The 288358-nt window shown below is 33.9% G+C and overlaps 1 protein-coding gene, 1 long non-coding RNA gene and 1 pseudogene across 2 annotated transcripts; 1 reads left to right on the top strand and 2 right to left on the bottom strand.

Moving 5' to 3' along the window:
• Positions 1 to 89888: 89888 nt before the first annotated feature.
• Positions 89889 to 107614, bottom strand: LOC149578110 (RAF-like serine/threonine-protein kinase PRAF). Its single transcript, XM_089797419.1, has 14 exons — positions 107394 to 107614; positions 104940 to 105064; positions 104392 to 104462; positions 103943 to 104024; positions 103679 to 103794; positions 103415 to 103576; positions 103102 to 103182; positions 92195 to 92281; positions 91933 to 92079; positions 91662 to 91825; positions 91313 to 91460; positions 90989 to 91111; positions 90658 to 90745; positions 89889 to 90492 (listed from the first exon to the last, which is right to left on the bottom strand). The coding sequence occupies exons 2-14, from the start codon at positions 104986 to 104988 to the stop codon at positions 90281 to 90283; spliced, it is 1530 nt and encodes a 509-aa protein (XP_089653545.1). The 5' UTR covers positions 104989 to 105064; positions 107394 to 107614; the 3' UTR covers positions 89889 to 90280.
• LOC149578111 (uncharacterized) lies at positions 97628 to 98308 on the top strand. Its single transcript, XR_016355462.1, has 2 exons — positions 97628 to 97684; positions 97806 to 98308. It is a non-coding gene; the product is annotated as an uncharacterized LOC149578111 (long non-coding RNA).
• A 10689-nt stretch (positions 107615 to 118303) lies between the features above and the next one.
• LOC149578109 (septin and tuftelin-interacting protein 1 homolog 1-like) lies at positions 118304 to 249839 on the bottom strand (annotated as a pseudogene).
• Positions 249840 to 288358: the final 38519 nt, after the last annotated feature.

The following is a 288358-nucleotide window of genomic DNA, read 5'->3' as shown; positions in this document are numbered from 1 at the left end:
TTTTGGTCAACTGGGTCAAAATTATAATTGGTCGAACAGGGCTTCCCAAAATTGTGAACAACTACACAAATGCACAAAACAATAAATGACCAACTTTAAGGGGTTCAAAACCTAGTCAAAAGGATTCAAAATGACTTGAAACTTGGAATGTAGGTTCTTTGATATGCATACTAAACATCCCAAAAGTGGTGGGTCATGACACAATTCTGGGTGCAAGATATTTGATTGCAAATAGGGCTTCCTGTCACTATTTGACACGGTGTAAAATGTAGATTTGATAATTGCTTAAAACAAGACTTCACGGGATGGCTCAAAATCTCAATCTAACTTCATGGAACAAGTGGATGCATTAAAAGGAAGGTGCTAGATGCATTAAACACCTCTTGGGGCTCAAAGGTACAACCGGATACATGGGCACTTAAAAGCGGTTATAGGCCTGATTTTCTCAAAATTTTCAAAATATGACGCAAAATGAAGCATGTAATTTTTAGCGCCAACATAGTGCATGCCAAGTATCAGAGACTCCATATGCCAAGTGGCACAATTTTGACATATTTGTTTGTAATGGCATAAACAACTATGCAGACCATTTTTTGAGCCGACTTAAAGTTAAATTATGATATTTTGGAGATAAGGATGAATCTCTCATTGGATTCCCTATGCAGTTACATGCAACCAATTAGAAAAAGGAAAGGATTAGGTGAAAAAATGGATAAATCTCGGCCATAGATTCATACCTAAACCTAAGCCACCAAAGTATTCTTAAGGAGGATGAAAATCCTAAACTATCTATGAGTGCATAAGGAGTTGAAGGAGCAAAGAGGATAGTTTTCATGCATAGACAGAGCATTCAAGATGACTTAGAAGTTATGAAGAGAAGATGAATTACAGAATTAGTTATAGTAGAACAAAGGATAAAGAAAAGGATATAGCCTTGATACATCTGATCAATAAGGATCAAGAAGACATTGTATAGAGGTGATTTGTTATCAGGCAAGAAAGTGCCAACCATAGGATCTATGCTGAGACATTTTAACAGTTGATTTCAATCAAATCTCTTAACATATTAGTCTTAACAAGATGTATGAAATCCTTTAATAGGGTGCTTACTTAGTTGTAAGTTGAAGTCCTCTAACAAGGAACACTTCTAACAGGGTGTTGAAATCCTCTAACAAGGTGAGACCTAATAGTCTTTGTAAGCCTTTAACATGGTAGAACTTTCATAGGGTAGATCATGTTTCATGTTCAAAACATTGTAACCTTCATTGGATACACTTTATTGTAGTAGTAGTGAAGATTTTTGGGTGTCATCCCCACCCCAATTTTACCTTCTCACTTGGAGGGTTTCTAGATAATCATATTTGGTGTTATGCATGTGAATGCTTACATGTTTTCATGATTTAGATGTATATGTTTTACATGTTATTTTAGTTTACTTATTGAATGCATTAGATGGATGTGTGGTGAAATTTTTATGGGTCCAAGTTTAAACTAATAATTCCCCCCCCCCCCTTAGAAGTTTACCTTTCCTATTGTAATTCTAACAATTGGTATCAAATCTTTATTTTCTAGAGAAGCTTTGTAGCTTTGAGGAAAGATCTTGAAATAGAAGTCTAAAAGTTGGGAAAGACCATTGAGAACTAGGAGATTGAAATACATCTCATACTACATCAACTAAATGAAGCAAGAGAGGAACTAAAGAAATCCTTGAAGAGAAGGAAATATATTGCTATTGCAGAGAATGAGACACAATATAGAGAGACAAACACTACCAAGCTATTTGTAGATGGAGGCTCTAATGACTTTGATGTAGCAGTTGCAAACCTAATGGAAAATAATAGAGTCCAAGCTAAGGATATTAGAAATCTCAAATTAGAGCAAGAATCACAAGCTGTACTGCTATTTGAAGTGGTTGAACAAAAGAAGAAAGCTATGGAAGATAAATCCATGATTGAAGAAGACAAAAGAGTTCTAACCAATAGACTAGAAGAGAAGCCATTAGAGCTAACCAAGATTTCCAAAATGCAATTGGATACTCTAAGTCAAATGATGAATCCCAACTATGAGTTAAATGTCAAGGAAATTGAGATAACTACATTAAACTTGCCGAACGAACAATTGCAGAGTGACTTAAAGAGAGAAAAGAAATTTGCTGAAAGTCTCAACAAGAAAAATGAAGCCATCAAATACTTTGAGAAATTCTTGAGATCATCTAAATCCAAGAACGATACATCTGGACTAGGATATACAAGCACTAAAGAAGGGGAAACATCCAAAAATGCAGAAGAAAGGATCAACAAAGGTAAGAACTCCAAACCTACTTGTCATAATTGTGGTAAGAAAGGACATACTACTAATATGTGCAGGAGCAAGACTACAAATCAAAATGTCAAGCCTAAGAACATGATTCATTGTCATAAGTGCAATAAGCAAGGTCATCAGGCACATGAATGTAGAACCAAGATCATGCATTCACAAAGATTTGAAGGATATTGCTACAACAGTCAGAAGTATAGAGATAGAGTTTTTGAATGTAGATCCAAACCCATGTGGTCATCAAACAAGAAAGCAAAGGTAAGGAGCAATGACAACTCTTATAATAGGAATTTAATACAAGATATAGCTGTCATTACTATCAAGAATATGGACATGTTCCTGAGAATTATACTAGGACACAATTTAGTGGCAATTACAAAAGGTGGTTAAGTCAAACTACATGTTTCAACTATTTGAAGATTGGTCACATCAGTAAATATTGTCCAACTAGGTCAAAGGCACCAAGTTGTGAATTTGAAAAAGGCAAAGGCAAGACAGATGTTAAACACATTAGAGATGAGATGAACGAGGCATGGAAGAGAAAGGATGAGTGCTACACATCAAATGGAGAAAGGATCACTTCACCCAATGGGTTAGGTGATCACACCTCATCAAACTAGGAAATCAAGAGATATGTGGGACTGATATTTAAAGGCTATCATACATCATTTCCAAAAGGAGATAGTACTAAAAATACTATATTATTATGAATAAAGATGCAAGATATTGTAAGAAATTTGAGATAAATCTTTAAGTTTTTCATGTTGTTGTCGAGTATGAAAAGTTTCCTACATGTGTTGAGTGGAATGCAAAAAGATGTCAAGCTAGAAAGACTAGCTAGTTGATGCCAAACTCATAATGGATGTTGAGTGATAAAAATATCAAAGGATGCCAAGTGAGCCTGAAATTGCTTGATGTTGAGCTTACAGCTGTGTAAGCACTTAACATTAAATGCAAGAGTTTTAAATGGTGTTTGATCAATTTTAGCTCATTCTTCATCATTTCAAGTTTGAGAAAGAGTGAGTAGAGTAGAAGGAAATCTAAAAATTAATTCAAAACATTTGCAAAAGATTCTAGCATTGATCTCACATTAGCTCATTAGATTTCTTAAGGTATTTATCAAGAGCCAAGCTATGTAGTTTTAATTTTCATAAACCCTAGTTTCTTTCAATGGAATTAGGTTCAAAAAATGTTGAAGGGAAGGAAGTTTTAAATGTTTAGTTAGTGAGTAATGAAGTTAAACAACAAATTTTCAAAGCCATCCCTGACATTGCATATAAACAAGACCCTTCTGACACATTGTCAATGATTTTGCCAAATGTAATAATGGTACAAGATGAGAGAAAATGTTATAACTACAAGATAGGAAGCAATTGTGACATGGAAATTAGAGGTGCATACAATAGGTTATGTGAAAATGGTGTTTTGAAAGAAGAGTACAAAATTTTTGAGAAAAAGGGTTTAACACAAGCCCTAGATTTTCCAAATGTATTTAAGATAGAGTGGATACGAATAGTTCTGAGCTGAATTCATGATGGGTCCTTGTTGCTAGAGAGAGGACCAATCACAATTACCAAGAGAATAATTTATAGGGTTATTGGCTATCCAACCCTAGATAGGCCTAAGACACTAAGAAGTGATTCCAAGGAAGTGATTGAAAAGAATACCAAAGTTGTCTAGAATAAAAGAGGTATGACTATAGATACAATCATAGATCCTCTTATTAACTTTGTTGTAAGGGTTATATCACATAAGTTCTATCAATTTAGTAGATTGAATAGTGTACCCTATATAGTTGTGTATGTTGGTTACAATATTATCAAGAAAGATCATACATATGATCTAGCAAAGCTACTATTACAACAACTAATGGAGAACCTAGGAGCAATCAGGAAAACCAAGAATGCACAATAAAAATTTGGCTCAATATTGATTTGTATATTATTTTATGTACAAAACACTCCCCCCTCATTTGGTACTATTGGATTGTAGACCAACAGATCAGTTGTGGTACAAATTGGTGAATACATTGAGCAACTAGGAGAGAATTTTGAATCCTTAATGACTTTGAAGATTTCAAAAAGTCAATGAAGCAAAGATTAAGAATACTAGTATCTTTGGTTGAAAAGCATTATAATGATGTATGTTTTCTTGTGGATGTTGATTATACATTTGTGCAAGCTTCCACACCAAGGGTAAGATGGTTGAGACCCTTAGGGTATGAGGTAAATGTAGATGAAGCCTCAATAGCCATCATAGCTCTACTAGTAGATGAGCTAGATAAAATTGTAAAAGTCTTTGGAAACTATGAGATGGTAAAATTCAAAATTGCCATGGAATTGAAGGCTACCTCTACAATCAGAGAAAAAGGACAAGATAATAAAGAAATTGAAAGCCAAATTTGGAGAGGATGCCAAGGAGGAAGAGGAAGAAGGTACTGAAGCACAAGAACCTCTAGCATTGACACAGGGCATGGGAGAAGACAAAGAAGAGGAGGAGACTAAAGGTTTTGAGGAAGAAGAAGCCAAGGAAGCACCTACTCTTGCCAAGCAAAAGAAAAGGAAGACCAAGGCACAGCTTGTGGAAAGGACCAAAAAACTTGTCAAACCAAGTCATCCAAAGCCCATTACACATACAACTAGAGCCAACACACACGTGCTACAACACAAAAGGCCAAAGAAAAGAAAAAGAAAATAGACCAAGAAGGTCAGGACTAGAAAAGACCTAGAAGAAAATGTTTGGCACAACCAGATTCTAATGAGGAGAAAATAGAGTTAGATGACAATAGCCAATTTAAGGTGGTGAGTCACAATCCTCTCTTAGATCTTGAGAATTTATGTAAAAATGTTTTAAAAAATCTAGATTTATCAGGGTTTAGTCATGTTGATTTTGAAAAATTGGGTAAGGAAGAGAAAAATAAAGTTGAAGAAGCTCTATATGCCATGATATCAAAATTCAAGACAACACCTCTAGATGTTGCCAACTTAATACATAAAAGTCTATATGACATAGTTGAGAAAAAGCGACATCATTGTCTAAATGTGGAAAGAAAAATCAGCCACACTAGCCCAAGTAATGCCTAAGTTGACTAAGGGGAAAATTATAGAGGCTGTAAAGAAATATATAGTTAGGTTCACACCTAAAAGCAGAGCCTTTAACATTCTACAAAACAATATTGAAGATGTTGTTAAGAAATCAACATAGTTATGGAAACTAATTTATGGGTTAACCACAATTAACAAAGGAGAAGCTAAACCTTTAGAGGTTAAAGATGATGACAAAGAAGATGATGAAAAAGATAACACAATTGGAGGAGAGATAGAAATGAAAGAAGATGACAAGGCAACAATTGAGCCCGAGCAACAAGAAGAACAGAGTGTGCATGACACACAATTCTCGAGTGTTAGTCCTCCACATGACACAACCAAGACAATTGAAACATCAAGGATGTCTCTAATCTATCAACTCAGAACATCAATCCTCTTACTAAAGAAGATTTGAAGAAAATATTAAATCAATTTACATTGCAGGCAAACTTTGTGGCAATCTAGTTTTGGTAAGTGTAGATGAGTTACAAAAGTCAGTAACTGATGTTACAAGGGAAAAGGTGAATCCACAAGAACCAACTTCTATCATTTCTTTAGTTATTCATGTACAACCTTTGGTTCAAATGCCTAGAGTTGCAACTACCAAGGTTGATACAATTGCCAAGATTGATATTGTTGAGAAGAAGTCAGCATAAGAGAAAGACATCATTGCAGGATAGAAAGAAATAGGTTAGATAGACTCATCTACACCTACAACACAAGGACAAGGTGCTAGTCAAGTCATAGTGGTAGACTAGGACAAGCCTGAAGAGAGCGAGCAAACACCTAAGGTTAAGGAACACGTGGCCATTCAAGCATTAGTAGCTTTACTAGCATCTGGCACTTCTTCTATACAAACTCTTCAGAAGTTGAGCACAAAAGCTATTCCATTGTAGATCTCAGTGCCAAGCCCAAGTTCATCAAAGGTTAAAAAGGTAATTCACTATGGAGATATAAGCCTTGATGAAGAAATTATTATACCAAAATATGATTATGATACTATGACATTAGAAGAAATAGGCATACTGCAACAGGCCTTAGAAAGGAAAAAGCATCAAGAAATACTTAGGAGAGAACTCAGGTAGAAGCAAGCTCTACAAGACATTAAAAACATATTTTTGGATGCATTTAGTCTTCCAACTCCTAAAGAGACCAAGCTACTAATGGAACAACTGAAATATATAGTGGAAAAGGTCAGTAATGAAGACCTTGACACAAATGCCAAACTTTTAGAATGGTCAAAAAAGAAGTTTCAAAGCAAGGTCAATGAGAAAATATCTCATGAAATGGCACTACAAAAAGTTGCATTGGAAACTAAGATTAAGGATGTGAAGAAGGTACTTGAGAACATCTTCTCATTGTGCACTAAATTGTGTAACCCAAAACTCTTCACCCAAGAGACTAAGAGTCACATTTTGAGCCTGGAAAGCCAAATATCTACATCAGGTGCAAGATTACCAACAAATCAAGCTTAGGGTGAGAATAACTTTAGGACACTACTTTAGACAAAAAGTTAGATAGCTATATTGATAGTAGATGAGGCTAACATGAGAGCCAAACTGACCAGAATACAAGAAACCCTCACCCCACATATGGAAATATTTCACAAGGAGCTAGGCTATGTTGAAACTCTACTAAAGAAAGACCCCAATCTTTCTAGTTTAGATGGTCTAGTCCACCTTGCTGATGAGCTAGCAATCCAACTCAAGTCATTAGATGTTGCATGTGATAATTGGGATGTAGCCCTCAAGATCATATTAGATGTCCATAAATCCTTTTTGGACAAACACACAATTAGTGTGCAACCCATTTGACATAAGTGTCAAAAAGGGGGAGAAATAAGAAAGGGAGAGCATAGTAGTAGGGGGAGAAATATTTTTGAGGATAATAAGAATAAGAACAAAGGGGGAGATATATCATTGGGGAGATATACATTTTTGGGGGAGAAATAAAACAAGGAAAGAGTAAAATGGTAGATATCAGCTAAGGGAGAGCATATCAAATGAAAGAGTATCAATAAAATAGAGCATTGAAGTCAAAATGAATCAGCAAAGACAAGTTTACTTAGAAGAAGCATAGAATTTTGGTTATAGAACAAACATATAAACTTAGAGGGAGTTATCAAATTTTGAGGTATATAAGTTATTACAAATTTTGAAAATTTGAAGTTTTGTACATAAGTTGAGTCATGGATATGTTATGCTTGAGAGATTAAGGATGATAATGTATATTCAAGGGGAGATCATTAATCTCAAATTGGTTTTGACAAGTGAGTGTCAACACACTTAAGTAATTTACTTAGTTCATGTCAAACTAGTAATACATGTTGAGCACAACATGTAAATATTAGACTATGATGAGTCACAATGAGTGTTGAGTCACTCATGTGCTGAGTCACTCAAGTGTCAAGTAGATAGACCATGCTGATTGATTTAGGAGCTGAGTAAACAATGGATGCCGAGCAATCTAGGTGCCAAGTCACATTATATAAATTAGTGCATGCCAAGTATCAGAGACTTCATATGCTGAGTGACACAATTTTGACATATTTGTTTATAATGGCATAAACAACTATTTAAGCCATTTTTGAGACAATTTAAAGGTAAATTACGATGTCTTGGAGATAAGAACAAATATTTAATTAGATTCCCTATGCAACTACATGCAACCAATCAAAAAAAGGGAAGGATTATGGAAAAATGGATGAATCTCAGCCATAGATTCATACCTAACTCTAAGCCACAAAAGTCTTCTTAAGGAGGACAGAAACCCTAAACTATCTATGAGTGCATATGGAGTTGAAAGAGTGAAGAGGATAGTTTGCATGCATAGACAAAGAATTCAAGGTGACTTAGAAGTTATGAAGACAAGTGAATTGTAGGATTAGTTAGAGTAGAATAGAGGATAAAGAAAATGATACAACATTGATACATATGATCAATAAGGATCAAGAAGACATTATATAGAGGTGATTTTTTATCAGGCAAGCAAGTGCCAACTGTAGAATCTATGCTGAGACATTTTAACAAGTGATTTTAGTCAACTCTCGTAATAGAGTAGTCCTAATAGGCTGTATGAAATCCTTTAACAAGGTGCTTAATTATTTTTAAGTTGAAGTCCTCTAACAAGGTGAGACCTAACAGTCTTTGTAAGCCTTTAATAGGGTGGACCTTTCAAAGGGTAGATCATGTTTCATGGTCAAAACATTGTAACCTTCATTGGATACACTTTATTGCTATAGTAGTGAAGATATGTGGGTGTCATCCCCACCCTAGTTTTACCTTCTCACTGGGAGGGTTTCTGGGTAATCATATTTGGTGTTATGTCTATAAACACTTAAATATTTTCATGATTTAGATGTATATGTTTTACATGTTATTTTAGTTTACTCATTGAATGCATGAGATGGATATGTGGTGAAAGTTTTATGGGTCCAAGTTTAAACTACTGATTCACTCCCCCTTTCAGAAGTTTACCTTTCCTATTGTAATTCCAACATTAAGTGTCTATAAAAGTGTAGAAATCTTGTGAAATATTGTATCATGTTAAAACAAACTACACTAGTTTTGATCACTTTTGTAATGCCTTGCCCGGAGATGCTTGGAAACAAGGATTCAAATCAAGCCAAGATATTTTTTAAAAAAAAAGTATGAATGCACAAGACAACATCATACAGGGATCACAAAGATCGCAACAGAAGACTTCAACACAATCCCGACAACCAACGAATCTCCGAACGCCACTACCCAACTGACACACCCAAACAAAAGCCAACAACCACCACACAAGATGAGGGCACAAGAAAAGACCACTCATCAACGAAACACCAAGCTGGGGTAAAATGTAGAATTTCAAAATTTGGCTAAGCCTGAAATCCAAAAGCCCTGAAAATTGGCTAAGTCTGGATTTTTGAAGCCCTGAAATTTCCTAGAATCCATAACTTATCTCTGAGAGGTCTGAAACCAATCTCAAATGATTTGTCGCATATATTAAAATATATCTTAAGTATAAGGAAACTTATACTTAAATGATATATTTTAAACCCCGAAGGACTACAACAGAAACCCAAAAATTGAATTTCAAAAGAAACCTCCTGAATTCAAAATGCAACAACATAAGCTTGAAGGACGCCCAAAAGGGTATCCAAAACCACTCTCAAAAAGATCGGATCACGAAAAAAAGTGCCTGCTGATGGCATGTGCAGGTTTTTCACAAAAATCGTGCGACACTTTTTACTAAGGGAGGGCAACACTTCTCCCTTACTGCGTGCAACACTTCTCAAGAAGGCGTGCAATATTGGAAAAGTATCGCACGACATTTCTCATAAAGCCGTGCGACACTCTTCTAGTGTCGTATGAAATTTCTCCAGTAATGCGTGTGACACTTTATAGTATTGTACGACATTCTTTCTATGGGCGTGCGATACTTTATCAGTGTCGCACAATGCTGAACAAATGTCACCCATAAAAAGTAAAAACATTTCTAGAACTCAAAAATGGGAAAAAATTCACAAAAGAACCTCCATCGGGGAGTACCGGATCCACAAAGGCTCGAGGAATGAACACTCGAGTGCAAGAACAACACGGAATGAAGAACATCAAACCATCTAAACTACAACAGCATAGAACACACTAAATATAAACATCGCAGAGAACAAAAGCAACATTGCAATGTACATAAATACATCTCAGGAACAAAACAACCAAACTAAGTACGCGGTTCCTCCCAACCGTCAATAGCATCATAAGACCATCGTGGGTCCTAGCCATCTCCTGCGTGTAACATCCCAAGCCACCGACCAGATCGTCGGTACTGTCGTAATAGGGATGTCACTACTAAAACATGCAACACTAAAAGCATAAGGAAATCTAACATGCTAGTGATAATGCATAAGATAATCCTACAGTAGATAATATCACCTATCACATGCTAAACAGTAGTAAGCAACAGATATACTACTAAAGCAAATCACATTATCTAATCATATGCTAAACATCATAATAAGGGAATGCGCCAAATAAAATAACATCATCTAAACATGATATACAAGAATCCCAATAAAAGCATAAATCACAAGAAAGCATACTCCGGAACCTGAAGTACCAAGTGAAGACATCCAGCAATGGTCGCACTAGGACAAAAGATCGTCTCTGTACACCGATTCCTAGTAGTGGTGAAGGTAGCTATGCCTCCCAACCATGTGGCACCCGTAGGTCCACACCCACCGTGCTGATGGAGATAATGATCCAACCACAACCACACATAAAACACAACATCCATGGCTAACACTCACGCTAGACAGTATGATGGCTGCAACCAAGAACCTAAGACAATGCAAGGAGTACAGGTCCTGGTCAGACACTCAATAGGCTACTATGTAGGGACTAACATCATGGAGAGTCACTTGGCATCAAAAAGCCCAAGCTAGGACTTGCGCAGATTTAACATCCCTCAACGGAAAGGCTCTTGCACTCCAAACCTTTTTATTATCTTAAGTTTTATTACCAGTCACACATTTTATTTAATTTTCACTTAATTAAAGCTTCCTTCGCCAACCCTCTAGGCACAATGATCAGTAGGCTGCGAGGTAGAAGCCCCCTCCATATGCTACCCTACCCTACCCATGCTCATCCTATGATAAGTGCCCGTGGGCATGCATACTCCCATCCCAACCCCAATGATCATAACTTTCGGCAAATCCACGAAAGATCGAGCCTCGCAAGTCACCCAACAAATGTATGCGTACATACTCATGTGTGGTGCACCACCATCATGAAGATCATAACACAAGGAAAGGAATGAGAACAAAATGCAAAAAAAACACCCAACTGAAAGCAACACAGGAAGGACGGATTCTACATGAATCCCAAAGCCAATAAAATCATACATCATGAAATCACTCAACCGGCCTCAATCCGAGAGTATGGATTCTGCACGAATCCTAATGATGTAACAAGACCAAACATCGTGAACTCACTCAACCGGCCTCAATCCGAGAATATGGATTCTACACGAATCCTATCATTCACAGAACAAAAGCAAAGGTCAAAAGGACACCATAACAGGTGTAAAATCACTCAACCGAACACAACATTGGGAGTACGGATGCAACACACATCCCAATGCAACATAAAAGGTACAAAAGTGGTCTGACTGATATCCAAACAGATCATCAAGGTCCACGACCAACAATGTGCCAAGAAAACTCGAGAAAATAGGGCGGCACGCAAAACAAGGTAAAACCCCCAAAAATTTGGAAAACTAAAAAATTAAAACCCATTTGGCCTTTGGGTTCAAAAACCCCAAAAATCCAAAAATAAATAGAATCGGACATCGTATGCAAAAACGGCCAGCATAACGGTGTAAAATCCCAAACCCTCATCCCAAAAAATAGGGAAATGTTCATACCCGCCCAACCGGGTAGAACTAATATACAGAAACGGATGGGAACACTAGTTCTCAGCCTCCAAACAAACGGCTACCAAAAACAGAAGCTGAAATGGAGCAGAAACAATAAAACGGGAAAGCCCTACCTCACAGCCAAAAGGGCAAAATGGGAATCTGAACCATAAAATCAATATCCCGCAAAAGTAGTTAAAAATCGCAGCAATCCAAGGTTTCCCCGAGCTAGATCCAACGAGCCCAACCTCGCAACGATCCCACGCCCGTAGCTCCCACAACGAATAAAATAGGAAATCCTCATGAAGAGGATTTTGGGTTTTACTCTCCAACTTTCCAATTTGAAAGTGAGAAGTGAGGAATTAAATTCCTCTTTGGATACTTATTCACTTTTCGGGTGAATAATCAATTAGGGCATTTAACCAGCCAATCTAGTTAAACCCCAAATCGACCCAAACAAAAATAGGCTATTCCTATAAATAGGAATTCATCTATGACAAAGCTGCCAGAAATATAAAATAAATCAATTAAAAAGCCCGAAAACCCAAAAACACATAAACCTCCTCAATAACTTTTCGCGACAATGCGAACCTCTAAATGCACAAACATGCTTACTGGTCTAATCACATAGTGCAAATGAGTTTGGATTTACTAGTCACCGAACGGTTTAAATTAAATAATTAATAAAGGATACATTGACCATACAAGGACGACATTGGGAAAATATGAAAGCCTGAATCACTAACTCCATGTGCCACTGCCAGGGATATAATCCTGCACACTAAACAACACGATCAAGTGCAATTGCATATAATAACATAGCCGAAGCAATAATGCGTTAAATCACCTAATTTAACCATTTATTTAATTAGATTAAAATAATCTATTTACATCAGTCACGTTCGCATAAAGCATAACAACGCAGGAATGAAGTAAATAACCATAGCATTAAATCCATCACATAACATAATTAGAGGTATGTCCAAATACCAGATAACCAAATAACATCATAAAAAACACTCTTATCTCAAAATGACATCATGATGCAATATGATTAACTGAACATCATAGTAGTCTAAAATCCATGATACTGGAATCAAAGAGTAACATCTGACCCTCGGTTCTTCTCAAATGTAAACATAACATGAGTAACAAATATCTCTCTAATCAGAAATGTAACAAGGTAAATGTTCGCAACACATAACTAAATAATCCAACAAGAACAATCCATTCTAATTACTTAAGCATTTAATAATGATTGATTACTCTGCATTAAAAAGGCACTTAAAACACATAAGTGAACACAGTCATAAACATGACTAACCACTGCTACAGGAGCCTAGTTTGGTGTAGCATGGTAAAAGAACATAGTGCAATCTTTGCACACATCTTAGGGTAATCATGAAACAACCTCATGATACCACATCGATCCTGGTAACCACTGGCACAAACCTCAGTGAGCCAAAATCACATCATAATCTCAAAGATCAGTCAAAAGCATAATCAACACAACTAATAAAGAAACATAAATCCAAACACCTCAACGGTGTAGACCACTCAAGGTCACAATCATGATCCCATCACAACAAAAGATCAACAAGGTTGCATCCATCAGGACGACTTACAAAAGTCAAATGGGAGAGGCACTACATCATCCCCCCCCCAAAGACTAGGCTTACTCCTAGAAGCCTACAATCCAAGAATAGAAACCAAACACACCAAGAACAAAATCCTAAGCGAGCAATAGGAATGACTCAACAACTCTGTACAAGTCAAACCAAAATCACTCCAACATTCTCAAACCATCGTGTTAACCCCCAAAAGGTTAACCACGAGAGAGTGGGTGTCACACAGACACAAGGTCCTCCAACAAGGAACCTTCTATGCGCTAGGAAGAACCCATCTAGCCATAGAGTCAACAATACAAGGTAAGGAACAAGCCACTCTACCTTGTCAACAGGTGCCCAACCAAAACATGCACCTACCACATGACCACAAAACCAGGTCAAAACACAATGCACTTCCAACAAAAGTTGGAATCATGGGGAATAACCATCCCAAACTTCCCAAGAATACTATCATGTCACACATGATCATTTTGGAATCCATGTAAACTCACCCTTAGAACAAAGAGGATGAAAGTTTACCAAAAAAAGGAGCACACTCCAAAAGGCTACTCACCACCAAGTGTAGGAGCACAACACCTCTCCAAGGTACAAAAGCTCAACTAACACTAGGAACTAGGGTAACATAACCCAACCAGAAAAGATATCACCTTTCCACAAGGTTCAAAGACTTTCATCAGTGGACACAATCATCAAATGTCTGCATACCAACTCACGAGATGGTAACATGTGTCCAATGATACCATGTCCCTCCATCACATGCTAGGAAAACTACACCCAATCTACCGCTAAACTCAATCTCTAGCCTCAAGTCAACGGTTAATGAGAAAACTTGATTGAGACAATCCACATGAAGATATAAGCTTAGGGAGAAGGATACTACAGAGTATTAGGACTGAGAGGGAGTCCCTCTCAACCTCTGCAAAGAATCAACCCAAGATGCATTAGGGAACTCACAATTTCCCCCAACCATCAACATACTCACAAGAGAACACTAATTGAGCTAGTGGCATAGCCACACTAGCCTACTCTCTCAAGAGAGAAAGAATACGGAGATGTGCCAAGGTCAACATCCAGAAAGGAGAATGTAGACTCATCAAAGAACCAAGTCACTCCCAAATGACAAGGCAACACCAACCCTGAGCAAGGAACGCTCACAAACCACGCTACACCTCACAAGGGTGGGTCAGTGCAATAGGAAACACAAAAACCCAAGCACAAACTCCAAAAAGTACCTAGTAGATTATGAAGACAAGATAACTCTTCCATTATGAATAACATAAGGAGTTAAACTTCTCCAATGGCCATAAATACGATATGTCATGATTGAATTGGCCTCTACTCAAAAAGGTACTTAGAACATCGATCAACAACTCCAAAAGCCATAGCCTCATAGCCAGACTTAGATTAAATCCATTAGAAAAGCGTCAAAAAGATATCGACAAGGACTACAACATGAAGAAGCTAAGAGAGACCAAGACCTACGATCTGAGCCACCACTCAAATCAAAACAACAAAGACAAAACCAACAGCCTTGGTCACCAAGACAAGTAACAGACGAAATGTCCAAATCCACACAAGAACACACATGCCCAAAACAACATAAGGCATGGAAAGAAAGGTAAATCACACATTGAAACCATCATTACTTTGCTTTCATAAATTCATTAATTAAGCATAACATAAGCACTAATGCATAATGAACTGAAAGATTTTCAAGCAAGGGTCCAAGAGTCACTATAGAACAAGTACATACCTTTCAATTTCTTTCAAAAAAATAAGATTCCATTTACTCATCTTTTAAACCATCCAATTACATTAACACTTTAAATCTATCAAAGACACACTAGCATGTTCTCCATGATATTATCCCTTGAACTTACTACCAGAGGTTCGAGATGAACATGATAGAGTCACAAAACACAACAGGGCAGTAGTAAAACACATCCAGAATAGTCATCATGAAACAAAATAAAAAGCCCAAATTGGAGAATTTTCGATTCCAACAGTAAGTACCAAAAAGAGCTCATTTCAACAATAAGTCAAATGTGACAACTGTCACAAAGAGAGCGATAGATAAAATTTGATGACTACTCCAAGAGAGGAAAAAAATACTAAAAACCAATGCTAGCCCAACAACATGAGGAAAGCACCTCCAGCCAAATAAAATAAGGCATCAAACAAATCACATTACAAGTGATGACTGAAAACAGTCACACAAGAGGGATAAATCACCACACAATGCTAAGGAATACATCATCCTAGCATCGTTAGAGAACACACTCACACACATCAAGCAGTATACCTTTAGTAATCTCATGCATATGCAGACAACAAAAATTTCCATGCAATGCAACATTTAGATATTCATCCATCTAATAAAAATTTCCATAAGCTTAAGAAACAATCAGATTGGGGACTTAAGTCATTAACCCAAGGGTATAATGCAAACCTACTCTTTGCAATGATTCATAATAAACACTCATTTTCAATGAAAGGAACCATTTCATCATTATAACAACAAAATATAGAATCACAATAAGATTCATTCATTTACTTACAAAAAGGAGAAAGCAAGGAACAAAGCACCCAACTCCACAAGGAGAAATAAAGAGGCTCTCAAAGCCAACACATGGACACCAATTAGTGGTTCCATCAAAAAAGGGTCACATAAGCAACCAACCAACCAAGGCACAGCAATCCCACCTACAAAGCCAAGAAGACTCACTTCCTTCTCCACACATTGCTCTAGTTGCATCTACTGGACAAGCAAGTCCATCACGAGTACATACCAAAGCAACAAAGATCACGAGTTCTCACCAAGACACTCGCACTCAACCAACGCAGCAACAACTACAAGGGAAACATAACACAGAGATCCCAATGTTTGAACATGGGCTCTAATACCAGATAACCAGATAACATCATAAAACACACTGTTATCTCAAAATGACATCATCATGCAATATGATTAACTGAACAACATAGTAGTCTAAAATCCATGATACTAGAATCAAAGAGTAACATCTGACCCTCGGGTCTTCTCAAATGTAAACATAACATGAGTAACAAATATCTCTCTAATCAGAATTGTAACAAGGTAAATGTTTGCAACACATAACCAAATAATCCAACAAGAACAATCCATTCTAATTACTTAAGCATTTAATAATGATTGATTACTCTGCATTAAAAAGGCACTTAAAACACATAAGCGAACACAGTCATAAACATGACTAACCACTGCTACAGGAGCCTAGTCCGGTGTAGCATGGTAAAAGAACATAGTACAATATCTGCACACATCTCAGGGTAATCACGAAACAACCTCATGATACCACATTGATCCTGGTAACCACTGGCACAAACCTCAGTGAGCCAAAATCACATCATAATCTCAAAGATCAGTCAAAAGCATAATCAACACAACTGATAAAGAAACATAAATCCAAACACCTCAACGGTGTAGACCACTCAAGGTCACAATCATGATCCCATCACAACAAAAGATCAACAAGGTTGCATCCATCAAGACGACTTACAAAAGTCAAATGGGAGAGGCACTACAACTTTTGGGTCCAAAAAATGCTTTTAAGGTCTTCAAAATTGACTTTAAACCTTTAATATATAACAATCTTAAGAATATCTTCCAATAAATTTTTTTGATATCCTTATTTGGTTAATCATTAACTTAAGAGAGACTTTATTACCAATTCACATTGAAAATATAAATTATCATAAATAATACTATTATATAATTACAAAATTGAAACATCATTATCCTTAAAAGGAATACTAACACAAAGATAGGGAATTGCAATGGTGGACTATGTCGAAGCCATGAAAAAATAAGGAATCTAATATTGGAAATGGAAGTTGTTTCAACACCTAGAAAAACCCACGGAGAAAAATACAACTATGAATACCAAGTGTTAGAATTGAAGAATATTGAGAAGGGGGAGGTGAATCATTATTCCAAAACTTTTATCAAGCCAATTGAACAAGTACCATACAAAACATATGACAAGTAATGTAAAACATACACATAACAAATTCAAAAGCTCATAACACTGTGATTTATTTTCGAGGAAAACTTGGCTAAGGGAAAAACTCTGGTGGGAATGGTACCCATAAATGATCTCACTATTGGAAATATAGGAGTAACTGAGAGGGGGGGGGGGGGGGTTGAATCAGTTACCACTAAAATAAATCATAGATCCCTTAGATGTCAACAATAAAATTTAGACTGAGAAAATTGATTGTTGCTGAAGCTTGGTAAACAAATAGGAATTGTTGTAACTCAGTAAATGTAGAGTGAATTATGTTTAGCTGATCTTAAAACACTATCAGTAACTAACTTGCAAACATAAGAGAAATAACATGAACACATGAGACACTAGGATTTAACATGGAAACCCAATTTGGGAAAACCCACCAATTTAACTAGTTACTAGTTTTCACTCTTCTGAAGTGAGCCTTGTTAGGATCCAACCTTGTTAAAGGTTACAAAATAGACCGTTAGGTGTGACCCTATTAGAGGATTTAATCTCCCTGCTAGGAGTGGCCTTACAAGAGGTCTTAAAAAAATTCAATGGAATTGCCACCTTGTTAGAGGAATTACAACTAGCTATTAAACCAACTTTGTTAAGAGATTTTAGATCATTGCTACAATGGTTAGAGAGTAACAATGAAATGACTTGATTGTGATGCAATTGAATTGTTGAATCTAGATCTCTTTTTTGCTTAAACTTGATCCTTCCTAATCGAATATTATTTTTCTGCTCCACAAGGATACCTTCTTATCCTTCAAGTTTGCTCCCTCTCTTTTCTTTTAAATTCAATCAACACACTTGCACACACACTAAAAATCTCAACTTGACCTTTTATTTATACCTTCCAAATTATCAAGTCAACCCAAATTCAAATTACAATAACTAATATTCATCATCATAGTCAACTAGAATCAATACATAGAGTAATTAAGCTTCATATGCCAAAATAAGAAAAATCCTTCATAAGCTGACCCTATTCGGTAGAAATCAACTTTGGAATGATTTCCTATGTTAACCAATAGAAGCTTGGTTAACACTGCAAACTTGCATAAATCCTTTGGCAATCGAGTGAACTCGGTGAATACTAACTTTGTCCAACTTTCCCTTTGTTAATCGAGTGAGCTCGGTTAACACTCTTTTCTGCCTAAATTCCTTCAACACCTGAGTGAACTTAGTAGACACTACCCTCTATTCAAAGTAAACCTATGAATTCTCAGTAGACAAGGAAAACTATATTCACTAACCAAGTGAGCTTGGTAAATAGTGTCTATCAATTGATATGACATTTTTGTAACATCAATGACAACACACAATTAATCAATTATATCCAACAATCTCCCTCTTTGGCATTGATAGCAACACAACATGTCATAGCATAATGAAATTTGAGAATAAGAATCCCTTTTACAAAAAGTTTCTCCCTCTTTGATTTTACATAAGAACTTCTTCTTTATGTTGTATTCCCCCTTTGTGGAGGAACTGCATAACTTCTTTTCAAACTTCTCCCTTTACAAAATTTTAGAAAGTTAAAGATATGGTAGTAAACATCTCCCTTTTTTACAACAAATTCCAAAGAAAACACATGCCAAATTTGTATCAATGAACCTTGAGTATTGATTCATATGCAATATTCTCTTGATTATGCTACATCAACTGATTGATCTTTAACTTGGTTCTTGTTGATGCATCACTAAACTTTATTTAGTGAGCTTTAGATAGGGGAATGACCCCTAGCTTACTTCTTAGATACAAGAATACATCCTTAGGTAATGGCTTGGAGAATATATCTGCAATTTGTTCTTTTGTATGGACATATTCCAATTTTATTTCTTTGTCCTACACTAGTTCTCTGACAAAGTGATATTTTATAGCAATGTGTTTTGTTTTGGAATACATCATTGGGTTCTTTGATATGTAAATTGTGTTGGTGTTATCAAAATACATGACTACTAGCTCTTTGATTTTAACCTTCATTCCTTCCAGCAATTGTTTGAACCAAATAGTGTTAGAACAATTTACTGATGCTGCCACATACTCTGCTTTTGCTATGGATTGGGATGTGTAGTTTTTCTTCTTGCTTGTCCCAGATACCAACCTTTTACCAAGAAATAAATCTCCACCACTAGTGATTTTTCTATCATCAAGATTTCTTCCCCAATCAGCATCAATAAATACCTTTAGGTCTAGGTTTCCTCCAAGTTTGTACCATAAATCATAGTCTTCAGTGCCTTTTAGATATCTCAAGATTCTTTTGATTGCCATCATGTAATTTTCTCTAGGTTTAGCTGAGAATCTTGCCACTATGCCAACTACTAAGGCAATATTAGGTCTTGTGTGAACTACATACTATAATTTTCCAATCATTGAGGTATTTAAGGTCTGATCTACTTCTTTGGAGTCATCATCTTTGGTAAGATTGAGTCCAATACACATAGGGGTACCAACTAGTTTTGAATCTTCCATTGCAAACTTCTTGAGTATCTCTTTTATATACTTGGATTGAGTGATATAGATACCACTTTTCTTCTGTTGTATCTACAATCCAACAAAGAATTTTATTTCACCAAACATGGACATCTCAAACTCTTTGTTCATTTGTTCTAAAAATGCTTTGCATAGGTCATCATTTCCTTTAAATAGAGTATCATCCACAAATATCTCTACCAACACAATTTTTTAAGCGGGTCCTTCTTTGATGTACAGACTACTGTTATCATTTGTTCTCTGAAAACTAATCTATATCAAGTACTTATGTAGTCTTTCATACCAAGCTATAGGAGCTTGTTTGAGACCATACAGTGCTTTGTGTAATTTATAGACCATGTCCCTTTTGTCAGGATCAACATAAACCTTCTAGTCATTCAATGTAGAGTACTTTATTAAGAATTCCATTTAAGAATATAGATTTAACATCCATTTGATATACTTTGAATCCTCTATGAGCTACATAAGCAAGTAGGGTCATAAAACCTTCTAATCTTGCAACAAGGGAAAAAGTCTCACCATAATCAATTCCTTCTTCTTGAGAATAGCCTTTACACACTAATATAGCTTTGTTTCTTTATACTTGTCCATCTTCATTCAACTTATTTTTGAATGCCCATTTTGTTCCAATCACATTTTTATCTTTAGGCCTAGGAACAAGAGTCCAAGTTTTGTTCTTTTCTATCTATTCTATTTCTTTATTCATTGCCTCAATCCAACTTTCATTTTCTAGAGCATCCTTAATACTTCTAGGTTCAAAATCAACAAGTAAACATGTGCCTTTCAATTTGCTTCCTATCATAGTACCTTTTGATTTATCTCTAATAATTTGATTAGGTGCATGATGCCTTTTGACATACTTGGCCAATATAGGTTCTTTTCCTTTTGAATGAATTGCACTGTCTTCATTTTGAATTTCAACATTAGGTTTGGGTCGTTCATACTCGGTAGGCATTGACTTAGTAGCTTCAAAATGTGACTCAGGTCCCCGTGACTCTATTTGTACTTCTTGCTACTTGGTAACTATGGAAGACTTAGGAGGTGAAGTCTCCTTATTGTTAGATATGTGTAGCAATGTATTAGGTTCAAAGTAAACAAATATTTTGTAATCTTCTGGTTCCTTTTTGCTTTCTTCTTCATTCTTTTATGCAAACTCATCAATTCTCAGATGTATACTTTTTATGATTTTATGAGTAGACAAATTCAAACATTTATATGCCTCACTTCTATAGGAATATCCTAATAATATACCTTCATCACCTTTCACATCAAATTTTCCTTTTCTAGACTCTTTCAAGATATAACGTTTACTATCAAATATTTTTAGGTAACTTACATTGGGTTTGTAGCCATACCATAATTCATAGGGAGTTTTATTTGAGTCCTTCTTCCAGTATTTGATAGCAACATTCTTTTCAATCATTAGAGTCCTTGCACAATCCACGATGAATCTATTTCTTCTTTTAGCTATTCCATTCTGCTTAGGAGTGCCAAGGGCTGATACTTTCCTTTTGATTCCTCTTTCATTGCAAAAATTATTGAATTCATTAGAGATGAATTCACACCTCTGTCTAATCTTAAGCATTTCAATATTTTTCCTATTTCTTTTTCTACTCTTGCCTAATACCATTTGAATTTCTCAAATGCTTCTAACTTTTCTCTAAGATGCATAATAGTCATCATTCTAGAGTAATCATCAACAAAAAGAATAAAGAATTTTTCTCCACTATAACTTTCTACTCAAATAGGTCCACATAAGTCAATATGCACAATTTCCAAGACATCTTCAGATTGATAGTTTTTTCTCTTAAAACTAGTCTTTCCCATTTTGCCAATCTGACAATTTTTGCATAAACCAACATTTGTTTCTTCGAACTAGGGATACCTCTTACTTTTTTGGATTTTCTTATCTTGACCATATTATCAAAGTTTACATGACATAGCCTTCTATTCCATAACCAACTTTCTTCCATTTGAGCAATAAAACATGAGCAATCACCAAGATCAAGATAAAATAGGTTATCTCTTGTTTGTTTCCCTGATCCAATCAGATTCCCTTTATCATCTAGCAGAATTTCCTTGCCATACATGAATTCTACCTTGAATCCAATGTTGATTAGCCATGTCACACTTAGTAGGTTATGTTTCAGTCCTTCAATCCAATAGGCATTGTCACATACAAGTTCATTAGTTAACGAGATGTGACCTTTCCCTTTTATGCAACAAGGTTCATTATTTCCAAACCTTACACTACCTCCATCATAGTGTTCAAAGTGTTTAAATTTTGTTTTGTCTCCAATCATATGATGTGAACACTGACTATCTATGATCCATGTATCATTTTTACAAACATGAGAGATAAATGCCATCTTATCTTTTTCTTCATTAGATTCATGTTTTACAAAAATGTACACTATTTCATCTTCATTGTTATTAGAATCTTTAGCCATAAAACAAGTCTTCTTACCTTTGTCTTTAAAAGATTTGTGACTTTTGGATTCCTTCTTGCCTCTGTACTTGTGGCTCTTCTTCTCATCCTTTCTTTCTTTGTTTGGACATCTGGCAGCAATATGACCAATTTCTTCACATGAAAAATAGATCAAAGGAACTTTACCTTTTTACTTTCCTCTACCTCTAGAGTATTTCTTTGCAAGTAAAGCTTCAACAACTTCAAGATCACTATCAAAACTTTCCTCTATTTCCTCTTCACTTTCTATCTGATTGTCCTTTATTTTCTTGCCTTTTTCTTTGAGTGAGAGTTTAGCTTGAAATGTAGACTCAACATTTTTGGAAGCTGGAACATAATTGTCAAAGTTGTCTAGCTCAAAAGCTATCAATCTTCTTACTAGGGCATCCAAGCCTAGCTTGCTATTTGAATCACATCTCTTTTCTTGAATAGAAAACACTCTGATTGCATAGATGGGAAGAAAATTTCTAAGAACTTTACTTAAAACAGTTTCTTCCTTGATTTCTCCTCTAGATGCTCTGATTGCACTGACATTAGCTTTGATTCTTTTCACATATTTGGCAACATTTTCATCTTCTCTCATTCTCATCTGATCAAACTATCCTCTAAGGATTTCTACTTTGGCTCTCCTTACATTGTCATCACCACCATAGATATCCTTTAGCTTGGTCCACATATCAAAAGTAGTTTTATAGTCTTTGATCTCATCAAATTCATCATAGCTGAGAGCAAATGCAACATCAATCATCATGATGTTATGGTTCTTTTTCTCAGCAAGATCTCTAACTGATAATGTACTAGTAGGAGTTTTGAATTCTTCATCAAGGTATTTGTAGCCTAAATCACTAATGGTGGCTAGATGAAATCTCATGAGTCCCTACCATGCTGAAAAGTTGTCTCTATTTAGCTTTGGAATCTCTCTCTTGTAGGATAACCTAATCTTTAGCTTAGGTCCTTGAAACCTTTCCTGCAAGCACGAAAAGCTCTAATACCAATTTTTAGAAATATAGGAGTAACCGAGAGGGGGGGTGAATCAGTTACCACTAAAATAAATCCCAAATCCTTTAGATGTCAACAATACAATTTAGACTAAGAAAGTTGATTGTTGCTAAAGCTCGGTAAACAAATAGAAATTGTTGTAACTTGGTAAATGCAGAGTGAATTACTTTTAGTAAATCTTAAAAAATAATCAGTAATTAACTTGCAAGCATAAGAGAAATAACATGAACACATGAGACACAAGGATTTAATGTGGAAACCCAATTTGGGAAAAACCATCAATGTAACTAGTTACTATTTTTCACTCTTCTGAAGTGAGCCCTGGTAGGAGCCAACCCTATTAAAGGTTACAAAACAAACTATTAGGTGTGACCTTGTTAGATGATTTAACCACCCTACTAGGAGTGGCCTTGCAAGAGGTCTTAAAATAATTCATTGGAATTACCACCTTGTTAGAGAATTTACAGCTGGCTATTAAACCAACTATGTTAAGAGATTTTAGATCATTGCTACAATGGTTAGAGAGTAACAATGAAATGACCTAATTGTGATGCAACTAAATAGCTAAATCCAGATCTCTTTTATGCTTAAACTTGATCCTTCCTAATCAAATATTACATTTCTACTCCACAAGAATACTTGCTTATCCTTCAAGTTCACTCCCTCTCTTTTCTTTTCAATTCAATCAACACACTTGCACACACACTAGAAATCTCAACTTGACCTTTTATTTATACCTTCCAGATTGTCAAGTCAACCCAAATTCAAATTACAATAACCAATATTCATCATCATAGTCGGCTAGAATCAATACATAAAGTAATTAAGCTTCATATGCCAAAATAAGAAAAATCCTTTGTAATCTGACCCTACTTGGTAGACACTAACTCTGGAATGATTTCATGTGTTAACCAAAAAAAGCTTGGTTAACATTGTGAACTTGTAGAAATCCTTTGGTAACTGAGTGAACTCGGTGAATACTAACTCTATCCAACTTTCTCTTCGTTAACTAAGTGAGCTCGGTTAACACTCATTTTTGCCTAAATTCCTTCGACACTCGAGTGAGCTTAGTAGACACTGCCATCTATTTAGAGTAAACCTGTGAATGCTTGGTAGACAAGGAAAACTATTTTCACTAACCAAGTGAGCTCGGTAAGCACTGTCTATCAATTGATATGACATTTGTGTAACATCAAAGACAACACATAATTAATCAATTGTATCAAATAGTCACTACTATAGTAATAAGTGCTAAATTATTCTCAATTAAAGGATTAAGTACAAAATAATTTTTTTGGGATGCACTTGCATTAAGACACATACTTTGACCTCACTACTCATATAGAAAATGGATATGATCCTAAATTAAGTTCATTGATCATATTACAATACAAAATTTGTTCTAGCTATCCTTTATCAAACTAACTAATTATATCTACTACACATTAAAATTTACGATGAAGTTCTATCAAAATATATTCATCAAATACAACATCTAATTTCTCAATTCACATCTACACATCATAACATTCAACCATAATTCTCTACTTTTCATTGCAATCAATACTCGATCTTATATGAAAACCTAACCAAAAACATATGCTTTTTCATCTCCATGATGTGTGATGTGTAAACTCACCAAAATAATGATGTGATGCATGCAGACCAAAAATAAGATACTCATGTGTTTTGTGTAAAAAAATGTATCTTTTACCGAAACTAATCCTTCACATAAATCATCAAAATGATAATCATTATCAAATCCTACCTACACAAAAGTTGTAAAACTAATACTCAAAAGTGATTATGACCCAAATGTAATCTCCTAATAACTTGTGATGATTTGATTAGACATTATAATATGTCTACTTCAATTCTATACAATCACATGTCCTAACTTTTCTAATCCTGCTCACATCAAATTGATTTGTAGCATGTTTGAATACAACCATGGTAACACATATGCTCACCAAAATTGGCTATAAAATAGGATATTAGCTACCATCAATTAAAATATACCATTCTTTAAAAAATTTCTTTCCAACAATGTCCCCCTTTGGCATTAATGACAACACTAAGTGGAAAATGGCTAAGTGTCCATCCAAAATATGCCAAGTCTGCAAAAATATTCTCCCCCTTAGAATGATATTGAATTTTTCACCTATTCTCCCCCCTTTCAACATTAATGAAAAAGGTAGGGACAAAAAAACCAAAATACTATCTACCAAAATCTTATATACTCTGGATATATACAAGTTTGATCAAATACTTGCTTCTCGAATATGTTTGAATTACTATTGCTCAATGAATTGATATTTTCTACACAAGTGTTCTTGATGATATCCAAATCTTGGATATCACCACTTAATGCATATTACATTTCATTTGCATGTATAAGATCTAGTGGCATTGGCAACTTACTCAATGTGACCACTTCTTCCAAATCCTTGCAAAACATCTAACTTAGGAACAATGAGATTCTTCAAGTTATAAAACCTTCTATATACTCTTCTCCTCTCAACCTCCAAAGAATCAATCTTATTGTTTAGTTTACAAAAATATTCATGTAATCAAAATAAAAAGGCCTTTGATTAGAAAATACCCTTGATAAATCAAATGCCTTTTCTTTTCTTGATAGCTCATCCTTACTCTCCTGAATCAATCTATTAATCTTTGGTACTTTGTCAAAATGATTAATGCAAGCTTTCAAAATATGACTATCACCATCAATGGACTTCCTAATTTTCATTATAGCTTCATCTAAAGTAGGTTCATCTTTAGAAATTAAGGTACATAGATTTATATACCTTTTAGCTCCAAATTCCTTTTGTACAATGTATTCTGCACATTTCTCCAAAGTCTAAAAATTATTATCAAAATTATCCAAGAATACTTCCAACTAATCATTTTGGGAACTATTTACATTAATTTTCACATTTGGTAATACCTTCCCAAATGACTCAACTACCCTAGAAATAAATTCCTCAAGGATTTCTCATGATATTGTTAGGAATAAAAATCCACAAAACAAAAATAAGTAGGGTGTGGTGAATCAGTTGTGTGCTATATTTATAAACTTGATACATTTCAACCAAATCATATATGTAAGGCATAATAGTACAAACCAAGATGAAAAAGATATAAACCAAAACCATAGGACACAATAATTTTTTTTTTGAGCAAAATCATATTAAGAGAATAACCCCAATGGGGATGATACCCACAAGATCATGCACTAGTATAATAATGTCCCTTTTAGGAGATTAGACCTTGTTAGAAGTTGATACAATGCATATAGTACATAACTCCCTATTAAAGGAAATAATAATTATTGAAAGTATATTCAACCTTTTTAGGAGTTGGTGAGAACAAAAGGCTCATTGCCTGATTAAACTTCTCATTGGATAAAGGTTAAAGCCACCTTCAAAGACTCCTTGTCTAAAAGAAGAAATCTAAATCCATCTTATATGAACTTATTGATGAAAACTTCAATTACCTTTATATTTCCATTAAAGTGCATAAGGAATAATCATATATTTCACTCACACCTTTATCAAATCATATATCCAATCCTTAACTTTTCTTTAATATCCAACATGAAGGCTCACATCTATATTATCTACATACCATACAATTCAAACATTACAAAAAAAAATTACTTTCCTTTATACAAGCTACAATAGGCAATTAGGTCAACATATTACAACTTCTCCAACCCATTCATAATTGCATTAACCAATGTTGAGGTACAGATAATACCATATACAAGTGTTTAAAAATTATAGTCATTAAAACATGCATCATGATCCATAATCAACACTTGCCAATCCAAATCACATGCTACACCACCTAGTCGGCTCCTAAAGGAAATTATGCAATTACCATATGTTAGCATTAGATGCAATATGACTCAAACAAATCGTAAAGCTTACAATACATTCTACTCCAAACAATACATTCTACTCCAATTCTTCTACTATGAATGGTTCTCACATGCTAAGACTCTAGTTTGCAACTGTTGAAAAGCTTAATGGCAAACAAGATACCAGGGGGGGTGGGGGGTGAATTAGGATCTATAAATTTTTTAACTATTAAAACAATAAACTATATTCACACCTAATCCATGTCATATTTCATATCTCATACCATATAATCATAAACATGTAATGCTGAAATGAAATCTATATAAGCATAACATCCATGAAAACATAAACTCATGACACAATAATTTTCGTAACCCAAAAATACTTCAAGATGAAGGTAAAAGTGGGGTGGGGATGAAACCCACAAATCTTTATTGCTACAACAAAAAAGCTCATCTATTAGGGCTACACTTTTATCACTTTTGATGATCTACCCTATGAGAAGTCTTCTATACTATTAGGTCTTACCTTGATTAAAGAATTTTAAAATTATAATAAAGTAAGGACTTTGTTACAAGATTTTAATAAGGCCTTTTAGAACCACTTTGTTAAGAGATTTTCCATGACTCAATCTATCAAAACTAATTCAGTACTCAATCCTTCAGTTTTCTCTAAAAGCTATTTACAAATATCCTCTCTTCAATATCTCAATCTGATCTCCTTATCTAATATGCTCTGTTCTGTTGTTTACTGCTAGGTTTCTCTATTTGATCTCCTTTCAGACTTAGCCTTCCTTTTCTCTATACTTATCTTGTTCACTCCTTCACACTCGCTTCCATTCACTATATATGATCTTAGGGTTAGAACCCTTCTTAAATACATAAGTATAGAAACTTCTAGATCATAATCAATGATCCATATTTCATTCTTTTGTCATTTTACCCTTCTAAATTTTTTATTGGTTAATCAACTTTTCTCAGGATTAATGCCTTTTGACACAATGTGTAATATTATCCTTAACTATATCTACAATCTTTAAATGTCATGTAGAAGCTAGCTAAAATGATTTACATAAGTATTTGTGCCATTACAAACTCTCATGTCAAAATTGGTTTACTCAACACTTTATTGTTCTAACACTCAGTCATAACTAACATTTGTGTTGTCACACTTGACATATACTGACTCACTCGGTATTAACTAACTTTCCCAAATGCTCGGTCTCTTCTATGTTACATAGCATTTATGCTGTCTCGTTCTCTACTGGGGTACTCAATAACCTTTGACTTTCTCAACATATGATAAAATATAAACAAGTCCTTTGTAGCTCAACCTTCTCTAGATGGCTCGATCATAGTGATGACTATCCACTATTACCTTGTAAGTGACTAAGTGTTAGACTGATGAGGGCACAACCCAAGACAAAATGAACACAATAGGAAAAGAGGGAATATTATTATCAGAAGTGAAATGCTATTACATTCAATACAATGAAAATAGACTCAATGACCTACCTAGGGGATTATAATGTTGTCAAATTTTGGAGAAAAACACTCCTCACAGTACCTTCTCCCAAACTCTATCAAAAAACTGCAATTACAATGCCAGAAATGACCTTAAGTAACCCGAATTAGGTTTAGGGTTACAAATACATTATAGAATATTCCATTTGGCATCCACCACAAAAATAGAAGTTTCTAGAAAACAAGTCAGAAGTCGATGAAAAATTAGAAGAATCCAAAAATGGTAGTCCAACTTCTGGGAGACATAACTTTTGATCTAGGACTCAGATTGATGAATTTTTTACATTTTTGGAAAGCCCTCCAAGTTCTCTATAGCCTTATGGACTATATTTTCTTGTCCCCTAATTTTTGATCATATATGAGGCTTTTTAGTGCCTCAAATCTGACTTTGAAGCTCTCGTAGGGAGTCTCTAGGCAACTTTAAAATGTAATAACTTTTAAACCGTAAAGCCTTTTGACCTGATTCTTCCTCTAGAGTGCTTTAAATTACAAGTATAATAATCCCTCTAGATTACACCCTATAACTCATCATAATTATGGATCAATTACAAAATAACCTATTTTTTATATTGGCACATATTCCAAGGCGCTCAAAAACACTAACCTAGAAAACCAATAGTGGAACTATGAGAGTTGGAATCTCCATTTAACCCAAATGGGTATCCAGAAATAAAAATACATTAAACAAAAACTAACACTAAGCATATTTTTGGGTGATACAAGATTTCTCTTACATGACTAGATACTCCTTCACTAGACACCCACGGTAAATTAAAAAGTGACCGTCACTTTATAGCTAGTAGAGGAAAACCCAAATGGGAAACCTCCATTACAGATATGTAAGTTGAATCTTCCACTGGTCATCCTTTCCATTTCACCAGGTATTCTTCATACTGCATGTTTTTAGTAATTTGGCCAACACGACTATCTAAAATTTCTTCAATCTCTTCCTTCTCAGAAGTAGTAATTGGACATGGCTCTAGCATTAACTCCTCCTCTGCACCATCATCATGCTATTCTATTAATTTTGCAATATTGAAAATAGGAGAAATGTGAATCCCATCTGGCAACTCCACCTCATATGCATTTCCTTAATCATGTTTCTTCAAAATTTTGCAAGGACAAAATTTCCTCATCTTTAGCTTGTTGTAGGTACCCACTGGAAATCATTCCTTCCTAAAGTATACCATAACCAAATCCCCAACTTGGAACTCCTTATGTCTCCTCTTTTGATTTGATCTAGCCTTATAGTGTAGGTTCATCTTGGCAACATGTGCAAGTACCTCCTCATGTAGGTTCTTGACATGTTCAACAAAGTCTTCTACCTCAACACTTGTCCTCTCTCCTTGCTCCATCTTCCTCAGCTCTAGTGTAGTCCTTGGACTACTCCCATACATAATTTGGAATGGTGATCTGCTAGTACTCCTTTTCACAGAATTATTGTAAGAAAATTCTGCTTGTGGTAGAATCAAATCCCATCCCTTGGGCTTATCTCCTACTAAGCACCTCAACAAATTGCCCAAACTTCTATTCACTACTTTTGTTTGTCCATCAGTCTACAGATGATGTGCAAAACTGAAATTCAATTTTGTCTTCAACTTCTTCCATAAAGTCCTCTAGAAATACTCAACAAATTTAGTATCTTTTTCAGAAACAATACTTTTTGGGAGACCATGTAGCCTCGCCACCTCTTTGAAAAACAAATCTACAATATATACTGCATCATGATTCTTGTGGCATGGAATGAAATGAGCCATCTTGTAGAATCTATCAAACACCACAAATATTGAGTCATTACCCCTTTGTGTCCTTGGAAATTCAAGAACAAAATCCATACTTATGTCCTTCCAAGGCTTCAATGGAATAGGAAATGACTGATAGAGTTTAGTATTTTCACTCAATCCTGTGGTTTTTTGAGATACTCAACAACTCTGCACAAACTTCTTCACATCCTGTGACAATTGAGGCCAAAAATAATTTTCACTAATAATGGAAATGGTCTTATCTCAACCAAATGTCTTGCCATCCCTCCACCATGTTTTTCCTTGATCAAGTTCTCCATCATGGAACTCCTTTGAATACATAATTGACTACCCATGAACAACATACCATCTTGAATCATGTAATCTAGCCACCTGGTCTTGTCTAGAGTAACAAGTTCTTTACAATCATTCCAAGCCTCTACAAAGTCAAGGTCCTCAGGGTATAGATTCTTGAGTTCATCAAACACAACCACTTCAACCTGCATTTCTATCAGTAACAATTGTCTCCTACTTAATGCATCTGCAACCCTATCAGACCTTTCGCTTCTATGTTTCAATACAAATGTATAGCTTTACATGAACTCTACCCATTTCAAATGTCTCTGATTCAATTTACCTTGGCTATTTAGGTACTATAATTCTTGATGATCAATATATAAGACAAATTATTTTGGCAACAAATAATGCCTCCATTTCTTTAAGGCTTGAAATATTGCATAGAACTCCTGATCATAAAAAAAAATACTTCTTCTTTGCATCATTCAATTTTTCACTAAAATAAGCAATAGGTTTACCTTCTTGGCTCAACACAACCCCAATAACATTGTTGGTAGGATCAAAATCCACCTCGAACACTTTGTTGAAGTTAGGAAGTTCCAATATAGGTTTCTCTATTAGCTTCTTCTTTAGAAATTCAAAACTCCTTGCAGCTCCTATAGTCCATTGAACTCTTTTCTATCCCCCCTCAATGATTCCATTAGGGGTGCACATATACTATTGAAATTCCTAATGAACTTCTTGTAAAAACTAGCTAGACCATGGAATGGCCTCACCTCAGTGGTAGACCTTTGAGTAGGCCATTCCAAGATGACCTTCACCTTCTTTGGGTCCATTTTGAGACCTTCAGCTGATACAAAAAACCCCAAATAGAATAACTCCCTTTTGATAAAGCTGTAATTCTTCAAATTAATCAACAATTTCTCTTCCCTCAACCTTTCAAGGACACTATGAATGTGCAATAAATGTTCATTGAAAGACTTATTGAAAATCAAAATATCATCTAGATAGACAATAAAATTTTTTCCTAAAAATTTCTTTAGTACCTTATTCATAAGCTGCATGAAGGTGCTTGGTGCATTGGTCAGTCCAAAAGGCATGACTAACCACTGATATATACCATCATTGGTCTTTAATGTAGTCTTCCACTCATCTCCCTCTCATATTCATATATGGTGATAGCCACTCTTGAGATCTATCTTTGTGAAGTACTAAGCTCCTCTCTAGCAGTCTATAAGATCATCTATCCTTGGCAAATGAAATCAGTACTTGATGGTTATTTTATTTATAGCCCAAGAGTCTATACACATTCTCCACTCTCCATCCTTCTTTTGTGCTAGCACTATAGGTACTGCACATGGACTTAGGCTCTCTTGAATCAAACTTTTCCTCAACAACTCTTGAACTTGTCTGTTTAGTTCCTTAGTCTCACTAGGAGTCATCCTATAAGTAACCTTGTCAGGCAAACTAGCTCTAGGGACTAAATCTATTTGATGACTGATTTACCTTATTGGTGACAACCCTTTTGGAACATTATTAGAGATGAAATCTCCATACTCACTTAATAGACCCAGAACTTCAAGTGGAACTTCACTACTACCCTCCTTATCCTTTCTAGGAATTAAAGCATAACACATATGCTGATGTTTCATGCCATCCAAAAAATTTATTCCATCAACAAGACATACCCTAGCACTACTGCACACCTTTTCACCCTCTATCAAGGGCTTCACTTTGTAGCAAACTCCATCCTTTGTCAGAGAGTATGTATTTGCATGACCATCATGTATAGCATGCCTATCAAACTTCCACAACCTTCCCAACAATAAATGGAAGACATCCATTGGGTTGATGTCACAAAGAGCCTTGTCATGGTAACTCACAATCTTGAACTTTACCAAACATTGCTCAATAAACATGACCTTATGATTATCCTAAACCTAAGAAATCTAATAGGGATGGAGATGTTTCTCCCTCTTGAGCTTTATCTTTGAGGGCATTTCTTTTGATACCAAGTTGTCAATGCTCCTACCATCAACAATCACATCACAACATTTACTCTCACACTTGCACCTAGTATGAAATAAACTCCTCCTTTGTCTAGGTTTGGTCTCACCACTTAGCAAGACCCTTTCATTAACTAGAACTTCTCTTCTTTTTGCATTCTCTAAATGTGATAACTATGCATCATCATCCACATGAGAGACCCTTGCTTGACTATCGGCTCTCCTATCTATCCTTCCTTGGCATTGAGGGCATTCATAGGCACGATGAACTTCTTCATTGCAATGAAAATAGGTACCATAGAAGCTTCCTCTTCTTGAACCTTTTCCATGTCCTCTATCTCTTCCTCTTTGATCTCCAAAGTTTTGATCATGGGAGTGGTTAAAAACCACATTCCTCTAGTTTTGGCTAGCACCACATCCTCATTTTTCTTTTGGTTCTCATTTTGGCCTCCAAATGATTTGTCACCATCCCTTCCTCCTTGGCTACAACCTCTTTTCCTTCCATCAAACTTTTTGTTTAACTTCTCCTCAACTTTCAAGGCAAACTGGTATGCCTCTTCAATGCTAGTCATTCTAACCAGACTTAACTCATCTTGAATGCTAGGTCTTAACCCATTAAGTTAATGGGCAACCTTCTCCTTGTTTGCTTCTGCATGCCTTTCCCTAATAAGGACTCAGTAAACCTCGTCCATGTATTTCTTGATAGATTTTCCTACTTGCTTTAACCCTTGCATCTTCTTGAATAAATAAAGCTCGTAATCAACAAGAATGAACTGCTTCTTTAGTTTATTGACCATACGATCTCATCTTTTGATTTTCTCCTTTCCTCATCTATTTCTTTCCAACTAAACCTCTTGCCACCAAATTTTGGTGTAACCTTTCATTTTGGCCTTCATGAACTTAACCCTATCAAGTTCCCCAGTATCCTTATACTCAAAATATTCCTCTAGCTCATTGATCCAGTTGATCAACTCATCCAAGTTTAGATTTCTCAAAAACATGTCAATGTCAATTTTAGGTCTTTTTCACAGCTTGGGAATGGCCCTAAAAAGCTTCTCCTCCACCTAGTTTAAGACTTCTCCATCTCCTTCCCCTTCCTGCACAATATTTCCTTCTTCATTTTCCTCCTCACTTTCATTTCCTACAACAATATTCATCCCTCTACAAATCTTTGCAATGCTTTAACTTGTCTCTGGAGGGCTCTAACCTTAGGAGGAACAACTCTAGCCCCTCCATCACACTCCCTTCATAGAGGCATCATCTTGGTATATCAAAACCCACAACCACATAGTCCTAGTGCAAATTGCCTCACATTTGGCACTCCATCTACACACTCAAGAAAACTCACTCTAATACCACTTGATGAGGGTGCAACCCAAGACAAAATGAACACAATAGGAAAAGGGGGAATATTATTATCAGAAGCAAAATGTTGTTACATTTAGTACAATGAAAATAGACTCAATGATGTGCCCTAAGGGCTTACAATGTTGTTTGATTCTGGAGAAAAACACTCCTTACAATACCTTCTCCCAAACTCCACCAAAAATTTGGATTTACAATGCTAGAAATGACCTTAAGAAACCCAAATTAGGTTTAGGGTTAGGAATAAATTTTAGAATATGCCATTTGGAATCCACCACCAAAATAGAGGGTTCTATAAAATATGTTAGAAGTCGGTGCAAAATTAGAAGAATCCAAAAATGGTAGTCCAACTTTTGGGAGGCATAACTTTTGATCTGAGACTCCTATTGACAAATTGTTTACATTTTTTAAAAGCCCTCCAAGCACTCTATAGCCCTATGGACTGGATTTACGTGTTCCCCATTTTTTGAGCCTATAAAAAGCCATTTAGTACCTCAAATCTAACTTTGAAGTGCTCTTTAGAGGTCTCTAGGAAACTTAAAATTGCAATAACTTTCAAATCGTAAAGCCTTTTGACCTAATTCTTTTTCTGGAGTGCTTTAAATTACAAGTATAATCATCCCTCCAACTTAAAAGCTCTAACTCATCATAATTATGGATCAATTATAAAATAAACTATTTTCTATATCGACACATATCCCAAGGTGCTCAAGAAAACTAACCCAAAAAACTAATAGTAGAACTATGAGAGTTGGAATATCTATTTAATGGAAATGGGTATCTAGAAATATAAACACATTAAACATAAACTAACACTAAGCATATTTTTGGGTAATATTGGATTGCCCTTACACTATTGGATGCTCCGGCATCATAGACACTAATAGGAAACTTAGGCTTAAAGATCAACAATAACTAACTTATACTCAAGACATAGTAATCATCTTTGGCATATTCCCTTGTCACTAGCCTGCAACCAATCTTTACCAAAACAACTATAGCTTACATAGATTAAAACAATATATCACATGACCATAAACATAAGGTATATACTTGCTCAACATGATATAACCATGCTAACATACTCTGAGTATTGTACATTATCTATATTGATCTATCTAATTGCCTATAACGTCCAAAAACATAGTACTAGAGCCACCAACACATCACTAAAACATATGTGTGCATCAATGAAAAATATAAATGTCAAAATCTCAAACATCACAAATTTTAACCTATCCAACTATTCCCCAATATCGAATAGGACTTCAGCTTGTGCCAATAATGCAAACTCCATTAAATATTCCTCATCCATAGTCTCAAGATTAATTGACCTACTAGGTTCTAACAACTTAACTGATTATGAAAAATCTCTTCCCAACAACATTTGTTCACCCAATGTACATGATTGAATAAGGGTCTTAGTAGAGTTATCAAATAAAACCTCTATTTTCTCTCTCATTATTGCCTTAGTGGTGTCCAAAGGAATGTGATTTTTAGTCTTTGAAACATTATCATCTTATACACCAGTATCTGATTCTATATTTTCATTCATAGATTCATTACATATTACATCTTTTATTTCCTTCTCGCTAAGTTTTTTTGATGAATCTTTCTCCTTCTCATCTTGTAGAAAATCTATGTCATCTTTTGCATCAATGGTAATTGGGATGACCACAATGAATACACCTAGTTTTTAAACTCTAGAAATAAATTGTTCACTAATAATCTACTTATCTTCCTTCATTTTTGTTCTAGATTCATTACTTCCACAAATATCCTGTCTAATTTTAAGCATAAATCTACTCACTACATAATAATTTTTTGCAATTACACCATCTACCTTTTCAACTATAAACATGTTTACCATTTTCTTATTGATAAACTTTTGTTTTCCTTCTCTAATATACTATCCATGTTTTCATTTCTTATCACTGATAACATCTTAGTAATGGATGCTTCTATAATCTATTGGTCCTCTTCCATTATTGTCAATCTCTTTTCCTCTAAACTACTATACAACTCCTTATGTAATTGATCCTTTATCTCAACTAAAGCTCTCCTAAAGTTTAGTAAATGTTGAAAAACACCATTCTCTAATTCCCTCTTTTCATCTTAATCAAAAAATGAAAATGTTTCTTCAATTGAACTAGTGTCCCATGCTTCAATACCTTCTCAAGTATCTTATCTACATGGTAAATTTACTTACTATTTAGGGGAAATATAGAAGTGCTCAAAGAGGGTAATGGCCTACACTTTTATAGATTAAAGCATTCAAATATGTGTCTAGGGAGAAGGAAAACTTCTAAGCTTAATTTGAATTACTGGAAAATTAGATGCAAAGAAATGCTTCTTTGTCCTACCTATGATATGTGTAAATTTAAATTCAAGATTGAATAATTGATTAAGTAAGATGTGAAATGTAAATATAGATGCTAAATGTATGTAAACAACCTAATCAAGATATGAAATTATATCTATACTAATAATTGAAATGAAAAATGAAAGATTCACCTTCAAATATGTAGAGGATGATCACTTTTTTCTCTGAAAAGTGTGTATCTAGGCTGATTTCTAAAATTCCATCCACAGATCCTTGAATAAAACATAAAACATAGAAAACCCCAGAAACAATTTTTTTGATTGAAGCTCAGAGAATAAGTCAACTTGGTAGAAATCATTCTAGAAGAATTCTCATGAAGTCACGTATTTACATGGCACTGTAACCAAGTTGATCTAACTTTTTTCTAGAAGGTCTCAAGGAGTATTTTCTAGGTATGAAACCATAATTTTGCTAACCTGTTCCCATACGAAATAAACTAGATTTTTGTTTTAGGGTGGGGGAGGGATTTCCTTGATCAAACCTTAGAATAAAGAATAAACCTTGAAATTAAAATGTAAGTGTATATAAATGAAACAAGTTAGCTGTAACTACTCACCTTGCTTGTAAAAATCCTTGTCAATAAGAATTTATGTTATTGAATGTTGTAGGTGTTGAGTTCAACATGTAGAATATAGGATATCTCCACAATTGGAATGGATCTACCAAAACCAGATCATGGAGCCATGGATGTAAACGTGCAATGATGAAGAAGGTAATGAATGCCCCAATGTAGATACTCCCTTGATAACCAATAGAATGCTCGATCTTAAAGAGGAAATGCTCGAAAAGGATCTTTGAATGCTTCCAAGAAGACTCACTTTCATGAATGGTTGAGCTCCTTGCCTTGATTTCTTGATGTCTTTTGGATGTCTTTATTACTCGTGATGTGAAAATAAATGCCCAACCCTCCTTTTATACTAGTTTTTGGGAAAGAAAATAAGGCAAGATTATTCGAGACTAAAGTAAACTAATTGTAAACTACAAGATACTTTAGGTCTCATGGTCCCAAATCATTGGGGAAGAGGTCAAATTGAGAAGGAACATGTCAAAATATAGGTTGACCTATTCTAGAACAAGTAAACCTAAGTTAACCTATTCAAGAACAAGTTGACCTTATGTTGACCTATTCTTGGAGAAGAGAGAAATAAGGTCTTCTAGAGGTCTCAGAGGTGGTGCAAAAAAAATTGGGAAAAAAATAATAGAGAAAAAATACATTGAGCACAAATCCATCCATGGTCTAGGAGATCACTATGGGATAGGTGCTAAAAGGTCTTAAAAGATGGGTGCTTCCATTTTAAGATGATCTATTTATCCCTCACTTTAGTGAGAGCATGAGTTACCTCAAACTCATGGTAAATTAGATCAAACACAAAATTTTATCTTATCACGACTTAGGATACAAGGAAACCATCAAGCCCACAATAATGCATAGATTTGAGGATAACCTAGAAATTAGACCAAGCCATCAAGACTGAAGTGCTTTAATCCATACTTAGAATTCATATTTTCCCCCAAGAGACTTGAGTCTTCATCATATCCAAAAATCATAGCAAGAGATATGTCATTGATAAAAGAGAAAGAGAGAGAAGGGAGTGTGATCAACTTGCCCAATAAAGCTTGTGTTCCTTATTGTGAACCAAACCAAGGGGATAAGATTGAATGGTCTAGTAGATTTGTGTTTCTGGTAGTCAATCACATGAAAATTTCAAAAAAAGAGGGTAGGATCAAATGGTCTAAATTTTTTATGTTTTTGATAGTCAATCCCATAAAGAAAAGGTTGAGGATTGAATGGTCTAGCAAGTTTGTGTTCCTGATAGTCAATCCCAAAAATTTTACAATTTGCAACAACTTTACACCCCCTTGATATAGTGCTCCTTTATCACAAGAATGGTTCATGAATGCACTAGGATAAGTCAAAAGGTCTAGCAAGTGTGTGTAGCATGCTGGTAAAACAATCCAAGACATATAAAAGAGAGTAGAGTTAGCCTTAGAAAGTTGTATCATGCTAGTGTACTCTATATGATGTGTTTGAAAAATTAAAAACATATGAAATATAAGGACACCGTGCATTTCCCCCTTACCTCTCCCCTACCCTTAAGATGAAAAAATAATCTCTTATTTTAACATCTTAAGGAAGTGATGAAGAAGGATAAAGAAATTTCAACATCAAGGTAGTATCTACAAACTACACCTAGTCCAAACCAAAGAAATCATAACTCCTATGATGTAGTGGTAGGGTAGAATGCAATGAGACACCATACAAGAAGTGAAAAGAGAAATTATTGAAAAGGAGAATACAGCATTATGAGGCTCCTAGGTAAGTGATCTATCTACCATAAAAGATCAATTGTAAATTATGTATGATTGGATGTCGTATGATAGAAAAATAAAACACAACCAAAGGAAACACATGATCTTTGAGAGAATGAGAAAGATTATTATGCTACTCACAAAGTGATCCATGTATGACAATGAGCCCCCAAGAGGAATTAAAAAATTCTACATGGTGTGGAGCAACATAATAGGGACTTAGATATTATTTGAAGAAACTAGGATTAAAATAGAGCTCATCATAAAAAGATATTTAAATAACATCATTATTAATGAGTTGTTGAATTATGTGATGTAAATTTTGACAATAATTTGTATAATAATCATGATAAATATGATACATGAAAAATGGAATATTCATAAGTTTTTAACAATGTTTCTTTCTACATTTAGGCTTAGTAATCACCTTAGTGCAAAGGAGTTTAGGTAAGATTGTTTCTGGATTAATAGGAGATGATGAAGGATAGGATGTGGAAAAAGGATTAGCTTCAAAAATTTGTGGAACACATCCTAAATTATGATCACCAATGGTAGGGAAAGATTACTCATGCCCCTCATTAGCTAAGGGCATATGATTTTTTGTGTTGTTTACCAAACCGATTCATAGTAAATTTATGAACCAGGACCAAAAAAGAATGCATATTACTAGGTTTGATAGATTCATCATGAGGGGAAGTAGCAAAAAAAGTTATTAGAAAGAAGATTTGTTTTAGATTTCATGAGTGAAATGTCATTAACTCTATAATTACCAATTAAAGGTGGATTACAATCTAATCTATGGGGTAATCATCTTTTGAAAGGAAGGTTGTAGAAGGAGGATCATCGTTAGATTATTTATTTTATTTCTCCTCAACATTTAGACAACTACCTAAGTTAGTATCTACATAAAGAATGCACATCACATTATTGTAGATAAACTTGACTTTTTGATTGAAGAGTTGAAGGAATGTCTTGCATAACATGTAACCAAGGTCTACTCAAAAGAAGGTTGTAATTAAGAGGTTGAGGCATAACATGGAGATAAGTGTTCAAAATAACCATACCTACTTTAATAGGTAAAGTTAAGGTACCTAAATTTTTCTTAGAAACATTATCAGAACCATGAATAGGAACATTATTAGGTTTGAGGTTTGAAAGACAAGCTTTGATTTCTTTGAACATATCCATATTATGAATATCAAGCCGGAACCCATTATCGATTAAGGTTCTATGAATGAGGTTACCATTGATAAGGACAACTACCATGTAAGAGAATCATAGTGAACTTGAATCTCTTTAGGAGGAAAATCATCATGAGTAAACAAAATTTGAGGTTGGCCCATAGTAGCATTCATGCATTGTAAAAAGACATTGATGTAATCTTGATTAAAAGGTGGAGTAGGAAGAGTGACTAAATATATTTCAAGGCTTAATAATATGTAGGAGATGTTCGAAGAATGTCCCAAAGAGAAATTTTGCTAGGGGTATTATGTAATTGTGATACCAAATCACAATCCTATTAGAATGTTTAGAATAACTAAGATGGGGGGGGACGGGGGGGGGGGGGGGTGGTGGTTTGAATTGGTTATCTAAGGTCTAGATGTACTAATTGAATAAACAAACACTTAATCAACTTCATATCTTATTATTCATTAGTTCAGTCTCTATAGTATAATAATGTCAACTAGTAGTCCATTGTCCTAAATATAATAGACTTGTAGAATGTAAACATTAACAATAAATCATCACATATAACATCCATGCAAGTTTGACACTAGGATTTAATGTAGAAACTCAATTTGGGAAGCCACCAATAACATGTCACTAATCTTTTCACTCTTCTGAAGTGAGCTCTATTAGGAGCCAACCTTATTTAAGGTTACAAAACACACTGTTAAATGTGATCTTGTTAAAGGATTTAATCACCCTGTTAGGAGTGACATTCTTAGAGGACTTTAGAACATTCCATTAGAATACTACCTTGATTAAAGGATTTACATATCTCTATTAGGTCAAGCTTGATAAAATGATTTCAATGTTGATAGAATGGTTAGAAAGTAACAACAAGTTTTGAACCAGCAAATAAAACTCATTTTACAAATAAAAATCTCATTTTGGCTCACAAGTTGATCCATTGATAGGCCTTCATTATCATCTAAGTCTCTAATTCTCTTGTAAACCCTTTTGACAATCACACTTCTCCTCTTCTCAACTCTTCTTAGCCTCTTTCTTAAGTTTTCTAGTCAATAGCATCAACAACTTCTCCAACCTTCAACCACTCTCTAAGGTTAGCCCTTGTACCTCCTTAAAGAGGTAATTCTAATTTTTTGCCACTTCAACACCATTGTAGATCTTAGGTTTATGATTAGATTCAACAGATATAATGAACCTATCCACCTTCTTGTTCATCCACTTATTTTCTAGAAAATTCTTCATGAATCCTTGCATAGCAATGTGCAAATATTATTTTCCTTGATTTAAAAATTATAGGTCATTCATGCTTATCTTCAATATGCTTTCCATATTCCAAGAAATCAACTCTGTCAGCTAAAACTTACAAATTCTCATAAATTGTTAAAATTTTGTCCCTCAACCAACACTATGTTCTGATACTTGTTCATCCCTAGATTACTCAATCACTACTATATTTCTTGTTTAACACATATACTATCACTTGGTCAATATTGATGCCCAATCAATATTAATTCTACTTGGCACTTGTTATGGCTTGGTCAACACTAGCATCACTCTTCATGTACTTAAAGTTCCTTAATCTTTTCCTTTGTTTCTCAGTCAATCCTATGCATTTTCTCTATCTTTGATCTCTTCTTAAAGACTTTAGTACACTTGTATTCTCCACTTGTAATATGATTTAAACGATAACTTTATATTGTCAAAGTCTAACTAATCAAGTGTCCATTTGTACTTTCCTCTTCATAACTCAACCTTTCCTCTGGGTGCTTTTTCTATGACCAACTTCTCAAATCCTCTTCATCAATCAAATAGATATGACATTAAAATTATATAGAAAAATGTCTCACTAATAAGGTTTGAGATCAATGACAACATAAAAATTATTCCAATTGTAGTTTCCAACAATCTCCCTATTTGGCATTGATGGAAACACCTCTAGTTACCATGTAATCCAAAACATGTACTGAATTAAGAAAGCTCCCTCTTTGTACAAAATCACATCTTTATGTCTAACAATCTCTTTCTTTAGTTTCATTCTGATTCTCATCCATGTCACCCTAATATGCAATACATATGCTCCTTTTATCATATCAAATGATGAAATCAATCAAATCCTTTTGTATTGCTAACAACACCTTTAATGCTCATTCAATTTCTTTCTCCCTCTTAGTAATCTCTCCCTCTTTCTTATGGTAACTTCTTTATAACATCTCCCTCTTTGATAGCAATGCCAAAGATATTTAAACTTATGCATCTTTTCATGTTGATATCTTCATGTTAGTATTGAATTCTTCTTCTATCATATGTGTATGACTGATACAATATGATTCTATCCTTCTTCCTCATTACTACCTTAGGAAACTCATAAAGTAGGGTCATCTGCATCAACTTGTAAGATAGTCTAGTCAACACATTTAATGCAAAATACCATTTTAGCTTAAGTAGCTTTGTCTAGGGGAATCACCCCTAGTTTACCTATTATATATTCATGATCATCTTTAGATAAAGTTTTAGTGAATATATCAACTATTTTCTCCTTAATGTTCACATACTCCAATTTCACTTCTTTGTCTTGAACTAGCTCTCTCAAGCAATGATGCTTGATATAAATATACTTAGTCTTTGTGTGCATTGCATGATTCTTTGATATATTAATAGCACTAGTGTTATCACAATAGATAACAACTAGATTAGTAATCTCTTCTTTCATGTCTTTCAATAGTTACTTGATCCATATGATATTTGAGAAATTTACTGTTGTTGTCACATATTCAGCTTCAACTATTGACTAAGAAATACAATTCTACTTCTTTCTTATCCATGAAACTAGTATTTTTCCTAAAAATAATGTTCCTACACTTGTACTCTTTCTATCATCAACATTTTCTACCCAATCAGAATCAGTAAAAACCTTTAGTTCAACTTGTCATTCTTCATGTAATACAATCCATAGTCTTTTATTCCTTTTAGACATCTCAAAATCCTTTTTATTGCCATCATGTGATTCTACTTAGGACTTGTTGAAAATATTGCAACTATCGCAACTGCCAATAAAATATTAGGCCTATTGTGAACAACATATTGTAGTTTTCCAATCATTGATCTATACAATGTCTAGTTGACATCAGTAGAGTCATCATCCTTAGATAACTTATGTCCAGTGGACATAGAAGTACTAACTGGTCTTGATTCTTCCATTCCAAAAGTTTTCAATATCTCCTTGATCTATTTGGATTGAGTAATGATGATACCTTGCTTCATTTGATATACTTGTAATCCAACAAAGAATTTGATCTCACCAAACATAAACATTTTAAACTCCTTCATTTCATTAGGAAATGATTTACATAATGCTTCCTTGCCTCCAAATATGATATCATGAACAAAAAAACTTAGACCACAATACCTCATTTCACTTGCTAGTCTTTAACTACATTTTTTTGTTATCATAAGTTCTTGCAAATCCAATACTCACCAAATAATTGTGCAGTCTTTTATACCATGCTCTAGGGGCTTGTTTCAACCCATATAGAGCCTTGTGCAAATTACACACCATATTCTTCTTGCTGGGGTCAAAAAATCCTTCAAGCTACTCTATGTAGATTGACATTTATTTGATAAACTTTAAATCCTTTGTAAGAAGAATACGCAAGTAGTGTTCGAACTCCATCTAGTCTTGCTACAAGGGAAAATGTTTACCCATAGTCAATACCTTCTTCTTGTGCAAATCCTTTGCATACTAGTCTAGCTTTGTTCTTTGTGACTTCACCTTTTTTAGTTAGCTTGTTCCTAAATACCCACTTTGTTCTAATAACTTTTTTGTCTTTAGGTCTAGGTACCAGTGTCCTTGTTTTGTTCTTTTCAATTTTCTCAATTTTTCATTCATTGCTTATATCTAATCCTTATTCTCCAAAGCATCTTTTATAGATTTTGGATCAAATTCAAAAAATAAATGTGTATTACTTTTAAGTCTCTTTCTTGTCATAACACTAGATTCTTTATCTCCTATAATTTTCTTAGGTGCATGATGTCTTCTCACATATTTTACTAATACATGCTCTTTTCTTCTTTATTCATGAACAAGTTCATCTTGAAAAATGATTTCAAGCTCATTATCTCTCTTTGGTTCAAGTTTAGGTTCATGTTTAGCTTGCTTGGCAATGTCTTCCTGATGTTTGGCTCCCTTTGCCTATGACTTGACATTTTTTTGTTGTTTCTCAACACCCACAGTCTATTGCTCAGCAACTAGCTATTGCAATTCAATATTTCCATTTTGTTGTTGATTGACAACTTATTTTGTTTGTTCAAGTGGGGTGTTGGGAGCACCATCATTCACATATATGAATGTATTGTAGTCTTTAGGTTTTATCTTGCATTCAACTTCATTATTTTCTACATATTCATCAACTTTCTCATTTGCACTTTCCACAATTTTGTTAGTGTTAGAGTTCAAACACTTATAAGTTTTTCTCTTAGTGGAATAACCTAGGAATATTCCTTCAACACTTTTAGCATCTAGTTTTCCATTTCTATTATCCTTAAGTGTATAGCATTTTCTTCCAAATACTTTAAAATACTTTACATTTGGTGCATATCCATACCATTATTCAAAATGTGTAGCATTTGTACCTTTCTTAACTTGCACTCTATTCAAAGTATAAATAGATGTACTTATAGCTTCTCTCCAATATTTTTGTTACACATTTTTCTCCATCATCAATGTTCTAGCACAGTCCATGATTGATCTATTTCTCCTTTCAAATATTCCATTTTGAGGAGGGCTCCTAGGTGCTGACATCTATCTTTTCATTCCTCTATCATTGCATAATATGTTAACTTCATTGGAAATGAGCTCACCACCTCTATCAGACCTCATGCATTTCAAACTCTTTCCTTTCTCCTTTTCAACTCTGGTCAAATACCACTTAAATAATTGAAAAGAGTCATATTTTTCTTTAAGAAACATTATAGTCTTCATTCTAGAGAAGTCATCAACAAATAGAATGAAATACTTGTCTCCACAATAGCTTTGAACACCAATAGGTTCACATAAGTCAATATGAACCAATTCCAAAATACCATAAGATGAATAAATCTTTCTCTTGAAACTAGACTTTGTCATTTTTTCCAATTGACATTGTTTACACATAGAATTATTAGTTTTCTTCAATTTTGGCAAACCTTTTACTCTTTCATCTTACTAATGCTAACCAAATTTTCAAAATTTACATGACATAATATCTTGTGCCATAACCAAATATCTTCATATTATGCAAATGAACATGCCTCACTAGATAAATCTAAATAGAACAAATTACCTCTTGTTTGATCACCACTTCTAATCAATTCACTATTAGCATCAAATATATTTTCCTTTATGAGATGGAATTCAACTTTGTAACATGATTTTTTCAATTGTGAAACACTCAAAAAATTATAGTTAGGACCTTCAACCCAACAAACATTGTCACATTTGATCTTGTTAGTCAATTTGTTGATCCTTTACCTTTCACAAGACATGGTGCAACATTACCAAATTTAACATAGCCACCCTTGTATGGTCTAATTTTCTCAAATTTACTTTTATCACCAATCATGTGATTTGAACAACCACTATCAATTATCCACCTATCACTCTTATTCACATATGAAATCAATGCAATTTTCTCATCTTCATCAAAATATTCTTTCATAGAAACTTAGACTATTTCTTCATCATTATTTTTAGATTCATCATTAGTTTCATCATCAACAATGTAATGATATTTATTACCTTTGACTTTGTAGTCCTTGTTTCTCTTGTTGTCTTGTTCATCTCTTCTCCCTTAGTATTTTCTATCTCTCTTATCATCCTCATATTCTTTGTCAAGACATCTTGCAACAATATGACCAAATTTTTTGCATGAAAAACATATTATAGGAAGTTCACCTTATTACCCTTTTCCTCTTGGAAGTCTTCTAGCCATCAATGCTTCAAGTTCATCAAGTTCATCATCTAAAGTATCTCTATCACTTTTCACATATTTTTATTTTCCTTTCTTACTAAGAACCAATTGTGATTGAAAAGAAGATTCAATAGAAGTAGGAGTTAAATCATCAAAATTTGACATCTCAAAAGAAGTAAGTCTACCAATCACACCTTCTAGAGTTAGGTTATTCCCTAGAGTACATCTTAGTTCTTGTATTGCAGAAACCCTAATAACATAGATAGGAAGTAGAGTTCTCAATACTTTACTGATTATAGTGTCATCATCAATCTTTCCATTGGATCCTCTTATAGAATTAAAAACTTATTTGATTCTTCCATAGTACTAGACTATATTCTCACCTTCTATCATTCTCATTTAATCAAACTTACCTCTCAAGCTCTTTGATTTTTATCTCAATAAATTGTCTCCTCCATAGGTGGTCTACATTGTATCCCACATTTCTTTTGCATTCTTGTTGCTTTTAATGTCATCAAACCCTAGGTGATGCACTCTCAAATGTAGAGGTGATGCAGCTTCACCTCTACAGCTTAGAGGTGATGCACTCTCAAACATAGCTTGGTTGTGCTCTTGCTTCTTCTTTTTTTCAGCTGCTAGCCTATTAGAGGAACTATTTTTATGTCCGCATATGCATTGTTTGCAAAATGTATTTCACCCTCTCCAATTTGTACTAGATGTAGCCTCATAAAACTTTTCCATGCAAGGAAGATCTCTTTGATCAACCTTGACATCTCCTTTTTGTACATCATGACCTTTAGCTTTAAGTAGCTTAGAATTTTCTCTACAAGCACCAAAGCTCTGATACCATTGCTAGAATTTTTAGAATAAATTGGGGGGGGGGGTGTTGTTTGAATCAGTTATCCAAGGTCCAGTTTTCACTCTTCTAAAGTGAGCTCTATTAGGAGCCAACCCTGTTAAAGATTACAAACACACTGTTAAATGTGACCTTGTTAAAAGATTTAATCACCCTATTAGGAGTGGTCTTGTTAGAGGACTTTAGAATAATCCATTAGAATTCCACCTTGATTAAAGGATTTACATATGACTATTAGATAAAACTTGATAAAAGAAATTCAGTACTAATACAATGGTTAGAAAGTAATAGTAGGTTTTGATTTGACAAATACAACTCACTTTACAAATAAACATCTTAGTTTGGCTCACAATTTGATCCATTGACATGCCTTCCTTGTCACCTCTATCTCTAATTTGATTGGTAACCTTTTAAGAAATCACACTTCTCCTCTTCTTAACTCTTCTTAACCTCTTGCTTAAGTTCACTAGTCAATAATAACGACAATTACTCCAACCTTTAAGCACTCTCTAAGGTTAGACCTTGTACCTCCTTAAATAGGAAATTCCAATCTTTGACTACTTAAACACCACCATAGATCTTAGGATTACGATCAGATTCAACACATACAATGAATCTGTCCACCTTCTTTTTCATCCTCTTCTTTTCTAGAAACTACTTCATGAATCCTTGCATAAAAATATGCAAACATGATTTTCCTTGATTTAAATTTTCTAGGTCATCCATCATTATCTTCAACATGCTTTCCATATTCTAAGAAATCAACTCTGTCAGTTGGAAATTATGATTTCTCAAAAATTGTTAAAATGATGCCCTTCAGCCAACACAATGTTTTGACACTCTATCATCACTAGATTACATGGTTGCTACTAGATTTCTTGTTCAACACATATATTGTCACTTGGTCAATATGGATGCTTGGTCAACGCTATTTCTGCTTGGCACTTACTATGGCTCAATCAACACTAGCATCATTTGACATGTTGTAATGCCTCGCTTGGAGATCCTTGGAAACAAGGATGAAATACAAGCTAAGCTATTTTTTTTTACAAGTATGAATGCCCATGACAACATCATACAGGGATCACAACGATCGCAATAGAAGACTTCACCACAATCCCGACAACCAACGAATCTCCAAATGCCACTTCCAAATTGACACACACAAACAAAGCCAACAATGAAAATGCACATAATGAGGGCTCAAGAAATGATCACTCATCAATAAAACACCAAGTTGGGGTACAATACATAAACCTAAAATTTGGCTAAGCCTAAAATCCTGAAGCCCTAAAAATTGGCTAAGTCTAGATTTTTGAAGCCTTAAAATTTCTTAGAATCTTTATCTTATCTCTGAGAGGTCTGAAACCTATCTCAAAAGATTCATCGCATATATTAAAGTATATCTTAAGTATAAGGAATTAAATATACATCAACTTATACTTTTTAAACCCCAAAGGACTACAATAGAAACACACAAAAAGGATCTGAAAGAAAACAACCTGAATCCAAAAAGCAACAACACAGGGTCAAAGAACACTGAAAAGGGTATCCAAAACAACTCTCAAAAAGTTCGGATCAAATCGAAAAGTGCCCACTACCGGCCCACATAGGTTTTTACAAAACAGGTGTGATGCTTTAATACAGCACTAAAAAGTATTGCCCGACATTTCTAAAGGAGGGCGACACTTTCAAAGTTTGAGCAATACTTTTCTCAAGGGCATGCAATACTTTTTGGGTATTGTACGACATTTCTCCAAAGGAGGTGTGATACTTTCCAGTATCGCATGAGATTTCTCTAAGAGGCATGCGATACTTTCCAGCATCGTACGACATAGTTTCTATGGGTGTGCGATACATGTTTATGTCGCACCATGCTGAAAAAATGTCGCCCATAGAAACACAAAAACACTTAAGGAAAACACAAAAGGGGAAAAATAGAGAAAAACTAAGTTCAGAACCTCCACACCAGGGAGTATCGGTTCCACATAGATCAAGAAGCAAACACTCAAGTGCATAATCAAAAAGATGCCATGATCAAGAAGGAGATACATCTATCCATCTAAAAATACAGCAGAAAAGAACATACTGAAAGCAACATCACAGTGTACAAAGATAATATCCCAATAACAAAACAACCAAATTAAGTATGTGGTTCCTCCCAACCGTCAATAGCATCATAAGACCTTCATGGATCATAGCCATCCCCTGTGCGTAACATCCCAAGCCACTGATCAAATCATCAGTACTGTCATAATAGGGATGTCACTACTAAAACATGCAACAATATAAGCATAAGGAATCTAATATGCTAGTAGAAAAGCATAAGATAATCCTACAGTAGATAACATCACCTATCACATGCTAAACATCAATACGCAATAGATATGCTACTACAACAATTCATATCATCTAATCATATGCTAAATATCATAATATGGGAATGCATCAAGTAAACTAACATCATCTAAACATGATATCCAAGCATTCCAATGAAAGCATCAATCACAAGAAAGCATACTCTGAAACCTAAAGTACCAAGTGAAAACATCCAACAACAATCGCACTAGGACAAAAGATCGTCTGTATACACCGGTCCCTAGTAGTGGTGAAGGTAGCTATGCCTCCCAACCACATGGAACCCATAGGTCCACACCTGCTATGCTGATGGAGATAAAGATCCAACCACAAACACACATAAAGCACAACATCCAAGGCTAACACTCATGCTAGACAGTATGATGGTTGTAACCAAGAACCTAAGACAATGCAAGGAGTACAGGTCTTGGTGAGACACTCAATAGGCTACTAAGTAGGGACTGACATCATGGAGAGTCACTTGGCATCAAAAAGCCCAAGCTTAGATCATGCAGATTCAACATCCCTCAACAGAATGGCTCGGCACAACATTTTATTATCTTTAAGTTTTATTACCATACACACGTTTTATTTAGTTCACTTATATAAAACATCCTATCCTTTGCTAACCCTATGGGACTGAGGTCACCAGGCTGCGAGATAGAAGTCCCCTCCATATGCTACCCTACCCTACCCATGCTCATCCTATGACAAGTGCCCGTGGGCATGCATACTCCCATCCCAACCCCAATGATCATAACTTCCAAAAGTACCACGAAAGATTGGGCCTCACAAGTCACCTGACAAATGTACATGCATGTACTCATGTGGGGTGCACCACCATCACGAAGATCACAACACAAGGATAGGATAAGAACAAAATGCAAAATAAAACACCCAACTAAAAGTAACTCAAGAGTACAAATTCTACACGAATCCCAAAGCTAGTAAAACCATACATCATAAAATCACTCAATCGACGTCAATCTGAGAGTATGGATTCTACATTAATCCCAATGATGCAACAAGACCAAACATCATGAACTCACTCAACCGACGTCAATCTGAGAGTATGGATTCTACACAAATCTCAATGATGCAACAAGAAAAAATATCATGAACTCACTCAACCAGCCTCAATCTGAGAGTATGGATTCTACATGAATCCTAGCACTCATGAAACAAAAGCAAAGGTCTAAAAGAAAAAATAACACTAGGTATAAAATCACTCAACCGAACACAACGTTGGGAGTACGAATGTAACATGCATCCCAATGCAACATAAAAGTGCAAAAGTGGTCTGACTAATATCCAAACGGATCATCAAGGTCCATGACCCACATTGTGCAAAGAAAACTCGAGAAAATAGGGTAGCATGCGAAACAAGGGAAAAACACCAAATTTTGGAAAAATTGCAAAATTAAAACCCATTTCGCCTTTGGGCACAAAAATCCCAAAAATCCAAAAATAATCAAATTTAGACACCATATGCAAAAATGGCTAGCATAACAGCGTAAAACCCCAAACCCTCATCTCAAAAAATAAGGAAATGTTCATACCTACCTCACTGGGTAGAACTAACATATAGAAACGGAGGGGAACATTAGTTCTCAACCTCCAAACAAACAACTACCAAAAATAGAAGCAGAAATAGAGCCGAAATAGTAAAACAGGAAAGCCCTACCTCACAGCTAAAAGGAAAAAATGAGAATCTGAACCAGAAAATAAAAAGCCCATAGAAGTGGCCAAAAATCATGGCAATCCAAGGTTTCCCTGAGCTGGATCCAACAAGCTCAACCTCACAATGATCCCATGCCCATAGCTCCCACAACGAACAAAAGATTAAATCCTCATGAAGAGGATTTTGGGTTTTACTCTCCAACTTTCTAATTCAAAAGTGAGAAGTGAGGAATTAAATTCCTTTTTGGAAACTTATTCACTTTTCAAGTGAATAATCAATTAGGGCAAATAACTAGCCAACCTAGTTAAACCCCGAATCGACCCAAACGAAAATAGGCTATTCCTATAAATAGGAATTCATCTATGGAAAAGCTACTAGAAATTAAAATAAATCAATTAAAAATCCCAAAAACCCAAAAACACATAAATCTCCTTAATGACTTTCACGACAATGCGAGCCTCTAAATGCACAGACACGCTTACTAATCTAAACACATAATGCAAATGAGTTTGGATTTAATAATCACCGAAAGGTTTAATTAAATAATTAAAATAAGGATACGTCGACCATACAAGGACGACATTGGTAAAATATGAATGGCTGAATCACTAACTCCATGTACCACTGCCAAGGATATAAATCCTACACACTAAACAACACAATCAAGTGTAATTGCATATAATAACATAGACAAAGCAATAAATGCATTAAATCACCTAATTTAATCATTTATTTAATTATATTAAAATAATCTATTTACATCACTCACATTCACATAAAGCATAACAACGCAAGAATGAAGTAAATAACCATAGCATTAAATCCATCACCTAACATAATCAGAGGTGTGTCCAAATACCAGATAACTAGATATCATTATAAAACACACTGTCATCTCAAAATGGAATCATCATGCAATATGATTAACTAAACAACATAGTAGTCTAATATCTATGATACTGAAATCAAAGTATAACATCTGAACCTCAAGTCATCTCAAATGTAAAACATCACATAAGTAACAGATATCTCACAGATCAAAATATCACAAGGTAAATGATCGCAACACAAAACCAAATAATCCTACATGAACAATCCATTTCTAATTACTTAAGCATTTAATAATGATTGATTAAAGAATCAACAAAAAGGCACTTAAAACATATAAGCAAACATAGTTATAAACATGACTACCCACTGCTACAGGAACCTAGTCCAATGTAGCATGGTAATAGTACATAATGCAATCTTTGCACACTTTTTAAGGTAATCACGGAACAACCTCATGATACCACATTGATCCTGGTAAGCACTGGCACAAACCTCAGTGAACCATAAATCAAACCATAATTTCATAGATCAATCAAAAGCATAATCAAAGCAACTGATACAAAAACATAAATCCAATCATCTCAATGGTGTAGACCACTCATGGTCACAATCATGACCCATCACAACAAAAGATCAACAAGGTTGCATCCATCAAGATGACTTATAGAAGTCAAATGGGAGAGGCACTACACATGTACTTCAAGTTCCTTAATCTTCTATTCTATTTCTCAGTGAAGCCTATGCATTTGGTCTATCTTTGATCACTTCTTCAAGGCTTTAGTACATATGTCTTCTCCACTTGTAACATGATTTAAATAATTACTTTAGTCTTTATCTTTTCAAAGTCTAATTAATCAAGTGTCCATTTTTTGTTTCCTCTTAATGACTCAACATTTCCTCTAGGTGCTTTTTCTATGACCAACTTCTCAAATCCTCTTCATCAATCAAATAGATATGACACTCAAATCAGATAGAAAACTGTCTCACCAATAAGGTTTGGCATCAATGAAAACATAACAATTGTTCCAATTGTAGGTTTCAACAAATCTAACCTAAGATTTTGAGAAAGATGAGGTGGAGGAAGAACAAGTTGAGAAGGTGGAAAAGAGGTGATTATTTATTGTAAGATAGGTGTGAGACACAAAATGGTAATCCAAAGAATTCCTAGGTTCCCATTTAACATGTATGGAAGGAAAAATCTTATTTGGGTGATGATAGGTTCATTTGATGAAGGATAACACTTGAGAGTGACAATAAGTTGAGCAACATTAACTTGATTAAGATCTTTCTTTTTCATAGACTCGTCACTAGAAGAGAGAGAATTGAAGAGATGGTTGTTTTCCTCTTTTGTTGAGGAATCCTTAGAATAGGGATTGTAGATGTCCATTAATGATTAATCTCTACTAGGATCATCAAATGAAAGTAAGGTCACATTGATAAAAGTATTTATAATGTTCTTCTCTTGCACTAAAATATCCCTAAGAGGAAGACATATTTTAGGAGAAGCATAAATATCAACTATGTCATTTGAGAATGACATAGAAGTGGTGTTTGTTACTAAACTCATGTTAAAATTTAGTTACAATAAATTGTAAAGGTTTTGCACAATTTCATAAGTATTTTAAATCTTCATTCAATTTATGCATATTGAGATCATGTTCAATTTTTGTGCCAAAAGAAAAGACAATGTCCTTGTATTATTCATCATGACAATAAAATTGATATTTAAAATCATTGAACAATGAAATGATTTAAAAGATGAAAGTAAAATGTCTCTCACACAATTGACCATGAGAATAGCCCCTAGACTATTGCTACATGTTCCTACTTTTTAAAAATGAATAAAATAATAGAATTAAAAGAGTAGGGAATGGGACATGGACACCAGTCATTACCTGTAATGACTGGTTGAGTTGTGTCTTTTTTTTTTTGCTTGACTATTGTTCCACATCATGTTCCCTCCAAGCCTCCAAATCATGCATGATAACAAGAAAAATGTTAGATCCAATGGATCTAAGCAATGTTGGTATCTCACTTCTCCATTACTTTCATACTCCTAAGATGTGACACATTTTCATAAAATAGGAATATATATCAACAATAAGGAGGCAAATAATAACACCAAAAAAAATGCTTTATTACTAATATATTTTCTTACTATGTAGTGCCTTGTCCCTAATAAGTATGTGGCTATAACTATAGGCTCCCACAAGGGTTATTGAGGTTGATGTACTTATTAGAGACACAACTAATGTAGCAAATCCAAAATGGTATGATAAAAGTAAACATTAAAGGGATACATTTTTTTTAGTTTTGAAACCTTTTGTTTTAACATGTGTAAGTAGGAATAAGAAGACCAAAAATATATCAGGATTAGTATTTGCACTCAAAATGAAGTAGCAGAAGATAAACAACAAGAGGGGTAGAAACTTCAATTCTTGTATGTGAAGTACTCGTTCAGATTTTTTAGCAGAGAGAAAGTAAGCACCAAACAAGTGATATATGCATTCAAGGAGAGGGGAAATGTAGCCTACAATCAGAATGAAACAATGGTAAAAACAATAGATGTGAATGCCTAATAAAAATGTTGGAATTATTTTTAGCATTTTGTTTCCTATTTCAGTCATCATGATGGAGATATTAGTATTAGAATAATAAAAACATCTACAAATTGGGCATAATTGTACAAGAAGAAACTTAAAAGATGACTCATAATAGAGGGTAAAAGATTGGGCACACTTATCTAATTCAGAGTTCAAGAATGCTCTACATAGATGAGTTTCATTTCATCAAACTTAATGGAATAGATCAATAGTTTTCAAGTATCAACAATGCTCAAAGTGTTAGGAATTAATAGGCATCAAAGGTTTTAGAAGGGGAACATTAACATTCAAAGAAAAATGCTATGGAGTAGTAACAAATCAGTTCTACAAATTTTTGCACTATTTTCTAAAAAAAAAAAAGATTAAATTCTTACTGATAATAAGAAAGGTAAAGGAGGCAAATGTTTCAATGATAAAATTAGTAATATTGTGCTGAAACTTTTACAACCATTTGACAACTTTGAAAACCCATGCTTACCTTAAATAGGTTCAATACAACAATACATTTAGTTAACATTTGACAACAACAATGGTTCAAAATATCTCTTAGAGTCAGACATATCATTACATACATTTCAAGGGTTCTGCTCAAAATTAGATATTGGGAATTTATTGCTAAATTACAAATATGAGTCTATAACAACTAAAAGAAAAGGAATGCTGAAATGAGTATATGATGCAACTTCATTAAAGCAATCAACAAAGGAATTAATAGCTGAAGGAGTAGATTTTTTCATACTTTTATCTATGCATTTGGATAAAATCAAAGAGCAAAGAAGTTTATGTAACATCTCAAAATCAAAAAGTTATAAGCAAGCCACAACTTCAAAATGAACATCTTAAGCAATATCAAAAAAATCATTACAATATGGTTGACAAGAATAGGAAAATGTATATGAAATGACAAGATCTTTAACATAAAAACCCAGTTATGATAACCGAAGGAGCTTATTGATAGCATTATGAAAGGTACATAGTATGAAGCCATATTGGTAATTTGGAACCATAATCATGTTAAAAATTGTTGGAAATATAAGAGTAACATAGAGGGAAGGGTTGAATCAATTACCACTAAAATAAATCTTGGATTTGTTAGATGTAAGCACAGATCATAAACTCTACTAAAATAACTATAGCTTGGTAAATACATAGGCACTCGGTTAATACTGATAATATATTGTAACTCAATAACCACTGAAACAACAACTATAACTCAACAAATGCTTAACATACAAATATTAGGATATTATCTGTGATTAACCTTAATTAACTTAATTGCATAAATATGAATGAAATAACATGAATATAAGTGACACCAAGATTTAATGTGGAAACCCAATTTGGGAAAAATCACCAATTGTAACTAGTTACTGATTTTCACTCTTCTAAAGTGAGCCCTGTTAGGAGCCAACCTTATTAAAGGTTACAAAACACACTATTAGGTGTAACCCTATGAGAGGATTTAATCACCCTATTAGGAGTGGCCTTGTTAGAGGTATTTAAACACTCCGATCTAGAAATGCCACCTTGTTAGAGGATTTACAAATAGTTGTTAAGCCAACTCTATTAAGAGATTTAGATCACTACTATAATGCTTAGAGAGTAACAATGAGATTACCTAATTTTTAATGCAATTGTATTGCTGATTTCAAATCTGAATTCTCACTTGAATACTTGATCCTTCTTGATTGAATGTATCTTTGGAGCTCCTTAAGGATATTCTACTTATCCTTCTAATTTTCTTCCTCTTAACATCTACTATTCTTCAATGTACTCACACATTCAATCCTCAACTTGACCTTATAATTATACCATACTCATTGTCAAGTTGACTTGAATACATCTTAGAATAATTAATCTTCATCTCCTCAGTTAGCTAGAACCAACAAACAAATCCATTAAATTCAATATTCCAAAACAAGAAAAATCTTCGTTAGTTGACCCTTCTCGGTAGAAACTAACTTAGAAATGATTTTCCTATGTTAACAAAGTGATATTTGTTAACACTGCATCTTTACAAACTTCATTTGGTTACTAAGTGAGCTTAGTTAACACTGGTTCCATCCAACTTTCTTTTGTTACCTGAGTGAGCTCGGTTAACACTCAAATTTTGTGAACTTCTCATCGATGCCTAAATGAACTCTATAGACACTGCCTTCTGAACTTGGCAAAGACTAGAATAATTGACAAATATAGAAAACTATCTTCATTCCCTAAGTGATCTCAACATACACTAACTGGTAAAGATATGACATTTTTTGTAACATCAAAGACAATATACAATCAACCAATTATTTTTAACAATCCCCCTCTTTGGCATTGATTGCAACACAACATGTTGTAATAAAATGTAATTTTAGAGAAAAATAATAGTAAGGAAAATATCCTTAGTTTCATTATGATTCTCATCCATGAGCACTCCCTTTATCTGTGTGAACTCCTTCTACCTTTAGTTTCTCCCTCTATCAACAAACTCTGCCATTTTGATAAAAAACTTTACCATTTTGATATCTAACCAAGTTCATTCACTTTGACTTCTTTGACTGGTACATGACACATAATTCTTCTTATATAGAAAATTTTTGTGCTATGACAACAAACTCTACCTCTTTGACATCTTATGCCAAATAAAATATACAATGAGTTCCAATGTACCTTATGTATAGATTCATATGCATTCTGCTCTTTTATTACTGCATCAACTTGACTGATCTTCAACATGCACTGGTTGATGCATCACTAAATTTTATTTAGTGAGCTTCAATTAGGAGAATAACCCCTAACTTACCTCTTAGATACAAAAATGCATCCTTAGGTAATGGCTTAGAGAATATGTCTGCAATTTGTTCTTTAGTATTCACATATTCCAATCTTACCTCTTTATCTTGCTCTAATTCTCTTAGAAAATGATATTTTATTACAATGTGTTTGGTCTTGGTATGCATCACTGGATTCTTTGATATATTAATTTTACTAGTGTTATCACAAAAGATAACTATTGGATCCTTGATCTCTACCTTCATACCTACCAATAGTTTCTTGAACCAAACAATATTGTAAAAATTAACTATTGCTACAACATACTTTGCTTCTGTTGTAGAATGAGAAATACAATTCTTCTTCTTACTTTTCCAAGACACTAGTCTTTTATGAAGAAATAATGCTCCACCATTGATGCTCTTTATGTCATCAACACTTCCTACCCAATCACCATCAGTAAAGGCTTTCAAATATAAAGTGCCTCCTTTCTTGTACCATAATCCATAGTCTTCAGTACCCTTCAAATACCTCATGATTTTCTTGATTACCATCATATAGTTTTCTTTACGATTTGCTAAGAATCTTACAACCATACCAACTACTAATGCAATATCAGGCCTTATATGCACTACATATTGCAATTTTCAAATTATTGATTTATATATGGTCTAATCTACTTCCTTGGAATCATAATTCTTGGAAAGATTATGTCTAGTAGACATAGGTGTTCCAACTAGTCTCAAGTCCTCCATTCCAAATTTCTTTCATATCTCCTTGATGTATTTAGATTGAGTAATGTAAATACAATTTTTCATCTATTTAATCTTCAATCCAACAAAGAATTTTATCTCTCCAAACATGGACATCTCAAATTCCTTACTCATTTCCTTTGAAAAATATTTGCACAAGACACCATTTCTAGTAAACAATGTGTCATCCACAAATATTTCTACCAACATAGTCTTCTTGTCTAGTCCTTCTTTGATATATAGGCTCTAGTTATAAATTCTCCTTTGAAATCCAATCTTCATCAAATAGTTATGAAGTCTTTCATACCAAGCTCTAGGAGCTTATTTGAGAACATACAATGCTTTGTGCGGTTTACAAACCATATCCTTTTTGCTAGGATCTACAAAACCTTTAGGTTGTTCAATGTAAACTTCCCCTTCAAGAATGCATATTTCACATCCATTTGATAAACTTTAAATCCTTTATATGTAGCATAAGAAAGTAAAGTCCTAATGCCTTCTAATCTTGCAATAGGAGAATTTTTTTACCATAATCAGTACCTTCTTCTTGAGAATAACCTTTGCACACTAACCTTAATTTGTTTCTAAAAACTTCTCCGTCTTCATTCAACTCATTTTTGAAAACCCACTTTGTGTCAATTATATTTTTATCCTTGGGTCTAGGAACAAGAGTCTAAGTCTTATTCCTTTCTATCTGTTTTACCTCTTCATTCATTTCTTCAATCCAACTTTCATTATCCAAAGAATCTTTAACTATTCTAGGTTCAAATTTAGTAAGAAAACATGTACCTTTCAGTTTGTTTCTTTTCATTGTACCATTAACTTGTCTCCAATGCTCTAATCAAGTGCATGGTGCCTATTGACATATCTTGCCAACAAAGGTACTTTAGATTTATAACTTGTTCCACTAGCCTCATCATGATCTTCTGTATCAAGCTTGGACCTCATTGTCTATGACTCAAGTTCTCTAGACTTAGTTTTCTGTAGTTGTAACTCAATAGCTTCTGGCTATGACTTGGGTTATTTAGATTGTGACTCGAGTCACGCTGGATGCAACTTGGGTGCTTTTGGAGATTTTGGGGATTTGAGAGGTGAAGTCTTTTCACTTCCAATTGGATTTGGCAATGTATCAATTTCAAAGTAAATAAACTTTCTGTAATCCTTAGGTTCTTTGCTAGTATCTTCGTTACTCTTTTCTACAAACTCATCAATCCTCACATGTGCACTTTCTATGATCTTATGAGTAGAAAAATTCATATATTTATATGCTTTACTTCTACTGGAGTAACCTAGGAATATGCCTTCATCACCTTTGACATCAAATTTACCTTTCCTAGTCTCTTTCAAAATATAACATTTTCTACCAAATATTTTTAAGTAACTTACATTAGGTTTGTAGCCATACCATAGTTCATAAGGAGTTTGATTTAAGCCTTTCTTGAGTTGTACTCTACTCAAGGTATGCACTGCAGTATTTATTGCTTCCTTCTAGTATTTTATTGCAACATTCTTTTCTATTATCAAGGTTCTTACACAATCCATGATAGATTCATTCCTTCTTTCAGCTATAGCATTCTGCTATGGTGTACCAAAGGCTGATACTTGTCTTTTCATTCCTCTTTTAGTGCAGAATTCACCACCTCTATCTAATCTCAAACACTTTAGCTTCTTTCCTATTTCATTTTCTACTCTAGCCAAATACCACTTTAACTTTTGAAAAGCTTCAGACTTATCTTTTAGATACATTATGCTCATCATTCTAGAATAATCATCAACAAAAGAATAAAGTACTTATCTCCATTGTAGATCTAGGTCCATATAAGTCAGTATGAACCAACTCTAAGAATTATTTAGAATGATAGTTCTTACTTCTGAAACTTATCTTGCCCATCTTACCAATTTTATAATTTTTTCATAGGCCCATATCACGATTCCTCAAGCTAGGAATAACTCTCACTCTTATTTTTCTTATCTTGATCAGATTATCAAATTTCATATGACACAAATTTTTATGCCATAACCAACTTTCTTCTACTTGAGCAGTGAAACATGAACTTTCACTAAGATCTAGGTAGAGTAAGTTATCTTTTGTTTGATTACCAGACCCAACTAGATTTCCTTTTTCATCTAGCATCTTGGCCTTCCCATTCATGAATTCTACCTTGAATCCAATGTTATTCAAATATGCCACACTCAATAGATTATTCTTTAGTCCTTCAACTCTATAAGCATTAGCACATCTAAGTTCATTGGCTAGTGAGATACAACCTTTTTCCTTTATGCAACATGGTTCATTCTTTCCAAATCTTACACTTCCACCATCATAATGTTCCATATGTTCAAACTTTGTTTTAACACCATTCATATGATGTGAACAACCACTATCAATAATCCATGTATCATTTTTGCTAACATGAAAGATAAGTGCCATTTTATCTTCATCATCAGATTCATCTTTTACAGCAATGTAGACCATTTCATCATCATCACTACTATCAAAATCTTTAGCCATAAAACAAGACTTCTTACCTTTATCCTTGTAGCCCTTTTAGCTTTTGAAATTCTTTGTGCTTTTGTACTTGTTATGCTTCTTTTCATCTTTTTCTTCTCTATTTGGACATCTTGTAGCAATGTGACCAACTTCTTCACAAGAAAATTAGATTAGAGGAATTTTACCCCTATACTTTTCGTTGCCTTTGGGATACCTTCTTACAAGTAATACTTCAATGGCTTCAATATCACTATCAAAATTTTCTTCCTCATTACTTTTAGATTGATTTCCTTTAGAATTTGCAGCTTTCTTCTTGAGTGATAACTTGGCTTCAAATGTCGACTCAAATTTTGCTAGAACTAGGAGTATGATTATCATAGTTATATAGCTCAAATGTTGTCAATCTTCTGACTAGAGCATCCAAAGTTATCTTGTTATTTGGACCACATCTCATCTCTTGAATAGTATACACTCTAATTGCATAGATATGAAGTAGGGTTTTGAGTACATTGCTTACCACTGATACATCTTCAATTGTCCCTCTAGAGGCTTTGATTGCACTAACACTAGCTTTGATTCTCTCAACATATTTCGCAATGTTTTCATCCTCTCTCATCTTCATCTAATCAAAATGACCTCTCAAGCTTTCTGCTTTATCTCTTTTCACATTATCATCACCTCTATAGATATCCTTCAATTTGGTCCACATGTCATAAGTAGTAACACATCCTTTTACCTCATCAAATTCAACAAAGTTAAGAGTTGATGCAATGTCAATCATCATAATGTTATGACTTTTCTTTTCAACAATCTCCTCCATAGTCAATGTTCTAGTAGGAGCCTTGTAAGCTTTTTCCAAATATTTCAAACCTAAATTAGTGATGGTTTCTAGGTGCAACTTCATAGGTTCCTTCCATGCCTCAGAGTTATCTCTGTTCAACTTGGGAATCTCTCTTGTGTAAGACATCTTGATCTTTTAGCTTAGGTCCTTGAAACCTTTTCTACAAGCACCAAAAGCTCTAATACCAATTGTTAGAAATATAAGAGGAGTAACTAAGAGGAGAGGGGTGAACCAGTTACCACTAAAATAAATCACAGATCCCTTAGATGTTAGCATAGACCATAAACTCTACTAAAATTATTGTAGCTTGGTAAACACACAAGCACTTGATTAATACTAATAATATGTTGTAACTTGGTAACCACTAAAATAACAAATGTAACTCGACAAATTCTTAAGATACAAATCTTAGGATATTATCTATGATTAACCTTAAATAACTTAGTTGCATACATATGAAAGAAATAGCATGAATACAAGTGACACCAAGATTTAATGTGAAAACCCAATTTGGAAAAACCACCAATTGCAACTAGTTATTGATTTTCACTCTTATGAAGTAAGCCCTATTAGGAGCCAACCTTGTTAAAGGTTACAAAACACACTATTAGGTGTGACCCTATTGTAGGATTTAATCACCCTATTAGGAGTGGACTTGTTAGAGGTCTTTAAACACTTCAATCTAGAAATGTCACCATGTTAGAGGATTTACAAAGAGCCGTTAAGCCAACTCTGTTAAGAGAATTAGATAACTAATATAATGGTTAGAGAGTAACAATGAGATGAACTAATTTCTAATGCAACTGTATTTCTTATTTTAGATCTTAATCCTGGCTTGAATACTTGATCCTTCTTGATCAAATGTATCTTTGCACCTCCTCAAGGATATTCTTCTTATCCTTATAATTCACTTCCTCTTAGAATCTTCTATTCTTCCATGTACACACACATTCAATCTTCAACTTGACCTTATACTTATATCATACTCATTATCAATTCAACATTAATATATCTTAGAAAAATTAATATTCATCTCCTCAGTTGGCTAGAACCAACAAACAAATCCATTAAACTCAATATGCCAAAACAAGAAAATCCTTCATTAGTTGACCCTGCTCAGTAGACACTAACTCAGAAATGATTTTCCTATGTTAACCAAGTGAACTCAGTTCACACTACATCTTCACAAAGTTCCTTTGGTAACTGAGTGAGCTCGGTTAACACAAGTTCCATCCAACTTTCCTTTGTTACCTGATTGAGCTTGGTTAACACTCAACTTTTGTGAATTTCTCTTCAATGCCTAAGTGAACTTGGTAGACACTGCCTTTTGAACTTGACAAACATTGGAATGCTCAAAATACATAGGAAACTACCTTGATTTCTCAAGTGAGCTCAACATACACTGACTGGTAAAGATATGACATTTTGTGTAACATCAAAGAAAATATACAATTAACCAATTATTTTCAACAAAAAACATGCCATAACAATAAAACTGATAAACTTACAATAGTAATTTCATAAGATTACACAAAATTGGCCTAGAGAAAGACCTAGTTATAGTATAATAATATCTCCAATATATATCATAAAAGATGTTGTAAATAATCATGAAAGTCTTCATGGAAAAGTAAAAAGTCTTTACAGAGGAATGTGACATAAAAGGAATAAAGGATTCAATGCCAAATGCCCAGTCACAACTTTAGAATGGTGTTGAGAAAGTCATTAAATGATAGACATAAAATGTGCATATATTTCATCAATATTGATAAGAAATGATATCAGAGATTGAAATCATGAATGAAGTTATAAAATTACAGTTGCAACATCAAAGAAATGGACTCAAAGATGGCATTAGAAGAGCTCAATAAATCAAGTTTGAGATGGTTCAGAAGATCATAAATAAGAATTACCTCAAAGAGAAAGGCATAAGACCTAGTCATGATAGAGGGAAAAATCCACAAAGGTGCAAAAAATACCCAAGGAACCAGGCTTGAAATTCTTTAGAAATTGTAGAAAATCCATCATGGTAGCTAGGGTTTTCTCAAACCCTTGTTTCCCTCTTCACCTAATGCATCGACAAATTTAAAATAAAAAATTGAAGTGTTTTGTTTTTACTTTAGGTTCTCAATCCAAAAGAAACTAAGAGGATGTTATTCCACATTGCACATTATGAACCAAGTTTCAAATTGAAACCTTTTCTTTTGCAATTATTTTCATGTTAATTCATTTTAATAGATTACATTTTTAGGGCTAGGTTAAGACTCTTCAGGGATCTAATAGAATTTTTGTATTGACAATGTATTACTTAGTTATATATTAAGTAATATTTTGTATTATATTTGATCCATTTTAGTTTTTTTAATATCATCAATAATGCATCTATTCAATGTAATTAGTGTTAATTAATCGATGCATTATAAATCAATTAATTAGCACTAAAATAATAAATGCATTATTTATTTAAATTTTGAAAAGGTAAAAGGTATAAGGAAATTGAAAAAGCCTTAATCAAGGAAGTCACCACATGGATTCAAGTGAAGTCATGAGAAGATGTCTTCATTGTGACTAAGTCATAGAGTGTAGTGGTGCCAGTTAGTTGTTTCCAAGTGTCAGCAAGACTTTCATTTTTAGTTGGGGATTTAGTGTGGTTTTTGAGTCTTTTTAGGAAGACTAAGAGTCCATTTTGACTTTTCATTATGTTTTCATTATGGAAGAGAAGTTTGACACTCATGTCACACTGTTTGGAGCATTTTGAAGACCTTTTTTAAGGTGATTTTGTTTCTACTCGACCCAAGTGGTTCCTATTTCTTAGGTAACATTTATTGATCAGTAGGGGTAGTTTTTTTTAATATATTCTATCACTTGTACTTGAGAGGTATTCAATATTGAGGATAGACCTTTGGTTATTATCATTGTGTTTTCAGTATTGTTTCATATTGAAAGTTTTTATTTTCAGGACCTTGAGGAAATATATTGACCATTTTGGGATTTATTTCTAGTTTCATGGTATGTAGATTAAAGATCGATATTCCTTATACCATTTCTTTCTAAAACCTTTAAAGTTTGTATTGTTAATCATCTTTCATGATTATTAATATTTTATATAGGTCAAGATATGTACTAATTTTATTTGCAAGTGTTAAATGTGACTAATTTCCTTTTAATATTGTCGAATATTGGGTCTCCTTTTGAAATACTTATGTGTAGATCAATGTGTCAAAGTTTGTATCAGTCAATCAATTGCTAAAAGTTCAACTTGTGTTTAAGGAAATATTATTTTCACCTCAAAAATCTTTTGGTGTATCATCATTTTGTCTATGCATTTCTTAATTACCTGTCATTCTTATCCCTTTTCTTCACAAGTTTTGTTAATAGTTCCTTGCTATTAAGTGATCCACCATTTAAACTAATAGGAACTGGCCTAGAATTTAGAGGTTCAGTCTTGTTATAGGTCACCCACACCTTTGACTAATCCCATGTTCTTCAGAAATCTCTAGTGTTTAGGTGCTTAAGGTAAGGTGCAATTTATGGAGGTAATAGTGTCAACCATGATATTATCCTTTTGAAGTAAAGTTCTTTCATGAGGAAGAGAATAGTCCATGTCATCATGCAAGGGTTCATCCCAAATAGGAGAATCATCATAGGCAATAATCTCTCTATCAAGAAAGAATACCATGGAAGAAAATTGAGAATAATTAAAAGAAGGTAGAGAATAATCCATACCAAAAACATCCTCATAAATGATATCTATATTAGGAGAAAGGTTAACAACAACCCTCAATTATTCCTAGCAAAGAGAAACAACACTAAGAGAGAGGTTAAAGTTATAGTCTTTCTCTAATGGGTCCTTATAAGGTGATGTAATACATGATAAGGCAACATCACATACACAAAAGTGATTCCTTTTAGGGAAAACATATTTTAAAAGATAATGTTATTTAATGGAAAAGAAGATAGAGTTGTTAGAAATATAGGATAGTCTAGGTTACTAAGAGGGGAGGGGTGAATCAAGAACCAATAAAACTTAATCTTATCACACCAAATAATCGTTCATTTATATTCTAATCTAATTGCATGCATGAAAGACTGAAACCATTAAAACATTCATAACAATTTGACACAAGATATGGTGACCCAGAAACCTTCCAAATAGAAAGTAAAATTGGGGTGGGGATGATACCCACAAGCTTTAGTACTATAGTATAAATTTGGCCAATTAAGGCTTATAATTTATCACTTCTGATGATCTGCCCTGATAGGAGCAATACAGATTGCTAGATCCACCTTTTTAAAGGATTTACAAAATAGACAATGAAGTATAGACTTGGTTAAGAGATTTTAAAAGATTTTTAAGTCTACCTTGTGAAAGGATTCAATTGATACACCTATTAGGATGAACTAGCTACTGATCTCTGATCTACAACTCTAATTTGCTGATTGAGATTCCTTTGAAGTGTAACAATCATCTTGTTGTGATAGATAAATCTTTGTTGCTCCTTATACTACTTGTAGCCTTCTCAATTCATACTTTTTCTCTTCATATTTTTTTCTTATTATGATTTCACATATATGGATATGATACAATACATTTCATATATACCAATCCAAATTACAATTCATCAAAGTCAACTACAATACAAGTTTCACCAAAATACACAAAGTTGGCTTAACTGTTGGTACTTGAGTTTTGAAGACAAACTTGGTGAGGTTCTGATACTTGAAAACCATTGTCAACACTCAGCATCATCATGATCTTGGTAGATTTAGAAGCTTGATTCATACTAATTACTTCCAAGTAGTTTGAACTCGGTCAACACTAGTGATTTGGTGAATACTGCAAAACTCTACATATAAACTTAATCACTTGGTTGACACTGTATGGCTCAGTCAAAACTAACACTACCAACTCGATATAAATTGAATCACTTGGTTGACACTTCTTGGCTTAGTCAACACTAGATTTACATTATTGATATTGGGAACTCAGTGGACACTGAAGACCACAGTTGACACTATGCAACTCGGTTAATACTATAAAACTTCATTTGCACTATTACTTATTAGCTTGGTAGATACTGCTTGGTGTGAACTTAATACTAATTCTAGAACTTGGTAGCAACTATAGAACTTGGTAGAACTTGAATTACTTGGTTAACATTATAAACTGCAAGATAAGCTTGATAGTTGCTAACCATTTGGCTAAGTGTGAGTCACTAATAAACAAACTTGACCATAATGTCAACAATCTCCCCCTTTGGCATTAGTGACAAAAACTCTTATCAATCAAAATTAAATTCTCAAAATTTCAAGTCCAAAACATTCCTTAGTCTCCTCCATGTGTCTTCAACTCGGTAACATACTCTATCTTTTGAGATTTTACAAAATTGATTTTGTAAGGAATGTTGTCTATGTATATGTATAATATTATGTTGCTCCCCCTTACATATATACACACGTTATACTTTTCTCACTATATACATATATCTCCTATCTTATATTTTTATTATATATCACATCTTCTCCCCCTTTTTGACATAAATTCCAAATGTGTATGCTACATGGTGATGCCAAAATGTGACAAGAAGTTAGATGTACCTTCAAAATCAATGTCATTGTCTTGTCCCAATTTTCCTATAACACCTTACTTGCATGAAGTGCAATCTATATAACTCTGTCATGTGATTAGCTATGGAGAAATTATATTTTTTGATGAGAGTTTTGGCATGTGCAATGTGTTTCTTCAATGTATCCATATTTGGGAGAATCATGCCTTAGATTTCTACAAGTGTGGCCCTAATCCTATATTTTTCCCTTAATAATTCTTCTTGCAAATTAGTTAGAAATCCGATCTTTGAATAGTGAGTAGAATTATAGCTCAGGTCAAGGGACAACTAGTGTGCACTTGCCTTCAAGTCTTCATATATCTGAGATAGTTTATCTGTGATTCCCTGGGTGAAGATAGATAAATCACACAACCTATTGAATAATGAAGTAACATTATTTACAGAGGTTTCTAATGAGCTGAGAATAGTAGATAGTTTTACTTGATTTATTGCAATTTTCAGTGCCACTTGCTCCAATACTTTGTTCTCAAATTTCCTCTTTGCTTTCTATAGAAACTTTTCTTGTCCATTCAAATCTTCATTGAATTTATGGATAACCTCTACTAACTGAACCAAAATAGGTTGTGTACTATCAACCTTAGTGCTTAGTGCATCTACAAGTATGTTCTTTATATCTTCAAGCTCTTGGTTTTCTCTATTTTTCTATTCTCTAAGCTTCTATTGCTTAGCTTTCTTTTGCAATAGTTCACCTATGATGTTCATTTGATAAGGACTTAGAGTAGAGATATCCCACTTCTTGATAACTATATCCTTATCATGTTCAATGTCTTCTTCTTTACCCTTATTTTTCTTGAAACTTTAGTACTCGATTAAGGCTTGCTCTCAATTGTCTTTGTACTTACTATCTGCATACTTGGAATTGTAACAATAGTAGAAATAGAAGGGCTAGTAACAAAAGTAGATATTGCACTAATTGTAGAAATACCTAGTTGTTGTGTAGTCAAATCTGATGATTGAGGATGCACTAGTTGCTCAATAGATGAAGTGTTGATCACTTCCATCAATATGGTACTCAATTGAATAGGTGTAGAGATTGGTTGGGTGCATGGTGTTGTAGTGGTTTCCACAACCAACTTGTCAGAAGCTTTCTCTGAGATTGATGTCATTAAAGCTTTTCTTAGAGAGTGAGGAAATGAAGCCATCACTACTGCTACAATCTTCTCTGGGTAGGTTTCCTCAATATTCTGAATCTCAGGGAGATTCTCCTTTGTAGCTTCTTGTTCTTGCTCCTCATCATCCAAATTTACATCCTCTGTTTCTATATATTCTTCATCATTATTTTCATTTTCTTCCTTGTCATCTTCATCATCTATGTCACTAACATGAACAACAAAATCACCCGGTTGATGAAGTTTGTAAATATTCTTCCATGAAGTTGTAGTTTTCTTCACCACATGTTCAATGTCATTTACCAATATCATGCATGTGTTGAATTTCAAAGTGAGTTTTTCTTCATTTTTTTTCATGGATTCTTTCACCTCTTTGTCACAAAGACTCAACATAAGCTGCCTCAAAGTTTTTTCAAATATATCTTTTGCATTTTTCTTAGCATTTTTCCATCTTGGCTTGGTTTCTTGCATAAGCTCATTGGGAATTTATTGTGCAAGTTGATCAGTTGAGAATTTCCATTTACCTAGTTTTGGCATTATCATATCTACAACTTTCTTCTTCTCTTCTACAGTCCTGGTCTCATATTTGAGAGATTTGAAGTTTTCCATTCTAGCTCCTCCATCAATTTCCTTTAATTTTTCTTGAAATGTAGGTGGAGGTTTCTTGAAAATAATTTCCTCAGTATCTTCCTCACCTAATTTAAATTTCTTTCTTAATCTAGATGCTCTTCTTGTGAATACTATAGTAGATGACTTGGTGGGTTGGGTAATAATGACTTTACCCTTCTTTCTTATAGACTGATCTTATTTAGAATTTTTTTCTTCTGCTTCATCTTCTTCCACATCATCTCCTTTTCCTTCTATCAACAAGAGAGTAAAGATTTCTTGCCTTAGCTTTGTTATCCTCTTCTTTCCTTTATTGACTACTTGAGGAAGCTTGATTTCAAGTTCTATTCTATCTTTGGCTTCATCAAAAGTACCAAAATATGTGGCCTTTGCATCCATAGGTTCATTCAAAAGTGCCTCAATGATATCCTTGGTGTCATCAATGTTGACCTCATAGCTTAGAGACTTAATCCACAACTCTAGGTTTGATTGCTTGAATGTATACTTTGTCAGAATCTACCATTAAAAAAAAATCATCCTTGTAATCTTCTACAAGTTTCTTTGGAATTCTATATCTGTTGTTCATCTTTTACTTGAATGAATCAAAGTAATTGTCCATGATACTGACAAAGTTCTCACCTATCTTTGCTATATATTCATTAATCTAATATAGTACTGGTATATCTTTTCTCCATACGACTAAACCTTTTGAAGGGAAAACTTTTTGCACAAAGAAGAATAAAAAAGTCAAGAGTGAACCAAAGTTGCATGGATTTTTCTTTGAATTTTTGATGCTCTCCATGTTCTTGTTGAATTGATTTAGCATTAGCTCAGCAAGGTTGAAGGACATGTTGTTAGAAACAACTGATTAATTGTGTATTTTCTTTGATGTTACACAAAATGTCAGATCATTGCTAGTCAATGTATGTTGAGCTCACTTGAGCATTGAAGACAGTTTCCTATGTCTACCGAGCATTCCAAAGTCTACCTTGTTCAAAAGACAATGTCTACCAAGTTCACTCGGGTGACAAAAGAAAGTTTGAAGAAGTTGAGTGTTAACCGAGCTCACTTGGTTAATGAAAGAAATGATTGGATGAAACTAGTGTTAACCAAGCTCACTTGGTTACCAAAGGAACTTTGTGAATATGTAGTGTTAACCAATTTCACTTGGTCAACATAGAAAAATTGTTTTGAGTTAGTATCTACCAAGTAAGGTCAGCTAACAAAGGATTTTCTTGTATTGACATATTTAGTTCAAATGAATTGTTTGTTGGTTCTAGCAAACTGAGAAGATGAATATTAATTATTTTAAGTTGTATTCAAGCCAACTTGACAATGTGTAAGATATAAATATAAGGTCAAGTTGAGGATTGAATAAGTGGAACATAATTGAAGATTTGATAATGCTGAGGAAGCAAATTAGAAGGATAAGCAGGATATCCTTGTTGAGATGCAAAGATACATTTTATTAGGAATAATCAATTATACAAGCCAGAGTTGAGATCTATAATCAAACATTTGGTTGCATAAGGAATTAAGTCATCTCATTGTTAGTCTCTAACCATTGTAGTAGTGATCTAAATCTATTAATAGAGTTGGCTTAATAACTATTTGTAAATCCTTTAACAAGGTGGCATTTCTATTAAATTGTCTAAAGACATCTAACAAGGCCACTCCTAGTAGGGTGATTGAATCCTCTAATAGTGTGTTTTGTAACCTTTAACAGGGTTGGCTCCTAATAGGACTCACTTGAGAAGACTGAAAATCAATAACTAGTTGCAATTGGTGATTTTTTCTAAATTGGGTTTCCATGTTAAAATCTTGTGTTTATGCTCTTTTTTTATGTGTTTGTAACTAAGTTAAATTAATATCAATCACATATAATATCTTAATATTTTCATGTTAAACATTTGCCAAGTTATTCAAGTGTTTACCAAGTTACAACATTTTTCTTGTCTGTTTACCAAGTTACAACAAAGTTCAATTTTGATTTATATTGACATCTAAGGGATCTGAGATATATTTTTGTGGTAACTAATCACCCCTCCCCTCTGAGTACTCCTCTTATATTTCTAACAATTGGTATCAGATATTTTGGTGCTTGTAGAGAAGGTTTTTAAGGATCAAAACTAAAGATCGGGATGTCTTACAGAAGAGAGATTCACAAGTGAAATTGAAATAACTTTGCATTATGACAAGGACTTATGAGGTTACATTTAGCAACTATCAGTGATTCAAGTTGTAAATATCTTGATAGAGAATACAAGACTCCTACTAGAACATTATCAGTTGAAGATATTGCTAAAAAGAAGAATCATAACACCATGATGATTGACATTGCTTATGTTCTTAATTATGTTGAATTTGATGAAGTAAAAAGTTGCACTATAGCTTATGATATGGGGATCAAACTAGAAGCCATCTATAGAGGAGATGATAATGTAAGAAGAGATAAAGTTGAAAGTCTAAAAGGATAATTTGATAAGATGAAGATGAGAGAAGATGAAAACATTGCAAAATATGTTGAGCGAATTAAAGCAAGTGTGAGTGCAATCAAAGCATCTAGAGGATACATTAATGACAAAATAGTTGTAAGAAAATTACTCAAAACCCTTCTTCCTATCTATACAATTAGAGTGTCTATTGTTCAAAAAATGATATGTGATCCAAATAGAAATATAACTTTAGATGCTCTAGTTGGAAGATTGATAGCTTTTGAGTTGGATAACTATGATAACTATGTCCCTAGTTCCAAGGTATTGAGTCTACATTTGAAGCTAAGCTTTCACTCAAGAAAAAGGGTTAGAAATCAAAAGCCAATCAATCAAAAAGTGAAGAAGAAGAAGAAAGTTTAGACAATGATCTTAAAGTTGTTGAAGCCTTACTTGCAAGGAAATATTCCAAAGGCAAAGGAAACTACAAAGGTAATATTCCTCTAATCTTTTTTTCTTGTGAAGAAGTTGGTCACATTTCTGCAAGGTGCCCAAACAAAGAAAACAAGGATGAAAAGAAAAATAATAAGTTCAAAGGCAAGAAGGAATTCAAAAACTACAAGGACTACAAGGATAGAGGTAAGAAATCTTGTTTTATGGCTAAAGATTCTGATAAAAGTGAAGATGAAATGGTATATATTGTTATAAAAAATGAGTTTGATGATAACTGAGATAAAATGGCTCTTATCTCTCACATTAGAAAAAATGATACATGGATTATTGATAGTGGCTACTCACATCATATGACTAGAAACAAAAAAAAGTTTGAGCACATGGAATATTATGATGGTGGTAGTGTGAGATTTAGAAACAATGAACCTTGTTGCATAAAGGGAAAAGGATATATCTCATTAACCAATGAACTTAGATGTAACAATGCTTATTGGGTTGAAGGACTAAAGCATAATGTACTAAGTGTGGCATAGTTGAATAACATTGGATTCAAGGTAGAATTCATGAATAAGAAGGCCAAACTGCTAGATCGAAAAAGAAATTTGGTTGGATCTGACAAACAAACAAAAGGTAATCTATTCTATCTAGATCCCAGTGAAAGTTCATGTTTTATTACTCAAGAAGAAGAAATTTGGTTATGGCATAGAAGATTATGTCATGTAAACTTTGATAACCTAGTCAAGATAAGCAAAAACAAAAGAGTAATAGGTATTCCTAGCTTGAGAAAACTAGATATGGGTTTCCACAAAAATTGTTAAATTGGTAAGATGAGAAAAACTAGTTTCAAAAGAAAAAACTATCATTCTAAAGAAGTCGTAGAGCTTATATATATAGACTTATGTAGACTTATTAGAATACAGAGTTACAATGGAGATAAATTTTTCATTCTATTTGTTGATGATTATTCTAGAATGATGGTTGTAATGTATCTAAAAGAAAAATCTAAAACTTTTCAAAAATTTAAGTGGTATTCGATAAGAGTAGAAAAAAAATAGAAAGAAGCTGAAATGTTTGAGATCAAACATAGGTGGTGAATTCATTTCCAATTAGTTCAATGAATTTTTCATTGAAAAATGATTTAAGAGAGAGGTATAAGCCCTTGGTACACCTCAACAGAATGGTATAGTTAAAAGAAGGAACAGATCCATCATGGATTGTGCAAGAACATTGATGATAGAAAAGAATGTTGCAATCAAATACTAGAAGGAAGCAATCAATACTATAGTGCATATCTTAAACAAAGTATAGTTGAAGAAAGACTCAAATCAAAGTCCTTATGAACTATGGTTTGGCTACAAACCTAATGTAAGTTACTTGAAAGTATTTGATAACAAATGTTATATCTTGAAAAAATCTAGGAAAGGTAAATTTGATGTCAAAGGTGATGAAGGTATATTCCTAGGATACTCATGGAGAAGTAAAGCATACAAATGTTTGAATTTGTCTACTTATAAAATCATAGAAAGTGCACATGTGAGAATTGATGAGTTTGCAAGAAAGAGTGAAGAAGAAAGCAACAAAGAACCTACGGATTACATAAGATTTGTTTACTTTAAACCTGAAATTCAGGAGGCCTCACCTCCCAAGTCCCCAAAATCTCCAAAAGCTACTGATTTGCAATCAATGCAACCTGAGTCATAGTCTGAAGGACATGAGTCGCAGTCAAAAGCTATCGAATTGTTGCTAGAGCAAACCAAATTTGATGGACCCAAGTCATAAATAGTGAGACTTGAGCTTAATATAGAAGATCATGAAGAAATTAGTGAAACAAACTCCAAATCCAAAGTACTTGTGTTAGTAAGATATGTCAAAAAACATCATGCATATGATCAGATCATTGGAGAGAAGACAGATGGAACAATGATAAGAAACAAATTGAAAGGTACATGTTTGCTTGTTGAATTTGACCCTAGAAATGTTAGATGCCTTGGATAATGAAAGTTGGATTGAAGCAATGAATAAGGAAATAGAACAGATAGAGAAGAAAAAAACTTGGACTCTTGTTCCTAGACCCAAGGATAAAAATGTAATTGGCACAAAGTGGGTATTCAGAAATAAGCTAAATGAAGATGGAGAAGTTTCAAGAAACAAAGCAAGGTTAGTATGTAAAGGTTATTGTCAAGAAGAAGGTATTGATTATGTTGAAACTTTTGCTCCTATTGCAAGATTAGAAGGTGTTATAACTTTACTAGCATATGCAGCTCACAAAGGTTTTAAGGGTTATCAAATGGATGTAAAATCTGCATTCTTGATGAGGAAGTCTATATAGAACAACCTAAAGGTTTTGTAGATCCTAGCAAAAGAGATATGGTCTAAAAATTACTCAAATCACTATATGGTCTCAAGCAAGCTCTCAAAGCTTGGTATGAAAGACTTCATAACTACTTGATAAAGATTGGTTTTCAAAGAACCAATGATAGTAGTAGTTTGCATATCAAAGAAGGACTAGACAAGAAGATTGTGTTGGTAGAAATATTTGTTGATGACACTTTATTTACAGGAAATGATGACTTGTGCAAGGTATTTTTAGAAGAAATGAGTAAATAATTTGAGATGTTTATGTTTGGAGAGATAAAATTCTTTGTTGGATTATAGATTCAGTAGAAGAAAGATGGTATCTACATTACTCAATCTAAATATATCAAGCAAGTATTAAAGAAATTTGGAATGGAAGACTCAAGACCAGTTGGAACTCTTATGTCTATTGGACATAAGCTTTCCAAAAATGATGATTCCAAGGAGGTAGATCAGACCACATACAGATCAATGATTGGAAAATTATAGTATGTAGTACATACAAGGCCTGATATTGCATTAGCAATTAGTATGGTGGCAAGATTCTCAACAAATCTCAAAGAAAATCACATGATGGCAATCAAAAGAATCATTAGATATCTGAAAGGTATTGAAGACTATTGTTTATGGTACAAAAAAGGAGGCAATTTAGATTTAAAAGTATTCATAGATGTTGATTGGGTAGGAAGCGTTGATGACAGAAAGAGCATGAGTGGTGGAGCATTCTTTCTTAATAAAAGACTAGTATTTTGGACAAGCAAGAAACATAATTGTATTTCTCAATCCATAGCAGAGGCAAAATATGTGGTAGTAGTAGTCAATTATTCTAATATTGTTTGGTTCAAAAAACTTTTGGCAAGTATGAAGATAGAGATCAAGGATACAGTGGTTGTATAATGTGATAATAGCAGTGCAATTAATATATTAAATAATCTAGTAATGCATACCAAAACAAAACACATTGCTATAAAATATCATTTTTTTAGAGAATTGGTACAAGATAAAGAGGTAAGATTGGAATGTGTAAATACAAAATAACAAATTGTAGATATATTCACTAAGACATTACCTAAGGATGCATTTATGTATCTAAGAGGTAAGTTGGGGGTCATTCCCATATCCGAAGCTCATAAATGAAGTTTAGAGATGCATCAACTAGAGCATGTTGAAGATCAATCAGTTGATGCAGTATTGACAAAGACATATTGTAAATGAATCAATACATAAGGTACATTGATATATATTGAAAATTGTATTTGGCATAAGATGTCAAAGAGGGAGAAGTTTGATGTTAAATTTCATAGAAATTTTATCACTTCAAGGGATAACGAGGGAGATATCAAAGGCAAAAGTTTGTTGATAGAGGGTGAAACTGAAGGTAGAGGGAGTTCACGCTGATAGAGGGAGTTCTCGTCGATGAGAATTAGAATGAAACTAAGGATATGCTCCTTACTTTATTCTTTCTCTAAAATTTTATTACATTATGACATGTTGTTTTGCCATCAATGTCAATGAGGGAAATTGTTGAAAATAATTGATTAATTATGTATTGTCTTTGATGTTACACAAAATTTCATATTATTGCTAGTCAATGTATGCCAAGCTCACTTAGGAATTGAAGATAGTTTCCTATGTCTACTAAGCATTCCAGAGTTTTCCTAGTTTAGAAGACAGTGTCTACCAAGTTCACTTGAGTGACAAAGGAGAGTTTGCAAAAGTTGAGTGTTAACCAAGCTCACTCGGTTAATGAAGGAAATGATTGGATGGAACCAGTGTTAATTGAGCTCACTTGATTACTAAAGGAACTTTGAGAATCTTTAATGTTAATCAAGTTCACTTGGTTAACACAAGAATATCACTTTGAGTTAGTATCTATTGAGCAGGGTCAGCTAATGAAGGATTTTCTTGTCCTAGCATATTGAGTTCAATTAAATTTTTTGTTGGTTCTAGTTGACTAAGAAGATGAATATTAATTATTCTAAGTTGTATTCAAACTGACTTGACAATGTGTAAGATAAAATATAATGTCAAGTTGAGGATTGAATAAGTGGAACATAATTGAAGATTTGATGATGCTTAGAGGAAGCTTATTAGAAGGATAAGCAAAATATCCTTGTTAAAATGCAAAGATAAATTCAATCAAAGATAATCAAGTATAAAAACCAGAATTGGAATCTGTAATCAACAATTTAGTTGCATTAGGAATCGGGTAATCTCATTGTTACTCTCTAACAATTGTAGCAGTGATCTAAATCTCTTGACAAAGTTGGCTTAACAACTATTTGTAAATCCTCTAACAATGTGGCATTTCTATTGAATTGTCTAAAGACCTCTAACAAGACCACTCCTAATAGGGTGATTAAATCCTCTAATAGAGTTACACCTAATAGTGTGTTTTGTAACCTTTAACAGGGTTGGCTCCTAACAGGGCTCACTTCATAAGATTGAAAATTAGTAACTAGTTGCAATTGGTGGTTTTTCCCAAATTGGATTTCCACATTAAATTCTTGTGTTCATGTTATTTCTCTTATATGTTTTCAACTAAGTTAAAGTAATATCAATCACAAATAACATCTTAAGATTTTCATGTTAAGCATTTGCCGAGCTATTTGAGTGTTTACTGAGTTACAACAGAGTTCAATTTTGTTTTATTTTGACATCTAAGGGATTTGAGATATATTTTTGTAGTAATTGATTTATCCCTCCCCTCTTAGTTATTCCTCTTATATTTCCAATAGTTCTTCACTACCTTGAGAGCTAGATCAATTGTCTCACATGACAAGCTGTTGAGATGACTAGAGCTATAGATCTTATGAGCTATCACATGAATTCCAAATTTCAGCTCCATGTCAATCACACTGTTGATCTTCATACCTCTTCCATCCCACTTGGAAAGAGTTTTTCTTTCCAATTCTACCTGACTTAGGGTTTTGGTAGTCTTTTCTTTGTTCAACATTGGGATCCCTTTGATTCGATGAATCATTTTCTTTGTTGTTTGAGTAGGCAACTCCAACCATAGTTTCCCATTGTGTACATAGCTAAGAATAAGCGTTATCCATTTTGTCTGAAAGTCTTAGAGCATATGTGAAATGTGTTAAACCCTTGGTCTTCAAATGTTGATGCTCAAGTTTCAATGCACCATTCACACATAACTTTTTTAGAGTCTCACCCATCTCTAGGGTTCCAATTTCTTGTATCGAACAATGAAAACATGAATAAATATTGTTAACAAGTAATACCTTTGGTGGAATCTATGACTAAGCTCCAATTGGGTCAAGTGCTTCTGCAATTGTTAGACTCAACTTGAAGTTTGGTGCCTTCCAACTAATTCCTCAAACCAACATCTCAGATCCTTTCCTATTTTTGCTGTTGGAAGATGCCATGCTTGGTAGGGTTTATGAAAACATGAAAATCTTCAACAATAAACACATAGATCACTTAGAAGCGCAGAAATCGTCCTTTGTAAATAGCTCTTCAAAAATTCATAGTGATAAATGAATTTGATTGCCTTCCTTTGAACAAATTTTTACTCTTCACTCGCCATAAATGCTTGGTATGATCACTCATTCAATGATAGACTGTCTTCCACTTGGTTCAATCTTAATGCTCAGTAGAGTTATTCATAGCTTGGTGTCCACACAATGTTTTAGTGTATCCTGACCTTTCTCAGTAGGGTCTTGCAACCCAACCTAGCTCAGTAAGGTCTCGAGTTTTCTACAATAACTTGGTGATCCTTTTGCATCTTAAATGTTGATATGGATCTTTCCTTCTACCTAGCTGAAACTGATGTAAGATGTCTACTTCAAAGTCTTAGTTCTAGTCATTCCTGTGGGAGATCAAGTTGAAGTGCTTGAGTCACCCAATTCTTGAGTGACATTTGCTTCAAGAATCAGACTTGCATTCTCAAAAGATTTTGGAATTCATTGCTACCTCATCTACTTTCTGATATTGTCATCTTTGGATTTCTTTCATCTTCTATCCTTCCAATTTTCATATAGTTATTGGCAAGATGTCCAAGTTCTGTACAAATAAAACATCTTCTAGTGGTGTCTCTTGTCCTCAACTGATGTTTCACATGGTTTTATCCAATATGCCCAAATTTTCCATAGTAGCAACATCTACACCATGTGTTGTAGTCTCATCCAAATATAACTTTCATAATTTGTTTAATTGGGTTCAATATCTTGGTTTTGCATTCAGAAGATTTGTGTCCATATTTTTTGCACTTGTGACATTTACCTTCAAATTTAGGTTTCACTTTGCATTCACTTGCTCTATGACCATGTTTATTACAATTATAACACTTTCCATTGAATTTTGCTTTGCCATTACTCCAACATTTTTTTGATGTATGACATAACTTACCACAATGATTGCAAGTAGGCCTTTGATTCTTTTGAGCTCCTTGCTTGGATGATTCACCTTCTTCCATATATATCCTATTCCTGCTTTGCCTTTTTTCCTGTATTGACTTTTCTCATTTAACTAATTCATGTCTTCTTGAGATTTCAACATCCTCTCATTGATTTTCTTTTTAGAGTTTAGATCATTTTGCAATCTTTCATTCTCTGATCTTAGATTCATGATTTCTTCATTTGCATTAGTGAGCTAATCAATGAAGTCTACATGCTGAAGGGATAGATATTGAATTTCATTGTTCTTTTCTTCTATCTCTTCTTTGGCTTTGTCTTTTTCTTCCATGACTTCACATAATCTTACTAACTAAATTTCTTGTTCTGTTTTCAAATTTCTAACTTCTTCTTGAAGATTGAAATTGTTTTCCAATAGGTCTTTCATTTGCCTCATCAGCTTCATCTAAATTTCTTTCTAGATAGATATCTTCAATTCTTTCTTTAGTGTAGAGATTGTCATTCATTTGTACTACAAGATCTTTTCTTCTTTTCAAGGATTGAGAGAGTTGCCCTTTTTCTTTCTTTAGTTTCCCAATAGCCAATTCCAAATCCATCTTTTCATTGTCAATAGCCTTATCTAGCTTGCATGCCTCCATTGCCTCTAATATTTTCTCAAGCTATCAAACTTATTTTCTAAGAACCACAAATCTCTGATACCAATTGTTGGAAATATAGGATAAGCTAGGTTACTGAGAGGGGAGGGATGAATCAAGAACCAATAAAACTTAATCTTATTACACCAAATAATCCTTCATTTATATTTTGATCTAATTGCATGCATGAAAGACTGAAAGCATTAAAACATTCATAATAGTTTGACACAAGATATGGTGACCCAAAAACCTTCCAAATAGAAAGTAAAACTAGGGTGGGGATGATACGCACAAGTTTTAGTACTGCAATATAAAGTTGGCCAATTAAGGTTTACAATTGATCACTTCTGATGATCTGCCCTATTAGGAGCAATAAGGATGGCTAGGTCCACCTTGTTAAAGGATTTACAAAACATAAAATGAAGTATGCACTTGGTAAAGAGATTTGCAAAAGACTATTAAGTCTACCTTGTGAAAGGATTTAATTGATACACCTATTAGGATGAACCAGTGGTTGATCTCTGATCTACAACTCTAATTTGTTGGTTGAGATTCCTTTGAAGTATAACGATCACCTTGTTGTGATAGATAAATATTTTTTGCTCCTTATACCACTTGTAGCCTTTTGAATTCATACTTCTACTCTTCATATTTTCTTCTTATTATGATTTCACATATATGGATGTGATATAATACATTTCATATATACCAATCCAAATTATAATTCATCAAAGTCAGCCATAGTACAAGTTTCACCAAAATACACAAAGTCGTCTCAACTGTTGGTACTCACATTTTGAACACAAACTCGATGAGGTTCTAATACTTGGCAACCATTGTCAACACTTGGCATCATCATGCTCTCAGTAGATGTAGAAGCTTGGTTCATACTAATTATTTGCAAGTAGTTTGAACTTGATCAGCACTGGGTCTCAGTGAATACTATAAAACTCAGAATATAAACTAAATCACTTGGTTGACACTGCATGGCTTGATCAACACTAATACTACGAGCTTGGTATAAACTGAATCACTTGGTTGAAACTTCTTGTCTTGGTCAACACTAGATTCACATCATTGATACTGTGAACTCAGTAGACACTAGAGACCACAATTGACACTGTGCAACTTGGTTAATACTATGAAGCTTGGTTTGCACTGTTACTTATTAGCTCAGTAGATACTACTCAGTGTGAATTGAATACTAATTCTAGAACTCGCTAGTAACTATAGAACTCAATAGAACTTAGATTACTTGGTTAACACTGTAAACTACAAGATAAGCTAGATAGCTGCTAACCATTTGACTAAGTGTGAGCCACTAATAAAAAAACTTGACCATAATGTCAACAAGAGTAATGGTGGAAAAATGCTTTAAACAACTTTTGAAACATGAATGAAATAAATACAAGCTAGATCTTAACATGCAATGCAAAAGAAGACTAATCTATATGCACAAATAAGCAATCTAACTTCACAAGATATCAAAATGTAAGTGCAAACTCTAATAGAAGGGAAAAATTTGTTGGATTCACCAAAAGAAGGTAAACACCTAATGAAAATAAGAAAATAAGGGAGATCAAATGATCTATCTTTAAAATACACAAGTAGGGGGGCTTGTCAGATTCATCTAAATATTTTGGGGAAAAATGGAAGTTCTCAAATAGGTTAGAGGCCTCCAATTTTTTGGACTAAATAATTCAAATATGTCTATGTGTGTGTGGGGGGAGGGGGTGAAGGGGGAGGGGGGGCGGGGGGGAGAAGGAAGATTTCTAAGTACGATCCCATTGAATTTGAATTAGATTAGCAAGGTCCACATAGAGGAAAGAATGCCAATGCTTAATTTGAATCACTAAAAGAAATAGGATGCAAAGAAATACTTATTTGTCCAATGTGTTATATGTGTAAATGTAAATGCAAGATTGACTAATTGATTCAACAAGGTGTGAAATGTAAATCTAGATGCTAAATATATGTAAACAACCCAATTAAGACATGAAATTATGTTTATAGCAGGAATTGAAATGGAAAATAAAATACTTGCACTGAAATGTGTAGAGGAAGATGATATTTTTCTCCAAAAGGTGTGTATCTAGGCTAAGTTCTAGAATTTTTTTTTCAGATCCCTAAATAAAATGGAAAACCTAGAAATCAATTTTCCAATCAAGGCTCAGATTATAGGTCGACTTAGTGGAAATAATTTTAGAAGGATTTCCACAAAGTCATCATCTTCCCAAAATATTGTAAATAGGTTGACCTAGCTTTTTCCAGAAGGTCTTGGGGAGTATTTTTTAGACTTGCAACCAAGATTTTGTTAACCTATTCATGCACATAGTAAAATTGGATTTTTATTTTTGGGTGGAGGAGGGCTTGCCTTGTTCAGGCCCTAGATTGAGGAATTAACATTCAAATTGAAATGAAAATGTATGTAAATGGAACAAGAAAATAGGTGCAAGAGCACTTAAGAAACAAGAACACAAGGATGATAATATATCTTATGTGATATATTTAAATTCATGTTAGCCATTTATAATATATTTGAGTCTATTAAGTCAAGATGTAAAGGCTAGGGAAGCCATTTGTAATAAGTTGTCAAAATTGTGCAAGGAGGTCTTAAGGTGGTCAAGTATGTCAAAATAGCTATTTAATATGTGAATGGAACTATTTGTATCCATATATAGTCATTTGAGTCATAGTTTTGATCTATGTTGGGTTTATACAAAAGTTGTAATGTGAGAATCCATAAAGTGCATAAATGTTGTCTTAGTTGCCTAAATGTCAGGTTCTCTATTGAAATCTTTGAGATGTTCTTGGTTCCTTGAGGGTTTACTAGCCTATTGTGAATCCCTTGAGTTGAACTAAGATTCCTTGAAGGTAAATACAAAGGGCTCTGCATCAAATTGGTATCAAAGTTTGAAGATCTTGATTGTGTGGGTAGAGCATTGAAGGAGGCAATCCACACCAAGACCTTGAGGATTTGGTTTTGATTTGTTGATGATTTTTTGGTTGCAAGTACTCATCCATCTTGCTGAAAAAGGAGGATGTTGTGTTGTTGTATTGAAAGATATGGAAGTTCTATCAAGGGTCATGGGAAGGTCCAATGGATGCCAAGAGACTAGGGAGAGATAAAAAGAGGAGGACTCCTAGGTGAGGCACATGGATAATTAGTTTTGGTGAGTTTGAAGTAGCATGGTAAAGGTGGATCTCTGACTGATAAGGCACCATGGAATTTGCAGCCATTAATGCTCCATTGATAGGAGTATTTGAGAAGGTGATTTTGAGGGAAATCCTATGTCCTTAAAGGAAAATATGATAGTAATAAAGGAATGAAGAGGTAAAGGCAAATGAAGGTAAAGATGAAGATTTTTGGTCTAATATTTTTCTTGCAAGTTATTGATTCCATGTTTCCAAGGGACTTGGAAACTTTTCAAGGTTGGAAGTATGGTGCAAGAGCACTTAAGAAACAAGAAAAAAAGGAAGATAATATATCTTATGTGATATATTTAAATTCATTTGAGCCATTTATAATTTATTTGAGTCTATTAAGTTAAGATGAAAAGGCTAGAGAAGCCATTTGTAATAAGTTGTCAAAATTGTGCAAGGAGATCTTAAGGTGGTCAAGTATGTCAAAATATCTATTTAATATGTGAATGGAACTATTTGTATCCATATATAATCATTTGAGTCATAATTTTGATCTATGTTGGGTTTATACAAAAGCTATAATGTGAAAATGCATAAATGTTGTCTTAGTTGCCTAAATGTTAGGCTCTCTATTGAAATCTTTGAGATGTTCTTGGTTCCTTGAGGGTGTACTAGTCTATTGTGAATCCCTTAAGTTGAACTAAGATTCCTTGAAGGTAAATATAGAGGGCTCTGCATCAATAAAGGTAACTATTCACCTTGCTTGTAAAAACCCTTGTTAATAAGGATTTATGTTGTTAAATGTTGAAGGTGTTGAATTTGACATGTAGAATGTAGGATACCTCAACAATTGCAATGGATCTACCAAAATCACATCATGGGTCCATGGATGTAAACATGCATAAATGAAGAAGATAATGAATGCCCCAATATAGATCTCCTCCATTGACGGCCAACAAAATGCTAGATCTTGAAGAGGAAATGCTCACAAAGGGTCCTTGAATGCTTTGAAGAAGACTTTCTTTCTTTAATGTGTGTGCTCCTGGCCTCTCTTTCTTGATGTCTTGATTTCTTGTGATGTGAAAATGAATCCCCCAAGCCTCCTTTTATACTAGTTTTTGGGCAGGAAAACAAGGTAGGCCAATTTAAGAGTAAAATAAAATAATTGGAAACTTCAAGACACTTCAGACCTTGTGCTCCCAAATCATAAGGGAAGAGGTTGAATTGAGAGGGAAAATGTCAACTTGAAGGGCAGTAGGTCAACCTAGGTCAACCTATTCCTAGAGAAGAAAGCAAGAAGGGATCTTGGAGGTCTTGGATGTACTCCATACATAATCTAGAAAACCAAAATAGAGAAAAGTCACATGGAGTACAAATCCATCTATGGTCCATGGGGTCACTAAGGGACAAGTGCTAAAAGGAAAGACAGGTGATTTCATTTTAAGACAATGTACTTACTAGTGACAATTTTAGCTGTTGTAGGTCCTTCAATCCTTATCTTTTTCTTGGATTGGTCCAATTTAGTGAAAGATTCTTGTCATAGGCATTGAGATAGGTGGTGGAGTTGGTAACTCTTCATCAACATCAACTGGTGTCAATTTTGCCTTCTTTCTTTCCTTCCTAATATTTTTTAGTTCTTCCTTGATTATCCTTGCCCTTTCTGCTACAATATCAACTATCTTTGTGATATTTATGTTTCTCACCTTCTCTGTCAATTTATTCTGAACCAGAAAATCTTTCTCTTCACAAGTTCCAAACTTTTCTACCTTCAAATCCATGGGACTTTTCAACATATCTAGTTGTTATGTCTAGAATAACTTCATAGCCGATTGGTTGAATCCACATTTTTCTTAGTTTCACCTACTCTATACAACATTAATTAGTCTCAACCATAGAACAAATAGGTTTTGCATCTCTTTATAATATTCTTATGAATTCTTTCTCTCGACTACATTTTCTTGTGAAATATTTTGAATTTCCTAGATAAAAGAATACCTACCTAGTTCTTGTCCTACAATCGGTAAAATTGAGTGATTTGATGAGCCGCTAGTGTATCCTTATTCCAAGCAACTCTAAAAATAAAGTTCATAAGATATATGAACATATGCACATTCAATAAACCATACTTGAAAACTTTAGATTTGTCTTTCTTTATCTTATCTAGATTCTCCAACTATTATGTTTGCAATATTTCATAAGTATCAAACTTAATATCCTTTCAACATTCAATATACTATATGTATAATAGTGGGTAAAATAGAGTTGAATGTACTATTGTGATATACCTTATATTTGGGTATCATAGAAGTGAGTTTGATATCCAATTGAATGATTTCATTGATACTCATCACTCTCCCATCATACTGATGGCTTTGTAAGCTCTTCCATGATCTTTTTCTTAGATAATTTCAAATTTGGGGTGTCACTAATAACACAAAATCCTATAACTTGTTGAATTAACTGCTCTGTTATCATCACTAGTTGCTCATTAATCCATAAAATAAATCATGTATCTGACTCAAAACAATTCTTATCCACTCTTGTTCTTTGAATTCCACAAATTAATTTCTCAAACTCATCCTTTAGTCTCCCATTTACACACATAGATGTGTATTGCTTGTGAATATCAATAGTTCCCACTTCTACCAATTTGCAATGAATATGCACTTGAACATCTTTGACATGTATAACTTTATGGGGTACATGTGAAAATGCACCTTCTGGGTCATCTTCCATAGATTTAAATGACTGTATCTTGAATTTGTACCTCAGTTTCTCCATAACACTAATAATTTGTGGTGTATCTATTTGTGTTGAAATATAAAAATTATTTACTATATGAAAAAATACATTGTCAATGCCACTAGGGTTCACTCGTTGATTTGTTAAATACTTGATTGAATCACCAAATCACCTTCAAATCACTCTCTCCAAACTCTTCAAGTCATAATGTGTGTATTAAGTCTCCAAGTCCTCTTATTCATCAATTCAATCATTAAGTGTCTGTAACCTATCCTCCAAAAAGATGATAAAAAATAGCAGGCCATTAAATCTCTTGTGATCATCTAAATGACCAAATATCAAACTGCAGTCCATGATGTAGAAATGTACCATCATTCTACAACTATTATAAAAATCATATCAAGATATAATTCCATCTCTAGGGGTCTTAGACTCTCTTCTAATATCTCTCGATTAGGTCTTTGAACTAATTATGTTGTTGATGAAGAATTCACACTAGAGATCGGTGTTATTTGTCTAGTTGAATCAATTTGTTCCTTTCTAACCCACATCTTTATTTCATCCTTAAGTTCATTTGCACCAATTTTATTTCCCTTATCATTGTTGTTTGTATTATTTGTCTTAACTAAACCATTAATTCATTTTCCATTGTCTCTATATATGTAATTCTTAGCAATATGCCTATAATTGTTGCATTTGAAACATATGATTATTCAATTTACATTCCTCTGATTGTTCAGATTGGTCATCAATCTAGGATGCCTTGCAATGTGTCCAAATTTGTTGCATTTTTTATATGTAAGATTCCCTCCATTAGCATTAGGTACCATCGTTGGTCTAGATGTGTATTTGCAATATCTACATTTATGCCCATACTGCCAACATGTGAAGCAATATCTGAAAAAGAGTGTAGCCTTTTGGTTTATTCAACATTCCTTTGCCCTATGACTAAGTTTTCTACATGTAAAACATATGCCTTTCAATATCTATCCATCAATTTGATTTATAGATGCTTCGTTTGGTTTCTCAATCAAATCCATGCTTTCATTAGTTGCTTTGGATATCCTCCTTTCTCATAACCCAAACCTTTCTTATCTCTAATTGGTCTTTATCTTTCAAGATGCTCAACAAGCTTTCTAGTGCTTAGTTTGAATTTGTCCTTGAATTTCTTTGCTTCTTCCAAAACATTTTTCAAGACTCAATTTACTATCTCAAGTTCTTGCTCATTATGTCTCATCTCATTTAGATCAAGTTGCATCTGCCCTATTTGAGTATTGAATTTGTCACACTCATGAATTTTCATTTTTAGAGCCTTCTCAAGTTTTTCTTGGTTTTCTTGCCTTTAATTCAGTTCCTTAGTCAACCTAAGAATTGTAGTCTCCATCTCATTCTACAAGTCTTATTTTTATTTCATTACTTTCTCAAGTTGCTCTAGAGAAGATTTCTCATCCTCTATAACAATGATTCAAGAAAATATCATATGATCCACAAGTTCATTTCTCTTAGATCTTGATTTTTTCAATTGATCTCTAAGTGTTCTAAATCCATTAGCTTCATTAAGTTTTTCTTTCAACTTAGTGTTCTCCACTTTCTTTTTGTCCACATCTCCTAGTGCAATCACAAGATTCTTTTGAATGTTGCTTGATCCCATTAGGATTCTCCTCAACCTGTTAAACTTCTTTCTTGAGGCACAAAGCTTTGATACCAATTGTTAGAATTGAGTAATACTGAGAGAGGGGGTGAATTAGTATTATAACACTTCTAATAACTGCAAACCGATTGCACAAGTACCATACACAACATATGAAAAGTAAAGTAAAGCATAAAACACAACCAATTAGAGAACTCATAACACTATGATTTGTCTTTGAGGGAAACTTGATTAAGGGAAAATCCCAACGGGGCCCACAAATGATCTCACTGGTGAAAGGCTTAAGTACAAAAGAAATGTTTGGGAATACACTTGCATTGAGGCACATGCTAGGAGCTCACCGCTCATGTACAAAATGGATTTGACCCTTAGTCAAGTTCATTGATCAAATTATAATATATAAGTTGGACTTATTGTCCTTTACCAAATTGAGTAGTTACACCTACTATGCATGAACAATAATTATGAATTTCTATCAAAATCTCTGCATCAAACACAATTATTGATTTCTCAGTTCGTATCTACACATCATAATGTTCAACCATTATTTTCTCTTTCCATCGCAATCAATACAAAGGCTTATATGATCACCTAACCTAGAACATAAGCTTTATCAGCTCCAAGAAGTGTAACATGTAAACTCACCAAAATAATAACATGATTAAACATACCAAAAATAAGATACCCCTGTGTTAGCTCAAACAAATGTAGCTTTCCCTAAAACTAATCCTCCACACAAATCATCAAAGGACACCATTACCAAATTGCCATGTCTGCACAAAAACTGTCAAACAGATACTCATAAGTGAAAATCTCCCAAATGCATTCTCCTCAAACCTTGTGATGATCATATTAGACATTATAATATGTCTACTTCAATGCTTTGCAATCACAAGTCCCAACTCTTTTGATTTTTCTCACACTGAACTGATGTGTAGTGTGTCTAAATACAACTTCCATTAAACTGAAATTTATTTAAATGTAAAACCTTCGATAACACATCTTCTCACCAAAATCAACCATGAAGTAGTTGTCATCGATGATAATATACTATGCCTACAAGACTCTCTTGCCAACACCTAGATTATTGTGAAAAACCCAAAAAAAAATATGAGGGACAAAGATGAGGTACAAGTAGTGTGCGACAACTAAGATTGGAATTTTCATAGGGGACATGCTTCAAAGGATTGGGATCTAGGAGCCCATAGATGCATCATGTGGGAGAAGGAAATGATAGATAGATAGATGAATTTTTAATGTCTACATGGTTAAACATAGTTCGTGGGACAACCTTTCCACTAAACTAGAACTTAAGTAAATCGATTATTTTTTAGTACAAGTTGATGATGAGCCCACATATCTGCTCTATGTTCTCCTATTTGAATAAGTTATACCATAAACTATTAAACATAATATTAGTGAATTTGATCGGTGTTATCCTTGTATGTATCACATTTTAAAATAAAGTGTTATTCGGTTTCCACTTTCCTAGATTTGCAAAACATGCAAACTCTCCCTTCCCAAGGTTCTTTTGGTCTCTTCGAGCATCCGATCTCATGACCTCACATCGGAACTTATAAGAATTTGTTCTAAGATGAGCAATAAGAATTTTAGATATCCAAGAAATGCTAGCCTCTATGTACTCAAGTTGTTAGGACAATCACTTAACCATTTACTCTAGAGTTGTGAGGTGGTATAAGTGCTAGAAGTGGGTGCACAACAAACTAGATAGGGTGGTTCTTTGCCCGAATAATCTAACTGATGTTTAATGGACGACTGACCCTGAAGATAAAATCAGTATCTCAAGCATCAACTTGTGGGAAATATGAGAAGGAAAACAAGCAAGGTTATTCCAGGAGAGGAGAAATCGACAGATGACCTCATCGGTAAATTTATTCGGCTATCATATTGGTGGTCAACATTGCAGTCACAACCCAGAGTTTCAAAAGGAGCGCTTACATGAACAGTAGAACAAGCGTTTGAATGGCCTTGCTATCCTCCCATTGATGCGGTCAGAGGGGCCGCTCTATCCACCAAATTCGAGATTGAATATGATCGGATCCTGTAGAGGAAGGCTGGGTGAAACGGAACTATGGCGTGGCATCTTTGGGGAGATCTAGGACAAATCATGGGTTGGATGCATTAGGATGGAAACATGAGTCCAGTGGAGGTTGTGAGACTACCAAAGGAGACGAACAACGAAGTGAAACTGCAGGCGGCCTTGATTGACTTGATAATTGTAAATGCCCCGGATGCTCCAAATTGCAAGTTCAGGGAATTCAAGCAACGAATTTGGGAAAGCACAGAAGGTTCTTGAGATTTAAAATTATATGACATTTAGCGAGAGGTAAAAGTGGGAGCAAGCGGGAAATCAAAATGATTGCAGATTGTGATCGGCTGGGTTTAGAGCATTTAAAACCACAATACCCGAAAATTCAATGGCCGACTAGACATGGCGACTTCTGGCTAGACGATTGGGACGAGATTTCAAGAGACGGAGTCCACCACTTAATTGGGAGTGAAGGGAAAGTAGATGGCCTTCCAAGGCAGGATTACAGACAACCGCTTGAGAAAACTCTTCAACCCCACGGATGTAGAGGCCTTAAAAGTCATTACAGCTATCCTGGAAGGAAATTACCTGGCATCTACATATCGATGTAGTACGACTATGATACAGTGCTATTATTGATGGCGTGGTTGCTATAGGTGCAGGAGGAGAAGCTTGTGCTGAAATGAATCATGCAAAAGCTAGTGAAAACTTGTTGGTAGGAAAGAACGACAAAGTATTTTGACATGGTGGTGGAAGGCTTTGGTATGGGACAGATTGAGTCTTGTGGCCTTGCCTAACACTAAATACAACAGACCATGGGTGTCATTTCTGATTTGGAATGTTGGAGAAGGCGGGGAGATTCACAGGGTCGAGGTTTTTCGAAACATTGCATTGCTAAAGGAAATTGTGGGGGCAGCAAGGTCTGTAAGACGACCCATGATACGGGCCCTTCCCCCTCCTAATGAAGGACCAATAGAGATGGAGATGCCTGCCGAGGATGACGAGGTGTAGAAGCTTGACTTTACTTTCTGGCAAAATTTTGTATTTGGATTTTTGGCTTTTTTTGTTGACTGCTCATGAACTCTGATGTATTACTGGTTTGGCCCACTTAGTGTCAAATTAAAAAGAAAAAAAAAACATAAAATTTAATTTATTTATATTTTGAACTTTTGTCCCATTGTTCATCGGATTAGCTCCTTGATTTGAGCCTTTTCTCCTCTCAACTTCTATATAAGACTATGGCCGTGTCCTATTCTTTCACCTTCCTCCACTCTGTGATGGATCACTAGGTCTGATTTGAAACTTGATGTAACAAAACATACACAACGAATCCAGAAGCAATTATCATTTCAACATGAATTGTAGAAAATCAATACCAACTACATGTCTACATATATGGAAACAGAACTCACACTGATACCTACCCTCTCAATACCGACCAACACAGATGTATTGAATCTAGCAGAATGAAACATAAGAACACCAACGTTGTAAAATTGGAGAGTTTAAATGCCTTCTATTCTTCCACATTGGAAAACAGCAACCTTTTACATTAATTTGATACAATATTTTGTAGAACCCCTGATCTTGGATGCAAACAGCACAAAGTGGCATTTTTTACATATACTAAACATGGAACTAATTTCCTACAGTAAGACATATTAGGCATAAACTACTATAAAACTGTTGTTATCGAGACCCCCTTGCAGGGTTTTCACAGCTAACATACAAGTAAATGAAAAGGGTCAGTTCATAATATTTGTGGAATTTCAAGACCCTCCTAGATAATAATTTATAAACAATATGAAAGCATTGTCAGCATCGAGTGAAGATTAATATCAAACCCTGCCTTAAATAAGGTGCTAAAGTCTTCTCTTTGTTTATAGCTCTAATCTTGATGAACCCAGTGTTGGTGACCGTGGTCCCTTCCTGGAATGAGATGACATGGCCATTGCACGTAATTGGTTGGCTATTTCTTTAAATGAAGGTCTTCCATTTGGGTCAGTTAACCAGCACTGCTCCATTAATGATCTCCAAGCAGGATCACACTGGTCTGGTACATGTGGACGCAATGCATTCCTCACTACACCCCCTGAACAGTTTGTAAGAAAGCTTCAGAGAGGTTCCAAAAAGTTAAAAATTGAACATGAGACTTACCTAAATATGTATATTGCTCACCTTTACCAACCATCTACAAAACTATAAGATTACAAATAAATGGGAACTGTCACATATTTCGCATATTTCAAGGGTATACCAATTAGTGCTCCATCATGGAGATCGGAATATGGTTCCTTGCCTGTGATAAGCTCCCACATTACTATTCCAAATGAAAACACATCAACCTGAAAACAAAGCAGACAACTGCAAGGGAATTAGGTACTGAAAGTTTGACACCAATGATTTTACACATCAGTAGTTACTATTTTGAGTACAAAAGACACTTATATGGAGGAGGTAAAAACAGAATTGTTCTCTGAGAGCACTCAATCATTCCGATGATGGATCATGGAGTGTGATCCAAAATGTTGATGCAAAAACTACCACAATCTAATCCAGAAACAGCTCCAAAAAAAATTCTGCTTAACCTTCTCAGAAACCATGATGCTGCTGTCATTTAATAACTCTGGTGCCATCCATGGGAGGGTTCCACGCATACCACCAGAAACAAAAGTCTGATATTTAATTTTTGACAGGCCTAAATCCCCAACCTGAAAATAAACCATTTTAATTTTGGGTTTTATAAAAAATCTTTATTTGCCCACTATACATATTAACCAAAAAGAGGGGAAGAGAAAGCAAACAAAGTCGTAATGGTTTCTGTACCAGAGACAGTTTCAGAAGCACCAAACAAGAGAGGAACCACTAAATAGGAAATAAGAACACAGGCTACACAAAGAGCAAAATTATACCTTACATATAGGACGCTGAGAGTCTCTAGTGTTGACCAACAAATTATCACATTTCAAGTCAAAGTGCACAATATTTTTGCTATGTAAATATTCCATTCCAAAAGCAGCATCCATGGCAATTAGTAACCTCTTTCTATGATCAATTGACCTGCAAAACACATTACATTTTGCAATACTTGTAAGCATTTACTTCTCTTTTCCTTGACGGCAAAGATTCTATGTCATATGCTCTTCCCCTTTTTTGGTCCCAAAATTTGAATCTTAGTAATAGTCTACAGTAAAAAATAGAGCCAGCATGCAATAGAAGAGATAGTAAAAGGAAATTAAAACTCAATGGTAGAAACTATACTTAGTTTTTCTTTGAAGGATTTGTTTAACTGATCCATCAACCATGTATTCTGTCACAGTCGCCAGAGTTCCCCCAGGGCCATCTGGGACAACACCATAGAAGGCAACGACATTTGGATGATGTGTTTGTGCAATGATACAAGCCTCCCTCCAAAAGCCAGCTTTCTACATTCATTATACTAATCATATTTGGTTCACCACCAAGCCACTTCTCAGAAAAAATAAAATGGTTTTCCATTCTAAAGAAGACAAGAGGATTTAGGAACTCCCACCATTTGCTCTTGTGGCTCTCCCGTAAAACAGCTATTTTTTATTCGTTTAATTGCAACATCTGATCCCTTCCATTTTCCATGGTACACTGTCCCGAAAGTACCAGAACCAAGTTCTTGCAGTTCTTCGAGGTCAGCATTCTTTATAATCTGCTCAAACAGTTGCATAAAGAAACGTCCGCCAGAAAATGGAAACCAATACCAGACAGGTGATTTAACTTGGAAAAACAACAGCGAGAGAAAACGAACAAGCTAAATATCTAACCTGCAATCCATGAGCTATAGCTTCACATTCAGCAATAACTGCATCACTGGCAGCTTCATCTTGGTCCCAATCTTCAATTCTAGCTTCCTACTTGTACAAAGCATATATTAGTGACAGCACACACAAAGCATATGGTGTACTTCATTTGTAAATGATTCATTTATATTTCTATTGTATTGTTTTGAACATAAGGGTTTGGGAAACTAGGTGCATTGTAGGTTGAGTGACTCTCAATGGGGGTCGAGGTCCTAAGTGAATGCCAGGGTAACTCTATAGATGCATTTACTAATCAAGTGATAACTTGGTAAAATGGTAAAATGAAATGAGGTAACACATTTATCAAGATAATAATGATGTCTCACCTATGCCTTGAGTGCTTGTATAGGCTAAGGATAAGAGTGGCAGAAGATGCTCGTTGAGACTGACATAATTGAGTTTCCTTGTCCAAATGAAAGATTGTTCAGTTCCATGAGTCTTCATTTGGAGGTTGGGTCTAAAGAGACTACTAGGATTACCCAAGAGGAAAAGCTATGTAATGACACGTATCATACATGTGTTCTAGAGTCTGTTTTGACTATTATATGTTTGCCTATGGCAGTTGGTAACCCTTGCCTTGTACTGTCATACTCTTGCATTTCTTTCACATGTTTGGAGATTTGGTCACTTGTTTTCTGGTTTGGTTTACTTGTTATGTGTGGGGCCTTGTGTCTATCTCCTTAGCGTGGTGGGAGTGGGCCTTCGGGTTTCACATAGTTGGGTGGTAGTGATCTTTCTCCATCAAGATTCTGTGATTGTTCGTGATTGCGAGGATAGATTCTTGTTACAGTACCTTCATTCCTTTTGCATTAGAGATCTTCATTTGGTATTTATTATCATTTCATTACTAATATAGTGGTTGGGATAGATGAAATTGTAAGTTGTATTTATTACATAGTTACATGATTATGTAATAAGAAATCATTAAATGAAGGTTAGAGATAGTGAATATTTGGTTATGCTAATGCTATAGTGAAAGAAAGATTCTAGGAACATTTGCGTTTGGTGCTTTAAAATGAACTTTGAAACAAAGTAAATGATATTTATGTTTCTAATTATGTAATTCATTAATGTTTCTAGTTGGTTAGCTATGTTATAGTAATGTTGCTCAAGTAGTGACGTTAGGGAATCCATAGAGGGGTTAGGATTAAGTTATAAATCATTTTTCATTTATGTTTAATGATCATTTATTCTGTGTTAATGTATTTCTAATTCCACTTGCTTAGGATGTAATTTATAGAATAAAAATTGAACTTAATATTTTGTAGAAGTCATAATTATCTTAAGGTTTATGAAGCGATTGTTTAAAAAAATAAAATTGCACCTTTATTTTGGTTAGATTAGTGTTGTCCTCTTGGATTCTTTAGTGGGGCATTACATCTTGTCAGGAAAAGATTCTGGATAATTCTTATAGTATAATTTGAAGCAGGAGAAAAGTTTGATTTTAATATAGCTGTTATCCCCTCTTAAAAATTAACTCTCCTTTTCTTTCCATGTCTAAATGTTCAAAGGTCTACTTGGGCTAAAGCAATAAATTTGGCACTCGAAAGAACACCTGAAATTGGACATAAGTGTCCATAATCATCATGATCAGGCTCTTTCCCAAAAAATGTGCAGGATGGATTGAGGCCTTTTTAAATCATTGTTAACTGTTGAAGGGAATCTAATGTGATGGCTGTATTTGTACAACTCTACTGTTGAGCATACAATTATACTGAGAGGTGGGTGTGCACGTAGATGAATCAGCATAACAACTACTTTTTCAAATTATTTTTTATTAAACACAACTATCACAACTATTGAAATGCAAAGAACAGAGGAACATGATATTTAAGTGGAGAAAAAAGGTAAAAACCACGGCAATATGTTTGCTTTATATAAATAACAGTTATAGAGGCACCAACCCCTCGATTTGTGAGTACCAACTCACCAGAGGCAGCGACCCTTCATTCACTTTCACAGTCACAAGATTTTAGAACTCCCTTCTTATTCTCTAATAATTTCCACTTCAATCTGCTATAAATATGACCACCAATTGGCCACAAAGGGATACAATGTTTCCTTCAAAATTTGCACATGAACTCCTCCTTGAGTCAGCTATAAAACTGATCACAAGTATTACAACTCTGCTATCTCCTACAATGTGATAATGAATCTTTCACAAGAAAATGATAATCACTTCTGCAAAATCCTTTTATCTTCTTCTCCTCGAGTCTGAAAATGATTTTCATACAATTCCTTGTTCTCTAATCTGGTCTATGTTTCTATTTGTTGTCCTTTTATTCACATAACCCCCATACTCCCTCCTCCTCCATCTTCAACATCTTTATATTTTATTATTATCAATAACATGTCTCTTGAAAATGAAGTCACATTACTCTTATGTAGTAACCACCTTTTCCTTAATAAATGCATCCCGCTTATAGTTTTATCTTCATCGCACCCTTTAAGATTGTCCTTGCTGTACATCTTAATGAATAAAAACACGAGGCAAACATGATGCAGATAGATGAAGACACGAAGCAAACGCGATGCAGAGAGATGAAGACACGTGTTATGCAATTTCTTGATTGTGACCCTGCAACCACAAAAAAATAATTAGTAAACATTTATATATAAATTTTCCTTTTAGGATTTCCTTATATCAATCCCCTGACAATGTATTTATAGTCTCAATTTAGCGACTTGTCAATCAAAAGTACAGTTCATTTATTAACTCATCATCTCCTGAGTACGAGAGGAGAAACTATAATAGGATGCCATGTTACCCAATCATGGGCCTCACCGTTCTCCCTCATTATTGTTATCTCTCTTTGATCATCATCTCCAGAATACTGCCCTTGTATGATGTACCCCGCGATTTCGCTCCACCGTAGGCTTTAGTTAGTACCCTTGGATGATGCAGCCCAATGCCCATCTCACCACAGGCCTTACCTAGTGCCTCCGAGTGGTGTCACCCAACTCATTCCACCACCGGCCTTATCTTATCTTAGAAGATGATGACTTTAGATAATCTTATTGATTTTATTTAACAATATTCTTTGATTATTACCTACCAACTTAAAAATCAATTTAATTTTATTGGAATCATTGATAAACTTTTCATATTCTTCACAATAACAAAATGTGTCAATAATAAGAAAGGCACTAATAATTATTTTATATTAAAATATATGAAGAAATAAAACAACTTATCTCATTACCTTTGTGTTGAAGTAGTGATTTAGTATCAACTAACCTTCATATCCACTTTCCACATTGAAGTCCCTTATCCAATGTTGATATGACATCATTACATATATATGGTTTTGAGTGGACCACCTTCAATCTTAATTATTTAAAAAGTATTTGATGTCTATTCTTGCCATTTCTTTATTATTGTATTTTCAATAGGTATTTCAAGCATCTCTTTCTATTATTATACTTACACGGGTTTCACAAATACCCGTATTATTCCTTATTCAAAGATCATGTATCTCTTTTATTTATCAATAGCATTTTGGCCACCTTTTCCATATTTCTATTATCTTCTTTGATATTTCCTTCAATCTCGATCTCTATGTAATGTCAAGTTTTGTCCTCTTTCTTTACCACCGTCGGACTCCCTTTCTTATTACATTCCATAATATGGGATGAACACTTCATATGTCCATTCTTTAAACTTATTCCTCGTTATGTGGATCGGTGTTGGCATGGAAACATAAATTTTGTCCTTGGTCCATGCCTGGTTATATTCCGCATAATAATGGTGCCGCTTGGGATATATATTATCTCATTTTCTTGCCCAAGGGTATCCTAATATTAATCTGATTCCATCTATAGTATGTACTATTTAATAATAATATTTGGTCATCGTCCTTTTAAAGTGTCCTTTGAAATATGTAGAACTATCCATGGTGGCGGCAACTGTATTTAATTCTTTCTTTGTATAATCAAATATGAATTGGGATATCACCTGTTAAAATTGTTTCTCCTCCGATTGGCCCTTTGTTCTCTCTGTATTTTTCTATGGATCTTCCACGGTGGAGGGGTTACAAGGGGTATGAGAAGATGATTTGATATTTGTGGTACATTATCTATTTGCTTAATTTAATGCAAGTTCACATATCTATGGTGAGAGTGTCATGGATTATAGAGGACACAAATGTGCACTCTCTGGTAGAATACGAAACATCATCTTTTTGTCATTCTTATTAACTTCTTATATTCATAATTGGATTTCTTATTACTTTGAAATTCAAGTACCTTCACCTGATATTTGTTAATAGAATTGTATACATTTAGATTTTCTTATAAGCGGTTTGTGTTGGGTCTTGTACATTGACAGTGCCGTTTGTAGAGAAACGATAGTTTTGAGTCTTAATTCCTTGTCTCATACTTCCCATGACTACCATTTTTTTCTATCGAATGCAAGGGCCTCTGGTGAAAGAAATTTATACCCTCAAACGATGTAGTTTGGCCTCTTTTGAGCTGGTAACTAGTCTTATTTACAACTAAGCGGACAGAAGCATTACTTGACCTCTCTATGAGAATCTGGGTCTGCTTTGACAATGATAAAGATCTGTAGAGTCCATTTGCCGTTGCACCAAAAGTCATGACTGTTAGTGAATATGGAATACCACATAATTAACCACCTGTGGGCAGGGGAGCGCATCGCATCACCCAACAATCTCCCTCTCGATGTGCATACCAGGTGCTTACGCGGGTCGGCAAGGCACCAAAGAGATTTGAACCCATGACCAGGCCAAAACCAGGCTTTGATACCAATTGTAGGGCCCATTTGCCATTGCATCAAAAACCATGACTGTTAGTGAACATGGAACACCACATAATTAATCACCTGTGGGCAGGGAACCCGTCGCATCACCCAACAAGATCACACTAAACGACATGAACATCTGCATGTACAAGCCCATAAAGAGTGGATATCAGTACATCAGTACTCTAAAGCACGTCAATAGCAAAAATGGAAATCTTGGTGATTAATAGAGGAAGATTGATGCCGAGATTCACTCCAGGATCATCGTACCATAACAATCACTTTCTAACTCCGCACTCCATTGCTTATTCTAGATATAGTTCCACCGTATTAGTTGGCATTTGATTTAATTTCACATAGTTTGTAGTTTGTTCTCTCAAAGCATGTTAGACATTTCCACGGTAATCAGTATGAAATAAGGGGCAGTTCATTCTTGTTAACTGATGTTACAAGCAGTGAGTCTTACTTTACCGAAATTATTCTTTGCAATAAATCATGCTGTGAATGCATCTATTACGCATGGCATGAGATAGTTCTTTTGTTTTGTCGTAGTTATTTGAGGATTTTAAGCTAAGTCTACGCTGATTGTAGACTGTTTTAAAAGCATGTATTTGGTAATTTATTTTAGGAGCTGTTGTAATAAAATCAGGTTTTTTTATGCAGAAAAAACAGAGCTTCCTCTGTTTTAGAGCAGAGTTAGTTTTTTCTTTCTTGATATATTGGTATTTATTAATTATTCTTTTTATTGTTGTTGTTGTTCTTAAGTTTCTACAATAGGTTGTTTAAGAAGCTGCATAATTCATATGAACTGTACAGGGCTGTATAAACCCATCTTAACAAGTGGGGTCTGGCTTTATAGACTGTTTGCCAATTGGTGGACACAAGCATCAAAGTAGAGAATCTCACACCATGAGTATTGAACACTTAGGCCCTAACCATGGAGTGACAGTTTCAGATGCCCTTACTACTTATTTATACAATTTAGCAAGGTAATGCCTGGACATTTTCACTGTTTACAGAGATATATTGTAAATGCTCTTATGATTGGATAAGAAGTCTGTGCACGTCAGCAAAATATAATTCTGTTGCTTATTATTAGTGTTTGTGGATAGGAGGCATTTTGTACTAGAAGCTTTTATAATGGAAACAAATAATTTACAAATGGAAAATTATAAGAGAGATGGGGATACACTCATTATAAATCTCCTTACACATTTAAGAAATGTGAGGGGTATTTGTCCCAAGTTGTTCCGTCACATTTGTTTACATGTAATTCATGATTGAGATCTATATAATGATTGTTGTAAATTCAATAACAATCCACGATGTCCTGAAATCACATTTTTGTTGGTACTGGTACCATGGCATTTTTTATCTGATCTAGTGCGCAGTACAGTGTGGATGCCACATAAAGAGCACATACATAAGTATTCTTGATTTGGGTCTCCATCAAAGCTTAAAAAAATATTGGCATATGTAAATATGTGCAGCAGCAGTAAACGTGTTGACCTTGACTAGCTGTGGAAATTATCTCCTACTTATCAATAAGAAAATGTGTCAAGTTGATATCTTTGATAAGACGTACGGCTGTGCATATGCCTTTGTATTGTGAATGATCCCTAAAATCCTGCTCTGCTATTGATGATGACACTGTTATGTAAGGAATTTCATTTCTCTTAGAAGTCTTGTTGTTTCCTTGATACAAAATATTGTCTATGATTGTTTTTTCTTAACCACTTCTCAATTCTTTCAATGTTCCATTCTATTTCTACTAAATGCATTTGCAATAGAGTTTTTAATCCTTTTCCGGTCCCCATAGTTCTCCATTTCATTTTGTAGTGAGAAAATGTTTTATCATAGGTTTCCTAATAGATGTGGAGAAGCACTCAAAGGTTTCACTTAGTAGAATAGAGGAATAACGAGTGCTTCAACCTATTGTAATATTAAGACCAACTCTTCCAAACACTACTTGGACTTGTATGTATTCTAAATGTATAGCAAATGGTACAAATTGTGAATAAGTGCAATGTTTCCATAGGATGGCAAAAAAGTTGCTCTAATACCACTTGTAATGCCCTGTTTTAGGACATCAAATTAAAAAACCTGATATATATTTTCTATTTTTCTCTTAGATGCCACCTACTAACGTTATTATTCCATATATATTTTAATAGTAAGAGTTACAACCTTTCATAATAATAATCATATTATATTAATAATAATATAAGATTACTTATAAAATATTATTATTTTAATATTATAATAAATATGATTATAATATAATATACAATTATATGATTGTAATATAATATAGTATTACTTATAAATACAATTTGATTATAGAATATTATATGATTATAATATAATATAATATTTATAAATATAATATGATTATAAAAAATTATATGATTATAATATAATATAGTATTACTTATAAATATTATTATTTTAATTATTAGTATTATTTACAATAATACTTATTTAAATTATATGTCAAAATAGGGATATCACATCACTATTTATTTTGATTGTGTTTAAGTTTGAATGAAATTTGGTTTGAGTGGATTTAAGTCTTTAATTTAAATTCCTTCTTTGATGGAGACCAAGTGCTACTTTATTTATGAATTGTTAATCAATATTCCCGATGTAGCTTGCATGAATTCTGATATATTTCATTTAAACAAAACACCTATCTTTAGTTTTCTCAGTGTCTTATGAATTCTGATTTACTGTACTTAATCTTTAGTTTACTCAGTGTCTTACAAATTGTGATTTACTGTACTTTATTACAATCTTGATGTCAATGACAACTTTCCAACAATTAAATTTTAATTCAAGCATGTATTATTTGTAGCCCATCACTACGGCAACAACTATCTAGGCAGGAGGATTGACTGCCTGGATTGCCGAGTTCCTCGAATGTTGTGTGCATTCTGCCACCCCCTGCCCTCCACCGACAGTGTCTGACCATTAATTGTGACTGTCTGACGGTACTTTCTTATCACCAGTCAAGTTTTGTACGCTTCTTTTTTCCTTTGTACAACCAACTGTAGTTTTCTTAATTTTCATAATCAGTTTATCTATTTAACGTGCCTACCTTACAATTTTGTCCGACTTTTGAAATTTAAAAACTAAATACATTTCTAATAAAAATAATTCTTAAGTGAACATTACAAATTACAAATTTATCTATTTTATCTTTTTAAGTTTATATTAAAATTTTTTTTTTTAAATATTAAGATTTAAATTTTTTAAAATAAGTAAAGTTTGAATTATATATTAAGTAAGTTTAATTTTGACATCATTTTAAAATTAGATTTGATATTTGTAATTTCTTTAATATTCATTTTGTTAAATATTTTAACTTTTTTATAAAAATATATTTATAATTAATTAAATGTCTATTCTTTAAATTATTTTGAAAAATATATAAAATATGTATATATTAGTAAGCTTTTGATGGGAATATAAAAATAAGGTTTATATAACTCTACATTATAACACTTATTATACATAAACTTATCTTAGACAAAATACTAAATACATGTTTGATAATTGTAACAAACCATTATTTTGAATAATAAATCATTATCTTAAACAAGGTTAGAAAAAAATTATACTAAGATTTAATTTTAAAAATAATATATATTATTATCATTACTTGTTATAATAGATCACAATCTGAAATGTTCATACAAAAATAACCACACAAGTTGAATGCACCTTTCAAAATACACTAGTTTCATCTACATATATGCATCAAGATTATATATATATATATATATATATATATATATATATATATATATATATAAAGGCATATTTAAAATTATGTTACTTTGTTTATTGTTTTTCCATTCGAGTGAGTACTTGTCCCTCTTTTTGTATGACCCATGGGCTCTCTTTAGAAATAGGAAGTTATAGAGTTTAAACATCAAGCTTATGAATTATGATTAAAATTTCATAAAACTAAATTTTATTTATAACAATTTAAAGAGGATTATAACATGTTAATAAATAGAGAAAGCGATATAGTGTAGATTCACCTTGCAATGTAGTTAGCAAGATCAAAAACCATGAATTGAATTTTCCTTCTACGATATTTTATATAAAACAAATAGTTCCATAATGCTTGTCTAGGAAACCCCCTCTCAACTTAATAACTTGCAGATAACTTGTACATTTCTAAAATTTAGTTTATATATTTTATCTCCTATTTATCAATTGGTGAGCTTAAGGGGCTTTCTAATGAATGGTTCATAAGGCACAACACTTGGTGGAGGTTTTGCAAATGGAGTTGCAAGCAGAGTGGGTTTAAGCATGGAGGAAACTTCATAGTTAAGCGTGCTCAAGCTAGACAAGTATTGGGATGAGTGACCTCCAAGAAGTCTTGATGCTTCACCTGTGTGAGCATCACCTAGATCTAATGAGTGCTATGTGTTCCATTTATTTGTCAAAAGATTTTAATTCTTTGTATTGATTCGTTAGAAAACTTAAAAAAAATAGAATATAACTAATGCATACATATCCTATAATTGATTATAAGAAACATTGTATTTCATATCTTTAATAATAAATCTTTTGTCTATTTTTAAAATCATTTTATATTAATTAATTATAATATTATGATATATATATATATATATATATATATATATATATATATATATATATATATATATATATATATATATATGATTTTTTGAATTATCTTGATGCATATATGTAGATGAAACTAGTGTATTTTGAAAGGCATTCAATCTGTGTGGTTATTTTTGTATGAACATTTCAGATTGTGCTCTATTATAACAAGTAATGATAATAATATATATTATTTTTAAAATTAAATCTTAGTATAATTTTTTTCTAACCTTGTTTAAGATAATGATCTATTATTCAAAATAATGGTTTGTTACAATTATCAAACATGTATTTAGTATGTTTGTCTAAGATAAGTTTATGTATAATAAGTGTTATAATGTAGTCATATAAACCTTATTTTTATATTCCCATCAAAAGCTTACTAATATATACATATTTTATATATTTTTCAAAATAATTTAAAGAATAGACATTTAATTAATTATAAATATATTTTTATAAAAAAGTTAAAATATTTAACAAAATGAATATTAAAGAAATTACAAATATCAAATCTAATTTTAAAATGATGTCAAAATTAAACTTACTTAATATATAATTCAAACTTTACTTATTTAAAAAAATTTAAATCTTAATATTTAAAAAAAATTTAAATATAAACTTTAAAAAGTAAAATAGATAAATTTGTAATTTGTAATGTTCACTTAAGAATTATTTTTATAAGAAATGTATTTAGTTTTTAAATTTCAAAAGTCGGACAAAATTGTAAGGTAGGCACGTTAAATAGAAAAGCAGCATACAGAGCTTGACTGGTGATAAGAAAGTACCGTCAGACAGTCCCGATTAACGGTCAGACACTGTCAATGGAGGGCGCGGGTGGCAGGAATACACACGACGTTCGAGGAACTCGGCAATCCAAACAATCAATCCTCCTGCGTGGATAGCCATTGCCTATCACCACTACATATCTGAAAGTTAATGTTAGGTGAAATCTTACTTACCGAACTTTGTCACAATCTTCACATCAATGACAACTTGCCAACAACTATATTCAATTCAATTACGTATTGTGTCCGTCTCTTTGTGACTAATATTTGAAAGTTGATATGACTAGTCAACTTGTGTGTTCAAAGTATATTTTCAGTTGTGATGTGATGTTATTTGTACACTTCCTACTTTGAACGTCCATACTTTTTGGGATCTAGTCAGTGTGTATACCATATACATATATCAAGTGTAGTTCATAAAATCTATTAATCACTATATTGTAGTATAGAGACTAAAATATTGTGAGCATAATTATGGCTTCTGCTTGCTTTCTATTTGCATTATTGCCATGCTTCAGGCTGATGTATGTGGATATGAAAAAAACTTGCTAGAAGTCATACCAACTTCTCAAAAATGAATCGAAATTCTATATAAACTAGCAGTTCAGCCCAAGCACCAATACCACCCAAACTATATAAAGTCAAACCAATAAGAATCTAGTTGTATTAAACAGAAACCTCACCTCAGATAGCTCTGTATTGAACTCATTGGGATATCTCACCTCAGATGGCTCTGTTTTCAACTCACTGGGACCTTTGGACACCTACTCACGTCAAACAGTGAAATCAATGTCCAAACCATTTTCTCCATTACCAGAAATCTCAATTATATTGCATCTACAAAAAGCATCCTTTTCAAAATTGATAGAAAGGAATAAGGTCATAAGAAAGAAGCAATGCAAAGCTATACGACCAGACACAAAGAACAACATCTGGAATAGAAACCATGATAATAACAATGTGAGGGCCTGCAATCAGCACATTTTTTACACTTACAAGATTAAACGAGGAAACATCAGAAGTCATGTGTCTTATGATTTCCTCTTGTGCTTGTCTCTTTTGTGATGATTCAAGGATACTGCAAGGAAGTTGTAGTGGAGATGGATACAGCACTCTTAATATGTTCTCCTCAACAACCTTACCAGGCTTTTTCCTGAACTGAAAAACGTAGGTTACTGTTTCAGTTTCTTCTTGACATACGGAAACCTTCTATCAATGAGCATTGAGTTTTTCAGAAATTAAGTCTTACTATGCACTCACCATATCAGAAGTTATATCCTCAGCAGTCACCCCACAAGGTAGGATGACACTCTGCACAAGGAATTTGTCATTGCATTGCATATCAAATGTTGCTTTCTTCTGAGCTTTTACAGTTACTACACAGCAAGCCAAGCCCATTGTAGAGAATATAAGCAATAGTATGATGAAATTCCCACCAAACAAGTTCAACAAACTCTATATTGCATCATATCCAAGAAAGAGATAAAACACTCCTTGAGCCTTTGAAAATATCGGGCCTCAAACCTGTCACATTGCATGTGGCCTTAGGTGGCATAACATCTGTTTTTGGTTGCACAGCATAATTCTTTGGAGATGTAGATTTAACCTGTCAAAGTCAGCAGTACTTTTGTATCATGCCTTGAACAACTAATCTCGTCATTTTAGCAGAAAATCTACAATTTGTCTGATGAAGTACAACTCTAGGAAACTACCACAAAAGGAGTGCTTAAGAATTTTAAACTCATTAATGTTAACATTTCAAGTTAGTATCACATCCACCTTAGGCACCGAGACCAATGTCATAAGGACAAATGAAATAACCCCAAGGGAACTGAAATTAGCAAAGTACTCTCTCCCATTTAATCACTTGATCATTCCAGATTATCAGAATGCCCATTAGTCACCAAGCCAGAAATTACTAGGAGCATTAAAAAAAAGAAATTACTAGGAGCATGAAAAATAAGTACAAATACCGTGAAAGCCACATAATTGTCTGTATTGTTGACCAATTGAAGGTAGCACGAACTCTCCTTCGACAGTTCAACTTGCCAACCAATTTATACACGAGAGATGTCAATAATAAAGGAAGGCATTGCATACAGAATGATACACATGTTTATTTAAATAAAATGAAAAATGATTGGCAAGTTGCCAATACAATGGTGAAGTGTCAATAGAAAATATCCTCTTACAACATGCATAAAACTAGGCTGTGCATTGTGCCAGACGAAGACCAAACATATGGCAACTGAGTTGGGAATGAAACACGCCATAAATTTGTTGTAGGCCATGTTGGCTAACATAGACCAGTAGGTGTGACAAATGATAAACATGTAGCACCACAAAATCATATGATCAAATGCAAGGTTTCGTCTATATGCATGCTCGCATCCCTCATACAATCAATAATGTCAACAAATAATTGAGTTGAACATTACAAAAGGATGTGGACATCATAACGAAATTTGCTCACTGTGAATAGACTGCCAAATGCACTAATGCTGTGAAGAGATTTACTCACAGGAAAACTTGAGCTCTCCAGGTTGAATGGTGACAAGTTTGTCGGTCATTGTTGATCTCTATCCAGGCAGCCTAGGACTTCAAATTTGATTAGCTATTATATGATAGCTCCATCAACTCAAACCCCTAAGTTCCAGCCATAGCCCAGATGAGGTTGAACAACACAAAATTTCATGCAGTGAGAACATGTTTATTTAAAAGAAGTGAATTAAGAACTTTCAAAACAGAATTATAGTCTCACTTGAACCATAGATAAATCCTCGTTATTTGAGTAATCATGTCAATTTGAGACTGTTTCAACACATGAAACACAAGATACAATTACACTAAACACTCCATTTTACCTGTCAACTAATAATGTTTGAACAGTGATCCCAAAAAGGTCTGGTGCAGTTAATTGAGGAATGGGAAATGTATTCCCTTACACAACTATTATACAAAATATCATCGCCTCTTAATAATACAGGCCATAAAATGAACAAAAACCTAAATCTATATGCAAAAAGCAGTAAGATATCAAAAAAGGAAAAAAATTATATGCAAGTAATTAGATTCATAGTTTGTGTATTTGGAGACCCAATGCACAAATATAACACGTCATTTTTACCACCTATCAAATAAAAAAGTATTACGTTTTATCCAATTATTGATCTATATATCTTGCATATCCCATGATTGTAGAACACTTAACCAAAATGTGAACTGGTAACCATAATCCCCGTGCAGAGGGAAAAAAGCCGTCTAATCAAGACTGGATTTGGTTTCAAAACTTCAACCAACAATTTAACATGTACATCAGACCCAGAACTTCATAATGTTTTTGGAAAAAAACCTCACAATTTTGAACACAAGAGTTCTTTTAATTGAAATATTGTGTAATTGTTCAGTAGCTATGCGAACAACATCTAAAATTTGTTTTTCAAATAAAAAGCCTAAATCCACAAAGATTGTTAACTACACTTAAAAAAACTGCCGATGCACCTCATATTGGTTGCGTAACATTTTAGACACAAAGAAATAGAAGCCATATTGTATAGTAAGAAATGACAGTTATTTTCAATGTGAGTTGTAAATGGTCTGAATTCGATTTCCACCAACAATTAAACATAGAGATTGACAAAATCTTAAATCTGACACAGAAAATAACAGTCGTTTTCGAAATGACAATTTTATTTTTTCAAATTCTAAGTTTAGAGTAAAGATTTCTTGACTTGGTATATGCATGATAGGCACAAGTCCCTCTTTTGGGAGAACTCATGGGTGGAGCTTCCTAGTTTATATTAATAGATAGTCAATTGAATTTAGGACAGACAAAGAACCCATTGAAGAAGTTGTGGGCGGAGAATGTTACGGATTATGTTCTTTCTCAGAGGATACAACTCTAGGTTGGAAATGGAAGGACTTCTTTTCCTTGAGTCTTCTTGCAAGGGAAAACAAATTGCTAAAGGCAGCTCTCACCAATAGGGGTAATTGTCTTCAGACAATGTGAGGATACCCTGTTTGAGGAGGTTCGAAATCAGGAGAGTATAACACAAAGCATGGATACACTCACAAGCGATCAGGAGCAAAGAACAACTGACTTCCCCTTGCATATATGTTGGAACCAATTTTGCTACCAAAGGCAAGAACCTCCACCTTGGTGGCTTTACAAAAGAAGATCTTGACCGCAGAGAAAGTTCAAAAGATGGGATATAATGGCACATCAAGGTGTATTTTCTACATATCTCATGAAGAAACCATCTGTTGGGCTGCCCTTTTTCACAAAAAATGCTGGCGGTGGCTTTTTGCTAAGTTGGGTTGGTTAGGAGCCCTAGCAAAAGACAATACCAAAAGACATATTTTTGCAGCGAGTACAAGGATAGCCTACAAGTGACCAGCTTGAAGGAACATTTTGAGGAGGTAAGATCATACAAAGCAACTAACTTCCTAATACAGATCCACAACAAAAGGAACATCGTGGAGAAATTACAGCGGACCTGCTTAACGTGGAGAAATTACGGCGGACCTGCTTAACTGGTCTTTTGGTCCCTTAGACCGACGGTCTTGTGGATGTTATTAAAACCTTCTCATTTCATTTCAAGCCGTCTCCAAACGTGACCAATTTTAAGGAAGATAGTGGCTTTTGGATGTGTGTAGATGAAAAACACCCTGATTTCTGCTCTGGGAACCTTGGAAAGAAGAAATAGAAGTTTGTTCCAAGAGGAAAGTCTAGGACCACTCCAAAACAAGTTGGAAACTGCCATTATAGAATTGGTGAATAATAGGCTGTCCCAGTTAAATTTGACAAACCTATCCTTCATAGATTGGGATGCTAAAATGTGATTCAACTGGATATGACTTGTCCCAGCATGGATCGGCTCAAACCCCCAAATTCCAGCCACATCTCAGATGGAGTTGAACAGCACAAAATTTCATGCAATGAAAGCACATTTATTTAAAAACAGAAAATCTTTACCTGTCAAAACAGAATTATAGTCTCGCGAGCTAGAAATAATTCACCCTTGTTATTTGAGTAATCAACTCAATCTGAGACTGTTTTCAACACATTGAAAGCCAAGATACAACTACACTAAACGAACCATTTTACCTGACAACTAATAATGTTTGAACGGTTATCTCAACAAGGTCCGATGGAATTGATAAGGAATGGAAAATATATTCGTTTACGTACACAGTGATTATAAAAATTATCATCACTTTTATAACAATACAGGGCAGAAAAGAAACAAAAACCTAAAGGTATATGCAAAAAGCATTAAGTTTTAGGAAAAAAACAATCTGTGATGCAAGTGAGTGGATTCATATGTGTAATTGGAGAACCAAATTTGAGACGAAAATGCACGAGTATATGACGTCATTTTTAATATCTGCCAAATATTAGAACATTTGATCCATCAAATGAACCATATATCTTGCATATCCCGTGATTGTGGAACGCTTCAACACCAAAAAGTGAACCATTAACCGTAATCCTCGTGAAGAGGGGGAAAAGGGCCTTTTTAATAATCTGATTTCGATTCAGCCAACAATTTATCGTGTCAATTTCCAATTTGCAATTTGAGTTGCAAGTGTTCTAATTTTGAATTTTGTCAACAGTAGACACAGAGATGAGACAAAACCCAAAATCTGAAGCTGAAAACAGCAATCTTTTTCCAAATGATAAAACAAGAAATTCGTTTAAATCCAAGATTAGAGTATTAGTTTGAGTAGATACTTCATAAAATGAAAACACTAAATCTGCTACGATAACACAGCACTTTCCCAACGAGTTCAAGTGGTAAATCAATAGGGAAGTTCTTTCACGTCATTTATATGTTGTGGTTAATTGTTTTAAGTAGTAAATTTAGAAGGCCACAAGGCCCCCCAAAGAACATCGACCATTCAATAGAAAGAAGTTCCAAGAGAATCTCCAAAGAAATCTAACTACATATCCTTATCCTGCAAAATTAACTTTTCTAAAACTTGTGAATTCTATGTGTCCTTCATACCCAACATTTCACCCTTCAACATGCTCAAAGACCTGCTAAGTAAGACAAGATACCACTCTATTCAACTCTCTAAGAATATGATAAAAAGAAACACATTCTAGAGAGTGACTTTAATAAAAAAAATTGCTTGATCACTGAGGCTAATGGGCTAATGTCAATCCATGCCATTCAATTTTTGCCCATTCAACATATCCACCACAATTTATGAGTTGAGCTAGGAAACAATCTTCTCCCAACCAAAGGAGGAAACTCTTTCTATTCCCTTAAGAATAAACATCTCCTCTATAAGGCTATTAAAATGTTTCCCTCTATAGATAGAAAACAAAAACATAACAACTACCTCATTGTCTATGCCAATACCACCAATCCTTGCATGGTTAGGATCCCCCCTAGAAGAACCATCTATATTAACCTTAGAACTCCATGAGGGGGGTGGGGGGGGAGCCACCTTCCCTCCTTATGAATATTTGCCCTGGCCTATCTAGGTCTCCTACTTGCATAAAAGCCTGATTTGCTAGCCACAAAATTCAAATTTCTTGCAACATCCAACTCACTAGGATCCATTATCGTAACCAAAAGATGACATTTTGTAGAGATAGTCTCCAATTTTTTTAATGATTTTGTCCCAATATGTGCCACCACCAATTTTGAATCTTGAGAGGTCTTTCAATTTCTTTCCAACTGAAGGTGTAAGATAATAAGCAAAGGGCCAATGGCTCAAGCAACTTGAGGAAAAGAGGTTTTAGTTGGAGGTTTGCATACTTTCCTAGAATTCCACAAGGTAAGTGACATGAACGCAAGTGTAAATCCATTCCCTCCACCAAAGGTATTAGAGTTTTTTAGAGAAAGAAGACTAGAAGAAAAGATGAGAAACACATTCTTCACTATTACTACACAATACACAAGAAGGGCCTTGGAATCCTCTCTTTCATAAACTCTCCCAAATAAGGCACTTATTTTGAGGAACCAACCATAAGAAAAAGTAACATCTAGGCCAAGCAAATTTGTTCTATACCTACTTCAACCAAGAAACTTCAACCTTCCCATACAACTAGCTATCTAACTCCAAAGCCTTGGGTCAAAATGTCCCTCCCATTAAGGGAGTTACATTCTACCAACTAAACATATCCATCTCTTCTCAAGCCTCCATGGTACCTCCTAGTGGCCACTCCTAAGGATCCTTTCATGTGATCTCCTGAATCTATTCTAAATTTTGAACAATTTTGAAACCTTCCACTTTACTCTATCTATCTTCAACAATACTATTATAGAGTGCTTGTAAATGAGGACAAAAAGATATAATAGAATGAAACCCATCTCAAGATCATATTAAAAGAGAGCATCAAACACCTTATTATAGATCCAAAAAAGTCCCTCCTTGATAATCTTAGCCCCTCTTTTAAGAGTATCCCAAATCACATAACCCTTCCCCATAGGACAATATCAAGGTACATATGAGCCACTCAACCCTAGAAGTTATTTACTGGTAAGAATACTAGCCCAACTTTGATCTTGGTAGGGACATCATCACCAATATAATTTAGTGCTAAAACCTATCCAATCAAACTATTGATATGAGCCTAAGTCCTCCATTATACTTTGGCCTACACAAAAAATCTCGTCTTACTATAATCTATGTCAACTGTAAAGTATCCAACCACAAAAATTGGCATGCAAGCACATCAAATTCCTTAAAAATTATTGAAGGGGCCACTTGCAAAAATAATTTGTAAATAGGAAGAACCTAAACAATAGATATTAGAAAGGTCACATGCCTTGCCAATGAATTTCATGTGCACATCCAAAGGTAAACCATTTTGCAAAACTTTTCTAGCACATCTTGCCAAAAAATTTGACTTGTGATCTCATAGAAAGGGAGATGCCTAGATACATCATGGAAAGGGATCCAATTTGAGATCTAATAATTCAAGAAATCCTATTCTAAATAAGTTGAAGGGTATCGAAGAATAAAATAGATGACTTTCCCTCATTTAGTTTTTGGACAAAGATGACCAAATAAGTGTTTGAAACTCATTAAGTTCACCACTTCACTAATTCTAGTCATACCCATAAGGGAAATGTCATCAACAAACTACATGTGAAAATGAGGAGGCATCCTATTGCAACAACTCCATCCCTAAATTAAATTTTCTAACATGGGATTTGATGTATCTTACTAATCCTTTATCACCCCAAGAAGTACCAAATAATTCAAATGATTCACTATTGATCATAATAGAAAAGGAAGTGGAAGTAGAACAACTCATAACCTAGTTGACATACTCATTTTCAAATCCAAAACAAAAATTTATAGATAGGCCCATTTGACCTTTCCATTTCCCATATCAAGCTTGATGACCATGGCCTTTTCCTTAAGCCATAGAATGAGAAAACCTTTTTGTAATCACAATCCATTCAAGAATTTCTTTGCCAACAAGAAATCATCAATGCTCCTTAAATATCAAAGATTTAAGGCTTTCTACAATCAATGTAGTTATAATTTTATAACATCATAGTGTAGAGAGTGATGGACCTTAAAATGGCCAAGACAAGAACCATCTTGTCTTTTTGGAATAGGATCTAGAAATGTAGAGTTTGTGGCTCTTAACATGTGTTTATTCCTTTGAGATTCATGAACCACCATAGAGGTCAAACTTTATGATTTCCAAAAACTCGTAAAAAAAATCAATTGGGAAATCATTGGAACTGGGGTTTTTCCTTTGTCCATTTGAAACACTAGCTCTTCCTGTCCTTGCAATGAGATGGTTATATGAGGGTTGCATTCATTCTATCATAAACTAATGAAGGAATGAAGTCTAAAATGGGCATTCCCTCTTCACTCATAAGGGAGGAGTCCTCCAAAAAAAAAGTTGAAAGAAATGAGAGACCCCATGATAAATCTCTCCAAAAGAAGAAAACTAAATACCCTCTCAAGTCACAAGTGGTGACTAAATTTCCCTTCCTTCTTGCTTTGATAAAGTTGTGGAAAAAGGAAGTATTGTTATCTAGTGCTTCCTAATGCTAATCAATATGACATTTTGGTTTCCAAAATATATATTCGTATAGTCCTTGATCCTCCAAGTCCTTAGCAACAATATACTCCTCTTTAAACAATTCCTCAGTTTAATCATGATCTCAAATATGGTGAGTAACAATATTTTATAAGGATTTAGAGATTATATCATTGAAGTGAAGGTTACCAAAGGATTTCCTGTTCCAATTCTTAAGCTTACACCTCACAAAATAAAAATTTTAGAAAAATAATACATAGTCATTCCATGAACAGACTTCCCTTTGTGCCTCCAACCCGTCATAAAGTCTTGAAGTGAAGGACCACAAAGCCAAATAAGCTAAAACATAATGGTTCTTTGAAGATTTAAAGGAAACAATCAAGACATTGATAGGCTAATGTTCTAGTAGAAGATCTTTGAGTTGGTGGTCCACCTATCTCCAAGACAATAACACAAAATCAAGAATTTTTCAAGCTTCTAAAAATGACATCTTCAAAATTTATTTTACCACTCCAAGTGAAGATGCCATTATTTGGCTTTACGTTAATTAGGTTCAAAAGATCAATATTGTCTCTTAAAATACTAGTATAAGGGCCAAGCTAAACTATGCTACTTCTTTTTTCCTCTAAGCTAGAGACTCCATTAAAGTCACCAACTAAAATAGAAGGCATAAAAGGAGCAAGAGTCCAAATGTACCTATCATAGTTAAGATTTTCCAAGAAGATTTGTAGGAGCATGAACATTGGTAAAAAGACAAGTTTAACTAGAATCTAAGCTAGGAGCCACCAAAGAAATAGAAAAATGGCTTGACATCCACTAGAGTAAAATTATCTTCCTTGGGTAACATAAACAAGCTAGACCACCAAAGCTTCCAAGAGACCCAACACACTAGAAAAAGTTGTGGTTCTTGATTCTAGGAAAGCTCTTTAGCATACTATCCACAACCAATTTAGCTTCCTAAACAAAGACAATATTCGGAGAATGATTATTAACCAACTCACAAATATAATTTTGTATAGGGATGCTATTTATACACCTCACATTCCATGATATAACATTCATTTATGAGTGTAGGAGAAATGAGGATCAATGGTTTTAATTAGCCCATATTTTACCAAAGTCTCCAATTAATTCAACTTTCTATTAGTTCTTGTAACACTTAGCAAATTTATTTAGATGCCATTTTTTAAGAGATTTTTGTTGAAGACCCAATATCATATTACTCTTTGAAAATAATAAAATAATAATAATATTAGTAAATAAATAATATTATTATAATATGATATATTAAAAGGAAAAAGCTATAATTACATGCATACAATAAACTCAACTGGACACTTTGTCAAGAGCAAGACTTTCTCTATGAATTTAAGAAACCAAAAAGTAAAAGTGTGGAATGGTTGGAATTATGGATGAAAATCCTTTCCAAAACCAAGGACATGTCAAAAAAAATACTCAACAAAAATATGGGCAGCATGAAAAATGAGTTGAACACAAAAATGCCCAATTGTAAAACACCTTGAAATTCAATAAAAGAAAATTTATTTTTTCTTTTCATAACCTAACTCCCAAAAATCCACTAAAAACTAAAATTTGAGCATGCATACAACTTCTAGCAACATAATGAGGTGAAAACTTCAAACCCCAAACATGAAAGTCATAAAAAGATCATTCTCATCCAACCGAGAAATGGAAATAAATGAAATTGTAGGGGAACACTAGTCCTCAACTCACAAACCTAAAAAAACATAAGAAACCAACAAAATGAAGCGAGGATTTAAATCATAAGATCCCAAACTCAAGCATAAACACTAAAAAAATAGAAAGAGTAGAAAAACATGATAAGTACGCTGAACTTGATGAAACCTTCAACAAAGATGAAGATTTATGTCTTGAATCCAACTGACTGCTCCTTGCAAAGATTCAATGAACAAATCTCATCCAAAAATTAAAAATCAAACTGCTTCAAGAGGGTTTTGAAGGAAAAACACAATTTCTTCTCAAAACCCAAAAAGACGAAGTGAGTATTGAAACTCACTTTTGCCCATGTAAGAAACTTTACTCAATCTAACTTATAAAATAGATTATTTAATCTCTTAAATAATCTATTGGCCCCTTTTTCCATATAATCAAATTGATTCCAAGCATTTGGAATCCAATAATCTATTGGCCCCCTTTTTCCAAATAATCAAATTGATTCTAGACATTTGAAATCCAGCTATGACACATCAATCAGTAAATTAAACTAAATAAATAAATAAATCCCAAAATAGAATAAAATCAACTTTTAAGTAAAACCCTTTCAGGTAAAAGTACAATCAAGTGTCATACTTTAGGATAACTTGACTGAGTGGGACTTGGATGAGTAAGACTTGATCAAGTAGTACTCAATCGAGTCTATGTGGGTGTCATTTGGTGTTGATGTGCCAAGTGAGACTTAGACGGGTGGGATTTGGTTGAGTCCCCCTTGGCATTATATATGCCCCAAATTCTGCCCTTAGCCTCTCATTTGAGCATTGAGGGGCTAGAAGAGAAAGGGGAAGCTGGATGAGAGCATTTAACTGAGTACCACAAATAGGGTCCATTTTTTATTATTTATTTATTTATTATTATATTAATATAATAGCTAAAAAAATATTTTTTCATTTGTAATTAATTGTACGTTTTAATTTTTTATAATGTTGAGTAGGAAAAATATAATTTTAATAGTTTATTTTGTTGAAATGTTTATTTGTAATGTTATGTAACACTTATTTTAATAGACTATTAAATATAAAACTTGAAACTTAATCTTTCAAATTTCAAAAGTTGAACTTTCAAACATGAAACTTCAAAGTTCAAACTTAAACCTTCAAACTTCAAAATTAAAACTTAAACCTTCAACCTTCAAACTTGAAAATACAAATTCAAACCTTAAACTTGAATTTTCAAACTTAGACCTTTAAATTAGTAAAGTTAAAACAAAACTCAAACCTTTAACCCTCAAATAATAATAATAGTTTATTTATTTTATGTAAAAAATTTTAATTTTGAAATGTATTCGAATGTGCAATATACTTACTTTAAAATTTAGTTTAATGTTTATTTTGAGAACATATTAAACTATATCTAGCTATAGAAAATCTTAAAGGCCTATAGGAATACTTAAACCTATAAAAAAAACTTATACCTATAGGGTAACTCAAACTTTGAAACTTAAAGCTATAGAAAAACTTATACCTATAGGACAACTTAAACTTAATCCTTCACTCTCTCTCCTTACTCTCTCTCATCTCTCACCTCTCTCTCTATCTATCTCTCTCCTCACTCTCTTTCTCTTCTTGAACTCTCTCCTTTCTCTCTCTCTCTCTCTCCACTCTCTCTCCTCACTCTCTCTTTCCTTAATCTATCTCTCCTCACTCTCTTTCTCTTCTTGAACTCTCTCCTTTCTCCTCTCCACTCTCTCTCCTCTCTCTCTTTTCTTAATCTAGCTCTCCTCACTCTCTCCTTATGTTCTTCCTCTTCACTCCTTTTCCTCACCCTCTCTCCTTTCTTTCTCTCTCTTTTCTCTCTACATCTCCTCTCTCCTTAAGTTCTCTCTCATCTTGAACTTGAGTCTCCCCTCTCTCTCTTCTTGAACTCACCTCTCTCTCTCTCTCTCTCTCTCTCTCTCTCTCTCTCTCTCTCTCTCTCTGTAGTGCCTCTCCCATTTGATTTCTATAGGTCATCCTAATGGATGCTACCTTGATGATCTTTCTATGTGAGTGATCATGATTGGGACCCATGAGTAGTCTATTCCCATGGGGTGGTTTGTTTATGTTATTCTATCAATTGGATTAATTTATGCTTATGCTCGATTCATAAGATGATGATGTATTTGGTGGTTTTACTGAAGTTTGTGCCAATAGTTACTAGGATTAATGTGGCATCATGATGTTGTGTTGTGGTTACCCTAAGATGCGAATAGTGGTTGCACTGTGTATTATCTATCCTGCTACACTGGACTAGGTTCCTACAACACTGTTTACTCATGTGTTTGATTGTGTTGACTTATGTACTTATTGTGCCTTAATTTTTGTTGAGTAACTAGTGATTACTTCCATTATTGCATGCTTAGAATAATTGAAAATGATCTATCCATATTAGATTTATGGAATTATGTGCAACAAATATTTACCTTGTTCATTTCAGTACTTTATACAAAATGGGACATTTAAATGATTATGTGAATGAAATTTATTGGATGCTTTAATTACATGATTTCATGTACTTGTTGCTTCGACTATGATATATTGTGCATCTACACTTGATTGTGTTAGTTTAGTGTGCTTGACTTATATCCTTGACAGTGGCACATGGAGTTACTGATTAGACCTTTCATGTTGAGCCAATGTCATCCCTATATGGGTGATGTATCTCTCTTTTTTTTAACCCTTTGGTAATTGGTAAATTTGAATTTATAATGCTTTATGTGATTAGATCTATGAGTGTGTCTATGCATTTAGGATTCTATAGTGGTCGCAGAAAAGATTAAAATAAATGATGTTTAGTGGGTTAGAGGGATTTTAATTATTTGATTTAGTCTTTATTTTATTACTGGCTAATTTGTTGTAGTTGAATTCCAATTTAATTGGAATCACCTATTTTTAATTTGGGTTAAGGGAGTCAATCATATTATTTAATTTAAATAATCTAATTTTTATGTCACTTTGCAAAAGTACATATATTGGCAAAAAAGTGAGCTTATTCTCACTTCTCTCTTCTCTATTTCATGGTTTTGGAGGAAATTCCTCTAAACCCTCTTTTGAGAATTCTAAATTTTGCCAATTGTGAGACTTTGGCTTAGCAAATTGTTGTGAGATTGGTCTCGTTTGATTTGTATTAGGATTTCTCTACTATGCTGATGATTTCATTCAATTCAACATCCCCATTATTTTATGGTGGTAATTCTTGTTTTTCTCGTTTGGCTATGAGTTAGGGCTTTCTAGTTTTAATTGTTTTACTCCATTTTAGCTTTCGATTCTTGTTACTAAATGTTAGGGAGTGGAGAACTAGTGTTCCCCTCCATTTTTATGCATTTCGATCACCCGATTGGACATGGGTGAGCATTTATATTTCGTAGGAAATTAGGAATGCAAGTTTAGACATTGTTATGCTACCAGTTTTTACGTGGTTGCTTGAAAGTCAAACATTATTTGATATTAGTTAGTTTGGGCCTATTTTCGTAATGGGTTTTTTTCTATCAAATTCCAAGATGTTTTAATTTTCGATGTTTTTGACATTGTCTCATTTTGTGTGCCAACTAGTTTTCTCCCATTTCTCTATTTGGAATATTTAAAGATTAGATCTTGTAGCCATTTCCTTGATGATTAGGATCATAGAATTGGAATGGTTAGGACATTCTAGGGTATTTTACTTCCCGATCCAAATGCATGTTTTGATAGTGGATTTTGTGGACTTGTGTCTTTTCCTGTATTCGTCAGATTTTGAATTTGAGCCTATTTAGTGAATTTTATTGGATTCTTGGTCCTTTGAGCCTATTCTTGAGTTGGGATTTTAGTTTAATCTCTTTATGAGAAGTTTGAATTTTGGCCCTTTTTATTCTTGCATCATTTTGTGTGCCACCCATATTTTGTTTGTATTTTTGCATTGTCTCCTTGGATTGTGGAAATGGATTGCATTTCATGTTTCCTTGTGTATTATGCTTTCACTTTGTGGACATTGGGATTCCTTTTGAATCCATACTCCCAAATTTAGGCTAGTTGAGTGAGTTCATGATACTAGGCAATTTATTGCATTATTGGGATTCATGTAGAATCCATACTCCCAGATATAGGTCAGTTGAGTGAGATTGTTTTAGATTAAGGAAAAAATAGATTTTGAGGGGAACCAAAAACCCTTACAAAAACAAAAGATATATGGAAAATATCACCAGGTTTTACAAGGACTTGAAACCTAAAGTTCAAAACAATACATAAAAAAAAACCAGGTTTTACATGGACCTGAAACTAGAAATTAAACAAAGTTCTAACCCAAGTTTTACAAGGACCTAGAACCTAAAGTAAACTATAAAAAGTTGGAAATAATAGTAACAAAAAAAAGAAGAACTAGCACACCGTCTAGAGACCAGATACCTATAAACTAGAGCAACAACTAGATTAGCTCTTTAATGACCTTTGCTAATTCCTTGCTAGCCTTTGTTGTACTATGAATGATCTCTTCCACAATAGAACCAAGAGCCTCTCTAGCTACCTTCTTGGTACTTTGTCTTGTTCTTTTACTTGGCCCACTAGGGATCTTTGCCACCACAGCCTCAGCAGACATGATCTCCTCATTACTCTTTTTCCCTAAACTGGTAGTTGCAACACATAAGCTGGAAGTAACCATCTCCATTTTTTGTCCACTATCTTTGACCAACTATTGAAGTTCCATTTCATGCTCTCTTAGTTTATCTAGAATATTCCCAACTTCATTTTCCAATTGGGTTCTCTTAGTTCTTTCATCTTCTAGATCTTTCTGCATTTCACACATTTTCTCTTAAGCATAGCTATTTCATTGTAGAGCCAGGAGTCCACTTGGAGGGTAGCATATGCTTTCATCTTGGCTTTATGAAGGAAGGATAGTTTAATTTCATCTCTGATCTCTTCACCAAATTTTTTACCAGAATGATTAGTCATGTCCTAGTTTTCCTTGAGATAGATCTGATTTTCAAATGTAGTACCCTTGTATTCCAAAATATTCTTCTAATTCTCTTTATTCATGCCTTGATCTTTAATAATAAGGGCTTTACATTCATTATTCTTCTCATTTTTAATATCCTCCAAACTCTTAGTATTAGAAAGATCCCTTTTAGTCAGAGTAAGCTAAAGATTCTGGTTCCCCTCATTCTATTCCAAAGCTTCAGTAAGAGATTTTGACTCCATATTCCTATCTTTACTACTCTCTTCCTCAAAATTAACCTCAAAAATTCCCCTACTACCAGAATAACCATACAGATTAGAGCTCAAATCCCCCATTTCTGTATCATCCTCTTCCTCACCAGTTTTCTCAGACTTCATATTTTCCTCAATAATTTTCTTCTTTTTCTCCCCCTTGATCTCCTTTTTAGCATTGTTTGTATCACTAAAACCCTCCTCAAATTTGGTTGAGTGAGACTGTTATACTTGTTTCATTTTTTGCATTTCTCATATCTAACCCTTGCTTGGTATTATGAAGTATGTTTTTCCCACACATAATCGCATGCACATGTGTATGACAGGATCTTGCGAGACCCAAACTCCTAGATATAGGTTAGTTGAGGGATTGTTCATTTAGGGGTTGGGTTGGGAACTTGCATTGCCTTTGGGCACTCATTGTGTGATGAGAATAGGTATGTAGGGAAGGTGATGGAGTGGCTTCTCTTGTGACCTCAGACTAGGGTTGTCAAGGTATTGTGAAGAGGTTTTAAATAAGTGATAATTTAATCAACTAAAGGGTAATAATACTTAAATAAGATAAGGGCACACCTAAATATTCTCTAATGTGTCAATGTGAGGGTGTATGGTGTCTATGCATTTTGCAGTCTTCCACATAAGCTTTTGTGAGGACATAGTGTGATAATTTCCCAAGGAATATGTTCCACTTGGGCTTTTTGATGCCAAGCGACTTACACTCCACTTGAGTACCTACATAGTTATTCTAAGTGGTTCTGACTAGTAACTTAATGTACTACATTATATTCATGATCATATAGATGTTGGTACTATACTTGATTGGCATGAGTGTTAGCCATGGGTGATTGCCTTTTGTGATTGTGGTTGGGTCATTATCTCCATGAGCATGACAGGTGTGGACTTATGGGTACCACATGGCTGAGAGGCATAGCTACCTATACCACTATTAGGGATAGGTGTACAGAGATGGTCTACTTCTAGTTTGAGCTGGTGCTAGATATTCACTTGGTACTTTGATGTATCCAAAGTATGTCCTCTTGTGATTTATGTTTTACTTTGGATGCATTGATATCATGTTAGTTGATGTTTAGTATGTTACTTGATGCATTCATTTATCATGATGTTGTATCATAATGCTAAGTTGAGACTTCTTACCACTACTTTGGATTAGTGATGCTATTGGCAGATTAGCATGCTAGATGTTTCTTATTTCATGTGATGTTAATGGATGGTTTATTGGTAAGAATGATCTCATGAGACAACTCCAACTATATTTTTGGAAATTTGAGATTCATGCTCAGGGGTATGCTTAGGGCCTTTGAGGTCTCATGATGCCATTATGATAGGGAGGAAATGAACATGGTTGAATGGATTTCATTTCATCATATGCTTGTAAGTTCCTTCTTGAGATGTTGCTTATGTCCAAGTATTTGTGTGGATCTTGTTTTACTTCATTGCAATGTTATTTATCATGATTTAGAGTATCATTTTGTTTATGCGAGTTATCTAGATCTTCTTTATGCATTTGATGCTCTTGAATTTTCGTTCCTCAATTTTGGTGGTTTTGGTACTCCTCGATGTGGAGGTTCTAATCTTATTTGCATCCTAGTTTAGCCTTTTAACCTTGTTGTTTGTCTTGGGTGACACTAGGACAACAACTCATACAATATTGGTAAAGTATCACCCTTAGTTGAAGGAAGTATCATATGATATAGGTGAAATATCACACCACAATTATATGAAACATGGTACAATATTGGTGAAGTATCACACCATAGTAATGAGAAGTATCCAATGACAATTGTGTGAAGTATCTCACAACTTCTTTAGGGGGTTGGGTCATATATAAAATATATCATTTAAGTATAAGTGACATAGTCTTATATCACTTATACTTAAGATATATTTTATATATACGATGATTCATTTGAGATAGGTTTTAGCTCTATAGGAGTTGAGATAAAAATTCCAAGATTTTAGACTTAGTCTTACTTTAGGAGTTCAAAATTCAAACTTAGCCTAATTTTAGGATGGCTATTCATGAATTCATTCATGCTCTATGCATTTCATGACTGAACTTGTTTGGTTTAATCATTTAGGAAGCTATGTTTGGGATTTAAAATGAACATCATCATCTGGTTATTATATAATGGGATAAACCTTGTATGTTTAACTCATGTAGATAGAAATGAAGGTGGCAATAAGTGATGAATGCTTGGGGATCTTTGGTTGACCAATGAGTTAAGTCTTCCATTGAAATCTCTTTTATGTTTGTTGTTTCATGTTTCTATACTTTATCCTTAAAAAATGTTTGTCTTTGTTTATCCTTGTTTCCAAGGATCTCCAGGCGGAGCATTACACTCTCTCTCCTTGCTCTCTTTCCTTAGTCACTTCCCCTCCTCAATGTCTTAACATGATTCTTGATGTCTTAAGGGGATGTTGTACTAACATTTTGATTGATTTTAATTCCTTACATATTTTCCATTTGTCAAATTAATCTAAACAAGGTTTCTTAATTTTTTTGTTCAATGTACATGTGTTGCAAACTTTAAGCACACACATGTTTGATGATTTTAAATTAATGTCTTAAAGGGATCTATATAATATGTTTTTAATGGTTTTAATTTGTTTCAAGGGGACATGTTTCATATTAATAAAGTTTCTAATCTTTAATTTATTTAATGTTTTTTACATGATTATAGATATGTCTATTTAATGTTTAATTTTGGATGGTTTGAATGAACCTAGTTTGTACATAATATACACATTATACATGTATTCAAACAAATTTAACTTGCTAATTATATCTATGTACATGTCAAAACTTGTAGTGTTTATCTATTATGTTGTCATCTATATCATACTACATATATCATGGCATCTAGTGGTTCAAAGCCTAGTGTAGGGGTTGGTAGTGGCCAAGAATAATGTGGTAGATTTGAGGGTACTGTCTAGAGTAGGGAAATATATAGATAGGATGATATTACAACATTGCATTTTACTCTAGCTAAGCTAAAGTGGATGCCACAAAAAGTTGATGTCCTTCCTAAAAGGGAAAAACTCTCCTCTATTAGGACAAAGCTAATGAATATGATTCAAAAGGACGAATGATACAACCTCTTGTAGACACCTAAATCCAATCACACAAATACATAATCATATTTAGTTATCTTCCAAGGCATTTCAAATTAAATTTTACATATTTAATTAATTTATGTTATCCCAAGTTAATTAAATTAATTAATTGACTATAATCCAATTAATAATTAAATGATAACTAAAAGTTTGATTTATTAATTAAATCCTTAGTCCTCTGTTAAATTTAATAAATTGCACAAACTATTTTATTTAATTCAAAATTCTTCCAATCTATTTAATTAATTCAATTAATTAAATCCCTCAAATCTTAACTAATCCTCAACCCAACAATTAGCCTAAATCCAACCAGTGCACGAATAGTTGGCCTTTTTAATTAAATAATTCATTTTATTTTATTAATTCCTCTGCCTTGCATTTCTCTAATAAATATATTCACCACACATCACCCTCATGTCTCAGCCACATCACCCCCTTTATATGAGTCTAATCGCTTCCCCCATATCACTTGCATAATTCAAGATACAAATTAAGACTTCTCAACTCAAGCCCAAGTCCACTCTTTTTCCACATCTCTCTCTCTCTGTCTCTCTCTCTCTCTCTCCTCAAAGTTCTAAAGTCTATCTCACAATTTTTCCACTTAACTATCTCTCCAAAATTCCTATCCCCTCACACTCATTCTCCTTGTGACAATTATTGTGAAGCTATGAATTTGAGAAAGCACAATCCACATACTCATTTATCCTTCCATCCTAGCCCTCCCTCACAATTTTTTTCTTTACATCTTGGTCATTTGTTCCTTTACCCTTGGCTCATAAATTAAACCTCGTACCCTTCACAAACCATCCACCTTTTGAGTAAAGTGATTATATTATTTTGAGATACAAAAACTACCAAAGCACCATTGCCATACCTATATTTTCATTAATACATCCATCATTCAATCCACATTTAAACCTTGAAGCAACAATTGAGCACACATTCCATCTTGTATAAATCATCTAAACGAAGTTTTCTTATTCTTCATTTTCATTGGTTTCTAGTTTGTAGGTCTTCACATATTTGTTGTTATTGCTTTGAGCTTGTGGATGTTTAGCTTTGGTTTCATGGTCTTTGCATCTTGATTTCAAAGCATACATTCTAGCATGCCCGATGGAACCCTGCAATTGGGTCATTTCATTGTCTAAAACTCATTTTTTTCTCTAACAAAGAACCAATGGATTATTTGACATTTTTGCATTTTAGTGGTACTGTTGCATGGTTTTCCAATTTTTGTAGGTTGGAGGTACAAGAGGATGCAAGGATGCCACTTATACTTTGGTTAAAATTCACTCAACAAGCTACAAATTTTTGTCAAATTTGTGATCATGTGACTACAAGAACACAAGCATCTGCTAGTGGGAATGTGTTCCCATACCTGCGAGAATGCCATCCAGAACCTAACATTTTAAAAACACATCTTTTTTTCGAATTTTTAACTTTTGACCATTTCTCTCATTCTCACCTTCATGAGAAGATGAGTTGAATCGATGGGAACACTAGTTGAACTTGCATGATCATTATTTGTATGTCTTCAAACACTTGTTAGAAAAACTACAAATCTATGATCGCGAGAACACTTTGTTAGTATGTGGGAACACTCTATCAAAAATATGCATGTGAGTTACCAGTTTCATTCCATTATATTTCTTTCTTTCAACATGATTTCCCAGCCTATAGGAACACAATCCCACAACAATGGGAACATGTCCTTAAGCTATAGGAACATGCTCTTTTAGTCTTTTTGACCTATTTGTTGACTATGCAGGAACAAATTTTTGGTGTTAATATTTTAACATCTTAAAATTTAACTCACACTTCAATTTGGATGCTTAAAATGAACTTTTTGTACACTCATATCACACATCTTGAATGCCAAAAAGAGAATAAACAATATTATGATAAACTTTTTAATTAGGTTTTAAAACAAATTCATCAAATGTTGAGTGCTTAAAGGTGAATGAACATTGCAAACAAACACTTTGATTTGGGGCTTAAAATGAGTAAAAAATTATTGAATGACTAAAGGATAAAAAACTCTTATTCCCTACTTTTCAAAGCTTTCAAAACTTCCCTTTTCAAGAACACACACCTTTTGTTTCCAAGGAAAGAACTTTAAATGCTAATCATTGGCATCTTTTACCATAGATAGAAAATACTTAAATCTCAATTCGGAATGAACAAGCATTTGATATGCTTCAAGGAGTGTTTCTCAACACTAACTTTATCTTTTTCATCTTTTTTCATAGTAGATCCAATTAATTAAGTGACATGTGTACCCAAGCATTGTTAGCAAGAAGATTCACAACAATTTTAGGAGCACTTCTAGAGAGACTTTTCCTTTGGAAAATGCACATCCCCATTGGAGAAAAATCTCAAATTGGTAACTCTTTGGCTAGTATATAAAATTCAATGAGGTAATCTCTTCTCTATCCCTCAAGTTTAGGTGAGGTGTGTTGATGGTAATCTGAGGTAGGTGAATATCCCTAAATATTTGGAATGGTCAACTAGGCTCTTTAGTGAGTCACACATGTAGAAACTAATAGAGATGACACCATGGATCTTGTTAAAGGCCAATTCTAGCAAGCCACCCCATTATCCTTGGTATGGTATTCATGGTGTGAGAGAATATAAGGCTTCGCTATAGATACTCGCCATATGTGTTTTTTCTAGTATAGGCATAAGGCTACTTGGGATTCATCTCAAAGAGTTGTTGACCCCATAGAAAAAAAAAGAATCATAAGTTAAAAAATTATAGAAATAGGGTCTAGGATGAAATAGAAGGCCTTGATGCATTCACTATTAAATTAGTGCCAAGAGAGATGAATACTAAAGAAAACTCATTGGCTTTTTTCACCTCCTTATTGCTTCCTCACCCAAAATTCAAAGATAAGAAGTATCAAGTGGAAATTTTTTTATCTAGCCTCTATTCCTAACAATGCAGATTTTTGACAAGTTTTCAAAGATGACAAGAGTATGCAATTGTTCTTATAAAAGGACACAAATTCATGCAAAAATCAATCCAATGATGGAAATTAAGAAGACCTTGACCATAAGCAAAAAGAAGATCAAACTAATGAAGTCCAATTACGAGGTAATATCATTCCCCCATACTTTGTATCTTTGGAAAAACTATTTAACATGCATGATGCCTAAATAAAGAAAAAGAGGATAGAAAAGGGTTCTACTACTAGTGAATATGAAGGGGTGAATATTAGAGACGTGCAAAAAAGTCCTAAGATGATCAATATTGGGAAGTGTTGCTCACCTAAAGAGAAGGAAGCTGCCAAACAAATTTTAGAATATCAAGATGTTTTCACCTGGAGTTATGAAGATTTGAAAAGCTATAGAGGTAGGAAAACAAAATTTTAGATTCCATTGAAACCTGATACAGTTCATTCCTGACAAGAGTAGAGGAATTATAATCCAAAAGTAGTAGATGCTATATTCTAGGAAGTCGATAAGATGCTGAAAGAAAGAATCATTTATCCCATTCATCATTCCACCTTGGTAGCTAATATAGTACCAGTTTGGAAGAAGAATAGAGAAATAAGGATTTGTGTAGATTTCAGGAATTTGAACTAGGCATCTTTGAAAGATAGTTTTGCTCTTCCTAACATGGATTGCTTACTACAAATAGTGGTTGGAGCTGAAATGATGTCCATGCTTGACGGGTTCTCAGGATACAATCAAGTAGAAGTGGAAGAGAAAGATCAACACAAAATGACTTTCACCACTCCTTGGGGTATGTTCACATATCATAGAATTCCCTTTGGTCTCATCAATGTTGATGCCACATTTCAAAGGTGTATGAGTAAATCCTTTGCTGATCTGAAGGACTGGATTATTGTTATATACTTGGATGATCTCACTTTGTTTTCAAAGAAGAGGGAAAACCACATAGAAGATTTGAAGAAGGTATTTCAAAGGTGTCAGGAACATAGAATCTCACTAAATCCTAAAAAAGTCTACTTTGTGTGTAACAAAGGGAAAGCTACTTGGTCATATAGTTTCTCAAGAAGGTATCATAATTGACCCTGAGCGAGTCAAAGCCATTTGTAGATTAAGCCTACCAATAAACAAAATAGGAGTCAAATCATTCTTTGGACAAGTGAATTTCCTCAGGAGGTTCGTGCTAGACTTTGTAGAAACCACTAAGTGTATTGTGAATATGATGAAGGGAAATACAAGTTTTAAATGGAATGAAGCTTGGAAAAAAGCCTTATGGAATATAAAGATTGCTATTGCTAACACTCTAGTACTATGTCATTTGGATTATAAATTGGATTTCATTATTTACTATTATGCCTCTAAACACACCTTATTAGCTATCCTAATGCAAGATAACAAAGAAGGGATACAAGCCCCTATTGCCTTCATGAGTGTACCTCTGAAGTCATGAGTTAAAATAATCTTAAATTGAAAAACATGCCTTTGTGGTAGTCAAGGCACTAAAAAATTTTAAGTTTTATATATTGCACTCACATTTTGTGGTTTGTGTCCCTGATGTGGCAGTAAAAAGTGTGTTAACTCAACAAGATGTAGGGTACAATGCTAGAGGAACGTGGATAGCAAAAATATAAGAGTATGATATTGAAATCAAGCCCACTAAGCTAGTGAGAGGTAATGCCTTATGAAAAGAAATTGCAAAAAGTGAAATCTCTGAAGAACCAAAGGATTTGGGAGAGAAGCAGTTAGTGTTGGCAATAGGCTTTTAAGACTCTTGGTTCGAGAACATTACCTATCTACTAACATGTGGAGAATGTCCTGAAGGCATGATCCAAAACAAAGAAGAGATCTCAAGCTGAAAGCTACCAAATATGTAATTTGGGATGAGAAATGTTTAAGAGAGTGGTAGATGGTACCTTTCTTAGATGCATGGATAAACAACAATAGGAAAAGTTGTTGAGAACATTCCATTATGAATCATGTGGTGGAAATTTCTCATCCTTGGTCATGGCTTTCAAAATACTAATATAGTATTACTATTGGCCCGACATGTTTAGGGATTCCTACTCCTAGGTGTCAAAATGAGAAAAATGTAAGATGTTCATAGGTAGACCCTAGTTAGCTATGCTACCTCTTAGACCTATCATCATTGAAGGTCCTTTCCAAGAGTGGGGTCTCAATTTCATTGGTCCTATCAATCCAACATCCAACACTAGTCACTAGTATGTTATAACTACCATCGATTACTTCACCAAGTGGGTGGAGGGCAAAGCAACCAAGAAAACTACTTCTGAAGTAGTTTGTGAATTAATCAAAGAGAACATACTGGTTAGATTTGGTATACTCATCAAACTTGTAATGGATAATGTGGCATACATTTCTTTAGTTGAAATAACAAAATTCTATTTCGAGTATGGCATCATAGTTAGTCATTCATATGACCATTTTCTGCAAGGAAACGGTCAAGAAAAATCTAGTAACAAGAATTTAATGAATATTGTTAAGAAATTGGTGTCAAACAATCAAAAAACTTGGCACAAGAAGATTCATGAGGCACTTTGGGTAGATAAGGTGACCTCTAAGAGGGCAATCAACATTTCTCCCTTTGAATTAGTCTACAGGACTGAAGCTAATCTTCCATTACCCCTGAAATTGGCTACTAGAAAACTGAGAACAATAATTGAAGATGACATCTATAGAGATGGACTAGACAAGAGGATTTTGTACTTGAGCAAACTCAAAGAGGAAAGAGAAGAAATCATGGATCACATCATATGACACCAGATGCGCATGAAGAGCATATTTGATAAAAGGGTGAGACTGTGGAAGTTCATGGTAGGAGATAGTGTACTACTATGGGATAAATGAAGAGCACCAAAAGGTATGCACAAGAAATTTGACACTCTGTGGAAAGGCCCATTCACTGTTCATCATGCATTCAAGAATAACTCATTTAAATTGGCATATTCGGATGGTGAAGTGCTACCCTTGACATACAATGGTTAGGATTTAAAGCTCTATCAAATTTCAAATTGAAAATAGGTAACCCTTGTATTGTACTATAGTTATGTTTAGTTCCCTTTCTTGTTTTCCTAGTTAGGTTTCCCTTATTTCCCTCAGTCCCTTGTTTGTCCTTGCTTTTGTTTTGTTGTGTAGCCACCTTTTATTTTTGTGAAACTAGAGATTTTGGATTCCTTGCTTGGACATGGATTTTCCAAGTCCCTAGATAGAGCCAACTATTGTCCCACTTTTCATCCTCTAACCGATTAGTAAAAGTGGTCGGTTGTGTTTTAGTGAGTTCCTAGTTGTGTTTGAGTCTAAGTCTAAGCCCCCTTAGGTGGAATGAATCTCCATCGTATTTCTCATTTTCCCCTTCCCCACATTTCATAACCAGGTGGTTCTCCATTTTGTCAAAGGAATCCTATTAGTAGGTTAGTGCCTGGTTTGATGGAGATTCATGTTGCTCATGCAATGATCATTTACTAGTTATATCTGCTCTTAATATATCACTTTATCAATAAAAATAGAAGCTTGTGGAAACCTAGAATTTGTCTTCTCCTCCATGAGTCTCTAACTCATGAAGACAATTTCCTATGAAAGGCACCAAATGATACATAAGGATAAAAAAGAAAAGAAAATAGCAAGGTACCCTTAGGCGAATCCATGTTCCCTTTCCTATTATTACTATAGAAAATGTTAAAGATTCATCATAGTTTTCATAATCAGTTCTGGCAAAAAACTTAGAATGAACTTTTCCTTTGCGGGCTTTCAATCCATGAAGTTGGTTTTTCACAAAAGGAAATTATGAAGAGAAAGAAGTGATAAGTGGGCCCCTACAGAAGTTTTGCACCTCACTTAGACATTTTTAAAACCAAAAAGAATAATGGTCTAAAAGTCAATTTAAAAAGGAAGTATTTGTGGAAAAATACAAATTGTCTTCTCCTTGGCAAGTTTTCAACCCATGAAGACAATTTCACAGATTTTGAAGAATATCAAGGTAGTAAGCAAATTAGCCCCACAATTTGTACACAAAATGTCTCAAGATGATAATAAAAGGAATCTAACAATCATGGGAAAGAGTTAATGAGCAAAATTTAAGCTGACGAATATTTTCCTGTGGAGTACTCTATTGTTAACTTCCTAAAACTTAAAGGAAAATGGGAAAGTAAGTATGGGGGGATAGAAAGGTGTCGTTAGGCCAATGAAATAGTGAAAAGACCCTAAGATATCCATTAAAACCACACATTTACTATTTCAACATATCTCTCCTTCAATTCATTCATGTGGCACAAATTCTAAAGATCAACAGATGAATCGAGACTCCCATATATATGGAAACATGAACATTTGAACAAACTACTACTCTTTCTTGAATTGTTACTCTGTTAATGTGCATAGCTTTTTCAAAAAGCCAGTATCTATTACATTAGCTATTCCTTTCATTTTTCTTAATTTGAAATTCAGTTTTTAAAAAAATGACAACCAGATTTGTGGGTTTCGACAGATTGAACAGAATCAAGTCTTCATTGCAGAATTTCATAATTACCTCTCTTCATTTCTACGACATGCAAGATTTTCAAAAGAGAGTGAGGTCTAAGTGGATTCATATCATCACTAAGAATCTTTGAGGATGTGAATTGGTAGAGGTAGCTGGTTTTCTAGTTATAGTTCAAGCCCTAGAGTTGATTTATGGATGTATAAATCATTAAAACCCAGACACAACAAAAATTGTGCTACTAGATGACACAGTGTTGATTTCAATCGATAGGAAAACCATGGTGAATTGCCTATGAGTTCTAGAATGGGAGGAATTATTGTATTTGACATGTGAAGGAGCCATTTCTGAGTTCTCCACAAAGAAGATGATCTGGAGGAAGGAAATCATGCAGACATGGTTCTAGAAACCACAGAGAGGCAAGAGTAAGGTTCCTAAGAAACTGTTTGGGACTAATCTCAAACCTGAGATTATCAACATCTTGGTCCTCTTACATAGATTGAAACATGAGGTAGAAGATTTGAATTTCATTGAGCAATATTTCTTTCTAGTGCAAGTCATCTGCTTTGACACCTGATATATTGATTGGGCTCACGAGGAAAGTGAGATTCTGTCCAATGCTCTTCATGCATAAAAGTTCAAGAATACATTCTATATGTCCTATTTTCTCATTTATATGTTGGCTTCTTTGCAACTATGGCTAGGCCTCCCAAGAGTTGAAAATTTTCCTAATGATGTGAAGTCTTACGAGTTTTACCCATGCTTACAATTGGAAAATAGTTATGCAGAGTATGTGAAAGTTAATGATGCATTCACTATGAGAATTTGTAGGAAGCTTGAGGGATGTCCAAAAAAGAGATTTAGTCTTGAAGCCATGGTAGCCATCAGCCAATTTGGGAGTTATTTCATCCAATTCTCATCCCTTCCTTATTTGCATCTTGTAGCTTTTGATGGTTTTCCCTTGAAGCTACCTAGATATCCTAGTGATATGATCATGTTGATCAAGATTATGTGACAAGCTTCTCAAGTGAACATGTTGAGTGGGAGTTTGAAGAAGAAAGATTACAAGTTTCCCATGAAGGTGGGAGGCTTTAGTTGTGAAACCTATTCTGATGCCAAGAATATGCTAAAAGTGTTTGAAATAAAGTATAAATTAGAGATGTATGAAGTCTTGAGGCTCATGTTCAATCCAAATGGATATGCAAGGGAGGTTTTGTAGATTGGAAGTGTTATCAAGAACATCACTACCATTGAGGGCTACTAGGCCGATTGTAAAGATGAGTTTGAGAGATGTGATTGTGCTTTTTCCAGATTGATAGTTGATCAAGTGAAAATGTACAAAATCAATATTGATGTAGAAGGAATAGAAGATGATGGTCAGAACATGTATAGTAATACTTACCTGACCAAGTTAAGAGGCATGCTAATAAGCTCAAAACCTTATGAGGATACAAGAGAAGAGCTAGATATAATGATGGCTCAAATTATCAAAAGGACCAAAAAATGGGTCGAATGGACCACAACTAGAAGGAGTCAAAGTAAAAGTACATTCACTCAACATTCTCTAATAGTTGTAGTGGCTTCCTCCTCTCAAGGCGGCACATCAAGTGCAACCTTTTCCATTACTCAAGGACTAGGATAGACATCAGGTAATGGTAATCAAACTCCCAACAAAAGTGTTCCTTTGGCTAAGACTTGCTAGGACAATCCCCTCCTAGTGATCAGAACCCAACTAGAAGCCGAGAAGAAGAAGGAAAATGAACCAAAAGATGGTGTAGTCACTCTTGTCCTCTCACCTCATATTAGTCCAATCCCATCTATAAGCACTACACTTCTCCTTCCAAGTAGTCCCCAAGTGTAAGTAGTAGATCTCAGAGATGGTGGGAGCAGTGAGAATGAGTCAACTGAATCTGATGAGGAAACAAAGAAGACCTTAGAGGCAAAGAAAGGCCAAGATTCTTCAAAGCTCATTTCATAATCCCCAAAGAATCCTTTCTCTTCAGCCATGAAAGAAATCACTTTGGTTAAGAGAAAGATGTTTAGCATAGACTCTCTCAGGACTACCTCTAAGGTGATCAACATAGATTCATGGTTGGAAGACACCCTAGATAGAAAGACAAAGAGGAGAGATGAAGGAGCTCCTAAAAAAGATACTTTATCTCTTTCTATCCACTTTGGATCAACACTGGGCAAGGTTAAAAAGGAGAAGACCTTGTCCATCCTCGGATAAGATCTTAAAATAGGGCATTGGACAATGGAGATTGTAAAACCTACCAAAGAAGGAAGAATCAAAGATATGTCTACAAATGATTTTTCCTTGCACTCTATGGATCTCGAGGAAGCCAAACATAATACTAAGGTCAGCTTGTGGAAGTCAAAAAATGAAGTAATAGAGGGAAAACTTGAAAGTCTTAAATTATCAAAGGTCAGAATAAAGCTGGAGATCCAAGAACTGAATGGCTTCATCAGGAAATTGGTCATCCTATTGGAAAGAATTTCTAGAATGCCTATCACTAGTGGTCCTACTGCTTCCAATGTACAAGCACTCATCTCCCAACTCCAAGTAGATTATTTTTTTAGACAAATCAATAAAGAGTGGAGCAAGAAACTCAAGTTAGAGGGACTCATTATTATAGAAAAGATTGACAATGCCATACTAAGGCTAGATATAGAAAAGGACATCATTTCAACTAGTAGAGCTACCTTGGCAGTAGAAAAGGTTAAAAGTGAAGCTTGTGTCTCTTTACTAAAGATGATTATCTAAATCAAGGCTACGGAGGCTACTAAAGTGAAGATATTGCCTAAAGGAGATGAGCCTTTATTTGAGTAACTTTAGAGCATGCAGTTCAAGCTTGAAATGATCATGGCAGTAGGGGAAGGGCTTAAGGAAACATAAGCTAAAGTGAAGAAGGATCAGGATAGAGACTATGAACTCCTAAGAGGCCTACATACAGATTTGCAAAATAGTGTGCAAGGGAAAGGAATCATTGGAATAACTATCATGCAAACAAATATCTCCAACTTCATAGGTAGCTTGATAGGGATATTTTTTGGTCACCATAATAGAATTTTTGAGCTCCAAAAACTTGGTGGGTGTGTACACATGGCCATGGAAGAAATACAAGACCATTTAAGTGCTACCAAAGATTTGGCTAGAGAGCATTCTAAATGTCTCTTGAGATACTCTAATGTACATGTTCATAGGCATGAAGAATTGATTCCAATCATTGCTTCTACCAAAGCCTATAGGGAAAAATTAGAAAAAGGAAAGAAGGTGAAGTGATTCCTATTCCACCCCTTTCATATTTTGATGTAATGATTGTAATAGGGAAAACTGGCTCCTTGCCATTTGACATTTTTAAGGAGATGAACCGATTTAAATTCCTTTGTAACGGTCATCTCAAAATCCTATGTGTACTAGAATGAAAGATTAATAAAAGGTCAACTAATTTTTGATGTGAAATACTTGATGTTGTAGAGACAATCAAATGGCATTTTGTGTCAATTATTGTTTGTTCCATTCTATACAATTAAGATGCTAGTATTGTCATCATAGGTTCAAGAGAAATCCTTTTTGTGTTTTCCTTCAAGTTAGTCTTTCTTTCTCTATAGTTGGTTTGCTACCGAATCAGTGTAGTATTAGCTAGTATGCATTATTGAAGTGTTAAGACTTGTGGGTTCATAAGATGTGTGAATTCATAAACTTAATCAATCTTAAAATACCATTTCTCACCTGAGTTATTTCCTATTTAGGCCTAGCTCGATTTACCTCTCCTATTCTCAGGTTAAGAACACACCACATTTTAAATTTAGAAACAAACATAATTCATTGCAAATCATACTGCAATAGGTAGCTATACCTAAGAATTTAGAGGAAGGTTAGCCTTTTCAGAAGCAACTTTCCAACTATTGTAACTAGATATTATTCATAAATTTGGGCATCTTAGAGTTAAATCAAAAGAACAATATTTTTACCAACATATTTCAACCTTTAGTGCTTGTTTGACTTGTAAGTTGGTGTGGTTGGATGAAACAATGGGAAAGTGATCTTTTTATCAAGGAATCTTAAAAAAGTTTATTTGAATACTTTGTGTAATGAGAAGTCAAAGGGCTAGAGCAAGGAAAAATGATTACAAGAGGGATGAAAAAATGAAAGGTCAAACAAAACAAGCGATAACAAGTTGAGCTGATGTTGAAGAGGAATGTGTCAATATTGAAGAAGATGTAACTCAAATAGGGGAAGAAATTGGTAGTATTAAAAAATATTCTATCATGCAAGATTTGATGGAGTTGAGTGAAGATTCTCTTTTCAGTAAAATATCATCTAAAAACATGGTACCTAATAGCACAATCAAGTTGCATCTTAGAAAACTATGGGATACATATTTTGAGAATAAATCTCTACTATCTCTACTAGGGAAAGTACAATTATTTGTTTGATTATTCAAAAAAAGAGAAATGACACCATTTTTTGAGTTGTTGGGTGTAGATAATAAGAAATGATACTTTAAAATTTTATTGATGCTTTTAATGTTGTTAAGACGAAAAGTCAAGGAGCCATTTTAGTTATTGCACTTAAAGTAGTAATGACTATGATTTCTATTAAGAGGTTGACATGTAGAAGACAAGTTCAAGAAATTAATGGATTACTAAATATTTTGAGAATAACTATTCAAAGATATATTCATAGGAGAAATATATTAGATAAAAATATTGAAAAGAATTGGGTAGATATTTGTAGAATTCCTTGAAAAGATATAAATTTTGAAGATGTAAGAAGACATGTTTTTGATTATTTAACCAATCACTCTCATGTTTTATTTAATAGAAGGGACGCCATATAGATGAGAGATGAAAAGATGGGTAGAAATATTTCACATTGAAATCTTTATGTGATACAACACAAAGTGAGTTGTTTGACACATTCAAGCAAGAATTTCCAGATGTAGAAATAGGTTAGAGAATGTTTGAGATAGTGTACCCTTACTTTGTACACATAAATAAGGTTTGTGAAACTTGTTGTTATCAAAATCATATTGAGTTTTATCTAGGTTTGTAATCATATAAAAAAATTATGGCACTACTAAATAAAGATATGGTTGTCCTTGGAAGTATGACATAGTTTGTGAAGTTCATTCAATGTGATAAATCAAATGACTTATATGAGTTTAAGGTCTAGTGTATAAAATGAATGCACTAATTATGGACATTTGCAAGAATTTTCATTTCAAAATGAGAATATTGATGTTACAAAGTTAGTTATGTGGAAGCGATTTGAATACAAGACATACCAAACAAATACTGGAGAGTAATCGAAAAACATGCATTAAAGTAGAGTGAATTGCCCTACCTTGAGTTTATGACCAAGTTTTACTATGATTTATCCACATATTCAACATTGTCACAATGCACAATAACAAGATAAATATTTTTGTTAATCAAAAAATAGTTTTCCACCTAGTTGTATTCTTTCAATTGTAGATTTCTTTAAGAACTATTTGTTTTCCCCTCAATCAGATCTCTACACACAATATTATCATTCTAATAAAGTTGTAACATTTGTACAAGTAATCTATAGACATGCACAATTTTATTTGGATGAGGTAGAAAGTGATCCAAATAAATGCATTGTCATCAAGGAGGTGCATTTCTATATCAATGATGGACTACATGGTAGGAGCTATGTAGCTCATTATTTTGCAATCTTTTTTTGATGATATTGCACAACATAGGATAAATGCTTCACAACATTGGACTTGGTCTGAACATTGTACAGGTAAGTGCACTATAGATATTTAAGTTAATGTTCAAAATTGTAGATCATTTAAATTTAGAATTTAGATTGGTTTACATGTACTAAAACCTTTAATTATTTATGTATTATTTTTTACATGTATTTATTTATATATGCAAGTTTATATGTATATACAAACAACTTTATATCATACGACAATTCAAGTCTACAAAAAAGTGATCCAAATAAACACATTATCATTAAGGAGATGCATTTCTACATCAGTGATGAGGTACATGATAGGAGCTATGTGGCATGTTATTTTGTAATGAATTTTGATGATATTTCATAGTGTTGGATAAATGCTTAACAACACTAGACTTTGTCTGAACATTGTGCAAGTAAGTGCACTACAAATTTTTAAGTTAATTTTCAAAATTGTAGATCATTTAAATTTTGAATTTAGATTGGTTTACATGTACTGAAACCTTTCTTAGTTATGTATTATTTTTTACATGTATTTATTTATGTTGGAATTACAAATGGAAAAGAAATACTTCTAGGGGGCGGGGGGGGGGGGGGGGGTGGGGGTGAATTAGAAGTTCAAACTTCAACTATTAAAAATTTTACCATTCATTAGATGCATGCCATATATGAAATGAAAATAAAATGTAAAGCACATACATCTAAATCATGTAAGTATATAATCAAACACACACACACACACACTTAACACCAGATGTGATTACCTAGAAACCATCCAAATGAGAAGGAAAAACTGGGGTGGGGATGACACCCACAAATCTTTACTCCTACAACAATAAAGTGTAGCCAATGAAGGTTACAAAGGTTTGATCATGAATCATGCTCTACCCTGTGAAAGGCCTACCCTGTTAAAGGCTTATAAAGACTATTAAGTCCCACCTTGTTAGAGGATTTCAACACTTTGTTAGAAATGTGCTTGGTTAAAGGACTTTTGATCACTCACCTGGAATGTCACCATGTTAAAGGATTTGCTACAACCTATTAGGACTACTCCACCTAGGAGATTTAACTAAAATCACCTATTAGGATGTTTTAACATAGATCTTGTGATTGGCTTTGGTTGCTTAGTTAAAGATCATATCTGTGTAGTGTCCTTTTTGATCCTCTTTGATTTGATATAACAATTGCTATATCCTTCTATTCTTTGTTCTCCTCCAATTGATTCTGCAATTCACTTTCACTGTTAAGTCACCTTGAATGCTCTACAAACTCTCTTGTTCACTTCTTCAATTTGATTATTCACCCCTTCACTGTTATCTCAACTCTCTCAAAACTTAGGGCTTCATCTTCCATATAATGAATTTGGTGGCTTAAGGTTAGGTATGAATCAACAGCTAAGATTCATCATTTTTTCCACTTAATCCTTCCTATTTTTTGATTGGCTACATGCGATACATAGGGATTCTGCAAATAGATTCATCCTTATCTCCAAAGAATCAAAATTTAACCTTAAGTCAGCTAGGAAATGATTTACATAGTTTTTTGTGCAATCACAAACAAATATGTCCAATTTGTGTTACTTGACACTTAAAGTTACCGATGCTCACCAGATACTATTTTTGACTTGGCACCTTAATTACTTGATATCTATTGTTTACTCGACACTTGAATCACTTAGCATGGTCTATCTGTTTGGCACTTGAGTGACTTGGCACATGAGTGACTTGGCACTCATTGCAACTCGACATGGTCTTATATTTACATATTATACTCGGCATGCATTACTAGTTTGGCTTGAACTAAGTAAATGACTTAAGTGTGTTGACACTCAATTGTCAAAACCAATTTGAGATCAACAATCTCCCCCTTTGACATGAGTGTCAATAACACTTAACTATACATAATGAATCTAATCTTCTCAAGTATAACATATTCACAACTCGAGTTATATACAAAACTTCCAAATTTCAATTTTTTTTAATAACCTATATACCTCAAAATTTATAATTCCCCCTGACTTAACATGCTTTTTTTGTATTAAAAATTTGTTCTCCATTCTGAGTAGATTTTTCTTTTGTTGATACTCTTTGAATTCAATGTGCTTATACTCTTTCATTTGATATGCTCTATTTCTATTCTTTTTTCTTCCTGAGCTTTCTTTCTCCTTTGTTTATTCTATTTTCTCCCCCTTTCATTATTCTCTCCCCCTTTGGTTTTTCTTTTATCTCCCCTTTTTGCTTATCTCCCCCTGGCTAGTTTATTTCCCCCTAATTTATCTCCCCCTTTTTGACACTTATGTCAAAGGGTCTATACACTTATAGTGTATTTGTCCAAAAAATATTTATGGAATTCCATGATTATCTTTAGAGTTGCATCCTAGTTGTCACATGCAACATCTAGCAACTTGAGTTGGATTGCCAGCTCAACTGCTAGGTGAACTAGTACATCCAGTGTTGAAAGATTGGGGTTTTTCTTTAACAATGTTTTTGCATATCCTAGCTCTTTACGGAGTATTTCCATATGTGGGTTGAGGGAGGTTTGAATGTTGGTCAACTTAGCTCTTATATTATCCTCTTCTACTATTAACATAGCTAGTTGACTTTGTGATTGAAGTAATGCATGAAAATTCTTCTCACTCTGAGCTAGGTTTTAAGGTAGCTACATGCCTGATATATTGAGATTCCTCTCCAGACTCAAAATTCTATGTCTTGTGTCTTGAGTGAAGAGTATGGGGTCACACAGTTTAGTGTACAATGAGAAAATATTCTCAAGTACCTTCTTCACATCCTCAACCTTAGTAGTTAGTGCAACTTGAGTAAGTGCTATCTCACCAGATATTTTCTCATTCACTTTACTCTAGAATTTCTTCTCTAACCACTCAAGAAGTTTTGCACTTGTGTCAATATCTTCATTGTTGACGTTTTCAAAAATTTCTAACAATTGTTCCAATAGAGGATTTGTTTCTTTAGGTATGGGCAAGCTGAATGCATCTAAGAAGATTTCCTTGATGTCTTGCAATGCTTTCTTTTGCTTAAATTCCTTTCTAAGCACTTCTTGGTGCTTCTTCTTTTCCAAAGCTTATTGTAATAATCCTATTTCCTCTATAGTCATAGTGTCATAATAATACTTAGGAATAATGATCTCTTCATCTAAAGTTATGTCACCATAGTGAATTACCTTGTCAACTTTTGTAGAGCTTGAGCCTAGTGTTGCAATTTGTAGTGGTACATCCTCTGTGCTTTGCTTCTGAAGGATTTTTGTTGGAGTGCCTGATGTTGGTAATGTTACCAATGCTTGTATGTATTCTTGATCCTTTTCCCTTGTTGCATCCTTAATTTCTTTAGATCTACTCTCATTAATCACAATGATTTGAGTTGCACCTTGTTCTTATGTTTGTTCTTTAGGTACAGATGCATCTATTTGTCTTGTTTTCTCTTCTGTTGTCTCCTTTTCTTCTACTTGTCTTTGTTCAACTATAACATTTGTGTCAACCTTAGTAGATGTGTCTAATAATGTTTGAATTAAAGTTTGAGCACTATTAGCTAAAGGGATGGCAGAAGGTGGTTCTTGTGTATTCACCTTATCCCTTGAGATTTCAACTACTACCTTCTGAAGTTCATCTACACTAACCAATAATGGATTTTCACATAGTCTTGCTTATAGAGTAGATTGGTCAAGAATCTTCTTCAAATCTTTTGTAGTTAAAGGATTGATGTTCAGAGCTGAACTATTAGGAAAATCCTTAATAGTTATGGTTTCTATAAGTACACTAGTGTCATGAGGAGGGCTTATACTTGGCATTTGTGTATCTTGCACACTCTGTTCTTCCTACTGCTCTTTAGCTATTGCCATGTCCTCATCTTTCTTTTGTACTTCCTCTTCAACATAATTTTATTTTTCCTTGTCATCCTCCTTATCATCATTTTCATCACCATTATTTCTTCCCTTAAAGGGATCTTCTCCTCCTTGTTTGACAGTTGTCAATCCATAATCAATTTCCACATTTGCATGGATTTTTTCACAACATCTTTAATGTTATTTTGAAGAATGCTAAATGCCTTATATTTTGGTGCAAACCTTCCACCATATTTCTTGTTGGCCTTGGTAATCTTCCCTTTTGTCAATTTTGGCATTACCTATGCCAATGTGGATTTTGTAATTTGTTCCTCCAGGTTTAAACAATAATGCCACTTATTTTCAACAATAATATATAATTCCTTTGGCATAGTGTTATCTAATTCAAGTGGGGTGTTCTTGAATTTAGACATCATTAGATATATTGATTCTTCTACTTGATTCTTTTTCTCTCTTTCAAGTTTTTCAAAGTCAATACTTTTCAAGCTAGTCAAATCTGCATTATTTCTAACATTTTCACAGATATTTTCAAGATCAAATTTTGGTGGATGACTTACCACTCTAAATTGGCTTGTATCCTCTGATTCTATTCTTTTTTCATTATATTCTGGTTGTGCAATGTATTTCCTTCTTTGTTTCTTTTGCATTGGGCCTTTTTGTTCTATGGCCTTTCTCTTCTCTTTGGCTTTCTCCTTGGCCTTTTATGTGGTGGCTCGTGTGCTTTGCCTAGTTGTTGGTGTTGTTGGCTTTGCTGGGCTTGGCTTAGCAATATTATTTGCCTTTGTTTTTTCCATAGACTATGCCTTGGCCTTTCTCTTCTTTGGTTCTGCTTGTACTAGTGCGTTCTTGGTTTCTTCTTCCTTGGCACCTTCTAGCTCTTCTTCATCCTTATCTTCTCCCAATCCTTGGGTTAATGCAAGAGGTTTTTGAGCTTGTTCCTATTCTTCCTCTTCATCCTCATCATCATCATCATCATCATCATCATCTTCACCTGTACCTTTACCAAATTTGGCCTTAAGCTTCTTTATCAGTTTGTCCTTCTTCTTCATTATGGAGGTAGTCTTTAATTCCATCTCAACTTTGGACTTCATGACATCATAATTGCCAAAGATTTTTGCATTCTTATCAAATTCTTTTGATAAGAGAGCTATGATGGTTGTTGAGGCTTCATCAATACTGATCTTAGAGCTTAAGGGTCTTAACCATCTTACCCTTGGTGTAGCAACCTATATATAAGTGTAATCAATATCTACAAGAAAGCATATATCATTGTAGTATTGTTCAACCAAAGAAATTGGTATTCTCATCCTTTGTTTCATAGACTTCTTGAAGTCTTCAAAATAGCTAGTCACGACAATTTCAAAGTTATCTCCCATTTTCTCAATGTACTCATTGATTTGAACTACAACTAATCTATTTGTCTTCCAACTCACCTTGCCAAAAGATGGGAATGTGTTCTGAACATAGAAAAATATGCAAAAAAGTATTGATCCAAACTTACACTGTGCACTTTTGGTTAATCTGACTACTCCAAGATTTTCCATCAACTATTGTCGTTGATGCTCTGGAAGATCATAGGTATGATCCTTCTTTACAATTTTATAGACCACATCAACTGCAATGTAGGGTACACTGTTTAACCTACTGGATTGATAAAAATTATGAGAAATTATCCTTATGGAAAATTCCAATAGAGAATCTATTATGGTATCAATTTTCATTCCACATTTGTTCCATTTGGCTCTTGTGTTTCTCTCTATAACCTCTTTTGAGTCGCTTTGTAGGGTCTTGGGCCGATCTAGGGTTGGGTATCCAATTACCCTATGAACTATTCTCTTTGAAATTTTGATGGGACCATCTTCCAGCCATAAACATCCATTATGTATTTTGATCAACACTATCTTGATCCATTCTATTTTAAACACCATGGGAAGGTCTAGAGCACAGGCCAAACCCTTCCTTTCAACAATCTTAAATTCTTCTTTTAGTATGCCATTTTCACACAATTTGTCATAGGCTTGCCTTATTTCCATGTCTCCTATTCCTCCTATCTTATAGTTGTATCATTTTCTAATGTCTTGGACCATTATGACTTTCAGGGGAATCATGGAAAGTGCGCCTGATAGGTCTTATTTGTAAGCTATGTCTAGGATAGCTTTGAAATTTTGTTGTTTTACCTTGTTGCTTACTAATTGAACATCTAAAACTTCTTGTCCCTCTACATCCTTGAACTGGATGCCATTTGATAATCTAGGGTTTATACAAATTTCAAACTACATGACTTAGCTTATGAAGAATACTTTGGAAATTCAATGAACTAGTGTTTGATCATCACTAGGATATGTGCAAATGCTTCAAACTAGTTTTTGAGTTGCCTTTTGCTCCCCTTGTACTCGCTCAAATTTCAAATGACAAAAAATGAGTGAAAATAAACATTATACCCTTCAAAATTCTACATTTAATGCTTAATGCTTGTACAATTATAAACTCAACATTGATGCGATTTCTATTCCACTTGGCATCCATTGACATGACCATCACTTGAAAACTTCTACAAGTTTGGCATCCATTGTGTTAGTCTTGCAGCTGGGCACTAACTAGCATTTTACTCGACATCTATTGAAAACTTTTCATGCTCGGCCATAACATGAAAACTTGAAGATTTAACCTTAACATTTTTACAACATCTTGCATCTTTATTCATGCTAATGCAATATTTTTAGCAATAACTTCTTTTGGAATTGATGTATGATATAGCACTTGAATATCAGTCCCACATACCTCTTGTTTTCTTAGTTTGATGATGTGTGACCACTTGACCTATTAGGTGAAGTGATCCCTTCTCCATTTGATGTACTATCACCATCTTTCTTCTTCCATGTCTTGTTCATCTCATTCCTAATGTGTTCAACATTTTCCTTGCCTTTGCCTTATCAAATTCACAACTTGGTGCCTTTGACCTAGTTGGACAATGTTTAGTAATATGACCAATCTTCAAACAATTGAAACATGTAGTTTGACTCAACCATCTCTTGTAATTACCACTAAATTGAGTCCTAATACAGTTTTCAAGGATATGTCCACATTTTTGACAATAATGATAGCTATATCTTGTATTGTAATCCCAATTATAAAAATTTCTATAGCTTCTTACCTTTGCTAGCTTGTTTGATGACCATGTGGACTTGGATTTGTATTCAAAGGCTCTATTTCCATACTTTTGACAGTTGTAACAATATCCTTCAAATTTTGGTGCATGCATAGTTTTGGATCTGTATTCATGTGCCTGATGACCTTATTTGTTGCACTTATGATAATGAGTCATATTTTCAAACTTAACATTTTGATTTGTATTCCTGCTCCTGCACACATTAGTAGTATGTCCCTTCTTACCACAAAAGTGACAAGTGGGTTTTGAGTTCTTATCTTTGTTGTTTCTTTCTTTAGAAACTTTGGATGATTCTCCTTCTTCAGTGCTTGTGTAGCCTAATCATGCTGCATCATTGTTGGATCTAGGGGATTTTAGTAATTGGTCAAAGTACTTGATAGCTTCATTTGGCTTGTTGAAACTTTCAACAATTTCTTTTTCTCTTTTCAAGTCATTCTATAGTTGTTCATTTTGCAATTTTAATGTGGTTATCTCAATGTCTTTGACATTAAACTCATGATGAACATTCATCATTTGGCTTAAGGTATCCATTTGCATTTTTGAGATCTTGTTAGCTCTATTGACTTCTCTTCTAGTCTATTGTTCAAGATTCTTTTGTCTTCTTCAATCATGGCCTTGTTTTCTATAGCTTTCTTCTTTTGTTTAGTTACCTCACATAGCATGATGGATTGAGATTCTTTTTCTAGCTTACGATTTCTAATCTCCTTAGCTTGTACTCTATTCTTTTCTATTAGATCTACAACTACTACATCAAGTCCACTAGAGTTACCATCTACAAATAGCTTTGTGGTGTTGATCTCTTTGTATTGTGTGTCATTCTCTACTATGTCAATTTCTTTCCTTCTCTTCAAGGAACTCTTCAAAGCATTTTTGGCTTTATTCAATTGATGTAGTATGAGATGAATTTCACTCTCCTGGTTCTCAATAGTCTTTTCTAGTTTGTAGACTTCCATTTCAAGATCTTTCTAGTTTGTTGGAATTACGAATGGGAAAGAAGTACTTCTAAAAAGGGTGGGGGGGGGGGGGGGGGGGTGGGGGGGGGGGGGGTGAATTAGAGGTTTGAACTTCAACTATTAAAACTTTTGCCATTCATTAGATGCATATAATAAATAAACTTAAAATAAAATGTAAAGCACATACATCTAAATCATGTAAGCATATAATCAAACACACACACTTAACATGATACATGATTACCTATAAACCCTCCAAATGAGAAGGAAAAATTGGTGTGGGGATGACACCCACAAATCTTTACTCCTATAGCAATAAAGTGTAGCCAATGAAGGTTACAAAGGTTTGATCATGAATTATGACCTCTCCTGTGAAAGGCCTACCCTGTTAAAGGCTTACAAAGACTGTTAAGTCCCACCTTGTTAGAGGATTTCAATACCCTATTAGAAGTGTGCCTAGTTAAATGACTTCTGATCACTCACTTGGAATGTCACCCTGTTAAAAGATTTACTACAGCCTTTTTGGACTACTTCACCTAGGAGATTTAACTAAAATCACTTGTTAGGATATTTCAACATAGATCTTGTGATTGGCTTTGGTTGCTTGATTAAAGATCAAATCCATATAGTTTCCTTCTTGATCCTCTTTGATCTGATATAACACTTGTTGTATCCTTCTATTTTTTGTTCTCCTCCAACAAATTCTACAATTCACTCTCATTGCTAAGTCACCTTGAATGCTCTACAAAATCTCTTGAATTTGATTATTCACCCGTTCACTATGCTCTCAACTCTCTCAAAACTTAGGGTTTCATCTTCCATATAAAGACTTTGGTAGCCTAGGGTTAGGTATGAATCTGTGGCTAAGATTCATCCTTTTTTCCACTTAATCCTTCCTATTTTCTAGTTGGCTTCATGCAAATATATAGGGATTCTACAAATAGATTAGTCCTTATCTCCAAAGAATCAAGTTGGCTATGAAATGGTTTACATAGTTGTTTGTGCAATCACAAACAAATATGTCCAATCTGTGTTACTTGACATTTGAAGTTACTGATGCTCGACACATACTATTTTTGACTCAACACCTAAACTACTTGACATCTACTATTTACTTCACACTTGAATCACTCAGCATGGTCTATCTATTTGAGACTTGAGTGACCCAACACATGAGTGAGTCGACACTCATTGCAACTCGACATGGTCTTGTATTTACATATTGTACTTGACATGCATTACTAGTTTGGCATGAACTAAATATGCACATTTATATGTGTTTAGTGGTAAAATAGAAGCACTTTAATAAGTTGTTGACTTCCACTTTAGGGGGTCACCAAGTCATTCAAATATATGTGAGGGAAAAAGGGGAATTTCTAGGTATGGTTCCACTTATGATCCAAATTATATTAACTAGAACCCAAAGGAATAAAGAAGCTAATACTAAATTAAAACTATAAAGAGGAATGAAATACATGAAATTCTACTCTCTTTGTCCCTTAATAGGACAATGAGAATGTAGAATTGAACTAATTGCTTAAATAATGTAAATCTAGATGCTATGTGAGCATAATTATCCCAATTAAGATATAGATCTAGGGTAAAGATGTGAAAGGAAATAAAATTAATATAAATGAATCACCTTGAAATGTGTAGAGGAAGATGTATTTATCTCCAAAACTCACAAATCTGAACTGTATCTAATTTTTCATCTATGAATCTTGAAATGAAATGAAGAAAAAAGACAAAATGCATAAATCTCCCTAAAATATAAGATTAAAGGAATATGTCAACTTGGGAATATGTCTTACAACTAGGTTGACATAATTTGATAATTTAAAATTAATGACTCTAGAAAGATCACAAATACTAGGTTCTAAATTTGTAATCCTTTTCACTCCCAACCTAGAAGTCAACATGGAAAATTGAGGTTTTGTGGTTGGGGTTTAATGAGGGATTTCCTTGGTCAAGCCTTAAGAAATTGACCATAAATTAAAATGTAAATAATAAAGGAAAATATTGCATGTAATAGATCTAAATAATATCAAATGAAAGATTCAATTACCTTCAAAGATGCAATTTCCTTTGATATGTGATAAAGTACGTAAGTGTAGTAGCCTTGACTCAAAGAAACCATAAGGAAATAAAAGAAGCAAAAACCTCATGTATGGTCCCCAAATATATGTGAGATGCCATGGGTGCATAGTAGAATAACATTAATGGATTGGAATGATGGATATTCTCCTTAGACCCAAACTCCACTACCACCTTGAAGGAAAAAGCTTGATGCAAGAAGGAGATGCTTAGACTTGAATGCTTGAAGATTCTTAGTTGAAGAAGAATGCATTGAACACTTACTTGTTTTTTGATCTCTTGAGAATGTGTGACATGAAAATTAATCCCCCACATCTCCTTTTATCCTAGTTTTTGGGTAGGAAAACAACTCAGGTTGACTAGAGAGCTAATTAAATTAAAATTTGGTAAACTTTAAAACTTTCAAGCCCCAAACCCTATAGTCATTAGGGACTAGGTCAAGATGGGTCAACCTAGTCCAAAATGGGTCAAATTGGGTTGACTTAATCCCAAAGGATTGGACATGTAGGCCAAAAAAGTGCTAGGAGGTGGTGTAGGTCAAACTAGAAGATAGTTGATTGAACATGAGATATGGTCAAAAGGGTATCAAAACAACACCTAGAAGACCATGTCATAAGTCAAGAGATGAAAAAGAAGCATGAAATGGAAGAGGATAGGATAAAAAGAGATCAAAACCATGCTAAGGAGGTCTAAAAGGTCTTAAAATGAAGCATGCCCATTTTAAGACGGTACATTTAGCCCCCCACTTTAGCAAGAATATAAGACAAGTCATAATCTCGACAAAGGAAGGAGGAAAAGAGAGACAATGTCACATCAAGGTAGAACATCACAAAGTGTAAGGACATAATCCCCCAAACCTATGATCCTAACTCCATTCGCATGTATAATAGCATAAAAAATAAGTAAAAAGAAAGCAAAAGGAAAAAAAAAGTGAAAAAGACACAAAAAAGGGTTAGTACGAAAGCCCAAATCAACTAGTGAAAGTGACCTTAGCTAAGAAAATGTCTCATTCACTAATATCATATTTTCAAGGCTATTAAAAAACATAAGAGACCATATAGGAAAAGCAAGAGCATCATAAAGGAATATGTCCCTCATGACTCTATCTCGCTAACATGAAAGAATAAACAAAGAGAAAGAGAGTGATTGTCCAGTCTAGTAAGGTTTGTGCTCATTTCCATGAATCACAATGAGAAAGGATTGAATGGTCTAACAAGTTTGTGTACCTAATAGTAAATCCTAAAAAACAAAAACAAAAACCAAGATCAAATAGTCTACTGGATTTGTGTGCTTGATAGTCAATCCTATGTGCTAGTTGATGACTTATGATGCAATGCATATGTGTGTATGTGTCCACCTGTACATCAATTTCTTGGTATCACCATGGAGTGTAACTATGTGTGCATTACCCTAGGAGGGATTTAGAAAAAAAAAAAATTGTTGTTTTTCCTTGGGATGAAGTATCACTGATACTCGTAGAGGATTTAGAAAAAAAAAAAAAAAGTGTTTCCTTGGAATGGAGAGATGTTACTTTTACCCATAGAGAATTTAGCAAATACACATGCATTACCCATATGTATGATTTTTAGAATATTTGACTGTGTGCAAGAGCATGGATTTGAAGATGATGTAGAAATCATATGAAATTCTTAAGCTTGGAGTACTCTAAGCCATACTTAGAATTTTTATTTGTGCTTCATGGAAACTATGTACAAAGAGGGTGTGTATGTGCCCCCCTCCTTAGGATTACTATGAAGCCATAAACATCACAAGGAATATAATCAAGTATAGCTACTTCTATCAACAAGGAGATATCCTCTATTAACAAGATATGGCATTAACTTAGCAAAAGAGCTTGAACTCTTATAAGCTAAGGAAATAGACAAATTATGAAAGGATATGTCATAAATGAGAAGACACCCTTGAGAGGAAAAGATATTTTTATACAAGACATCTACATTCAATATGAATTTTGTGAACAAACATAGAACTCCCAAGAAGAACAAGGATGCACCTATTTAGCCCCCTGCATAGGTGAAAATAGGGGTCCTTTGAAGAAAGATGAAAATATATTGAGATCATAGTAAGGGAAAATATTTATAATGAACACATCTTTTCAAAAAAATAAGAGGTAATGATCAAGGACATGCACCTCTTGTATAAAAGATAGAGTCATGATCAAGACATCATTCCTTATAAGAAAATAATATCGTACAAATGAATGTCATTATACTAAACAAAGTTGATCCTTAGATAAATAGAGAGAAATAATATACCAAAGGCCTTGCCCCCACAAGAGAGAGACAAGAAATAAATTCCATGATAATATTATGCTACAATATCTCATGAGATAGAAAGATATAGGCAACAACCAATAGTTATGCACAAATCATCCCATATCAACAAGAAATACCATAGAATAATATCATATCATAGAAGGATAGAAGAAGGAAAAAATCATAGGATAAACTAAACATCATAAAATACTAGGATAATATATTTCATATGATGTAAACTATAGATGATTAGCAAATGAGAAAAATTAGAATCCAAGATATCAAAAGATATTTATTAAGCAAAAGACACACAATCTTGCATGTAGAAAAAGCTTTTTCTACCCAAAGATAAAAATGTATCATATAATAATGCAATCTATAGAGAAATGAAGGAGGAATATGAAAATATGTCACATTATTCCAACTTAGCTATCATGAAATTAATAATGAAGGGATAAAGGGCCCTTGAGAGAAGAAAGAGAAAGAAAATCCAATATATGCCCTTAATGAGAGTTTCTTTTATAATAAAGATGCACTTACAAACAATAGATTGCACCTAGGATGCTAACCCATAAGTAACACAATAAATGTTTGCAAGAGAAAACATCAAATTATAAGAGCATGCAAGCTCATAAAGGATATTAAAAAAAGAGAAGAGAAGAAGAATCACATTATACCTCCCTTATTGTTTCAATTTATAGTAGACATAGAAGTTTTCAAGAAAACATAAGATTGAACTTGGGATTTTAGTCTGCAAGTAATCACAATAAATGAATACAAGAATGTATTTCATCATATAAAAGGAAAATAAATCAATATAGTGGGAGAATGTATCCTATGATATAGAGAGACAAAGGAAATAGGGACTTCCCCCCCAAGTGAGGAGACAAGGGAAATTACTATTATGTTACTCACAAAGTACAATAAAGAGCCCCAAAAATATAGGCTAGCAATGTCTCATAGATAAGAAAAAAAAAAAGGGATGTGGATATATCAAGTAAAATGATCATGAAAAATAAACCATTCAATATTGTAGGTGATATGAAACATAACACAAGCAATGAATTGAAAAGAAGGATGAAGCATAGATAAAGATCTCTTAGGTTTAATTAGATAGAAATGTAAAGAGAGAATTTCAATATGAATATACTCATCAAATAAAGGTGTTTTATAGAAAATTTCAAGAATGGTGAATTTTGGTGTAGAATTGAGGGTTTTCCAATCTTTAAGAGTTGAGAAACTACTCATAGAGTCAATGTGAGTAGGATCCTTAGGATCTATGTTTGAATTAGTGAAAATAAGGTCATAGGGATCATAAATACATAAATTATATTAAGATATTTTTGGAGAAGGAGGATCAAATGTGTGTTATTCTATTTCAAAGATACACTTAGGAGGAGGATAAACAAAACTCATAAAGGTCTCATGCATAGAAGGTATATTAATAGGATTTATAGAAAGAGGTTAATCATAAGTAATAACCATGTCATCATCTAAATTTATCTCATGAGGAAGGGAATAATCCATGTCCTTATATAAGAACTACAACATTTGGGGTCAAATTGTGATGATAGTGTAATTGTGGGTGATTTTCATGTTTGTTTTGCAATTTTCCTTAACGTCGTCGCAATACCAACATTGGCATCTTAATTATGATGTCAACATGACTATAAAAAAAAATAAAAATTACATTAATAATTCCCTATTTGTTTATATTTATTTTGGAGAGTAGTGTGCAAAAGATGGTGGAGAGCTATGAATGAGGTTGGAGATCTCTGAACGTTGGTGGAGATTAGTAGAGATCTAGGATTTTTTTGTTGTGCCCTTGTAATCATTGCATTTTGTTGTTGTTCCCTTGTGATCTTTGCATTTTGTTTTTGTGCCCTTGTGATATATGTACCCTTGTTCTATGATTTCATTGTCATGTCATGCCCTTTTGATCTCTATGCCCTTGCTCTATGATTTTATTCAAGGGTAGAAGAGGTACCTATGTAAATGTTCTTTTCTTTTCCTTCTAAACCTATATCTCTTTATATTTCCTTTTAAACATGTATCTCTTTATATATAGAGAGAGATATTTTTTAAGGTGCTTATTACATCTTAGCACAAAAAAAATTTGATCCAACTACATACATATTCTAGGATCCAAATAATAAAACAATAAAAATAATTCAACCTATGCTAAGTGACTTACCTCAAGATCTTGCAAAAAAAAATGAAGACCAAGAAAAATGGGCAGAGTTCACAAGAAATTCTACAAAAACATATCATAGAAGATATTTTTAGAAAGAAACAAGCCAAAACCTAGTTAAATTGGTCTAATTGTTGATTTTTTGGGTTGATTACAAATTCTTGTAGAACTATCATCAGATTAGGTACAATAAAACAAACAATCAGTTGTTTCCAGCTAGGAGGATCAAATACAGTTTTCCAAGGTGATAAAACTGCATATGCAGATGCATTACTTTCATGCCAAGCATGAAGTGCATTCCCCAAATTATAATGAATGGTTGGATATAAATGCTCCATACGCTGGCCCAACAATGAAAGCCAAGGATGCAACCATGCATGTATTCACACAGTCTCACTGTGAGGATCCCAAGTATCTACTTTTGTTGTTAATTTAGGAATCACTATATGACCAAAAATGTTATGAAGTAATGAAGATGGTAGTAACTTCTCCCATGTCTCCAAAAAATTTAACATAGTTTTAGGGTCCCTTGGCTCCCAGGAATTTGTAGCATCTACTTTCATTGCTAGAAGAATAACTTCAGTGAAGAGTTGAGTGTAAGGAGTTGAAGAAGCAAGTTCTACTTTTGTGTAAATGCCATAATCATGAGGTTCATTCCCTTGTAGAAGCTTCTACCACAATGACATTACTTCTAAACCATGCAAATAATGTTGAAGTAGTTCCCAACCTTGAAACACTCATATAAGAAATGGCAAAGCAAACGTAGATACAATACATGACAAATTACACAACTTGTAGTCCTCCCAATATTTGGAGTATAAATTCTAAAAGACATAGTCTATAAGTGATTTCAATGTTATAGTACCTACCAAAACACTTTCCTAGATTCTATCCAATGCTCCTATAATATCCTCTATGTTGTCTAGTTGTTGTTTCAACCATGCGGTCTCTTTCTAAAGCCGCTCCTTCTCCTTTTGGTATATTGCCACATACTCTCTTTCATACTTTAAATTTTGATCAAACTTCTAAATATCTAACTCTACCATATTTAAAATCAACTTCACATTGTGTTGTAATTATAGCATAGGTGTTTGATCCTTGATAGCTTTCATTTCAACATTCAAGTTTTCAAGATTGGTCGACACCCTCACTTGTAGACCTGTCATGTCAAGCACTTTTTGTATGGTTTCAACACCATGTTCTTTCTTCTGAGATAAAAATTCTTTAGGTCCATTTTCTTGTAAAACATTAATTTTTTTGAATAATTGTAAATTTTTAGAAAATGCATTGCTGTTTTCTATTAGCATTAATTTGCTTCCCTTGAACAAAATCAAAATGAAGAGGCATAATGGAACACAAATTATGACATTTCCTTCATTGTACCCATATCTTCTTGTTATGTCCCTAAGCTAGACAATAATGTCTATTGGTTCTTATCAACAACTAAGATAATTAGTTCTTTGCCACTATCAAAACTTATCAATGGGAGAAAGATAGTCCAAATAAGTAATCAATATGAAATGGGAGTTGTGTTGATGTGGTAGATGGAGATATAAATGGAGCATATTTATAGGGATGAGATGGGTTAATCATTGGGTGAGAAATGTGATGAATATGGATGAAATGCAAAGGTGGGATGTTGAAAAGGAGTAATGGTGAATTTGAGAGAGGTGACCAAATTTTTTTTTCAAAACCATATGTGTAGATATAAATATTAAGTACAACATGTCCAATATTTTTGTAGATATACACATTTATTGTACCAAATTTTCTTTTCAAAACCATATGTGAAAATATATACATTAAGTACAACATGTCCAATATTTTTGTAGATATTCACATTAATTACACCAAATTTTTCTTTCAAAATCATATGTGTAGATATAAACATTAAGTACAACATGTCCAAATTTTTTGCAGATATACACATTAGTTACACCAATTTTTTCTTTCAAAACCATATGTGTAGATTTAAATATTAAGTACAACATGGCCAATATTTTTGCAGATATACACATTAATTACACCAAAATTTTCTTTCAAAATCATATATGCAGATATAAACATTAAGTACAACACGTCTAATATTTTTGTAGATATACACATTAATGACACCAATTTTTTCTTTCAAAACCATATGTGTAGATATAAAAATTAAATACAACATGTCCAATATTTTTGTAGGTATACACATTAATTACACCAAATTGCTCTTTCAAAACCATATGTGCAAATATAAACATTAAGTACAACCAACTCAATAAGGGTACAAGAATAAGTTATTCCCATGAAGAAGGGTCATGTCAGATAATACAAGGGAATTTGATCAAAATAGGGAGACAATTGCTAGATTGTTGTCTAACTTTCAAAGAGAAGGCGATGACAAATGTTATTGTGCTTGCAAGAATTGTAACAGCTTAAAGATAAGAAGAATCAAAATCAAAACAACAAAGAGACATTGTAGGGAGAATGGTCACATTGAAGTGGGGTAAGTTGTTTGTTATACTATTTTCACAATTAATATACATATGAACCATGGAATGGGGGTTTGATTATTATTATTTTTATATAGGTCGATCTCCCTAGGGTAGTATGTGATATGGACAACCACATCTAAGAGGAACATGGAGGTGTGAATATGTAGGAACATGGAGGTGTGAGTATTGTAGGAGAAGATAATGATCCCGTAGAAGATGACAATCATGCACCAGAAAATACATTTGAAGATGATGGTATGAATGCATTGATCCATGACACATTTGGTGTTGGTGCTAGTACTGGTGCTACTATTGATTATGATGATGATTATAATGAGGATAACATTGAGGTTATCCATGATATACCTCTACTTGAGAAGGCAAAAAAAACCTTTATGAAGGATCCCAATCAACTCTTCTCTCTGTTGTATTGTTGTTGGTGAATTTGAAGGCTATGAATGGTTTATCCAACATAACAATGTCACATATGCTAAGGTTTGTCATATATGTCATTATAGTCTATAAAAGGTGAAACATGTACCATTGAGATTGTTTCTACTAACAATTTATATTTTTTGTTGTAGATTGATAGGTGACTATTTGTTACCACCATCAGATGTTCTCCCTTTCTCGTACCAATAATTATGTGCCACTATGAAACATATTGGAATGGAGTATCAAGCAATAGATGCTTGTCCTCAAGACCATGTTATTTATCATAAAGAACAAAAAAATACAAAAGAATTCCCCGAATACCATATGAGCAGATATTGAGATGATCAAGTGACAAAAAAGGTGCCTCGCAAGGTTCTTCATTACATCTCCATTATTCCACATCTTAAATGATTATTTAGGTGCAATAGCTTGGCACAATTTATGGATTATCATGCATGCAATAGAAGTTGAGATGACATTATTCAAATGCCTATGAATGGTTCAACATTTATGGACATAGAGGAAAAGTGGCCACACTTTAAAGAAGAACCTCAAAATCTCAGGCTTTCTTTGGAAAGTGATAGTGTCAATCAATTTGGAGAGAGGAGATCTAGTTGCTTGGTGTGGCCTATTTTTGTTATCAATAGTAATATTCCTCCATGGATGTCAATAAAGAGGGAGCACATTATTTTAGCAATGATTATTCCAGGTAGTTTATTATTTTATTGTTGTTTACATGTAATTACAAGTCTTGGAGTGAAATGATCACAATAATTATCTGATGTTGTTCATTCAACTAGGTAAGTACCAAGTGAAAGATATGAATGTATATATTGCACCTCTTATCAACGAGTTGTTAGTGCTATAGAATGGTTTCACTATGTATGATATCTCTAGACCAATTGGAAAAAAAATTCAATTCCATGCAATGCTTGTGTGGACAATTAATGATGCCCTAGGGTTGACACATTTCTGTGGTATGTTATGCTAAAATCTAGTAGTATGTGATAATACTAATTCCAAAAATGAACATATTTAATCCAATTACATCGTTATCTTGTAGTTCTTCAAACAAAGGGAACATTTGCATGTCCAATGTGTGGTCCAAAGATGAAATCTCATCATTCCAAAAGTTTAAGAAAGAAGGTGTTTGATGAGTATAGACACTTCCTCCATAGAAATCATTAGTATCAAAGTGCCAAAAAACATTTTTTCAATGGGAAAGAAGAGACTACATCAAAGCCATGAAGAATGACACCTCACCTATGGCAGTTGGAATATAATAGAATTCGAGGTACTATCACTTCACCTAATGATTTATGTTTGGAAACTATATATTATGATAGTGTTTTTTTGGCTAATTATGTAATTGATGATTGCAAAGGTCATCAAGGCATCATTGACCACCTTTCAAAGGGACTAAAATGTTATCCTAGAGAATTTGGTAGGCTACCCTACTATGAGCAGCTACAAATTGTGCATTTGTTTGATACTATGCATATTGGAAAGAATATAATAGAAACATTGTGGAAAATATTGGATGGAAGGTGCGACAAAGAAAAAATTGCAAAAATTTGTAGTGACATTCATGATTCCAATCATGCAATGAAAAATATCATTGAATTGAATAATAATGGAGACCAAATAAATGCAGGTGCCCTTCCTTGGTTATTATTGGAGCAACAAAGTAATGCCCTAAAAGAAGTCATATGAAAATTTTGATTTTGTAGAGGATTTGTTGTGAATATAAGCAATCTCATATCAAAGAAAAGTGAATTTGGGCTAGGACTGAAAGCACATGATTGACATACCTTGATCAAGGCAAGTCACAATATTTTGTATTTACAATATATTTATGAAACTGCATTCATTTTCATTGTATTACATTAGAAAAGAATGAAATGATTAGTCAATAATTTTTGTAGTATTTGCTACCCCTATCTCTCCTAAATAACTTTGACAATAATATCAAAAAAGTGATATATGATCTTGGAAAATACACAAGGTAAGCAATTATATTTGTTCAATTTATCGAACAAGTAATATATTGTAAAATCTCGTATATATATGTTTTTGTGTCTTTAATCCCTTGTAGGTGGTTTTCATCTAATGAAATACACAAAGAATATATAAAATATTGGAAGAAAATAATTCATCTACTAATGTGTGAAATTCAAAAGTGTTTACCTTCAAATTTTTTCAATGCACAAGAACACTACCTCATTCACCAAGTTGAGAAGATTGAATTGTGTGGAACCATACAAACTAGGTCAATGTTAATGGTTGAGAGACACGTGAAATTTTTGAAGGATTTGGTTTGACAAAGAGCACATCCTGAGGGTTCTATAATTAAGGGATATATGGTATACTAGATGATGGTGTATGTTGCCCAATATCTTCCTAATCTTGTAGCAAAGACCCATATAGATTGCATTTGGGATCTTGACTCCACTAAAAAATTTGAAGGGGAGTACTTGGTGGGGAACGATAGATTTAGGAAAGTGAAAGGTAATAAATTATGAGATGTTATTGTAGCTAATTAATTATTAATCTTCAAAATAAATCTTTTGTAAGTCATGTATTTACTTTTGTACAGTTGCTATCGAGTGGGATGTGATACATTTTTTATTACAAATAATCAAAGATTAGATGATGATATGGATTGAATGATGTCAACATTTTGGTCATAGATTAAAATAGGAAACTATATCTTCATTGGTTATACAAGATCATTGTAATGGAGATCCCAATGTTACACAAAAGGAAATAGATTTAGCATATGGTTTAAAAGATCTTTTAGTACTTATAAGATTGTTAATCAACCATATGTTTTTGAACTCGTGATGCAATAATTTATACATGTTTGACATTATTGTAGGTGAAACACCACAAGACTATGTTATTAAATGGTTATAAATTTAAAATCAAAGATTTTGATGACATGAACAGAACTTGTGATTTTGGGATAACTGCAGTCTTCCAGGTGACCAATATTTCATATAGAAATGAATTACATCCTCAAGAATCTCAAAATTGATACTATGGCATTTTGGTTGATATACTTGACTATGACTTTAATTCCTTCAAATTAGTTATGTTCATTGTCAAATGATACAAACTATGACACAATTAAAACGATCATAATAGAACTATTATTGAGCATGAGAATGAATTTCCAATGACTAATTCAAGGTTGTTTGAGCCAGTTGGGGATGATCCCTATGTTCTTCCAAGCCAATGTGAGTAGGTATTTTACTCAGAGGTTCCACATAACTAGGCTGGTCATTTGTTGTTAGACATGATACAAGAGAAAGGCCAATAAAGTATAATGTGATGGAAGAAGAAGATACCAAGGAAGAGGAAGAAGTGGATTATGATCGAGAGTTAGTCAATGATGCTTCTAATGCAAATGATGCTACTATTGATCACAATGATGATGCTTCGACTGATCATGATGATGATGCTTCTACTAATCAAGATGATGATGATGATGACAATAACCATGATAGTGGTGGTAATGATGTTGATGACAACGATGATCATGATGATGAGATGGATGAAGAATAATATCAATGAAGGGGTCGAGGGTGTTTGATTAACTAACATTGAAGGGGGGTTTGATTATCAATGACAAGAATGAAATGTATAGTTATATGATCAATGCCTATGCTATTCAATATTGAGTTCTTGATAGATCAATGATTAATTTGATTAACTTATCATGTAGCTTTTACTATTTATAATTCATATGTATATGTATCATGACTTTTTTAGCTAAAATAAGATAACTGATTTACAAATACAAAAACTCGAAGCCCTTTCACAAGCACCCCATATAGTCTCATAGATCATCAGGAATAGGTCAATAGACCCAATAGAGATTAATATCTTTTAACATTTGTAAAACATCTCTCTCATTGCCACTTATCTCTCTTATTTTGTGGAGTGTAGGTATCAATGAATAGGTATTTTTTAGATTTGTCTTCCTCAATTGAGGAAAATGTAGGGATGGAAGAAGAAAGTGAGATATTTAGTATGTCTAAATCAAGGAGATTGACTCGAAGTTGAAATATTAGATAGAAATTCAATAAGCGTATGAAATATTTCCTTGCTCAAGGGGGGTTATGTTCTTATAATGATGAGAGTAAAGGTGACTTTGATGTGCCCTTTAGGTACAAAAATCTACAAAAACAATGGGTCCTTGATGAACTTCCTCCAATAAACACTGATTTTTGTGTTGGAGAGAGAATATATCACATGACACTATCCTCATTACATTGTTTGGGCCTATATTCAATGGATGGCATAAATGTCTCTTGCAAAAAGGTTGTTGAATTGATAGAGTATGTCAAACCTTGCTATTATTACAATAGTTGAATGCAGATTGTTAGATATAAAAAAAGTATGTGTAGGTATGCACTCCTGGAAAATTATATACAACAAAAAGTTAGTGAAAAAAGTAAAATAGTATCTATATACATTGATAGAAGACCAAAAGCATCAGGGAATATTATAGGTTTTATAAATAATACATGACCTACATCAACTAAGAAGCAACTTAATTGCACATTTGAGGCATGAGAGGGAAATCATGTATTTATATGTGTGATAAAATCAATACGTGGAGGCAAAGAGAATCTTATTTATTATAATTTGAATCACATAGACACAAACAAAGTTACTATCATAGGGTGAGGTGGTATGTACTATGCACATTTAAAATTAACTCTAATCAATGAATCGAACACACCATTAAATTTTTATATTTTTTTTGCTACCTTAGAATAATAACACATGTTTTAACATGTCTCAATGATTTTTTTTGAAATATAGGGCTGCAATATAAATAAAAACTCACAAGATACACACAACAACAATAGTTTTCACAGGACTTCTTTTTCCTGATAGGTAAAACTCATTGTTGTTGTACAAATTAGATACACGAAATATGTTATTGCATTTTTTTTATTATGTTTTATTCCTCACTACTATTCTTGATTGATTTTAAATATAGCACTAATAATATTTTTCTTGTAAATGAGTGTTGATAATGGAAAGGGAAAGGAAAAAGTAGTCCATGAGGAGCCACACAATGAGCAAGATGATTTCATGATTGATTTTGCATTAGCCACTGATCCTATGGTTGTAGTGATTTAGCAAAAAGGTTAAAGCAATTAGCATCAATTGGACCTCAAAATTCTCAAATAAAATACAAGAAGGATGAGTTGATGCACCTAGTTGAGACGTATATAGTAAGTATTAATGTAGTATTTAATTATAACAATAGTTTAATAATGGTTTTTATAGTATACTCTTTTATTTTTTGCATTAAATAAAATGCATATGTGTTATTGTTATAGAGGATGCTGAAGAGGTTCAAGGGCAATGACCTAGAGGATGATACTTTAGGTGGTTCAAGTACATCACATGTTCCACCTACACTTGTGTTTTTCTTGAACATTTTTTTTAATAGCTCTAACAATCTTGTTTTATTGTGTTCTAAAAATCTCATTTTTTATCTCCTACCATTAATTTTATGTTCCCTATGCCACCTACTACAAGGAACAAAATTGAAGAGGTAATGTCGACTAAAAATTGGGCAACATGTAGCATGGCCACATATGCAATGAAAATGCCTATAGGTAAGTAGATTCCTCTTTTTCTCTCTCATTTTTTATATGTTTATTTCTCTTGAACTATTATTTCTCAGGGGGAATTTTTTAATATTGGATTTATTTTATGCAGAAGATGATGAGGAAATTCTTGGGTGTACTCATGTTAGATGTACGAGAGTACTAAAGAATTCTAATCAATTACTCAGAAGCAAGGAAGATGGTCTTCCCCTGAGAGTATCCCAACTTCTAGGTACTTTAAAGATTGATCCTTTCTTTTACTATACAATCTTATACTCATAATCAAATGCATTAACCTCCTATGTAATCCCTTGCAATAACTACTAATCCCATTATTATTTTGTAGGGAATAATCTATTTTATGAAAAACTTAAAGATGAATGTTTGTGCATATCTAGGTCAACCATATGCATAGGGTATCATATTTTGATTTCGTTGCTAGATCATGTTTCTTTTGATCAATTTCTTTAAGTAAATTAAAAGGTAGCTTCAATTAATTTATGAATCTAATAGTTTTTTTTCTTTTCTTAAAAGGTGGAACTTACAAACTAAAGAGTTAAAGGATAAACTCATTGATGCCATGACAACACTTTTTGGACCCAACGTTTTTCAAACACTTAGGATCCTTGAGAAAATATACCAAGCTTTGAAGTATATTAGGTACAACTATGTGACCCAAATGAAAAACAACCCTTGCTATGAGTGACCCCCCTATATTCCTATTATTGAGTGGGAGAATCTTAAAAATGATGCCACTAAGAAAAAAAAAAACATGGTGGAGAAATAGTACTACTCAAGGAATGAAGGTATGCTATAATAGTAAGAATGAAATTATGTACTAATTACTCTTAATACTTATGTGATCTAACATATTTAAAACTTCACATAGGTTTCTTGACACATCAAAGGCAACTAAAGCAAGAAAATAGAAGCACAGGTAGCACAAGCTCGGCTAGGGCAGATATTCAAAATTTGCTGCATGAATTGTAAGTATAAGCAAATGAAAAATTATATGCAAATACTTATAAATTGTAAACAATTTGGTCTTCATGAAATTGATTACAAAAAAAATTCATGATACCAAGCAAAAATGTAGGCCATGGAGTTTTTTAAAAAAAATTTCTAAAGAGGACAATAAATTAGCCTATGGACAAGGCTATACAACCGTGGCTGAATGACTTCAAGTAATGAGTGGGAAAGGTTCTTCTACTAGATCTATCGATGAGGTAAATAAGTCAATTGATTTTTATTTCAAATTGAATACTTTAGCAATTACCGTATTTGATATTAAATTCCAAACATATAAATCATTATATTTGTTAAAGGAAACAATGATTATATATTTGTTTGAATCTTTAAAGTGAATATATTTATATGTATTAAAATGACTGATTAAAATTTCTCAATACTTGTCTTGTATTTATATGTATATAGAATTGATAAATGCACTAATTATTTACATTGGATTGCATCCTGCCAATTGTGATACAGTGGTTGAGCACCATGGAGGCATCAATTTAAATATGGATCATAGTACCGAGGGTATATATTTTCTATTCTATTTTTTATTTCTAAATTATTAATTCAAGTAAGCATTTTAAGTTGAATTTGGTGTAATAATACAAATTTAACTATAGTATGTGTTGGGATTAAGAAAATGTCTTGTATTATAGTTGTAAGGGATGTAGAGGTTTTTCTTGATGAGCATGTTGAGGTTCAAGCCTATGGGCAAGATGATGTGGTTGGAGAAGGTAAAGAGTGCTACAATGTTCTTTAAAATCTTTAAAGTCTCAAATTTTTTAAATTAGACCCTTTTATTTGTTATTGTAGAGGACCCACTTTTGCAAAGGACAACAAGATCACATCCATGAGTGAGAAGAGATATTGACAAAGATGTGGATATGACTCTACAACAATATAGGGAAAGACAAAAAAATAAAAAAATAAAAAAAGAAATGATTCATGTGAACTTATTTTATAATGTTTGATGTTTATGTCTAGATGTTTTATTTATGTTCTATTGAATGTTATAATGAATCTTATGTTTTAATGTTAATGTGAATATTCTAATGAAACTTATATGTTAATGAATTTTATCATGGAATAATTCATGAATCTTACATTTTATTAATTTAATGAATGAATTTTAAATATTAACGAGGATTTTAGATGTTGGGGGGGGGGGGGGGGCGCAAATGAGCTTCCACCTTCATGTGGTTGGCCTTGATTAGTAGAGAATATTAAACTATTCTCAAAACCAAGTGATTCTCAAAATTAACCTATGATTGCATGACAACTAACTGTGTGAATCTCTTGGTTTCAAGCAATTAGAAGGAGACCATAGTTCAAGATGCAATCTTAATTCATATGCATACAACATCAGGTGGAGTAGAAAAAATGCAATAGGTTTTCATTTTTGTAAGAGGTCTTTAATTAGGTATTTTAGAAACTTAATAGACCTATTAAATAAATGTAAATGTGGTGGGTTTTTTTCAGCTTCACCTATTGTTCATGCATATAGAATGCAGTTGCATGCACATTCTCATTTTAGAGTGGCATTTCAAGTAGTGTGGGAACCTAAAACTTGATAGATGATTCCTCTATGGGGGAGATGGTATTATCAGTTGAACCCATAGCTTGGATACTCTATGGCTTTCTGTCTTTGCAATATGGAGATGTGGGGACCAATTTAAGGATGACCCAAGAAAGAAATGGTTGAGTGTATAAATTTTCTATAACTTATGTCAATTGTTTTAATTTGAAACTTATGTAAACTTTTTAAATTATGGCAATTTTCTAACATTAGATTTTGATGCTCCAATGCTTGTTGATGGTGACAAATGGATTGTGCTTACCAAATATAATGCGAACAAGTTTACTAGGATTGCATCAAAATATGAAGTGAGCTATGTAGTATTTGGTAATTTTATAATATATATAGATAATGAAATCTATAGATATAATTTAAGAATTCATTATGCTAAAATATGGATTACTTCAGCTAAGAGATCATAAGGTTATTTCTTTCAAGCAAGGTCTTGAATGTTTTGTAAAATATGCTTATGATTTATGGCATATGTGTATTCTAGTCTAAATAACTTAAGGAAGATTATTTTTCCTTCCACAAGAATCTCTAATTACATAAATAAGGGACTAGAATAATCAATTTAACACATATGGGCAACTCATAAGTTTTAAGACCTCCATCTTTGCAAGATATTTATGGATATTTATACCTAGTTCTAGTCCACTATTGAAAATCAGATTTTTTTGCTCTAATGCTTGATGATGGGGATAAATGGATTGTTCTTGTGAAATTTAATGCAAACACATTTACTAGGATTGCATCAAAATATGAAGTGAAGCATGCTGTATTTGGTACTTTTGTAATCTATATAGATGATTAATTCTATAGATAAAATTTAAGAATTCATTACATTGAAAATAATCAAGATTAGATTTCAGTAATTTGTTAAAATCAATACATGTCATTCTTCTTATCCAATTGGTTTTATCCATTTGGAAGATAGCCTGAACACCTTATTAAGCTTATGAATAACCAAATTGACACAAGGAACAAACTGAGTGAATCAATCAAGACTAGATATCACTTTCAATTCTTTGATTATAGTTTTTCCCCAACAATGATGATGAAGAAGCAACCAAAGATTTTGAGATCTAAATGTACAAGTTAAAGATATTTTATCAATTAAGAATCTAAGATGTGAGACCTTTTGGCACACTACTAGAATTTACATTCCCTGAAGCATACAAATATCATTAAATGCAAGAGGTAAGAAGGTTTCAAATGGAAGAAGAAAATATTAGAATGTTGAATAGAAGATGTAGCTTTTAATATTCTTGAAGAAGTCTAATGTTAGTCTAGTATGATCAATGCTTGTGAAAATATATCATTGGACAAGTTTAAACAACTAGAATTGATGGTAAAAAAATAAACTAGACTAAGAAACTATTATAGACATGATGATTAACAATTGAATTTGTAACCTATAAGTCATATTAAGAATCAATCATAGAAGATTCTATGTGATGTTAAAGATTCTACCATTGACACTTAGACTTCTCTTGAATTTATGACTCAAACCACAACATTACTTGATTTTGAACAAATATTATTATTGCACAAACTGCTCATTTAGAAATTATTTGAGAAAGCTCCTAGAAATAACCATTCAAATATTACATCTATGATGGCCATTTGAAACCAAATAATATCATTATAATTTAAGATGTAATTGGGCCCACTCTCTAGAATAGTGTATAAATTCTAGTTTTTCCTATAGTTGGGGGATCAACCAATGCACATGTGATATGCTTAAATTCTACATAGTTTTTATTATTATCTAAGACGTTCTACTACTATCTACTATGTACTATTTTAGTGAATGACTTGATGATGTGTTAATGTTACCCATGAGTCTGAGGTTACATCTTCTTAAGCAATGACTACTTGAGGTAATGCAATTCTCTTGTAGTTAGTTTCATTTCATTAAGCATTAGTTAGAATTTTTATTTTCTTCCATTAAATAACTATTATACTTAATAACTATTATACTTATGATTCTTAAGTGATATAATTTAGTAATGAAGCTAGTAGTTAGAATTAGAGATTAACTGTATGTGAGGCCTTGCCCCAACCCATCCTAGCATCGATGATACATTATTATTTTGATACTCATGACTGGATATGTCAAAACATTATTTGATTCATTGAACATTATTATGCTATTTATGATGTGTGATGCTTTACTTTCAGATATTTGATTTCATCACTTAATGCTTTATGAACATGTATGATGATGAAGTGAATGAATGCAAAACTAACGCTTTGATTTTTCCAATTTTAATGAATAGAACGAGATAAACAATTGGTTTGTAGAAAAATGGATGTTTTAATTTACATGAATTTCTTGATACGTATTTTTACATATATACATGTGATTCTTGAACTACTAATGTGTGCAATGAGTGTGCAGGGAATTTAGCCAGGAAACCTAATGGAAGGATGGAACTGAGCCCCTTGTTATTTTGTGCTATCTTGCTTTGTCTTTCTTTGAAGGTTTTTAATTGGTCTCACTATTCTCCTAGCCTTTTGTTTGTTCCTATTAGGTCTTTAAGGCCTAAAAACATTAAATTTAAGCATCCTAGGGTTAAGGGTATGGATTGGGAGTACTTTCCACCCCCTTAGCCTCCTTGGTTGACTTTTATGGTCACTCAAAAACCCTACTTTTGGTTGATTGCAAAAATTGATTGTATCCTACATGAGTTGATAAATCAAGCTCCATCTTGAGTTACTTGAAGTCTAGTTGAGTTAGGGATCATACTTAGAGGCAATTTGGAGTAGTTTTGGGGTTGTTACCCAATCTCTAGTTTTGGAGAAAGTTTGAAGATTGAAGGAAGAAAGGTAAAAGCACTTCTCAACCCACCATTTTTGCCATAACTTTTTGTGAAGGTAGGATTTATTCACTCCTTTTGAATTGTTTCTTCATGTTGTTCATGCTTGAATCTTGCTTGAATCATGCATAAGACATTGTGTTGTTTTTCTATTGCTTGCTTGTGTGTTGGGGTTGATTTGGAGGGATCTTAACTTGTTTTTCTTTTGATGTTATTCTTATGCTTGCTTTGATGTTTTGTGTTTTGAGGGGATTTCATGGAGATTGTTTTGGCATTAATCACTCTTGGATAGGGAAGAAATGACCATGAATGGGGGAAGGGCCTTAATTGGACCTCAATAGTGTAGAGTCTCCTCTCATGGTGAGAGGAGGTAAAGAGGCTAGGGTGTATGGGCCCCTACTTGTCATCCCATACCTTGTATGAAAATTTAAATTCTTGAAGAACAAAAGGAATGCATACCCTTGTTATATTGGCCCCGAAAGGACATTGTAGAAGAAAAGAAGTTCTTGAATTTTAGCCCCAAAAAGGCTATGTTATGGTATGGTGATTGACATCTCCTATTGAGAAAATCCACCTCCCACCTATTTTGGTTCATTTTTGAACCTATTGTGCAAAATCGGGTTGGGAATGCATGCTTGAATTGTTCATCTTATTGTGTTTTTTTACCTCCATGTTGGTTCTTGTCTCTCCCATGGTTCCTTTGATGCATTGAAGACTTTGGTAAAGATCTCTTGTGAAAGCCCTAGAAGAGAATTCAATTGAATTATAACATTATGTAAAATTGTATTTTAAATTTTGATGTATTTGGAAAAGATGTTGAGTTTTCTTACTGGTTCTTTCCTGATGGAGCCTTGAACCAGGTTGAATAATAGAGAAATAAAATGATTGTGAAAACCTTATTGCATTGCTCTTATGTGATTTGAAATTATGCATATGTATGTGAGAAATAGAGTTATAGATAATGTCTTCGAATTATGAATTCTCAAGTTTTCAATTATGTTAAGGAAACTAAATTTATGTATTAAGAGGTAATGAAAATCCTACATTGTGGACAATAAAGTTATCTCTCTCCTTGTTAAATTATATAATTGACAAAATCAAAATTGATTAAGAATTATGCATCTCCTTGATTTCTAAATGAAAGGTTCATATACCCTTGTTGTATAATGAATTATAAAACATAAATTATAAAAAAAATAATCTTATTCTCATCCTTGTATTAGTATGCTTGTTAATAGGAAACAATGTTGTCACTAGGATAGAAATCACTCCTAGAATAACAAAAAAAAAATATAGCAAGAAGATTATGTCAACACTTAGACAAAATTGGCCTAAAAAAAAAATGTGCATCTCCAGGAGTAAAAAGCTCTTTGAAAAATGTATGAGAGGAAATTTTAATTCCCCCAAGTTCACAGAGAATATTCCAAAAAAAATGCTCTTTGAAAATTATTGTTTAAGTAAAAAATAAAATGAAAATTTAAATGGAAAATATATAAATATATAGAAAATACCCTAAACAAACTAGTCTCTAACTACTAACCTTTAAAACATTAGTGTCATTTTGCTCCTAGATGACAGATTGGTCAGAGGGACAGATTTAGATTTGTAAACCAAATCTATGAAGTTAATATGGTCTAGACTCTTGCAACAACTTGAAATTTTTGCAGCCCAATGATCACGTGCATGGCAGGGAAAAGTGGTTGAAGTGGACCTTCAACTTCATGCAACACTTATGTTTCAAAAATTCTCAACTCCACCCTTTAGTACACTCCCCAACTCTTCATACCAAGTGCTCTCATTTTGGAAGGCTAGGTGTGGACTCCACCAACCACCTTCCATGTACTTGTACTAAGCTCACACCAGACCCTTGTCACATCAAAAGCGGGGGGGGGGGGGGGGGGGGGGGGGGCAAGAAAGTTGTTTGAATATATTTCCCTTGCTAAAACTTTACCTCCCCATATATTTCTAACCCCCATGCATTGGATCCAAGGCATGGAACATCAATCATGCAAGGGAAGAGGGAGAAAATTTACACTGACAGACCTTGGTTAGTGCGCAAGGTCCAATGGGCAGCATGGAGAGTAGGTAGGGAATGCCAAGTGGTGGCTAGGCCACTTGGATAGGTAGTTGATAGGTTAGTTTAGGGATATAGGTAGCCTAGGTTAGTATAGGTTTGTTGGTTAGTAGATAGGTTTATTATTAGTTTTAATAAGTTTAGCATTAATTAAATTATTTAGATTAATAGCCAATTTTGTACAATTAGAAAGTAGTTAGTATTCTATGTTAGTATTAACTAGGATAGTATTAAGTTAGTAAAGTTAATTCTTAATTAGTTTGTTTATCTTTAGTCACCTCTTGTTATAGTTGAATTTTATTCTATATTATTATTTAGTTTTATATTATTGTGAGTTGGTTAGATAAATCTTAATATTGGCATTTTAATAGTGGACTTAAATTTGTAATAGTTAAATAAAGCTTAGTTTAACTTATAGATTTATTTGAATTAATTATAGTCTCAATTTTAATTGTAAATAATAGATTAATATAAATTATATTGTTATGAGAACGTAGGAGATAATTTGAAATTGAAACGTAGATAGTATAATTGATAATAATATTTATCTCTATGGTATGTATATTAAAGGCTAGTTAGATTTTTTATTAAAGTTATCAACGTAGATAGCATGCGTTGAATAGTTAAATTTAATTGATCTTCTAAAGTTCAACTCTTCTTAATGTTAAATGATTTAATTTGTAATGTCAATCAAGTTATTAAGTTAATAGAAGGGACTAGTTAACTAGTTCATCATAAGGTTAGTGGTATATTGATCATAATTAAATTGTAGCTAAAACAATAATATGTAATTAAGAGATAGATGTTATTCAGTTAGCATGTTAGTTTAAACATATTGAATAAGTGTTGTGATAATCTAGTGACTTCCATAGAAGGTAATAAATTAAAGAATCATTAGAACAATTGAAGGGGTTAGGGCTTTAATTAAATGGAATTAGGCGCTTATTTTCATTAATTGATTTTTTAAGAAACATTAAGTTCACCAAACTATCTCTTTTATGTTATGTTTCAAACTGAGTTGTCACCTCTCTATATCAATGTGAACTTGCATCTATCTTCAAAGTACCTATGGTTATCTAAATTTTAAAACTACTCGAACAATTAGTTCCATCATAGATTAAACATCTAATTCTTTTTCGATCATATCATCTCATTGAATCAAATCTCTTCTTTAAAAAAAAAATTGTGTGTGTGTTTTGCTCATATATTTTGGGCATGACATTTTGGTATCAAAGTCCATGTTTCAACACTAGGAACCTAAAACCATTATGCTTCTAAAACTTAAAACTAAACTTTAAATTTTGTAGGATGCCCCTTTGTTACTCGAAGCAACCGACAAGGCAGAGGTCATAGGGCGAGAGGTGGTAGGGCAAGACATGAGGATGGACCACCTCCACCACCACCACCACCTCCACCACTTCCACCATCGAACCCAAACCAGGACATTATAGATGCCCTTCAAAATTTGATTGGTGTAGTTCAATAGAGGGTAGTACCTATAGTTTAGCCTGGACAATAGATTCCCATAGTGGAAGCCGAGGGACCCAGAGGAGGCAGACCCAGAGGTAGAGAGAGGACTAGGAGTCCCCCACCGAGGTAGTTAGAGGGTCAGGGTGAGCACGAGGGTGAGTCAATACACTAGAGAGGACTCCCACTTGACAGACCTCCTAGGCATATAGGAGATGATGTTAGAGAGTTGATATGACTCGGACCACCACTCTTTACTAGTTCCATAGAGGGGGCAGTAGCAAAGGCCTGGTTATAGAGCCTGGAATGGTGCTTTGGATTACATCCTTATGGGAGTAATCTAAAGGCACATCTAGCAGTCCATCAGCTAAGAGGAGGTGCCTCCAATTGGTGGCATCAGAAAGAGACTATAGGAGGAGTGAGGATGGATACCCTCACATGGGATTCATTCTTGGAGAGGTTATGAGAGAGGTATCTATTAGAGCACTTCAGACATAAGAAGATAGAGGATTTTCATTCTCTATATTAGAGGGGCCTTATAGTAGCTCAGTACGAGAGCAAGTTTCTCGAGCTCCTTCCATATGTTGAATACATAAAGGATGAGAAATTGTGAGTGCATCACTTTATCATGGGCCTAAAATTCTCACTTCAGGGTCCAGTTTGTATGGCCTTCCCTACCACCTTTAGACAGGTAGTGGAGATAGCACTAGTTGCTGAGGATACTTGAGGTAGGCAAGAGTCACGAGATCAGTCTCAGAATCGAAACTCTACTCGAAAGAAACCCCCTTAGAAAGGGAATCAGAACTATACACTAGGGTCCTCTAAGGGCCAACAGTCTTAGCAGCAGTAGCAGCAAGAACCCTCATAGGGTTATCAAGGATCCAAGCCCAAGCAATGGGAGCCACAGTAGGATTAGAAAGTACATGCCCTATAGCCACAGTCAGAGAAGACTTAGCAGCCTTCTAGGGGTGGATACAGTGGGTCTAGCAGGTCAAGAGTCCCACAGTAGTTTGGATCATAGGATGCATGATCTTATACTTGAGGACCATGCTACACTTGTGGTGGCATGGGTCATATAGATAGAGAGTGTCCATAGGGATAGTCATCCAATGGTCAGAGAGGGGCTTTCTCAGAGTCGACAATTGGAGACATGGTCAGGTTCCACAAATTTTTTGCAGCGGTTGACAATTGCTAGACTGAGCATTAGGCTATAGTTATTGAGGCTATAGGTGGAGTCAAATAGCCAGTTAGCACTAGAGCCTATTTGTATTATTGCCCAACAGACCCTAGCACTTCGAGGTCGAGAGCTAGACTAGGTTAGGGCCCAGTGGGATTGCTATGATGGTGTTACAGCTTCATGGGAGGATGCAGCACAGATGCGATCTTAGTACCCATATCTTTTTGATGAACTCCAGGAGAAAGTTCATGCCTAGTAAGGGAGGATGTGAGGCCTCACTCCAACCCACCCTAGCATCGATGATACATTATTATTTTGATACTCATGACTTGATATGTCAAAACATTATTTGATGCACTGAACATTATTATGCTATTTATGATGGGTGATGCTTTACTTTTAGATATTTGATTTTGTCATTTAATGCTTTATGAACATGTATGATGATGAAGTGAATGAATGCAGAACTAACACTTCGATTTTTCCAATTTTTATGAATAGAATGAGATAAACAATTGGTTTGTAGAAAAATGGATGTTTTAATTTACATGAATTTATTGATATGTATTTTTACATGTATACATGTGATTCTAGAACTATTGATGTGTGTAATGAGTGTGCAGGGAATTTAGCCAGGAAACCCAATGGAAGGACGAAACTGAACCCCTTCTTGTTTTGTGCTATCTTGCTTTGTCTTTCTTTGAAGATTGTTAATTGGTCTCACTATTCTCCTTGCCTTTTGTTTGTTCCTATTAGGTCTTTAAGGCCTAGAAACATTAAATTTAAGCACCCTAGGGATAAGGGTATGGGTTGGGAGTACTTTCCACCCCTTAGCCTCCTTGTTTGACTTTTAGGGTCACTCAAAAACCCTACTTTTGGTTGATTGCGAAAATTGATTTTATCCTACATGAGTTGGTGACTCAAGCTCCATATTGAGTTACTTTAAGTCTAGATGAGTTAGGGATCATACTTAGAGGCAATTTGGAGTAGTTTTGGGGTTGTTACCCAATCTCTAGTTTTGGAGAAAGTTTGAAGATTGAAGGAAGAAAAGGAAAAGCTCTTCTCAACCCACCATTTTTACCATAACTTTTTGTGAAAGTAGGAGTTCTTCACTCCTTTTGAATTGTTTCTTCATGTTGTTCATGCTTGAATCTTGCTTAAATCATGCATAAGACATTGTGTTATTTTTCTATTGCTTGCTTGTGTGTTGGGGTTGATTTGGAGTGATCTTAACTTATTTTTCTTTTGATGTTATTCTTATGCTTGCTTTGATGTTTTGTGTTTTGAGAGGATTTCATGGGGATTGTTTTGGCATCACTCACCCTTGGATAGGGAAGAAGTGGCCATGAATGGAGGAAGGGCCTTAGTTGGACCTCAACAGTGTAGAGTCTCCTCTCATGGTGAGAGGAGGGAAAGAGGGTAGGGTGTATGGGCCCCTACTTGTGTAATGAGCCTTGCTCAAATCTGATCAGTTATTGCCTTATTTGTTACTTTTAAATAGTTCAACAATTACTATGCAAGCAACAACTAAGAGAATATGAAACATCTACAGCCAATAAATCTTTATAAGATCTGAATATAAAACTAATATTTGTAACAATCTACTAATTTTTCCTCATCCAATACAATGCCAATTTTCAAACCCAAGACTCTGGTAATATATGTATGAATAAATGCTTAAAAACTGACAAGACCTCCACCTACAGCAGTAGCATATAACATACATGAATAAATAAGAGAAACCTGGTTATGTTGTAGCCTCCTTAAAGTATTTGATTCTTTAAAATGAGGTGCTGAACAGCTCCAAATGATGTGCCCTAAATAAAACCCTAATGACAAGTAATAGCATGTTCCTACAATAGGTGCTATAGCAAACCCCCAGATTATTTTTTCTTCTTTACGCCTAGCCCTTGGCCACCAATTCAGCACAATGAAGTGACTAAAATATCACCTCCAACATGCAATAATTTGGGTGATGTTTCACACCCTCAAAATTTTTATCATTGGGAGTTTTTGTTTACAAAGAAAATTTTATTATCTGCAAGCTCTTGGCTCCACAAATACATAGGAAAATGTCAATACAAATCCGGATGCCTTCCCATGAGGCTCTCCTTTATTTATATTATTCCTACCCCACTTCTAAAAGAATCATATGTGTTATCTTATTGCACTATTCTAGAAGCTTCCTCCTTTCCAACAATAGATGAGCTGTGCCTCTCAATGATTCCCTAATATTAAATTAATTAAATACAAAGTCATCTCTTTTAATTTATTTAATGACTTTATAATAAATCAATTTAATTATTTCCACTTAGCCTTCAAAGGATGAAAGGCTAAGAAATCTATAGAGAGGCTAAAGAGATGGGGACATTATAGTCTGCCACTCTAGAAATTGCTTGTCCCCAAGCAATGTCAACTCTGGATGTTGCAGAATCTCTTCACTCTCCCATGTAGCATCTTCAATAGGTAGGTTCTTCCATTTAATCAAATATTCTCTAATGACACGGCTTCTCAATCTCTTCTTTATAAAATCTAGTATAGCCTCTGGTATCAAAATCAACTTACCCTCATTATCTAAGGGTGGTAGAACTACAGAAGGAGCCACATGATGTCCCAATGCCTTCTTGAGGTGTGATACATGAAAAATATTGTGTATTTTGCTGTCCATCAACAACTCTATCTCATAAGCCACTTCACCCACATGCCTAATGACCCAAAAGGGTCCATAATATCATGGCTTGAGCTTCTCTGTACCACTCCTCTTAAGAGTAGAGTATTTGTAGGGTTGCAACATCAAATACACCATGTCTCCAACCTCAAAAAAGTGTTCCACTCTCTTTTGATTTGCATATTGTTTTTGTTTGTTTTGTGCCTTCTAGATGTTTTCACGAAGAGCCCTCATGATATCCTAGTTTTCTTGTAACATGTCTCCAGCACTAGGCACTCTACTATCACTTATCAACAAATCAAGAAAGCTAGGAGCCTCATAACCATACAAGGCCATGAATGGTGTCATTTGAATAGAAATATGGTAAGTGGTGTTGTAGCAGTACTCACAAAGGTATATCCACTTAACCCATCATTTTTGTTGCCTAGCAATATAATTTTTGAGGTATCCTTCCACCCATTTGTTGACTATCTCCATCTGTCCATCTGTTTGAGGGTGGTAACTAGTACTTAGAGAAAGCTCAGTCCCACACAATCTAAAAAGATCCTTCCAAAAATTGCTCATAAACTTATTGTCTCGGTCACTAACAATGTTTTGTGGTAATCCATGCAATCTAAACACCTCACAAAAAAATAGTTCAGCAACATGTGTGGCTGAAAATGAAATAGTGATTGGGAAAAAATGTGCAAACTTGGTCAAGTGTTCAACCACCACATAAATGCAATCCTTGCCTTGCACTTTTGGCAACCCTGTGATGAAGTCCATAGATATACATTCCCACTTCTTGTTTGGAATTGGAAGTGGCTATAATAAACCAATAGGATATGTATGATTTTGTTTGTTCTACTGACAAACAACACATGCTCTAACATATTGTAGAATATCAAATTTTAGACCCTTCCAAGTGAATCTCTCGCAAATTTTTTGATAGGTTTTGAAATACCTAGGATGGCTTGCCAATGGTGAATCATGAAAGGAAATCAATACTATGTTCTTCACTTTTGATCCTAGAGTCAAGAAAATATTCCCCTTGTAAATGATAATATCATTTACCACCATGTACCTATTATCATGTAGTGACCCATCAATAATACTTGAAGCCCAAGAATCTTTAGCATATTCTACCACAATCAAATGACTCCAATCCTCTGAAACCTCAGCTATAAAGCTCAAATGTGGTCGGAGAGACAAGGCATCAGCAACTATATTTTGTGAACCTTTGACAAAAGAAATGTCAAAATCATAAGATTGCAACTTGCTTACCCACTTTTGCTGATGATCATTAAGATCTTGCTACCCAAGGAAATGTCTCAAGCTATTATGGTCTATTTTAACAATGAACTTACTACCCACTAAGTATTGCCTTAACTTAGCCAATGCATGCATAATGGCCAACATTTCCTTGTCATATATACTATAGATCCTCTTAGAGCCCCTCAAATTCTTGCTTTCATATGCAATTGGATGTTTGTATTGCATAAGGACAACTCCAATCCCCTCACCTGAAGCATCACACTGCAACTCAAAGGGTTTAGTAAAATCAGGCAATGCAAGCACTAGGAAAATAGTCATAAGTTGTTTGAACATTTCAAAGCATTCCTGTGCCTCATGAGTCTAAAAAAAAGCCCCTTTCTTAGTCAAATATGTAAGTGATGCTACATGGTGAGAATACCCACTAACAAATCTGTGATAGAATCCACATAAACCCAAAAATCCTCTAAGTTGTGTCAGATTCATTGGAGTAGGCCACTCAATAATTGTCTTGAACTTATTTGGATCCATTTGAACTCCTTCTGCACTAATGATGTGACCCAAATACAATAATTCTATCATGCCCAAGTCACACTTAGATTCCTTTGCATATAGAGATCCCTTACCAAGAATACCCAAAACTATGTCAAGATGTGCAAGATGCTCTTCCCATGTTCGACTATAAACCAAGATATCATCAAAGAAGACTAACACAAATTGCCTCAACTATGAATGAAATACCCTATTCATAGTAGACTAGAATGTAGCAAGGGCATTGGTTAGCCCAAATGGCATAACCACAAATTGAAAATGTCCATAATGGCAATGAAAAGCCGTTTTCTCAATATCTTCTTCTCTCACACGAATTTGGTGGTAACCTAGTCTCAGATCAATTTTGGAGAAGTACTTGGCACCATGCAACTCATCAATCAATTCATCAATCCTTGGAATGGGGTAGCAGTTCTTGATTGTTCTCTTGTTAAGCATCCTATAATCGACAATACACATCCTTAGAGTACCATCCTTCTTTTTAACCAATACTACTGATGAAGCAAAAGGTGACTTACTCGGTCTAATATGCCCCATAGCTAGCAACTCCTTGATAGTTTTCTCTATCTCATCTTTAAGCTGCTTAGGGTTCTTGTAAGGAGTGACTATAATAGGCTTAGCACCCTCCTCCAATTTGATGATGTGTTCTATCCCTCTATCTGGAGGTCTACCAGGTGGAATATCACTAAAGACCTTGTCATGCTTGATCCTCAACTCTTGTATATTAGGATGATAAATAGGTTTTTTCTGCTCTTTCCATGTTGGCTTCAAAACACAACCTGCTGCCCATTTAACCATGTCATGACACAAGAGATGTTCCATTTTCCTGAGGGAAATAGTCTTGCAACTGGTGTCTCTAAGTGCTTTTAGTACATGAGTTTTTCCATCCATCTCAAATCACATTTGCATCTCATGGAGGTTGAGGGTGAATATTCCTATGTCATGTAACCATGTCATTCCCAAAACCATATCTGTGTCTCCCATGTTCACCACATAAAAATTTTCCTTGAACTCATAGTTATTCAAGTGCATGGGCAATTTTGAGATCATTTTTTCACACCTAATAGTGAAACCACCAGTAACCTTAACTCAAATTCCCTCAAACTTCTCAGTCTGTATACACGCTTCTCAACAAGCCTAGTATCAATGAAATTGTGTGTCGCACCTGTATCAAGAAGAGTAATAATCTTTTGACCAGCAAGAACCCCTCACATCCTAAAAGACCCTTCTCGTTGAATACTTGTGAGACTAGCCTCTTTAAGCTTCACTTCTTCCTCTAATTCTTCATCATGTTCTGATTTTTCTAATTCTAAATCATTAATTTCAGAGTGCTGGTCTGAATTAGAATCTTTTATTAGTGCCCACATTGCATGATTTGACTTCCCCTTAGGTTTCATAGGGCAATCATGGTTAATATCATATGGTCCCTTACAATAGAAGAATAGTTTCTTCTTCCTCAAATCATCAAGAGTCTCACTGTCAAGTGGAAAAGTAGACTTATCTTTGGCTTTGTCCTCCTTCTTAGGAAACTTCTTGTTGTCATGACTGGAAAATGTTCCCTTTGATGTAAAATTTCTGGTAGGGGCAGAAAACTCTATGCTTCATGCCTTCTTCATTGCTTCCTGTAGTGAGGGAGGATCAAAAGCTTTCAACCAACCCTTCAATGGCTCCATCAATCCTTCCATGAATAAGACCACAAATCTTCTTTCACTAATGTTAGGAACCATGATTGATAACTGTTGGAAGTCATTCACATAAACATCAAGAGAACCATGTTGTTTTAGTTGTGTCAGTTCACAGAAAGTCACCTCAAGATCTTTGACATCAAACCTTTCAATTAGCCTATTAGTAAACTCCTCATATGTAGTGATAAGGTTATGTCCAAGAGTTACTAACCCATGATACCACCACTCATGAGAAGCTCCTTCAAGATATAGTGTGGCAAATCTTATGGCATCCTCTTCAGGCATTGGTCTCAAATAAAGATAATTATCAAGCTTTTGAACCCAAGACCTAGCTGTGCATTTGTTACTTCCATCATAGTAAGGTATGAAAATCTTACCAAGTGTTTGTTGATAGTCATTTCTTGGACCATAGTGATCATTCCTTCCTCCTCTCCTATTCCTTTGATTCATGAATTGATCAAATGGCCATATTTCTTTCATATCAAGAGGAAGATTGGTATACTCCAAGTAAGCCTGTCTAGCTTCATCTCCAAAAGAAATAGCTAGAGTAGCATGTGGTTGTTATTCTCTTGGTATAAAGGTGGGAAAAAGAGGCCTAGAGGCTAATCCTCTAGTTTCTTCAGCATGATGTATAGACCTTCCCTCATTATTTCCACTATGTTCAGTTGTGTTTTGATTTTGAGTGGCTGTGTTCTGATTTTGAGTGACTTGCTAATCCATTTTTGCTAATAAGCATGACAACATATCAAGCATGGTATCAAATTTCTTTTCAGCTCTTACATCCCTATTTTCTTCTTCTGCCATATTTTGAACTGTTTTGCTGGTATCTCTTTCTCTTAAAGCTTTTGAGGATGTATCCCCTTCAACCTGTGGACTTTGATATTGTTGTTTCTATTGTTCCCTATTATAACATCTGATTTCTCTCTCACTCATCTGCTATTTGACTATTCACAGGATGATAGGATGAAAGGCTCTGATACCACTGTAATGAGCCTTGCTCAAATCTGATCACCTATTGCCTTATTTGTTACTTTTAAACAGTTCGACAATTACTATGCAAGAAACAACTAAGAGAATATGAAACATCTATAGCCAATAAATCTTTACAAGATCTGAATATAAAACTAATATTTGTAACAATTTACTAATTTTTCCTCATCCAATACAATGCCAATTTTCAAACCCAAGACTCTAGTAATATATGTATGAATGAATGCTTAAAAACTGACAAGACCTCCACCTATAGTAGTACCATATAACATACATGAATAAATAAGGGAAACCTAGTTATATTGTAGCCTCCTTAAAGTATTTGATTCTTCAAAATGAGGTTTCCAAACAGCTCCAAATGATGTGCCCTAAATGAAACCCTAATGACAAGTAATAGCATGTTCCTGCAATAGGTGCCTATAGCAAACCCCCAGCTTATTTTTTCTTCTTCATGCCTGGCCCTTGGCCATGAATTCAATACAATGAAGTGACTAAAATATCACCTACAACCTGCAATAATTTAGGTGATGTTTCACACCCTCAAAATTGCTATCATTGGGAGTTTTTGTTCCCAAAGATAAATTTATTATTTGCAAGCTCTTGGGTCCACAAATACATAGGCAAATGTCAATACAAATTCAGATGCCTTCCCATGAGGCTCTCTCCTTTATTTATATTATTCCTACCCCCACTTCTAGAAGAATCATATGTGTTACTTGTCACACTATTCTAGAAGCTTCCTCCTTTCCAACAATAGATGAGATGTGCCTTTCAATGATTCCCTAATATTAAATTAATTAAATCTAAAGTCATCCCTTTTAATTTATTTAATGACTTTATAAGAAATCAATTTAATTATTTCCACTTAGCCTTTGAAGGACAAAAGGCTAAGAAATCTATTGAGAGGCTAAAGAGATGGGGACATTACAACTTGTCATCCCATACCTTGTATGAAAATTTAAATTCTTGAAGAAGGGAAGGAATGAATACCCTTGTTATATTGGCCTTGAAAGGGCATTTTAGAAGAATGGAAGTTCTTGAATTTTAGCCCCAAAAAGGCTATGTTATGGTGTGGTGATTGACATCTCCTATTGAGAAAATCCACCTCCCCCCTATTTTGGTTCATTGTTGAACCTATTGTACAAAATCGGGTTGGGAATGCATGCTTAAATTGTTCATATTATTGTGTTGTTTTACCTCCATGTTGGTCCTTGTCTCTCTCATGGTTCCTTTGATGCATTGAAGACTTTGGTAAAGATCTCTTGTGAAAGCCTTAGAAGAGAATTCATTTGAATTGTAACATTATGTAAAATTGTATTTTAAATTTTGATGTATTCTGCAAAGACGTCAAGTTTTCTTACTGGTTCTTTCCCGATAGAGCCTTGAACTAGGTTGAATAATATAAAAAGAAAAAGATTATGAAAACCTTCTTGCATTGATCTTATGTGATTTCAAATTATGCATATGTATGTGAGAAATAGAGTAATAGATAATGTCTTCGAATTATGAATTCTCAAGTTTTCAATTATGTTAAGGAAAAGAAATTTGATATATTAAAGTTTCCAATTCGATGTTTTATGTATTAAGAGGCAATGAAAATCCTACATTGTGGACAACAAAGTTATCTCTCTCCTTATTAAATTATATAATTGACAAAATCAAATTTGATTAAGAATTATGCATCTCCTTGATTTCTAAATGAAAGGTTCATATACCCTTGTTGTATGATGACTTATAAAACATAAGTTATAAAAAGAATAATCTTATTCTCATCCTTGTATTAGTATGATTTTTAATAGGAAACAATGTTGTCACTAGGATAGAAATCACTCCTAGAATTTAAAAAAAAAAATAGAGCGAGAAGATTACGTCAACACTTAGACAAAATTGGCCTAAAAAAAAAAAAGTGCAACTCCAGGAGTAAAAAGCTCTCTGGAAAATGTATGAGAGGAAATTTTAATTGCCCAAAGTTCAAAAAGAATATTCCAAAAAAAATGTCCTTTGAAAATTATTGTTTAAGTCAAAAATAAAATGAAAATTTAAATGGAAAATATATAAATATATAGCAAATACCCTAAACAAACTACTCTCTAACTACTAAACTTTAAAACATTAATGTCATTTTTCTCCTAGATGACAGATTGGTCAGAGGGACATATTTAGATTTATAAACCAAATCTACGAAGTTAATATGGTCTAGACTCTTGCAACCACTTGAAATTTTCGCAGCCCAATGATCACGTGCATGGCAGGGAAAAGTGGTTGAAGTGGACCTTCAACTTCATGTAACACTTATGTTTCAAAAATTCTCAACTCCACCCTTTAGTACACTCCCCAAATCTTCATACCAAGTGCTCTCATTTTGGAAGGCTAGGCGTGGACTCCACCAACCACCTGCCATGTACTTGTATTGAGCTCACGTTAGACCCTTGTCACATTAAAAGCGTGGGGGGGGGGGACAAGAAAGTTGTTTGAATATATTTCCCTTGCTAAAAATTTACCTCCCCATATATTTCTAACTCTCATGCACTGGATCCAAGGCATGGAACATCAATCACGCAAGGGCAGAGGGAGTAGGTCTACACTGATAGACCTTGGTCAGTGAGCAAGGTCCATGGGGCAACGTGGAGAGTAGGTAGGGAATGCCAAGTGGTGGCTAGGCCACTTGGCTAGGTAGTTGATAGGTTAGTTTAGGGATATTTAGGTAGCAGGTAGCCTAGGTTAGTATAGGTTTGTTTGTTAGTAGATAGGTTTAGTATTAGTTTTAATAAGTTTAGCATTAATTAAATTATTTAGATTAATAGCCAATTTTGTACAATTAGAAAGTAGTTAGTATTCTATGTTAGTGTTAACTAGGATAGTATTAAGTTAGTTAGTGGTTTTTTTAAAGTTAATTCTTAATTAGTTTGTTTATTTTTAGTCACCTCTTGTTATAGTTGAATTTTATTCTATATTATTATTTAGTTTTATATTATTGTGAGTTGGCTAGATAAATCTTAATATTGCCATTTTAATAGTGGACTTAAATTTGTAATAGTTGAATAAAGCTTAGTTTAACTTATATATTTATTTGAATTAATTCTAGTCTCAATTTTAATTGTAAATAATAGATTAATATAAATTAGATTTTTATGAGAACGTAGGAGATAATTTGAAATTGAAATGTAGATAGTATAATTGATAATAATGTTTATCTCTATGGTATGTATATTAAAGGCTAGTTAGATTTTTGATTAAAGTTATCAACGTAGATAGCATGAGTTGAATAGTTAAATTTAATTAATCTTCTAGAGTTCAACTCTTCTTAATGTTAAATGATTTAATTTGTAATGTCGATCAAGTTATTAAGTTAATAGAAGGGACTAGTTAACTAGTTCATCATAAGGTTAGTGGTATATTGATCATAATTAAATTGTAGCTAAAACAATAATATGTAATTAAGAGATAGATGTTATTCAGTTAGCATGTTAGTTTAAATGTATTGAATATGTGTTGTGATAATCTAGTGTCTTCCTTAGAAGGTAATAAATTAAAGAATCATTAAAAAAATTGAAGGGGTTAGGGATTTAATTAAATGGAATTAATCACTTATTTTCATTAATTGATTTTTTAAGAAACATTAAGTTCACCAAACTATCTCTTTTATGTTATGTTTCAAACCGAGTTGTCACCTCTCTATATCAATGTGAACTTTCATCTATCTTCAAAGTACCTATGGTTATCGAAATTTTAAAACTACTCAAACAATTAGTTCCATCATAGATTAAACATCTAATTCTTTTTTGATCGTATCATCTCATTGAATCAAAGCTCTTCTTTAAAAAAAAAAATTGTGTGTGTGTTTTGCCCATATATTTTGGGCATGACACTATAATAAATTCATTTTCTCATCTCTACTTGCAGCCACTATTTTGTAGACAGACTTTTTATTTTAGCACTATTTTATCTTAGTCAACTATTGAACTTGGTTTTCTTTATGCAATTGATAGGTGGCTTAGAGAGTTCTTGGTTGCACATACAATACTAACAACATCCAAGAATATATGTACTTGGTTGATAATTAAATGAGCCTCTCTATTTCAATGGGTAAGTGTAGGACTTTCAACCACATTAAGCATGTTTATTGATATCTTTATTTTTTTTGGGAAGTATCATGATAAATGAGATTAAATTTATTAAAAATATTAAATTTTTACAATTCATGGTTCTGTGCTACAACATTTCTCAAATAGATTGTCTAGAATTTTTTGCATCAATATTCTATATCACACAACATTCTGTATCACACTTCATCCTATATCATCATTGATATTACATCTGTTTAGGGTGTCTTGTTTGAATAATTCAAATACCATTATTCTTGTTCATGTCTATGTCTCTATATTTTGAGTCCAAATCTATCAGGTCAATTTTTTTAGGATGTTCATTCATTGATTTTAGAGCTTTCATGACTTCTCTTTTGTATTTGCAAGCATTCCTTCTAGCCTTCTTGCAAGAATTAATTTTGAAAGTAGTTATAATTATTATTATATTCATTTACTTTTAGGCCTTAGGAGATAGTATTTATTCTTAAATTAGTTATAGTAACTACTATAAAATGGCTTGTTCATGGGCATGTTGGGGTTAATCCAACTTCTAAGAGGGAGAAGGCATTATGGACACCTCCAGAGGATGGTTGGATTAAAATTAACTTTGACGAGGCAGCTAGGGGAAACCCAAGTGTTTCAAGGTGTGGGTGCATGGAAAGAGACCATAATGGAAACATACTCACATTTGCAACCAAATTTTTCTAGGATGGGACAAATAATACTACAAAATGTTTGGCAGCCAAGGAGGCTCTAGACTTAGGAGCAAGAATTGGTTGTAAAAAAAATACATCTAGAAGGTGATTTAGAGATCATTATAAATGACATAAAGAGAGAAAATATGGAGTCATGGCACCTGGATCAAAGTATACAAAAAATAAGGAATTTCTTCTATTTTTTGATGATTCTAAGGTTTCACATTCATTTCAAGAAGTGAATAGAGTGGCAGATTTCCTAGCCAATTTAGGTGCCAATTCAACACTAGGTCCACAAAATGAAATCTTTGAGGACTTTCATCACCTTGAATTTGAATAAAGAGAGTACTATTGTTTGACCTTTAGACACAAAATTCACTCATAATATATAAAAATGGAGGTTTTAAGGGAAAGGCATTATGAGTCCAAATTTTGATGATTTTAATCATTTTACAGTAAGTAGAGATTTCCTTGCTACTAATGTATACCTTGTGCATGTCAAATGGAGCCTTGGCTCACTTTGGTACTTTTTTCTAGAGAGTTCTAAGGTAGATATATTTATGTTGAAGGTAGGGCAGTCTCATTTATTTTTTCAAGGAGACAAAAATGAAGGTGAACTTTGCTCTTGGCTTAGACTCTTAGACTTAGACCTATGAAGGCCAAATTTCCACATGACGTATTAAACATATTTTTGTTTTTGATAATGTAGTTTTTTTGAAGGGTGTTCAATAGATGCAAGGGGCTAAATATTTGGAGGCATTCTAGAAGAGGAGATAAGGTTTGGATGTGGCATTACTATTTTTTGTGCTCACATTGATGGTGGGGGAATTGAAAGAAGAGGTCCACCAGGTGGTGACTGCATGTGTTGAAAGGCAGTGGTTTCTAGGGTTAGAGGATATAATTGAGAGAGCAGTGCTGGGCATTAGAATTGAGATGGGTGTTGAGCCTTGGTGGCTTATTGGTGGAGGGGACTCTTCCATTCAACCATTGGTGGTGTAGCTTTCCTCTACTCTACAAGGTGTTCACATCCCCAAAGCAGAATATGGGTGGAAATTGGTAGTGGAATTCCTAATTGAACACATTTGGGTACCAAAGGAGTAGGAAAGAAGCTTTATGAAGGCCATGCCAAGGAAGAGAACACTTGCACCTGTACTAAAAATTTGTCACTAGATTGTGAAGAAATACCACCTTGAGAGGGGTGCTGCCACAACATAGGGTGTTTGGTTTGATGCATCTTTGATAGTCGAAGAGGGGGAGGGAAGTGGAAAGTTTTGTTAGGAGAGATAGGGGATTTTAGTGATGGATGACCATTCAAATCCAAATTTTACCCATGAGGAAGTGACATGATGGTTCAAGGAATAGTAGACAGTGGAGATGGCAGTGACTCCTTTTTTGTGTTTTAGACTGGTTTAATGGTTCGGTTGGGTGGTGTTTTCTTTGTCAGAGTGTTCATGCTCTAAATTTTTGTTTGTTTGTCTAAAGAAATATATATGGGAAGAGTAAGGGTAGTATAGCATGAAAGGCTTCTAGCCATACCTAAAAAATGTATATCTCTTTATCTTTATCACTATAATATAAATATTACCTATTAAAAAAAACTACTATCAAATCTCTAGGCATGGAATGCAATTCATAACCTCACAAGTAGCTTACAATTTTCCATCATTGACATCTCAATGGATTTAATAACTAACATCCGAGTACTGGGCATACTACCACACCAATATCATTGATATTTTCATAGTGGTTATCAACTTCTTTGAAAGGGCCAATTAATGCTAAAGTAAATTTTGTTGTTAGCTTATGCAAAATTAATAACCACTACAAATTGTTTGATATGATTTTAATGATTAACCTTTTCTTCCATTCTTATTTCCTTGCATCTTGATTATGTAATCTATTTTCTTCATATTGAAGTTCAAAAGTTTAGTTACTTCCTCAAGATTTATGCATATGCTAGAAAATGATTGAGTAGATGTAAAGCACTTCTTACTTTTTGCTATGTTTTTCTCAAGGCACTCACTCTTTTTCTCTAACATCTTTATAAACCTCTCCAACATGGATCGCAACATACAAAGTGCTATTCCTACTTGAGGAATTTTATTAGAGCCTTTTTCCCCTTCTATACAACCTTTTTCAATCTTTGAAATTGTTCTATTCATAGAGTTTTGCTATACAAAAATTATCAAAGAATATATAAGATATGGCAATTTATAACAGGCTAGAGTAAATGATAAAGGAATAATATTATCACTATTCATTAATTTCATATAGTTCTGAAATTGAAATGGAAAATTATACTATTACAAGACACTTTCCAAAGCATGTATCGAGCATCTCCAGGATTGTTTGACGATCATTGATATGAGATGCTACTGCTGAATTAGATCCTCCATCACTCTTCTCCCTCGACTATATTGGACAATAACATATTTATATTTAGTATAGTTGATGCCCCATATTCTTACAAGTTAATCCATACATCTATTCAATATATTGATTGATAGAAGGTAGGCGGGCCTAGTAATTTGACATAAAGGGCATGCCCTTATCGTCCTTTCTCTTTTGTTGAAGGAGAACCACTTGAACATTCCATGCTATCTTTAATGTCTCCAAAAAAATTCCCTCTTGGGTTACAATTATATCTTTACCCCACTTTGACAATTCATAGAAAATGAGGCATGGTCTCCTATAAACACCCAAGTCTCTACAAGAGTGGAATCACAAAGAGAATTTAAGCCATTTCTTGACTATTCAGCTCCATTCATCTTCTCTAATAAGAAAGATAAACATCACAAGGATTTTTTATATTCTTTGACTTCTTTCCTTACCATAAGATGACCCAAACTTTTTGTTCTTCCTACTACTGCTCATTTTGTGGCTCTGTTGATCCTTAATAGTCTTCTCAACAACAACAACCCATCTCTATTTTTTTTATCTCCTCCCCAAAAAAACATTACAGCCCATTCCCCCACCTCCTCACCTTCACAAGAAACCCCCTCCCAATATGATTGATTTTAGGAATTTCTTACACAAGTTCAATGATATAAGTCAGATAGACACACTAATTTTATTTTTAGAAGAGCTTGTGGAGATCACGGTAAGTTATATGCATATGCGTTTTATTTATGTAATTCATATAAAAAAAATTAATTTCCTACTATAAATTTAAGGCTATAATGAATATAAATATATTGTTATCCAAAATAGTCAGGGGAGAAGAGTGATGGAGGATCTAATTCAGCGGTAGCATCTCATATTAATGATGGTCAGACAATCCTCGAGATGCTCGATACATGCTTGGGCAAGCATCCTATAATGATATACTTTCCCATTTCCATTTCAAAACTATATGAAATTAATAATTAGTGATAGTATTATTCCTCTATCATTTACACTAGCTAGTTATTGATTGTCATACCTTATATATTCTTTGATAATTAAACTTTGTGAATAACACAATTTCAGAGATTGAAAAAGTTTGTATAGAAGGGCTGAAAAGCTCTGAGAAAATTCCTCAAGTAAGAATATCACTTTGTATTTTGGATCCATGTTGGAGAGATTTATAAAGATGTCTAAGAAAAAGAGTGAGTGCCTTGATGTTGGGATGCTTGACCAGTCTAATCTTAATGTATGACTTTTCATTTTTCTTGTACGTACATTTATAAGAGTTGTTTACATGACTACTAGAAGATAAAATGAAGTGTTAAAATGAATAGTGATAATGTTGTTATCATAGTCATCAGTCATTGAAGAATGTGATAAATCATGGAGAAGGATAGCCAAATAATGATAAAAATAGTGATTTTCCTAGTTACAAAATAAAGTGACAGTGTAAACAAAGTTGAAAAATGGTGATAAGTCACTATTGTAGGACAACAATATCAAATGAAGTTCAAAGCTAAATGAGAAAATGATTTCAAGTAAGGGCATGTAAGTGATTCAAAGGAATCCCTATTATACTGAGAGAAGTCAAAAAATAATGGAAAAGATGTTTTGTTCAATACATTAAAAATAGTGAATGCATATCATAAAATACAAACTATTTTTTCAGAATCTGACAAGAATTTACCTATCATAATTGATGTCACTACTTGTTTCTATTAAACTAATGGAATAAATGATTTCACATTGCATAATATATTACTTCGTTTCTGACTTATCCTTGGTAAAATCTGGCTTACAAATTTTCTACCAATTCTTACATTGGGTGTTTTTGAATCCTTCTTTCTAATTAATGAACCATATTTATTTTGCAGCTCACTTAGATTTTCCTTTACAAAATATTTCCCTCCAAGATTTGTAGGAATGAATTTAGGGCTTTCCAAAGGTTTCTTTTAATGGATTTAGCCTTTTCTCTGTGGAGTTGGTGACAATCCTTTTGAAGAAACTTCCAGTTGGAGGAGTACCTATGGGCGAATTATGTTTTGCTAATTTTTTTATAATATTCTTGGTACTAAGAATATTTTTATTAGTTAATGAGCTAAATGCTTTTTGATTTTTATTCATTGCAGTATGATAATTCATATTCTCCTCCTCAATTAGGCTTTCCTCTTCAATAAGAGAACATCTTGTATGCCCTTGAACTAGCTTTGTAGACAAGTTGGAGTTTGTGTCTAGGGAATTCATCATAGTCTACAACTTCACATGGACAATATGCTTCCAAAATAGGCTGGTGTCCAAATTTATTGGAAGGCTTCTATTAATTACAATTCACTTACTTAAACCATGCTGATCTAGTTTTGTAACCACATTTCTTTTTATTAAAGGTGTCCTTTCAATGTCACATTTTTCCATGCCAACTAGTCCCTTTTGGAAAGAGAACTTTGAGACATAGCTCCATGTGAGATAGAGCTTGAAGCCTCTCTGACAATAGAAGAAACCTAGGTGTTACAAGCAACATTTTTAAAAAAATAATTTGACTAGCCATCACAATTGCAATAACTTGTTCCAACAGCTAGTCATTTCTTGTATGGCACAATTATCACAACAAAATCACAACTATGATGACTAGTCCCAATGGATGGGCATCACTTCCATAGCACAATTGTCACATAAAATGTCATAATTGTTATGATAGAGTGGAAGCTTATGATGTATTGTCACAATTGCAACATCGTGAAGATAAACTCTTGTCCCTTCCTTCTTCCAAGTTATGACAATTTTATTTTTCACTATTATGATAGATACCCTCAGTGTTGTAATTTATAACAATAAAAGTCTGACACCCATCCAACAAGAGCTAATTCATGGTTTTATTGCTTGGACCACTAGTAGATATCGCAATTATAATATCCTGCCATCCTAATTTGGGTATAAATGTAGTAGGGAAGGGTTCATTCCAAATATGATAATAATCTAAGGAGGGAAGAGAACACACATTAGAGGAGGATTTTTTATGAGGAATAGAGTATTCAATATTCATATCTAAGGGCTCATTTAAAATAGTAGCACTATCAAGGTTAGGAACATCATGAATCATTAAAGGTTGATCACCATCATATTTAGGATAGTGAAACTCAATGAAAGAACATATCAAAGCATCATCATATGAATAAAACTAAATGTCTTGAAGATCATAAAGATAAATTGAAAGTAAAGATAACAACCCCATTGAAAGGAAATGTAATCACTTTAAAGAAAATACAATCTAAGATTGAAATATATACAGTTGATAAGTAGGACATGATTTCCACAGCTAGTCAAATTGTGATGTGAATATCAGGATTTAACTGTGTGATTTTGAGTCAAACTCGATGACCCATGTTTCATGAGTAGTGATTCAGCATGAATCCATCTCTCATGAGAATAAATGGAACACTTAGCACTCATTGGATCTAGGTGATGCTCACAGGGGTGAAGCACCGGGACTTCCTGGGAGGTCACCCATCCTAGTACTACTCCAGCCTGAGCGCGCTTAACTATGGAGTTTCCTCCACAGTTAAACCCAAAGCTTGCAACCCCATTTGAAAAACCTTCACCAAGTGTTGTGCCTTATGAACCATTCATTAGAAATCCCCTTAAGCTCATCAATTGATAAGTAGGACATGATTTCCACAGCTAGTCAAATTGTGATGTGAATATCAGGATTGTACTGGGATGGGTGACCTCCCGGGAAGTCCCAGTGCTTCACCCCTGTGAGCATCACATAGATCCAATGAGTGCTAAGTGTTACATTTATTCTCATGAGAGATGGATTCATGTTGAATCACTACTCGTGAAACATGGGTCATCGAGTTTGACTCAAAATCACACAGTTAAATCCTGATATTCACATCACAATATATACAGTTGTTTTTGGATTTCAAAATTCAAATATATGAATGCAATCTTTATAAAAAATAATGCAAAAGGAGATCTAAATACCACCAATGAAAATAATAGCATACAAAGTAGATCTAGATACACCAAAATTTAACATACAAAGAGAGATAGTGCAAAACAAGAAGGATCTCAAGAGAGAAATATCTAACTCCTAGGGAAGTGGGTAGGATGTTGAGTTCACAAAAAGAAGGTAAAAACCCCACAAAACAATCTAACTCCAAAAGGAAAGGGGAACAAGTCAGGTTCACTATTGAGCTATTTTTTTGCATGATGCTTAATTACAGGAAGTCTTTCAAACTCCTCTCTTGAAAAGCTAATCCAAGATTAACTCCAAGGTTCTAGGTGATCTTATGACCTATTGGAATGTGTTGAGTAGAAGATAAATGCAAGAGTTCACGAGGTGCCTTTGCTAGTTTTGAACAATTTTAGATAAGATGTTCAATTTTTTTTCAATCTCAAAAGAATAACCACACACACAAAAAATATTTTTGTATTTTTTTCCATAAAATCAGCACATCTATGAGTTAAGCCTTTGAAAAGATCAGTAGGTAACCAATGAAAATAGGAGAAATGCTTCCTCAATTCCACTGATGCAATCATTAATGGGAATTTAGTAACTGTAAGATGTTTTAGTTTTCATCAGATTGCAAGGCCATAGAAAGTGTGCTCATGCAAGACAAAAAGCTATGTGGGAATAATAGGGTGATCTCTTCTCCAAATAAGTACATCAGAAAAATTTGTAAACATGTGGCAAAAACTATAATTAAAAGATTGCTCAATCAAAACAACACAAAAAAACTATTGGCTCCATTATACTCTATGAACATACATTCACAAAATATAACACAATTAGGCAAGAATGACTACACTCTGATTGAGAGCACCAATAACATATATTATTGCATCAAAAAAATAGCCTAGAATACATATTTAATTCCTCAATTTATAGGAAATCTTATCCTCAATTTGTTTTGAGAGTGAGAGATTCCTTCTTGCAAATATATGCTTCTAAACTAATAAAATAAATCTATTTATGCACAAATTGACACTCTAACTGGTGCTAAGTAGGACTCCACCCTTATTTATATTATTTAATGGGTGCATGAGCCTTTAAATGTCTTAAAAAAAAAGAAATCATGAGAAAATAAGATGAAGAAATTCATCAAATGATGTAGGAGTCTCTAGAGATGCCAAAAATAGAAGCTCAACCTTCTTTAGATGTTTGTAGGAGTTGAATTGTCATCAGAATGCATTTTTGGTGCATGGAAAGCTCTAAATTTGGAACTTGTAGTTAATTGTCGGTGCACCTCTAAGTTCTTCAAAAAATTCTAGTGTACCTTTGGAGAAGCACGCCTTGGGAGAAGCACACCTTGGAAGATAGGTCTAAAAAATGCAAAATTTTACCAAGTGTGAAAACTGAAATTCTAACTTCTGGGTTTTATTCCCCATCATACTAGAGCTATGTATGGGTGTTTATTCTTTAATTTCTCTATAATCTCTATCACTTAGGTTGCATCTAGAAAATCTAAAGCATCATATTTTCTTCATGCTCTCTATATCACCTTTCTACTTGATGATATGTCAGTCTTATATACTAATCTACCCTTGGAAGATGGAAAAATTTCTCAATGTTCATAGGCCTCAGATCTAGGATGATCTATCCAGTTATATTTTTTTCAACACTCTTCTCTAAAACATAGTTTTCTGCCAATGCCATAATCAACTCAAAAGACTATATTGAAACTAGGTGTGACATTGCATTTACTAGCCCCGATCTGATGAGTACAAATACCATTGGAGACCTCTTTGTTAGTTTTTTGCATAGGACTAAGAATGCATTCTAGTCAATATGGCCTAGCTCAGTGTCTCAAATATTTGAATATGCATGCTAGAAGTGTGACCTCAATGGAACACATTGAAATTTGAAGACAACTAGTTTTAGAGCCATCTTTGTAGTGAGGGAGGATGAGGAGGAACCCATTTAATATGCCCAAAATAGACATCCATTAGTCTAGAAGGTTGAAAAAATTAATTTAAACAAACCCTAAAAAATGACCCAAAATGTTGAATCCTATTACAAGAACTAAAAAACTATTTTACACCTTTGATGAATAAAATTTTGGCCCACCTTGCACACCTTAAGGGTGTGCTAAGTGTGCCCTTCCTAAGAAAACAAAACACCACTAAGGGTGCGCACATAGTGCAACTTATGGGGTGCACTAGGTGCACACCCTTATAGTGCAAAACTTCATGTTTGAAAATACAAAGGGTGTGCACATAGCACACCTTGTGGGGTGCACTATGTGTACACCCTTATTTAGAATGTTGAGATGTTTTGCCTTAGTAAAGGTTCACATGTGCAGACCTTAGATAGGTGTGTGCATGCACACCTTTGACTTGGTAAATAGTTTAGATTAGGTTTTAGTTTTATTAAGTTTGTTATTGAAGAAAAGGTGTGCACCTTGCACACCTTAGATAGGTGTGCAAGGTGCACACCTTCTAACATTGTGTTTGTGTGTGTCCAGGTGTTGGTTTAATGGAGATCAATGCACCTCAGATAGTGTGGAGGTTCACTCAATTATATGCAGAAGAAGAAAGTGAATGAAGTGGAGAGGGCATCTTGAGCTTTTATAGGCCTATGCTAAAGTGCACCCTTTGTGGGTGTGCCTATGCACATGTGCACACTTCCAAAGGGAAGTGCTCTAGACTTGTGGACTTAACACACTAGCACACCTTGAATGGTGTGTTAGGTGAGCTAAGTGTGCTAGTGCACCCTCCTAACACAAAATTTAATTATTTTTCTCCTCAAAATTTCTGGTTCCTAGGAAAATGGATTTTTAGGCAAAGATCTAGACTAGCTATAAACACTAGGCAAACCCCTAAAAAGACTTAGACCTTGGACTATGGATCTTAAAAAAAAAAAAAAGATTAAGGGGTCCCCATTTGTAGGATAAATGGGGCGTGCATTGTGAAACCATAACAAATAGCCCTAACAAAGATGAAAGAAATGACAATGGCATTTCTTCATCATCAAATATTCCTCTAATATGCATCAAATACCAATTGAATCCTAAATACTCCAAGCATATTTTGAGTCACTTCATAGTCAAAACCCCATAATTTCAAATCTCCAAGTTTAGTGTGTGTTAAGTGTATCCATTTTCTTTGACATCTTAGAATGCAATTTATCAAAAGCTTCCAACAAATTGGAAACAATATTCCACCCTATTGGTCCATTTAACAGGAATGCTCACAAAAGCTATTTATCAATCCCTTTGTCTGACCAAATGAGAGAATCAGTCCTAAGGGCTCTTAATGGGTTATCACTCTTCATTTGAAGTCTTGGGTTATCTTCTAAATATTTTCTTCACATAACTCACATGTCACCATTTGATTCTTTGATGAAGCAATTGTTTGGATATTGGATAGCTTATTTAGAGTGCAAATCCCTATAGTTAGATTACCTTTCTCAGACTTCATAGAATCCTCCATTCTTAACACCATTTTTCCTTTTATATTTTCTTATTGTATCCTAACCATGCTTAGACAATGTGGCCAAGACATTGGTGTCATTTCTTAAATTCAATCCTTAGTTAACATCCCTTGCATTCCTCTTTCAAGAAGTTTATGGAAACTCTCATGCCAAACAACAATCTTAACAATTCCTTCAAGAAGAACTTTTTGTTTGAACCAATAGGGTTTGGAGTGTCCCTTGCTACCATCAATCTTGGTTTGAAAACACCTAATATAATCAATCTTTAAATTTGCAAAGTGTTGAAAACTTGTTGATCTACAATTTTGAATTCAAGATTGAAAGTCCTCTATTACTACAAGTAACATCCATTCCTCACTTGGTATAAGAAATAAATTCATTTAAATGTTTTGACAAAGAAATAACTCTTCCCAAAATTTGAAACCAAAAAATGGTTTAAATAAGATACATCAAGATAAAAATCTTGAGAGCACCTAACCCTCAGACTGATGCAACTTTGAAAGAAGACACACAATTAAAAGCAAACACACAACCAAATGTAAACACACTTGCAAAAAGGTTTTTTTTTTGGGTACTTTTATGCCTCAAAGTAATGTTTGAGTAATTTCCCATTTATTGGAAATGTAACCAATTCCCCTTGTAAGGAACTTAGCCTAAAAGCATTTTCTCCCAGAATTTTTGTGATCTAATAAGGACCAATCCACAAGTGTTAAAACTTAGTGTGGTTTCTTGGCTTTTCTTTTTCCTTGTCCCATAGAAGAACAAGGTTGGATATTTGGAAAGATTTTATCATGGCCCTCTTGATGAACTACCTTTTAATGAAAGTTTAATGTTTCACCATATGCTCCAAAGAAGTTTTCTATTTCTCATCCATCTCCAAAAGATTCATTATTCTGATTTGTACCCTATTAGCATCTCTAGCATACCCACTCATGAATTTAAAAATAAGAATCTTGAGGTTAAGTGGGAATAATAGCTCTTATCCATAGATGAGAAAATATGGAGATGTTACCAAAGCATTCTTGACCTTGACTTAGTCTGTCCATAATGCATATTTGAGTTGAGTATGCCAATCTTTAGGATTTTCCTTCAACAAATGTCTTATTACCATGATCAAGTTCTTATTTGTAGATTCAGTAACACCATTTCCTTGTGGATAATAATTTGAGGAGAACTTGATAATAACCTAATTTTCTAGTGACCATTGAGTAAGGAATCTCAATGCAAAAGTTGATCCATTATCACACACTAGAAAGAATGGCATCCCAAATCTTGTAACAATGTGTTCTTCCAAGAAGTCTGTAACCACCTTTTCCATATAATTTTTGAAAGTATCAACTTCTATCTAATGTGTACAATAATTAGTAGCTATGAGAGCAAAGGTATGTCCAGTTGACAATGGTTGGTTCACTGGACCAATGAAATCTAGCCCCCACTTTGCAAAGGGGTGTACCTCGAATACTGGTTGTAATGACATTGTAGGATGTCTTTCTCTATTAACACTAGTTTGATAGATGTAGCAAGTGTGTACATGTTCAAAATTATCTTTGAAGATCACAAGCTAGAAATAACTTGATCTTAAAATCACATGGGTCATAGCCTCTACTGAATGATGCCCTATACCATATCTATCATGAAATTGTTCCAAAAATTCTTTTACTTCTTTGCATCCTAGGCACTTTAAGTAAATCCCTTCATAGTTCCTTTTTATAATTTTCTATCATGTAGCATGTAAGATTCACACTTCAGTTTAAGTCACCTACACTATGAACTATTCATCCAATTGGGGTATTAATTTTGTAAAAGATAGTAAACAATATCTTGGTACCAAACATCCATTATTATACCTTGGTCAATATAAACTTGAGATACTATAATCTTCTTCTAATCTTCCACCACTGTTTCACCATCAAATCAAAATTTCTTCTCATCCTCAATATTGTTATCAACTATCATACTTGATAGTCCTTGGCCTCTTACCAACTTCATGGGTTAAATCTCCAAATCAAATTCTTGAAGGATTTCCATCCATTTTCCTCACGTTTCACCTAGTTCATTTTACATCAATAATGTCTTAATCACAGGATCAAGCACAATAACATATACCTTAATCCTTAGTATATAATGGTAGAATCTCTTTACTTCTTTGATTAAAGAAAAAGACTATTTATCAAGGTTAAAATAATTTAACTGAGCATTTTTTAGAGGGAAACTCATAAAGGAAATGGGCCTTTCATCTTCTTTATCCTTCTTTTGTGTGAGAATCCTGACATATGAATGTTCTAAAGCAAAAGAGTATATTTTGAAAGATAGTCCATAATATGGAATCACTTGTATTGGGGCTGTGGAAATGACCACTTTGATATGCTCAAATGATTTCTTAATCTTTAGAACCCATTCTTTTTTTTCTCCCTTTTTGAGTAAATCATTAAAGGGTTGAACTATCTCTGTAAATCCACTTATAAAATTTTGAACCATATTTATCTTCCCAAAGAAAGACTTAAGTTCTTTTTGACTATGATGAGGTGACAAATTCAGAATGGCTTCAATTCTATCAGGATCAATAGAGATTCCAGCTTCATAGATGATATGGCCAAGGGTCTTTCCTTTAGTAACCCCAAACAAACACTTCTTGGGATTGAGTGACATGCCTTGTTGAATACCTGTCTTAAATTACCAATGTGAGTGCTTTGATCCTTTGAAAAGACAATTAAATCATCCATGTAGATGACTATACACTTGTTTATTAATCCCTTAAAAGCTTCACTGGTGGCTCATTGAAATGTAGCCCATACATTAATTAGCCCAAAAGGCATTCTTCTATAAGAAAAAGTTTCCCATTTGGTCATGAAGGTTGTCTTTACCCTATCCCCTTCATCACCCATTACCTAGTTATATCCCAAAAACCCATCCAAGAAAGACATCATCTTGGATCCATTGACAATTTGTAAAACTTCATCTAGTGAGGGAAAATGGTAGTTATCCTTCTGAGATGCTAGGTTTAAATTATAGAAATCTACACAAAGATCAATCTCTCTAGTCTTTTTCCACATAGGAATCAAGTTAGCCACCCATATAGAATGGAGAATGGGGAAGATAATCTTAGCATCAAGTAGTTTCTTGACTTCCTTCATTATCAAGGGTTCAATAATGGGATTAATAGGTCTTTTCCTTTTATGAAAGGGTTTGGCATCTGGTTTCAATGAAATGTCATTATATGTTTTGAGCTTTTCATAGCTCCAAGAAATAACATCCTTGTATTTTGTAAGCAATTTGAGCATATCTTCCCTTTCCTATGCATTGCATGCCTTTTCAACCCTTACCATTTTAGGATCTTCATCAATACTCAAATTATGTGAATCAAATTCCTCTATCCCCTTTTCTTTGACCATTTTTTTTGTTAATAATTGATTCATCATGATAAAAAATGCACTCCAACTCAACCATCCACTAAGGAATAGTGTTTGTTTTCAAATTGAGAATCCCATCTTCATCTTCAAGTTCATCATCCTTAGGTTTTTTGTCTAGAGTGTCATTAATCTCTTGCCCTTTGAAATGGCCATTGCACATGATAAATTTGAGTATATGTTGATCATCTTGAAAAACTTGGAAGTTCATAATATTGTCTGGGATAGATGGGGTAGCAACTGATTCTACTAAAAATATTTTCAATTTTGTTCTCTTGACTAGTTATAATGCACTAGCTAAAATAGCGAGGGCATCTGCTACCATGTTTTTCCTCCTTGGAATGGAATTTATGTTCAAAGCTTCAAAATCATCCATTATATTTTTGTAAGCAAGCAACCTCCTATCATTGCAAGAGTATACTTATTTCACTTGTCTTATGACCAACTAGGAATCTCCCTCAATTATGAGAGTTGTGATTCCTTTCTCCAGTACAAAAAGAAGTCCTCAGATTAAAGCTTTGTACTCTATAACATTATTAGTACATCTAAACTATAATTGATATGGTGTGTAGAAAGACTTACCTTTTGGGTTGATTAACTTAATACCTACACCATCTCATAATTTACACTTAGAATTGTTGAAGCAAGTTGCCTAAATTGAATCTTCTTTAGGCTTCCTAGACTTATGTTTATTCATCATTAGCTTTTCCTTTACTTGGGCTGGAAAGGATTTTTTTTGGGGATCCACTATAATCTCTCATGGGGTGGACTTGGTGATTTTCCATTATTACTTCTTGATATGAGAATCATATATTTTTCTAGTTTGTCCCGAATCTCCCCAATTAATTCTATAATTTTATCCACTTTGGGTTTAGGATGAATGACTAATGAAGTCCATCCTTGACCTTTTATGTATCATCTCCTTCTTTGGAATTTGATCATTCCTAATGGAGGAGAAGACAAACCTCCACCATTTGAAGAAGTATCACTGTATGATGCATTTAGATCTTCAATTTCCTCTTCAAATTTTTCCATAGTTTCAAATATGTTGGTAGAATTTTGACTTCCAGTGGGTTCATCTTTTGGAATGTTACCACTCTTTATTTTAATTATCTATGTTAATACTTTAGCACTCGCTTCTTGGAAATGTGAACATTCAAACTTTGAATGACTAACTTTATGCAATCTGCAAAATCCTGGGGGAAGTAGAATACTTTGGCCACCATGTTGTCTATGAACTATGTAATGGTCTCTTTCTTTGGGATTGAAACCATAGATCTTCCATCTTGATCATTTGATATTTTAGTTGAAGTTGTATCAAAAGCCATCACTTTGTAAGAGCCCAAATCTAATTGTGAGAATACAACCTCATTTGGTGCATTTTATTTTGTAATCATTGTTTTTAACTTTTTCTCCACATGTATCTTGATCTAATTATTCAACCCTTTCCATGGTAACCATAATTGAGTAAAATCTATAGAAAACCATCCTCTTAGGCATTTTTTCCATTATCTTCTTAGTAGCAATCCGTATGTCTCAAGAATCTCAACCACATGTATAGTAATGATGTCTTGAATTCAGGGGTTGACTGTTAATTGTATCTAAACATCTTTCAACACACTAATAAATTTTTCTTTTGTTCTATCCAATTGTATGACTATTTGATTAGAGGGCTAAGGAGTGACTCCCAAAATTTATGCTTTCAAAAGTGGCATAACATTACAAGAAGCTCCTGAATCAATTGGGCAATTGTGAAGATTCTTCCCATATATTTTGATGCTAAGCAAAAAAGGAGGTACGTCAACCTTGTCTTTAAACATAGTTGGAATGGTTTTTGAAGTATTGACCTATTGAGATACTATCTTTTAAGGAACAATACTTGTACTATGGGGTGCCTTTGTATGGTCAAGAGTTTTCATCAAGGCTTCTCCTTGATGAGGAAAATTTCATAGCATGTCAAACACAGACATGTTGGCCTTTGTTCATTTCAAATCTTCCACCACACTATAAATTTTAGTGTATGATGAGCCTCTAAAAGGCCATTATTTTGAGAACCTTTTATCTTGTTTTTAGAAAATTTTCTTGCAAGAAACATTTTATGACTCTATGGTTTAAGCAAAAGAACTTATGTTTTTATGAATATACTATCTATATGTTAAGACATGAAGATTGAAGTATAGATTCTTCAGATATGTTGTGTTTGCTTTAATCTATGGATTTCTATGGTTTAATAAAGAAATATTACATGCTGATAAATATTTCCTCATTCATGCTATGTTTGGGTAGGTTCCTTCCTGCAGCCGTAGGATTTTCAAGAGTGATAAATTTGAACATTATACCTTTTCTAACATTGATGATGAAATGAATATATGTATGTAGAAGTTATTGTGTGTAATGTTTTGTAGGTATTTTCCATGCATATTGAAGACAACATTTCAGCACTAAGTCAAAGCTGACCAGATGATTGATGAATCACCACATAAGTAGATTATTATGTGAATTATATTATGGCAACACATGAAGATAGCTTTCTCAACCTACTATATTCTTGGAGGATTTAAAACAAAGTTAATAGTGTTTCTATTATAAACTTTATGATCTGTAATTGATCCTCATTGATGGAGTGATCATAGGAGTAGCAAGTTGTTGTAGCTTTCCTTTAAAAAATTTCTATTGTAACCTTGAAATGAGATTTACCTAGCTTTGACTGGAAGGAAGATATAATAGATTGTTCTATTCAATAGTGTATAATCTTGTTTTCAAATGTAATCTCTTATTATGAATGAATATAATATAGAGTTCAAGTTTCCACCTTTAGACTTGATCATTTTTCTGTTCACTCATCTAAGGGGGCCCACTTGTTGAGTAAACTAATTTATTAGAATAGATTTTATTTCTTTGTTTGTTTCTTTGCAAAATACACTTTTTTTGTTCCTACAACCATTGATAACATAATCATTGAACTATTCTTGCAACATAGGTGCATAAATAGATTTATTGTTTACAACATTACTCTAAGCTTTAAGGAAAATGTCATTTCAGTTCCTAGCTTAGTTTCTTTCTACATTTCTTTCCTATTGTAGTTGTAATGACTTAAAGAGGAATCAAAGCATATACTTTGTAGCCACCTTCTCAAGCTTATGCTCTCGGGTTGAAGAATAAAATGAAGTCAGTATGTTATTCTTAGGAAAATACATGATTCTGTCTAATCATGGAGTCAATGTAGAAGGATGTACAATGCTTTGTTACTATGGTATTTAGATGACCAACTATTTTTGGTGCCATTTCTGGGGAAGGTGTCAATCTAATTCAACCCCAAAGTCATTATGTTAAATTAGATTTTGCGTTATTTTTCATGCATAGAAGAAGAGACCTCTTTGGGAGATTTTTTCCTCGTAATAATTAGGAAGACATTTTTAATCCTAAACCTGAAGAACCACATAGTGAGAATGAAGAAGAAAATTTTGAAAATCCATTCGCTACTGCTCAAGAATGAATACTGTCATCCTCTAATGAATCCTTGCATCTAAATGATCTCTTTGCTGAACCTAAATACCAAGATAATCCACTTGCTCTTGTCATATAACAAGCACCATTAATAGTACCTCCTCTAGGAATAGCTTAGCCTCAACCAATGTTTCCTTTTCCTATCCCTCCTCAACAAGGTAACCAAAATTTGAAAAACATACCTGCTACTGCACTTCCCAAGTTTTATTTCTTAATCATTGAAGACCCTGAAAGGTTTCTCTTTGAATTTGAAATACTATGTAGAAGTTATGACTATACAAATGATGCCCACAAATTGAATTCATTTCCTTCTACCCTCATAGAAGCTACTTTGAGATGGTTCATGGGGTTGGGTGCCAATGCTATGGTAGATTGGCTTGCAGTGAGCAATCTATTTCTAACAAAGTATAAGAACTACCACAGGGGTCAAGATTTAAAAGGGGATGGCATTTTTAAAATGTCCCAAAAGGATGATGAAACCCTGGAAGACTATGTTTCATGGTTCATGTTCAACCTACAGTGTAACACACAACATCAATTGAATGAGGAGTCAAAGAAACATCTTTTTTCTGAGAGGTGTAAATGAAAGAAGCATTGAAGCTCTAGATGTTATGGTAGGAGGTGACATTACTCAAAAGACTTGGACTAAGCTATACATTATATGCCTGAATTATTCCAAAGCTACTATGAAGAAAGGTAAGGGAATTAGAGACCTACCATATAAGTCCAATGGTAGTTCAAGAGTATCCAAGATGGAGTTATCTAATTTACTATCAGACTTCAAGCAAGACATCATTAATGATGTAACCACTTAGTTGGACACCATGCAAGCTCAAAGAAAGAAAGATGAAGTTGCTACCATGTTGACTAGATACTATCCACATTGTAGAGAAAATAAAAAGTATTGTAGATGTAAGTTTTTTGCAAGTATGGAGACACAACCAATGTCAACTGAATTCAAAGCCATTGATGAAAATGGAGAGGTAGTATATTTTAGTTTGTAGTGATTTTTCAAAGAAGTACTATACATACTTCATAAATTCTTTTGGGTTCAAAATTTTTTTTGGACTATGGCCGACATGTTGTAACTCTAAAGTGGCATAAAATTACTTGTATAAAAGGTCTTAGGATTAGGCATTTTCATAAGGTGTGATGCAAAAATTGGTTCCTAGGGTGGTATTTATTTGTAGGGGATTACAGATTATAATTAGGTTGTAATCACTAAATCATAATAATATTAGACTTTTTGTTTGGTGGACATAGCCTAGGGATTGGGTGAAACACGTTAAATCTTGGTGTCTTGTGTTCTTTTCTGTGTGATCTATCATTTTTTGATATTTTTTATGTTTGCATGTAATTTTTATTTTTGTCTATGGTTTAATCCTAACAAGTGGTATTAGAGATAGGTTGTTTTTCAATTATCCTCTGTAGGAAAGTCTCATGGTTGAGTGGGGGTAATGGTAGATGAGGGTAAGCTAAGGGTTGACAAGTTTAATGGGGTAGAACTTTCAGTTATGAAAGATGAAAATGGAAGACTATTTTTATCAAAAGGATTTATGGAAGTCATTAGAAGGAAAAACCAAGAATCAAGGATTTATATCAAATGACGAATGAGATCTTTTAGATAGAAAGGTACTTGGAAGAATTTGATTATGCCTACCACCATCAATGGCATATAATATTACAAAAGCAAAGATGATGGAAGAGTTGATGGAAATCTTAGCAAAATTGTATGAAAAGCCCCTCACTTCAAACAAGGTATTTCTCATGAAATGTTTATTTAATATGAAATGGTAGAAGGTGGATCTATTGTAGATCATTTAAATGAGTTTAATACTATTACTAGTCAGTTATCTTCTGTGGGTATTAATTTTGATGAAGAAATTATGGCTCTCTTGATTTTGTGTTCTTTGCCTGAAAGATGGAATGGCTTGGTAATGACTGTGAGTAATTTTGTTTTTGGATCTAATACCCTAAACTATGATGATGTGATCAGTGTTATTTTGAGGGAGGAAACTCATAGGAAATCCTTAGGTGGGTTTACATCAGGAAGTGCTTTGAATGCACAAAGTAGAGGCATAACGACTAAGAAAGAAAATAATTCTCAAAATCATGGCAAATCAAAAGGAAAGTCAAAAGGGAGGAGGTCTCAATTGAGAGGACCAAATGACTATTGGATTTATGGGAAACCAGGGCATAAAAAGAAAGATTTTTGGACTCAAAAGAAACATGAAGGAGAAAATCAAGATGGAGACAAGGAGGCAAATGTGGTAAGTAACAAATCCAAAGAGGATGCTTTGCTTATATCTTTAGAAAGTTTTGATGATTCATGGGTTTTAGATTTTGGTGCTTCATTTCATGCTACACCTCATAGAGGTTATTTCTTTGATTATGTCCAAGAGGATTTTGGGCTTGTTTATTTGGGGGATAATGAACCCTGTCAAATTTTTGGAAAGGGATAAGTTAAGATTAAGTCAAAGAATGTGAATCATTGGCTACTACATGAGGTAAGACATGTTCCAAGGTTGAGTAGAAATTTAATTTCAGTAAGGCAACTCAGTGATGAGGGTTGTGTAGTTACTTTTAATGATAAAAATTAGAAGGTTGCAAAAGGTTCCCTTGTAGTAGAAAGAGGTGTGAAAGTAGGCACTTTATATCATTGTATAGGTTATATTTTTTCTTGTACTTTTATTATTTCAAAGAAAAATGAATGTTTAAAAATAGTTGGTGTAGTTGAGAAGGGAGAACAAATAGCTACTATAGATTATGATACAATCATGTGGCACAATAGACTTGGGCACATGAGTGGGAAAGGTATGAAAGCACTTCATTCAAAGAAAGTTCTACTTGGTCTAAAATGTGTTAATATGGATTTCTGTGAAAGTTGTGTATTGAAAATAAAAGAGACTGAGTTTTGTGAAGATTGGGAAGGAAAATAAAAGGGAGAAATTAAAGCTTGTGCATATAGATGTATGGGGACTAGATCAGGTATCTTCCCTTGGTGGCTCTCATTATTATGTTACCTTTATTGATGATGCAACTAGAAAAGTATGGGTTTATTTCTTTAGACAAAAAATTGATGTAATTCAAACTTTTAAGAAATGGAAATGCTTGGTTCAAAATGAGACTAGTAAGAAAATAAAATGTCTTAGATTTGATAATGGTGGGGAGTATTGCAGTCATGAATTTGAAGATTATTTCTCCACTAATGATATTCATAGACAAAAAATTGTTCCAAGGAATCCATGGGAAAATGGAGTGGCTAAACACATGAATAGGACTATAATGGAGCATGCAAGGAGCATGAGGTTGCATGCTGGATTGACCTTACACATGTGGGCAGAGGCTATCAATACTATTGTATATTTAATTAATAGAGGTCCCTCTACTCCTTTAGGTTTTGGTATTCCAGAGGAAGCATAGATTGGTAAGAAGACAAGTTATTCTTTTCTCAAAACTTTTAGTTGTGAAACATTTTCTCATATAGATCTTGAAAATGGAACCAATCTAGAAGCTAGGTCAAAGAAATGTGTACTTGTTGGATATGGCATTAATAAATTTGGTTATAGGCTTGGGGATTTTGAAAATCATAAAATTATAAGAAGTAGGGATGATATATTCAATGAGAAAGTGTTCTACAAAGATTTGTTGTAGCAACATGAGAAGAAAGAAGATGATTATGTAGTGTTGGATCACACTCCAAAAGATGATGTTCTAGCAATTCCACATGATGTGAAACAACTACAACAAAAACTACCACACAACCCCATGAATGTTAGATGGTCAACAAGGATAAGTAGACCTCTAGAAATATTTTCTCCTTCCTTGTATTCTATTTTACTTACTGATGCTAGTGAATTTGAATGTTATGATGAAACTATGCAGGTAGATACTAGGATTCAGTGGGAGTTTTCAATGAAAGATGAAATGGACTCTTTGCTAAAAAATAAGACATGAGATTTATGCAAGTTTCATGTGAGTAAAAGGGCTTTATAGAATAAATGGATTTACAAGTTAAAAGAAGAGGATGGAGGTAAGAAAAAATTTAAAGCTAGGTTAGTGGTAAAAAGATTTGCATAGGAAAAAGACATTGATTTTGATGAGATATTCTCTCTTGTTATTAAAATGACTTTTTTTTTGCATTGTTTTAAGCATTGTGGCTAGTGAAGATTTGCATTTGGAGCAACTTTATGTTAAAACAACCTTTTTTCATGGTGAATTTGATGAAGATATACACACACACACACATATACACACACATATATATATATACACACATATATCTATACATACATACATACATACATACATACATAAATACATACATACATACATACATATATATATATATGCCTCAACCACTGAGTTTTGAGGTCAAAGGTAAGGAGAACTTAGTGTGCAGATTGAAGAAAAGTTTTTGCATTGTTTTAATCATTGTGGCTAGTGAAGACTTGCATTTGGAGCAGCTTGATGTTAAAACAACCTTTCTTCATGGTGATATTGATGAAGATATGTGTGTGTGTGTGTGTGTGTGTGTGTGTGTGTGTGTGTGTGTGTGTATATATATATATATATATATATATACACACACACACACACACATATATATCTGTACACACACACACACACACACACACACACACACACACACACATATACATATACATACATATGTATATATATACATAGATATATACATATGTGTGTGTGTGTGTGTGGCTCAACCATAAGGTTTTGAGGTCAAAGGTAAGGAGAATTTAGTGTGCAGATTGAAGAAAAGTTTATATGGCTTGAAGCAAGCACCTCGGTAATGGTATTTAAAATTTGACACTTTTATGCATGAGCATGGATATAGTAGGTGTCATTTAGATCATTGTGTTTATTTTAAGAGGTTGGATGATGACAACTACATTATTTTCTATTTCTATGTTGATGATATGCTTGTAGTTGGGTCTAAAATGGATCACATTAAGGGGCTAAAATGCTAGTTAGCACATGCATTTTCTATGAAGGATTTGGAGGCAGCAAAACAAATCCTTGGTATGAAGATTTGTAGAAATAGGAAGAATAGGAAAATGACACTATCTCGAGCTGATTATGTTGAGAAGGTGTTGCAACATTTCTCTATGGAGAATGCTAAAATTGTCAGCACACCTTTACCTAGTCATTTGAAGTTTACTAAGGAGTTGTGTCCAAAGACACAAGAAGAGAAAGATAAGATGTCCAAGATTTCTTATGCTTTAGTTGTAGTAAGCCTTTTGTATGCTATGGTATGTACAAGGCTAGATATTGCACATGCAATGAGAGTCATTAGTAGGTATATGAGTCATCTAGGAATTGAGCATTTGAATGTAGTTAAATGGACTCTTAGATATTTGAGAGGAACATCCAATAAGTGTTTAAACTTTGGGGGCTCTAGTACTGATTTATAGGGCTATGTTGACTTAGATTTGGTAGGGGATATTGATACCAAGAGGATTACTATAGGTTATGTATTTACTATTGGTGGGATAGCAGTGAGCTGGGTTTCTAGGTTACAAAAGGTTAATACTTTATCCACTTCAAAGGTAGAGTATGTTGCTACTACAAAGGTAGCCAAGAAGATGATATGGCTTAATTTATTCTTAAAATAATTGGGACACCCTCAAAGGGATAATTAGTTGTTTACAAATAACCAGAGTGCCATTCATTTTGCAAAGAATTCAGCTCTGCATTCAAATACAAAACACATTCAATTGTGGTACCATTTCATTCGGTTAGTTTTGGATGATGGATAGTTAAAGCTGGATAAGATACATATAGATACAATCCAACATATATGTTTACAAAGGTAGTGACAAGGGAGAAGTTGAATTCCTCTTCATATTTGGTTGGTCTTCTAGACTAAATAGAACAAAAGAACAACAGAGTCCAAGGTGGTTTGATCTAGTGGGAGCCCTATGTGGTAGTGGTATTTCTTTAGGATTAGTCTCCAAGTGGGAGATTGTTGTCTATCTTGGAGTCTAATTAGTCCCCAAGTGGGAGATTAATAGTATGTGGTGATTGATCAAGGAAGTACTATACATACTTCATAAATTCTTTGGGGTTTAGTGCTGACATATGGCTAACATATGGCCGGCATGTTGTAACCATAAAGTGGCATAAAATTACTTGTATAAAAGGGCTTAAGGTTAGGTATTTTCATAAGGTGTGATGCAAAAATTGGTTCTTGCAATTGTATTGAGCTATAAGGGATTATAGATTGTAATCAGGTTGTAATCAATGGATCATAATAATATTGGACTTGCTATTTGGTGGACATAGCCAAGGGATTCAGTGAACTATGTTAAATATTGGTGTCTTGTGTTCTTTTTTGTGTGATCTATTATTTTTTGCTATTGTTTATATTTTCATGTAATTGTTATTTATTTTTGTGGTTTAATCCTAACTCTCTATGTCACTCAAAGAAGACCATGAGATCAAAGACAAGGTATACCACAAGATCCTCTTCAAAGTTATAATAATAATAATCAATGGAAAAAAAATTAAAACTACTATTTTTAGTGGAAATCATAGTTGGTAACAACCCCAGTAGGGTTAGCAGCAACACTAGCAGGGTTGGCAACAACCTTAGCAAGGTTGGAAGCAATCTTAGAATTGGAGTACCCGATCTAGTCAACTAACCCTAATTCCACCAACTTAGCAACAAGATCTAATGCCTCCTCCTATAGCCACTAACACTCCTTCCAAGTAGACCCAACTACCAATTCAACCTAACCCTAATCCAAACAATTCTAAACAATAGACTCAACAAAAAAGCTATAACATCTCATTGAATGATATTCACTTAAGGTCAGGCACCACTCTTCTTGCACCCTAAAATCTTATAATAAATGAATTCAAGGATCCTCTGACTGAGCATATAGATGAGTCAAATCAACATACCTCTCATGTAGCCAAAGAACCCCCATTTCCCCATAGGTTGATAGAACAAGGCTAGTCCATGGAGTACCATGTAGTCATTGATTTTCTTAATTAGCTAAAATAAATGACAGTAAAAAAACCATTGTTGGATTCTATTAAGGAAGTCCCTACCTATACTAAAGCTATTATGGAAGCATGCAGTAATCAACTAGGAAGGAAGAAGAAAGATCAAAAAATGATTCATGTCCTAGAACAATTGTTTGACTTAATGCTGGAGAAATTAACTGTACCCAAACACTCTAGCCCTAGCTAGGAGTCCTATAGTTACAGTTACTATTCATGGGATCCAACTTCAAAATGCTTTGATTGACCTAGGATAATCTATTAATGTCATGAAAAAGGAGGTATTTTATTGGTTTCATATTGTTGGGCTTAGATAGACACCCTCCATCCTTCAACTTGTTGATAGCTCTACCATTAAACTAGATGGGATGATAGAAGATGTTATAGTCACCCTAAATTCTTGGGAATATATAGTTGATTTTGTTATTCTCTCCCCAAAACCTAATTTGGGAGGATGTCCTTTAATCTTAGGGAGATCATGGTTAGCCACTAGAGATGCTTATATAGCTTGTCAATCTAGGAAGATGAAAATATCCAATGGTGTTTATACCAAGAACCTAACTTTATACTCCCTTGCTTAGCCATTGTTACTAGATGATGAAGTAATCTGACTAGACTTAGGTGATGATGATCAAGAAGCCAATTCCATCAATCAGTTGATGATGATAGGTAGAGAATCATTTAAAGCTGATCAAGAGGAAGATGAAATAATTTTATCCATTATTTTGAATGAATATGGAGCATAATCTCCAATGTGTCTTCAAGCTGAACACATTCTAGAAACCATTATACCATCTTTGAATTCACTACATCATTCAGAAGCTTCACATTTTCTCCATTCATTATTACCTTATGAGATGAATTCTTCTCCTATTGCTCAATTATTCACAATAGATAAGGCTATCAAGATGCAAATTGGTCTAGGTAAGGAACTAAATGTAAACAATGCCTTATCTCACTCCTAACAAGAAGCTATGTTGTAGTTACTACATGAGAATCAAAATGCATTTGCTTGGGATTACATGGAGATGAAAGGATTATATCCTATGCTCTACACTCACAAGATTTATATCAGCCCTAACTTCAAACCTATTAGACAACCTCAGAGGAGAGTTAATCCCTTCTTAAAAGATATTGTTAATAATGAATTGTAGAAACTATTAAGTGTTGGTTTTATATACCCATCTATGATAGTCAATGGGTCTTACCCTTGGTCATAGTACCTAAGAAGGGAGGAAAATGAAAATTTTGTGTAGATTATAGGGAGCTCAATTCAGCCACTAAGAAGGACCATTTTCCATTACCATTTATAGACCAAGTCCTCGACAACCTAGTTGGTAAAATGTATATTTCTTTTTTGGATGGTTTTAGTGGTTACAATCAAATTCAAATAGCCTTAGAAGATCAAGAAAAAATAACTTTTACCTACCCATAGGGAACATTCACCTATTTAGTATTACTTTTTGGCTTGTGCAATGCCCTAGCCACATTTCAACAAGCTGTCATTAGTATTTTTTTAGATATTTCTGCTAACTATATGGAGATCTATATGGATGATTTCACTATTTAATGTGTTACTTTGAAGAAGCAAAAGAAAATTTAGGAGCAATACTTAAAAGATCTTAGGACTATAACCTTTCTTAAATAGTGAGAAATATTTTATGATGATGGAGGAAGGGGTAGTCCTAGGCCATTTCATTTCATCTAAGGGCATCCAAGTAGATCTAGAAAAGATTGAAGTTATCAATACCTTGCCTACGCTAGAGAAGCAAAAGGATGTATGTAGTTTTTTAGGACATGTTGGATATTATAGAAGATTTATTAAAAATTTCAATCAGCTTGTAGCACCTCTCTACAACTTGCTCAAAAAGGATTTTGAATTTCTTTGGGACTTTGACCATGCAACATCCTTCCTATAGCTTAAGGAAGTTCTTACCATAGCTCCTATTTTGAGAGGACCCAATTGGGGCCTACCTTTCCACATTCATATAGATGCCTCAGACTATGCCATTGGTGTTGTGTTGGGACAAAAAGTAGACTCTATTGAACATGTCATTTATTTCATCAGTAAGAATTTGCAAGGTGTTTAATTTAATTACATAGTCACTGAAAAGGAATTACTTGCGATCATCTATCCCCTCAAAAATTCTAGGAATTGCATCACTAGATATGAGATATTTGTTCACACTGACTATTCTACTATCAAAATTTTGGTGAACAAACCTGTAATTTTAGGAAGATTGGCTCAATGGTTATTGCTCATGAAAGAATTTGACATCACCATAGTTGATAAACCTAGTAAGTCCAATGTAGTAGCTATTAGAGTAATTATTTGTTTGCACTTATTAATTAAATCACTTTGATTTAATTAATTAAGTTGCCTATTACTCTAGTTTGCTTAAGCTATCTTGTAGGTGCATATAATTAATATTTTATTAATTATATTATGGAACCTAACTTTTTTAGGCTTTAGGTTACCCTTTTCAGGTTTCGATCTCCTTTATAAGGATTGATCACTTTGTATTTTTCATTATGAAGATCCATTTAATAATATTTTCTTCATCTGAGTTTTTCAGATCAAACCCTTGCCTCTTCTTGTCTTTTTATTCTCTATGACAGGTTTTCTGCATGCAGGTTTTCTTGGGCTTCGTGGATTTTTTGTGCACCTTTTCTCAAATCTTACATGGTATCAGAGCCAAATGTGCTGTAGCTTGTTTGATGTTTCAAGGAAAAGGGAGAACAAGGGTTTGGCAGATCATATCTGGTGTTTTTTTGAGCATTTTCTAATAAAATAGGGGGGTCACTAATTTTCAGAGCAGTTTGAGGCCAAACAGACCTCACGAATGGATTCAGAAGGCATCAAAACCCCCATTTTGATATAAAATTTGTCTGATTTGGACAATGTTGATCTGCGAGGCAAAATTTTTTTGTTTGATAGGCTCATACAGCCACTGGCATGCAGATTGAGGCAAAAAATTATTTAAAAAATTGTAAAAAAAAATTTGCACAATTTTAAAGTGCGGCAATTAGTTAACCGCTGCGATTACTACTGTGATTACTTCTATGGTTACCATTGGCAGTTACTGCTTAGTGGTCTGCTAGTGGCTCGCACCTCCCTCCCACCACCACTACCAGTGGCTCGGCCGCCCTCCTCCGCTCCTTGGGTGGTGCATTTTTTATGAAGGTTTTATTATTATTATTATTATTTTAAAAAAAATAAAAAATTCATGCATCTTCAGAGGCTCTATCAGTTTTTCTTCCGTAACATGAGCATATAGATGTATTTTTTCGATCCAAAAAATGTGTCAGAAAGCTAGTTCTGAGACAGAGATGATGGTATACATGTTTTTGGGTTTTGATGTAGTTTGGTTGCCTATTTTGGCAATCAAAGCTGGATGTTCTATTTTGCACTCCGGGAGGTGTATCTTGAGCATCCGATCTCCAATTTTGGACTTCTTTATATCTCTAGAAAGATCATTCTGTGCTCTTTCTAGTGATCCTAGTTGTTGTTCCAGATTTTATTCCAGGCACATCCTATTCAATCTTTTGCATTTTAGAATTTTGGTAGATATCCTATTTATTTCAGGTCTGAGGATCAATTTTTTTGCTTCAGTTGCTTTGTTTTGGGCTCTACCTTCTTTTGTTTCAGCCTTATATTTTTTTTGATCACTACTGATATTCATTGTAAGCATCATTATTCAACACACTGAGATAAAGTGCCACTCTTGTGTTTCAAGATCCTTTTCAGCATTGTGATTCATTGTACTTGCACTATTTTATAAAGTGCCATCGAGGGGATAGTTGTTTGCTACTTATAGGCCCTCTTTCTTGCCTCATGCAGTGTCGATAACATGTGCCTTTATTGGTGTCTGTACCTCACTCTTGATGTGTCTGGTTTCTATATTGTAGGAGATTCTTTGGCCCACCTTTTCAGTTGCCTGTCACCTCACCTACCTTAAGGGGGGGTTATATTGTTGTTCTATGCTTCTTTGTTTGATGGTTCATTGGTGTGAGCTATGTATTTAGTACTTGATCCTACATACTAGGTGATTGCAGTGGCTAGCTACTTATGCATTTTGGTGAGATGGATCATCTACCATATAGAAATTCTTAGTTTGTGCCTTCTATTTCCATGGAGGTTCTATAGATCAGCATTTTGACAGAGTTTTGTGATTCTTCATGCTTCAGCGATTCTCTTCTGATCTCTCTTTGTTCCTTCTTCTGGAACATTCTTTGCTATCTCTTTTTGGAGTAGGGTTTTTCCCATTTGGTTTTCTCTATTTCTCCTTTTTATAGAGATTTTTTTTTGATTGGGTACCTGATCAGGCCTTGTTGTCAGGACCCAATTTTCCTGCTTTCATAGCTGTGCTAGGTTAGCTTACCTCCTGAGCTTTGCTTAAGGGGGGTGTTAGAGTAATTATTTGTTTGCACTTATTAATTAAATCACTTTGATTTAATTAATTAAGTTTCCTATTACTCTAGTTTTCTTAAATTATCTTGTAGGTGCATATAATTAATATTTTATTAATTATATTGTGCAACCTAGCTTTTTAAGGCTTTAGGTTACCCTTTTCGGGTTTCGATCTCCTTTATAAGGATTGATCTCTTTGTATTTTTCATTATGAAGATCTATTGAATAATTTTTTTTTCATTTGAGTTTTTTAGATCAAACCCTTGCCTCTTCTTGTCTTTTTCTTCTCTGTGATAGGTTTTCTGCATGTAGATTTTCTCGGGCTTCATGGATTTGTTGTGCGCTTTTGCTCAAATCCTACAGTAGCTAAATTTCTCTCTTAGTTACATGTCCCTAATGATCCTACATCCATTGATGATATTTTCCTAGATGAACACCTTTTTTTGTTGGCTATGCAAAACCCATGTTATGCAAATATTTCTAACTACCTCACAATAGGAAATATGCTAGTATACTTCTTTGCCCAAGTCCAAAAGCTACTAGCAGAGAAGAACTTTAATTATTCATGGATTGCTAGATTTATGTTTTATACTAGCCCTAATCAAGTCATGTGAAGGTGTCTAAGAGAAGATGAAACATATGATGTGTTGAAGGCCTACCATGATGAGCCCTGTGGAGGTCACTTTGCAACCAAAAGAACAACCTTCAAAATTTTAACAACTGGGTATTTGTTGAGCTATCATTTTGCACAATGCTTAATAATAGGAATTCTTTCAAACTCCTCTCTTAAGAAGCTAATCTGAGATCAACTCCAAGGTTCTAGGTGGTATTTCTACCTATTGGAATCTACTTAGTTGAAGATAAATGTATTTATTCACAAGGATGTCTTTGCTGTTTCTAACTAATTTCAAATAAGATGATGAATTTTCTTGTTATCTCAAAAGAATAACCACACGAAAAGAAATATATTTTTGTATTTTTATGTTTTTTGATGAATGCAATCTAACAATGCATCTATATGAATTCCTAAATTAACCAAGGGTTAGTAAAGAAAATAACAAAGATAGGGTAAAAAGAAATTTAAGAAAATGAATTGAAAAGTAAATTCCTAACAGACATAAGCTACAGAGAGAACACATTTGTGAGTTAAGCCTTTAAAAAGATCAATAGGTAACTAGTGAAAATAGGATAAATGCTTCTTTAATTTAATGATGCAATCATTGATGGGAATTCAATAATTGTGAGATGTTTCACTTTTCATCAAATCGTAAGGCCACAAAAAGTGTGCTTGTGCAAGATAAAAAGCTATGCAAGAACAATAAAGATGATCCCTTCTCGAACTAAGTATGTTAGTATAATTTGTAGAACTGTAGCAAAGACTAGAATTAAAATATCACACAATCAAAATAATGCAACAAAAATATTGGCTCAATTACATTCCATGAACATACATTCACAAAATATAACACACTTAGGCAAGAATCACTACACTCCAAATGCGAGCACCAATAGCATCTATTATTACATCAAAATAATGGCCTAGAATACATATTACGTTCTTGAATTTATAAGAAATCTTCTCAATTTGTGTTGAGAGTTCAATATATCTTTATGCAAACACATGCTTCTAAACTAATAAAACAAATCTATTTATGTACAAATTGACTCTCTAATTGGTTCTTACTAGGACTCCATCCATATTTATATCATTAAATGAATGAATGAGCCTTTACATGTCTTAAAAAAAAGAAAGCATGAGAAAATAAGAAGAAGAAATCTCTTAGATGATGTAGGAGTGTCTAGAAGTGCCAAAAATAGAAGCTCCATCTTCACTAGTTATTTGTAGGAGTTAAACTACCATCAGTTTGTGTTTTTGATGCATGGAAAGCTCTAAATTTGGAACTGGCAGTTAACTACCAGCACACCTCTAACTTCTTCAAAAACATTCAGTGCACCTTTGAAAAAGTGCACCTCAGAAGCAGTGCACCTAGCACACTTATGCACTTGGCACACCTGGCACACCTACACACCTTTGAAGTAAGCTCAAAAAATGCAAAATTTCAACAAGTGTCAAAATTAAAATTCTAGCTTCTGGGTTTTGTTCCCATTTATGCCAGAGCTATGTTTGGGTATTTTCTCTTGAATTTATCAATAATCTAAGTGACTTGGGTCACATCTAAGAAATCTAAATCTTCATATTTTTCCTTCACCTTTTTCCTATAGTTGTCCATGTTGATGTGAGCTTCTATAAAATCTCCCAGTTTCATAGCTAAGTCTAGTAATGCTTCTTCAGCCCTGAATGCTTATCTAGTATCATCATCTTTAGAAGCTTCTTCAAAAGTCTTCCAAAACTATTCAAAAACTACCTCTATAGTCATCAATTTGTCCCTTGAATCATCTTCAAAAATATCTAAGTATGCATCACTGTAATGTTTCTCTACCTCCAAAATTTGCTCTTAGGTTTGATCCTTGAGCTTATGAATATCCATGTGTAATGTTTCCATTACTTTATTTCCATCCACAATATTTTCTATCCAATCATCAATTTTATCTAACTCTTATATATTATATACCTCCATTAACATTTGATATCTTTGACCCTTAATTGACTATAGTGCTTGTAGGTCTTTGCCCCAAGTATGTACTTCGTCCATTAACCCAAAATTCTAGTTCAAAATGGCCACCATCTTATCTGCATTATCCTACATATGGTGTAGCAATTTAATATTTCCCTATATAATCTACAAACCTTTTTCTTCAAAAATTTCTTTCCACTACAAACAAGCTTTCAAAAATGGATCAAGTTACATAGTCTCCTTATCCCTTTTCTCAAGTGTTGCATTCAAAGTCTGCTTAGGATTTTTAGGATCTAATGGACCAACTACTTCATTTAGATATCCCTTTAGGATCTCATTCTATTTCTAAAGAGTCATCAATTTTTTCTCATCCTATTCTAAGTGCCTAAACACTCCTTTTATTCTTGTTGTCACCATTAATTTGGTAGTGTCCATCATGAGTTTCCCAAGAGCAACCTCCCTAATTTGATAATCCTTTGGAGTCAATTCCTCAATATTTGCATGCAAAGGAGGAATAGAAACATGAGAAAAAAAGTCTTGATTTTGACCACTCATCACAAAGGCTAGTGTTGATGCATCTTTTGGAGGTGACTTAGGCTTCCTGAGAGCTTTAATGAATTCTCTCATTCCCTCTTCCTTAGTATCATATCGTTTCCTTTTGTTTGTAATCACCTCTTTCCTCAACCATCTCAGAATATGTTCCATCTTACCTTTTGATGATGAAGGATTTTTTTCTACTACGCTTTTCCTCTTATCACTCCTCTCTAGAGTCTTCTCCTTCTATGAGAGGTCCACATTGGGAGTCTCTATATCTATTGAGTCCATGATTCCCACCTCTATGTCTTGGGAATTCTACTAAGGTTGCTCACATATTTGACCTTCCTTTGACAGTTCATTGGTGGGTATTTTTTGTGGCTCTTCTTCCTATTCAACTTGGACCTATTCTTCTTCTTTGTTCAAAGGGAGAGGAGTAGCTAAAATTTTATCCATACAAAATGTAGCTTGATTTGGTGATGATGGAGCTTCTTTAGGTCCTTGTGGCTGAGGTGGAAATTGACTTGTATCCTCTTGTTGAGGTTGATTAGTCAAAGTATCTCTTATCTTATCCCCCACCAACTTAGTGCCAACTGGGATAAGATCAAAATCATACCTCTAAAAGGCATTAGCCCCTTCATCTTCTTGTTGATCAGTCCATTGCTGCAACTCATCCTCTGAAGTAGTAGACTGAATGGGCTGAGTGGGAATGGATGGTGGCGTAATGGTAGAGCTTTTTCTCCACTCCAAATCTATGGCCCTAGCAAGATGAGTACTTTGACTCAAGGGAAGGTTATTTTCTTCATCCTCATCAGCCTCTTTTTCTTCTTCTAGAATAACTTCTAGAACTAATGGAAAAGGGATAACCTTTCTCATCACCTTCTATCTCATCTTGACTAGAGTTTTGATCTTTCTTCTCTTAGGAGAGGATGGGGAAGCTTGTAGCTCTTGTTTAGGTAGAGGTACTTCTTGTATTTCTATTTCAGCTCCTCCTTGATTTGTCAGTGGCACTTGAGGATTATCCTAGGTTTGTGTAGATTCTACATTCTCTAACCCTTGTTGTGGTAGTGCTTGAGTTGTTCCTTCTTCTAGCTTGACTTGTTGGGAAGAAGTTCTTTTCCTCTTGCCTTTACCCTTATGAGCGCTAAAATATCCAACTTCTCTATCAAGTTGTTGCACTATTTCTGACCTTACTAGGGACTTAGCTATGAAAGTGGGCACTATTACTGTGGCTCCTCTACCTTTTTTTGGGTAGGTTGTAGCATGGAAGACTACCACTTAGGGAATTAGATCCAATTTGAAAGGTCTTTTGATCCAATACTTGGTCAATTTGATGATGTGCTTGGCCCAATGACTGATATCTAAGTTTTCTTCCTTATCCAATCTCTGCATTCATAATAGGGTGATAAAAAATCTTATCTCTATTATACAATAGATCTTAGATATCTTTAGTATCTTGTTGCACTACCTTTAAAGGAACCTTTATCTTCAAAACACTACTTTCCAAATAGAGATTCATCCTACAATAATCCCTTATAAAGATATTGTAGTCATCTATTGTGTTCATCCAATAGTCCTCAATTTCATCTTCATATTGGAATTGTTTGCCCACTAGGTACTGCACTCTTCCAATGTTATCAAAAAAGGGATAAGAAGAGTTATATTCATCCAAGGAATACTGATCTCGCTCACACTCAAAAGATAGAATATCCTATCTTTGAACCACACTAAATGGTCCTATAGTAATGGGCCACACCTAGGTTATCTTGTGTTGCTTCCTTACTCACTCATATGTAGACAAGAGTTGTCAAGCAATCTCCAACAATATTAGTCTATCACTTGGATAGCTGGGCAGCTTTTTGGGATTGACAGTCATACCTGCTACCCTCAGATAAGTGAATTTCCTAAATTGGATGTAATAGGTGTTAACTTCTAAAATCTTTTTTGCTGCCTCATCTCGCATCCTTTTTGCATAATACCCTTCAATGAACCAAATAATCATGAAAATAAAGGTATCATTCACTATCCTGTATTCCTTTCTATACTCTAGAAGCTTTTTCTTCACCAACTAGGGATATACTATATAGGGCCATGCATTTTCATCTTACATGTTGCCCTTCTTGAACAATCCATATAATCTATTGCTCTTGTAGCTAATAGGTACACCAAATAGGATGTCATATAGAACTTACAATTTTCTTAACTACCACTAGTTTCTCATCCAAGTTCTCACTAAGAATCAAAGCCTAATCAATTGGTAATTTCATTGTTCTGATAGTCCCAATGAAGTGTGCCATCCATATATTTAGGTGTCCTAATGCTGGTAACCCTAGGATTCTACTCAAAAGTATTATAGAATATCCAATATCCTCTTTCATATAACCCCTTGTCATGTTCATTTTTCCTACTTTGCATATGAGAGGAGTTTTCTTGATGAGGCATGAGTATTGGATGATTTTTTATGCTTCCTCTTGATGTTCTCTATACCATCTTTTCGCCTGGTGGTAGGTCAATCTAATATACTGATCTACTCTCAAAAGATGGAATACCTTTTCTATGTTCCTAGGTTAGAGATCTAGCATGATCTCTCCAATTATACTCTTAATGAACCTTTCTTTGGAGAAATAGTTTTTTTCCAGTACCATAATCAACTTCGAGGACTATACTGATACTAGGTGTGATGCTGTGTTGACTAGTCCTAATTGGATAAGAGTAGATATCATCAGGGACCCCTTTGTAGGCTTGTTGCACAATACTAGGAACACATTCAAGTCGATATGGTCAAGTTTAGTGTCTTGGATCTTTGAATAATTATCTTGGAAGCGTGACTTTGTTAGAACACCTTAAAACTTGAAAATCACTAGTTTTGGGATCATATTTGTAGAAAAGGAGGACAATCTACACAAAATCAAGATCCTTTAGTTTAGAGGCAAATAAAAATCAATAATTTAAATCCTAATAACAACCAAAATACAACCCAAAAGCCTTGACTCTCAAAAACTATTAAAAAACATCAAAAGCTTAATTCTAACCCTCAAAAGCAAAAAAGAGTGCACCTGGCACACCTTAGAGGTGCATGAAGTGCACTTTTCTTTAACAAATATTTTTAAAAAAAATTAAGGACATGCATCTAGTGCACCTCATGAGGTGTACTAGATGTGCACCCTTATGATATAAAGGTGGTGTTTAACCTTAGTATAATGTGTAGAACAACACACCTTAGATAGTTGCATAATTGTGCACCTTATACTAGGAAAATGTTTAGCTTAGGGTTTTAATGTTATATAAGTTTAGTTAATAAAAAATAAGATGTTCACCTTATGCCTTAGATGTATGTGGTGTGTGCAGCTGGAGCAAAGAAGGAGACCAGGTGCAACATCACACCTAAGAAGCTACACTGGTGTGGGGGGAACTGGAGCTTAGAGCAAGAAAAAAAGGTGAGTAGAGGGGTGGGGGTTCCTAGGTTTTATAGACCTGGGACTTGGCACACCTCTTGGAGGTGTGCAACTATGCATTTCCAAGAGGGAAGTGCTCTCCATTATTACTTAGCACACTACTACACCTAATGAGGTGTGATAGGTGTGCTATTGTGCAACCTTATCTAGCAAAATGACTTTCTCTTCTAGAATCCTGGTTTTTGGAAACTAGATTTTTAGGTAGAGATCCATATTAGCCAAGGACATTAGGAAAAAACCCTAAAAAAGAATCAGACCCTAGACTAGGATTTTGAAAGGCTAGAAAATAAAGTAGGGGGTTGCCATTTCTAGGTGAAATGAGGCATGCATTGTGAAACCACAATAGTATTATTGGCCAAGCTTGCACAAGGATGCAACTAGATATACAAAGAAATGTGACAAGTGTCAATGAATGAGAAGACTCACTAAGTCAGATTACATGGCCCTGTAGCCTCAAGCAGTTGTCACACCCTTTGACAAATGGGGGATTGACTTTGTAGGACGCATTGAACCTAATTCACAAGGAAAATCCTACATTCTAGTGTGCACTAACTATGTCACCAAATGGACAGAAGCTAAACCCATGAAACACCCAAGGGATATCAACGTGGCAAAGTTTTTGTATGAATCCACCTTGCACAGTTTGGCATTCCTAGGCAATTGACATCTGATCAAGGGATTCAATTTATATCAAATTTGATAATTTCTCTTATGAAGGAGTATACTATCAGGCATGGTAAATCATCACCTTATCATCCTTAGGCTAATGGTCAAGTAGAAGTTACTCATCGAGAGATGGAATCTATTCTCACCAAGACTATAGCACTTCATAAGAAGGATTGGGCCACACACCTTCTTGAAGCTCTTTAGGCTTATAGAACCACCTAGAAGTCCACAACTAGTTTTACTTGCTTTGAGGTTGTTTATGGTAAGTCATTAGTAATGCCTATTGAATTTGAATACAAAACATTGAAGATTGCCTTGGAGCTCAGGATAGAACTCAATATTTCCCAACAAGACCGAATCCTGAGTTTAAATAGTCTTGATGAATGGAGTAAATCTACATTGAACAATACTAAGCTCATTCAACACCAGAGAAAATAGTGGCATGATATAAATTTTTTTTTTTTTAGGTGATTGGTCACTCCTTTATGACTCAAAGTACCAACATAATCTAGGGAAGTTCCAAACACACTGGTTAGGACCATATGAGATTGTTGCTGTATTTGCAAATAGTATAGTTTAGTTGTCTACAATTGATCCTATTTGCTTCAAACTACTTGTCAATGGGAATCATCTCAAGCATTACCATAAACCAGTTAGCCATGAAGAGTTCTTGCAGCAATTCTAGCACAATGAGGATATCATCATTCCTATAGCCATTGAGTTTGGGTCTTCTACCTTGACTCCTACTAGTTCTTGACTCTGATCAAGATAGTCATAATAAACACTTCTTTTTTGGAAGTACTTTCTTCACATCTATTCCTTTTCAAATTTTCTCTCTTCCATCTTACCATTCCATCTCATCACTCTGTCAATTTCGATGATCTTTTCAAAACATCTTTCCTGCAGTAGTTGCTAGGTACCTCCTGCATAATTTTGCATGCATTTTATTGTATTTTATTCATGATTTGTTACTATTTGGTATTATTTATATTTGTTCACTCTTGCCTATCCTAGTTTGGTGGGACCCATGCATTTATTTAGCTAGGGGGAGGGAAATATTTAAATGGATGTTTTCAAAAAAAATTCAAATTGCATGTACCTTGAAAGTGCATTGAGATGACTGGAAATAAATGCATATTTAATTTCACATGTTGGTGACTTGTCCTTTTTTGATTGTGTCATTATGTAATTAAGGAAATTATAAATAGTTATTTAACTTTTAATGATGATTTGCAACATGTTTGGTGATGGACTTGTACATGAGAAAAAATCATGAAATTTGATGTAAGAAGGATATTATTAGATATGGTGCATTTCACTTCTCAAGTACACACCATTTTTTTTGAAAAACTAGAGCTAGTGTTGTAAATTGATTTTTTAAGATTTGAACATCAGGGTTTTTCCATAATTTAGTTGTAATTAACCATGGGTGGAGGTATATAGAGGAATGAACCTATTGATCATATGGTTCTTTTGGGAGATGCAATCAGCTGTAAAATGTTTAGGTTAAGGGGATGGTTGGATTATTGCCTTAATTTGAACAGATTTAATGAAGAAGTAGCTCTTTAATTTATGACCACCTTAAGGGATGGCATTATAGTGGTTAAAGGTATAAGAATCAATTTCTTAGAGGAGGTGATAGCTGAGGTCACTGGGTTTCCCTAGGAAGCCAAAATTTGGGAGAAAGAGTTTGACTCGAAGATGGCTAGGGCACAATTTAGTATACACTAGGACCCACCACTAGACATTGATAAGAAATAAGGTACTTTGACGCTATCCTTGCTAGTGGACTTTATTCAACCTGTTGAATTTATTATCCAATATTTCACATGTGAGGGACATTACAAATACCTGCATTCCCTACATTTCAAAATTTTGGCTCACCTACAGCATGATTATAGATAGGTAAACCATCCCAACTTCCTATTTAACATTATTTAGAAGCAAGCTTCTCTAGTATAGTCAATAAGTGATTAGTCTATCTCTCAACATGGTTTGATAAAATTAATTGTAGAAAGAGAATTAAATAATCAAGAAATTGGGTCACGAGAGGAATTCTTACAGTTAAAGGAGGTAGAACCTAGGTTGATTGACCCTAGAGGCTAGGGTGTAGGACAAAGGGAAAGAACATTCATAGGATTCTGTAAAGTTGTCCCTAAAGCTGAAAATTCTCTTGAAGCCTCTTCTTCTAGTCTTAAACCAACTAAGAAGAGGATTTACAAGAATTAACCCTCCATTGTTAACAAAAAGAAAAGCAAAGAGGTAGAAGTTGCTAGTTCTCCTAAAGCCCCATCATCTGTTAAGAATAGGTCTTCTACTGAGAAGGGAAAAGGTAAAATTTTGGAACTTGAAGTAGAAAGGCTAGAACAACTAGATGAAAAAAGTCCTCTTAATGAACCTCTACACTTTCAAGAGGAGGAAGACCTAGAAAAACCTCTTGAAGTGCCCATGGTAGAAACACATGCAAGCAAGAGGAAACGAAAGAGTTCTCCATGGTTGTCAACACCACCCACAAGGTGAAGTGTGAGACTCTCTAAGAGTAGGGTTGCAAAAGCCTCTATTCCCATAGTTACCTCTAAAGTGTCTAAAAGTGAAATAGAATCCTCTTTAGATGAAAAACTACAACAAGTTGAAGCTAGTGAAACTAAGAGCAAAACCCAAAATCTACCACCTGAAGCTAAGTATAGTATTAATTATGTGCTTATTGACAATGTTAAGGAATCTAATGAGATTGAAATATCTGAGGAATTTGAAGAAAACCCTTCTATGCAAGACATTAGTGAAAATTCTACAGAACTCCCTTTAGAGGATTATCTAGAATTTAGACCTAAAATTGTTAAAGTATTAGAAAAACTAGATCAAGAAGGGTTTGACACATTAGTTGCGATAGCCATAGAATCTAGTATGGAAGAAAAAGAGGAAACAACTACTGTCATAAGAAAAAGAGGGTGCTCCACACCATAGAGTGTCAACAAAACTCATCATTGGGCACTTGAATGGATAGACCTCTTTAATCATGAAGCATTGCCACCACTAAATCTATCCACACCTTTGTCTATAGAAATTAATTTGTTTCAACAACTGTTATGGGAAAGAACTCAATGGAACTTGAAGAAAGAAAAATAATAGAATGTTATTGATGAGAAGAGTTTGAATTTGAAACAAATTTCATATTAGAATGAAGTTCTGAACAGAAGAATTGAGTAGATTATAGGATTGATTCTCGAGTTAATGGAATGTAGGTTGCCATTGCCAATATATGCTCTATTTCTTAAAGAATAATTTGCAAATTATAAATTGACTAGAATTGTGGAAGGTCTTAACCCCTCTATCTCTACCCCACATGAGTTTTCTGATGCATTTTGATATGTTCCTATGTCCTTGAAAAATTTACTATGTGAATTGTATCTTCACAATTTGGCAATATCTATGGACACTAAATGGAACCCAGTCCTATATGTAGGAGAAGTGTAGTTAAGGGTAACAATGTCATGGATACAAAATGAAATAAGTAGAGAACATCAAGCTACACCCTACAAGGAGAATGGGATGATAACACCCTTGTTCATGAGGCTAGAAGTCCAACATTCTAGATGAACATATCTAGATGGGATTTCTATTTTGGGCAATCCTATAGGACATGGTAAGGTGAGCACAGTCAGGGAATAGGATTTTATAGACCAGGAACAACACTTATCTCAGAGTGTTGGAAAAAAAATCATTGCCTCAAGGTAGTGATGGGTTAGAATGCCACATGATTTAAAAATAAGAGAACCCCACTCTCCACAAAATTTGACTCTTGATATAATAACGATTCCTTGGTATATTGACTCGGGGAGAAATTAGTGCAAACATTGGTTGCCATTAAGGTATCAACCTCCAATTCTCCTATAGCCACTACTAGTAGTAAATGAAAATGTAGAAGATCATGGCATGACTACTGAAATTTGATGCTATAAGAGGCTTAAGCCAAATTATGGTTACTTTGATTATGTGAAGGACAAGCTAGGTGAAAGGACACCTAGTGACTAGAGAGTGCAGGCCTAGATCAGGAACTTCATGATTACTGTAGGCCAGCAATAGTTCAGTTGGGGGGAATGATGATCCTCTAAAAGGAAATTATTTTGAGAACCTTTTATCTTGTTTTTAGATAATTATTTTGCAAGAAATATTTTATGACTCTATGGTTTAAGCAAAAGAACTTATGTTTTTATGAATATATTATCTATATGTAAAGATATGAAGATTGAAGTATAGATTGTTCAAATATGTTGTGGTTTATTGAATCTATGGATTTCTATGGTTTAATAAAGGAATATTACATGCTGATAAATATTTCCTCATCCACACTATGTTTGGGTAGGTTGCTTCTTGCAGCCATAGGATTTGTAAGAGCGATAATTTGAACATTATACCTTTTCTAACATTGATGATGAAAGGAATATATGTACATAGAAGTTGTTGTGTTTAATTTTTTGTAGGTGTTTTCCATGCATATTGAAGAAAATATTTCAGCACTAAGTCAAAGTTGATCAGATGATTAATGAATCACCATTTAAGTAGATTATTGTGCAAATTTTGTTATGGCAGTACATGAAGATAGCTTCCTCAACATGCTATATTCTTGGAGGAGTTAAAACATAGTTAATAGTGTTTCTATTGTAAACTTTATGATCTATAATTGATCCTCATTGATGAAGTGATCATAGGATTAGGAAGTTGTTGTAGCTTTCCTTTAAATAATTTCTGTTGTAACATTGAATGGAGAATTTTCTTGGTTTTTCTTGGAAGGAAGATAGAATATATTATTCTGTTCAATAGTGTATAATCTTGTTTTCAAATGTAATCTTGTATTATGAATGAATACAATATAGAGTTCAAGTTTCCACCTTCAGACTTGATTTTTTTTTGTTCACTCATCTGAGGGGACCCACTTGGTTAGAATAGATTTTATTTATTTGCAAAGTAGACTTATGTTGTTCCTGCAGCCATTGATAAAAAATCATTGAACTATTCCTTCAACATAGGTGTATAAATAGATTGACTATTTGTAGCATTATTCTAAGCTTTAAGGAAAATGTTGTTTTAGTTGCTAGCTTAGTTTCATTTAGCATTTCTTTCCTATTGTAGTTGTAATGACTTAAAGAGGAATTAGAGCATATACTTTGCAACCACCCTCTCAAGCTTACACTCCTAGGTTGACAAATAAATCCAAGTCAGTATGTTATTCTTAGGAAAATAAATGATTCTATCTAATCATGGAGTCAATGTAGAAGGATGTCCAATGCTTTGTTACTATGGTATTTAGTTGATTGACTAGTAGACTAGGCAAGATTTTTCAAGATTGTAGGCACATTTCCTTGATTCTAATTTTGCTATCCTCCATATGGGGGTCTAATTGCTACCAAATTGTTACTCACTCTTAGATTGGGAGGAGTCAGTTGAAATGTTGGAGGAATCCCATCTGTCACAAGTTCTTTTTGACTTTGCAAATTATAAGTATTCTGATTTTCATTTCAAAAAGAAAGTATCTCTTCTGGTTGCATATTTGGTTCTTGACTAAATCGAAAAGATAATTCTTTATTGGCGGGTCATTCCATTTATGTGTTCTATGCAAAATCATAGGATTATAGTAGCATAGCATTAAATTACACTGGAGGAACATTATTATTTTCTTTCGAATTCTGATTCATTTCTTGATTTCTGTTGTAATATGAACCATCATTGTTAGGTGCCTTTTGACCATCATCATACTGATTGATGTCAACATATTGAGCATTATTAGTATTGTTATCTGCATGGATTCTTCCATTTTTCAGATAAGTGTTCCATTGTCAATTCTATCTCTGGAAACCATTGTTGTGATTAGGAGGATTGAAATTGTTTCCTCCATTATTGTTTCCTACATTATTGTTCCTAACATTGTTGTTTCCACTTAAATTCCTATTGTAGTTCTGACCATAATTGTTGTTGTTGTAAAGGACCAACATTATTTCTCTGAAAGTTGTTATTCTATCCTTGTGGCAACATCAAGTGAGTTAGCTGATTATTCATTTGAGACATGGTCTTCTTCATCTGACCAAACTCTAAGGCAAAACTATGGTCTTCTTTAGTAGAAGTTGTTGCCTTTTTCTCAATGAAAGCAACTTTTTGAGGTTCATATCCTAGATATGGTATAGCTAGGATTTGTGGAGTGGATGTTAGTTGTAATGGAACTGGATTCATTGGTTTGAATTTTCTAGGCATCATAGGTGCTCCAAAAGATATGTTGGCATAATTGTAATAGCTTGAGCTAGAAGCATCAATCCTCCTCCATTAGGATTGGCTTGCTTTGTAAAGATAATTACTTTTGAGAAGACTTTTTCTAATGTGTCAATATTTTCTATAGGAAGTCTTCTTAGGAAAATAGCAATAAGATGGTCCATAGCATTTAGATAAATTTTAATTATGGCTTCAACTAGTATAGTGTATGGTGTTTCTAGCTCGTGGTATGCCATATGAAAATGATGGTTGAAGCATGAAACCATCTCGGCTGGGTCTCTTTTGATTGATATGAATTGATGATGTATCACAACTGGATTGATGAGAGTTTTGAATTGTTCCAAGAACAATTTTTTGAAAGTATCCTAGTCTCCAACACATCTAGGTAGCAAATTAACATACTAATTAAAGACAACTTCACCCAAAGAGTAGGGGAATAAGTGAAGAGGCACATTCTCATTAGCAATATACTTTTAATTGCAAATTTCCTTGAATACCTTGATGTGTTCTTCAATAGTTCTTGTCTCTTCATAAATGAACCTTGGGAAAAACTTCTCAGGATTATTAGGAAGGCCATTGGGTACACCTATGAAGTTGATTGGTGAGTCTACAACATTTTAAAAAAAGGCCATTGGAGGATTTGGTGGAATAATTGGTGGTTATTGTGGAGGTGGAGCTAAGGAAGATGATGAAATGTTGAATGGAAGTGGTAGAATTTGAGGGAATCCTTTATCACTACAAGGCTAGTGAAAGTGGCTAAGTTCGAGGAAATCGTGTGTACCAAGTAAAAATCTTAAAGCTTGCTAAAATGGAGATAGATGGATTAGGATCTTCTAGTTTGCATCAATTTTGGAAAAAGTGCACCTTTGCAAAAGCACACTTTCTCAAAAGTATGGTGCACCTTGGAATTTTGTGTATCTTGCACCACTCTGGATAGTGATAGTTTAGAATTTTTTGGAACTTTGTAAAAATTGCAAAATTTTGAAATTGCAAGTTGTTTTCTTCTGTTCCAAATGGTTAGGGCCCTCCTTCTAGAACCAGTTCTACTGATTTGTCATTTTGGATGATTCTTAATGAAAAGAATCCTTTCAAACTCCTCTCTTGAAAAGCTTATCTAGGATCAACTCCAAGGTTCTGAGTGATCTTGCGACCTACTAGAATCCACTTAGTAGAAGATAAATGTGAGTGTTCATGAGGAGGCTTATGCTAGTTTTGAACAATTTTAGATAAGATGTTCAATTTTCTTGCTATCTCAAAAGAATAACCACAAAAAAAGAAATATATTTTTGTATTTATCTATATTTAATGAATGTAGTTTGAACTATGTAGCTATATGAATTCCCACATTAACCAAGTGTTTGTAAAAGAAAATAATGAAGATAGGGTAACAAGAAGTTTTAAGCAAATGACTTGAAAAATAAATTCTTAATAGACATAAGCCTTAGAAACAACATGTTTATGAGTTAAGCATTTGAAAAGATCAATAGGTAACCAATGAAAATAGGAGCAGTGCTTCCTCAATTTAATTGATGAAAAATTTGTAAACATGTGACAAACACTAGAATTAAAAGATCACTAAATCAAAATAACACAACAAAACTATTGGCTCCATTATACTCCATGAACATACATTCACAAAATATAACACATCAGACAAGAATAACTACACTCTGAATGAGAGCACCAATAGCATATATTATTGCATCAAAATGACAACCTAGAATACATATTTAATTCCTCAATTTATAGGAAATATTTTCCTCAATTTGTGTTGAGAGTGAGAGATTCCTTCATCCAAATATATGCTTCTAAACTAATAAAAAAAATCTATTTATGTACAAACTGACTCTCTAACTGGTGCTAAGTAGGATTCCACCCTTATTTATACTATTTAATGGGTGCATGAGACTTTAAATGTCTTAAAAAAAAAGAAAGCATGAGAGAATAGAAGGAATAAATCCATTAGATGATGTAGGAGTCTCTAGAATTCCAAAAATAGAAGTTCAACCTTCTCTACATGTTTGTAGGAGTTGAATTATTGTCAGAATGCATTTCTGGTGCATGGAACACTCTAACTTTGGAACTAGTAGTTAAATGTTAGCACACTTGGAGTTCTTCAAAAACTTCCAATGCAGCTTTGGAGAAGTGCACGTTGGAAGATAAGTCCAAAATTTTTAAAAAAATTTCCAAGTGTCAAAATTGAAATTCTAACTTTTGGGTTTTATTCCCCTTCATACCATAGCTATTTTTGGGTATTTGTTCTTGAATTTCTCTATAATCTCCATCACTTGGGTTGCATCTAAAAAATATAAAGCATCATATTTTCTTCATTCTCTCTATACCACCTTTTTGCTTGATGATATGTTAGTCTTATATACTAATCTTCCTTTGGAATATGGAGAACTTTCTTGATGTTCTTAGGCCTTATATCTAGTATGATCTATCCAATTATGCTTTTTACAACTCTCTCCTTTGAAACATAGTTTTTTCCCAATGCCATAATCAACTCAAAGGACTGTACTAAAATTGGGTATGATGTTGTGTTTACTAGCCTCGATCGGATGAGTGCAAATACTATTGGAGCCCTCTTGGTTAGTTTGTTGCATAGGACTAAGAATGCCTTCCAGTCAATATGGCCTAGCTTAGTGTCTCAGATCTCTGAATATGCATCTTGGAAGCATGACTTTGATGGAGCACCTTGAAATTTGAAGACCACTAGTTTTAGAGCCATCTTTGTAGCAAGGGGGGATGAGGAGGAAGCAATTTAATCTACCTAAAATAGACATCCACTAGTCTAGAAGGTTGAAAAAAATAATTTAAACAAACCCTTAAAAATGACCCAGAATGTTAAATCCCATTACAAGACCTAAAAAATCATTTTACACCTTTGATGCACCTTAAGGGTGTGCTAGGTGCACCTTTACTAAGAAAATAGAACACCACTAAGGGTGTACACATAGCACACTTTATGGGGTGCACTAGGTGCACACCCTTATAGTGTGAAACTTCATGTTTGAAAATACAAAGGGCACACACATAGTGCACCCTATGGGGTGAATTATGTGTGCACCCTTATTTAGAATGTTGAGATGCTTTGCCTTAGTAAAGGTCCACATCTATACACCTTGGATAGGTGTACACATGTGTACATTTCACTTGGCAAAAAATTTAGCTTAGGTTTTAGTTTTATTAAGTTTTTCATTAAATAAAATGTACCAACCTTGTGCACCTTAGATAGGTGCATAAGGTGCACAGTTCTAACATTGTGTTTGTGTGTGCATAGGTGCCAATTTAATGGAGATCAACACACCTCAGATAGTGTCAAGGTGCACTTGGTTGTATGCAGAAGAAGAAAGTGAATGAAGTGGAGGGGGCATCCCAAGATTTTGTAGGCCTGAGATGAAGCACACACCCTTTGGGGGTCCACATATGCACCTATACGCATGTGTACACTTCTAGAGGAAAGTGCTTCGCACTTGGGGACTTAGCACACTAGCACACCTTGAAGGGTGTGCTAGGTGTTCTAAGTGTGCTATTGTGCCCTCCTAACATAAAAATTGATTATTTTTCTCCTCAAAATCTCTAGTTCTTAGCAAAATGGATTTTCAGGTAGAAACCTAGACCAAGTATAAAATCTAGGTAGACCCCTAATATGACTAAAACCTTGGACTAGGGATTTGGAAAAAAAAGAATTAGATTAGGGGGTCACCATTTCTAGGATAAATAGGGTGTGCATTTTGAAACCACAACATTCACCAAAATGTTTAGTGGTAAAATGGAAGCACTTTAATATGGTGTAGATTTCCACTTTATAGAGTCAGTAAGTCATTCAAATATGTGTGTGATGAAAAGAGGGGAATTTCTAGACATGATTCCACTTATAGTCCAAATTAGATTAGCTAGGACCCAAAGAAATAAGGGAGATAATACTAAATTCAAACTATAAAGAGGAATGCAATACAAGTAAATGTACTCTCTTTGACCCTTAGTAAGATAATGTGAATGGAAAATTGAACTAATTCCTTAAATAATGTAAATCTAGATGCTATATGAACATAATTAGCCTAATTAAGATATATATATAGGGTAAATATATGAAAGGAAATAAAATCTAAATTCCTAACCTTGAAATGTGTAGAGGAAGATCTATTTTAGCTCCAAAAATCACATATCTAAACTGTATCTAAACATCCATTTGTGAATCTCAAAATGAAATGATGAAAGGAACAAAACTCATAAATCTCCTTTGAATTTGAGATAGAAGGAATACGTCAACTTGGGAAGATGTCTTACAACTAAGTTGACCTAGTTTGACTATCTAAAACTGAAGACTCCAAAAATCTCATGAACAATAGGTTTGAGATCTGTAATCCTTTTCACTCCCAACCTGCAAATCAGCAAAGAAAAGAGCAATTTTGTGGTCAGGTTTGATAAGGGCTTTCCTTAGCCAAGACCTAGGTTAAGGAATTAAACATAAATGTAGATATAAATAATAAATAAAATTCTTGCATGTACTATATCTAAATAATATCAAGTGAAAAATATAATTACCTTTGAAGATGCAATCACCTTTGATATGTGATCAAGTATGTAAGTGTAATTTCCTTGACTCAAAAAAACCATAAGGAAAAGAAGCTAAAACATCATGCATGGTAATTTATGTGACATGCCATGGATGAATAGTAGAATAACTTTAATGGATTGGAATGATGGATATTCTCCTCAACACCAAACTCCACTACCACCTTGAAGGAAGATGCATGATGCAAGAAGGAGATGCTTAGACTTGAATACTTGAAGATGCTTACTTGAAGAATAATGCATTGAAAAATTAATTTCTTGTGGATGTTGATATTTTTCCAAAGAATTAGATAGGTAGGCCATAGAAAGTACTAAGATGTGGTGGAGGTGAAATTGGAAGATAGTTGACTGAATAGGAGATATGGTCAAAAAGGTATCAAAAGGACACTTGAAGACCATGTCGAAAGGTGAGAGATGACAAACAATTATGAAATGAAAGAGGGAAGGAGAAAAAAAGATTGAAACCATGATAAGGAGGGCTAAAAGGTCACAAATGAAGTATGTCCATTTTAAGACTATAAAATATGTATATATTAACCACTTTATATCACAGGAAAATTTAAGTCTACAAAATCCTTCAATTGGTTAGAAATACAACATTCTAGACACAACATTAAGTTCATCTGGAATTTTTTTGAAAATGGACAAGAAAAAGGAGAGCGTGATGGAGTAGAAGCATGTGTGAAGCATGCACTCCAATGACATGAACTTGGAGTTAGAAAAATGGTGTTGATTTTTTTAACGTTTCACATATCTCAAGTAATTTTAATTTTAGTTTGCACTTCTTTTATGTAGGTAACATGATAGATAATTCAAATAAAAATGTTGAATGGTGTCAATCTCATTTTTGTAGTTGAGACACAAAATACAACAAACATTATTTTTGAGAAGTGAAAGGTTAAAAAGTGTCGAATTCATTTATATAATTCAAAATTTAAATTTAAATTTTTATAAGGTGTATTTCACTTCTTTTACAATTTTTGATAAATAACAATTCATATTTTTATGTATGTTTTTACTACTTGTTGGGCCATCAAAGATGGAGAATGAGGCACAGGGTTTAGGGTTAAAGAAGAATTGAAACCTCAAATACAATGGCAATGTTGAGCAATTATGGCCATTTAACAAGAGTAATCACAAAGGATTTGGGAGGATGGATATTAGGTCAAACTTTTTTTTGAATGAGGAGGCATGAAATCAAAGAGTGAATGATGATTCCCAACAATAGAACATTGGAGCAAGGAAGAATGCCTATAGTGACAAGGGGTATTTTTGGATGCACGATTATAAGGAATTTTGAATAGGGGAAATTTTGTCTTTCAAGACAATCAAAAGAAAATTTTGGTACCCTAATAATCCCATTCTAACAGTTAGTAAAACTCAACCCGTAAGAACAAATAGTGATCATTCACTAGTTTTTATTATTGCTATAGGTACTATAGAATGGTGTGAGACTATTAGTTACTTGAAAGATTGTAAGGGTTTCATAATAGATGAAGATAATCACTCCATTTTCTTACTCAAGGATGCTATATCTATTCTGAAGACTACCTATTCCATCATGAAATACACTTGAATTGTCAACCTAGGGACACAGGACTTGAAGTGGTTCAACACAGTATGTGCACTAAATACCTATAAGAGTCTTAACACCTATGTTTTAGGAAAGTAAAATGCATGAAAGGAATCTACACTACTATGATAAAATAGTAAACACACTTGGACTAGCAATAGATAATCATAGAAAGCTTTGGAAAATGAATCTAAACTAGTCAAAAACTCAAAACATTCACCATGATCATTTTCCGCAAGTGCTGCAAGAAATTTCACAGTAACAATGATACAAGACTAATGCAGTAAATCTATCTTGAAAATAGAAAATTGCAAAGAATGAATCTACTCTTTCTAAATCTATTCCACCTCCCAAGTGGTCTCCCTTAGTTGGCTTTAACTAACTAAGAATACAACAAGTATTCCAAAATCACTCTTTCATTAAAATCCTTCTTTGATTACATCAACTAAATAATTCATGAAGAACAGGAAAAAGAGTAACTTCTGAATCTTAAACTAGCATTGTCTATTTTCTCATTACTTCCTTACTAAGATGATCCATATCCATTATATAGAGGATTGGATACTTATTAAAAACATAACATAAAAATCTTGAACAAACATCACCAAAAAAGAAGGCGGAAGATCAACCATGACATAGTACATTTATTACTAAGCAACATAATAATAACTTGTGGAAAATATAGCAAGCTGGGTCTTCCTTGATTTTCAAGAATAGTAACTCCTCTCTAGGTGTGACTTGTCCATAGGAACTAAACTATGCTTTCCTTTCCATAATTGGTCTCCATCATTCTTCTTCCTTTAATGCAATAATCACCACCCTTTGTGTCATTTCATCATTTCCTAAAAGCTAGAAACATTTAGAACACATATGTAAGATAACATTTCTACTCTTATTCAGATATCAAAACATAGCTTAAAATATATTTATATGAAATACTACATTCTATGTATAATATTAAGCAAAATATGTCATATACACTACCCATAGGTTTAGTAAGTTCTATATGCCTCTGCCATAAGTTCACAAGGATTTACACAAATGTTTTGGAAATGTTTTTAGACAAAGCACAAAGAGTAAGTCCAAACTATAAAAACTATATCAAAATTGAGACATTAATATGCCTCATCACCTATCCCCCACTATTCAAATGATTTTTCTCAATTATTATATTTTTTTTCCATAGCTTTGAAATATCCCACTATAGTTTTCCCTTGCTTCCCACTTTTGAAAGTGTAGAAGAATCCTCTAGTGCACTTCCAATGTTCACCTAGGTGTTCCTCAACCAATGGATCTAGTCTAGTAGCATTATTATCATAAAGAGGCCAAAGAAGGGTAGGAGGCTGAAAAGTCAATTGCATCCATAGTTCCTTTTTTATTTGTCTTCCCAATTGTATATACTTAGCCACCCCATTAACAATTGCCTAATAATTGACAAGGCTATGTGGTTCTACTTTTTTGAAAGCTTCTGACAATCAATTCCATCAGTTCCTAAGCCCTACAATAGCTATTTGCTATGTAAAATTTGGAAGTGTCTACTACTCCTTATACACCTTTTCTCTTTTTGTAAACACTTTCTCTTTGATCTCTAGTTTTGGTCTTCCATAGGTTAATCTGAACCAGTCTCTTAGAAGGTCATCAGGTTTACGTGATTCAACCTGTAGTGGTAATGGTTTAGATTTCTCAATATCTCTATACATATCTAATTGCCTATCATAATTTTTCTCATTTTGCATACAAGACATTAAAGCTTTGAGGTGAACATCCCTTGTGTAAAGCAGAGGATTCCACTCTGTCTCATGTGGAATTATGAAATTATGTAAATAAAGTTCACATAACAAATTCTTCTACAATGAAGGAAAAGTCTAATACACATTGTAGAAATCTTTAGCATTTTTAAATTCACAATCAACATTTGTTATTGTCATCATCAGTTGAAATAGCATAAACTACTCCTTTACACAAAGGAAATACACATTGGGTGGTGGCCTGCAAGCTATCACCTAGTCAGCTAAGCTTTAGTCATTTGTTGTTTCTATTTCTCAAGTTTCTCTTTTAGTAACTCAATTTACTCATCTTTGTCAAATATTACTTTATGCATTTGGTCCCTTTCTTGCCTCCACAAGGCCTTTTGAAAAATGAAATGATTTTACAAACCAAATAATATAGATTGAATTGTTGATGAAGGGAATTCTTGAGCCATAGATTTCTTCTTTTACTCCTTAGCAACTTGCTAGAAGTAATGGGTATACTAGGAGGATCTATAAGGCATGATAGAAACATTAGAATATATACAAATTGGTGGCATGGTAGGTTGATCATTTTTAGGGGCTTTTGTTGAGACAATAGTAGGGTTTGACTCAAACATTTCCTTACTTCCATGTGGAATTTCATTAACATGCTCATTTTCATTTGTTTCTACATTTTGGTGTTCCAAATGTACATGAGAGTCATCTGGAATATTATCAACTACTAATTATGTATGAAAATTTGAAATTGAAGTATTTAGGTTTTCAGTGGAAACTGGAGATACTTGACCTTGCATGTGACGGCTTCTATGCACATGAACCTCTCTAGCTTCGACCATTTTGTGGGTCCGCTTTATTTTAGATGTGACTGGGGTAGATGTTGCAAGAGTGGTTGCTACAAGAGCAAACCTTTTTCTCTTTGTTACTTTGACATAAGGGTTTTGGGCTTCCTTTTCAATATAAGGGCTCTCTTTACCAACTTTATGCTTGCCTTTGTCTCTTGAAGAGCTAGGTATATAAACCTCTAAAATAGGCTCAATGGGTTTATCAGGAGAGGGTAATGCTGGTTCTTATTCTATTTATGCCAAATTCTAACTAGGCTTTACAATTTCTTCCCCATTCCCTAAATTTTGCAAAATAGGGTTGGCTTGAGGCTACAAGGTTTCAAATTCAATAAAGTTTGCCAATGATACAGGAGAGGAATCCCTAAGAGACCTTTCAACTAAAAATTTGATGAGCGCATGATGAGAAATAGAATTTGTATTTCCTTTTTGAGTTTCTTTATCACTAATACACAACATATTATAAAGGAAATTGGGGATATTAACTTGAATGTTATGTCTTATACAACCGAGCAACTTAAAATGGTGAGAATGTAAATTTGAAAATTTACCTTCATAGGTCAAATACCTAATGATATGGGTTGCCAATTTTGGATATGGAGCTAGAAGAGAGAGAGTCTTTTACACCTTTTCTTGGAAATGTCCAATAGAGGGTCACCGAACCAAGAGAATTTCACCCATGATGACCTAGCATCATGTTCATTTAGATAAAGCTCCCCATTAGTTGGTAGTCCTGTCACTTTTTTTATTCGCTCCTCAATAGAAATTACTTTTAATCCCCATACTATGGCTTCTCGTTCATCAAATATTCTCATAAACTCCATTACTACTTCTTCATTGAGCTTAGTTAACTATAGGAAGTAGCCAAGCCATCCATGGGCATGAAATCATCAAATTGTTTCTATGTTTGCAAGTAAAATACTATGAACAACTCACTCATATCTCCACAACTGTCCTCCCATCTTCAAAATGCTTAGCCTCAAATTTCTCTATTCTCACCACCTTGATAAGTTTCACCCCCTTTAACACCTCTGCAAATACCCTCTTCTCAGAATTTCAAATTGATCTTTCTGAGAAATACTGATACCACATTCTCTTTACAAGATTGTGTTATATTTGGCATGTAAAATAATGATGCAATTAATTATGAAGGACATCAAGGTTTAACTAGAAGTTTTCTCATAGTAAATCATAGTCCTTTTTAGTCACATCAATCAATGGAGATCTTTCCTAAAATTGTAATAAAAAGGTACACTAGATACAAAAAGATTTTAAAAATTAAAATCAGACTACAAAGTACAACCTATAATGTGGACATGGCTAAGGTGATGTGGAGATGACATTTGGAAATTAATACACTTTCTTGGCCCCCCACTAAATTTTGACAAGTGTCCACACATAAAAATTTTGGCATAGGAATGAGAAACTGGCTTAAGGCTAAAATGATACATTTAATGTAGTATTATATATAAATAGTGAAACCTATGCACTAAAAATGAATAAAGAGTAAAAATGTTGTACCTAAAATTTTAGAGCATACTTTTGCATGCAAATTGATGAGGTGGCAAACTCTAACGACCACAAGAAAGGTGCTGATGATATGGTTTATTGAAAGCAATAAAAATAGAAGTTGTGGGTGACATGGAGTGAGTGGATGATAGATAAAGAAATGAGATGAGTTGATATGAAGAAAATGAAAAATGAATGAAAGAATGGACCTTACATTAGATGAGGTTTTATTATGAGTTCTCATTGAGGGTTTTTTATGGTACATCTATAGGAACAAGGTTTGCACCTTTTTTTGTAGGAACTATGTTAGCTGATAATATGTTTAGTTGAAACAACTGTAAAAAAATTATCTTTGGTCAATGGTTTATGATACAGGTGCAACCTATGGCCATTTACAAGCAATTTGAACTAGATAGGATCAATGGTTGTTAGTTGGACTGCTCCATTGTCAAATACATATTGAATTTCATAAGGCCCTAGCCACCGCATCTACAACTTCCTTGGATTCTCTTTGAAATGAGAATCATATAGGAGAGTCCAATCTCTCACTTGGAATTGTTTATTACTAATATGTGTGGCATGCCACTTCTTTCACTATTGCTAAATGATCTGTATTCTTTCCAACGCTATCTTTCTCATTTCATCTAGTGAGTTCTAGTGGAGAAGTCTCACTTGTTGTGCTGCAGGAAGACTGATGATCAATTCCAAGGTAGTGCACAGTGTTTTATGTTCAAATTCAATAGGAAACATTTTTCTTTTCCATACACAAGTTCAAATGGAGCAGGGTAAACTCTAAGAAAGCTGCCTCCAAATAAAGAAATAAAATATTGGTGAATCTTTCATTATTTTGTAAAAAAAAATTTATTTCTATTGGCAAATTTCTCAATTTTTTAATTCTAAATATGATTAATATTGGCGATTATTTTTGAATCATAATTTTTTTTGTATAAAATATTGATGAATCTCACTAATAATAGGAAGTTCATTAATCACCATGGAGTATTACAAATCAAAATTGAACATTTTTTTACCTCGTGGAATATTATGAGAATCATTACATATGCTTTAAATCAATAGTGAAAAATAAATATTGGTGATATTTCCCTAAAGTAACTAATAATTATGATAATTATTGGTTAGTTCAATTTAATTTATTCAATAACATATTATATTTAGGTAACTCAAATCTATTCATGTAATGAATATTGTGGCGAATATTTGCATTTAATTTTTTTAATAAAATAAATTATTGAGCAATTTTAAATATTCTATAATTGAATTTTATAAAACTATGGCGATTTAGGTTGTATCAAATCTTAAATTATTAGCCAAATTTCTAGCCAAAAAATTCTAAAATTAGCCAATTTACAAATATTAGCCACTAAATTATATCCTAAAATGGAGTGAATCCAGTTGTTGTTTTCCATTTAATTTGGTATGCCCAGATAGCTTCAATTAACCTACTACTCCAATCTTTCATGTGTATTTGCACTATCTTGGTTAGAATGGCTTCAATTTCTCTATTGGTGACCTTTGCTTGCCCATTTTCTTGAGGGTGATAAGGACTAGATTTCTAGTGCCTTATGTTGTATTCTTTCATAACTTCTATGATCAAGTTTGATGTGAACTGGGTGCCTTGATCTATGACAAGTTCTCTGGGAAATTCATAGTGTGTAAATATTTCCTCATATAAGAATTTAACTACTTTCTCATCTCTTGCATTTTTCATTTCCCTGACCTCCACCCATTTAGTTAAATAATCCATGCATACTAAGATGTAGGATTTTGCATTTTATGGTGGGTCAATTGGACCTATAAAGTCCATACCCCACTAGTCAAAGGGTGTTACAATAATCTATGGATTGAGTGGCATCTCATTTGACTTGGTTGGTCGGCCCATCCTCTAGCATTTGTCACACTTGGTGATATAATTTGTTGCATCCTTATGGAATGTTGGCCAATAATATATAGTTGTAAGTACCTTTAGTGTTATTCTTTTAACTATAAAATGGCCTCCAAATGGTTTGTCATGATAGGCATGTAGCATGTCATATATCTCCTCCTCTCTGACACATCTCCTCATGACCAGATTTGGTCCAATATAAAAGAGATTGTTATCTATCCATGAATAATGAAAACTTTTCTTTGCTAGATTCCTCCTATCTTTGTGAGAGAAGTCTAGGGGCATTTGATTTGCAACAAGATAGTTTGCTATGTCTGCATACCATGATGTATGAGTTGCTATGTGGAAAAAATGCTCATCTACAAAGGTATCTTTAATTGGTGTTGAGTCTTCATTAGCAATGTGTATTTTGGACAAATAATCAACAACTATGTTTGACTTTCTTGGCTTATCAATTATGGTAATATCAAACTCCTGCAACAACAAGAGCCATCTTGCCAATCTACCAGTTACAACAAGTTTGTTCATTAAGTGCCTTATAGTTGAGTGGTCAGTATGAACAAAAATAGGATATCCAGTTACATAATGTCTAAATTTGTTCAGTGCATAGACTATAGCTAAAAGTTCTTTCTTAATTACTATGTAGTTTAGTTCAGGACCATGGAGACTTTTACTAATATAGTAGATTGCATTTTCAATATTAGCATGCTTTTGTCATAATACAACACCTACAACACAGTCTAATGCATTAGTATGGATATGAAATGGAATTGACCAATCTGGTCCCTTTAGAATTGATACCATGGTGAGGAGTTTCTTAAGTTGTAGGAAGGCTTCATTACATGCAGGTGTCTAATTGAATTCAACTTCTTTAGTTAATAGTGTATACTAAGGACTAGCTATTTACTAAAATCTTTGGTGAAATACCTATAATAGCTAGCATGACTTAAAAAAGATCTTACATCCTTTGGTTTTGTAGGTATGGGCAATGTTAGAACTACCTCTATCTTAGTTAGATCCACTTGTATTCCTATAGCTAATATAAAATGATCAAGCACCACTTCTTCCTACATGAGCATAAAAAATTTCTCACTATTGAGTGATAGATTATGTTCTTTGCACCAGACAAGAACCTTTTCAAGATTCATCAAGGCTTCCTCAAAGGTGACTCCAAATATTTTGAAATCATCCATGTATATTTTCATATAGTCATGCAATATATCAACAAAAATGTTGATCACAACTCTTTGAAATGATGTGAGAGAATTACATAGGCAAAATTGCAAGATAGAATATGCAAAAGTACCCCATAGGCATGTAAATGTGGGTTTATATTGATCTTTGGTAGCTATACTTACTTGATTATAACCACTATACCCATCAAGAAAAGAAAATATTTCTTACTAACCAGAGTGTCTAGAACTTGATCAACGAAGGGTAAAGGAAAGTGATCCTTCTTGGTTGTCTTATTCAATTCTCTATAATCTACACAAATATTCCATTTGCCTCCCCTTTTAGGTACTATAACTAGAGGTGAGACCCATCTATTATTAGATATAGGGTATATAAAACTAGCATCAAGAAAATTTTGTAATTCAATTTAAACTATTCTAAGAGTGTTGGATTAATCCTCCTCTAGGGTTGATGGAGATGCAAGAATCCTTCATTGATATATATTCTATGGGTGCATAATGTAGGACTTAACCCTTTTATATCTCCATAGTCCCATGCAAAATGCTTTTCATAATTTTGAAGAAGCTTTGTTAATTGTTTCATCTCTTTGAGAGTCAATTTGAGATTGACATGGAGATTGTGACCTTTTGACAACTCAACAGTAGTTGTGATATCAACCATAGGAGCTTCAGAGATTGGACTTGTACCTAGTTCCCATGGTAAAAACTAATGGATATTTTTTGGCTCCTTGGGTAGAAAATAATTCTCATTAAATTCCTCATATGTAGCTAGTTCCAACATAGAACTATCAGATACATCCTATTCTACCACACAAGTATTATTAACAATACTCTGAATTACTAAATCCTCCTCTTGCAACTTTAGAAAAGACTATCTATGTAACATCATAAGTTGTGTTATAGAGTTTAAATCTCCCACTCCATCGATGTTCTTGAATCTGGTTGGGGTTTTGCTAGAGCATATAGGTCAAATTTCCTTATTGCTTGTCCATCTGATATGGTCATACTCCATGACCTACAACTTATATTTGCATTGGCTGTAGCTAACCATGGTCATCCTAAAATGGTAGGGTAACCAAATGAGTTGACTTTTTGGGACAGAATCATGAAATCTATAGGGAACTCTATAGAGTCTAGGGTTACTACTATGTCTTATATCATCCCATCATGAGTGATAGTAGAATTATCTGCAAGTTGCAGAATTATTAGGGTATCCCTTAATCCTTCTATATTTAGATTTTTCATAGTATCCTTAGTCATAATATTTATAGTAGCTCCAAGATCAATCAAAGTATTTTTAACAGACTGGCCATTTATAATCACATTCACAATTGGACTTCCTAGATTAGAATATTTAGAAATAACCAATTTTCCTAACATAATGTTAGCCAATTGTCCTACAACATGGATTGTGGTTGGGTCCTTTTTCTTTCTTCTAGGCTTTTTTTAGATAGGCTTCTCTGATGGCTTTTTCATTAATAGAAACATCTTTAATAGCTTGGAACAAAGGAATTTGGACATGCATGTTGTTTAGCTGATCACTGATGTCAAAGGATTGTTCCTCTATCTGTGCAAGTTTACTTTGTATGAGCTTTTGTATAAAAGGAGGTTCAACTATTATTTGAGTTTGAGCTCAGCTAGTTACATTGGTTGGGTCAACCATTTGTGGCAGAGAAGTTGCAAGTTCTAATGTTGCAAGAGTATCTAGCATTTCAGTTATGAGAGGTAGTTTAGGTACTGATAGGGTTGTACTAGATCTCAAATGTATATCTATAACATTTAGAGCATAAGAAGGGCATTGCTGAGCATCAGTATAATGCATGGGTTGTTGTAGCTATTGGTTATTTTGATTTGGTTGAGATTGTACAGGAAACTAAGTCTACTATTGAGGTCCAGAACTTGTGGGTGGTGCCATTAGTGTAGCTTGTTGGACTAGCGGTGGTAGTTGTGGATTAATAGGATTTTTTTTAGGCCATTATTGAGGTCCTCTCCATTAATTTGTAGACTACAAATTCCCTTGGGGTGGTTGCCATTGGTTTTACTAATTTTCCCATTGATTATTTTGCTAGTTAGACCACTAGTTGTTTTGTTGGTTTGACTAGGAAGGTTGGGAGTTCTAAGGCCATTGAGGTTGTTGTGGATTATTTTTCCAATAATTATTCCAATTTGGTTGACTATATTGTAGAGGACCTTGGGCACTATCATTTTTCCATTGATTACCATATAGATTTGAATTTTGTAAAGGGTACTGAGGCATACCTTGATGTGAGGCCCATGGCTAGCATTGAGAAATGAAGAATACTTGCTCATCCTCTCCTTCTATCTTGATGTACTTAGTTGGAAGATGTTGGTACTCCACACGAGGGACTAATTTGCATTAACAATCTTTCTTCTGCTTCCTACAATGTGGACAGTACTTAGCTAATTGTACTTTAGTCTCTACATGCTTCTTCATTGTAGTTGTTGTGTAAAGATGTGTAGTGACATCATTTATGATGTCCTACTTGAAATCTAAGATTATATTAGATATCTCAAGCTTTGAAATACCCTGACTGATCCCTTTAGTAGTTGTGGACCAATGTCCTCTACCTTTCTTCATACTTGACCTGAAGTAGTTAAGATAGATTCTCTTGAGGTCATCCCAAGAAGATTTATATACATCACCACCAACCATTAGGTCTAGTGCTTCTAGAAAATTATCATTCACCCCTCTCAAGTAGACTAGTTTCTATGAATCCTCTACTAGTACATGTTGGGGGTTCTTCTATAGTGTATATAAGAAACATGAAACGTAGTCTTCTAACGTTTCATCCTCCTTTTGTGATATTCTAAAGATATCATCTCCTCTTTAATCATTCCCCTTACAATACTCTTTGTATTTCTCCAAAAAAAAAAGTATGCATTTCATCCTAGGTACCTATTGCATTGGATCATAAACCCATGAACCATCATAAGGGTAATTCTTTTAGTGTTTCTAGAAACAACTTGAGCTTATGGCATCCATGTTATAGTCAAAGATATGATAGAGTATGTCAAACTCAAACAAGAAAGTATCAAGATCTTTAGTTGCAAGGCCATAGAACATTGAAAGAGTAGTTACGAGTATATTTTTGAGATTAACATTGGTTATGAGGCTTGGGAGAGGAAATGGAAAATTACATTGTGCCATTATTGGAGGAATTTGATTATGGGGTTACTCCTAGAAAGGAACATTGGCTACAGGATTGTTAACAATAGCTAGATTTGGACTAGAACTATTAAGAAAGCTGGCCAAAATTTCAACAAAAGGTTGAAGACAAATTGTGTCCAAGGGTTCTACTCTAGAGGAAGATCCTATAGGAAAATTAGGGCCTATGTCCTCAAAAGGAACTCAACTTCTTCTTCAATTTCTTCATTTAAATTAATAGACTCCTATGGAAGAAATCTCCCATATTCATATTTTTGTCTTCCTCTTCGATGCATGCAATTGAATTGGTGACTTTTTAATCAAGCCTAGAACTTTGTGGTTTTTAGCTAACAAACTAATCTAAAAATAAAGGACTCATAAAGGTTCATAGTTTGACACTATCCTCAGCAATGACACCAAAAATGTAAGGGTTTTATAATAGATGAAGATAATCACTCCATTGTCTTAACTCAAGGATACTATATCGAATATTTTGAAGACTACATATTTTGTCATGAAATAGACTTGAGTTGTCAACCCAAGGATGTAAGACTTGAAATGGTCAACACAATATGTGCACTAAGTTCATTTAATAGTCTTAACACCTATGTTTTAGGAAAGTAAAATGCATGAAAGGAATCTACAATATTATGATAAAACAATAAACACACTTGGATTAAAAATAGATAACCATAGAAAGCTTTGGAAAATGAATCTAAACTAGTTAACAACTCAAAATATCAACCATGATCATTTTCTGCAAGTGCTGCAGGAACTTTCATAGTAACAATGCTACAAGACTAATGCAATAAATCTATCTTGAAAATGAGAAATTACAAGGAATGAATCTACTCTACCTAAATCTATTCCACCTCCCAAGTGGGCCCCCTTTTTTTTCTTCAACTAACTATGAATACAATGAGTATTCCAAAACCACTCTTTCATTAAAATCCTTCTTTGATTACATCAAATAAATAATTCATGAAGAACATGAAAAAGAGTAACTTTTAAATCATAAACCAAAATTTTATTTTTCTCATTACTTCCTTACTAAGAAAATCCATATCCATTATATAGAGGATTAGATACTTATTAAAAACATAACATAAAAATCTTGAATAAACATCATCAGAAAAGAAGGTGGGAGATCAACCATGACACAATACATTTATTACTAAGCAATAGAATAACAACTTGTAAGAAATATAGCAAGTCAGGTCTTCCTAGATTTTCTAGAATAGTAACTCCTCTATAGGCACAACGTATCCATAGGAACTAAACTGCACTTTCCTTGCCATGATTAGTCTCCATCATTCCTCTTCCTTTAATGTAGTAATCACCACCCTTTGTGTCACTCATCATTTTGTGAAAGTTAGAAACATCCAGAACACATATGCAAGATAACATTTCTACTCTTATTCAGATATCATAATATAGCTTAAAATTTATTTATATGAAATAATGCATTCTATGTATAATATTAAACAAAGTATGTTATACACACTTCCCATAGGTTTTGTAAGTTCTAGCTATCTCTGGCATAAGTTCACAAGGATTTACAAAAATATTTTGGAAAGTTTTTTAGACAAAGCACAAAGAGTAAGTCCAAACTATAAAAACTATATCAAAATTGAGACATTAATATGCCTCATTAAAGATCATGCCTTTTTTTTGTGAAATAGGGTGGCATTTGAACTTTTTATCCTAGAATTAAAGAACAATATTCTAAAAACCTAGGACAAGGTTATTAGGTTAAACATATGTCCAATAATGTTAATCTGGTAATAGTGGTTACACTAGTGGATAAGGAATAATTTATGAATAGTGTCCCTTCTTCATAGGTGGAAGAGGGATTTTAGTGGTTGGTTGGAGTCCTAACTTTGATCCTAAAAAGGTAAAAATTAACATGATTCTAGCTTGGTTACATCTTCCTAACATCCCATTTGAATATTTGGATTCTTCCATGATGAAAGTAATCAAAGACAGTTGGATCTTATATCAAACATGAAGAATAGGTTGATAATAGAGATCTCAAAGACTAAATTAGTATGCTAGTGAACTGCTAAGAGGATCACACTATCCCTTATACTATAGAAATTAGAACCTAAGAAGGTATATAGAAATAGAAGATCATTATGGACCATTCTCCCCTAGTTGACATAGATAAGCTCTTAGATGGTTTAGGTGAAAAGGGAAATGTTCTAGAGAAAAATTCCTTAGAGGATATAGTTTTTGAAATTAGTACAAAATTGCTAAAGGAGATATTGATGGAGTTTTCAATGGATTTTCTCTTTCTCAATCTAGAGGAGGGAGATGTAACTAATTTATATGAGGGAAGATGGAAGGGATTTATTAAAGCTTTTTTATATAATTTCTCCACTAAAGATTCTTTGATGACAACCTCTCCAAATTTTCTAGTCATGAGTTTAAGCTATAATGATGTCCATGAGAGTTAAGGATCATATTTCTTGGAAAATAAATAAGACAATTAGGAAGGTCTATGTGACACAATTCTAACTAAGCTACTAGTGGACCTGGACATAGTTGAGATGGAGATAAGAGGAAATAGATTACATGGAACATGTTTTGGTGTTGGGGCAATTGAGAAAAGTAGTTTATTAGGGTCAACTATCAAGCTTCCCCCACCCATGATGAAGGGGATAATATGTAGGAAATGGTCTTTAAGGACATCCCAATATCCCCTATTAGAAATCTAGAGGGTTCATTTGAAGGCATGAGAGATAGTAGTGGGAATTTTCATATCCAAATGATGGGCTAATTGATGATATTGAGGTGGAGGATGATTTATGAGATTTAGATGATGGGTTAATGGATGATATTTAGGTGGAGGATGATTTAGGTCTCTTAGAAATTGTAGATATTTTGGAGGAGAGAACTATGTCCTAGTCCTAATCAAATATTAGTAAACTGAACAAAGGGGAAAGGAAGAAAAGAGGACTGAAATTAGCTCAAGTTAAGCTTGCAATAACATAGAGTGCATCTACCCGATCTAAAATTTTGAGATAAAAAAAGGGTTATACCCTTTCTTAGGAGCCATGAGGGCCATATCATGGAATGTTAGGGGTTGCAATACCCATGACAAAATTTTCCTAATCAAAAGATATTTGTATTAGGTGAGACTAGATGTATTACTTTTATAGGAAACTAAATTAAAGGAGGATGATTAAGAAATCTTTATGTGTAGGTTTGTGCTTTGGAAATGTGAATTCTCTATTGCTATAGGTGCTTCTAGAGGCTTAGGTGTGTTATAGAATCTTGGAACAATTAAAGCCTCTATTAAGGGTTATGATTCTTCTTGGATGTGGCTAAACATCTCTTCCAAATAATTGATGACCAATATGAATCTAATAAATGTCTATGAACCCACTAGCTCAGAGAGTAAATGGGAAGTGTGGAGAACACTCACAAGGATAATATTAGGGTGTGAGAGAGAATTAGTTATGCTCAAAGGGGACTTTAATGTCATAGTCAAGCTAGAAAAAAAAGAAGGGTGGAAAAGGTTGGGCTAGCCAATTCCAAGAAGATTTTGAAAACTTTTTCATAAATAATGGTTTAGTTGAGATTAATATGTGTTTAATGGAAATTTCACTTGGACAAACACATGTGGTGTGGGTTTTCTAATATTGTTGAAAAGCTAGATAGGTTCTTGTTATTGGGTGACTAAGCTTTCTATGGCTTGGGTGCACTCTGCGAAAATCCTCCCTATCACAAGGTTAGATCATTATCCTATATGTTTGAAGGTTCATGATGATTCTTCCCTGGAGAGTTCTACCTTTAAATTTGAAATAATATGTTAAATATATGATGGGTTGCATGATCTTATTTAGGTATTGTGGACTCTTTATCCTATCAAAAAGGGGAATATAGATTTTATATTATTTAATAAACTAAAAATTAGTAAAGAAAAAAAATAAATATAGAACTATGAAGCATATCTTCAAACATTTGTCGATAAATTCAAGATTGAAAATGAACTAGCTGACTTACACTCCAAGATTATGGACTCAAGAATATGAGAGGTGGGATTTTTTTCTAAAAAGAGCTAAATAAATAGTATTTGGAGATCTTGGCTAGAGAGAAGATTACTAACATCAAAAATCTAGGGACACCTAGTTGAATTTAGGGTATTAAAATACTAAAAGAAATTTATAAATCATCCAAGGTTAAGAGTCCTTTAATATAATTTTTTCTATCAATGATAATGGTGTGTTGTTATCCTCCACTGAGGACATATACAAGGGTGTTGTCATGTATTTCTAGGAGTTACTATATGACCCCCCTTTGGACTGTGCACCATTTGAAAACATAGGGGGTCATTATAAAGGTTATTTCTAATGAACTTAATGCTTTCCTTTATGATCCTATCTCTTTGGAGGAAGTAATGTACACTATTTTCATCTTGGGAGGAGAGTAGTCTACAGGACTTGACTGGTTTTCAGCTATCTTCTTCCAATATTTTTACAACATATTTGGTAAGGATATATTGGGAGGTGGTGGAAGAACCTAGAGCTGGTAGTTTCATTTTAAAATATCTTAATAACACTTTTATTGCATTAATTCCTAAAAGAGAGGAAAATATATTTTTTGATGACTTTAGGCCTATTTCTCTTTGTAACATAATTTATAAAATCATTGCTAAAGTCATTGCCAATATATTGAAGAAAGTCTCACATCTGATCATTTCCAAGGAGAAAAGTGGATTATCCCCTAATGGATCTATCTATGAAGGAGTTATACTAGCCTATGAGGCAATTCAAAAAGTGAAGATAGGAAAATTTTCAAAGATTATGGTAAAGGGGAGATTCTTATTAGGGAGATGAGGGTGATAAAATCACTCGTGGGTAATTGTAGTAGGATTTCAAGTCAAACAATCAATTGGCATAAGCCTGAGATCTATTTCCTTAACACCTCTCTTAGACTCCAACAAGAAATAAGTCATCTTATGGGCATACAAATTATAAAAATCCCAAGTAAATATTTGGGCATTCCTTTATTTAAAGGGGCTTCTAAGGCTAATTTATGGAAAGGATGGGAAACCAAGGTCTTTAAGAAGATGGATGGATGGAAGATAAAATGACTCACCTTAGTAAGTTAAATAATGTTACTCAAATCAGTCATTTCTGTTATCCTTGTATTCCTAATGAGTTGTCTCAAGATCCATAACAAAGTTAGAAACATAGTTGAAGGTAGGCTGAGGAAGTTTTTCTAGAATGGAGGTAGTAAGGAGAAGAGAAGGTCTTTATTTTATTGGGAACATATTTTTAAACCAAAACCTATTGGTGGGGGATAGAACTAAGGAGTTGGAATCTAATGAATGAAGCTTTGAGAATGAATATTGTGTGGATGATGTTTGATAATCTAGAGTTTCTATGGATGTGAACATTAAGGCCAAATACATAGAATCGTAATAGGATAATCATATCATTACTATAAGGAACCCACTAAGGGGATCATCCATTTGGAATTTTTTGCTAAAACATCGATCTTTGATCACCACTCACCTTAATTGGAAAACTAGGGATGTTTTTTGCAAGAAAATTTATGGACTAATTCTTAATATGGTTATCCAAGTCTATGCTTAAGTCAAGAGTTTGGGGAGATTTGTACTATTTTTTAATAGTTCTGGGGTTCTAAGGTGGTTAATTACTTGGTTCAAGTTGAAATGCTATTGACCCTAGATTGAATATGGAAAAGTTTAGAAAATGTTAATGCAGAGGAGCAAATGAAGGTGTGTTTGAAAGAGATTTTGGATTCAAGAAAGGTTTTGAAGACTCACAAAGAGGATAATTTGATATGGTGTTCTACAAGAAGTAAGAGTTACTTAATCAAGATTGGTTATTAGATTCTAAAAGAGGTAAGAGACAGGTTGTGGAAAACTAATTTATTTTGGGTAAGCATGTCCTCCCAAAGGTTAGTGCCTTTGAATAGTTGGCAACCAATAGGAGGAATATCACATATGACAAAAGGATGAATTTTTTTATTCATGTCCCTTCAAGATGTAGTTCATACAAGGAGCAATTTGAGGATGCTAACCAATTACTACTTAACTATACGGTGGCTTCAGAGGCTTGGACTATGGTTCATAGTAAATTAGGGTGGCATGGACCCTTACCTACCACCTTGAAGGATTTTTTTTTTTTTCTAATTGCCACATAAAGTTCCTAAATCAATTTACTTTGGTTTATGGCAAGTGTTCCCTTTCATCATAGTATGGAGAATATGGAAAGAGTGTAACATGAACATTTTTAGAGGGATAGAAGAACCTATAGATAGGATTTTGTACAGAATTGGTAATGCCTTTGAAAAGACTCTTAATGATTCAACATGTTCCACCCCAATTCACATCCCTTTTGCAAATTTGGATATAGTTTGGAAAATGGCATGATTGAGTGTGAAATATAGAATTAGAAAACAAGAACCAAAGGTAGAAGGAAATTGGACATATTAAATTTTAAATGGTCAAAAATTTCCAAAGGATGGGTGAAAGAAAATTTTGATGGAGCCTTGGTTAAAGGTAATGACAAGGAAGGGGTTGGGTTCCTGTCTAGACATTATGAGGGAAACATTTTAGCTTTTGGGGAAATTTGGTTGGCTAATACTACAAATAATTTAGCTAAAGGACTAACAAATTTGTAAGAATTACATTGTAGAAAAAATATATGGATCACTAATATTCATTTGAAAGGAAATTCCTTAGTTATAAAAGATACTATTGAATGTGGTTCTATTTCAGCTTGGAACTTAAAAACTAGTCATTGATGGTTTCAAAAATTTAGATGTCTCACATTTGTACAAAAGGAATCCTAGAGGCCAATAAATTATGTAAGTAGGCCTTTTCTTTTATCGGGGTAAATGAACTCAAATTTGAAATTTTGAGTGACAATGACTCTTGTAATCTACATTTGTTAGATGGAGTTTAAGGGATGACATGGTTCAAATCTGATGGCTTGGTAGAGGACATTGGTACTTAAGACAACTTAGGACATGGTGTTAGAGTATTTTTATGCAATGATGTTGGAAATCATGGTAATATTTTCCTTAATTAAAACTTTCCCTTCTACACAAAAATGATGATAGTTACATTTGGTGTGGCTTCTTCTTACAAAAAGACTGTATTTTCATTGCATGAGGGAAATGGATGATTTTACAAATCATAACCTGTTTGTTAGGTACAAACAACATCATTAAAAGGAGAGGGATAATTTTTAATTTTCTTTAAGATTGGTTGAGAAGCTGGCCTATGCAAGATGGTTTGAGTGGAAAAATGGAAGCTACATTATCTATTACTACAATACTATAGTAGAAATCATTTCCTAAACCTATTTCTAAATAAATAATGAAGGGTTTGTTGAAGATTAAAGTAAGGAAGTTGATGAATGAAACTATCAAGTTGTTGAGGAATAAGTTCCAAGAGCACTGGAAATAGAAACTAAGAATCAACATAGCCTTTATGGTGTTGATGTGGGATTTTTAATTTGAGAAGGAAGATGATACAATGAAATGGGTTATGCATTCCTTGTTTGAAAATAGTCTTGTAATGGATAATTATAGGGTGGGTAAAAAATATTTTAGAATGTTTTACAAATGAAGAAGACAAAAAAGAGTATGGGTTTATCCTATTTATAAGGAGGTGCAATAAAAATAATGAGGAGTCTTAGTTGCAAAAGCATTAGGAGGCATGGTTAAGACCAAAAATGGAGTTGTAGAAGCTAGAAGTAGGTGTTGTAATAGATTTTACATTTTAGAATCTTTTGCAAATGAAGAAGATGTCAAAGAGTATGGTTTTATCCCATATATAAGGTGGTGGGGAAAAATGATAAGGAATCTTACTTGTAAGAGCATTGGGAGGCATGGTTAAGCCCAAAAATAGAGTTGTAGAAGCTGGAAGAATGTGTTGTAGTAGATTTCCCAATCCAGGTTCCATGTCATGGCTACACTTAGTATGGAAGAAGATATGCAGAACTGGCAGTAGCTCCTCAACCTGAAGTGTAGTAAAGTTTCTCCTATATGTGCAAACAATTAGTTTATATAGTTTCTAGGCTTGCTATTTTATTTGGTTTATCACCAAGCCTATTTTTATTTAGATTAAAATGGTGTAGTTAGCCAAAAGTGGTGGAATAGGGTCTATAATGGGTAGCTTTTTATAATCCTCTTCTTTGGTTTAGTCTATAGATTATCAATTGGGCTTGAAGTTATATGGAATTTTTTGAAAATTAATGTAACTTGTGCCAAGTTAGAAAGAAAAAAGCTATATAGTTTTTTAGCTAATCTATGTAGTAGGGGACTCTATCAATGTTGGAAAACTAAGGTGTTGGCACTGCCAAAAGTGTAGTTAATTATTTATGATTTATAAACCTATGTGTTTATAATTTAATTATCAATACAAATATAGTTACTGATTAAAAAAAACAAAAGAAAGATATTGATCGATCTTAACCATTCAATTGTTAACCCATTGTTGGTAATAGAAGTATGCTTCAAGTAATGACTATAGGACAACACAAGCATCCATTGATTCAAGTACGAGATAAATCATGCATTTGTGATGTTCATGTTAAAAATAATGCTACGATTCAATGTGATAATCATAAATGAACATGTTTCACAATGGTATATGAAAGTGTTAGTTAGAAATCCTCCTTATGAAGATGATGGAAAAAATATAGATATTCATGATCCTATATATTCAACCAATTATGATCTTGTCTTTGATTTAGTTGTTATAGGTGTGTACCCATTTACATATACACACATATATGTATATATGCATGTGTGTGTGTGTCTAGCCAATATAACACCTTTTTAGTTGCAGGATTGGACATCCTTTACTACTAAAGTACTATGCTAATCTTCATTAAATATCAATACAGGAGTGTGAACTTGAGATTGTGTCTGCAAAGCATATGCTCTAGCCTTCACTAGAAGTCACCACCACTTTGAATAAAATAACTATTAAGGAAATCTAGTTTATCAAAAGGAAAGACAACTATCAAATACTTGAAATGAATATCTAATTACTTAACCATACATCTATGCATCTACTACTGTAGGAACAGTGATTGGTTCTATTTCCAATGGCTACAGGAATAATAGTTACTAAACTTAACTTAAAAAATTGAGTCAAACTCCTAATTGCTAAAGTAAACTCCACCTTTTGCATGGGCCCCCATAGAAGAATGAAGAAAAGACCAAGAATGAAGAAAAGACCAACTCAAAGAGAAGTATAAGAACTCAACAACATCATGTGTTCATTCAAATATGCAGTATTGTATTTTCTTGGAAAACAAGATGTCTATCTTCTCTATTAATCTGCTTACTACTTGAACTCATAGATATAGACAAGGTCTTATTTAAAAGGAAGGGAATAATAGATTCTTGCAATTATGACTTCCTCATGAAGGATAGTTTGTTACAGCTCAAGATTTATGCAAGCATGCAATCATAAAAACAGTAGTTATCTCCTTAAATTGCTATAAATATAGAGCATAGTGGATGCTAGATCTACTCTACTATCTGACTTAAACAACTTCCTAGAATCCAAGGATCATGTAATAGTTCCTTGCATGTTCAGCTGATTGCTTGAATGCTTTCTTTCCTGCTTATTCTATCAGATCAAGTCCCTTTTCTATGCCACTGAATAGGTCCCTCATTATTTCATTCAAACAAGTCCCTTCTAGTTTTGTTGCTAAGTCTTCGACTGCAATGGTGTCATGACATTCCTCTTTAATGCTTGTGATTCCAAAATGCTAATCCTTTGCTTGAGTTGTTTTAATCAATTTTGACTTGGCTTGGATTCTTACGATCAACAATTAATGCACACAAGACTTCCTATAAAAATTTATTTATATTTATTAATTTATAAAGAAAAAGCATTAATATTCAACTAACATTTTTTGCAATCTCTTCAGCTGCAGGAAGATCTATCCATGCCAAACATTTATGAAGAAAGATTTTTACCAAAAAAATGAACCCTTTTTAGACATAATTCTAATTATCATTCTTATTCCATATGTTCATACCTTATACATCAAAAGTACAAAATACTATACTTAAAGGATGATAAAGTTCAGTATGTTATAGACAAATGTTCACAAAAAGGGTAAAAAAGACATCTATTTCTTCATGTCATCATTTTCCCCCCAACTATCTTGATGCAGGTCCCTTTAGCATTTATAAATTTTTTATCCTTATTTGTAGCCTGAGATCATTAGTGATCTTCTCACCTAATTCATGAGCTCTGTAGTTAAAATGACCATGATTCTATTTTAACCTTTCCCATTTCTACTCTTCAATGGCCATATTATATCCAACAAAGGAATCATACTTTCCAAGCATAGGATGCAAGAGTATTGGTGGTTGGAAATGAAGAGGAACCCAATAACTCTTTTGATTTATGCATAGCATCATATACCCCGCATACTTCTAATAACTAGTTCCAAATTTTGAGGAGATTACAATTCCCTTGTTTTTAGGTCTTCTAATAATCAGATCCATCTTTGAGTAGAAGCTCTTATAGCATTGGGAGAAATTGTAGAACAATGCTACTCCTAAGCTAGAAATGCCTGTTCTTGGATAGGGTGAATTTTAGTAGCACCACTTTTATTATTATTAATAGAGAGCCAATCAAAGAACACCCTGTGAGTATTTTTTACCTTAGGCCAAATGTATAGTTGTTCCAACATTTCTTTTTGCCTATAAGGGGTGGCCTAATTCTCTTGACTAATCTCATTTTGCATCCAAGACATAATTGCTCTAAACTATATACCTCCCACATATAATAGTGAATTCCAATCCCTATCATCTGGAATAGCAAGGTTATGAACATATAACTCACAAAGGAGATTTTGTAGAGCCATCAGGACTGATTTGAATGCTACATAAAATTCCTAAGGAGTGTGCAAAGAAGGGTTCAACCCTCAATTAATTCGAGATAATTGAAACTTAATCATTTTCTCTTTAAGGAATAGTGTATAAACTAGAAACAATGACCTGCAATTCACAAACTCTAGAATGAGCTCTCTTACCTTTGTGACACATTGCTAGAGGACCATAATTTCACTATCTTTTTCTTTGATTTTCTATGCCTCTTCCTTTATAGTTCTAAGAAATTATTTCCTTTCTAGGTCCTAGTTTTCTTTTTCCCATTGAAACTATTAATACAAACTAAAGTTGGTTGCTAATGGAGTAGAAATGTCTAGTGGTGTATGATGATGGAAAATAGGGCTATTATCTTCAAGGTGGTGCTCAAGATGATGATGGATAGTAGGGTTGACACTTGGATGAGTAGCAGTGCTATCACCCTTAGAATGGTGATGATCAACAAAGCCATCATTTTGACGAGCAGCAGTACTGTCATCTTCAGGAGGATGATGAGCAACATGACTGTCAACCTTTTCTAAAGGCACAACAGCTGCAAGATAGGGCACAAGAGCCGTATTAATTTGAAATGTTTCAACAATTTCCTAAACTATTTCTTGTGCAAATGATGGATATTCCTTAGGTGGTAAATTATCGATTTCTTTTGCCTATTGTTCAAACCTAGACACTATTTTCTCTAAGGAATCTATGTCACTATCAATGTTAATAGGGCTATTTTTCTTTGGGGGAATTTCCTCAAGATCACTTTCATGTTTAGGAGTATTGATTGTATGCTTTGGGGACTGTATAGGCATATGTACTAGATTTTCTAAGTCAACAAGTGGAATGGGAGGTTTAGTATTCAAGTTCACTTTGAACAGTCTGGTAACTCATCATGGGGTAGAGATTGTTTACTTACCCTTATCAATAGATTTCTCTTTATTAAGGTCGGGTGTAGCTTCTTGTGGCACTGGAGATACTTCCTCTGAACTTCCCTCCATACTAGTTGTGTGTGATTTTCTCTTTTTAGAGGTCAAGGTTTTTGAGGGTGGAATTTTTATTGTCATAAATTTGGATGTGGACACAGAAGACAAAGCTTCTTGAGCTATTTTATATACTACTTTCCTAATTCCTACAACAATTTTCTCTCTTGTCCCCATTCCCTACCCTTGAGGTCCACTTCTTTGGGGTCCCACTATTTTGAGTTTTACAAAATCCTCTCATGTCCCCAAGTGCTACCTAGTCAATTCCCTTTAAACTATGGCCCTAATTAGGCAATTTTCGGACACCAACTTGGTGTTGCCTTGCTATACATAGGAAGCTTACCTTTTGATAATATTATAAAGGAAACTCTGGAGATTTACAAGACAATCACCATGTTGCAAAACACTAAACATTTTGAAATGAACAACATGCAAATAGGAATACCTCTATTCATAGGTAAAATGTCTTATGATAAACTCAACAGGGTGGATAAATTGAAGGGGAAAAGATAACTGTAATGTACCTTGCTTTTTTTTCTTCTAGTTGAGGATCTTCCTACATTGAAAATTGTTCCTTTACTGCTCATGCATCCATTTCCTCTGTCCATTGTTCCCCATTTTTAGGAAACCTAGTAACCTCTGCCACCACCTCCTCTGTAAACTCTATCCAAATACCTTTCATAGTTGCATATCCATCCCTTAGTGCATTATGGAATTGGAGCACATTTTCTTGATCAAACTACTTCAGATTGAGATAGTAAGCCAACCAACCTCATTATTGAAACAAATTGCATGTTGCTAGGTTTGCCAGTAGGACTCTGTAATCCGCTGGTTCATGCCACTGAGGTTCTCCACCCATGTTCTCTTTTGAAAAATGCTATAACTGGTAAATTCACTGTAGGTGATTGAAAGTGTGGGCAAAGATAGCTACAGGGTTTTTAACAATGGCATTTTGGAAAGGAAACAAGATTTTTAAATACTTCAACACTTCCAAACATCACATCCTCCAATACTTCATGATGGCATAATAAAAAAATAGAGATTGTGCTCATATGCCATATTAATGAGGAGTTATGTACTTGTGAAATCATAATCTAATGGCTACAATTTTTTAATTATTTTTGCACACAATAGAAGTACAAGGGCCTGCCAGCTCATTACTAAGATGACCATACCCTTTACATCCTACATGCCATCTTAGGATTCACCTTGATTTTTATTTATGATTGATGATTTCAATTTTCCCTCCCCCAACCTATCAGAGACTGGGTCTCACTAGACCTTAAAGGTTGCAAATTTTGAAAATTGAAATAACACATTTTTCTAAATAAATAATAAATTAAATAAATGCAGAGGGGTCAAGTGTAACTAACCTCAGATACAATAGGAAGTGTGCTCCAAGTAATACCATACTATAGAGTGATGATGGAAAGACAAGAAGATGAGATGCAATGAGGTGGAAGAGAAATGAATTTCACATAAAATGCAAAAATTTTATTATTAAGGCCTTGAAATAACTTCAAGGGGCTGCAAGCGTCTGAGTGGAAGACTTAAATGGAGTGACTATAGGAAGAGATGCTTCTGTTGTGGTGAACTATTGAAGAAATTCCTCTCGAGTTGCTGGTTTGTGATATAACTTCAAACAATGTCTATTAAACAGGAGTTTGAATTTGATTAGATCAATTGTTGATAGTTGAACTACTCCATTTTTAAAAATTGCAATGATTTCATATGGACCAAGCCATCTGGTTTTAAATTTTCATTGGTGGTGCTGATATCGTGAGTCATACAAGAGTGCCCAATCACCAATAGAGAATTCTCTATCTTTAATGAATCTATAATGCCATTGCTTCCTCTGACTCTAAATTAATTATGTTTAATGAAGAGCTGACTTCCGCCATTTTTCCAACTCATTGAGATTCAAAATGAGGTCTTATTGTGCTATAGGAAGAGTAATATCAAGTTCCAAGGTTGTCTATAGAGTCTTATGGTTAAATTCAATGGGCATGACAGCTGTCTTCCCATATTGGAGCTTAAAAGGTGTAAATCCAATAGTGGATTTCCATGTTGTTCTATATGCCCATAAGGCTTTAGGAAGTTGAGCTCACCAATCTTTCCTAAGTAAGGATACTATTTTAGTGAGTATATTTTTCAACTCTCTATTTGTCACTTCAACCTATCCATTCGCCTATAGATGATACAAAGAAGATTTTCCATGTTGAATTTTGTATTCCTCCATGAGTACAACTATAAAATTGGATGTAAACTAAGGGCTTTGATTTGATTGTGATTCCCTTGGAATACTAAACCTCGTAAAGATACATTTGTATAGAAACTTTGCAACAGTATTATCACAAGGGTGCTTCATTGGCTTTTCTTCTTCCCATTTAGTAACATAATCAGTGCAAACCAAGATGTAACTCTTCCCTTCTGAAGATGGATCAATAGGGCCAACAAAATCAATCCCCCATTTATCAAAAGGTGCTACTACTATCTGTGGTTGTAGGGGCATTTCATCCATTCTTGTTGTTGACCCATTCTATGGCATTTGTCACATTTTTTTATATATTGAGTTGCATCCTTGTAAAGTGTGGGCCAATAATAACCTGTATTTAAAATCTTTAATGCCATCCTTTTGCTAGCAAAGTGACCACCACAAGGTTTATCATGAAAAGCACAAAGAACATCATAAGTTTCATCCTCTCTAAGACATCTTCATGTCACTTGATTTGGTCTAGTATAAAACATGAACCCAGAGATCCATGAAAAGTTAAAGCTTTTTTTCGCTAAAAACCATTTTTCCTTTGTAGAGAAATGTGGAGGTGTTTTACCAATGGTTAGGTAGTTGGCAATGTTAGCATATCAAGGGTTTTGTGCTGACAAAAGAAAGAGATGTTCATTGAGAAAGCTATCTTCTATGGCTATAGGATCATCAAGTGTTTGAAGATGAGATAAGAAATTGATGACAACATTTTCCTTACCTAGTTTGTCAATAATGGTAATGTCAAATTCTTGCATTAGTAACAATCATCGGTCCAATTGTCTAGAGATTGTTGGTTTGTTCATTAGATATTTGATAGTAGAGTGGTATGTATGTACAAATATTTGGTAACCTGTAATATAATGTTTGAATTTATTCATAGCATAAATTACAACAAGTAGTTCTTTCTTTGTTACAGTGTAGTTATACTCGGCTCTTTGAAGGTTTTTACTGATATAGTAAATTGCATGTTCTACTAAATCCATCTTTTGGCCAAGTATTTCTACAATGGCATGGTTTGAGGCATCAGTATGTATGTGAAAAGGCAGCTCCCAATTTGGTCCTCAGGGAACTAGTGCTATTGAGAGGACTTCCTTAAGCTGTAGGAAGGCCTTTGTACAATCAAACTCCCATACAAACTTTACTTCTTTTTGAAAAAAATTATATAGAGGGGCTACGATTTGACAGAAATCTTTAATAAAGTGTTGATAGTACCTTGCATGCCCTAGAAAACTCCTGAATTCTTTCAATTTAGCTAGTATAGACAATGTGCATATAACCTTTATCTTTGTTGGATCCACTTCAATTCCTTTGGGGGAAATAAAGTCTCCCAACACCACTCCTTCTTGCATCATTATGAAACACTTTTCACTATTTAAGGACAAGTTCTAGTCTTTGCATCTTTGCAAAACCTTTTCCAAGTTTTCTTTGGCTTCTTCAAAGGTTTGTCCATATGTGGTGAAGTCACCCATATACACTTCCAAACAATCTGTAGATATTTTAGAAAAAATGTTAATAACAACTCTTTGGAAAGTTGCAGGTGCATTGCACAAACCAAATGGTAGGATAGAATAAATAAATGTTTCCCATGGACATAAGAATGTAGTCTTGTCCTAATTCTCTAGTGCTATCTAGATTTGATTGTAGCCACTGAACCCCTCCAAGAAGGAAAATTACTTCTTTCCTACAAGATTATTAAGAACCTAATTGACAAATGGCAATGGAAAATGATCCTTCCTAGTAGTTGAGTTAAGTTCTCTATAATCTATGCAGACTCACCATTTTCTCCCCTTCTTTGGAAAAATAATCAATGGTGAAACCCATTGACTATTTGAAATAGGATATATAAAGCCAGCATTGAGTAACTGTTGTAGTTCAATTTTGACAATATCCCATAATGTTGGGTTTATCCTACGTTGAGGTTGTCTCATAGGTTTGTAATAAGGACTTATTAGATCCTATGAGTATAGAGTGTGGGGTCCAAACCTTTCATATCTATATACTCCCAAGAAAAAGCATCTTGGTACTTTTTTAATAGCTACAAGATATCATGATGTTGTGCTTGAGATAAGGATTTTCTTAAGTTTCGTTCCCTCCTTGGAACAATTTTTGTTTTGACTACTTTTTCAGCCATTGAAATTTGAGCAATTAGTGGTGAGTCTATTTTATGTGGTAGGAGTGAATGTAGAAGTTGTGCAAACTCAAAATAATGAAATTCAGATGGTAAAAGTAGAATACTTTCTAAAACATAATCTTGTTTAGAAGATGTCTCAAGTTGCATTCCATACTCATTCAATATGATAGAAGAAATGACATCATCTTCTTCTTTAATGCTTACAAATGAGTCCCTTGAGATCATCATCAATTGTTTAATAGAATCTATGTCCATGTCAAAATCACCCATATTTGGCTAGACAACTTGATCATCCTATAGCAAAGGTTGAGTAGGAGAATACAAGGTTAAGTTTTTAGTGTTCAAACCATTTGAAATGGTCATTTTTCTTGATCGGCATGCAATATAAGCATCTATTGTTGCTAATCATGGTCAACCTAGAATGATAGGATACCCCCCAGTGCTTGTTTTTGGAATGAGTACTAAAAAGTCAACTAGGTAATCCCATGAATGTAATGTGATAGTGACATCTTCTAACATACCATCAAGAATGATGGTGGAACTATCCGCCAATTGCAAAATTGTTGGTGTTTGTCTGAGACCAATGTTGTTTAATTTAGACATTACTTCCTTGGTCATTACATTAATGGATGCTCCTAGGTCTATTCAGACATTCTACACTTGTATTCCTTGAATGGCAAGGGTTACTATTGGACTTCCAAGGTCTGCATACTTGGGTATCTTAAGGTTATCAAGCATAAGGTTAGAAAGCTAGCCAAGAACATGGATAGTCTTTGGGTCCTTCTTTTTCCTTCCTAGATTTTTAATATAGGCTTCCTTGATGGCTTTTGAATATATGGGTACTTCTTTTATTGCATCGAGCAAGGGAATTTTTACTATCATTTTCTTGAGTTGTTGGAGAAAATCTAGTGCAACATGATTTTAATTTGGTACAATTTGCTATGTTAACCTACTAGGAAATGGTGGTTTCTTGGCTATAGGAGAGACAATGGTTGTAGGCTCTTGAACTAACTCGGTAGTTGTATCATCTACTTCTGTTATAATGGACTATTGAGGTGATGCAAGCATTGTTCCAGATCATAAATGAATATCATTTAAGGTGATGGAATAGCTTTGTTGCTGGGCTGAAGGTTTTGCATTATTGGGGTTAAGCATAGGTTGTGCAGGTAGCCATAGCTTTTTTGGAGGGATTGTATTGGCTGCAGGAGGCATTAAGACTTGCTATTGAGGAGGTTGTGTTAAGGCTATTTGATGTTGTTGTTGCTACCAATTTTGGGGTTGTTGCCATCCTTGTTGAGGTTGCTACCAACCCTGCTAGGGTTGTTGCCAAACTTGGTTAGGCTACTACCACCCTTGGTTAGGCTGTTGCCAACCTTGGTTAAGTTGCTACCAATTAAATTGTAACTACCATGCTACTATTTCCATTGACTATTACCACCATACTTATGGAGTGGTTCCTAAGGAACACCTGATCTTGGGGCCCATGACCTTCATTGAGCAACATACAGGACTTCTGCATCTTCATCAATTGCCTTGAATTTAGTAGGCGCATGTTGTGATTCTAGACTAGCAATAGACTTGTATTGACAATTGCATTTCTTCTCTCTACAGTGAGGGCAATATTTTTCTAACATAATATCAGCATCCTCCTTCTTCCTTCATGCTTGCATGGTGTCTAGTTGTGTAGCGACACCATTAATGATGTCTTGCTTGAAATTTGATAGGAGGTTTGACAGTTTTGTCTTAGATACTTTGACACTAGGGGATTTTTGGAGTAAGTGCCTCAAGCCTAATCCTTTTTTTATTGTTCCTCTAGAATAGTTCAAGAAAATGTTCCAGATTTCAGCCCATGTCTTCTGTGTAATGTCACCCCCAGCCATTAAGTCTAAGGCTTCCATACTCCTATCATGGACTCCTTTTAGAAAGATGCTTTTGGGACTCCTCGTTCAACTGATGTTGTGTGTTGCACTACAAGTTAAACATGAACCGTGTAACATAGTCCTCCAAAGTCTCATCCTCCTTTTGTGACATCTTAAAAGTGTCATCTCAGTTTAAGTTATGGCTTCTGCAATATTCCTTATATTTATTAAGGAACAAGTTACTCATAGTTGGCCAATCTATCACAACATTGGAACTTAGACTCATAAACCATCTTAAAATATCTTCTTTGAGAGTTGATGGAAATAATTTCAATTTATGAGTGTCTATGGTGTAATCATAACTTTGACAAAGAATATCAAACTCAAAGAGAAAGGTTTTTGAATCTTTGATAATAAGGCCATAGAACTTTGGCAGGGCAGCAAATGGTATATTTTTTAGATTTTGATTACCCTGCTAAGTAGGGATTGGAAAGGGAAAGGTAGGATGAGTAGCTACCATTTGTAGATGTCTTAGTGGTGGTTGATAAATGACTAGAGCTAATGGATTATCTTGATATTCTAGCTCAGCAAAAATATTATTCAAATGGAAGGATCCTTCAGATGTGGTTGGTGATTGTACTTAATCAAGTACTTCTAAAAACACATTCTCAAATAGTTCTTCTTCTTCTCTTTCTTCTTCTTCAGGGTCAAGATAAAATGGATCTTCTAGATTGAAGTTGGGAAGAAATCTTCCAAGGTGGTCTCTTCTCCTATGCATGTAAAATACTAAAAATGAAACTAACTAGGTGACTCAATAGTGAATACTAGATTGATAGCTTTTTAGTTGCAAGATTGGACATCATTTACTACCAAAGTACTATGCTGATCTTCATTAAATATCAATCTAGGTGTGTGAACTTGAGATGGTGTCTGCAAAGTATATGCTCTAGCCTTCACTAGAAGTCACTACTACTTTGAATACAATAACTGTTAAGGAAGTCTAGTTTATCAAAAGGAAAGACAACTATCAAATGCTTGGAAGGAAATTCTAATTACTTAACCATACATCTATACACCTCCTACTATAGGAATAGTGACTGGTTCTATTTCTAGTGGCTGCAGGAATAGCAGTTCTAAACTTAACCTAGAAAACTAAGTCTAACTCCTAATTGCTAAAGTAAACTCCACCTTCTGCATGGGACCCCACTGAAGAATGAAGAAAAGATCAAATTAGACGGAAGTGTAATAACTCAACAAAGTCATGTATTCATTCAAATATGCAGTATTACATTTGCTTGGGAAACAAGATGTCTATCCACTCTATTAATTTGCTTACTACTTGACCTCATAGATAAAGACAAGGTCTTATTTAAAAGGAAGGGAATAACAGATTCCTACAATAATGACTTCCTCAAGAAGGATAGTTCATTATAGCTCAAGATTTCTACAAGCATGCAATCATAAACATTAGTTATTTCCTTAAAGTCCCATAAATATAAAGCATAGTGGATGCTAGATCTTCTCTACTATATGATTTAAACAACTTCTAGGAATCTAAATATCATGTAATAGTTCCTTGCATGTTCAGCTGATTGCTTGAATATTTGCTTTCCCACTTAGCTGCTTTATCAGGTCCTGCTTATTCTATTGGATCAGGTCCCTTTTTTATGCCATCGAATAGGTCCCTCATTATTTCAATCAAATAAATCCCTTCTAGTTTTGTTACTAAGTCTCCGACTGCAATGGTGTCATGACATTCTTGTTTAATGCTTGTGATTCCATAGTGCTAATCCTTTGCTTGTGTCATTTCAATTGATTCTAACTTGGCTTGGATTCCTACAATCAACATTTAATGCACACAATACTTCCTACAAAAATTTATTTATATTTATTAATTTATAAAGAAAAAGCATTAATATTCAACTAACAATTTTTGCAATCTCTTCATTTGTAGGAAGATCTACTCATGCCAAACATTCATGAAGAAAGATTTTTACCATCAAAATGAACCCTTTTTAGAAATAATTTTGATTATCATTCTTATGCCATCTGTTCATACCTTATACATCAAAATTACAAAATACTATACTTAAAGGATGATAAAGTTCAATATGTTATAGACAAATGTTCACAAAATGGTAAAAAAGACATCTATTTCTTCATGTCATCAGTGTGTACATTGGATTTATAGTTTAATTTTCATTTACCATACACGAGTCATGTTTTTAGTATTTATATATGCAATATATTCATTTATGCATGTAGGTAATATTTTTATTATGGTTTTTGATAGTGAGAATATAGAAGGTGTGGATTACTATATTTTAAGATGTCAAAAATAAACATACAAGTTTCCATAACTAATCATAGATGGTTATGGAAAATCTTATTCAATTGGTTCAATTGTTATTAAAGGCATGCATCATCAACAAATAATGATTAACTAAAATGAAGTTCAATTTATTGAATACATGTGTAGATATAAAGTTCTACATTAGAATCACTTGATTATAGCAACAAGACTGCAATTTGAGATAATGTCAAAAATGGCAAACAAAAGTGGAGGTATCCCATTGAAGAGAATGAAAGACTTTTGGAGATAATAAAAGATAGGGAGGATCCAAACTACATGCATTAAGAGCTTTAGGCTAGACTTATTTTGTAGCTCTCTTAAATTCATATTTGAAGTAGAATATGAAATTAAATGTGTATATATAATTAGAACTAGAATTTGATTATAGATTTTAGTATTAAAAAAAAAAAATTCTAAACCTAATGTTTTGATGGTTCAAATTTTGGTTTTCTTATATATGCACATGGCTGGTTTGAATTAATTTTATCAATAATGGTTTTTTTAATTTAAATTAGTCATATTTTAAATTTACCATTAGTGAAAATTGGTTTTAGATGGAATAGAAGATGACATTCTCCTTGTAGATTGTTGTCTTGTTTCCTTTTTTAATTTTTTAGGTGATCCATCAAGGCACCTACAAGAGATCATTATTTTTTACATATTCCACATACCACAAATCCACTTGAAAATGTAGATATACTTCCTCTTAAACACATCTCTTGGTTCTACATGATGAATATAAAAAATGTACCCATGTTGATAGAAGACCTCCTTATATCAAACATCAATTTGTAGATTTTCATAAATTGGGGTTTCTACCCCTTGTTTTAATCTCCCCAAGTAAAGAATAAAGGGGGCCATTAGTAGTAGTAATATTTCCTTGGTTGTATTTATTTATTTAATTGGGATAAACCAATGTATCCCTTATGTTATTTTTACCCTCTAGTCTGAGTGTGAGGACATTCTACTTGTTTTTCCTCTTATTCAAATGTGTGGACATGCCATTTTTGTAATTCCTTTATCAAGGACAATAGTTTATCCTCCTTAATAGTATTATAACACTTGGCACATAAACTTATGAATGTGGAATTCATACACTTGGTAAACTAAATAACTCCTCTTCTCATCTCTAAAAAAGGGATGCTCCTCTCCTGATTCTAAAACATAATCATACATAATGTAGTTATTTAGAATGATCTCTCTCTAAACAAATATGTTTTCCTTGTATTGATTTTTGGAGTACTCTTCTAGCTTTGGGTTTTGTGGTAACATAACACTCTTGGATTATTTATTTCTATTTCTTGCATTTTTAATAATTTATTTCATTTAAATTCCATTTTAAGTAATTCCATTACTTCAAATTCCTTTACAACATCCCATGTAAGACATCCCCTTAAGAGCATTAAGAACCCTTAGGACCACTTAGCACATTAGGTCCTAACATGTCTTAGGGATCAAGTAATGTGTTGTAATAGGAAATAAGCTTAGTGGTCGCAAGGGGTAATAAGGGGTACTAATAGGGTCCTAAGACACATTAGGACCTCGTAGAACCACTTAGAATAAATATGTGACTTACGGGGACCTAAGGGGTAAGGGGTCCCTTATGATACATTATTAGGTAATTATTATCCATATGTGTCTTAATGGGATCTAAGGGGTCCCAATAAGTCTTAATAGAATGTAATAGGTCTTATATTAGGGTAAGGGGTCCCTTATGATATATTACTAGGTACTTAGGATCCATATGTGTCCTAAAGGGTGCTACTAGGTCCTAAGGTGTATTAATCAATCCTAATAGGTCCTAATAGGTCTTATAAGGTAAAAATGGATCTTAAATTATTCTATGACAAATTGAGACCCCTTATGATACATTACTGGGTACTTAGGATCCACATGTATCTTAAGGGCACCTAAGGGGTCCTACTAGGTCCTAACATATATTAATAGGTCCTAATAGGATTAAATGGGTCTTATTAGGTGATAATGGGTCTTAAATTAATATACAACACATTAGGACCCCTTATGATTCATTACAAGGTACCTAGGTCCCATATGTGTCTTAAAGGGGCCTAAGGGTTATACTAAGTTCTAACATGTCTTAATTGGTTGTTATGTGCATTAATAGGTCCTAATAGGCCTCAATAGGTCTTATTGGGTAATAATGGTTCTTTAATTTTACTATGATACATTAGGACCGATTATGATACATTGTTAGGTACTTAGGATCCATATATGTCTTAAGGGGTCCTACTAAGTTATAACATGTATTAATAGGTCTTATTAGGTAATAATTGGTCTAAAATTATAATTGGTCTAAAATTACTCTACAACATATTAGGATCGCTTATTATACATTGCTAGGTACTTTTGATCCATATGTGTCTTAAGGGAACCTAAGGGCTCCTACTAGGTCCTAACTTGCATTAATAAGTCCTAATAGGTCTTAATAGTATGAAATAGGTCTTATTAGGTAATAATGGATTTTAAATTACTATCTGACACCTTAGGACCCCTTATTATGTATTGCTAAGTACTTAGGATCCATATGTGTTCCTAGTAGTTGATCATTCCTTGTAAGAAACTTCTTAATCTTTAGCATGGTAATAATCACCCACTCGACTAATGTACATGTTTAGTGTGGAACATTCTTTGTATAAATATTATATATAGTTGATAATTAAGAATGCATTTAGTTGGGTCTATAAGTTAGATGATTATTTAATTTATATCATTTATAATTCAAATATTTATGATATGTATTAGAATTGAGGTTGTGTCAATCCTTAACATGGTTATAATGAGTTACCTAAAGTTAGCCATTAAATTGGGAACTTTTACTTGATATTCTTTAGAAAAAAATTCAATACATGTTGTGAGAATTACACTTAGTTAATTTTGGATTTTTCTATTACTGTCTTTTCTCTAATAAATATATCTTCATATTAAATATCTTGTATCTCTTATTGTACTTAATTATATTTTTTCATATTTCAAAATAAAATTCACAAAAAGACTTTTAAATCCTCCAATCAAATAATGTAATATTAATCATAAACTAGATAATCTAAATATCATGTAAATCAAACACATTTGACAAATTAAACATTAGAAATTTTACTTTAAATTGAATATGTCCCCTTAAGAAACATTAAAATCATCAAAAACATATTATGTAGATCCCCTTAAAACATTCATTTTAAATCATTAAACGTGTATGTGCTTAAAGTTTGCAACACATACATTGAACAAAAAAGTTTCTATAACATGACATGTCACGGCCTTTGTAGACATAGCTTAAATGTACAATTCATTCAATTCAACAACTATGTCAAGGATCATATTGATTATATATTTCTAATCATTTACCAATGTAAACACCAATATCAACATTATTTTATTTGTATGCACGATATTTGCATAAGTATTTACATAGGAATATGTGATTTATTAAATATATCATTAAAGTTTGTACAGTAATTTGCTATATGCATAATTCAATGATCTAAATATATGATAAATATATATTTTATTTAAATGTATTAATATTTAAAATTAACATTTAAATTATGTGTATACAGGTATATTCTTTGATATACATTGAACATTTTTATGTATATGTCGCATGTTAGTTTATATGCATTTAAAGAGCTTTTAAATATATCCTAATTTAATTACACCTTTTCATATATTTATATAAATGCCATCAATTACACAATTTATAAATAAATTTAAAATATACTTTTATACATGTTTCATTTTTTTAAATATAAATTTTAAACGTATATCTACATCTAAATTTTTCTGAAGTATTTACCTAACACCAACATGTAACACAGATGTATATATAGGCACATATTATTTAACCATACAATACCACATGAAATATCTATATATTAAAAATTATAACATGGTTCTATGTAAATGTAGATACACTAAACACATGTATCAAATAGAGATCAATGTCCAAACCATAGAAATATATATCAGCATATAGATCTAGAAGCACATGTATCACTAATGTTAGCAAGAAGTGTATGAATGCACAACATATATAAATATAACATCAATTCAATGTTTCCTGAAGATGAAAGAAGAGGAGCTGCATTTGGAAAAGAATGGTGACTTCTTTGATGTGCAACAAATAAAAGGTATTTGGCATGATGTGCTTGGTTGTATTAGTGAATATTTCATCCTTGATGGAAGAAATAAAAGGGTACACAAATTCCACTTTGTCTTCCTTAACCATTTCAGCTACAAGGACAAAATTTCCTTCCCTTTTTATTTGCAGTTTTCTTTGCTCCAAAGTTTGAATGCCCATAAAAAGAAACAGTCTCAACCCATATTACATGAAGGTCTAATTTTACTCATTGAGGGTTTTTGTAAAAATAAGTCCATTGCTTCATCCCCATCCACTGGCAAGCATAAGAGTCCTAACCCTATTAAAGGAAAAATGGATGAGAGTGTTAAAAAGAAAATCAAGGCTAAACTAAATCCCTCCAGTTCTCAAAGACAAATTGAGGAAGAGGAAACTGAGGTTGAGAGCACTGATGGCTCAGATAAGGATTCCCTTGAGGAAGAGGAGGGGATGGATGCTGGGGAGTTTAGCTCTAACCTGGATGGTTACTCGGATTCGAAAGACAATAATGAGGATGGGAGAGAGGAAGATACTACATAAGTGAATTCGAAATAGAGCAAGTCTGAAAATGAGGACACTCATATTGTGTATGGGGGAGGTGATAAAGAGAAAGAAAATGATGAATTATCCATTTTTAGTGAGGAGGAAAACATGGGGAAAGCTTCCACTCCTCTTAAGGAGACTGAGGGACATGATAAGGAGGGCTAGAGCCACCATATTCATTCAAAGCCTAGTGAGGTGGAGCCATTGGATGGGGGGATTCATATTGATAAAGATGGCCCTGTTCCACACACCACTGCTGATGATGTGAGTGACTCCCCGGTGAGGGAAACCAAACTCTCCTTCCTTCACTCTGCTAAAAACAAATCTAACTCCTTCCTTCAGGTCAATTCTTGGTTATATAATGAAATAATGGGGTTGAAGAAGAAAACGGATACCTTGCAACATAACCAGGAGGCTGACCAGGCTATTATTCAACACATGGAGGTGCAAATGGGAGATATCCCAAAAAAAACTAAAGGACTATGAGCAGAATCTTAGACTGCTCATTAGGGAAAGTGGAACAAAAATGGAGCAAATAACCTCTAGCATCTGTGTAGCTATGACGACTTTGGGTAAAAGAGTTAATGAAGGAACCATATCTTCAGAGGGCCCAAGCAAGAGGATAAGACATAGTTCAAGGAAAAAAGCTTTGATTGTTGCTGCTTCTTCGGCTGCTAATTCCATCCAGGACATGGCTAAGATTGGTAAGGAGGATATGAAGATGATTATAGAATTGCAATAGTTTCTTGGGTCTTCTTCTCTGATCGAGTTCCTGTGCGGGTCCTATTTGCTAGCTGGTTCTTTTGGTTCTTGTGTTTGGTCCTATTTTCTAGATTTTAGTTTTTAACTTGTACTATCGGTTCCAGGTCCTTGTAAAACCTGGGTATTTTATTTGGACTTTTTTAGTGATTTCAAGTCTCTATAAAACCTAATTTTGATGTTACTTTTCAATAGGTTTATGGGCTCTTTCTTGTTGGATGGCTCATTTTTTCCTTTTTTGAGGATGTGAAAGGGTTTTGGGGTCCCTTCAAAACATATTTTTACCGTAATCTAAAACATCAATTCAATGTATATAGAAATGTAGACCAACAAAACATAAATGTAAATACATATCAGGATGCAAACTATCTTGTGTTTCCCTCACCACCTACTCCCTCATCTGATCGTCCACCTTCTCTAGGGGTATGTATTAAAAAAATGCACAAATTTTGTACATTAGAATATTTTAGAAGAGGAAGAAATACTTTAATTTTGAAATATATGTATTTGTATAAATTTAAACTTGTTAAATAAATTAACTTACATGTGTGTTTTGACTAGTTAGATCACTAGATACCTATAAATCTCCCTACGTAGTTGTCAAAACAATGTCATGTGTGCATACAATATAAATTTAAAGCTATTTATATAAAAATTGTATATATAACTAAATATCTAATCAAAAATAATTTAAATGGTTTCTTACTTGATCTCCTAACTGGAACGTACATCCAATATCAGATAAATCAGAAGAGTGTAAGGACATTGCATAGGGATCAATGGCCTCAACCAGAAGCAGAGGTGAGAATCCAATCCTAAATCAAGAGCTAGTAGGTATTTTCCAAATAGGAGGTATCTTCTCTAGAAGAGGTGTAGAATCTACTACACTCCATCTTAGAGCCATAGGATGTATCAAAATGTCCTCTTGTCTAGAACTACCTACCCTTGCATCTCCATGTCCTTGACTGCTACTAGTGAAGGATAAGCTAACTATTCCTTGAAAGAAGTTAGAAATATAAGTTGAAAAAGCCCCATGCAACATAGTAATACCCTGATAATCCTTAAAGATATATCTCACTAGAATGGAGCTCATTATACATATAGACAACTCTCAAGTAGCTTTGTTATCTCATCAAGTGAGAGAAGATCATAATGGATGTAGTGATCATAAAAATATGTAATGGATCAACACCTTGAGTCATAAAAGATCATAGCATATTTCCAACACAACCATATGATAACTCTTCAACTTTAGTTGCAATGGAGACAATGCTAGAGTACATATCGACACATGTGTCCTTAGTTGTAGAATACACTACTTCAGTAAAGGCATCCAAACTTTTTGGAAGAACCAAAGCATTTTAACCCATGAAAGTCCTCTTATTAGGGGGTTGTAATAGATTAGGTGGTCTAATATTATCTACAAATCAATCTGTCCTTTGGTCCACATGATATGGATATTTTGTATAATCAACATTGTACCCCAAATAAAACTATGTATTCACTTGTTTGCAGAAATAAAGTGACAGCTCATTCTTTTGTAGCCACCTATGACATGTCACCAACCATCTATGATATATAAAGGGGAAAACAAGAACATCTTGATAGTTTGTCACTATATAAGATTCAACTACAAGCCTTTCTAAATAATCTAGAAATAATGCACTCTTAACCATCTGGGTGGAAACATTGAGATCCACAATCCTAAATCTTCTAGAGCTTGTCACTATATGAGCTATGCTCTAGTAAATGTCTAATGGATATATCATCATAAGGGTGTATACTATGAAATTAGAATGTAAAGACCATCAAACCTAGGATAAACATCCAAAAAGTCAAAATAATAACAACAAGTATGGGAATACCTACAAACTAGAAACCAATAAAAATGAAGAAAGAGAAAACCTTCTCCTCTGAAATTCCTCCAATGTGGAGATTATTTTTCTAGGATGGAATGTGTTCTCAATGGTTGATTCAAGCTTCAAATGTGCAATGATATATGTATGAATGAAAATGTGGGTATAGCAATGATTCTTTGATAGTTTTTGGCTCTCACAACAACGCAATGACTTTACTCAAAAGGTGGATGATTTGTGAAGGGTATAGGGTTCAACTTATAGGCCAAGAGTAAAGGAAACCAATGAACAATATTTAAATTAGGAAAAATTTAAGGGAGGTTTATGATGCAAAGATAAATGACCACACAGATTGTGATTTTTTAAATTCATAGCCATGAAAAAAGTGTTGCAAGGAGAATGAGTGAGGGGACATGAATTTTGGAGGGATTGTTATGTGAAGGAGGTGTGAGATAGACTTTGGTGCTCTAAGGTAGGAGAGCGAGATGTTGTAAAATAGTGGACTTGGGCTTGAGTTAGGAAGTCTTAATTCATGCCTTGAATTGTGCAAGTGATCTGGGGGAGGTAATTAGACTCAAATAAAGGGGGCGATGTGGATGAGACAAGAGGGTGATGTGGCTCAGATAAGGGGTGATGTGTTTGGTGAATGGATTTGTTAGATAAATTCAAGGTGGAGAAATTAATTTAAAAAAATGAATTATTTAATTAAAAAGGTCAATTATTTTTGCATGGGTTGGAATTTAGGCTAACATCTATGAATTTTTGGATGCAGTGGTTGATTGGTACATTAATATCATGGGAGAGACATGCAATTGTATTGTGACATACAAAGCACTTTGGACCAACAAGATGGGCCTAGGTTGACACTATTGGGATATGGTATCTTGCACGGATGCCTTATAGGTGCACCTAAATGTCATGGTGACAAATTTGCATGAGAGATGACATTCAAAGACTACTACATCACATCTCCCTATATGGGAGATGATGGTTACGATGGAGAATGTATATAGGATCTTCTATCTAGTTGTTTGAGGGATAAAGGTTTTGGCAACCAAAGACATGATAATAGACTAGGTAGTATGGATACTAGTGGGTCTTGAGATTCCACTTTAGATTCAAAAGGGAAAATTTTCCCTTGACCAACATTTGGATATAGCATCATAGAGGTGAGTTTATTTTTACATGTGTGGAGTAGTATCTAGGTACCTTTCCCTAGCTACAAGTGGGACAAGTGTTACATTGGGTTTGATCCCCACCATAGTGTAGATTGTTGATGTGGGAATCCTAAGAGTATCAAGTCCCCTAATGCTAGTAGAGTTATGGGTTATGAATCAGATTATATATCATTAGTAGGGAGCCTTGGGGAGGAGCATTGGATTTTCTATGCTAATTCAAGTTTGGGCCTAGGAGTATAAAGTAGTGATTAGGCCAATTAGTTGTTAGGATAGACATGCATATGAGCCTATGGTGTATAGCTAGGAAAATTCCTTGACCTATCATCATATGGATGATTTGGATAATTGGAGAGTTTTTTTTGATGATAACAAAGTGGTGACATTGATTTCATACCTAGGTCTAGGTTTTTGGCTAGAGAAGCAACACTAGTTTCCCTACATGATGACTCTAAGGTTTATTTTTGGTTGATGGAATTACATAGCAGAATAATATTTCCTAAACAGGGTGATGTGAGAGGTTGACTAGCCACAAGATGTTCCAATAGATCTTGTTTGGTACTAGCATGTCATATGGGAGTTGACTATAGATTTTAGTTTGAGTTTGAGGAGAGATGGGTTATTGGCAAAGCATCAACATATATAATGACATGTTTTGGATTGGTTTGGTAGATGCAAGGGAAACTTAAGAATATCTAGATCAGTGGAAAAGACCCCAAGTAGTTGAGAGATCACAAGCACCATGGGTGGTAGTATGGTCAAGAGAGGCAACATAGAAAGCTAGATGGGGCCAATATGTGGCCTAAGCTACAAGGTAGGTAGAGGCTCTAGTCCAAGAGAAATCTAGGAGGAGAGAACAATGAATGGAAGGGAGAGGAGGAGGGAGAGATGGGTAGAGGTAGGAGGAGAAAAAACTTCAATAGATGGAGGTAGATGGTGGATGGGTTCTAGAGGCACCATCTAGTTTATAAGTGTTGGCAAGGAGATTAGGTGGAGGAGGTTCTTGACTAGAGGGGAGGATAGTGGGTTAGCAACACAATTGGCCTCACTCTTCTAGAAACATAGAAACATGATGCTATAATATGACTCCTACAAGATACCCATAGAGAGAGAGAGAGAGAGAGAGAGAGAGAGAGAGAGAGAGAGAGAGAGAGAGAGAGAGAGAGAGAGATTGCAAACAAAGAGGGACCAATTCTAGATTAAATGAGACATTTTGTAGGGTCATTTTAATTAGATGCCACTAGAGAGGGATGGGCTCTAGATGAAGAGAGATGGATTGTTAGGGAGATTGGAGATTGTACATACCAAGAGGGATGAGTCATGGATGGACAAAGACTAGTTTTGGTGGAGCTTGCCACACTTCAAGCACAAGTAGTAATGGGCAGAGGTAGATCTTAGGTGGATATCGATGATATCCAAGATCTATAGAGGGAGTTTCTTTATTTGTGGGAGAGGTTTGGTTTTCATAGGGGTAAATATTGTGAATTTGTGCCTACTAACTAGATAGAGTATTATTGGTGCTTGACATGGTCATAGACAATTGGGACAACCACATGGATAGAGGCTATGAGTAGTAGCAATTTTGGGGTGAGAGCATCATAAAGGATGAGGTGAAGCTAGTAGAAAAGGTAAGTTATGATTATGATGAGTGAGGCAAATGGATTTGGGATGAGTGGTGGAGTAATGGAGGGAGCTCAAGAGGGAAATGAGGAGCAGATGACATGGATTTAGGTGGTGGAGTCCTTAGTACACAAGGCTAGGGGATTAGGTGGTGTTACAATAGACACATGAGGGGTCACAAGAATAGAGGTTATGCCACCACCACTTTCAAGAAAACACAAGTTACCTTAGGAAAATATCCATCCACAAAGGGAGAATCACATAGATATGTGAAATGATATGCTATATTTTGGGGTTTATGTATGATAGATATTTAAGATATGCTTGAAATAATGTATGTTTATATTTTTTAGGGAATAGACCCTGATGATGGACATTTGTGGATATTTTAGGGGCTTTATATTATTTTATGGGTGGGATGTATTCTTTAATCTTTGAAAGATGACATATATATGATGAGAATTGATTGAATAGGATGTATATGTATTTATGGATATGTGCCACTTTGTTTTTATGAGATGCATATGAATCTTTACATTATGCCAATATGATACCTATATGATGTTACTGATGTGTGTGATTATAAGATGTGATGTTTTTTCTATATTCTTTAATGAGATATATGTTGTTACTAACATGTTCATGTAGGATGCCATGTAGTGATGACTGATGTGATTTATGCAATTATGAGTTTTGTGTTTGTGGAGATCTATGTGATGCGATGTCACTTTATTTATGATGTATTTGTATATGATACACATGTGTTGTAATGATGGTTAATGTTTATGCATATGTTTATTTCTATATGTATGAGATCCATTTGTTTTATATCTATATGGTATATGAAAATGTATTTATTGGTAAAAATGAGATGAAATGTCTTGTATGTAACTAACTAGAAGAAATAATGTAGCTTATGTAAAATGTAATGAGATGAATTTTATAAAATGAAAGAAAGTGATAATGAGATAAATATAATCAAATGAATTAACCAAGGTACCTAAATAATATCTGAAGAAATAAAGATTCATAACATGATAATGGAATGATGATGCGATAAATGTAATCAAATGAGATAACCTACCTACCTAAATGATAATATAACTAACAGTAATGTAATGAAATGAGATAACCAACACACCTAAATGATAACGAGACTAATGAAAATGCAATATATAACATGATAATTGAATGATGATGGGTAAATGTGAAAATAAGACTAATGCATTGTACTAATAATGAATGATGATGAAATTTAGGTAATGTAATGATATTGAAAACTAAGGATAACAATTAAAATAATGACTAAATGTAACAAAATTCATACTTAAAATGTTTGTGAAACTAAATGTGATGAGTGATTATTGTTAGAGTAATTAGATATTTTTCAATTAACTCTTTTTTAACTAAACTAAACTTTAGGCATATAATAATTAATTATTTTATTAATTATTATAATGCAACCTAGGTTTTACCTTTTAGGGTTTTTGATCTCCTTTATAAGGATTGATCTCTTTGTAATTACTCATTCACTCAATATATTTTTGTTTGATTCAATTACAATGTCTCCTTTGTGGATCTAATAATTCCAACCTTGATAGTTTTTTCTACTCTATTTATGTGATAGGTGTTTGCATGCAAGCGTTTCTAATTAGGAGTTGTGGGGTTGATCTTTCATCAACTTCAACATAGTATTAGAGCATTAGACCTTCATGCCTCCATTCTCTTCATGAGAGGTTTGGCTTTAGTTTTTATATCTATTATTTTTTAAAGGTTTTTGGTATTCGATCTTCGGAATCACTTTTTTTTGGTAGTTTTTGAGCCCAAATAGACCTCACCATTGGATTTGTAGCACTCATAAACTCCTATTTTCATGTAAAATTTGTCCAATTTAGATAGAATTACAACTTGAGGCAAAAAAAAATTACCTCCACATTGGACATGCTTCTTGAGGTAGCAAATATTTCTCTTTTTTTTTTAAAAACAAAATTCCACTTTTTAAAAAAATCTGGAGGTTTAGCTTTTAAAAGCACTTTATAAAAGGCATATGCTTTTATAGGAAAAATTCATGATAGTAGATGGGTATTTTTAGAAATATATATATTTTTAAGAAAAAAGTACTTTATGTATTGTTGTTCTCATGTGAGGACATGCAAACCTATGCAAACCCCACATAAGGAAATGTGCATCTATGCAAGACTAGGAGCCCATAACTGCCATGTCAACACCAGACAAGCCCACCACATGCATATCACCAGCCATCAACCCATAGTCAATAGGGGCCCAATCAAACTTGCCACATCAACTTTGACATGTTAGTGCCTAGTTAGTGACACATCTAAATTTTTCTTTTTTCTATGATGGTCATACAACCATCAAATTTATACCATGGACATGATGACATCATCACTACATCATGCTTTCATGCCCTTCTAGCCCATTTTGATATACTATGGATTTGTTGTTGTAACTTGCTAATATGGACTCCATTTTAGGCAAATGAGACATCATCAAGAATTTGGTTTTGAGCCTGTCGTATTGGTACAAGTTTGATTTATTTATATTTATTTTTTGATGGCCCTTTTGGATTTCAAAGTTAGTAGTTAATTTTTGCACTTTGGGAGACATATCTTGAGCCTCTGATCTCCGATTTGGAGATTCATTACATTGTTGGAAAGGTCATTTTGTACTCTTTCTAGTGATGCTTGTTTTTTGTTGGATTCTTCTCCTAGAGCTTTGTATTAAATTTATTTTTTTATTTTTGCATTCTAGTGAACATCTTAGAAGTTTTTAAGTCTAGAGATTGATTTTATTGCTTCAGATGATTCATCATGGGTTGTACTATCTATTGTATTTTCCTTATGTCTCTTCTGGTCTTTGTAGACATCTATTGTATGCATTATTGCAAACACACTGAGATAAAATGCCATATTCTTTCTATATTTTTGATTCAATTGCTTTGCTTTATTTTTCTTTCTAATTCAAGTAGTGTCATCTAAGGACACTCATATGGATTATTGTATTCTTGGGATTCACCATATCTTGTGCCTTATTTACATGCACTACTCTGATTGAAGTGCCATGGGGGTTGATGGTTTACCTTTTTCTACCATTAACTTTTTTCTAGTAAGTTTCCCTTCTATGACATTAGCCTCATAACATGTCTGAGATTTATCACCTTAATACACATATATGCATTCTTTTATGCATCTTGATTGTGCTTCCTTGACATGTAGTTCTCTTGGCCCAGTTTTCTAGTTTCCTATCACCTCACCCTTGTTTACATTAGGTGGGGTTCTTCTATTGGTTCTTATGCTTCATTGGTTCAATGGAGTGACCTATTTATTTAGTATTTTTTCCTATGTACTACACAGATATAGTGACTGGGTACCTATGCATTTTGGTGAGATGGATCATTACGATATAAACACTTTTCTTTTCATTCCTACTTTGGTTGCAACCTTCCATGTTTGATTTATCAACTCTTTAGGCTTTGGTGTTTCATGTCATTTGTATCTTCAAGTTTAGTTGTTTTCCTTTGTGTGCCTCTTGATTCGAGTAGTATCTTCTGAGAGAGCTCATGCAGCTTATAATCTTCTCTACCTAGTTAAGTTATATATTAGTGGGAGTTCTTTAGATCATCAACTACTTTTTGACATAACTTTTCAACTTCTACATGCTTTACGGGTTTTATTCATGATCATATTTTGTTCCTATCTTCCAGGACATTCTCTAGTTTGGAGGCTTCTTCAACCCTTCACTAGTTCTTTCAATATTTTTTCCATCTCTTCTTGGAGTAGGGTTTTTCTCATGTGGTTTTCTCTATTTCTCCTCTTTACAAATATTTGGTTGTGCTTGGGTACCTCATTAGGCTTTGTTTTCAAGACCCAAATCTACTTATAATAGTAATTTATAGGTTTCTAGCTACTCCCTACATTAATCTTAAGGGGGTTATTAGAATACTTAGATATTTTATAATTAACTCTATTTTACTTAAGCTAAACTTTATGCATATAATAATTAATTCTTTTATTAATTATTATAATAAAACCTAGGTTTACCTTTTAGGATTTTTGATCTCCTTTATAATGATTAATCTCTTTTTAATTACTTATTCACTCAATATATTTTTGTTTAATTCAATTGCAACATTTCCTCCATTGATCTAGGAATTTCAACTTCCACAACTTTTTCTCCTCTCTTTCTGTGACAAGTGTTTCCATGTAGGTGATTCTTGGGAGTAGTGGGGTTGATCTTTCATCAACTTTAAATTTTATGATAAGTAAAATGTACCCTTAATGAATGATAAATGCACATAAATACAACTAAGAGGAATTAAAATGTGATTAAATGCAACTAAAATGAATGAAATTTCTTTTAAATACATCTAAAACTAAATGATGAATGAAACTAAATGTAATGTAAGAATTAAAAATGATGCAAAACAAATGATTATTGCAATGAAGTACAACTTAAAATGAATCAAAATACATTTAAATGTATGTGAGGGGGTTGATGAAAATGACAAAGGATGTAGTATCATGTGGAATGCATAAATACAATGTATAACTAACCACTTACACTGCCAAGGTGAGGGAGAGATTATGTGCACAAGTTTAAATAGGATTTAAGACATTAGAGAGTTATTGGGATAGTGGGGGGATTAGGTTCTAATTTGAAACATTAGGGTAGGAGTGATGGGATGAATTGGAATTAGAAACTTTGGATTTAAGGATTTTTTAATTTTGTAGGATTATGATTTTAGGACCGATACTGATAGGATGCTTGGATAAAATGTTGGATAATTGGAATATTTTGGAATCTTACGTATAATTTTTTTTTGGTGTGTTTCCTTTCAAATAGAGGATGGGATGAAATCTTTTGAAGCTTGAGAGTGGGGTACTATGGAAGGACTACCACCATGTAGTTGAGCACTTGATTTGATATAAAAATATTGGAGACCTTCCAAGGTTATCAAGAACATCAACATCTTTTCAATGTCATTGCATAAGACTAACTCAAAATAGATATGCAATGATTTTCCCCAATATCATACATGAATCTTGAAAGTAGTTAGAGTGGAAGCAATGCTAGGCAACCAAAAAATAAGAGATATTTCCCAAGTGCACTAGGAAACCACAAGTGATCACATGTTTGGATATGCAAGGGTTACATCCAACTGACTTATAGGTAGAAAAAGAAAAAAAATACATACCTTGCTTTTGAATGTCCTCATTTTCACCACACCATGGTATTGAAGATCGTATTGACCTTGAGGAGAGAATAGACAAATTTCTTAGAAGAGATAATCAAGATCTAAAACTAAAATCCAATATCAAAAGAAAGAGTAAAACGTATGAAAATAATAACCTTTTACCAACGAGATCAATAGAACTAGATATTGATAGACCAAAGTTGGATATGAGGTAGGATACATCCTACAAGGACCTTTTGGTAGCACCTAGAACCATGATTGAATAGAAAAAGGAAACTTTGAGGATAAAACTCTTTAGGAAAAAAACATCTCATGAGAACCTTGATTAGACACACATTGATTGAAAAAGTAGGATATGTACATTAGGATTAACTAAACACTAATTTGGAAAATGGTACGTACAAAGGATAGACTAAGATATTTATAGGGGTGACATTTCACAGGAATCAAGGATGAAAAGATTACAAGATGATTTCTTATAGTGCAATTGAAAAGTGCACAACAGGGTGATAGTGAACCAACCAATATAATACACATGACATAGGATACACATGACATAATACATGTACAACTCTTTATAGTACATGTAGAGATTGGAACAAAATAATACAAGGTGAAAAAAATTCCATGACATGGTACATTATTCATATGTTCTTCATTCAATTGTAGTGATTGGTATAAGTGTTTCTGTCATGCAATGTTGAAACACCATAAGGATAAGGGTAAGTCGATGGTAGAATAATGTGGGGATCGAGGATGAGATTTGATAGAGAATTGATGGGTTCAAGCACACTTGATGCCTATTACTAAGTTTTTATCAAGTGACCTATCCAAGGTGCTTGAATTACCAAGTTTTCACCATTGGATATTTATTTTTCTTCTTCTCTCTTTTCTATTATTCTCTTTTCTTTTTTTTATATTTGGATTTTTTTTTCTATCACTAGATGTCTAAATTACTAGGTTTTCACTAGAGTGGTAATTGTTTTAGGATATTTTAAAGATGTTTTTGTGGTTTTTTCAAGGCTAGAAATATACACTGAATGACTCAACCATATAGCTTCTTAAGTTAAATGGTATTAGTAGGATCATTTAGAGATTTCCTTCTATAGTAAATGATATGCTCTTGAGCCAAAGGATGGTGTGATGACATAGGGAAATAGTCAAGTGGGTTCAAATTTACCCTACTATTCTTGATCTATTTGAACTTTCATATTTTATTTTAGGACCATGTCTCCCACCTAAAAGTGATAGGGATGAAACTTTTTGTTCAAATTCCTCTTGAGTCAATTATGATATGTCACGAGGTGATTGTAGACCTACCTCTTTTTTCATCAAGGAGATCGAGTTGGGTGAGTCTAGAAAATCGATAGTCATCATCAAATATTTCACCTTGCAAAGAAATACATGAGGGGAGTTCAACCTCTATTGGTAGGAAAACTTCAACACCATAAACTAGGAAGTATGGGGTTGTGCTTGTGGATGTGTAGAATGAGGCTTGATATGCCCAAAGGGTGTGGTTGATGTGTAAATGAAAATAATAATTGGAATCATTGAGAACCATTTCAAGGATTTGAGAAGGGTTTTTTTGGTTGCCTCAATTATCCTATTACCTTATGGGAAGTATGGGCTAGAGAAGTGATGGTGAATGTGAAGGTAGGAGCACAAATCTTTTTTATTAATATTCTCAAATTTTCTCTATCACTTGTGAAGATGGTGGTAGGTCTATCATAGCAGCAAACAATATGGTAGAGGATAAATTTAGAAACTTGAACTCCTATGGTATTGACAAGTAGTGTTGCTTTAACCCACTTGCTAAAATAATTAGTTGTCATGATGATCCACTTGTATTTTTTAGAGGATGAGGGTTTGATTACCATGAAAAGCTCAAATACCTAGCATGAAAATGCCCATGGTTTTGTAATGGGTTCTAGATCATATGTTAGCACATGTATCATATTAACTTTGTGTTCACATGGTAAGAACTTCTTTGCAAATTCATAAGCATTGTGCTCTAATGTGGGCCAATAATACCCAGCTCATAAGATATACCTATTTAATAAAATACCACTTGTGAGAGCATCAAAAGTCTAGCATGTACCTCTCGTAGATCCATAACAACCTCATTTGAGTCTAAACACCTAGAAAGGGTATCATGATAACCTTAGTGATATAGGGTGTTGGATATAATAGTGTAGCAAGAAGATCTATGAATCAGGTTCACATATTGATGTCATGTGAGATGAGGGGATATCGTACCATTTTTAAGGTAATCATGAATCTAACTATACCAAGGGGATTAGGGGCCAATTAGAATGCACACCATCATTGATTCATAATTTTTGTATGTGGATGTTAGAAAGTAAAGTCTACTGAGATAACTAAGAGTGGGGTGAATCAATTATGCATTTAAAACAACTCTCAATATCTTTATTAATTCTAAAATATGTAATCAATAGATTTAACAACCATAGAAAGATAAACATGCACAAAGAAACCATATATGTTAACTAGGGAAACCTTTGATCAAAGGGATAACTCTAGTAGGAATGATGCCCACAAGATGATGTACTAATACAAAAGTTCCTTGTGAAAGGATATACCTTGTTAGGAGCCAATAAAATACAATCAATACATATGAGTCCCTATTGGGAGGCTTTTAATCCTTTTCAAGAGATTCCAACCATCTTAGGAGTTCTGTCAACCCTATTAAGAGTTGAAAGGAGGACAAGTGAACCCACAACTCAGATAGCCTTAGATTGTCTTCACTAAACAATCTTTAGGATAATATATCCAAGTTTTGAATTGACTGAATACAAACTCCTTTTCCAGTATATTTCCTTTAAAGCTCATAATACATCCCTAACATAAATCTCTACTTTGATTAGACATAATTTGCATCCAAATCTCACGTAAGCAATAACCATCTGCCTTGGATACAAATCCACAAGGAAACACAATATACCAAGTCCTAAAACATGCATTGAGTCAGCCTTCAGGATTTCTCGATTTATAATAAATAGTATAGGACCACATTAAGATATTAAATTATACATTATATTACAAATAACTCTTACCATAAATATTTTATCTGTAGTTAACTTCCCAGGAATAACATGTTGAACAAACTTCACAATTCCCCACAAAATGAACATCTAATTTCTCCATGTTAACCAAAGCTCCCTCAACATATATTCAACCATAATCTAAGCCTTTTGAATGATCCTTACACTTACTAAAAATATACAATGGAATTACAAGAGGCTATCAACTAGAAAATCACTCTAAGAACAATCTCCATAAACCTTCCTGTAACTCATGCAAATATTCATAACTATTTCTCTGAACATAGACATAGCATTAAAAAATGTTCCTAAATATACCTCCAAATTTTCATTAAATAATTCACTAATTATGAACTTCTCCAAATGAATTTTCTTCTGTAACTCTCATTGAACTATCCAAAAAAATGCTATGTTGACATCAATTAAAAACACTATCATGAATGCAACACATAAGTACTCAATCATCTCTCTAACAAAGTGATAAACTCTCTGATAAAAATGCATTAAGACATTCTCAATAGTAGGCTCATGTAATTTCTTGATTAAGAATTCATATTGTGTAACTTCTCAAGGGATTTCTAAGAGTGAACCAACAATAGCCATTGTGTTTGTGACTTTATTTGAAGTCATGGCACTTGTGTAGATTGGATCTTGAGGAAATGCTCCTTCAATTTATTTGTTATCTCCTTATAAAGTAGCATATTATTTTTCTTTGTTTGAAACTCATCAAGGACCTATTTGATAACCAATCATGAATTACCAAAGACTTGTATCTCTTTGGCATTCCATTCTATTATTATTTTGAGTCTAGTAATGAGAGCCTTGTACTGTAATATATTGTCAGTGAAATGAAATCTTAACTTGAATGGTTTAGGGATGTAATCTCCTTGAGGGGTGACCAAATATATCCCTCTCTGAATCAATTTGAATAGTATGATGCCTCAAAGTAATTTTTCCATAGAGGTCGCTCTTCTATCATGCAAAGATATTCATCTAGAAATTCCATGACCAAAGGATGCTTTTCCTCTATGGGTGCATTGGCTAGCTAATTAGCCATGACTTTCCCTATTTATTTCTTTTTGATCTACATACTAGATATGAAAATCATTGAGAAACATGACGCATTTCACTAGGTGGCCTATGAGAGATTTTTGTGAAAGCATGTATTTTAGTGGGTCAATTTTGGAGATGAGCTTTACCATGTGAATAAGCATGTAATGGAAATTTTTTTGAGTGGTAAAGACCAGTGCCAAGCATGACTTTACCATTGGCATATAATAGAGCTCATAGTTAACAAGGGTACACCAGATGTATATTTCTCTCTCTTTCCTATCATCATCCAGTTGAGCTACGAGCACCCCCATTATTGTTAGAGTATCTTTTATGTACAATATTAATGGTCTTTTGTGATTGGGGGAACTAGAATAGTAGATTTTCCAAGTACTACTTGATCTTTTCAAAGATATGTTGACATATAGGATCCCATTTAAAGGTTTGAAATTTCTTCAACAATTATTTAAATGGTCGGTATTTGTCTACAAGTTGTCAGATGAATCTTTGGACTAATTAAAACTTTCCCTAGAGGTTGTAGATTTTTTTTAATGTTCTAATAAAAGGCGCGTTCATGACAGCTTTGAATTTTTTTGGGGTCAATCTCTATACTTCTCTATGATACAATTAATCCTAAAATTTTACCTAATATAAAACTGAAGACAAAATTCTTTTGGTTTAACATGAGATGATATTTTGTGAGGCAATAAAAATATCCTCTAAGCCATGTAAATGATCCAAACTATCAAGATATTTCACCAAAATATCATCTATCTAATACTCAAGTGATTTGTAGATTATTTCATGGAAGATAAAAGTCGTGGCTCTCTCATAGGTGGCTCTAGCATTCTTTAGTCTAAAGGGAATCATATTATATTAGAAGGTTCCCTATGGGGTTGTGAATGTTGTCTTATGTTGATCTTCTTCTGTAATATGGATCTGATTATATCCTAAAAAGTTTTTGATGAGAGACAAAATCTCATCTCTAGTTATAAAGTCCATAATCATGTCTATCTTTGGTAATGAAAAGACATCCTTAGGAAAATCCTTGTTGAGATCTCTAAAATTGGTAAAGATTCTGATATTACTAGATAGCTTGATGAATAGTACCATGTTGGAAATATAATATGAATAATCAATAGTTTTGATGACTTTTTCTTGGATAATTTTCTCCAATTTTGTGTTCACTAGTAATGCTACTTTAGGATACATATTTTGTAACTTTTATTTGACTGGCTTTTCATTTGGGTCTATTGCTAGATGATGTAAAACTAGTTATGGGTCTAATCCTAGTATGTCTTGGTATAACCATATTAATTGACCAATGTTCTCTTGAATTACCTCGACAAGGGTATCCTCTTGTGGTTGTGGCAAGGATGTAGAGATGTAAATGATTTTGGGAACCTCTATTTTACCAATATTGGAAAACTTTGTTCTTCAATTAGTATGTATGATACCTCTAGACTATAATCCTATAAGGAAAGGATGAAATATCCATATTTTAGCACCTCAAATAGGTTTTTAATTTTAGATATGTCATTTATTTCACATTTTTTTAATTAGATTTGATGGTGCTTGAGAGGAGTTTTCATTGGGAGACCTTTTTGTCTTTTTTTGTTTTTAATTTTTTTTTAACTTTCAATTTTACAACTAGATATTTCCTTGTCCTCAAAGTAGCCATTTATGTCCAATTTGTAGACATATGAAGATGGTGGTTTTTATTTCTTGTGTGGTACTTTGGCTCCCATGTATCTTTGGAGTGTTTCCTTATTAGTAAACTTGTTAATGTGAAGTACACTTGGTCAATCCCAATCAATGAGTTCAGGATGGATAAGAGAAAGGTTAATTGATAGTTCATGAAGCACAAAGTATTCTAGGAAGATATTTTTATTGAGAATATTATTGTAGGGTCTCTTTGCAACCTCTCTAGGGATGTCTTTGACCTCTATAAGTTCCATTTGGATGTTTAGGAAGGTGTCACAATTCTTATTATTCCCCCAGTTGTGGGGAATCCAAAACCAAGGCCTTTGTGTTTTATTTGATTATATGCTTCTATAGGTTGTGTAGGTCCTATTTCATCTTGGCCTAGGGTGCCTTCTTGGTAATCAAATTATTCTGTATCAAGTTAGTGTAAGATGGGATATTTGTTTTTGTAATAGTCAAGTCATCCTTCATCCTTGGGAGGTGGATCTTTATATAACTAGGTGTTGATGTCTAGGGCCATATCATTTTTTTCAAGATTCTCTAGGAGACAAAAGCACAAGGTCAAATCTACTTACCTTTATGTGATGGAAATCCTTGTGTACATGTATGAAGAGGAAACACACTGATTTCAGATGCATCTAATAGGCTTTTCTCACCACAACCTTGATGGTTGATCTTAAATTTGGATAATGTAGATGTGAGGATTGTATGTGGATCATGATATTTTATAGAAGAGATGGTGATGGAACTGTTGATCTAAATTACATGGAAATGATTAGTGTAGGGTTATTATTCTTCTAATGCATCATAATATGAAAAGGGTCCAAGATTAGTGTGAATGGTTATTCCAGTGTCCTAATGTAGATATTTTAAGCACTAATGATATGCAATTGGAATGGCCTTCATCAAATGAATCTAATGTCACCTAAGGAGGATGGAATATGGTAGTTTTATATCAACCACATGGCATACTATCTCTAAATTCATTGGTTCAACTTTTATAGGAAATAATATAGCACCTCTTGATGTTCTTTCTAAGTTATTGTGTGCCTTGATTATGATGAATTCTTCCATGATGTTTTGATGCAGGAGCATCCAGAGGTATAAGGGCAATCCTGTGTCACCCAAAAAAATATACTTAAACTTAGTTTTTGTTTCATGTGTTTTCATTTTTGGATACCCATTTGGGTCAAATAAAGGTTCCAACTCTCACAGTTCCACTATCAGTGTTCGTGTAAATTCTGAAAAAATAGGAGTATGTAATTGAGCCATCATTTTGGTGAACTAGGAGGTGTAAATTGGCTAGATGAATGTAATTGTAATTTAGAGCATTCTAGAAAAAGAATCAAGTCAAAAGGCCCCACGGTTTGAAAGTTATTGTAGTTTTTTGGGTTTTGGAGACCTCCTAAGAATGCTTCAAAGTCAGGTTAGGGGCATTAAATGACCTCAAAAAGGGCCAAAAAATGGGGGACGAGTGGAGCTTTTCCACAGGTCTATAGAGTGCTTTGAGAGCTTTCCAAAAATGTAAACAGTTCATCAATCAGAGCTACGGTTCAAAGTTATGCCTCCCGAAAGTTCGGTTACCATTTCTAGATTCTTCTAGATTTGCGTCAACTTCTAACGCAGCTTCTGGAACCTTCTATTTGGTTGGTGCATGCCTACTAGCACTTTTAGAATGTACTCTTGGTCCTTAACCCTTCGGGGTCTATTTAAGGAGATTTCTGGCATTGTAAAAGGCAGTTCGGAGTGGAGTTTGAGAGGAGGTACTAAAAGGAGAAATTATCTCCAAATTTATGCTATTGTAAGCCCTTAGGGCATGTTTTGAAGTTTATTTTCTCTGTACTATTTGTACTAGCTTATTTTCTCAGTTAATATAATTTCCCCTTTTTTGTTGTGTCCATTCTATGCTTGGGTTGTGTCCCCATCAAGTGGTATCAGAGCTGGTTTTCCGGAGTGCGTAGACAGAGCGTCGACTATGAGGCAGTTTGCACCAGGACTATGTGGTTGTGGGTTTGAGTTAAGAAGATGCCTCCACAAAGAGAGCATGGTGGAAGGGCCAGAGCTATTAATCTTGAGGAGGTTAGAGCCCTCAAAGGTAGGTACAAGCATTACAGGAGGAGCTCCATAGAGGAGCAATTGTGGCCATAGGTGATGAAAGTGAAGATGACAACGAAGAAGATGAAATTGGACTAGAAGGGGAATTTGATGGGGAAGTTCTAAATCATGCAGAGGAAAGGCTTTTTAGGGCCATTACTAAGTTTGGAAAAAGACCTACAATTGAAGTGGTTGTATTTTCAGGAAATCTGAAACCAGATGAGTTGATCGATTGGATCAATGAACTGGAAGAATACTTTGAGTATGAGGATATCAGGGACCTAGATAGGGAAGTTTGCAAAGGCCAAACTGAAAGGCCATGCCAAAATCCGGTGGCAAGAGGTCCAATTGGAAAGAAATAGAAGAGGAAAGGAGAAGATCACAAGATGGGATCGCATGGTGGACAAATTGAAGAAGCAGTTCATTCCTATGGACTACAAGCTTGATTTGTTTAAGAAGATGCATGGGTTAAAGCAAGTAGGAAGATCAGTCCAAGAATATATAGAGGAATTTTACTGACTCTTGATTAGAGTGGGGCATGTAGAAGCAAATAAAGAGAAGGTTGCTCATTATATCAGTGGGTTTCCACCTAGCATCCAGGGGGAATTAAGTCTGGTAAGAATGACCAGCGTTGAAGAGGCATACCAGTTTGCCCTACGATTTGAAGAGAAGCTAAATAAAAGGTTTGAAGGAAGACAAAGAGGGTACAGTCAATGAGGAAGGGGAAGTGGTAGATCATCTGGAGGCCACAATGAAACCCAAAAGAAAAATGAAGATGTAGGTACTAGCAGGAACCATAGGAATGAGGGTTTCAACTGCTCCCATGATCAAGAATTTGGAAATCAGAGAGGAAGAGGTAGAGGATGTAGACAAGGAAGAGGAGGCTTTCGTGGTACCTGTTTCCATTGAAATGAAGAAGGTCATCATGCCTTTGAATGCCCTCAATGACAAGGAAGGACAGATAGGAGAGTTGAGGGCCAAGCTAGGGTTTCTCATGTGGATGAGGATGCACAATCATCACATTCAGAAGATGCAGAAAGAGGAGAGACCTTGGTAAATGAAAGAGTCCTACTAAGTGGTGAGATTGAACCAAGAAAATGGAGGATTTTGTTCCGTACCAGATGCAAGTGTGAGGATAAATTTTGTGACGTGATCATTGATGGTGGTAGCACTGATAACTTGGTATCAGAAGATATAGTCTCTAAGTTGAAGCTCAAGAGGGAGAAACATCCCCAACCCTATCAGATTGCTTGGGTAAAAGATGATCATAAGGTCCTGGTAAGTGAACAATGTTTAGTGAAATTCAAAATTGGGAGTTACCATGATGAATTTCTCTGTGATGTTATTTTGATGGATGTTTTCCATCTATTGTTGGGTAGACCATGGCAGTTTGATAGACATGCAGTACATGATGGGCATGCAAACACATACTCTCTAAAAAAGGATGGAGTTCGCCACAAATTGAAGCCCATGAAAAAGGAAGGTGAAAAGGTATGTAGCAGTTGCTAGGATTTATCTTGTTGATGAAAGGAAGTCTTTAGATGGCATGAAACATCAGCATATGTGCTATGCTTTGATTCCTAGGAAAGATAAAGAAGGTAGTAGTGAAATACCACTTGAAGTTTTAGATTTACTAGGGAAATTTGGAGATATTATCTCTGATAATGTTTCAGATGGATTTCCACCAGTAAGGCAAATCAGTTATCAGATAGATCTGATTCCAGGAGCTAGTTTTCCTAACAAGGCTGCTCATAGGATGACTCCTACTAAAACAGAGGAGCTAAATAGACAGGTTCAGGAGCTATTGAGGAAGGGCTTGATTCGAGAGAGCCTGAGTCTATGTATAGTACCTACAATACTTGCACCAAAGAAGGATGGAGAATGGAGGATGTGTATAGATTCTCGAGCTATAAATAGGATAACTATCAAGTACCGATTTCCTTTGCCAAGGATGGATGATCTTATGGACTACTTGAGTGGAGCTCAGTACTTCACAAAGATAGATCTCAAGAGTGGCTATCATCATATATGGATTCAAGAAGGAGATGAGTGGAAAACAACCTTCAAGACCAAGGAGGGTCTTTATGAGTTGTTAGTCATGCCCTTTGGATTGATGAACACCCTAAGCACCTTCATGCGGCTCATGAATGAGGTACTTAAGAAGTTCTTGGGAAAATTTGTTATTGTCTATTTGGATGATATTTTAATTTTTAGCAAGACTTTGGAAGAACATTTACTGCATATTCGTAGTGTCCTTGAAAGGCTAAGGGAAGAGAAACTGTTAATTAATCTGAAGAAGTGTATCTTTGCAAAAAGGGAGTTAGTCTATTTGGGGTTTGTTATATCACCTGAAGGTCTCAAAATGGATCCAGAGAAGGTAAAAGCCATCTTGGAATGGCCTACTCCAAAGTCTACTACTGAGGTAAGATCATTTCATGGTCTGGTTATTTTTTACAGTAAGTTTATTAAGAATTTCAATGGCATATGTGCACCCCTAACTGATACAATAAGAGGGGATAGAAAAGAGTTCAAATGGACTGCAACAGCTGCGAGAAGTTTTGAATTGTTGAAGAAGAAGGTGACAGAACAGCCTGTGTTGGCACTTCCAAATTTTAGAAAGGTTTTCTAGGTGGATTGTGATGCCAGTGCCAGCGCTATTGGGGTTGTATTAAGCCAAGAAGGTAAGCCTATTGCATATTTTAGTGAAAAATTGAATGATGCAAAGAAGTATTTTGTTTATGATCAAGAGTTCTATGCAATAGTTCAGGCCTTAAAGAAATGGAGGCATTATTTATTGCCGAAGGAATTTGTTTTGTATACTAATCATCAAGCATTACAGTACCTAAATAGCCAAGGTAAATTGAATCAGAGGCATATGAAGTGGGTAGAGTTCTTGGAGAGCTATACATTTGTGTTGAAGCATAGAAGTGGAAAATCTAACAGGGTTGCAGATGCACTAAGTAGGAGACAATTGTTTCTTATAGTAATGCAGGTTGAAGTAGTTGGGTTTGATGAACTCAAGAATTTGTACCTTGAGGATCTTGATTTTGCAGAAGCATGGAAAGCTTGTAAAGAGCCTGTTGTTGTAGATAGAACCAAGTGGTTAGACTATTTGATTTAGGATGGCATGTTGTTCAAGGGTAGTCAATTGTGCATTCCAAGGAGTTCCATGAGAGAAAATTTGATTAAGGAGAAACACCGTGGAGGGATGGTAGGACATTTTGGTCAAGATAAGACCATTTCCATTCTTAGAGAACATTATTTTTGGCCTCAAATTTCACAGGATGTGAAGAAGTTTGTACAAAGTTGCCAGGTTTGTCAAGTTGCCAAGGGGTTTAGTCACAATACTAGCCTATATCAGCCATTGCCTATTCCGTCAAGGCCATGGGAGGACATAAGTATGGATTTTTTTCTTGGATTTCCAAGGACACAAAGGGGTAATGACTCAATATTCGTGGTGGTTGATAGGTTCTCCAAAATGGCACATTTCATTCCATGCCACAAAACCCATGATGCTGTCCACATTGTAGACTTGTTCTTCAAAGAGGTGGTAAGACTACATAGTCTTCCAAGGAGTATAGTTTCTGACAGAGATACTAAATTTGTGGGGTATTTCTAGAGGACATTGTGGAAAAAGTTGAGAACAGACTTGAAATTTAGTTCCACACATCACCCACAAATTGACGGCCAAACAGAAGTGGTAAACAGAAGTCTGAGCAATTTGCTGAGATGTTTAGTCAGGGATAAGCCCAAGGGATGGGATTTGATTCTACCACAAAAAAATTTTGCTTACAATAACTCTATAAATAGGAGTACTAGAAAATCACCATTCCAAATTGTATATGGGAATAGCCCAAGGACTGCACCAGAATTGAGGAAGATAGAGCAAGGGGAGAGGACAAGTGTTGAAGCGAAAGAATTTGCTAAACATATCAAGTGTCTACATGAGGAGGTTCAAGCACACATTACCAAGATGAATCAAGAGTATAAAGCTAGGGATAATCAAAGGAGAAGACATAAGGAATTCAAAGTAGGGGATCTAGTCATGGTGCACTTACGAAAATAAATATTTCTAGCCAGTACTTACAACAAGATAAAGATGAAGAAATTTGGCCCCTACAAAATTCTAAAGAAATATGACTCAGGAAATGCATATGAGGTGGAGCTGCCAAATGGTGTTCACATTTCTCCTATTTTCAACATTGCAGACTTAATAGAGTATCATGATGATGGAGCAGATGAGGAGCTGGTGTTAGAGCAATGTCTATTTCCTACTTCTAAGAAGGAGGAGATAGAGGACATTCTAGATCATCGTGTGGGTAGGAGTACCAGAAATAGGTAGTATGAAGAGTATTTGGTCAAATGGAAAGGACGATCGATCGAGGACTCAACTTGGATTTCAGTAGCTGAGGTTTCCCATTTGGGATTTCCTCTACCATTCATGAAGTGATAGGGTCACTTTTCAATCTACCCTGGGTGTCTGATGTAGGAGCATCTAGAGGTATAAGGGCAATCTTATGTCACCCAAAAAAATATACTTAGACTTAGTTTATGTTTCATGTGTTTTCATTTTTTGATACCCATTTGGGTCAAATAAAGGTTCCAACTCTCACAGTTCCACTATCAGTGTTCGTGTAAATCCCAATAAAATAGGAGTATGTAATTGAGCAATCATTTTGGTGAGCTAGGAGGTGTAAATTGGCTAGATGAATGTAATTGTAATTTAGAGCATTCCAGAAAAAGAATCAGGTCAAAAGGCCCCACGGTTTGAAAGTTATTACATTTTTTTGAGTTTTGGAGACCTCCTAAGAATGCTTCAAAGTTAGGCTAGGGGCATTAAATGACCTCAAAAAGGGCCATAAAATGGGGGACGAATGAAGCTTGTCCATAAGGCTATAGAGCACTTCGAGAGCTTTTCAAAAATGTAAACGGTTCGTCAATCGGAGCTATAGTTCAAAAGTTATGCCTCCCGAAAGTTCGGTTACCATTTTTGGATTCTTCTAGATTTGCGTCGACTTCTAACGCAGCTTCTGGAAACTTCTATTTGGTCGGTGGATGCCTACTAGCACTTTCTAGAATGTACTCCTGGTTCTTAACCCTTCGGGGTCTATTTAAGGAGATTTCTAGCATTGTAAAAGGCAGTTCGGAGTGGAGTTTGAGAGGAGGTACTGAAAGGAGAAAATATCTCCAAATTTATGCTATTGTAAGCCCTTAGGGCATGTTTTGAAGTTTATTTTCTTTGTACTGTTTGTACTAGCTTATTTTCTCAATTAATATAATTTCCCCTTTTCTGTTGTGTCCATTCTGTGCTTGGGTTGTGTCCCCATCATGTTTTCCTTAGTTTTCTTGGTATGAATAATTATGGGATATTGAATAATGTTGTTAGAGAGACTATAAGAAGTTTTTTGGAGATGATTGAGAGTTTATGTGTTTCATTCATGACATGGTTTGTCATTGATGTCAACATATCATACTTCTAGACAGTTCTGGAAGAGTAGTAGAGATGATTTTGTTCAGTGAGGTTTGTGGTTGCTAAGATTCTTTTAGAGAGGTTATAAATTTTCTCTTTGATATTTATAGATTCTATGTTTAAGTGTTTAGAGATTATTATGAAGTTTTAGTGAGTTATGAAAGATTTATAGAGGAGTAGTTGAAGGACAGTTTATAGGAAACTATATGTTGGTGTTCACGTTGTATTTTTTTGGGTGAGGTTGAATCTTGTTCAATGATCTTAGATTTTGATTAGAGATATGTTGGTGAAGCTATGTTTGAGATGGAGGGATTTATTTTTCATTCTATTAAGACTTGTGAAGTATAATGTGTGGATTATTCCTTAGAGGTCAATTAAGTTTTGTAATTGATTTAGTTGTATTATAATGTGTGAATCCTAATTGTAAAATATTATGATGGTCTTATATTATTTATTATACATTGTGAAATCCTTGAAGTTGAATTAAATTAATTATTAGGACTTGGTATAAAGGAAAGATATTTTCTTGATTCTAATAATCAATGAGATCATATGAATATGCAGTCATATGTTATTGGTCTTATGTTATGTGAGCTTTGGGTACAAATTTGTGAAGGTCAATGTATTATTTGATGTTGAGGATATTAGCAAGACAAGTTGTTTCACTCAATTCATTTTTCCTAGATAGGTTATCCTAAATTGGGTTATAAAGCTATTTAAACAATGGGTTTAGTTGTTTGCTTATCAACTCCTAAAAAGGTTAGAACAACTCCTAACAGGAATTAAAAATCTCCTAACATGGACTCATATGTATTGATTGTATTCATTTGAATCCTAATAGGGTCACACCATTTCACAAGGAACTTTCTATATTAGTACATTATCTTGTAGGCATCATTCCCATTGGGGTTTTCCCTCTAATCAAGGGTTTCCCTAGTTAACATATATTATTTCACATTGCATGGTTATTATCTTGTGGTTGTTACATCTATTGATTACATTTTTAAATTTTGTTAGAGTTTAATTTTTTATTATAAATACATATTTGATTCACCCTCCTTTCTTAGTTATATAGGTGCACTTTACTTTCTAATAATTGGTATTAGAGCATTAGGTATCATTGAGCAGTCATTTTACACAATGACAACAATAAAAAAATTTACAAATTCATCTCTTGAAAAGATGATCAAATTAACCAACTCCAAGGTTCTAAATGGTTATTTTTTAGCCAACTAGGTAGCTCAATTG

Source organism: Cupressus sempervirens, chromosome 1 (genome assembly GCF_028749045.1).
Source record: "Cupressus sempervirens isolate cs-2001-9-10 chromosome 1, ASM2874904v1, whole genome shotgun sequence".
NCBI classification, from domain to species: domain Eukaryota; kingdom Viridiplantae; phylum Streptophyta; class Pinopsida; order Cupressales; family Cupressaceae; genus Cupressus; species Cupressus sempervirens.
Note: the sequence above shows the minus strand (reverse complement) of the source record. Positions and strands in the feature narration are given on the sequence as shown.

Excerpts from the sequence above, each read along its gene's own strand:
- LOC149578110 (XM_089797419.1), bottom strand. The coding sequence starts at position 104,988 with ATGACCGACAAACTTGTCACCATTCAACCTGGAGAGCTCAAGTTTTCC. Across the intron at positions 103,577-103,678 it reads AGGATATAACTTCTGATATG|TTCAGGAAAAAGCCTGGTAA; the intron begins GTGAGTGCATAG and ends TACGTTTTTCAG. Across the intron at positions 103,183-103,414 it reads ATGTTTCCTCGTTTAATCTT|GTGTCCAAAGGTCCCAGTGA; the intron begins GTAAGTGTAAAA and ends TGACGTGAGTAG.